The 288,358-nt window shown below is 43.6% G+C and overlaps 8 protein-coding genes across 12 annotated transcripts; 5 read left to right on the plus strand and 3 right to left on the minus strand.

Annotated features, from left to right (window-relative positions):
* Window positions 1–1,159: 1,159 nt before the first annotated feature.
* LOC135508211 (transmembrane emp24 domain-containing protein 10-like) lies at window positions 1,160–4,291 on the minus strand. The gene is made up of 5 exons (XM_064928250.1): window positions 4,035–4,291; window positions 3,489–3,605; window positions 2,650–2,727; window positions 1,902–2,028; window positions 1,160–1,720 (listed from the first exon to the last, which is right to left on the minus strand). Exons 1-5 carry the CDS (start codon window positions 4,212–4,214, stop codon window positions 1,599–1,601), a joined length of 624 nt encoding a protein of 207 aa, XP_064784322.1. The 5' UTR covers window positions 4,215–4,291; the 3' UTR covers window positions 1,160–1,598.
* Window positions 4,292–18,808: 14,517 nt separating this feature from the next.
* On the plus strand, window positions 18,809–21,689 carry LOC135507387 (protein c-Fos-like). Its single transcript, XM_064926936.1, has 4 exons — window positions 18,809–18,976; window positions 19,664–19,891; window positions 20,201–20,308; window positions 20,417–21,689. Exons 1-4 carry the CDS (start codon window positions 18,863–18,865, stop codon window positions 21,083–21,085), a joined length of 1,119 nt encoding a protein of 372 aa, XP_064783008.1. The 5' UTR covers window positions 18,809–18,862; the 3' UTR covers window positions 21,086–21,689.
* Window positions 21,690–22,833: 1,144 nt separating this feature from the next.
* Window positions 22,834–31,729, plus strand: LOC135508212 (jun dimerization protein 2-like). Its single transcript, XM_064928251.1, has 4 exons — window positions 22,834–23,058; window positions 29,357–29,574; window positions 29,904–30,008; window positions 30,121–31,729. Exons 1-4 carry the CDS (start codon window positions 22,971–22,973, stop codon window positions 30,304–30,306), a joined length of 597 nt encoding a protein of 198 aa, XP_064784323.1. The 5' UTR covers window positions 22,834–22,970; the 3' UTR covers window positions 30,307–31,729.
* Window positions 31,730–39,819: 8,090 nt separating this feature from the next.
* flvcr2a (FLVCR choline and putative heme transporter 2a) lies at window positions 39,820–79,543 on the plus strand. Of its 2 annotated transcripts, XM_064928252.1 has the most exons (11): window positions 39,820–40,780; window positions 50,611–50,752; window positions 58,638–58,778; window positions 59,773–59,840; window positions 59,961–60,064; window positions 68,944–69,054; window positions 69,570–69,675; window positions 69,805–69,916; window positions 70,315–70,379; window positions 71,410–71,522; window positions 76,993–79,543. In XM_064928252.1, the coding sequence occupies exons 1-10, from the start codon at window positions 40,190–40,192 to the stop codon at window positions 71,482–71,484; spliced, it is 1,515 nt and encodes a 504-aa protein (XP_064784324.1). In that variant the 5' UTR covers window positions 39,820–40,189; the 3' UTR covers window positions 71,485–71,522; window positions 76,993–79,543. The 2 variants fall into 2 exon arrangements, with proteins under 2 accessions (XP_064784324.1, XP_064784325.1); XM_064928253.1 differs by lacking the exon at window positions 71,410–71,522.
* On the minus strand, window positions 78,227–81,604 carry erg28 (ergosterol biosynthesis 28 homolog). The gene is made up of 5 exons (XM_064928254.1): window positions 81,446–81,604; window positions 81,065–81,219; window positions 80,730–80,820; window positions 80,497–80,615; window positions 78,227–80,297 (listed from the first exon to the last, which is right to left on the minus strand). Exons 2-5 carry the CDS (start codon window positions 81,195–81,197, stop codon window positions 80,209–80,211), a joined length of 432 nt encoding a protein of 143 aa, XP_064784326.1. The 5' UTR covers window positions 81,198–81,219; window positions 81,446–81,604; the 3' UTR covers window positions 78,227–80,208.
* A 525-nt stretch (window positions 81,605–82,129) lies between these two features.
* Window positions 82,130–180,199, plus strand: ttll5 (tubulin tyrosine ligase-like family, member 5). 4 transcript variants are annotated; one of them, XM_064928255.1, is made up of 33 exons: window positions 82,130–82,234; window positions 82,689–82,842; window positions 84,660–84,766; window positions 84,889–84,971; window positions 87,188–87,294; window positions 87,594–87,724; window positions 87,851–87,933; window positions 91,951–92,020; window positions 92,127–92,211; window positions 93,429–93,530; window positions 93,778–93,869; window positions 94,216–94,323; window positions 103,998–104,079; window positions 104,634–104,695; window positions 108,476–108,567; window positions 110,776–110,817; window positions 112,007–112,108; window positions 112,223–112,314; window positions 112,913–112,975; window positions 113,456–113,488; window positions 115,786–115,934; window positions 116,244–116,496; window positions 117,705–117,822; window positions 118,154–118,300; window positions 119,006–119,100; window positions 119,210–119,358; window positions 119,662–120,255; window positions 122,093–122,283; window positions 129,784–129,935; window positions 144,211–144,409; window positions 152,003–152,223; window positions 156,067–156,152; window positions 172,802–180,199. In XM_064928255.1, exons 2-33 carry the CDS (start codon window positions 82,787–82,789, stop codon window positions 172,852–172,854), a joined length of 3,999 nt encoding a protein of 1,332 aa, XP_064784327.1. In that variant the 5' UTR covers window positions 82,130–82,234; window positions 82,689–82,786; the 3' UTR covers window positions 172,855–180,199. The 4 variants fall into 4 exon arrangements, with proteins under 4 accessions (XP_064784327.1, XP_064784328.1, XP_064784330.1 ...); XM_064928256.1 differs by having other exon boundaries at window positions 82,692–82,842; XM_064928258.1 differs by lacking the exon at window positions 156,067–156,152.
* LOC135508216 (transforming growth factor beta-3 proprotein-like) lies at window positions 176,008–193,150 on the minus strand. The gene is made up of 7 exons (XM_064928259.1): window positions 191,936–193,150; window positions 183,230–183,393; window positions 181,217–181,346; window positions 180,946–181,053; window positions 177,627–177,795; window positions 176,857–177,010; window positions 176,008–176,166 (listed from the first exon to the last, which is right to left on the minus strand). Exons 1-7 carry the CDS (start codon window positions 192,279–192,281, stop codon window positions 176,008–176,010), a joined length of 1,230 nt encoding a protein of 409 aa, XP_064784331.1. The 5' UTR covers window positions 192,282–193,150.
* A 4,332-nt stretch (window positions 193,151–197,482) lies between these two features.
* LOC135508217 (intraflagellar transport protein 43 homolog B) lies at window positions 197,483–215,268 on the plus strand. The gene is made up of 9 exons (XM_064928260.1): window positions 197,483–197,613; window positions 199,110–199,220; window positions 202,818–202,882; window positions 205,282–205,320; window positions 206,599–206,645; window positions 212,315–212,387; window positions 214,230–214,305; window positions 214,501–214,563; window positions 214,962–215,268. The coding sequence occupies exons 1-9, from the start codon at window positions 197,569–197,571 to the stop codon at window positions 215,070–215,072; spliced, it is 630 nt and encodes a 209-aa protein (XP_064784332.1). The 5' UTR covers window positions 197,483–197,568; the 3' UTR covers window positions 215,073–215,268.
* The last annotated feature ends 73,090 nt before the right edge of the window (window positions 215,269–288,358 follow it).

Genomic DNA, 288,358 nt, shown 5'->3' on the forward strand with positions numbered 1-288,358 from the left:
GCAAGGAACTTTGCAATGGGAGGCAGTCCATCATCAAGCCCAAAGTGGAGATGAGAAGTATACCACCTCTCGTAAGCAAAATTATTGTACCCTTCAATATTTCCATAATTTAAATTAGCAACTCATTCCTATTTATTTCCCTCCTTAGTTTTTCTCCTCATGCAACTTCCCACCAGGAGTACCTTCAAGAGCAGATTGAGGTGAGCATGAACAGTCTGTATTCCTGCACTATCTTAAAAAGACAATGGTGTTCCTGCTGCCTTCTTTGAAAGACCAATCAATAGGAAGAATCAATTTCACCAAATAAGTTGTGTATTGATATGAGAGTTAATTCCTCTTGGTCGGTATGTGGTTTATTGATGTTTTTTATTCCCTTGATCTCAGTTATTGTATTCAACTGGCATGGAGGGACATGGCCTCTTAATGTACTTAAAGTCCTCGCCTCCTTTGCATGTCGTGGTGAGTGTCATTCCTCAATCTCATTTCAATTCATTTTTTATTGAGTAGTCATACTTTGTAGAAGTTGCTCATTTGTTCCTTATGGTACAATTACTGTCATGGTCAAGTATAATTGGCGTTAAGTCGCAAACAGTTGCAATCAAATTCAGTGACAGCCTCCGTAGGGAGTGTTGCAGCCTGGTAAGCTCTATCTTCATGCCAGTTGCCCTTCCAGTGTGCCCACGGCCACCCATCCATTGCCCAGATGGTAAACGTACGTCACTTGAATGATCAAGAGGTACCGCAATAGACATACACAGAATAATGATTGGCTAACCTGTTTAACGATGCTGTCACGGCATACTTATGTAAAACAGTACTTTGCTCCATTAAATATTCCTCTTAACAAAAATACCAATGACAGTCTTGTGCCACAATCAGAATTTGCTCTATGCCAAACTTAATTTTACTTGGAAACAATTATTTTTTCACAAGAACAACCCAAACCAAACTTAAGAAAACTGAAAAGAATGTACAAAGCCTGGGAAATATATGGAAATAGATGTCTACATTGTCAAAAAATAAAATATCAATTTAAATATGATTTCTGCCAAGAGATTTCCCTAATTAAATGAGAAATGTATTGTCATTGCTGATCTTTTCACTTTTTTTAATGCCTTTATAGCTACAGAAAAATACAAAATAGACACCCAAAATGAGATCAAAGTGAAAACGTTTTTTTTAATAAAAAACAACCATGTACCTGACATATTGGGGAAATGTTATTTTCACCTAACAATATCTGAATGTTTGAAGGGGAGTTTTTGTGCACTCATTAAACATGTAATGTTTATTTTCATACAGTATTAGTCATTTACTACAACAACAAAAATAGTAACAAGAATATTGAATGAGAAAATATCAGACCAATATGTATCAAAGTACATTTGGTTGTATTTCTAATAAAAACAAATAGTGCCAGAGATGAGGGGCTGGTAAAAAAAAAAACTGAAGCTGAAAAAAGACAAATCATTTTACATTTAAATTGTAAAGGGAGCCCCCCTCCCCCATCCCCAAAAAACCTGTTGTTTCAAAAATTGTACAGCAAACACCATTTCCCAAAAGTCCTCAACATGATGGTCCTCGTTTCATTGATGGGTTTACTCAATCAGCTTCTTCGCCTTGAAGAAACGCCGCAGATAGAAGACCTGCCATGTTGCCAGCCCAATTAGACAGCACATAGAGAAGATACTGAAGTACAGGACACGCGTGTTGGTGGATTCTGCAATGTGAGGGAAAATATATTTAACTGAATAACAGGTGTGAGTTCATATAAACCAAGGTTTTACTCCTTTCACCAGACCAGCCAAAGAAAGATTGTGAATCATATGAAACACTGACCATTTTCTGGTAGAGTGAAAACTTGGACCATAAGTTCTACTTTTCTTTCATACATCACTTACCATTTGTGTCCCTCATTTCTTCTTCACGCTTCTTCATGTAGGCAAAATCATTCACAATGGACTCCGATAAGTCCTCGAGGCGTCTTAGTTCAACTTCTAGGGGCTTCAGCTTCTCAACTTTTGCAATCTGAAAAAGAGCACCATACATAATAAACCCATGATTATGCGCTGGTTGGTTTGAGCATTGAATGCAGATTTTTTTCCCCCACCTTTATTTAACCAGCTGATTGGCTGACAGCTGTGGTATATCAGACCCTATACAAAACATCTATTTTTACTGCTCTAATTACATTGGTAACCAATAACAATAGCAATAAGGCACCTCTGGGGTTGTATCCAGAATAGCCCTTAGCTGTGGTATATTGGCCATATACCACACCTCCTCGTGCCTTATTGCTTATTTCACCACTGGATAAACGTAATCACATTAATAGGGTAGGACATATAATTAGTGTATGACATATGCATTGTGGACTGGATAAAGATCTGTGTGAATATGCAAGGATTTTATGTAGCATGTTTAAGTCTTCATAATGCACAGCAGCTACAATGCTTTCAGAAGTTGACAGTTAACAGAAAGTTAGTATTTCTTAATTTCCAATACAAACAAGAAATGGAGAAAGCTTAGCCATCTTTTTCACCTTGTTTGTATTTTCTAATGTTGAGACCTCATGCTGACTCATGGCAAGCCACAACAAATCTGATCCAGATGGACCTGGAGAAAGGCGGATGGGCAGTTGGCACTTACCTCTTCGTAATTCTTTGCCTCCACACCATGCTTCATGTCTAAATTGACTAGCTGGTCTGGGACCCTTCCAGTACCTAGACCACAGAATGAAAATAATTATTGTACATGGGCCAAACATTCCAGGAAATGCAACCTGCTCTGAGCATTTCATATTATGTATGTAAATTCACCACAGTTATTTTTGTATATGACATGGTACAATTTACAAATCGTACAATATGCCGCTAAATGTATGTTACGAATTCCAATTTGTTGTTGCTAACGTTAGCTAGGTAATTAAGGCAAACGTTTCCTAGCTGGCTAACGATAGCTAGCTGGCTAAAATGAGTTGGGTTAAGGTTAGGTTAAAGGGTTAGCTAGGTAGTTGCAAAGTAGCTAAAAAGTTGTCCCTGTTATACGCCCTCTCATCCACCACCCCTTCCTCCTTTTGTTCTTGTTTTAAATTGCCTTCTGTCTTATGTAACGAACGCAGCATATCATACTAATTTCAGTGTTATGTCCTGTGTGGCTCAGTCGGTAGAGCATGGCGCTTGCAACGCCAAGCGTCGTGGGTTCGATTCCCGCTAGGGCCACCCATATGTAAAAAAAGTAGTGGCCCCAGCTGACTTGTAAGTCGCTTTGGACAAAAGCGTCTGCTAAATGGGATATATTATTATTATTATATTTATGTCTAGTCTATGAGACCAGGCTGGGAAATGACTATTTCCCACTGCCAAATCCGGCCCAGTCTTCAAATTGTGTTTAATCATATATACTCCAAGCTTTTAACTGAAACAACCCAGGTCCATTGATACATTAGACCACATTGTGACACATCTGGTTAAAAACACACTCACCTAGGGGGATTTGCTTTCGAAGCAAACCTCAAACATATCATAGTCCTCTGTTGTAAAGGCAAATTTTCCCTTTGAAGCATCCTCCTTGGAGTACAAGGTGTGACCTGATGAATCTGTGATCTGAAATGGAAAAATAATTAAACGTGGTAGGTACATTGCACATGTTTGACCAAGATAGACATGCATGAATCAAAGTCAACTAGCTAACGCGTTTACATTTTTAAACCCTCGCTACATCATGTTTAATACTTGCATCTAGATATTGATGGTTATTGAAGTCCTTTGCAATATTCAGTTAAACCAAGCTGACAGCATTTTATTTGGCTAGCTAGCTAACTAACTAACTACATTAGCCAGTGGCTGTTCTATACTGGTTAGCCGTACCGGTTAGCAGACCTGCCCAATGAAGATTTAACTATTGGCATTGTTTGATACTAGCTAGGTGGTGTAAGTTACATATTCGAGGCGTCCATGTCAAAAAGTTACGCTAACACTGATTTGATACAGTCTAGCTAACGTTAGCAAGCTAGCTAGCGTTATACGTGTTACCTTGAGATTGGTTTTCGCATTTGGTTGGTCGCTAACTTCGTATTCGCCTGTAACCAGCACGTCTTTGTGGATCTCTTCCCGCAAACATTTTCTAAGATTCACCGGTAAATAGAACGTAATAGAAAAGGTCGAATCAAAAATCACAGAAACAAGTATTAGTAATATACAAAATCTAGACATGCTGTAGCTGGCTCTGTACGCTTCAGTCAGTCACCCCCAAACTAGCTCGATACTAAATGATGCAAAAAAACAAACACGAAATGATGCTCAGTTCCGGGTTAAGTCACGTGATCGCATCGCCCCGCAGCCTTTTTTTACCAGCGCAATGTGCGCAACATCGTCAACATGATCAAAAAACCGTCATACTGTTGCTGCTTTGTACCCATTGTATTTTCAGTTACTTGACTTGCACCGTTTTCTAGTAATAACTACGAAATAAATGCAAATACTAATAATGTTATTTAATGGTTAATTACTGGTAGATCGAGCAGAGCTCGGCACCGGGCGCCTGCACCAAAACATTTGGAATGGTGACATTTGCGAGATTGGTTTTTATATTGCTCATTTGCACGTCACGTCAATGATATCATGTCACCGTGTGGGACTGTGGGTCAATGAACCTTTTCGGAGTGGGCACCCTGATTCTAGTTTGTGAGCTAGGCAGGCTACTGCCTGGGAAGGTCTCCCACTCAAGTAAAAGATGGGGGTGGGGGTGGGTTGACCTCAGGTCTCCCCACTGGAAGCCCGAGATAGTGGGAGCGGGGAAGCTATCAAATAGGGCACCTCTTAACTTTGTACAGTACTAATGCAATTAGTAAAATCAGTCACACTACGAAATGCTACCAAATAAACCACAATGCATTCATAATACTGAGAATATATAGTTTCCTCCTGGCTACCCCAACACTGGCCAACGGCTCCGCACCCCCCGCAGCTACTTCCCCAAGCCTCCCCAGCTTCTCCTTCACCAAATCCAGATAGCAGATGTTCTGAAAGAGCTGCAAAACCTGGACCCATACAAATCAGCTGGGCGAGACAATCTGGACACCCTCTTTCTAAAATTATCCGCCGCCGTTTTTGCAACCCCTATTACCCCTAGTCTGTTCAACCTCTCTTTCGTATCGTCCGAGATTCCTAAAGATTGGAAAGCTGCCTCGGTCATCCCCTCTTCAAAGGGGGTGACACTCTAGACCCAAACTGTTACAGACCTATATCCATCCAGCCTTGCCTTTTTAAAGCCTTCGAAAGCCAAGTTAATAAACAGATCACTGACCATTTTCTCCGCTGTGCAATCCGGTTTCCGAGCTGTCTGTCAATCACCGTATTCTTATTGGCAGACTCAACAACCTTGGTTTCTCAAATGACTGCCTCGCCTGGTTCATCAACTACTACTCAGAAAGAGTTCAGTGTCAAATCGGAGGGCCGGTTATCCGGACCTCTGGCAGTCTATATGGGGGTACCACAGGGTTCAGTTCTCGGGCAGACTCTTTTATCTGTTATATATCAATAATGTTGCTCTTGCTGCGGGTGATTCCTTGATCCATCTCTACGCAGACGATTCCATTCTGTATACATCTGGCCCTTCTTTGGACCCTGTGTTAACAAACCTCCAAACGATCTTCAATGCCATACAACACTCCTTCCGTGGCCTCCAACTGCTCTTAAACGCTATTAAATCTAAATGCATGCTCTTCAACCGATTGCTGCCCGCACCCGCTCACCCGACGAGCATCACTACTCTGGACGGTTCCGAACTAGAACATGTGGACAACTATAAATACCTAGCTGTCTGGTTAGACTGGCTAGACTGTAAACTCCCCTTCCAGACTCATATTAAGCATCTCCAATCCAAAATTAAACCTAGAATCGGCTTCCTATTTCGCAACAAAGCCTCCTTCACTCACGCTGCCAAAAATACCCTCGTAAAACTGACTATCTTACCGATCCTCGACTTCGGCGATGTAATTTACAAAATAGCCTCCAACACTCTACTCAGCAAACTAGATGCATTCTATTACAGTGCCATCCGTTTTGTCACCAAAGCCCGATATACCGCCAACCACTGCGACCTGTATGCTCTTGTCAGCTGGCCCTCGCTACATATTCGTCGCCTGTTCTCTCCTCTCTGCACAGACCATACAAACGCTCCACACCGCGTGGCCGCGGCCACCCTAATCTGGTGGTCCCAGCGCGCACGACCCACGTGGAGTTCCAGGTCTCCGGTAGCCTCTGGAACTGCCGATCTGCGACCAACAAGGCAGAGTTCATCTCAGCCTATGCCTCCCTCCAGTCCCTCGACTTCTTGGCACTGACGGAAACATGGATCACCACAGATAACACTGCTACTCCTACTGCTCTCTCTTCGTCCGCCCACGTGTTCTCGCACACCCCGAGAGCTTCTGGTCAGCGGGGTGGTGGCACCGGGATCCTCATCTCTCCCAAGTGGTCATTCTCTCTCTCTCCCCTTACCCATCTGTCTATCGCCTCCTTTGAATTCCATGCTGTCACAGTTACCAGCCCTTTCAAGCTTAACATCCTTATCATTTATCGCCCTCCAGGTTCCCTCGGAGAGTTCATCAATGAGCTTGATGCCTTGATAAGCTCCTTTCCTGAGGACGGCTCACCTCTCACAGTCCTGGGCGACTTTAACCTCCCCACGTCTACCTTTGACTCATTCCTCTCTGCCTCCTTCTTTCCACTCCTCTCCTCTTTTGACCTCACCCTCTCACCTTCCCCCCTACTCACAAGGCAGGCAATACGCTCAACCTCATCTTTACTAGATGCTGTTCTTCCACTAACCTCATTGCAACTCCCCTCCAAGTCTCCGACCACTACCTTGTATCCTTTTCCCTCTCGCTCTCATCCAACACTTCCCACACTGCCCCTACTCGGATGGTATCGCGCCGTCCCAACCTTCGCTCTCTCTCCCCCCCGCGCTACTCTCTCCTCTTCCATCCTATCATCTCTTCCCTCTGCTCATACCTTCTCCAACCTATCTCCTGATTCTGCCTCCTCAACCCTCCTCTCTTCCCTTTCTGCATCCTTTGACTCTCTATGTCCCCTATCCTCCAGGCCGGCTCGGTCCTCCCCTCCCGCTCCGTGGCTCGATGACTCACTGCGAGCTCACAGAACAGAGCTCCGGGCAGCCGAGCGGAAATGGAGGAAAACTCGCCTCCCTGCGGACCTGGCATCCTTTCACTCCCTCCTCTCTACATTTTCCTCCTCTGTCTCTGCTGCTAAAGCCACTTTCTACCACTCTAAATTCCAAGCATCTGCCTCTAACCCTAGGAAGCTCTTTGCCACCTTCTCCTCCCTCCTGAATCCTCCCCCCTCCCCCCTCCTCCCTCTCTGCAGATGACTTCGTCAACCATTTTGAAAAGAAGGTCGACGACATCCGATCCTCGTTTGCTAAGTCAAACGACACCGCTGGTTCTGCTCACACTGCCCTACCCTGTGCTCTGACCTCTTTCTCCCCTCATCTCGCTTCTTGTGACGGCCGGCCGCCCAACAACCTGCCCGCTTGACCCTATCCCCTCCTCTCTTCTCCAGACCATTTCCGGAGACCTTCTCCCTTACCTCACCTCGCTCATCAACTCATCCCTGACCGCTGGCTACGTCCCTTCCGTCTTCAAGAGAGCGAGAGTTGCACCCCTTCTGAAAAAACCTACACTCGATCCCTCCGATGTCAACAACTACAGACCAGTATCCCTTCTTTCTTTTCTCTCCAAAACTCTTGAACGTGCCGTCCTTGGCCAGCTCTCCCGCTATCTCTCTCAGAATGACCTTCTTGATCCAAATCAGTCAGGTTTCAAGACTAGTCATTCAACTGAGACTGCTCTTCTCTGTATCACGGAGGCGCTCCGCACTGCTAAAGCTAACTCTCTCTCCTCTGCTCTCATCCTTCTAGACCTATCGGCTGCCTTCGATACTGTGAACCATCAGATCCTCCTCTCCACCCTCTCCGAGTTGGGCATCTCCGGCGCGGCCCACGCTTGGATTGCGTCCTACCTGACAGGTCGCTCCTACCAGGTGGCGTGGCGAGAATCTGTCTCCTCGCCACGTGCTCTCACCACTGGTGTCCCCCAGGGCTCTGTTCTAGGCCCTCTCCTATTCTCGCTATACACCAAGTCACTTGGCTCTGTCATAACCTCACATGGTCTCTCCTATCATTGCTATGCAGACGACACACAATTAATCTTCTCCTTTCCCCCTTCTGATGACCAGGTGGCGAATCGCATCTCTGCATGTCTGGCAGACATATCAGTGTGGATGACGGATCACCACCTCAAGCTGAACCTTGGCAAGACGGAGCTGCTCTTCCTCCCGGGGAAGGACTGCCCGTTCCATGATCTCGCCATCACGGTTGACAACTCCATTGTGTCCTCCTCCCAGAGCGCTAAGAACCTTGGCGTGATCCTGGACAACACCCTGTCGTTCTCAACCAACATCATGGCGGTGGCCCGTTCCTGTAGGTTCATGCTCTACAACATCCGCAGAGTACGACCCTGCCTCACACAGGAAGCGGCGCAGGTCCTAATCCAGGCACTTGTCATCTCCCGTCTGGATTACTGCAACTCGCTGTTGGCTGGGCTCCCTGCCTGTGCCATTAAACCCCTACAACTCATCCAGAACGCCGCAGCCCGTCTGGTGTTCAACCTTCCCAAGTTCTCTCACGTCACCCCGCTCCTCCGCTCTCTCCACTGGCTTCCAGTTGAAGCTCGCATCCGCTACAAGACCATGGTGCTTGCCTACGGAGCTGTGAGGGGAACGGCACCGCAGTACCTCCAGGCTCTGATCAGGCCCTACACCCAAACAAGGGCACTGCGTTCATCCACCTCTGGCCTGCTCGCCTCCCTACCACTGAGGAAGTACAGTTCCCGCTCAGCCCAGTCAAAACTGTTCGCTGCTCTGGCCCCCAATGGTGGAACAAACTCCCTCACGACGCCAGGACAGCGGAGTCAATCACCACCTTCCGGAGACACCTGAAACCCCACCTCTTCAAGGAATACCTAGGATAGGATAAGTAATCCTTCTCACCCCCCCTTAATGATTTAGATGCACTATTGTAAAGTGGCTGTTCCACTGGATGTCAGAAGGTGAATTCACCAATTTGTAAGTCGCTCTGGATAAGAGCGTCTGCTAAATGACTTAAATGTAATGTAAATGCAGACCCACTGGCTCCAGGTCACCTATAAGTCTATGCTAGGTAAAGCTCCGCCTTATCTCAGCTCACTGGTCACCATAACAACACCCACCGCAGCTTACCGACAGATGCAGCTGTACACAGCCCATCTGGAAAAATAGCCCATCCAATTACATACCTCATCCCCATATTGTTTTTATTTACTTTTTATTTTGCTCTTTTGCACACCAGTATTTCTACTTGCACATCATCATCTGCACATTTTTCACTCCAATGTTAATTTGCTAAATTGTAATTACTTCGCTACTATGGCCTATTTATTGCCTTACCTCCCTAATCTTACCTCATTTGCACACACTGTGTATATTTATTTCTATTGTGCTATTGACTATAAGTTTGTCTATGTCATGTGTAACTCTGTGTTGTTGTTTTTGTCGCACTGCTTTGCTTTATCTTTTCCAGGTGTAACGGCCATTGGTGGTGAAAGAAGGTGAGGACCAATGCGCAGCGTGGTAAGTGTCCATCTTTTTAATAAAGTAAATGAACACTGAACAAAAACAACAAAGTGAACGAATGAAACAGTTCTGTCTGGTACAGATACAAACACTCAACAGAAAACAATCACCCACAATTCAAGGGTGAAAACAGGCTACCGAAGTATGGTTCTCAATCAGGGACAACGATTGACAGCTGCCTCTGATTGAGAACCATACCAGGCCAAGCACAGAAATCCCAAATCATAGAAAAAAGAACACAGACTGCCCATCCCAACTCACGCCCTGACCATACTAAAACAAAGACAAAACAAAGGTTACTATGGTCAGAACGTGACACCAGGTCGCAGTTGTAAATGAGAACTTGTTCTCAACTGGCCTACGTAGTTAAATAAAGGTGAAATATATATATATTTTTTAAATAGCCTATGTTGCTATGTTGCTTGCTATGCTATTCCGTTTTCTGTTTAACTAGCTTACATAACATTTGGTATAATTTCACACAGTTTCATCATGATGATGTGTGTAGCCTGCAGCAAAAAGATTATAACCTACATAGCACATTATTGATTTGGTTAACTTTCATTGATGTGACATCATAAAGTTTTCTTTGATTTTATTGACTAGGTCCTGAGCTCAGTAAGATGAATTTCCAATGCTGTAGGCTAACTTAAAATACGTCTATATTATGCTGATAGTTTGTATCTTTTGTGATATATTGAGTCTTTTGGTGTGTCTTTTGCCTTGAATTAGCCAAAAAGGTTGTATGTTCCGTTTGGTTACTATTCTGAAAGTTTGATAAATTGTGCATAATGACATGTATATTTAATTGTGCAACAAATGTATTTAGGGTGTCAGACTCGTGTACTGTATTTCAATACAAATTCAGGGGAACTTCTGAAATATTTTCGCGCACCCTCTGGCAATGGCCAGCATGAGGAGCCATGTACCTCCTCAGTCACACAGGCTGTGTGAAATGATCTCGGAGCCTCAGGTGGAGAAGCCATCCACCTCCTCAGCCACACAGGTGTCTTCACAAATGTTGTCTGAGCCTGAGGATGAGGATGAAGAACCATTTGCTTCTTCAGGCGTGTTTGTGCGCACACACACGGGTGTGTGTGTGTGTATGGGTACACGCACGTGTTCATGTGTGCATCCTTGCATAACATAAACAAAATAACTCATTTTCCTTTTGCAAAGTTTTAAGTTTCCATATTGTAGGTAGCAATGATGATTTTATTATTACTGGGTATGTACAGTTGAAGTCGGAAGTTTACATACACCTTAGCCAAATACATTTCAACTCAGTTTTTCACAATTCCTGACATTTAATCCTAGTAAAAATTCACGGTCTTAGGTCAGTTAGGATCACCACTTTATTTTAAGAATGTGAAATGTCAGAATAATAGTAGAGATAATTATTTATTTCAGATTTTATTTCTTTCATCACATTCCCAGTGGGTCACATACATACACTCAATTAGTATTTGGAAGCATTGCCTTTAAATTGTTTAACTTGGGTCAAACGTTTTGGGGAGCCTTCCACAAGCTTCCCACAATAAATTGGGTGAATTTTGTCTCATTCCTCCTGACAGAGCTGGTGTAACTGAGTCAGGTTTGTAGGCCTCCTTGCTCGCACATGCGCTTTTTCAGTTCTGCCCACAAATTTTCTATAGGATTGAGGTCAGGGATTTGTGATTGCCACTCCAATACCTTGACTTTGTTGTCCTTAAGCCATTATGCCACAACTTTGGAAGGATGCTTGGGGTCATTGTCCATTTGGAAGACCCATTTGCTACCAAGCTTTAACTTCCTGACTGATGTCTTGAGATGTTACTTCAATATATCCACATACATTTCCTCCCTCAAGATGCCATGGCTTCCCTCAAGGAGCAGTGGCTTCTTCCTTGCTGAGCGTCCTTTCAGGTTATGTCGATATAGGACTCGTTTTACTGTGGATATAGATACTTTTGTACCTGTTTCCTCCAGCATCTTCACAAGGTCCTTTGCTGTTGTTCTGGGATTGATTTACACTTTTCACACTAAAGTACGCTCATCTCTAGGAGACAGAACGCGTCTCCTTCCTGAGCGGTATTACGGCTGCGTGTTCCCATGTTGTTTATACTTGCGTACTATTGTTTGTACAGATGGACGTGGTACCTTCAGGTGTTTGGAAATTGCTCCCAAGGATGAACCAGATTTGTGGAGGTCTACCATTTTTTTCTGTGGTCTTGGCTGATTTATTTTTTATTTTCCCATCAAACTTTCCCATGAGACTGAGTTTGAAGGTATGCTTTGAAATACATCCACAGGTACACCTCCAATTGACTCAAATGATGTCAATTAGCCCATCAGAAGCTTCTAAAGCCATGACATAATTTTCTGGAATTTTCCAAGCTGTTTAAAGGCACAGTCAACTTTGTGTATGTAAACTTCTGACCCACTGGAATTGGGATACAGTGAATTATAAGTGAAATAATCTGTCTGTAAACAATTGTTGGAAAAATGACTTGTGTCATGCACAAAGTAGATGTCCTAACTGACTTGCCAAAACTATTGTATGTTAACAAGAATTTTGTGGAGTGGTTGAAAAACAAGTTTAAAGACTCCAACCTGTGTATGTAAACTTCTGACTTCAAATGTATGTGGGATGTTCCACCAATATAAATGCTGTGAATGCCCATGTGCTCTCCATTAGAAATGCCTGTAGCAGCATCCCCACCAATCCTGCTGCTGAAGATGAACCACTGTCTATAGACCCCGCTGACAGAATTCAGACACAACTAGCTTGCAGAGGACAACGTGAGGTACCACCTAACTTTGTTTTCCCAAGGAATGAGACTGATGGAAGAAGTTGCCACCACCAGGATTTCAGGAAGCCCTACTGGAGTGGTGAAAATCTCCCTAGAAGTTGGTTGGTGTATTCTGAAAGAAACAACAGCTTCTTCTGTTTCTGCTGAAAACTATTTTCTAAGAAGAACATTTATTTAGCAAACTCAGGACTGGAAACATGCAAGTTATTTGCTGACTTCACACGACAGCAGTCCAGAACACCAAAACTGCATGACAACATGGAAAGAACAGGCAATGAGGATCTAAAAAGAGGAAACCATTGATAAGCACAAGATGGCACTTATGGAAGCTGAGAGGATAAGATGGAGAGAGGTGTTGACACGTCTGACTGCTATTGTGCAATCTCTGGCAATTAGAAATCTGGAATTAAGGGGACACACAGAAACACTGTACTCTCCATCAAATGGAAATTTCCTCAAAGAGGTTGAACTGATGGCACAATTTGATCCAGTCATGAAAGCGCATCTTAACCGTGTCCAAAAAGGGACCTCGAGTCACACCATCAGCTACCTGGGCCACCAAATGTAGAATGAACTCATTGATTTGTTGAGCAGCAAGGTCATTTCAATAATGGTGCACGACATCAAGCTGGCAAAATGACTCTCTATCATTCTGGATTGCACCTCAGATGTCAGCCACACTGAACAGTTGTCAGTTGTGATTATAATTGTGTCACTGAAGGAGGAGCCCCACATAAAGGAACATTTTATGGGGTTTTGGGGGGCATAGGAGTCCACGGGCCAACATTTGGCAACCCTGATTCTCAAAAGATTAGAGGATCTAAAAATTCCTTTTGAGGACTGCAGAGGACAGTCTTATAATAATGGGGCCAACATGAGAGGACAAAACAAAGGTGTCCAAGCCAGACTCCTGGAAATGAATCCAAGAGCTCTATTTGTGCCATGTGGGGCTCACACATTGAACCTGGTTGTGGCTGATGCTGCTAAAAGTTCTGTCGATGCCACAGGTTACTTTGGCATCTTACACAAGCTGTACACCTTGTTCTCAGCCTCCACACAGTGACGGGAAGGCAAGAAAGGTCAGGGTTTAGATGGCACTTGTGTAATTTAGTTTGTGTGTTTCTTGTTTGAAGTGCAAAAGTGTAATAATCAGGTTCTCTTCATTATAAATGTGTTATTCTCTTTGTGTATTTGTGTGATATAGGAGTTGTGCAGTTTAGTTTTAATTGTGTGTTTTTTGTTAGCAATGGTGTAAAAGTGTTATAATTCGATTCTCTTTTTTATTCGTATTTATATACTACAATTTGTTTATATTTGTCTTTGTTACTTCTTTTTGATATTTAAGAGTCTTATTCTTGTATATAGAAGCTGTTTAGAAGCCTTTTGGATCTAGACTTGGCGCTCCGTTACCGCTTGCCATGTGGTAGAGAACAGTCTATGACTAGGGTGGCTGGAGTCTGTGACAATTTTAGGGCCTTCCTCTGACTGGTATAGAGGTCCTGGATGGCAGGAAGCTTGGCCCCAGTGATGTACTTGGCCGCACACACTACCCTCTGTAATGCCTTGTGGTCAGAGGCCGAGCAGTTGCCATACCAGGCAGTGATGCAACCAGTCAGGATGCTCTCAATGGTGCAGCTGTAGAAACTTTACAGGATCTCAGGACCCATACCAAATCTTTTCAGTCTCCTGAGGGGGAATAGGTTTTGTCGTGCCCTCTTCATAACTGTCTTGGTGTTTTTGGACCATGTTAGTTTGTTGGCTATGTGGACGCCAAGGAACTTGAAGCTCTCAACCTGCTCCACTACAGCCCCGTCGGTGAGAATGGGGTCGGGCTCAGTCCTCCTTTTTCTGTAGTCCACAATCATCTCCTTTGTCTTGATCCCGTTGAGGGAGAGGTTGTTGTCCTTGCACCACATGGTCAGAACTCTGACCTCCTAACTTAGGCTGCCTCGTCGTTGTCGGTGATCAGGCCTACCACTGTTGTGTCATCGGCAAACTTAATGATGGTGTTGGCGTTGTGCCTGGCCGTACAGTCATGAGTGAACAGGGAGTACAGGAGGATACTGAGCACACACCCCTGAGGGGCACCCGTGTTGAGGCTCAGCGTGACAGATGTGTTGTTACCTACCCTTACCACCTGGGGGCGGCCCGTCAGGAAGTCCAGGATCTAGATGCAGAGGGAGGAGTTTAGTGAGTGAGCCCACTCCCTTGGCTGAGAAGCAACCCCACACATGAATGGTCTCAGGATGCTTTACTGTTGGCATGACACAGAACTGATGGTAGCACTCACCTTGTCTTCTCTGGACAAGCTTTTTTACGGATGCCCCAAACAGTCAGAAAGGGGATTCATCAGAGAAAATGACTTTACCTCAGGCCTCAGCAGTCCAATCCCTGTACCTTTTGCTGAATATCAGTCTGTCCCTGATGTTTTTTTCTGGAGAGAAGTGGCTTCTTTGCTGCCCTTCTTGACACCAGGCCATCCTCCAAAAGTCTTCGCCTCACTGTGCGTGCAGATGCACTCACAACTGCCTGCTGCCATTCCTGAGCAAGCTCTGTACTGGTGGTGCCCCGATCCCACAGCTGAATCAACTTTAGGAGACGGTCCTGGCGCTTGCTGGACTTTCTTGGGTGCCCTGAAGCCTTCTTCACAACAATTGAACCTCTCTCCTTGAAGTTCTTGAAGATCCAATAAATGGTAGATTTAAGGGGAATCTTACTGGCAACAATATCCTTGTCTGTGAAGCCCTTTTTGTGCAAAGCAATGATGACGGCACGTGTATCCTTGCAGGTAACCATGGTGGAGCTTCCAGTCTGTCATTCGAACTCAATCAGCGTGACAGAGTGATCTCCAGCTTTGTCCTCGTCAACACTCACACCTGTGTTACCAAGAGAATCACTGACATGATGTCAGCTGGTCCTTTTGTGGCAGGGCTGAAATGCAGTGGAAATGTTTTTTGGGGATTCAGTTAATTTGCATGGCAAAGTGGGACTTTGCAATTAATTCTTAATTCAATATTCTGGAGTATATGCAAATTGCCATCATACAAACTGAGGCAGCAGACTATGTGAAAATTAATATTTGTGTCATTCTCAAAACTTTTGGCTACGACTGTACAGTCACTGCGGGGAGAACGTCATCGATGCACTTATTGATGACACCAGTGACTGGTCTACTCCACAATGCCATCGGAAGAATCCTTGAACATATTCCAATCTGTGCTAGCAAAACAGTCCTGTAGCTTAGCATCTGCTTCATCTGAGGACTTTTTTTTGCTTCCTGCTTTAATTATGCTTGTAAGCACGAATTATGGTCAGATTTGCCAAATGGAGGGCGATGGAGAGCTTTGTACACATCTCTGTGTGGGGTTGCATATTTAACATGCTGGCAGAAATGAGGTAAAACGGATTTAAGTTTCCCTGCATTAAAGTCCCTGATCACTAGGAGCACCGTATCTGGATGAGCGTTTTCCAGTTTGCTTATGGTCGTATACAGCTCATTGAGTGTGGTCTTAGTGCCAGCATCGGTTTATGGTGGTAAATAGATAGCCATGACGAATATAGATAAAACTCTCTCGGCACATAGTGTGGTCTCCAGCTTATCATGAGATACTCCACCTCAGGCGAGCAAAACCTTGAGACTTCCTTAGATATAGTGCATCAGCTGTTGTTTAGAAATATACATAGACCACCACCCATTGTCTTACTAGAGGTTGCTGTTCTATCCTGCCAATATCCTTATATGAAATTCCTCCTGTGCGAGATTGAGAAAGCATGAAAACGCTGGTATAGACTATAACTGTCATTATATTAATGGTGTAGGCGAATATTATACTCCCATGCTGTATGATGTAATTAAAATCATATAGAAATCAGCTACAGTTGAAGTCGGAAGTTTACACACACCTAGGTTGGAGTCATTAAAACTAATTTTTCAACCACTCCTGTCACTTTCTGACCATCGTTCGTGTGTATTTTCCTTGTTTTAGTGTTGGTCAGGACGTGAGCTGGGTGGGCATTCTATGTTGTGTGTCTGATTTGTCCATTTCTATGTTAGGCCTGATATGGTTCTCAATCAGAGGCAGGTGTTAGTCATTGTCTCTGATTGGGAACCATATTTAGGAAGCCTGGGTTTCACTGTGTGTTTGTGGGTGATTGTTCCTGTCTCTGTGTTTTGCACCAGATAGGGCTGTTTTTGGTTTTCCACGTTTGTTGTTTTGTAATGTTCATGTTTATCTGTTTTAATTAAACATGAATCAATATAACCACGTTGCGTTTTGGTCCTCCTCTACTTCACCACAGGAAAACCCTTACAACTCCACAAATTTCTTGTTAACAAACTGTAGTTTTGGCAAGTAGGTTGTGACATCTACTTTGTGCATGACACAAGTAATTTTTACAACAATTATTTCACTTATAATGAACTGTATCCCAAATCCAGTGGGTCGGAAGTTTACATACATTAAGTTGACTGTGCCTTTAAACAGCTTGGAAAATTCCAGACAATTTGAATCGGAAAATCAAAAGAAATCGGCCAAGACCTCAGAAAAAACATTGTGGACTTCCATAAGTCTGGTTCATCATTGGGAGTAATTTCCAAACGCCTGAAGGTACCACGTCCATCTGTACAAACAATAGTACGCAAGTATAAACACCATCGAACCACGCAGCCGTCATACCGCTCAGGAAGGAGACGCATTCTGTCTCATAGAGATTAATGTACTTTGGTGTGAAAAGTGCAAATCAATCCCAGAACAACAGCAAAGGACCTTGTGAAGATGCTGGAGGAAGCAGGTACAAAAGTATCTATATCCACAGTAAAATGTGTCCTATATCGACATAACCTGAATGGCCGCTCAGCAAGAAAGAAGCCACTGCTCCAAAACCGCCATAATAAAGCCAGACTACGGTTTGCAACTGCACATGGGGACAAAGATCGTACCTTTTGGAGAAATGTCCTCAGGTCTGATGAAACAAAAATAGAACTGTTTGGCCATAATGACCGTTGTTACGTTTGGAGAAAAATGGGGGTGACTTGCAAGCCAAAGAACACCATCCCAACCATGAAGCACGGGGGTGGCAGTATCATGTTGTGGGGGTGCTTTGCTGTAGGAGGCACTGGTGCACTTCACAAAATAGATGGCATCATGAGGGAGGAAAATTATGTGGATATATTGAAGCAGCATCTCAAGACACCAGTTAAAGCTTGGTAGCAAATGGGTCTTCCAAATGGACAATGACCCCAAGCATCCTTCCAAAGTTGTGGCAAAATGGCTTAAGGACAACAAAGTCAAGGTATTGGAGTGGCCATCACAAAGCCCTGGCCTCAGTCATATAGAAAATCTGTGGGCAGAACTGAAAAAGCATGTGCGAGCAAGGAGGCCTACTAACCAGACTCAGTTACACCAGCTCTGTCAGGAGGAATGAGCCAAAATTCACCCAATTTATTGTGGGAAGCTTGTTGAAGGCTCCACGAAACGTTTGACCCAAGTTAAATATTTTAAAGGCAATGCTACCAAATACTAATTGAGTGTATGTAAACGTCTGACCCACTGGGAATGTGATGAAAGACATAAAAGCTGAAATAAATCATTCTCTCTACTATTATTCTGACATTTCACATTCTTAAAATAAAGTGGTGATCCTAACTGACCTAAGACAGGGAATTTTTACTAGGATTAAATGTCAGGAATTGTGAAAAACTGAGTTGAAATGTATTTGGCTAAGGTGTATGTAAACTTCGGACTTCAACTGTATATGACTTACCAACCAGATTTGTCAGTTCTTAGAATGCTTTAGATTTAGCGGCCTGTAATTATCCTATAATAAAACATATGGTCATTTTTTAAAGTAATTATAAGTGGGAAGCCTATTGTGTATGCCAAATGTCATGTAAGGTGAGCTGTAAAACATATAGAGACAACTGCATTATAGGGAAATTGAATTGTGCTCTTATTTGCACCAAAGAAATAGCACAGTCCGTCTGTATAAATGTATGAATGGGCATGCTACACATGACACTTTCCTCTGGTATTCGTTGAATAAATACATTTGAAAAAAATGCAATATAATTACCTGGGGGTAAATTACAATAATGAGCAACTCGGCGATGATATTGAGTATTTGGCAAATGTTTATCTAAAATATGCTAAATGTGTGTTTCATTGTCCAGTGGCTCCCCTCCATAGAGATGGTACAGCCTCCGTTCATTCATAAAAGTCTGTCAGAATATAAAAGGAGGGGCTTGCACACGAGTCTATCAGTTACCAGGTATAAACCTGGAATAGAAGCTGCTGAAAAAAATCAATTTGACGAGAAGGGTGAATATTCTGTTAGCTAAGGATTTTTTAAGACATGTTTCTTAACCCTGACTTCGATTGAATGTCTCGCTGTAGCACTGAATCTCCTGTTGGGGACACCCTGACGTACTATCAGAAGACACAAGACGACTCTATCTCCAGCTCCTCAGCTTCGCCATCAGAGAGTAATGCACAGGTATGAATCAATCAAGTGGGGATGCCTGTGATGCAATGATGTATAATATTCAGACGCAACGATGTCAACGATTATTCATTTAAATATGGTTGACTTTCATCATTTATCAGTGTTAATCTCTATTAACATTAATGTATGTGAAATATTAATAGGAAATCATTGATATTGATGTATTTGTCAAATGCTCTGTGGGTAAATGATTCTACCATATTATTCCTATTAATATGATAAATACCCTCCTTCCTATTCCAGAAGAGTGAGATATTGAAAATGCAACACCCCACAGTGAGAGAGGATGAAAATTGTGCATATTATGATTTACACGTCCTTAGACCAAATATGTAGCATGTCGATGCAGCAGTTCATTGAGAAAAAGAAATCCATTCAGGAGCCTCCACAACATCTCTGCGTCAGTGTTGACGTCAGTAACAGTGATAAAGTCAAATATCGATCCAGGGGAGACTATTTTTAGATGGCTAGATATATTTGAAGAGAACCCATACATAGTACATGCCATGACAATTCAGCATAGAGTCACAGACATCTCCAATCCGAATGTGGTAATTGCCTTATGTCTCTGTTAATAGAACAAAATGTGTTTAATGACACATTTTGCAGTAAAATAATTAAGCTAATTGTGATTTTTTTTAAATCATCAGTGGTAAATGAACTTGTATCACTTTGCAGGAGCTCTGCCCAGACATGGATATACCAGCCACTCCATTTGTTCCAACAGTGACTGCAATTTCCACAACCCCGGATTTGCTATGGATGGTCCAGCCGACCATTATAACGTCTCTCTCCCCATCTCTGAGTAGCAAACAAACCAATGAAGCAAAGAGCTCTCACCAGTCAACACCCAAAGCAGACGAGAGCAGGGGGAAAAACACTGGCAGAAAGGGGAAAACCGAGCAGGTTAGACCACTTTTCTGATTGTAAATCAAACAAAAAACATTAACATCTAAATCAATATTAACAGTGCAGCAGCAGCAGCAGCAATGCATGCTCTCCAAAAGCAGTGTATTTGACTGTGTGCTGAGCTCAGGCAGTCCATTTGTATTCAGGTCACAGCGAGTCTGCAACAATGGTCTATTTTTAGACGCATTGCAGAGAAAGATGCTTTTGCTACACTCCAGAAGGGGATTTGGCAATGGAATGTATGATATTAGGAGATGAAATGGACTGATTCTTCAAGGTGCAAGTGTTTTTCTCTGAACCCCACAGTTATCTCCAGAGGAAGAAGAGAAGAAGAGGGTGAGGAGAGAGAGAAATAAAATGGCTGCAGCCAAGTGTCGCAACAGACGGAGGGAACTCACTGATTCACTGCAAACTGTAAGTTAACCCTTAGAAATCATGTTAATCACAAAACCATCATTTTAAACAGTAATCTATGGTTATGATTTAGATTTCCTGTGTTATTTTTTGGGGATATTTTCGAAGGAGACTGATCAGCTGGAGGAAGACAAAGCAGCTCTGCAGACAGAGATAGCCAACCTCCTCAAAGAGAAAGAGAGGCTGGAATTTGTCCTCGCTACTCATAAACCTGTGTGCCAAATTACAGAAGAATTGGCTTCCATCTTCCAGGAGCCCAGTAGGTCTCCAGACCTCCCCCCCAGCCCGGAGGGGGGTAAACTCCCTGAGGACAGTGCTCAGGAAGCCCCCTCGCTCCAGGACATGGACATCCTCAATGACACGTCCACAGCCATCTCTGGAAACTCCAACATCCTACTCTGTGCCAGTATTGAAGTGAACATCTGCGACCTTGAGCCCTCTTTGGACATGAAGGAGGGTCTCCTGGACAATCTGCTGCCCAGCATGGAGGAGGAAGTCCCCACAGAGACTGCCCACTCTGTCCCAGATATTGACCTGAGTGGCTCTCTTGGGGTTACGGACTGGGAAACCCTGTACAAATCTGTGTCTAATGACCTAGAGCCCTTGAGCACTCCTGTTGTGACCTCCACCCCCACATGTAGCAGCTACCTGTCCGTTTTCACATTCTCCTGTCCTGATCTCGACTCCTTTGGAGTGGGGTTTGACGGTCTCAAAAGTGGAGGGGGCAAGGCTGAATCTGTTGATATCCTCAACTCTCCAACCCTGTTGGCCTTATAATGTAAGCATCGGGAGTTGATTGGTTTATCACTTTAGTTGGTTTTCCTGACTGTGATAGGCTATCAGAGACTTTCTGTGGTTTCAGCACTTCAGTTTTAATACTACACTCATTAAATGTTTTTGACTAAGCAAGTATAAACTTATTCCAGATACAATTGATATAGCTAAGAGCATGGCTATACACTTTACTGATAGGGATTAAGTATGTTCTGGTTTTAAACGCATGCAGAGGAATTCCAAATAATTGTCATATTTCATATATGTTTGATCTGGTACTAGATCTATGCTGTATTGTGGAATTGACTGTACGGTTTTGTGCTTCAATGGGAATAGTATATCAATATCTATGAATGTTGTGTTATAGTTCAAGTATACATCCATGTTCGGTAGGTACATACCTCAACGACATCAACTGTGATTTGACCTCATTGTTACAATGTTTAGAGTTTTCAATGAAAACATCCAGTGCTATATTTATCAAGATGTAAATTATGATAATTTATTTTTTTACCTTCAATTTTGACTTGTTTGTCAAGTTAAAAAAGTAAAATGAGCATCGATTGCTGATTGATACATTTTCAAATTAAATATTAATTCAAAGTGATGTTGGGTGCTTTATTGAATACTAAATATTAAATCACTCATACCAGCTAGTGTCACTCCATTGAGTTTAACAATTAATGTATATATTTTTTCAGATAAGACAAATTATATGGTCACTAGAAAATCTATTGAACAAAAATATAAATGCAACATGTAAAGTGTTGGTCCCCTGTTTCATGAGCTGAAATAAAATATCCCAGACATTTTCCATACGCACAAAATGCTTATTTTTCTAAAATGTTGTGCACAAATTAGTTTACAACCCTGTTAGTAAGCATTTCTCATTTGCCAAGATATTCCATCCACCTGACAGGTGTGGCATATCAAGAAGCTGATTAAACAGCAAGATCATGACACAGATGCACCTTGTGATGGGCACAATAAAATGCCGCTCATAAATTAGCAGTTTTGTCAAACAACACAATGCCACCGATGTCTCACGTTTTGAGGGAGCATGCAGGAATGTCCACAAGAGCTGTTGCCAGATAATTGAATGTTCATTTCTCTACCATAAGCCACCTCTAACATCGTTTGAGAGAATTTGGCAGTACGTCCAACCAGCCTCACAACCGCAGACCACATGTAACCACGCTAGCCCAGGACATCCACATCTGGCTTCTTCACCTGCTGGATTGTATGAGACCAATACTGAGGAGTACTTCTGTCTGTAATGAAAGCCCTTTTGTGGGGAAAAACTCATTCTGATTGGTTGCCCTCCCAGACCCACCCATGGCTGAGCCCCTGCCCAGTCATCTGAAATCCATAGATTAGGGCCTAAATAATTTATTTAAATTGACTGATTTCCTTCTATGAACTGTAACTCAGTAAAATCGTTGAAATTGTTGCAAGTTGCGTTTATATTTGTTTCGCTATGGAAACAACTCGCATTGAATTTGATTTGGATGTTCCTCTTGTTAGTAGGTCCTCTTGTTAATTATTGTAGAAAAGTAGATACAAGTCTCTCTCTCCTCTCTGTGTGTCACTTTTCTGTGTGTGGAATAGAAAGTCAGAGTGTGAGTGAATTAAACAAGAATGGTGTTTATAAAAGGCAATATTGTCAGGTATTAAGAGCGAATCCCAAATGAGGTGTGTGGGCTGACAACATGGTCTATCCTGCTCTGCTCTGCACTGGGTCAGTGGGGTGGTTTGTTTTCTGGTTTCTAGGGGAGGAGCGGATAGGATTTCCCCACTTCTTCCCCCCACTTTAACGTCTAGTTGGCATAACTGATAATTTCCGCATTCCCAAATCCTCCCAGATAGAGCTAACTATTTAAACGGGCCGATGCAACGATTTCCACTTTTTAAAATCTACTGTCGACCTTCAGCTGACCAGAAGAAAGGACCACTGTTGCACTCGGAATCAAAGTCAGGTAATAGACAGCTTCGTAGTCGAGAAACATTGATTACACTGGGGCTCCACGCTGGATGAGTTGCCAGTGTGAGCAGAGCAGCCCATTAACTTTTCAGTGGATCATTGTGCACAATCCTTGCATTTGTGCAATCCCGTTCTTTCGTTCTCTTTGGTTTGGGCAGCACTGCACTGTAAAAATGTATGTATATTATAAACGTTATTCGTGAGACATAACTTTTGCACTCAATGCTTTTCTTTTGTTTAGGATGCACGCTTGCAAGGTTGCAGTCCTACACGTTTATTCAACCCAATAAACAAGTCGTTCTCTACAACTTTATTGGTCCTGAACGAATATGACTTATTAAGAACATCCTTCTTAACATGTAGTATAACATTGATCTAGCACTTGTCTTAGATGTATTTGCTCGAGTGTCTTCGTTTCATCACTGCAAAAGTCAGTTACGTAACATGCATGCCTTACTGAAGAATAACTTCCGCTTTAAAAATGAGTCATGGTGACTCAGAAGTGTATCATTATTATCCGAGGTTTGCTTTTCTTGTTTCTTTGTAACTACGGGCTTTCAAGAGTGTTACAATAACGTGATGGAATTTTGACAATGTATCAATGTAGTATTACAATGTTACTTACATTTGATTTCACACTGTAGGCCTGCCTATGTTACACTAAATATTTTTCTTACTTCGTTTTATCACGTAGCCTAGTCCAAAAAAAATGGCTTCTAATAAACAGTTTCATTTAGCAACAATTTAGTGACTTTTAGGTTACTGAATGTACTTTTACCCAGATTTTAGCAGAGATGCAGAGAAGTATATATATATATATATATTTTTTTTAATCATCAGTCAGGAGGATACAGTGCCTTCAGAATGTATTCTTGCCCATTGACTACAGCATACATTCTAAATTAATTAAATTAAATATGTTTTTTTTTATTTTATGTTTGCACATTAATTGAAAATTAAATTCAGAAATATCTAATTTACTTAAGTATTCACAACCCTGAGTCAATACATGCTAGAATAACCTTTGGCAGTATTTTGGGGGTAAGTCTCTAAGAGCTTTGCACACCTGGATTGTACAATATTTACATTACGTTTTGTATTCAGGACAAAAAGTGAATTTCTTTGCCATTTATTTTTGCAGTTTTACTTTTTGTGTCTTATTGCAAACAGGATGCATGTTTTGGAATATTTGTATTCTGTACAGGCTTCCTTCTTTTCACTTATTTAGGTTAGTATTGTGGAGTAACTACAATGTTGTTGATCCATCCTCAGGTTTCTCCTATCACAGCCATTAAACGCTGTAACTGTTTTAAAATCACCATTGGCCTCATGGTGAAATCCGAGGTTTCCTTCCTCTCTGGCAACTCAATTAGGAAGGACGCCTGTATCTTTGTAGTTACTCAGTGTATTGATACACCATCCAAAGTGTAATTAATAACTTTACCAGGCCCAAAGTTACACTACCGTTCAAAAGTTTGGGGTCACTTACAAATGTCCTTGTTTTTAAAAGAAAGCAACAACAAAAAATTGGCCATTAAAATAACATCAAATTGATCAGAAATACAGTGTAGACATTGTTAATGTTGTAAATTACTATTGTAGCTGGAAATGGCTGATTCTTTTAATGGAATATCTACATAGGCGTACAGAGGTCCATTATTAGCAACCATCACTCCTGTGTTCCAATGGCATGTTGTGTTAGCTAATCCATGTTTATCATTTTAAAAGGCTAATTGATCATTAGAAAACCCCTTTGCAAGTATGTTAGCACAGATGAAAACTGTTGTCCTGATTAAAGAATCAATAAAACTGGCCTTCTTTAGACTACTTAAGTATCTGGAGTATCAGAGTTTGTGGGTTCGATTACAGGCTCAAAATGGCCAGAAACAAATAACTTTCTTCTGAAACTCATCAATCTATTCTTGTTCTGAGAAATGAAGGCTATTCCATGCGAGATATTGCCCAGAAACTGAAGATCTCGTACAACGCTGTATACTACTCCCTTCACAGAACAGCGCAAACTGGCTCTAACCAGAATATAAAGAGGAGTGGGAGGCCCCGGTGCACAACTGAGCAAGAGGACAAGTACATTGGAGTGCCTAGTTTGAGAAATAGATGCCTCACAAGTCCTCAACTGGCAGCTTCATTAAATAGTACCCGCAAAACACCAGTCTCAACATCAACAGTGAAGAGGTGACTCCGGGATGCTGGCCTTCTAGGCAGAGTTGCAAAGAAAAAGCCATATCTCAGACTGGCCAATAACAAGAAAATATTAAGATGGGCAAAAGAACAGACACTGGACAGAGGAAGATTGGAAAAAAGTGTTATGGACAGACAAAACTAAGTTGGGTGAGGTGTTCAGATCACAAAGAAGAACATTTATGAGACGCAGAAAAAAAAGAAAAATGTTGGAGGAGTGCTTGACGCCATCTGTCAAGCATGGTGGTGGCAATGTGAAGGTCTGGGGGGTGCTTTGGTGGTGGTAAAGTGGGAGATTTGTACAGGGTAAAAGGGATCTTGAAGAAGGAAGGCTATCACTCCATTTTTTGCAACGCCATGCCATACCCTGTGGACAGTGTGTAATTGGAGCTAATTTCCTCCTACAACAGGACAATGACCCAAATCACTGCTCCAAACTATTCAAAAACTATTTAGGGAAGAAGCAGTCAGCTGGCATTCTGTCTATAATGGAGTGGCCAGCAGAGTCACCAGAACTCAACCCTATTGAGCTGTTGTGGGAGCAGCTTGACCGTATGGTACGTAAGAAGTGCCCATCAAGCCAATCCAACTTGTGGGAGAGGCTTCAGGAAGCATGGGGTGAAATCTCTTCAGATTACCTCAACAAATTGACAACTAGAATGCCAAAGGTCTGTACGGCTGTAATTGCTGCAAATGGAGGATTCTTTGACGAAAGCAAAGTTTGAAGGACACAATTATTATTTCAATTAAAAATCATTATTTATAACCTTGTCAATGTCTTGACTCTATTTCCTACTAATTTTGCAACTAATTTCATGTATGTTTTCATGTAAATCAAGGAAACGTCTAAGTGACCCCAAACCTTAGAACTGTAGTGTATATTCAATGTCTGATTTTTTCCCCGTTTACCAATAGGTGCCCTTCTTTGCCAACATTGGAAAACATACCTAGTCTTAGTGGTCGAATTTGTGCTTGAAATTCACTGCTCAACTGAGGGATCTTACAGATAATTGTATGTGTGGGATACAGAGATGAGGTAGTCATTTAGAAATCATGTTAAACACTATTATTGCCATAACAAAAGGGTTGAATGCTTATTGACTGAGGACATTTCTGCTTTTAATTTTTTATTAATTTGTAAACATTTCTGAAAACATAATTAAACTTCGACATTATGAGGTATTGTGCATAGATCAGTGACACAAAATCTCAATTAAATATATATTCAATTCAGCCTTCAACACAACAAAATGTAGAAAAAGTCAAGGGGTGTGAGTACTTTCTGAAGGCACTGTATACTGTGCTCTGAAAATATTTGCATATTGTTCATTTGACATTTTTTACACAAAGCACATTCTTATATCTTTGTTTTTTTCAGATTCAGGGTGTTTAATAGTCACATGTACAGGGGTTGCAGATATGATTGCAGGGTACAGTGAAAAAGCTTACAAACATGCAGGGCTAAGTGAAATAAAACCTTCAAGCAACACACTCACCTTAAATGTGAGTGGATTATTTATCTTTATGGGGGAGGTTACCCTACTAAAGCCACCACAAAGGTCTTTGTCATCATGTAGCTTCAAAACTAAAGTCATAACAACACTGTTGTCTTATGATACCAGAGGAGTTCCACATGCTACTTTCATACTTTTGTGCCTAGTACTTTTGTTTTGAGGAACTTTCGAACTGTAACTCATTTTACGCAGAGACAAACTTATGGATATTTGCTTGTGTTTATAGATTTTAAAAAGGGTTTCAGTCCAGTACAATCCAAATGTGCACTACACAGCAAACATGGAATCACGTTTTGCACATAAGGTAAATCAGCGGTTTTGCTGAGACATACCAATATTTATTATGTTTTGTAAACTGAGAGGACCCGATTTTCATCTATAAAGCCAAATTGGGTTGTATCTGTGCAGTAGTAATGATTTAGGAGTGACTTTGTTGAACATAATTAGCTGCAGAAGAAGGCCAAATGGCAGCTGTTGGTAGATTTAATGCTGCACATTGGGGCAGTTAGGAGGTGGTTGAGGAAGGGGTCAGGTACAGTAGATAGGGGTGGAGTATTGTGGAGTGAAACAGGCTACACACTTGCATGGAAACATGCAAAAACCTCAAATCACTTGTCTTGGTACCGTGCCCAGAATAAGATTATTGGCCTACTTTGCTTGGGTCCCATTTATTGGAACTCAACATTGTACAACTAGACAGGATAGGTCCTGACTGTATAGACATTGAAGGAAACCTTCAGTATTTACATTTTCTGGGGGTAAGGTCAGAGATCAGTGTAGGTGATCTTGTATCAATATATCCTGGTGTGTAGTTGGTATCTGTATTACACACTTGCTAGCTTTCAAACAAAGGGAACACTGTTTCTGTTCTGTTTATTATTCCTTGTCATTCACTCTGCCTATCCTGCTGGGCCCATAAGTCATTTATTTTTTGAGATTTTGGAGAATACTGTGTATTCAGCGCAAATGGGTAAACTATTATGATTCTTTATTAATATTGTATCCCAGTGGTGACCTGGTGGGGTTGTGAGTGAGTATTTATTTTCACAAGTGCCTCTGAATCCAATTCCATCTATAATGTGGTGGGAAATGTGTGAATGAGTGTGGGCAAATGAATTAGACAGCCGTCTTGTCTGTAGCGTTCTTTGGCTCGGATATTCTCGGGAGAGTTGATGTAGCAAGCTGTTGTCCCTGGCTACCTCTCTCCAGGCACCATCTCTTTGATTTTAGCGCTCGCTGATTTTCATGCCAAGCTCTGCATTGAATATTTGGCTGATGTAAGCTTATAAATGAGTGAGGCAAAAATGAGTAGAATCAAGAAAGGAGTTCTCAAACAGTTATAGATGTACAAATGTACAATGCTTCTGTTTAAACAGACTTTTGAGACTCTGTTAGGTGAGCTACAGTGTAATATACCGTATCTGTCATCCTACCAAATGAATTACTTGCTACTCACCTGGGAATAAAGGCAGATGTCTTTGCATAACGTATATTACTATAGTTATAAACAAAACAGATTTACAGGGAAGACTCAATGTAGTGTTGATGTAGATATTGTATAGTGTCCATTTAGTCAGACAAAATAGAAGAAGGGTTTGACGAAGAACCTTTATCAGGGGACCAGGGTTGGCTACATTGTCCTGAGCACCCATTGCCACATTCCACTTCCCTGATATGGAGAAAATAACTCATATGAAGGAAACATGGGCAACGGGTGTTTCTTGGCAAGGGCTGGCTGCAGTCTCCTTGGGATAAAGGGGAATGTGTCTGAGTCTACTTTTGTGCTGGGCTATGTGCTTCTCTCTTGGCCTCTTCGGGAATGAAAAAGAAAAACATAGATCCTTGCCAAGACCTATGTAAATGGGAGTATACATACATTCCAGAAAAAAAGAGATGAAATAATAAAATGTCCTAATGGGAGACAGCCTCGGCCTCCTGCTCTGTAACAGGCCAACAATTCATTAGAGAGGGCTGCCAGGGAGACCAGGTGCACCCTGGGAAATGCCTCCTTCAAGCCCTTTAGCAGACTTAAATGGAAGTAGAGCAATTAATGATCTGTCTTCTATACCAAAACCACGAGCAGGTTTGAGATGTGAATGCTTGGGGTAAAATGTATTCAGGTCTTTAACTGTGGTATAGCTATTGCCTGAAGCCAACGGAAGTTTATTCTCCACGATGAATCTGCATTTGCCTCCCTCTTTGACAATTCCTAGAATGTGAACACATTCTGACCATTATGATTGGTCCCAGAAACCAATGGATTGGGCCAGAGCTGGTCTTCATGATGACGTTATCAACTTTGATACTCTGGTTAGATTTGTTAGAGTTGATCCAATCGCTGATCATTTTATTTTGTACAACGCCCCTCATTTTCAAGTCACACAAATAACTTGTTGGATGGTAGTTTCAGACTGAATGTATGTAGCGATCAGTAGAGCAGCGGAATTAAATTCAGGTTGAGTCGTCAGGCAAGTATCCCTGTGAAATATTCAGAGGTGGTGAATCGTACATCTCAAACCATGTGTTGTTTATTTTCTTCTCAATGTTTTTTTCCTATCCATTTGTCCCTTTCCCTATAAGCTGTGGTCACAGCCGGGTCTAACATGATGCCGGGACCAATCCCAGATCCCCTGGTGACAGCGGGCTCCCTGCCCAGCCTGGGTCCCCTGGCAGGGATCCCCTCCACCACGCTGACTGACCAGCTCAAATACGCCCACCTCCGGGAACTAGGGTCCATGCTCTCTCCACTGCACTTCCTGGGCAAGCTAGGGAAGAGGCCCCTAAACATCAAAACAGAAGTGAGAATGAAAGTTGTTTTAGTTCTTGAAAATGTTGTGAGAAGTTCAAATTCAGGCATCTTTCAGGTAATTTTACTGTTTACGACTCACTCTTTTGATGTTTTGACTTTTCTTACCATCACAGAAATTTGTAGAAAACATAGGCAATGTTATTTCCCAGAGCACAGAGGGACTTAATGTTGACCAAGGGCATCACCTAGTGGACAGAATTATCATTAAAACAAACAATTGACTTTTCAATGGTTTCCCACACTTGAAACATAATTGCTGGGTCCATTTTCCACCTTAAGTTCAATTTTAAAGCATGTTTGCATTTCCCCTCAATGTAGAGTAATGAGGAAGAGGACAGGAGGAAACGAAGGAGAGAGAAAAACAAAGTTGCAGCAGCACGCTGTAGAAACAAAAAGAAGGAGAGGACAGACTATCTACAAAGGGTGAGAGGGATGTATTTCTTTTATGAAATGTATAGATCTCCATTCTTCTAAGAATAGGTAATGATCTTATCCTTCCTTCCTTCCTTCCTTCCTCATGCACACTATGTCTCAGGAATCAGAGAGACTAGAGGTGATGAACTCTGACCTCAAAGCCCAGATCGAGGAGCTGAAGCATGAGCGGCAGCAGCTGATCATCATGTTGAATCACCACCGCCCAACGTGCATCGTAAGAACAGACAGCGTCAAGACCCCTGAAAGCGAAGTCAACCCCTTGCTGGAGCACCTGGAGGGGAAGTGATGTCACAGGGCTCAGAGCAGCAGTGTCACAGTTACAGTTTACAGTGAAGCTCCACTCCGGTCAGCTAGCAGCACTTCAATACCTCTGGGTTCTTGGCTTAGAGGAGAACCAGCTAAGCACTCCTGCCTGGAGCCAGAGAGCCTTTAAACACAAAGGTGACCCAATGTGATTGGACTTTGTGCTGGCAGTTAAATGCATTGTTTAGATTTTTTGTTTTGTTATTGTTGTTGTTATTAAGGGCCCCATAGTCCCAGCCACTATCACTATAAATAATTGGAATTGAATAAATGGCTAAATGCAGCTTGGTGAGCAATACTCCACCGTTCCAAGGCAACATGGCAGATCTCTCAGGCCCCTAGGCACAGTCAGAGCTGTATTTTCTGTTTATACATATGTGTACTGGTTATGTACACGGATGGTTTTTTAAAATGATTTTTTCTTTGTATTATGCCTTCGATGGCAGACCGGTTGAACCGTTTTCTTTTTTTTGGCGCAGGCGTCATATATGCACATAACCTACAGTATATATTGACTGTTTACATTGTAATTGGTCTGTTATTGTTACTTTCAAATATGGTTCTGATTTGTATACTCGCTGTACATTATATGTATCATTTGACATACTGAACAAAAATATAAACGCAACATGCAACAATTTCTAATATTTTACTGAGTTACAGCTCAGATGAGGAAATCAGTCAATTGAAATAAATGATTTAGGTCCTAATCTATGGATTTCACATGAGTGGGAATACAGATGGTCACAGATACCTTAAAAAAAATTGGGCCTCACAATGGGCCTCAGGATCTCGTCATGCTATTTCTGTGAATTCAAATTGCCATTGATAAAATCGTGTTCGTTGGCCGTAGCTTATGCCTGCCTGCCCATACCTTAACCCCACCGCCACAATAGGGCACTCTGTTCACAACGTTGACATCAGCAAACCGCTCACCCACACAATGCCATACACGTGGTCTGTGGTTGTGAGGCCGGTTGGACGTACTGCCAAATTCTACTACGTTGGATGCGGCTTATGGTAGAGAAATTAACATTCACTTCTCTGGCAGCAACTTTGGTGGACATTCCTGCCAATTGCATGCTCCTTCAAAACTTGAGACATCGGTGGCATTGTGTTGTGTGACAAAACAGCACATTTTAGTGTGGACTTTTATTCTCCCCAACACAAGGGGCACCTGTGTAATGTTCATGCTGTTTAATCAGGGATGTAAACAAATTTGTGCAGAACATTTTTGAGAAATAATCTTTTTGTGCGTATGGAACATTTCTGGAATATTTTATTTCAGCTCATGAAACATAGGACCAACATGTAACATGTTGAGTTTATATTTTTGTTCAGTGGTATAAGCTATCACAACGTGATACATTGTGTATTTATATTACAAATAAATACAGTTTCTTTTCTCCTTGGCTTTTGTTGTGATTTAGAACTGTGAACAGCATTTCAAATTGTAATTTCCTTATTCATCATACTATTTGATCTGTGATATTAATAATGCCATTACAAAAATCCTAGTTGGAAGCGATATCATACCCTGACATCACAACATTACTATAAGCTAATTTAAATACATCTGAGGATTTGTCTATGAGGTCATTTAAATCAGCTGCTTGATTTGATCACTTGACTCTTTTTCATTCATTTATTAACAGGGTCCATTTTGTGTAACTCATCTGGTGGCAGATATTCATACAGGTGCACGTGTCTTGGCATTCAATGGTCCACCTGACCTGTATGTGTGGTGCGCCACAGCAATACTACCTCTTGAACTATTCCAATCCAAAACTTGCATTTCAAATAACAACATATTGGACTAGTTATTCAAGGTACTCCTATATTTCTATCCTATTTTAGATATAATCTAGATTAAACATGATGTCACATATTTAATATGACATGCACCATCTCAGACAGTAGAAGTTATAAACCCTTCCTTACCATGAAGATAACATTTAAAGGCTGGTCTTGATAATGCCCACAGAAAACAGTGATGATGATTTTATTATTACTGGGTATGTAACAGTTGAAGTTGGAAATTTACTTACACCTCAGCCAAACACAGTTAAACTAACAGTTTTTCACAATTCCTGACATTTAATCCTAGTAAAATTACCTGTTTTAGATCAGTTAGGATCACCACTTTATTTTAAGAAGGTGAAATGTCAGAATAATAGTAGAGAGAATTATTTATTTCAGCTTCTATTTCTTTCATCACATTCCCAGTGGGTCAGAAGTTTACATACACTCAATTAGTATTTGGTAGCATTGCCTTTAAATTGTGTAACTTGGGTCAAACATTTTGGGTAGCCTTCCACAAGCTTCCCACAATAAGTTGGGTGAATTTTGGCCCATTCCTCCTGACAGAGCTGGTGTAACTGAGTTAGGGTTGTATGCCTCCTTGCTCGCACTCTTTTTCAGTTCTGCCCACAAATGTTCTATAGGATTGAGGTCAGGGCTTTGTGATGGCCTCTCCAATACCTTGACTTTGTTGTCCTTAAGCCATTTTGCCACAACTTTGGAAGTATGCTTGGGGTCATTGTTCATTTGGAAGACCCATTTGCGACCAAGCTTTAACTTCCTGACTGATGTCTTGAGATGTTGCTTCAATATATTCATATAATTTTCCATCCTCATGATGCAATCTATTTTGGGAAGTGCACCAGCCCCTCCTGCAGCAAAGCACCACACAACATGATTCTGCCATCCTCGTGCTTCACGGTTGGGATGGTGTTCTTCGGCTTGCAAGCCTCCCCCTTTTTCCTCCAAACATAACGATGGACATTATGGCCAAACAGTTCTATTTTTGTTTCATCAGACCAAAGGACATTTCTTCAAAAAGTATGATCTTTGGCCCCATGTGCAGTTGCAAACCGTAGTCTGGCTTTTTTATGGTGGTTTTGGAGCAGTGGCTTCTTCCTTGCTGAGCGGCCTTTCAGGTTATGTCGATATAGGACTCATTTTACTGTGGATATAGATACTTTTGCATCTGTTTCCTCCAGCATCTTCACAAGGTCCTTTGCTGTTCTGGGATTTATTTGCACTTTTTGCACCACAGTACGTTCATCTCTAGGAGACAGTCCTTCCAAAGCGGTATGATGGCTGCGTGGTCCCATGGTGTTTATACTTGCGTACTATTGTTTGTACAGATGAACGTGGTACCTTCAGGCGTTTGGAAATTGCTCCCAAGGATGAACCAGACTTGTGGAGGTCTACACATTTTTTTCCTGAGGTCTTGGCTGACTTCATTTGATTTTCCCATGATGTAAAGCAAAGAGGCACTGAGTTTGAAGGTAGGCCTTAAAATAAATGTACAGGTACACCTCCAATTGACTCAAATGATGTCAATTAGCCCATCAGAAGCTTCTAAAGCCATTACATAATTTTCTGGAATTTTCCAAGCTGTTTAAATGCACAGTCAACTTAGTGTATGTAAACTTCTGACCCACTGGAATTGTGATACAGTGAATTATAAGTGAAAAATCTGTCTGTAAACAATTGTTGGAAAAATTACTTGTGTCATGGACAAAGTAGATGTCCAAATGACTTGCCAAGACTATAGTTTGTTAACAAGACATTTGTGGAGTGGTTGAACAACGAGTTTTAGTGACTCCGATATAAGTGTATGTAAACTTCTGACTTCAACTGTATATGTCTATTTTAAAAGAAAATACTAGAATTTCCAAAAAAGTTCAGATTAGGCCAGCACATGCAGCACTCATAATTCTGATCAACAGAATTCATTTACAAAGGGATTAACAGTCCCAAAGAAAAAAGGAATGTCATTGCCCACTAACCAACAGTGCGAAATGGCATCATACCATTTAATTAATACACAAACATTGTGCCAGAGTCGTGAATTATACTGTGTCTTTCTTTAATTTCGTGCATTTTTAAATGGACCTAATTGTAAAAACGTTAAAAAAGGTTTTATTACCTTTTAATTTGGCATGACTTGGGGCGGCAGGGTAGCCTAGTGGTTAGAGCATTGGACTAGTAACCGAAAGGTTGCAATTTCAAATCCCCGAGCTGACAAGGTACAACTCTGTTGTTCTGCCCCTGAACAGGCAGTTAACCCACTGTTCCTAGGCCGTCATTGAAAATAAGAATTTGTTCTTAACTGACTTGCCTAGTAAAATAAAGGTAAAAAATAAACACAACCAGTGATAATATTTTCATCTTATTGTCAAACAAATCAATTAAAAAAGTAAGCTACCTGTGCATGTTTGTCCACTCTAAATGAATTCCAGCATCCAAATATTGCACTGTGCACTCGCGCCATTTGATGAATGAAAAGAGACATTTACAAAACACCAAGTTGCCTGAATTAATTGATGCGTCTTGCTGACAAAATTATTATTTTGTAGAAAGAAAATGTGGTACACTTGAAAAGGGGCTGAAATACGAGATTGTCCCGGGATGACAAATGTAGCCATATGGAAAAAATTGTTCGGTGATTTGAAAAGTCATAGTCAAATCGGTCAATACTATAATAAAACTATTAGCAAAGGTGTTCATCTTTAATTTACAATCTGTAGAAACTATGAGAATAGAAAGGTTAAGAAATGTTATAAAACATCACAGCACAGTAGAAAAATATATGGCAGCTAGAAACTGAATGGTCTTCAGAGATAGATGGGAGGGGTTGACTGTAGCTGAAGGCTTGGACTTAAAACAAACACAAGATAACTAATGTAAAATATACTGTCCATGAAATGTATGCATTGTATACAAATACACTGGAAGTAGAAGCCAAAGTATTTTTGTCCATGAGTTTACTCCAATTTGGGGAGGGGTGGTAGGGTTCGAGGAGAATAATGAAGTAGGAAAATATATTTAATTTGTTTACTCCAATTAGGGGAGGGTGGCATTTGGGAAATATTCAGACCCCTTGACTTTTTCTGCATTTTGCTACTTTACAGCCTTATTCTAAAATGTATTAAATCTTTTTTTCTCTCATCAATCTACACACAATACCCCATAATGACAAAAAAAAACAGGTTTTGATATTTTTGCAAATTTCTAAAAAATAAAAACGGAAAATACATTTACATAAGTATTCAGACCCTTTACTCAGTACTTTGTTGAAGTACCTTTGGCAGAGATTACAGCCTTGAGTCTTCCTGGGTATGACCCTACAAGTTTGACACACCTGTATTTGTGGAGTTTCTCCCATTCTTCTCTGCAGATCCTCTCAAGCTCTGTCAGGTTGGATGGGGAGCATTCACTCCACAACTATTTCTCTCCAGACATGTTCATTCGTGTTCAATTCCGGACTCTGGCTGGCCCACTCAAAGACATTCAAAGACTTGTCCCGAAGCCACTCCTGCGTTGTCTTGGCTGTGTGCTTAGGGTTGTTGTCCTGTAGGAAAGTGAACCTTCGCCCCAGTCTGAGGTCCTGAGCAGGTTATCATCAAGAATCTCTCTGTACTTTGCTCCGTTCACCTTTTCCTCAATCCTGACTAGTCTCCCAGTCTCTGCTGCTGACAAACATCCCCACAGCATGATGCTGCACCATGGGATGGTGCCAGGTTTCCTCCAGATGTGATGCTTGGCACTCAGGCCAAAGAGTTCAATCTTTGTTTCATCAGACTAGAGAATCTTGTTTCTCATGGTCAGAGTCTAAGTGCCTTTTGGTAATCTCCAAGTGGGCTGTCATGTGCCTTTTACTGAGGAGTGGCTTCCGCCTGGCCACTCTACCATAAAGGCCTGATTGGTGTCCTTCTGGAATGTTCTCCCATCTCTACAGAGGAACTCTGGAGCTTCGTCAGAGTGACAATCGAGTTCTTGATCACCTCCCTGACCAAGGCCATTCTCCCTCTATTGCTCAGTTTGGCAAGGAGGTCAGCAAGAGCCTTGGTGGTTCTAAACGTCTTTCATTCCATTTAAGAATGAAGGAGGCCACTGTGTTCTTAGGGACCTTCAATGCTGCAGAAATGTTTTGGTACCCTTCCCCAGATCTGTTTCTCGACACATTCCTGTCGCGGAGCTCTATGGACAATTCCTTCGACCTCATGGCTTGGTTTTTGGTTTGATGTGCACTGTCAACTGTGGGACCTTATATAGACGGGTGTGTCCCTTTCCAAATAATATCCTACAATTGAATTTACCACAGGTAGACTCCAATTAAGTTTTAGAAACATCTCAAGGATGGTCAATGGAAACAGAATGCACCTGAGCTCAATTTCGAGTCTCATAGCAAAGGGTCTGAATACTTGTGTAAATAAGGTATTTCTGTTTTTAACAAATTTGCAAACATTGCTAAAAACCTGTTTTCACTTTGTCATTATGGGGTATTGTGTGAGGAGGAAAAACAATTAATTCCAGTTCAGAATAACACTGTAATGTGGAAAAAGTCAAGTGGTCTGAATACTTTCCGAATGCACTGCATATTTACAAAAACAATATATGGAGTATTGGAAATTATGCAGATAATTACACTGATAGAAACCACAATATATCCAATAGAAAATATATCACAATAGAAAAAAGGAAAGTCTATATATTGTGCAGTGTGTGCTAATGGCGTGAGGAGGTAAAGCAGTAAATAGGCCATAGTAGCGGGGTAACTACAATTTAGCATATTAACACTGGAGTGATAGATGAGCAGATGATTTGCAAGTAGAAATACTGGTGTACAAAAGAGCAGAAAAGTAAATAAAAACAATATGGGGATGAGGTAGGTAGATTGGGTGGTCTATTTAATGATGGGCTACGTGCAGCTGCAGCAATTGGTTAGCTACACAGATAGCTGAAGTTTGACGTTAATGAGGGAAATATAAGTCTCCACCTCCAGCGATTTTTGCAATTCATTCCAGTCATTGGCAGCAGAGAACTGGAAGGAAAGGCGGCCAAAGGAAGTGTTGGCTTTGGGGATGACCAGTGAGATATACCTGCTTGAGCGCGTGCTACGGGTGGGTGTTGTTATCGTGACCAGTGAGCTGAGATAAGGCAGAGCTTTACCTATTATAGACTTATAGATGACCTGGAGCCAGTGGGTCTGGCGACGAATATGTAGCGAGGGCCAGCCGACTAGAGCCTACATGTCGTAGTGGTGAGTGGTATAAGGGGCGTGAGTGTTGATGTGTGCTCTGTTACTTCACTGTTGTTGTTTGTTTATTGTTTTGTTTAAGTTTCACTAATAAAAGATGTGGAACTCAAATCATGCTGCGACTTGGTCCATCTATCATAACAATTGTGACAGAATATCCCACCAATCAAGGACCAAGCAGCGTGTACGGGAGGATAAAGTGAGTTGGACCTGGGAGGAATTCCGGGGAGGATGCGAGACCCTTCCTTGTAGAAAATCGCAAAAAGATCAGGAAGGACAGCAACGACGCCGGGGGCCGCGGCCTCAGAAACCCCAAGATTTGGGGGGTGGGGGGGGGGGGAACATGGGGTGGTCGACTGAGCAGCGGGGAGTGCCAGAGCCAGTTTGGGAGTCGGTGGAGGAATTCAATGAAAGATACCAGAGAGAGGAGGTAGCGAGGAGTATGCTGCAGCGCAGGCGTGCTGAAGAGTGTGACACCAGTTCGGTGCCATTGGCGCCGGCTTCACGAACCAGTGTGCCTTCTCAGCCTGGTACGTCCTGTGCCAGTTCCTCGCACTCGCCCTGAAGAGCGAGTCATTAGTCCAGTGCCATCTGTGCCAGCTCCCCGCACTCGCCCTGAAGAGCCACAACCGTCAGGGAGGCAATGGAGAAGTTGGGAGAGCGAGAGAGGAGAGAGATGTTAGTCAGGTGTGTTCTGCACAACATTCGACCTGAAGAGCCTGTCAGCAGTCTGTTGAAAAATGTGCCGGCTCCACGCATCTGGCCTCCAGTGCGCCTCCCCAGCCGGTACGTCCTGTGCCGGCTCCCCGCACTCGTCCTGAAGTGCGTGCCATCAGTCCAGTGCCACCTGTGCCGGCTCCACGCACCAAAGCCTCCAGTGCGCCTCCTCAGCCCGGTACGTCCTGTGCCGGCTCCCCGCACTCGCCCTGAAGTGCGTGCCATCAGTCCGGTGCAACCTGTGCCGGCTCCACGCACCAGGCCTCCAGTGTGCCTCCCCAGCCCGGTATGTCCTGTGCCAGCTCCCCGCACTCGCCCTGAAGAGCGTGTCACCAATCCGGTGCCACCTGTGCCGGCTCCACGCACTCGACCTTAGGAGTGTGTCATCAGTCCAGTGCAACCTGCTCCGATGCCCAGTCCAGGCACGGTGTCCAGTCCCCCTCCATGGCCTGAGCCTTCCTCTGCGCCGCTGCTCAGTCCAGGTACGGCGTCCAGTCCTGCTCCATGGCAGGAGCCTTCCTCTGTGCCGGAGCCCAGTCCAGGCATGGCATCCAGTCCCGCTCCATGGCAGGAGTCTTCCTCTGCGCCGGTGCCCAGTCCAGGCATGGCGTCCAGTCCCGCTCCACGGCAGGAGTCTTCCCCTGCGCCGGTGCCCAGTCCAGGCATGGCGTCCAGTCCCGCTCCACGGCAGGAGTCTTCCTCTGCGCTGGTGCCCAGTCCAGGCATGGCGTCCAGTCCCGCTCCATGGCAGGAGTCTTCCTCTGCGCTGGTGCCCAGTCCAGGCACGGCGTCCAGTCCTGCTCCATGGCAGAAGCCTTCCTCTGCACCGGTGCCCAGTCCAGGCATGGCGTCCAGTCCCGCTCCATGGCAGGAGTCTTCCTCTGCGCTGGTGCCCAGTCCAGGCATGGCGTCCAGTCCCGCTCCACGGCAGGAGTCTTCCTCTGCGCTGGTGCCCAGTCCAGGCATGGCGTCCAGTCCCGCTCCATGGCAGGAGTCTTCCCCAGCGCCGGTGCCCAGTCCAGGCATGGCGTCCAGTCCCGCTCCACGGCAGGAGTCTTCCTCTGCGCTGGTGCCCAGTCCAGGCATGGCGTCCAGTCCCGCTCCACGGCAGGAGTCTTCCTCTGCGTCGGTACCCAGTCCAGGCACGGCATCCAGTACTGCTCCATGGCTGGAGCCTTCCTCTGCACCGATGCCTGGTCAAAGCACGGCGTTCAGCCCGGCACCATGGCCGGATCCGGGGTCTGGGCTAATCAGTGGGAATAGGGACCAGGTGTGCTTAATGACAGTTCTGGAGGGTTTAAACACAGAGGTGACACAGAGGTCGGGGTGTTCATTTATTTAAGATTTTTAACAAGATTTTAAATATATTTACCAATGTAGCAGTACAAATTGCATTTTAAACAAATAGGAGAATGGTTAAATTAGCATTATTTAGAGACCTCCCCCCAAACTGTGTGTCAACTGTTGCAATATGTGTGCACAATGTTTGCGTATCCATTGTATTCATTGTCACATTTAACAAGAAACATGCTTGTAAGAAGGGTCATTAACATAGTACCCATATGCTTAGGCTACTGTAATCATATTGTTCCGTCATTCACGTCGCATGCCGAAGTCTTCCTTATCATTGTTTCAACTTACATCAGGAGGAGTTAGAGTTTGGACACCACGTGGTGTTATAATAAAGGGATTGGAATTTCTCTCAGAGCAAGAGTGCTATTACGGACATATTCGGGACATTGTTGTGTTAAGAGAAACATAGGCTTTGTGTATGGTTTCCTATTTCAAGTTATTTATCACTTGTTTTATATCATTATTTAATAATGATAGCAATTTAACAAGATATTATATAAATATATGTATATATATACTGGTTTTCTATTTGTTTTTTAATAGTTAGTTAGACTAAGATATGTTTCCACCCTGCATTTTAACGTTAGTTTAACATTTAAAACGTGTTAATTAAGTTGTTGCGTGTTAGCCTACACTGCATGCAAATTTTGAATAATACATATTTGTTTAAGTTGCAGTTTCTGCGAAGACTAAGCTTACAGTGCGCACAGGTACAAAGGGCAGGTAACAGAAAAGGTGTCTCAATATGGGCGACAACCCTGACTTTGATGATGAAGAAATTAAAGAAGATAACATTTGTCTGGATCTGGGAAAAACGAACCCTTCCAAATCCGTGGACTTGGAGGAACAAATCGAATGCACGAGCATCCCGAATGTGAACAAGGTCAATACAACTACTACGCATTTATACAAAAGGAGATGGGTGATGGTGTTCCTTTTCAGCTCTTATTCCCTGTGCAACGCATTTCAATGGATCCAATACGGAATAATTAACAATATTTTTATGAAATTCTACAATGTAGACTCTTTTGCCATCGACTGGATGTCAATGATCTATATGTTGACATATATTCCCTTTATATGGCCTGTCTCCTGGCTTTTGGACAAAAAAGGACTGCGGCTCATAGCATTGATGGCCACCGCCATTAATTGCCTTGGGACATGGATCAAGGTGGCCAGCGTTAAGCAAAACCTATTTTGGGTGACCATGCTTGGACAATTCGCAGGCTCCCTATCACAGGTATTCATCCTTGGGATGCCTTCCCGCCTAGCATCGGTTTGGTTTGGCTCTGAAGAGGTGTCCACCGCCTGTTCCATCGGCGTATTTGGGAATCAGGTCAGTTTATTCTACATCACGCAAAGATACCCTATTAAGTGAAATCTGTGGTGATTTATGATTCATTATCTATTTTGATTTTAATTCGCAACAAATATTGATTTGTTGATCCAAAAAAAGAGTGCCCATAAACGGCAATGCTGTTTGCGACAATTGGAGAGACATTACGCATTACGCACATGGGTAACCCGATTACTATATGTCATGTTTTCAAAAAGGTTGGTCTTGGACAGTTTATTTAACTAACGTTTATAGATTTGAGATCTTAGATAGTTAAGATGAAATAGGTCGACAGTATGGCATGACCAATGGCTATCAAGAGATTATCCTTACTTGTTGTGGTATTTTAGATTCAGAAGTTGTTTTGATGATACAGTGAACATGGTTAAAGAAGTTAGGATATAGCCTAGAGCGATTCATATGCATTCAGAAATGGAGATATTGTAATTCTGCAATGGACACCTTTTGGCGAGGATGCATCCTCTTTTAATAAATGTCTGACACAGTGGTCAACATCTGAAACTGAGTATGGACAGCATCTGAAACTGAGTATGTACAACCTCTCTTACTGGACGAAATTTCTCTTATTTTCTCCCTCAAAATGCCCCATTATTAATCAAATTAGGGATTGGGTAGTCGACCCCTAAATGCAATAGGTCATGTGTATGATTATACTACTGCAATAGGCCTGTATTCAGTATCCAGCTATGTTGAAGCCAAGCCACGAATTGGAGGCCAGTTGGGATTTACAATGTTGGGATTTATTGTAATCCTTAATAATCAATTTATGTTCAGGCACGTCTATTATAATTCCCAATAATCAATGTATTAAAAATAATGGTCAAATTACCTCTGAGCATGGGGTTGACCATTAATAAACAAACCAGGACACGTGTCTGAGTGATTGTCCTCCATTTATCAGCCCTTGGATGCACAATTTCCACACCACTGATATAGCCAAATGAAACTATATTCAGAGATACGATTTAGTGCGATTTGATGAGATGCGCTGCATAGTATTCTCGTTTAGAGCTTGATATTGCTGATCTTTTTATAGATGAATTAATCCAGCCGTATAGTGAGTTACATGCATAGTGACAAGTATGTCCTAAAAACTGAATGGAGATGATTTTCTTTGGCGGTTTCACATGGCAAGGAGGAGCACTGCTCCAACAAAGTAGTTTTCCAATTTCCAAGCAATCAGTTTTAGTCAGCCTTTTTGCTGGATTACCTCCTTTCAGAGCTCACTTTTGTATGGAATATTTTTTTCTTCTGACTAGCCTACTTTGTTCTGACTAAAGTATCCCTTTGTGATTAAGTGTTTGAGTTCATGAAAATGAAATACTGAACATGCTGTTTGAGCTTAGTTACTTAGCCAGTAAAGCTTTGATCTCGGATTAAAATTTTTGTAGTATTTTTTTTAGGTGTGTGTGTAGTGCATTGAGCAGGATGAGAAGTTTTTTCTCCTGGAAAGTCAACTCTACATCTCGCCAACCCCCTCCCTTCAAACCTATCCAAAAAGACTCCTTGGGATGTAGCCTTTTCTGTAAGGATGTTCTCATTGAATATGTACACTTCGTACAAAAACTCCACTCTCAAATGTGAAATGTATTCAGACTGAAACTGAAATTAAAGGTTATACCCTAATGCTAACTTGAATATTGCAACATACAAATACGAAACTCACACCACAGGAACATGACATTTTTCCTCAAATTGCAACATGTTTAAATATGTCATCACAATAGCCTAACTATCAAATATACAACATTGAGCATCTCTATAGCTAAATGATGCACAATCATTTTCAGAATGATTTCTGTTATGTTTCTAACATAACTCGATGGACCTTTCACGATTGGCGAGGTTTCGTGAGAATTCTGTCACGACAGCAATTTATGGAAATGAAAGAAAAACAGATAAAAAATAGAAAAATATAAAGACGAGTAAGGGGAAAATTACGTGGTGCAATTCGGCGATCTTTTGCTATTAAGGTGTATGCATCTGTACAGTAGGCTACATTTAATCACGCACTTAATGCATTGATCAAGGTATACTAAATCATCGCTCTTTAAATAAGTATTTATGTAATGTAAAAAATAAATTAAAGATATAAGTGTGTCCTCCTATATAATATAAGTTTATTTTTTGTTGTTGTTGTGATATCCAATTGGTAGTTAGTCTTTTCCCATCGCTGCAACTCACTTATGGACTTGGGAGAGGCGAGGGTCTCGAGCCATGCGTCCTCGGAAACACTACCCTGCCAAACTGCACTGCTTCTTCACACACTGCACAGAAGCCAGCCACACCAACGTGTCGGAGGAAACACCGTACAACTGGCGACCGCAGTCAGCTTGCAAGCGACCAACCCGCCACAGATGGGACAAGAACATCCCGGTCAGCCAAACCCTCCCCTAACCCGGACGACGCTGGACAAATTTTGCGCCGCCTCATTGGTCTCCCGGTCACGACACGGGATCGTAACCGAGTCTCTAGTGACACCTCAAGCGCTGCAGCGCAGTGCCTTTGACCGCCACTCGACTGTTTATATGGAAATCAACAAAAATATTTCATGAAATAAATACTTTTTGTTCAAATGGAAATATAGGCATAGATTTATATTAATTTGATGTAATACCGTAAATATGTCAATAGCTAGATTATATCGAAAGAGACTTAAAATACATTTAGCAAAATATGACCGAAATATTTCCAAATATTCAAATTCAAAGTCCTATTTCAAATGGCAGAAAGGAACGATTTTTCTTAAGCTTAATAGTAGCATTACTTTACGAACAATCTTTAAATGACCTATTTGGAATGCATTTGTAGTTTTGGTTTCAGTTTACATGAAGATGATGCTGTTAGTCGGGCTTGCTTTGTTCATTCCTGGTCCACTAAATGATTGCATTCAGCAGGGGTGTAGGACTTGGGGACCTGGGAAACACTCTTCATGCACTTTGATACCGATGACTTTTTCGTAGAAGGTTAGGGGAATTTATGCAGTAGGTTAGGAGAAGTCACGTAGTAGGTTCGGATAATTCATGTAGCAGGTTAGGAGAATTCACGTAACAGGTTAATACGAGTTTAAGGTTAGGAAAAGGGTTAGGGTTAGGGTAAGCAACAGTGGTGGTTGGTGACATTTAAGATGAGGGAGGACAATATAACAAAAAAAAATTATGAGCATGGCCTTATTTCTATTACAGCTTATTGGATGACTATAATTCATATTCCATTCACCCAGCTCAATGTAGCATCGATAGCTTTAGGCTACAACATGATACTCAAATTTTCCTATATCCATCATGAGGTTGCTACAACCTAGCCTACGAATGACAGTTTACAACATATGTGCACAGGTGGAGAGAAAAGGTGACAGATAGTGACACATTCAATATCGCCTTGCATACCCTTGCCTGTATCCAGCTGATCTAGGGTGTATCTAGTGATCAACAGTTGCAAACAAGAGTTTCTATTAGACAAATTCAGGTGTGTTTATGCCTGTTTGCTTCCATTTAAGAGAAGTTTTTCAACAGAATGAATACACCACTGATCACACCCAAACACAGTTCACATTCATAGCAGCGACATACAATCCGCATGATCACTTTTCTCGTATAATTCCTTCTTGCATCTACGTGCTCTCCTCCTCTCACCTTTTTCCTTCGCTTGTGGACTTCAGTGCACAACACATCGTCTTTCTGTGACCAGGCTTAAAAAACCTTTCCAAGCCAAACCTTCATATCATAACCGCTACACACAGCCTAAATCATTGTCACCATATTAGCTAATGTCATAGTCAACATAGCTAGTAGAACTAACGAGTTAGTAAACCAGAAACACTCATGCAGTACAGTGTACAGTCAGCAAGCAGTTACACCGGCGGGCCCCAATGGGAATAAATGAATAAAATCAAAAGCTTACCTTGACTTGGAACAGTGTTGGATAGCCATAGCCAGCTAGCTAACATAGCATCCCTCTCTGTTTGAGCTGGGTGTTTGAGTAGGCTCAACTAGCTAACTGCATTCTTGCGGCAGGTAGCCTAGCAGTTAGAGTGTTGGGCCAGTAACTGAAAAATTGCTGGTTCAAATCCCAGAGCTGACAAGGGGAAAACATCTATCAATGTGCCCTTGAGCAAGGTACTTAACCATAATTGCTCCTGTCAGTCGCTCTGGATAAGAGTGTCTGCTAAATTACTGAAATGTAATTAGCTAGTTAAGTATATAAAACATTTTTTTTTAGCTCTCTCTCGCTTCTCCACACATTTTAAAGAAATTAATTTGTTCTAAACTGTTAAACTATTGTCTTTCTCTTTGAGTCAACTTCTCACTACATTTTATGCATTGCAGTGCTAGCTATCTGTAGCGTATGCTTTCAGTATTATATTAATTCTCTGATCTTTTGATTGGGTGGACAACATGTCAGTTCATGCTGCAAGAGCTCTGATAGGTTGGAGGACGTCCTCCAGGTGTTGTCATACTTACTGTGTAAGTCTATGGAAGGGAGTGAGAACCAAGAGCCTCCTAGGTTTTGTATTGAAGTCAATGTACTCAGAGGACGGAAACTAGTTGTCCTCTGGCTACACCATGGTGCTACGCTACACAGTGCTGTTGAGGCTACTGTAGACCTTCATTGCAAAACAGTGTGTTTAGTTCTCCTGAGTGGCTCAGCAGTCTAAGGTACTGCATCTCAGTGTTAGAGGCATCACTACAGACCCTGGTTCAATCCCGGGCTTTATTACAACCGGCAATGATTGGGAGTCCCATAGGGCAGCTCACAATTGGCCCAGCATTGTCCGGTTTAGGGGAAGGTTTGGCTGGGGTAGGCCGTCATTGTAAAATAAGAATCTGTTCTTAATTTAAATCAATTATTTGGTGACATTACTATTTTTAGTATAGTTTTATATAAAAATGATAACTTTTTTAATGTTTCACTGTTTTTATTTTTATGAAATTCACTGATTAGGATGGTGGAGTGAAAAAAGTGTGTCCCTGTAGGACATATCAGAGACTGTAGGGGCAGTATACCATTGTAATTTCCCACTGTGCAGCGTGGTCAGGAGGAATGGACGTGGGAGGACATTCTGAATGGTAAAGGATCCTGGACGTGGGAGGAGATCCTGGCTGGGAGGGATCACCTCCCATGGGAGCAGAGGGAGGCAGCAAGGAGGGAGCAACTATACAAGGCGTCACGGCTAGCACGAAGCCCGAGAGGCAGCTCCCCCCCAACAAATTTGGTGGGCACATGGGGAGATTAGCGGAGTCAGGGTTTAGACCTGAGCTAACTCCCCGTGCTTACCGTGGGGAGCATGTGACCGGTCGGGCACCGTGTTATGCAGTGATGCGCACCATGTCTCCAGTGCTCAGTCACAGCCCGGTGCACTATATTCCAGCTCCCCGCATTGGCTGGGCTAGAGTGGGCATCCAGCCAGAACGGATGGTGCCGGCTCAGCGCTACTGGCCTCCAGTGCGTCTCCCCAGTCCGGTGAAACCTGTTCCGGCTCCACGTACGAAGCCTCCAGTGATGATCCATGGCCCGAAGCCTCCAGAGATAATCCATGGCACGAAGCCTCCAGTGATGATCCATGGCACAAAGTCTCCAGTGATAATCCATGGCACGGAGCCTCCAGTGATGATCCATGGCACGAAGCCTCCAGTGATGATCCATGGCACGAAGCCTCCAGTGATGATCCATGGCACGAAGCCTCCAGTGATGATCCATGGCACGGAGCCTGCAGTGAGGATCCAGGGAAAGGAGCCTCCAGCGACGGTCCCCAGTCCAGAGCCTCCATCATCGGTCCCCAGTCAAGAGCCTCCATCATCGGTCCCCAGTCCAGAGCCTCCATCATCGGTCCCCAGTCCAGAGCCTCCATCATCGGTCCCCAGTCAAGAGCGGGCAGCGACAATCTACGGTCCCTGCACCGGAGGGGGGGATTGGGGATCATATATAATTTGTTATTTTCCATTTGGGTTTTGTGGGGAGTTATTTTCTGCTTAGCTGTTTTGTTTGCCTAACAGAACTGTGCGCTTTCCTTTTTCTACTTTGTTGTTTTGTTGCAGTGTTCAGCTTTATTAATAATCATGAACGCCTACCACGCTGCACATTGGTCTCCTTCTTCAACCCTTGAGAGTCGTTACAAACCTTCTCAGTAAACCAAGTACCCACAGACTTTCTTCTTCCGTTCTAAGGGATGGTTAATTCACTTTAGAGAAGTAGAGGCGTACTTATGTTTTGAACCACAACATGCTGCTTCCTGGTATTGGGTTGGTCCTGTCTATTCTTATGGGTAATCTCTCTTTTGCACTGGACTTTTGTCCCTCATGGCGTGTGTATGTCATGTGGTAGAGAAAGACAGGTAAATAACACAACATTAACTTGTCACAGATACAGACCGCCCACAAAGGAGGTACCTCTGTTCCTCTCTTAGCTGTTAAATGCTTCAAAGGGCAGAGGTACAAGGCAGAAGGAGCATTAGCTTGCAGCGAGAATTACAACACGACTGGGTGGATGGCAATGCAAAGGCTAATAAGACTGGGGCAGATGTGTCCACTGGTCTGATGTGGGAGAACCTGCAGGAACCTGCCAAACTGACACTTCTTAATGTGCCCAGTACCTCCCACTTACTAAGTATGTGGGAAATCAAAGTAACATAATTTACTAGGTGTATGAATACTGACAATTATTATTTATTTTTTAAACCTTTATTTAACTAGGCAAGTCAGTTAATTAAGAAAAAATTCATATTTACAATGATGGCCTAACAGGGAGCAGTTGATTAACTGCATTGTTCAGGGGCAGAACGACAGATTTTCACCTTGTCAGCTCAGGGATTCGAGCCAGCAACCTTTCAGATACTGGCCTAATGCCCTAACCACTCGGCTGCCTGCCGCCCCGAACTGATGTGATACTTACAGCTTAGCCTACATTCAAAGTAGTCAGACAAATCTTTGTTTTTGATCTCCTGTTTCAACATATCCCACATACAGTGTTTTAACCCTGTCTGCTCTGTGGTTTTTGCATATGAAACATTTAAGATAATAATTGTTACATAAACAGAGAAAATATGTGGCCATATGACAAATGGTGAAACTAGGATTACAGGAATGATGTGATGACAGCAAGCTACATTTGGTAAAGAATCCTCCTGTACATGGTCAATATTAGTTAAGCAAACACTATACATATTGGAGACTCGGCTCCTACTTGTAAATCAGGTCGTTTAATTTGACATCTTCTTCACAACAGATTCATCTGAGGGTCGTTATGGAAATGTAACATATAACAGGAGTTTCAATAAAACCTCTCACTTTTGGAAAGGGAGAACGGTAGGAGGCCCTATGAACAAGTGATACGACTCTAACTACAGTTGAAGTCAGGCTGATGATTTTTATAGTATTGTTCAAATGATTTCTGTTACGTTTGTGTGTGGTTTGTTCTTCTAGCCTGGGGGATGGCGGGTGACTTCTACTGCTCGAAGCGTCTGGTTTCGAGCTCCTATGACTTAGGTAAATTAACTGTACAGCAATAAGATTATAACCTTGAGAATGCTGTTTTCATGGCAAGCGTTACTTGAAATTCAAGTTAGTAGGTGATGTTGTGAAGGGCGTGTGTGATTATTTGTTTTCAACAGGACCTTAGGAAAGTGCAGTGCAAACATATCATGACAGAATACATAGTCAGACTGATCTGCACAAATGCAACAACAGGCCATATCAAAATGTTCCGCATCACTACAGTCACGGGTTTGATCCCAGGCTGTGTCGCAGCCAGCCACGTCCGTGAGACCCATGAGGCGGCACACAATTGGACAAGCGATAAAAAGGAAATACAAATACATTTACCTGTGGGCCGGATTTGGCCCGCTGCACACCTATTGGGGAACCCTGCACTAGAACTATCTCTCAGCACATTCTAAGTTGCTTTGACAATTCTTGTGGTCTTGCAGATACAAGTATCAGTAGGTGACCCAGAATACCTTTTGGCTCTGGGTACTCTATGTAACCCTTGGGGAAAGCCTTGGATGTGGATAGTGTTGACCAGCCTGAAGCCCCTGTCGTCATTCATGGGAAGTTTAATGGTCTGACACATACTATGGAGTACCACACAAATGCCCTCCAACCTCTGAAGCCAAACAGTTAATTTTTCTTTCAGTAGAGTCTCACGCAGTCAGAGCTTACTGTAAATACTTCATACCGTTCATTGTTAAGCATGTTTATTGTTCTTTGACTCAATCCCACCTTCAGTTCCTTTGCTTTTATGTAGATCAAAGACCATTTTGTTTTGTTCTTAATATTAACAATGACCTATTTTTCGCATAGTTATTTTAACCTCTGGCTCTGATACCCCTCCTACTGCTTTAAAGTTTGACATTATTTTCATTCAAACTAACGTTTCATGTAGAAGCTGATAGAATCAGGACTTCTATTTAAGTGATAATGCCGGAGCAGCCAGTGTTTGGAGGATATATTGGCACGTGTTCTTTATTCATACTATTTCATACTTCCACAAGATGTAGTACCGACACAAATCTAGGGTTGCTAGAGACACGAGCAGAGTCGTTCATTCTTTTTGTTCTGTTGTGTCATGCCTAAGAACAGCCCGTATGACAAAACATTTATTTTTACTGCTCTAATTATGTTGGTAACCAGTTTATAATAGCAACAAGGCCCGTTGGGGGTTTGTGATATATTTCCAATATACCACAGCTAAAGGCTGTGTCCAGGCACTCTGCACTGCGTCGTGCATAAGAACAGCCATTAGCCTTGGTATATTGGCCATATACATCACCCCTTCGGGCCTTCTTGCTTAAACATAGTTTGGAAATTGAATGGTATTTCAGAAGTTGTTTTGAAAAGGTTGATTTGAGGAACATGTTAAAAGGTCTATTGTACTGCATTAAGATGGACTGGTACCAACCTTTTCTTTAAGAAAGTATGAAATCTATGAAATGTATATTTTTGAACCAAATGATGGAGATTAAACAAAGATCACACTTCAGTTATTCTGTTGTAGGAATGCTGATCTTTAAAATGCTCCTGTGAGTCTGTTACTAAGCTATCCCTCAGGTAAGTTCATCTAAGTTATAGTGATGTAGTGGTAAACAACGTCAACACCAGTATTGACATTTTGTGCAGTGAATTTCCTAGAGAGTAGTTGCAGGGTAAGAGTGTCCCCAGCAACTATGAGGAAGCAGCATGCTGGGAAGGTGATGGGGAGATGTCACACTCTGGTCCTCCTTTGAGGAGCATGCCTCTGTCATCTCTTGACCGTGTCTCACTTTCACCTTTCCCCTAGAGTCATGGGACCATGTCTGATGTCCTTTCTGGAATGTTGAGGCTCTAGGAAGATGAGGACATAGGCACATGTGGTATTCAAATTTGGAAGGTTTAGCAACCCTCAATGTCCAAAAACCACTACAATTGTTGCAAAACAGTGGGGAGAGGGGGAATATAGGCCAGTTGACAAGGGATTGTGAAAGACGCAAAGACACTTTATCCTCATTTCTGGACTACCAAGAAATATGGCCCGGACATTAAAATATGGCCCTGACATTAACTTTACGACATGCCACACTCTCTTTTCTGTACTTTGTATGCACTCATGTCAACACATAATCAAGCATGCGTTTCTGCCATAGCTGATTTATTTACTGTCCCTCTAACAACTATCAAGCAGTATAGCCATATAGGACTGTTTAAACATTTCATGCTTTACTTAACGTTATAGTTTGTTTATATGTTTCCCCTTAATAGCATTGCTTTGTATGTGTGTGGAGGTGTGATGGCAGGAGTCATTGACTGATCGTGTATTTTTGTCTCCCTCACTTACAGATGGGCATTGCCATTGGCTTTCTGGTGCCGCCCATCCTCGTGCCAAATGTTGATGATATGGATGATCTGGCATACCACATCAGCATCATGTTCTACATCACTGCTGGAATGGCCACTGTGATCTTCATCCTCGTAGTCTTCAGTAAGTCCTGAGGGGAAATGGCCATTCTAATACATACAGAATGGCCTATGGCTAACACACAGAGCTGGTCAGTAGTTACTCCTTCCTAAACTCATTCCCATTATAACATATAACTCTTCCAATCATTATGAGCCTTAGGTGTTGAATTCATTATAATGCCAGTATGAAGTGTTGAATACATTACATTTTAATGTCAGTATTTCCTTTCCCCTGGCAATGTCTATGTACCAACAACTCATAATAAACTCTTGGTAGACGACAAACGGAGCCATGGCCCATAACCTTGTGACCTTGTTTTCGACTTGTATCAGTGTAAGACCATTTTTAAACGGGGACACTGAGAGCTCTGCTGTGGAAGTTTGAATATGATTACATTGCAGCATTGCATCTCCGGGGCTCATCATTGGGTCTGCAGTTCTGTAGTCCTGGATGTCTACTTGTTCCTGGCAGTCATCTTCTCCTGGCAGTGTTGGTGGATAGTTCAGCATTCTCAGGGATTAGTGCATAGTGAGATGTGCTCTGAACAGACCAGTCAATGTCACTTCATTCACTTGCTGTGGATACCACATGGCTGCAATCACTATAATTGACTGTGGTTTGACGACCTCGTTGAACTGCCTTTGAAAGTATTTTTCTTTCAACACACAGACCAGGTCATCCCACTTCTGTTTTGTGGCCTCCCATGTTTTGTTGAAGGAGTCACATTGGGCAAGTTTAGACATGGAACCTGGCCTTAGAAGAAGAACTGGAGTCATGGTGGGAGGTAGTGGGCAGATAAAGGCCTGGCCAGCAACATTGTTGCACTTAGGATATAAATAAAATATGCATCCTATCCCCTATCTTTGGATTTCCTATCTTTGGATTTCTCAGGCAGATGAGGTTTGCTGCTGAGTGGTTGATCCCACCTCAAACTGCTACTATATATCCCTTGTGAATCTGTATTAAAAAAATATATATTCTGAGAATGAAACTGATACACACTGTATGTTCCGTCTGTAAGTCTTTAAACAAACAGGAACCTGTTTCTCAAAGGCCCTGAGATCAACTAATGTTTGATGTCAGTTATTATCAATTGTGCCTTTATAAAGGTATGTTTAAACAAACAGGCAATGTAGGTTGCAGTGTGCTGATGTGGTGCTGTACTGTATGTGTCACTCATCTGTGGTTATGACTGTGAGCTGGATGCTGTAAGATATCTGATGTCTATTGAAGCCCTCTGTTAGCTTGGTGCTGTAAGATATCTGATGCCTGTTGAAGACCTCTGTTAGCTTGGTGCTGTAAGATATCCAGGATTTGGAAGGTTACTTTCTAAATGTAATCAATTACAGTTACTTACAGAGAGAGAACAAGAGAATGCATGGGATGGCCATTGGCCAAGCTTTCACTATTTTGTTGCTATCACCTGTCCAAAATTGTAATCATTAAGGTAATTAGCCAAACTCAGTTATGTAATCGGATTACTTTCAATTATTTTGGATTTGCTACGGATAATATCCTCCTCTTCATTAGAAGGGGAGCAGGGGAGCATCTTCCCTCCCCGTCACCCTACAAAATACCTTTCCCTATCTCCCCGTCCCTAATCTATCCCCTTACAAATCTAAATGACACCCAGCCCTAAACCCCCCTTCCACCTCTCCCGAGCAGCAGGCTGCCCCCACTTCCTCTCCTCCCTCTTCATCCTGCTCCTCAAATCTCCTTCCACCCTCCTCACTATCCCTTCCACCCCCCAATCTCTCCCTGTCTTCACCATGTTCTGCCTGGCTTCCCACAGCCCCTATTTAAAGAGACTCATGAGAAGCCGGAGCAGAAACCTGTCCCTATCCGTCCCTCTCGCTCTCCCTACACCCCTCTCTAACCTGGCCCACGTCAATACAAAATCCCCCTTTACCAAACCTAACAACACCCGTGCCCTAGCCCATACTACTCCGGCAAAGGCACAGTCCCAAAAGACATGGCGCACAGTCTCCTCCCTGCCACAAGAGGATCTTGGACAGGTGGGGGATTGCACCAAACTATACCGGTACATGATGGAACGTACCGGCAAGCACTTATGGAGGCTCAACCAATTCAGGTCCTTGAGCCTGTTGTCCAGACCCCGCGCCTGCACTCCCTCCCAGACCACTTCCGAGATGCCCACTACAGGCGCCAGACTCCCTGCCTTTCTGACCTCCTCGTACAGGTGCCTATGATCTAAACCTACTCGGGCAACTTCAACCTCAGGGTGCACACGCAGCCACTTGGCCGCATGACCAAAGTGCCATGGCAGCTGTTCCGCCCGAGGACCCGTGTTAGACCACACCATTACGCTTCTCGCCTGATACGAGAAGAACACCCGCAGGAGGTAACCGGACGGGTGTATCACTGGATGAGCAAGCTCCGTTAACAAGAAAGAAACAAAAATTGCGTCCAGCTTGAGGGGGAAATGTGGTACCCCCCTACCTCCCTCCCCGATCGGACAGAGCATGCGTGCCCTGGCGACCCACTCGCACCTGCCACTCCACATGAACTGAAACACAAGCCTCACTAGAGGCCTCCTCAGACAAGCCGGCAATGGGTAGATGTACGCCAAATACAAAAGAGATGGCAACACATCCACCTTTAGGACCAGGACTTTGCCCATAAAAGACAAATACCTAGCCTTCCACATTGCTAGCTTCCTCTGTACCACATGTTCCAGTTTAGCGTCGCTGAGCCGGAGGTCTCAAAATGGACCCCGAGAATCCTCAGGGCCCCCTCACAGAGAGATAACCCCCCGGGCACATCCGTTCTACCGCGCCATCTTCCGAAAAACTTGACGGAAGACTTTGCATGGTTCAGAACTGCTCACGACGCTCGGGTGAAATCCCCAAAGCACGAGTCCTTGCACAGCAGCAAGGAAGTGTCATCGGCGTACTGCGTCATTTTAACACGCAGCCCACCACTTCCAGGGATCAACAAGCCTTCCACCCCTGTGTCTGCCCTAATGGCAGCCCCCAGAGGCTCCATGTACAGAACGAAGAGGAGAGCCGAGAGTGGGCACCCCTGCCTGACCCCAGACGAGAGGTCAAAAACATCACCCAAGTGACTATTTACACTAACTCGGCACCCCGCTCCGACATATAATGTACGAATCCATCCTATGAACTTCTCCCCAAATCCTAATCGACCTAACACTCTGAATAAAAAGGATCTATTCACGCGATCAAAGGCTTTCGCCTGATCTAGCGCTGCTACCATTAAAGGCAGTCCTCTATCTTCAACCCAAGCGATGGAGTCCCTGATTAACTGTAGGTTCCATCTAATAGAGCGGCCCTCTACCCCGCACGTCTGATCCTCATGGACGACGTAGGGAAGGGCTGTGCGCAACCGGTCTGCTAAAACCTTTGCAAGTTGCTTGTAATCTACACACAGCATGGTCAACGGCCGCCAGTTGCCAAGGTCTGTTACTTCCCCCTTCTTATATAAAAGTGATAGTACACCAACAGCCATTGATCCCCCCCGGTACCCCCGTCTCAAGGATGGCCTTCAAGACTTCGAGGACCACTGGTCCAAGTATACCCCAAAACTTGAGATAAAACTCAGCCGGCAGCCCATCCATCCCAGGCACCTTCCCTTTTCCCATCCTCCTAAGAGCGCTCTCAACCTCTTCTAGTGAGATCTGGGCCTCCATCACATCTCTAATGTCCTCCGGCAACCGCCTGGACAAGTGTTCTAAAAACACATTTCCCTCCTCTAAATCTATTTCCCTTTCCTTAAATAAACCTTGGAAATGATCAGTTGTCACCCTGAACGTATCCTCTGTTTCTCTAACTATACTTCCATTTTCTTCCCTAACACCATGCATTACCTTCCTACTCTGTCTGGCCCTAACTTAAAGAACATAGCAGAACAAGTCTCATTGTGTTCTAGAAAGCCACTATGCGCACGCTCCAGGAAAGCTCGAGCCTTCCGCTCCTGCAACTCCCTGAGCTGCGCCTTTATGGTTGCGGATCCCTCCCAGGCAAACGACCCGCCGAGGTTGCCTGCCTCGTACTCAAGTTCAATTAACCTTTGGATACGATCCACCTCCCTCTTCTCCTCCCTTTTTTCCCTCTTGCAATACCCTGTTATAAAAGCCCTAATCCTCACCTTAACTAATTCCCACCACTCTAACACTCTCTCGCACATGGACCGGAGGCCTTCAAGCCTCCAAAAGAAACCAAAAAACCTGTCAACAAAAGCCTGCTCCTCCAGCACATCCCGATCTAACTTCCAGTACCCCCTACCAAAGAGGCAGACTGGCAACCCCACCTGCAGGAGCACCCCGTCGTGATCCGAAAAGAAAACAGGCAACAGCCGCCCAGACAACTTACCCAAAGACCTGGGTACAAAACTATAGTCGAGCCTCCGCTCAACCCCCCTGGAGTTGCGCCATGTAGGACCGGCCATTTTCGGAGTAGTGTGCAGGCCACCATCAACCAGACCATGGCAAGCCATTAGCCCGGTGATGGCGCCTGCACTGCTATCCCCCCCTATTCCTAAATCTGTATTAAAGTCCCCCCTATCACTAATTTCCTATTTGTAACACACAGGGGCACCAGACAGTCCACCATCTCCCTCCTGTCTGCCACCACCTGTGGCCCATACACCACCACTAATCTAAATTTACAATCCCTTATCGTGACATCCACCCCTATAACCCTCCCCTGCATCACCACAAAATAACCCTCCACTTTTACCTCCCTGTGCCCACACAAAATCCCTACCCCGATGAGTGCACCCCCCCAATACCCCAAACCGACTCCCCCTTGTCCCACTCCCTCTTAAACCTACTAACATCACCTCCATCCCTCAGGTGAACCTCCTGTAAAAAACAAAAATCAAACCCCACACCCTCCAGATAACTAAAAACCGCCCTCCTCTTAACAAAATCCCTTAAACCCCTTACATTTAAACTAACAAAAGTAAAATTAGACCCCATGAAAGAATAAAATAAAAACATGTAATACACTCAAATATTAAACCCAGACAGAAAAAAACAAAAACAGGAGACTCACCCGATGCTCCCCTGCTCCATATCTACCGGTGATAACACCATCCATACTCCCGACGTCTCTTCCTGCATCTCGCCAACCCAGGATGCAGGAATAGTGTTTGGCTCCGGGGTGCCCTGCACCCTGGGTCTACTCCCACACCCCTCCCCCTCCCCAGCGCTGCAGCTATTTTGGAAAAAACAGGGGAGGCTGAGTCCACAAACAAAAAACTCCTCACCTCCTCCTGTACCCAGTCCTGGGTCTTGTTAGGTGTGTCCCAACCAACAGAAGAGGGCCTGGGGAAACCAGCAGCAACCCAGAGGTTTCTCCCACCCCCATCGCTCTCTTGGCCATCCTCTCTCTCTCACTGTCGGCCAATCGCACCCTCCTCTTCACTCTCTTCTTTGGTGAGGGCGGCAGTGGAGAGATACCACCCTCCCCCCCGCCAGCTCCTCCACCATACCCCTCATCTCTTCCACCAGGGGCACTTTCCCCCCACTCCACTTGCTCTTCTACCGTCTCCTTCTCCACCACCCCTCCCTCGCTTTCTTCTCTCTCATGCTCCTCCACTCAGTTGCCTTCTTCCGCCGCTTTTCCTGTTTCTCCTACTCCCGTGCCTTCCGTTTCCTTCTCTCTTCCATCCTCCGCTTCTTGCTCCTCCTCCTTCCTTGCCGTCTTCCCCTCTGGACCTGTACTCTGGTCACGAGGCATGCTTCCTTCCCCTCCTCTTATTCTCCCATCCCCCGCTCCTGCTCCCCCCCCCAGCCGCAGACGCGTATGACCTCTGACGAGCCGGGCACCCCCGCCACAGGTGTGCTGACGAGCCACACCCGTGGCACGTCTTAGGCTCGTCACAATCCTTCGCCTCGTGCTCCCCAGATCCACAAAATCTGCATTTTCTTGTGCTGCACGAGGCGAAGATGTGGCCGTAGGCCATACAGCGCCTGCAAAATGGTGGCTGACGTGCATAAAACAACGTCCCCCTGTCAGCCCCTAGGGAGAACATAGCATGAGGATGGAGGTAGCCACCATGTCCCTTTGGGTCCTCCCTGAGGAGGGCCTGGAAGCCTATCCTCCCATTCCAAAACCCAAGGGAGTCTTTGAGGTGCCTTGCTTTGAGGTGCCTTATCCATGTATCTCCCCAGAAAGGCCCTCACCTCTTCGTCCTTAACGTATGGGTTGTACATGTTGACAGTTACAACCCTAAAGTTATTCCTCGCCAGGCTTGTTATTTCATAGTGGCTCATCGGCCTCTCACCTCCCACTGCTCTTGCTCTTCTCAGGATATCATCGTGTTTTTCCTCTGTATATAGTGCCACGTTGTATGCTCCCTCCAACGAGTTGCCTTGGAAACAAAACACGTCCTTCACCGTCAGCTTTAGAATCCCCATCAAGATTGTCCTTCCAAAAGTTTCCCGTCCTAAAGGCTCCAACTCCTTCTCCTTCCAAGCAAACCGAATCGTCTTGGCCAGCCCAATCCCAGGGACCGACCGTGTTGGTGGATTTTGCACCATCTCCGCAAGGAGAATGGTGCACCCGGCTCACGTTCTCTTCCAAAACCAGGAAAAAAGAAAATCCGAAGTGACTGAGCCTATCTGGTGCAAACAAACACAGAGACAGGAACAATCACCCACAAAACATTCAAAGAATATGGCTGCCTAAATATGGTTCCCAATCAGAGACAACAATAAACACCTGCCTCTGATTGAGAACCACTCTAGGCAACCATAGACTTACCTAGACAACTATACTACACCACAATCCCATATCCTACAAAAACCCCAAGACAAAACACACCACATAAATAACCCATGAAACAACCTGGCATAACCAAAATAATAAAGAAAACACAAAATACTAAGACCAGGGCGTGACAGGATTACTTTCCCCTTAAGAGGCATTAGAAGAAGACCAAAAGAATCAATCAAATGCATTTGGTGTGTCATCATAGTGGTCTCTGACCTGTGGTCAGACTCGCTCAGGTGGAACAAACTTAAACTTGTGTTATTTCCCCCCCCCAATGATACATTGAATGTCATTGAGAAAACAGAAAGGTGGCATAGTGTATTTTTACATTTAAAAGTACTCTAAGAAGTAATCATCTAATTTTTCCAAAGTATCTGTAATCTGATCAGACTGAACGTTGGAGCTGGCCTCTCCAGCGTGGCTATTGTTGACTGACTGACACATTCTGGAAAGCACCAGGGGCGTGGAGGAAGCAAACAGTTACTGGTGCATCTCATCTTTCCAACGCTTTGTGTCTCCTCATCTTATCTGTCCAGTCCTCAGGCAAAGTCCCAGACATGCATCATCTCTCTTCGTTCTCTTCGTTCTCTCGTTCTCTCTTTCTTATTCTCTCTCTCTCTCTCTCTCTCTCTCTCTCTGGCTCTCAGAGATAGGCCCTGTTTGTTGCCTTGTGTGTGCTGTACCACCCTGCCTGTAACTTTGGACCTTCCTGTCCCACAGTCCCCCAGAGCTCTTTGACTGCCTGTGAATGTCTTGACTCCTACTGTGCTTATGTGTCTGTGTTGATTGACATGTGCACAGATGGTAGGATTTTAGCCACATGGGATGGCCATTGGCCAAGCGTGCACTATTCTGTTGCTATCACCAGCTTATTTGGGTGACTGCTGCTTGTTTTTCTTAGGGGAACAGACAAGGGGGAGGATTGGCTTGTGGTTGGATCCATTTCAAACATTCTTTTTTAAAGGGCTCTGACAGGCAGGAGCACAGCTGTGTAACTTAGATTCTACATCATACTCTTTTCTAATAAATTTTGGGTGTTTCTAGATCATGTATGAATGGTCCAGTGTCAGAGGAATTGCATACAAACCTTGACACTACAGTATATCAGCATATTTACATGATCCTTCTCTGTTCTCTGTGTCCAACAGTGTTCCAAGAGAAGCCGGAAATCCCTCCCACCCTGGCTCAGGTCCAGGCCAGGAGCACCCCTCCAGAAGAGTACTCCTACATGGCCTCTATCCTGAGACTGCTGCGTAACTTACCCTTCATGCTCCTTGTTATCAGCTATGGTGGGTCCTACTCACCCTCAATCACTCTCAAACCACACCCATGTCTACCATCATGTTTGGACTATTACTTGAGAAAACACAAAGAGCCAGGATACCTATGGCCGGTCAGATCAATAGAGGGTCATTATGTGGGAACAGCATATGTGGGAATTCCTTCAAGACCGTTGGAAAAGCATGGCAGGGGAAGCTGGTTGAGAGAATGCTAAGCGTGTGTAAAGCTGTCATTAAGTCAAATGGTGAAATATGAAATATATTTTGATTTGTTTCACACTTTTTTGGTTACTAAATGATTCCATGTGTGTTATTTCATAGTTTTGATGTCTTCACTAATATTCTACAATGTAGAAAATAGTACAAATAAAGAAAAACCCTTGAATGGGTAGGCATTCTAAAACTTTTGACAGGTAGACTATTGTGTTTTTGTTGGTTTTGACATTGTTTACCCTTTGATGTAGCAACTTAGGATGTTCAGAAATAAGAAAAAAGCCATAGGAGCATAGCCAAAGCTAAAGCTGTCCAAACCAAATAAATATGGAGTGACACTCCACAATCTATGCCAAAGTCAAATAGATATATGCCAAAGTCAAATAGTCTCCTTGCACTAGTGTAGTAGTAGACTGGCTAAGGTCCAGGTATGGGTTCCATGTGTGTGTCAGCCAGGCTTCCTTTAGGACAGGGCCAGACCCAAACACAGTGTCCCATGTGGATCCCCCTGCTCTCCCTGCAGGCCTCCTCGCTCAAACTAAATAAAGACCTGCTCCTTTGCAGACTACAGATCCTGTAAAATACTCAGAGTGTAGAAACAAAACGTTTCTTTATTTTTTCTGCAGGGCTGAATGTCAGTTGTTTCTATGCTGTTTCCACACTGCAAGGCTGAATGTCGTTTGTTTCTATGCTGTTTCCACACTGCAAGGCTGAATTTCGGTTGTTTCTATGCTGTTTCCACACTGCAGGGCTGAATGTCGGTTGTTTCTATGCTGTTTCCACACTGCAGGGCTGAATGTCGGTTGTTTCTATGCTGTTTCCACACTGCTGAACCGGATGATTATAGAGCATTATCCAGTAAGTCTCACCTGAATCTTAACACAACTGGCCATGTCCTGCAGTTATAGACACACTTATTCAAAGGAAGATATTGACTTGTTCCCTCCCAAAATAAGTAAAATATTTATTTCCCCGAAGGGTGAAGAGGTGAATGCTGGGAGAATCGGCCTCACCATTGTCATTGCCGGGATGGTGGGGTCCCTCATATGTGGGATCTGGTTGGACAAGACCAAAACCTACAAGTAAGACATTCTTATCCTTCCTAGGACTGAACATTTGAGAGTACCCAAGAAAGACTTAACTGAAATAAAACACACATTATAACATCAGAATTATGCTCCTAGAAACAACTATTTTTTGTGACTTTGATATCTCAGTGTTTCTTTCTTAGAACTAAGTAACTAAATAAGGTAACATACACAAGGTCCCCAGTCCCCACCTAAGATACATTTCATAAGATTATAATAGTGTGGCTGTAGCTGATTGCTGACAAGGCTGCTGACTCAAATCTTTAATCTGACACAAGAAGATTCCCAGGAAATGTCATGATCCTCTGAAGCTTTTTGGTCAAGCACCATAATCAAGTAAGTCAACCGAACACTCTTAATTTAGATAACATTATCTTAGTTTTCTGACACCATCAGACTCCATCTAATGGTTAGTATGTAAATATTGAACATGATGGAAACAAGGATGTGGTTAATGTAAGTCATGTCAGTCACCAAAATTATATTTGTTTGTATTGTTGTAATTGGTCCATGTTAGAAAAGATTTAGCAACTGCTGATGAGTCATCTTTGATAACTTTTGCCCTGTTAATTACCGATTAAAAGGTGATTAGTGGAAACTATTGTGTATAGTCTAGTTAATTCTGCTCTCATGCTCAAGCAGTAGCCAGATTCACTGTATCTACCTAAGAGTCTTATACATTGTATCCCAATAACTTATTCTTTGTCAAAAATACCATAGCTTGAAAAGGTAACAATCAGTAATGTTGTGATACTTTCTTGAGATCCGGGTTATAAAAACAGTAAACCCAATATGATATTGGATGGGCTGGGCTCTTGCACACAACAGCCTCTCTCATTAGCCACTCTAAACGAAGCACTTTCTGCATGAAAGTCTTTTAAATCTCCTATTCAAAGGCAGGCTTCTAGGTGGATGAAGTATTTGTGCTGGAAGTGGGAACCGCTGAGGTTTTGGAGGATCTGAGTGTGGAATCTGATGCGTCTCCCTTCACCCAGCAGTCGAAAACAGAACAATTATTCACATGCCATTTGAACATATTCAGCCAAAGCAGTCAACCCATATTTCTGTTGTTGACATACAGTGCCTTGCGAAAGTATTCGGCCCCCTTGAACTTTGCGACCTTTTGCCACATTTCAGGCTTCAAACATAAAGATATAAAACTGTATTTTTTTGTGAAGAATCAACAACAAGTGGGGCAACAATCATGAAGTGGAACGACATTTATTGGATATTTCAAACTTTTTTAACAAATCAAAAACTGAAAAATTGGGCGTGCAAAATTATTCAGCCCCTTTACTTTCAGTGCAGCAAACACTCTCCAGAAGTTCAGTGAGGATCTCTGAATGATCCAATGTTGACCTAAATGACTAATGATGATAAATACAATCAACCTGTGTGTAATCAAGTCTCCGTATAAATGCACCTGCACTGTGATAGTCTCAGAGGTCCGTTAAAAGTGCAGAGAGCATCATGAAGAACAAGGAACACACCAGGCAGGTCCGAGATACTGTTGTGAAGAAGTTTAAAGCCGGATTTGGATACAAAAAGATTTCCCAAGCTTTAAACATCCCAAGGAGCACTGTGCAAGCGATAATATTGAAATGGAAGGAGTATCAGACCACTGCAAATCTACCAAGACCTGGCCGTCCCTCTAAACTTTCAGCTCATACAAGGATAAGACTGATCAGAGATGCAGCCAAGAGGCCCATGATCACTCTGGATGAACTGCAGAGATCTACAGCTGAGGTGGGAGACTCTGTCCATAGGACAACAATCAGTCGTATATTGTACAAATCTGGCCTTTATGGAAGAGTGTCAAGAAGAAAGCCATTTCTTAAAGATATCCATAAAAAGTGTTGTTTAAAGTTTGCCACAAGCCACCTGGGAGACACACCAAACATGTGGAAGAAGGTGCTCTGGTCAGATGAAACCAAAATTGAACTTTTTGGCAACAATGCAAAACGTTATGTTTGGCGTAAAAGCAACACAGCTCATCACCCTGAACACACCATCCCCACTGCCAAACATAGTGGTTGTCACGAGTCCGACTGAGGGTGGTTTCCCTTCCCGGTCGGGTGGCGCTCGGCGTTCGTCGTCACCGGCCTATTAGCTGCCACTGATTGTCTTTTCTCCCCCTCCTTGTATGTTTATTGGTAGCACCTGTGTGTATGATTAGTTTGTCTTTATTAGACAGCCGGCCCCCCTGGTTGTTGTGCGGGATTATTCTTTTTAACCTTCTGCTCTGTATCAGAGGAACGTGTTAGTTCCTAGTCGTGCCTTTTTTGAATCGTCATTTTGACATTCCCTGTGTTTTGGGGCCGTGATAATTGTTAGCACCCTGAGGTGCGTTTAGTGCATTAAAGAGCACAGCATTGTACTCTCTGTCTCCTGCCTTTGACTCCACACCCACGACACCCGGATTGTTACAATGGTGGCAGCATCATGGTTTGGGCCTGATTTTCTTCAGCAGGGACAGGGATGTTGGTTAAAATTGATGGGAAGATGGATGGAGCCAAATACAGGACCATTCTGGAAGAAAACCTGATGGAGTCTGCAAAAGACCTGAGACTGGGACGGAGATTTGTCTTCCAACAAGACAATGATCCAAAACATAAAGCAAAATCTACAATGGAATGGTTCAAAAATAAACATATCCAGGTGTTAGAATGGCCAAGTCAAAGTCCAGACCTGAATCCAATTGAGAATCTGTGGAAAGAACTGAAAACTGCTGTTCACAAATGCTCTCCATCCAACCTCACTGAGCTCGAGCTGTTTTGCAAGGAGGAATGGGAAAAAATTTCAGTCTCTCGATGTGCAAAACTGATAGAGACATACCCCAAGCGACTTACAGCTGTAATCGCAGCAAAAGGTGGCGCTACAAAGTATTAACTTAAGGGGGCTGAATAATTTTGCACTCCCAATTTTTCAGTTTTTGATTTGTTAAAAAAGTTTGAAATATCCAATAAATGTCGTTCCACTTCATCATTGTGTCCCACTTGTTGTTGATTCTTCACAAAAAAATACAGTTTTATATCTTTATGTTTGAAGCCTGAAATGTGGCCAAAGGTCGCAAAGTTCAAGGGGGCCGAATACTTTCGCAAGGCACTGTACATCCATGTGAGATAGTCACAGGACTAAGTTGTATTAACAACAACAGCTGAGTGGAGCAATGTTTCACTTGTGGTTGTATAGGAAGATCTACACCACAGTAAGCATGTTGATGTAGACCAGAATATGCCAGAGTTATGCTAAGGGGGTCTTAGAAATCTTGTTTTTCCTCTCATAAAGAATGGGATGGGAGGGGTTGACAGCCAGCCTCATCCAACAGTTATGCATGCCAATTGAGAACTGGAACTTCTTGCTGGTGCTGTGTGTAGGTCTCACAGGCAGTGTTGCCCCTGGCCTGCCTGTGGGAAGTTTCAGGACAGTGTCAGGATTTGGCCAGGGTTGTTCCGGGTTTTGGTCACTAGATGCCCCCATTGTGCTTTTTGACCTTATGTTTTTTCCCTTGATTCCCATTATTATTTGCACCTGTGCCTCGTTTCCTGATTGTATTTAAACCCTTAGTTTCCCTCAGTTCTGTGCTCTGTGTTTGTATGTTAGCACCCAGCCCTAGTGTTCTGTGTATTCTTGTCGATTCTGGTGGACGCTCTTGTGGAATTCTGTTTTTGGTTTTTGAGTATCTCTTGAGGCTTTTTTGTGCTATACCTACCACCTTTTGGATTTGCCATTTTGTATTGAAGGACTTCTCCTTTTTACTTTATTAAATACACCATCTTAAGTACTGCTGTGTCTGCCTCATCTTCTGGGTTCTGCTGACTATTCATGGCTCAGTTGGTTAAGTGACTGTTTCTCACTCCGGAGACCCAGGTTCGTAACCGGGTCCTGACAGAAACACAGAGCCAAAAATGAACCCAGAGGCAGCCAGTTCCCAGGACTTTTTTGCCAGGCTGTCCCACCACCAGGAGACTGTCCAACGCCACGAAGCCGCCCTGGTTCAGCAAGAGGCCTTAATGGCTAGACATTCTCATCTTCTGTCGGAGATGCTGACTTCCATTAAGCAAATATCTGATCGTCTTACCCCGGCAACAGTTCCCGTCCCAGTACCTCAGATTCACGTACCCATGGCAGTTAACCCCCTGGCTGAACCTCGTCTTCCACCTCCCCAACGGTTCTCAGGTGATCCAAGTGCTTGTAAAGGGTTTCTCACCCAATGTTCTCTCTCCTTTGAGCTACAACCCTCGTCGTTTCCCACCGACCGGTCTAAGATCGCTTATATCATCACCCTGCTATCGGAAAAAGCCCTGGCCTGGGCTACTGCTGTGTGGGATGCCCATAGTTCCTGCTGTGCCAGCTACTCTGCCTTTGCTGAGGAATTCAAACGAGTGTTTCAAGGCCCAAGCAGTGGTTCTGACTCAGCCAAACAGCTCCTGACTCTCCACCAAGGTTGGCGCAGCGTGACGGACTATGCCATCCAGTTCCGCACGGTGGCAGCAGCGAGTGGTTGGAACAACGAGGCGCTCACGGTGTGCTTTCTGAAAGGCCTTTCCGACACTATCCAAGATGAACTGGCCACTCGGGAACCACCGGACAATCTCGAGTCCCTGATCAAGTTGGCCTCACGCATTGACCAGCGTCTGAGAGAGAGAGAACTCAACCGTAGACCTCTTGCCCCTATCAGTCCCAGCTCCGAGTCCCCACCTTTATCCTCGCTGGCTCCACCGGAACCCATGCAGATTGGACGCATCTCCCAGGCTGAGAGAGACTGCCGGATGAGGGAGCGACGCTGTCTATATTGCGGCAAACCGGGCCATTTCCGTTCCACGTGTCCCGGGCTCCAGGGAAACGCTCTGTCCCGTACAGACCGGGGGGAACTGTAACGGGAAACAACCTCCTCCCATCCGTCCAACTCCCGTCTGCTCATTCCAGTCACCCTCTCCTGGGACAACCACAAGCTTCACCTTCAAGCCTTGGTAGACTCTGGAGCCGCAGGTAACTTCATGGATGGTGTCTGGGCGAAGGAGAATGGCGTTCCCTCTGAACCTCTAAGTGACCCCATGAGGGTTACTACATTGGATGGAAGCCCTTTGGGATCTGGACTTGTCACTCATGTCACTACCTCCTTGCGACTTTCAGTTTCACAACACCAGGAATTGATGAACTTTCATTTGATCTCCTGTTCCGAGTTCCCTCTCGTCCTTGGATACCCCTGGCTTCACAGCCATAACCCTCACATCGACTGGTCTGTGGGCACTATCAAGCAGTGGGGTCCTACGTGCCAAGCTACTTGTATTTTCCAGAATTCCCCGAGTTCTACTCCCGAGTCTTTAGAATCCATCGACCTGACCCGAGTTCCCGAGTGTTACCATGACCTCAAACTGGTGTTTAGCAAACAGAGGGCCACCATGCTACCACCCCATAGACCTTACGATTGCCCCATCGACCTGTTTCCGGGCACTTGCCCCCAGGGGTCGGATCTTTCCCTATCTCCACCCGAACGAGCTGCTATGGATACCTACATCAAGGACGCTCTGGAAGCAGGCCTCATGCGTCCATCCACCTCCCGGCGGGAGCAGGGTTTTTCTTTGTGGCCAAGAAAGACGGTGGATTACGTCCTTGCATCGACTACCGGGGACTCAATGCCATAACCGTCCGTAACCGTTACCCGCTACCCCTTATGGCCACAGCCTTCGAGCTGCTCCAGGAAGCAGTTGTTTTCACTAAGCTTGACCTGCGGAACGCATACCATCTTGTGCGGATCAGACCTGGTGACGAGTGGAAGACCGCTTTCAACACGCCTACTGGTCACTATGAATACTTGGTGATGCCCTTCGGCCTGACCAACGCCCCAGCGGTGTTCCAAGCGCTCATAAACGATGTGCTTAGGGATATGCTTAACATATTTGTGTTCGTTTACTTGGATGACATCCTCATCTTTTCGAGCTCCCTTCAAGAACACACTAAGCATGTCAGACAAGTACTCAAACGCCTTCTGGACAGCCATCTGTACGTTAAGCCGGAAAAATGTGAATTCCATTCATCCCGAGTACAATTCCTGGGATTTGTAGTGGAACCCGGTCGAGTCCAAATGGACCCCAGGAAGGTAGGGGCGGTAGCGGATTGGCCCACCCCCAAATCCGTTAAGGAAGTTCAGCGTTTCCTGGGCTTCACAAACTTTTACCGCAAGTTCATCAAGAACTTCAGCTTGGTGGCAGCCCCTCTCTCAGCTTTAACCAAGGGTGGCAATGCAAGGTTTTTGTGGGGAAGAGAAGCTGAGGCGGCCTTCCAAGGACTCAAGCAGCGCGTTCTCTCTGCTCCCATCCTGATACTACCGACTACGGATGAACCATTTGTGGTGGAGGTAGACGCATCAGAGGTTGGTGTTGGAGCTGTCCTGTCTCAGAGGGGTGAAGACAAGAAGCTTCATCCGTGCGCTTTCTTCTCACACCGGCTTACCCCGACTGAGAGGAACTACGATGTGGGGGATCGTGAACTCCTAGCGGTTAAGATGGCATTGAAGGAATGGAGACACTGGCTCGAGGGTGTTCTCACCCGTTTCAAGTGCTTACGGACCACAAAAATCTGGAGTATATCCAGCAGGCGAAGCGGTTGAACTCTAGACAAGCTAGATGGTCTCTTTTCTTCAATCGATTCCAGTTTATCCTCACCTATCGGCCCGGGTCGAAGAATCTCAAACCGTATGCCCTGTCCCGAGTCTACGCTCCTGCCATTCGAGATGACACGGACATGCCTGTCCTTCCTGCTGCTAAGATTGTGGCTCCGATCTCGTGGCAAGTTGAGGATACCGTGAGACGTGCTCAAGCTAGCGAACCGGACCCGAAAGGAGGTCCTGCCAATCGGTTGTTTGTCCCCAAGGCAGTGAGGACTCAGGTCCTTCTGTGGGGGCACTCCTCTCGCCTCACCTGTCATCCGGGCGTAGGTCGCACCTTGGAGTTCATCCAGCGTAAGTTCTGGTGGCCTACCATAAGAGAAGACGTTGCCACTTTCGTCAATGCCTGTCCCGTGTGCTGCCAGGGCAAATCTTCTCACCTCCGCCCTCAAGGACTCCTTCACCCTTTACCTGTTCCCCACAGACCCTGGTCCCATATCTCATTGGACTTTATTACTGGACTTCCTCCATCCCATGGCAATACTACTATCCTAGTCATAACCGACAGGTTTTCAAAGGCGGCCAGGTTCGTCCCTCTGACTAAGTTACCTTCTGCCAAGGAAACGGCTGAGTTGGTAATTAATCATGTGTTCCGAGTCTTCGGCATTCCTCAAGATATGGTTTCTGACAGAGGTCCCCAGTTCGCCTCAAGGTTTTGGAAGGCCTTCTGCCAACTCATGGGGGCTTCTGCCAGTCCATCTTCAGGGTACCATCCGGAGTCCAACGGCCAAACAGAGAGGATGAATCAAGAGCTGGAAACCACCCTCCGATGTATGACTCGTGACAACCCGTCCACATGGTCATCCTTTATTGTTTGGGCCGAATACGCGCACAACACCTTGCGCTCCTCCTCCACTGGTATGTCCCCGCACGAGTGTCAGTTTGGCTATGCTCCTCCATTGTTCCCGGACCAGGAGGCAGAAGTCAGAGTGCCTTCAGCCTTGAAGTTCGTCAGATGCTGTCGGCTTATGTGGAGGAAGACCCGTCTTAATCTTATGCGTTCCTCACAGAGGTACCAACAACAAGCCAACAGACGCCGCCGTCCCGGGCCTACCCTGCGCCCGGCCAGAGAGTCTGGCTCTCCACAAGAGACTTACCACTACGGGTGGAGTCTCGCAAGCTGTCCCAGAAATACATCGGTCCCTTCAAGGTTGCCAGGAGAGTTAACCCAGTTTCTTATCACCTACACTTACCCAGATCCCTTAAGATTAATCCCACATTTCACATTTCATTGTTAAAACCTGTTGTTTTTTCTCCCCTTGTCCCGGCAGACAGACCTCCCCCTCCGCCTTGTGTCATTGGAGGCCAGCCGGCTTATACCGTCTATCGGATACTGGATTCCCGCCGGGTGCAGCGGTCCTGGCAGTATCTGGTGGACTGGGAAGGCTACGGTCCCGAGGAGCGCTCCTGGGTTCCTGCCAAAGACATCCTGGACCCTGACCTCATTCGTCAGTTCAGGGCCCTCCACCCTGAGAGAGCTGGTAGGAACGTCAGGAGCCGTTCCTAGGGGGGGGATTCTGTCAGGATTTGGCCAGGGTTGTTCCGGGTTTTGGTCACTAGATGCCCCCATTGTGCTTTTTGACCTTATGTTTTTTCCCTTGATTCCCATTATTATTTGCACCTGTGCCTCGTTTCCCCTGATTGTATTTAAACCCTTAGTTTCCTCAGTTCTGTGCTCTGTGTTTGTATGTTAGCACCCAGCCCTAGTGTTCTGTGTATTCTTGTCGATTCCGGTGGACGCTCTTGTGGAATTCTGTTTTTGGTTTTTGAGTATCTCTTGAGGCTTTTTTGTGCTATACCTACCACCTTTTGGATTTGCCATTTTGTATTGAAGGACTTCTCCTTTTTACTTTATTAAATACACCGTCTTAAGTACTGCTGTGTCTGCCTCATCTTCTGGGTTCTGCTGACTATTCGTGGCTCAGTTGGTTAAGTGACTGTTTCTCACTCCGGAGACCCAGGTTCGTAACCGGGTCCTGACAGACAGGGACTTTTCTTAAGTGCTTTGTGGCCATGTTATGTAAAAGCAATATCCAGATGAGATAAAAACATTGCAGACTCATTCAAATCCTATATGGGTTATACAATATTGAGCAAGGCACCAAATGAAGTTTGAACATTTTTGTTTAAACAAACATACAGTAGATTTCATACAGGCAAAAGCAGGATAAAACAAACTAATAATGTTTACCTCTCTCCCCAGGCAGACTACCCTGGCTGTGTATCTCATGTCCTTCGTGGGAATGGTGGTCTATGCCTTCACTCTGAACTTAGGCCACCTATGGGTGGTGTTTGTGACATCAGGGGCTCTAGGGTAAGAGTGAACAAACACTGTGACCAAACACAATGATGTTTGTGAATGATTTGCATTTCTCAGCTATTCCCACCTCTAACATGTCAGTCATAAGAGAGGATAAGACTAGGCCTTCTTTTCTGGTCACACTCCAGGAACACTGTATGCTATTTTTCAAACTGCCTCCTTGCTCTTTAAACAGCACTCTGTGAGAAGAGACAGACAACATCTTGAGACACTGATTAGTTGTATTAAAATACAATTTAATGCAAAGTGTTGTGGCAGACAAGCTCATTTTAATGATTCTGTGCAACATTCATTATTTTACCTTGGAGTTGAATAAGTATTTTATCATTTGTTAATTGATGAATAAATTAGATGACCAAGAGCTGAAGGTTTAAAGGGTATGCTAGGTAATGACCACAGAGAGAATTTGATTGTGGAGTTGATTTTCTCTCAGCACAGTCAGCAGGCATGACATGTTAAAGTGTGCTTTAGCTCAAATACCAACAACACTGATAAACCTATTTCTTTAGGTTCTTCATGACTGGGTACCTGCCACTTGGCTTTGAGTTTGCTGTGGAGCTGACCTTCCCAGAGGGTGAGGGCACCTCCTCAGGCCTGCTCAACTGTTCAGCTCAGGTAACAGGGACCATACTAATGACAACATCGAAAGGTTTGTCGCATGCATGAGGTCTACTGTATGTATGAATGTGTTTAGAGATGATCAACTCTCATGCTGACTCCCCTCATTTGCCCTCCATCTTCCAGATATTTGGGATCATATTCACCATCGGTCAAGGGAAGATCATAGACCACTTTGGCACATTCGCTGGGAACATCTTTTTATGTGTCTTCCTCCTCATAGGGACCATTATGACAGGTAGAGTTTGCACCCCCCCCCCCCAGGATAGTTTTACAGTTGGTTGAACATTGGACTCCTTTGCCTGTAGTTGTTATAGTTAAGCACAGTGACATGTTATGTAATCCACATTATATGGGGCTCTAGTAGTGCATGACTCCTCAGATCATTGTGTCAGTCAAGCAGACATTGCATAACAGCTGTGTCTAACATTCATCATGGAGTAATAATGCCCTCTAGTGACTTATAATGACCATGATGAAAATTAACACATTTTCTATATACAGTAGGACATTTCCCATATTGTTTCAAAGGCTATACATGTCCTGTGTATTCCTAAATATGAATGCTATGTATGACCCATGCATTCCTGAATATATGTTTCTGAGAAGTGCCTTTCCTCTCCCTAAATCTTACAGCATTCATCAAGTCTGACCTCCGACGGCAAAAGGCCAACCATCTGGCTGAGAATCAGGTGGCGAGTGTAAGTGTGTCTGTTTCTGCTATTTGGTGTCCAGTTAAAGGGGATGTGTCGGATACTTCCCCTGGCTGATGCTCCATTCAATGGACTATTCTGGCTGGCTGCTTCTCTGGGGCTGGGTTCCTCTTGCTTGCTGTGGAGTGGACACAGGGGTTGCAGGCAGGCGTTACACACCACCATGCTTTTCTTCTGCTTTCTGAAAACGACCCAGGTTTTTCTGAAAGCATGACTCTGCACCCGCTGTCAGTTCTCCAACTCGCTGTATTTGATTGTATGCCTTGCCGGTGTTTGATACAGAATTTATGCTTGAGAAGTTTCTGTTTGGTTCAACCCAAGCACCTGTTTTACAAAGATGCCTTTTGTCACAGATTATTATGACTACAGCTTGCAGAACTATAGAAAGCTATCACACAATATCAGGGTGAATTATCATTCTCGTTTATCTGTAGTATAAAACTACAATAATATGACACTGACTCATACTGTTTCGTCATACTGTAGTTTACAGTAGGCAATTGCACTCATTTGGCAGCAAAATACATCTGATAAAAATGGCTTGCTCACTCAATATAAAATTGAATTTTCTCAAACAAAATGAGCTTTAATCATATAATAGATTCATAATAAACTTCAGGCTCATCTCACCAGTGGTCAGGGATGATGAGATGTTCAAGATCAACTTTAAATTATTAACAATCCCTAACAAATCCTTTCTGCTCAGCGCTTATATTCTTTCTATTATGAGAATATCGCTATCACTTCTTTTATCTCAATGCAGGTTGGGAGCTTTACTCACTTTATTTATGCAAAACTACAATAATCTCATTAATCCAGTTTTATGTCAAATCATTTCCACCCCCAGTCCTCATTAAGAGGAGGCTCTCTCTAGAGGCAGGTGGAGTGCTGGAATTAGAGGCCAGTGTTATGGGAGGGCCTGGTAAGGGCAGAGGGATTATGGTGATGGGAATGATGATGGCAGTGGTGGAGGAGCCCTTGGCCCCTCTTGTGCGTGATTTCCTAGCTGTTGTTCCAGGCTGCAGGCTCCCCGTCTCGGGTACAGGACTACGGGGCCACAGCACCCAGCAGCCCTCAGGAGCAGCAGTCCTGACACTAACCTCACTAAAACCCAAACACACACCAGCCAAGGTAGGGGCATCAAGTCTTTGAGGTTATATCACACAAGAAAAATGCTGCAGCTGTACAGTACTGTACAAAATGCAATCATAAAGAGCACTGGTATTGGTGATGTGTTGAGAATTCCCATTGGAAGATAAACACATCATACACTTAATTTACTCATAATCTTTTCAAAATACTGTAGTCTATAACCCACCTCAATACGGTGAAAAGGTCTTAAACAAAGACATGGCACTTGCTATTTCTGCTAAGTGAAAATAGCAACAATGAGGATTGAGATGCCTTGTGGGATTAGCCAAAACAGATTATAGGGATTGGTAAAGCATTAGGGTCCAAGCAGGTTTCGGAGTTAATATCTGGACAGGGTACTGCACTTTAATTACAAGAAACAGTAAGACTCATTTTCTGTCAGCTAAGCAGTGAGTGAGGCACAAAAGTACTGTAAAACCTTGGTGGAAATAAAGTGTTCATGCAAAATCTTTTGTTGAAGGACAGAGCTTGCTGCTTGAGTGTAATGTCAGTGCTTTGAACTATTTGTGCTTCGGTGGATCATCCTTCTCAAAGCAAAGTCCTACTATATGAGCTCATTGGAAAAAATAATCCCCCTTCTGTTTATTGCATAGCACAGACCTTTTCACTTCCAGTTCAGTTTTTTAAGTGAAGCTAATAAACCCCAGAGGAAATGTTTTGGTACCTTACAAAAACGGTAAGCAGATCAATCAGCTGTTTCTGTCTTCCAGAGAAAGATGATCATTACCTTTAAATTGTATACATTACCTTTAAATTGTATACATTACCTTTAAATTGTATACATTACCTGTAAATTGTGGATTGATAAAACATATATTGTTTTGATGACAGCAATACTCATAGTGGAGTGGTAACGCACGTGCAAGCTGTTGCTCCCGATGCCACTTATGTACACTGCAGCATCCACTGAGAGGCTCTTGATGCCAAGGGAATGCCTGACAGCTTGAAAGACGTTTTGGACACGACAATGAAAATGGTTAACTTTGTAAAAGCAAGGCCCCTGAACTCTCATGTATTTTCTGCATTATGCGATGATATGGGCAGCGACCATGTAACGCTTTTACAACATGCAAAAGTGGGCTGGTTATCAAGGGGGAAAGTATTGACACTTTTTTTTAAATTGAGAGACGAGCTTGAAGTTTTCTTTTGTGACCATAATTTCCCCTTGTCTGACCGCTTGCATGATGACAAGTTTTTCACAGGACTGGCCTATCTGGGTGATGATCCGAATGATCTGAATATCGGATTACTGGGACTCTCTGCAACTATATTCAATGTGCGGGACAAAATTCAGGCTATGATTAAGAAGTTGGAGCTCTTTTCTGTCTGCATTAACAAGGAGAACACACAGGTCTTTCCATTATTGTATGATTTTTTTGTGTGCAAATGAACTCAAGCTTACGGACAATGTCAAATGTGATATAGCAAAGCACCTGAGTGAGCTGGGTGCGCAATTACGCAGGTACTTTCCCGAAACGGACGACACAAATAACTGGATTCATCATTCCTTCATGCCCTGCCTCCAGTCCACTTACCAATATCTGAACAAGAGAGCTTCATTGAAATTGCAACAAGCAATTCTGTGAAAATGTGAAGTTTTTCAGATTTCTAGATAGGGCCGTGCTCAGACTTTCTTGCCTTGGCAAATCGGGCTGTTAAGACACTGATGCCTTTTGCATCCACTTACCTATGTGAGAGTGGATTCTCGGCCCTCACTAGCATGAAAACTAAATACAGGCACAGACTGTGTGTGGAAAATGATTTAAGACTGAGACTCTCTCCAATACAACCCAACATTGCAGAGGTATGTGCATCCTTTCAAGCACATCCTTCTCATTAAGCTGTGGTGAGTTGTTCACAATTTTTAATGAGCAAATAAGGATTTATATGTAAAATTGCTAAATAAAGAGCAAAATGATTGATTATTATTATACACTGCTCAAAAAAATAAAGGGAACACTAAAATAACACATCCTAGATCTGAATGAATGAAATATTCTTATTAAATACTTTTTTCTTTACATAGTTGAATGTGCTGACAACAAAATCACACAAAAATGATCAATGGAAATCAAATGTATCAACCCATGGAGGTCTGGATTTGGAGTCACACTCAAAATTAAAGTGGAAAACCACACTACAGGCTGATCCAACTTTGATGTAATGTCCTTAAAACAAGTCAAAATGAGGCTCAGTAGTGTGTGTGGCATCCACGTGCCTGTATGACCTCCCTACAACGACTGGGCATGCTCCTGATGAGGTGGCGGATGGTCTCCTGAGGGATCTCCTCCCAGACCTAGACTCAAGCATCCACCAACTCCTGGACAGTCTGTGGTGCAACGTGGCGTTGGTGGATGGAGCGAGACATGATGTCACAGATGTGCTCAATTGGATTCAGGTCTGGGGAACAGGCGGGCCAGTCCATAGCATCAATGCCTTCCTCTTGCAGGAACTGCTGACACACTCCAGCCACATGAGGTCTAGCAATGTCTTGCATGAGGAGGAACCCAGGGCCAACCACACCAGCATATGGTGTCACAAGGGGTCTGAAGATCTCATCTCTGTACCTAATGGCAGTCAGGCTACCTCTGGCGAGCACATGGAGGGCTGTGCGGCCCCCCAAAGAAATGCCACCCCACACCATGACTGACCCACCGCCAAACCGGTCATGCTGGAGGATGTTGCAGGCAGCAGAACGTTCTCCACGGCGTCTCCAGACTGTCACGTCAGTCACATGTGCTCAGTGTGAACCTGCTTTCATCTGTGAAGAGCACAGGGCGCCAGTGGCGAATTTGCCAATCTTGGTGTTCTCTGGCAAATGCTAAACGTCCTGCACGGTGTTGGGCTGTAAGCACAACCCCCACCTGTGGACGTCGGGCCCTCATACCACCCTCATGGAGTCTGTTTCTGACCATTTGAGCAGACACATGCACATTTGTGGCCTGCTGGAGGTCATTTTGCAGGGCTCTGGCAGTGCTCCTCCTTCTCATCCTTGCACAAAGGTGGAGGTAGCGGTCCTGCTGCTGGGTTGTTGCCCTCCTACGGCCTCCTCCACGTCTCCTGATGTACTGGCCTGTCTCCTGGTAGCGCCTCCATGCTCTGGACACTACGCTGACAGACACAGCAAACCTTCTTGCCACATCTCGCATTGATGTGCCATTCTGGATGAGCTGCACTACCTGAGCCAGTTGTGTGGGTTGTAGACTCCGTCTCATGCTACCACTAGAGTGAAAGCAACGCCAGCATTCAAAAGTGACCAAAACATCATCCAGGAAGCATAGGAACTGAGAAGTGGTCTGTGGTCCCACCTGCAGAACCACTCCTTTATTGGGGGTGTCTTGCTAAATGCCTATAATTTCCACCTGTTGTCTATTCCATTTGCACAACAGCATGTGAAATTTATTGTCAATCAGTGTTGCTTCCTAAGTGGACAGTTTGATTCAGTTTGATCACAGAAGTGTGATTGACTTGGAGTTACATTGTGTTGTTTAAGTGTTCCCTTTATTTTTTTGAGCAGTATATTATTATTTGTGCCCTGGTCCTATGAGAGCTCTTTGTCACTTCCCACAAGCCTGGCTGTGACAACAACTCACACTCATCCTTATGTTTAATAAATATATAATTTAGTATTGATTATTATTATATTATTATTTGTGCCCTGGTCCTATAAGAGCTCTTTGTCACTTCCCACAAGCCTGGTTTGACAAAAGCTCACACTCTTTTTTTAATAAATATATTGTTTAGTGTGTGTGTGGCAGGCTTACAATGATGGCAAAAAACAACATTTGAGTGTGCTGACCCTGGTGGTAGAGAGGGTACGCAGCTGGAGGTTGAATGTTTAAGGGGTTACGGGACTATAAAACGTTTGGGAAACAAACGCAAATGCCAGTTTGTGTCTTATTTATGCTTAATTTACGAATATGTATTGTTTTTCAGATAATGCATAGAGCCCTGAGTTGATTAGACCATGCTATAATTTAACACATTTGCCACTAGCAATGTGTTCATTTGCAAGTAGAAATGTGTTCAACATCCACTGAAGTAGCTTGCAAATGTACAAGATAGCTACAGTAGTTGCCATGGTAACCAAACAAAGAGACTTGCTAGCTTATTTATGTATTTATGTTACTCAAGTAAAAGTGAAAGTCACCCAGTAAAATACTGCTTGAGTAAAAGTCTAAAAGTATTTGTTATAAACATATTTAAGTATCAAAAGTAAATGTAATTACTAAAATATACTTAAGAATCAAAAGTAAAAGTATAAATCAATTCAAATTCCTTATATTAAGCAAAGCAGATGGCACGATTTTCTTGTTTATAACATTTACAAATAGTCAGGGGCACATTCCAACACTCAGAAATCATTTACAAATTATGCATTTGTGTTTAGTGAGTCCACCAGATCAGAGGCAGTAGGGATGGCCACGTGTTCTCTTGATAAGTGCATGAATTGGACCATTTTCCTGTCCTGCCAAGCATTCAAAATGTAAGAAATACTTTTGGGTGTCAAGGAAAATGTACGGAGTAAAAAGTACATCATTTTTCTTTAGGAATGTAGTGAAGTAAAAGTGGTCAAAAATATAAATAGTAAAGTAAAGTACAGATAGGTACCCATAAAAACTACTTATAGTATTTTAAGTATTTTTTTTACTTAAGTCCTTTACACCACTGAACAATACCAATACTGTTTTCAATTCAACTTTTGCTTTCAAAAACATGTCAAAATTAACTATAGCCATTGAATTCTACCATGCAAACATACAGTGCGTTATTTGAGCAACAAGGCCCGAGGGGGTGTGGTATATGGCCAATATACCATGGCTAAGGGTTGTTCTTACGCTCGACGCAACACGGAGTGCCTGAATACAGCCCTTAGCCTAGGTATTTTGGCCATATACCACAAACCCCAAAGGTACATTATTGCTATTATAAACTGGTTACAAAGTAATTAGAACAGTAAAAATAAATGTGTGGCTCAGTCGGTAGAGCATGGCGCTTGCAACGCCAAGCGTCGTGGGTTCGATTCCCGCTGGGGCCACCCATATGTAAAAGTAGTGGCCCCAGCCGACTTGTAAGTCGCTTTGGACAAAAGCGTCTGCTAAATGGGATATATTATTATATTATATTATTATTAAATGTTTTGTCATCCCCCTGGTATACGGTCTCATATATTAAGGCTTTCAGACAATCAGCATTCAGGGTTCGACCACCCAGTTTATAAAGGGAAATAATGCACACTCTAGAATGTCCTTCAAGCCAATCAGAAAGGAGTATTTAACAATGTTATGGTATAATGAGACCCAATAAGAAGATGTTCTGTTGTTTGTAAGCTCCACCTCAATTGAAATAACACAATTTAAAGTTTTAACATGTAGTACCAATACATAATATAATATTGGAACATCATTAGGAAAATCTGATTTCTAATAGTAATGTTTTGATTTGACAGAAACTGCCAGGTCACCCACAGGACGGCCTCTCACAGCCAACTACACTGAAGGACATCAAAGTATAAGGAGGACATCCAGTTGAACGGGTGTGAAAAGAAAGAAATCCCATCATACACTTGGAATCACACAGGTTCTCCCTCTACAGCAAATTACTCGTCAGAAGATAACTGGTTTGATTATCAAGCACAACCAAGCGTATTTCTATTTTTTTGTGCTGATAATTCATATTTAACTGTCACTTTTTGAGAGTACACTATGAATTGTTAATATTTTCATTTTGGTTTCTCTAGCTTTAAATGTCTCCAATCTAAATATTATAAATGTTGATGTCTGTGCATTTTTATATGAGCAATATTCAAACGGTGCTTTTTGTTTCCTGACATTTGACCAATACCATACTGGAACAGAAAGTATTAATGTAACTGCTCTATTTTTGGAATTTGTTAACGTTAGTTAAAATTAGACTACAGATTCAGTGGTTTCAGTTGAATGGAAGTCTGTTCAGAGGGCCGAGCCGATCCAGTCAAGCCAACTCACCTAGTGGCTTAACAGGATTTTGAGATTGCTATCTGCCATATAGGATTACAAGGAGATAATTGTGAGTAAATCAAATCAAATCAAATTGTATTTGTCACATGCGCCGAATACAACAGGTAGACCAGGTAGACCTTACAGTGAAATGCTTACTTACAAGACCTTAACCAACAATGCAGTTTTAAGAAAAATACATGTTGAGTAAAAAATAGATAAGTATAAAATAATAAATAAAAGTAACAAATACTGCTGATAATGGTGAATATGTTTGATACTCTGCATCTGAGTATGTCTCATAAGGACTCAACCTCTTTAACCACATTCTTAGAACTTTAGGACTATTCTATTTAATATTTACCTGCATTGACTTGTTAAACAGCCTTTAAAGGAACACAATGATAACAGAACGTGAGCAAAAAATCATTAGTGTGGCGAGAGACAATCCAATGGACTTTTTGGAAGTAGGCTAGTGTTGTATTTTCTAAAATATATTATTATTTTGACCTGTAGATTTGTTACTGAGAAACCTTTTTTATCTGCTTATTTGACTTGATGTGTTGCGGTTAGAAGTTGTCCAGTGATTTTTATTTTTAATGATTGTGTAATCTTATAAGAAGTGTTTTTCACTCAAATGATACAGTATATTGTTAAGTATAATCATTGTATACACAGTACCAGTCAAACGTTTTGACACACCTACTCATTCAAGGGTTTTATTTAGTTTTACTATTTTCTACATTGTAGAATAATTGTGAAGACACCAAAGCTATGAAATAACACATATGGAATCATGTAGTAAGCAAAAAAGTGTTAAACAAATCAAAATATATTTCATATTTGAGATTCTTCAAAGTAGTCATCCTTAACCTTGACAGCTTTGCACACTCTTGGCATTCTCTCAACCAGCTTCAAAAGGCAGTCACCTGGAATGCATTTCAATTAACAGGTGTGCCTACTTAAAAGAACAAGTCCATATTATGGCAAGAACAGCTCAAATAAGCAAAGAAATTACAGTCCATGATTACTTTGAGACATGAATGTCAGTCAATGCAGAACATTTCAAGAACTTTGAAAGTTTATTCAAGTGCAGTCACAAAAACCATCAAGCTTTATGATGAAATTGGTTCTCACGAGGACCGCCACAGGAAAGGAAGGCCCAGAGTTACCTCTGCTGCAGAGGATAAGTTCATTGGAGTTACCAGCCTCAGAAATTGCAGCCGAAATAAATGTATCAGAGTTCAAGTAACAGACACGTCTCAACATCAACTGTTCAGAGGAGAAATCACTACTAAAGGACACCAATAATAAGAAGAGACTTGCTTGGGCCAAGAAACACGAGCAATGGACATTATAATTTGTGGAATCTGTCCTTTGATGAGTCCAAATTTTAGATTTTTCATTCCAACCGACGTGTCTTTGTGAGACGCAGAGTAGGTGAATGGATGATCTCCACATGTGAGGTTGTGCATGGAGGTGGTGGCGTGATGGTGCTTTGCTGGTGACACTGTCGGATTTATTTTGAATTCAAGGCACACTTAACCAGCATGGCTACCACAGCATTCTACAGCGATACGCTATCCCATCTGGTTTGCACTTAGTGGGACTATCATTTGTCAATGACCCAACACACCTCCAGGCTGCGTAAGGGCTATTTGACCAAGAAGGAGAGTGATGGAGTGCTGCATCAGATGACCTGGCTTCCACAATCACCTGACCTCAATCCAATTGAGATGGTTTGGGATGAGTTGGACTACAGAGTGAAGGAAAAGCAGCCAACAAGTGCTCAGCATGTGGGAACTCCTTTAAGACTGTTGGAAAAGCATTCCAAGTGAAGCTGTTTAAGAGCATACCAAGAATGTGCAAAGCTGTCAAGGCAAATGGTGGGAATCTAAAATCTATTGAACACTTTTGTTACTACATGATTTCTTTTATAATTTTGATGTATTCACTATTATTGTAAAATGCAGAAAATAGTAAAAATAAAGAAAGACCCTGGAATGAGTTAAGTGTCCAAACTTTTGACTGGTACGGCTTGTCATACTCTGTAATGAAGGACAATCATAGTTTTATAAAACGGTTTGTAGACATTGTTTGGACAAATTCTCAGATACTGTGAACAACTGCACCGGGTAATCTGGTAAACTAAATTGAGATAAATGCTCTCTGTTATCTTATTCATGAACATGTTACACCACAGACACAATCCAGTAACATACAGAAATCACACAGATCCGTTTAGAAAGCAAGACAAAAGGCCCAATGTTGAGATCCTCCATTAAAGTACTGTGAATGACAGATGTCAAAATCCACAGTCCCAAGCCCTATCACACAATCAAACCATAATTAATACATAAATCATCTCTACATTTATGCATTATTATTGTACATCATGAAACATTGATAGACAATTTCTGTTCAATTTTCAGTGTAAGAGTGAAACAGCTGTAGCCATAAAAACCATAGTATATTGTAGCACATATCACGTAGCACAGGAACGAGTCACCTCAAAATAAATCCCACTTATTGCATATCCAGTCTTAAAAATTTCACATATATTGGACTCTTGTGTTTGTGTACATACAGTATAGTAAATATACCACTCATTCTTCAAGGCAAGAAGCAGTAGACTATCCCGCAGCTTTCTCTAGAGTTGGGCTAAAACAGTTTTCTGCTGCTTGGAATCAGTTCCGCTTCTTCTGCCGTGCACCCACCTCTTCCTGATGCTCTGGAACACACTGGAACCCAATCAGCATTCCCATGATAGAGAAACCTGGAGAGGTGAGAGGATGCAATGGGTTTACTCCGCAATAACAGACACCAGCAGCACAAGATCTGAGCAAGTTCCATCAGACAAAACATTTAGTTGAGCGATGCACCTTATGTACCTGGTAGTTTGATGATTTGTTACTGGTTTTAACAAAACAAGCTCACCATTTGATCAGATGGGATTATAGAGCTGCAGTACATACTCGCCACAATGAGAGGTGCCATAACGCCAATGGTCAGAGGTGCCGTTTTGTAGATGAAGGCTTCAGACAGGAAGTGTCCCAGAGCCAGTACAAATGTCCACAGGGTGATGTGATAGAGCCTACATGAAGCGACAACAACTATTTAAGATAACTCCCACAGAACACAAATCACAGTTTATGCACTCACTGTTGCATTAACAGACAACAGTGCAAGGATGCAGGAAATCTCTTACGTTTTGTTCTGAATGTCCATGGCACACGCGCAGCGGATAATTGACGACAACAATGTCCAGATTCCAAATGTTCTTGCTTGGAGGCCATTTACTGTAAAAAGGAAGCAGAACCTACAAGTTATATGAATTCCTTGCACCTTGGAGGAGACTGAGCACACTGCTGTTGTAAAGGTTCTGTGATGTAGACAAATCAATGTGTAACCCAGTCTTATACACAGGCATAATAACATCCTACAGGTTGGAACAAAATCCTGCACCCACACCCACCCTTGCACGGTAAGATCAGTCATGGCCTGCTTTAGAGAGTGTTGCAATCCCGTGTAGAAACTACTCACCAAACTCTGGTGTCCCCGTGTAGAGTTTCTCAGAGAGGAAGCTGTGATCTCTGAAACTCTGGACGGTGTTTCCCATGGCAATGACAGACACCATGACCAACCAACTCCGCAGAACATTCAGAAAACGACTCATCCTTGCCTTCTGTGGGATGCACCTGCCAGACACATTGGCTGAGAGTAAGGGGCAGACAGCATAGCACTTTGCAAAAATGAACAAGAAAATAACAGCTTCATTCTGCTTGTTATAGCTCGGGTGAATGCTACAGTATCTGTCAGGTTGCAAGAACCACCATGGTCGTGGTACTATAGCTAACGTTAGCTACAACAGCAACCATCATTGCCAGCGCGATACAAACACAATGATGTATGTGTCTAACTTACCTTCTACGATAGTGATACGACAGTGATCAGCGAGTCGAAATCAATAGACATATAATATCAACATGTCTGTTAAAACATTGCTAATGTTTGGAGATTGAGAATACCGTGTGAACTGTACTGTCGCTCAATAACTAGCTGATATGGACATTCAATTTGGCCAATTATAGAGCTCAGAGGATGGCTTCATCATCGTCCCATTCATCACAATGGGTCGTTCGACTGGTAACGTGCTTTTAGGTTCCGCCTATTTCGCGCATTCCACCAATCATTACAACACAAACCACAGTTGCGACTGTGGGCGCGATTGATTTAGCTCGCCTGGTGCTCACGGCCACAGGAGACGAAGTGGCGACGATTCACATTCTTACTATAAAAATTAAAACACCAAAAATCTATTATATTACTTTATCAATTGTTTTAATACTATGCTAATGTATTTCGTCTTGAATATTCCAAAGCATTCCCTGTGTGACATTCTCTGACCAAATGCTCCGATTCAGTAGTACATTGCAGGCATTGGAATGCCCAAGTCCGTTTTTATCCCTCAATAAAAACATTGGAATTCTTATTTTACGATGCATATTTGGAATTATAGAAATTCTTAACAAATTGGAAGTTGTGTGGCCAAAAACGTCACGTGCTAGAGGACAGTGCGCATGCTCTCGTCATTGGTTGCCAGTCAGTTGTTGTAGTTACAAATAGGCTAGCTACAGGAAGACTTTTTATGATGGCTAGCTAGCTAACTGTGGTTCTTCGAATACATAAGTTTATCCTATGCTGAAGAGTTGGGTATGTTTATATGGTAGTTTTACGACTGTCATGATTTATAACCTGAATGTTAGCTTGCTCTCTCAATGAAACATATAGTTTGTATTACACCACAGTAAAGCTAGGTAGCTAACGTGCCAACCTTATTACCTAATTTAGCTATCTAGCTAACGTTAGCTAAGTAGCTAACCAATCTCAGATGTTGCAGAAACTTCCTAGATGGCTGGTATCATGAGCTAGTAATAACTATGTAACATAGCTAGCGTTAGCTGTAATAGCAACACACAACATATTTTACATTGTTAGGGCTAGGTGTTTGACGGTCTATGATTCAGCTTGTTTCTGGGCAGTGCTAATATGGCCTCATAATATTAATTTATGCATGGTTATTATTGATAAGTTAACTAAATTCCAGACAGCATTGTATTCTTCAGTATGAAAATGCTGTGTTTTAACTGGACTGATATTTCAACAGTAGACGGTGAGAGCTGGAAATGCCCACCTTCATAACCCCAGATACCTGACTCAAAGCAGATTTCGTCAGGAGGTACTTCCCCCTTCACTGTGGTGGAAATGCCAACTGTGATCCGGGATAAAGAGGATTCAGAGTCCTCAGAGGATGAGCAAGAGTAAGTGGCTGTTCTGATTAAGTGTTTCTAATGGTTTTGTTACATTTCCTTCTAGTTGTAAAAAGCAACATTAGTGTGCTAAGTAACACAGAAAAATACACAGATCAATGTTTAAACTCATTGCCACCACTGAGATCCTATTAAATTCAAATAGTTCTAGTATGTAATTCCATGCAACAATAATTAACACTAAGAACAGATCCCTGTATGATCTAAATATACTGTAAAAAGTTTCAATATGTGGTTAAACTTAGTTAACTAGAGCTTACCATGCAATCTAAATTAAGCCTGGCTTATTTGGTGTCTATAAATGTGATAAATTTGGCACTTAAATAGCCTGGCACCTCAAGTATGTCCTTAAATAGAACATGCACTACCACAGCAGAAGAGGCCAAGAAGTTCACGGTCTTGTCTTCATCTAGTCCTGAATTCAAATTTCATTAGGCTACTAAACTCTTTGGCAACTAATTAATCTGCAAATGCACCTTAGATCATTCTCATACATGGTCATCAGAGACTAAAATGTATTATTTATGTAAAGTGTCTTGAGTGCCCGACAAATCTCCCTCAAGACATGCAATAGGCCTACATAATTAGGCACTGCTTGCTTAATATTGGACTGACACCTATGACTTGAGCCTATATTAGGTAGATACTGGGTTATTACTGGTGGTGATGCTGCAGGGCACTAGCCTAACTATTACATCTCATTAAAGCTCACTATTCTAGTGGCAGTTTTGTCTGACATGTCTAAACACCTTAGCCAGGAGCAGGTATTGTTTACTACCGCACCCAACCTTATCTAGAATGGTCAAGTCTGATAGTTCTTCTCCAGTAGCATGCCAGCTTAAGTATGGATTTACATTAGTAAAATATGTCTAGCTCTTCAACATCACATTTGCAACTTTTCTGTTTACACTATCCTTACTTTATCCTTGGATGTAGTAAATCATATTGCACACAATGTTGCCCACTTGATTAATGCAACGATTCAGAAATACTCTGAAGTTCTCTGAATTCCTTGGAGGAGACTGAGCGGTTGTTGTAAAGGTCCTGTGATGTAGACAAATCAATGTGTAACCCAGTTTTATACACAGGCATAATAACAACATCCTACAGGTTTTGGCTAACAGACCAAAAATACTGTCTACTGGTATTAAGGTAATTTTTGCAGGGACATGTGTTGTGGGGCAGCAATTTTCGTTACACTATAGCACTCAATGGCATAGATGTGCCCCACACTATCTCCGGTGGTAGTGGGTGAAATGTCTCTCAGAGATTTGAATCTAGATCCGACTCTTTACACTACAAAAATATATTTCCTGGGACTAGTATGTGTTGTGTAAAGAGGCCCTTATCTCCGCCATGGTCACCTCACCGATAGAACCAGACACAGCCAACCTATCAGATATTTTCAGTGCAATGTTACCAGAGTGTTTGTTACTTGACAGGTTTGTTATTGTTCAGTATCCATGAGACTGTGTGGCTCGACCACTCTCTGCTCCGCTATTGTAAACACCTTGTCAGATTGCGTTCCACCACCCTAAGGGTAGCATCATCAGGACTCTAAACTCAACATAATGAGACATTAAAGTCATTTTGGAAAGGGTTTACAGCTTTTGGCTAATGGTATGCCGTGTTTTAGATACTCTTCCCTCTCATTTAGGTTCTTGTTTTATTGGACTTTATATGGGTATTTTGTCGCCCATATTTTATTTTTTGAGCTTAAAGTATAAACTCTACTCTTGAGTAGCTTGACCCTGCATGACCCTCTCAATGTAAGAATACTTTATTGATCTGTTTTTCTGTCTCATCAGGGACCATCCTTGCATTGCCTGGAGTGGCCTCAGCAGGAAGATCCCAGTCCTGGTGTTCTTTGCTGAAGCCATCGTCTCTAAAGATGGAAACATCCGTTCTGTTGGAGGTACGATGTCCATAAGAAACATTCTAAAGATATGAGAGTATATAATTTGGTTGAATTCATATCCTGGCCCAATCCTTTAATTTCTGTTGAATGATAATGTTATGTTCATATTCTGTCTTTAGAACGGTATAACCTGGCCTTCAAGATTGTGCGTACAGAGAGCCGGCTGGTTCGTGGCTTACTGACCACTCATGGATTCCATGAGGTATTACATGAAATCTCATTCTGATTCACTTGCACATACAGTACCAGTCAAAAGTTTGAACACACCTACATTTTCTTTATTTGGACTATTTTTCTACATCAAAAAAGTGTTACACAAATCAAATATATTTTATATTCTTCAAAGTAGCTATCCTTTGCCTTGATGAGAGCTTTGCACACTCTTGGCATTCTCTTATCCATCTTCATCTGGAATGCTTTTCCAACAGTCTTAAAGTAGTTCCCACATATGCTGAGCACTTGTTGGTTGCTTTTCCTTCACTCTGCGGTCCAACTCATCCCAAACCATCTCAATTTGGTTGAGGTCGGGTGATTGTGGAAGCCAGGTCATCTGATGCAGCACTCGCCTTCTTGGTCAAATAGCCCTTACACAGCCTGGAGGTGTGTTGGGTCATTGTCCTGTTGAAAAACAAATGATAGTCCCACTAAGCACAAACCAGATAGGATGGTGTATCGCTGCAGAATGCTGTGGTAGCCATGCTGGTTAAGTGTGCCTTGATTTCAATATAAATCACAGACGGTGTCACCAGCAAAACACCCCCACATCATCACATCTCCTACTCCATGCTACACGGTGGGAACCACACATGCGGAGATCATCAGTTTACCTCCTCTGCGTCTCACAAAGACACGTCAGTTGGAACCAACATCCGAACAAAGGACAGATTTCCACCGGTCTAATGTCCATTGCTCGTGTTTCATGGACCAAGCAAGTCTCTTCTTATTGGTGTCCTTTAAGAGTGGTTTCTTTGCAGCAATTTGACCATGAAGGCTTGATTTACACAGTCTCCACTCAACAGTTGATGTTGAGATGTGCCTGTTACTTGAACTCTGTAAAGCATTTTTTTGGGCGGCAATTTCTGAGGCTGGTAACTCTAATGACCTTATCCTCTGCAGCAGAGCTAACTCTGGGTCTTCCATTCCTGTGGCGGTCCTCATACGAGCCAGTTTCATCAAAGCACTGGATGGTTTTTGCGACTGCACTTGAAGAAACTTTCAGAGTTCTTGACATTTTCCGAATTGACTGACCTTAAAGTATTGATGGACTGTTGTTTCTCTTTGCTTATTTGAGCTGTTGTTGCCGTAATATGGACTTGTTCTTTTACCAAATAGGGCTATATTCTGTATACCACCCCTACCTTGTCACAACACAACTGATTGGCTCAAAGGGGGAAAAAAATCAACTATTTAACTTTTAACAAGGCACACCTGTTAATTGAAATGCATTCCATGTGTCTACCTGAAGCTGGTCAAGAGTGTGCAAAGCTGTCATCAAGGCAAAGGGTGGCTACTTTGAAGAATCTCAAATAATAAAATATATTTTGATTTGTTTAACACTTTTGGTTACTACATGATTCCATATGTGTTATTTAATTCGTTTTTATGTCTTTTCTATTATTCTACAATGTAGAAAATAGTAAAAATAAAGAAAAACCCTTGAATGAGTTGGTGTGTCCAAACTTTTGACTGGTACTGTATGTTCCTCTCTGTCATGTGTTGTAAGGGGATAGGTCTGTTTTTTCCTGACTGACAGTCTGTCAAAGCCTGGAAATGCACGCACGGACAAAGTTGGCCCAGTATAGTGTTAATCCTGTTTCACAAGAGCACACTCCCCATTATTGCTTCATCCAAGCACTTACTATTAATTCATATTTTTTTGTTCACTTCAATGCCACTTGACTCCCACTAAACCCATCATCAAAGACATGCTAGTGTCTGCCACATCATCCCAGAGCCAAAGTTTAATAACCCTCTATTGCAAACATCTGGCTTTCTCATAGCAGTTTGTGCTGGCCCATGTCAAACCTGCCTCTTCACAAAGGAGCGCAGAAGGGTATGAATAAAACAAAACATATATAAATTACTATGATTGTGATTAAAATAGCTGGTGAGCTGGCTTCCCTTTGAGATGATTTGAAGGTAGAGATTAGTGGCTGAGTATCGGATCTAAGCCTCGGATCCATCTTTATCAAGCCGTCAGATGTGATGCATATCAAACAGGAACTGTGGTATTCAACAGTAACTGTGCAAACCTTGTGTTTGCACCAAGGCTATATTTTTCCTGTTATGATGTCCTTTAATTTTCTTAACGATTTCCCCTGCCTTTGCGTATTGTTTGGTCTTACTGTGAGTACTGCCCCTGAATAGTCTGAAGTACATAACTGAGATCTGAGCTTGACTGGAAGGACTGTTTTTCAGATCCATCCAAACAGTAATGACTTCAACCTCATGTGGACGGGGTCTCACCTCAAGCCTTACCTCCTACGCAGCCTTCAAGACTTCCAGAAGGTCAACCACTTTCCCAGGTACGACTGTGCCCAACTGTACACAGAGTGGAGTCACTTTAGCCTGCTGCAGTTCCTGATGTAAAAATTCACACTGCTTCTTTGTTTTAAGCCCCTTCAATTCGACCTTGTGTTTGTCTTTCACAGGAAAACATTTTATTTGAACAAGTGCCTTTCTAAAACATGAAATGAATCAAACTGTCATGCAGAGTAGTCTTGTTGCCATTGTGTTTGTACAAGCTCTTATTTCTATCAGCATCCAAGCAGTAGAGAACTCAAGCATTTCGAGCTGAAAGGTCAATGGCCCTGTTCATTTCCAGGTCATATGAACTGACGCGCAAAGATCGGCTGTATAAAAACATCCAGCGGATGCAGCAGTCTCACGGCTTTAAAAACTTCCACATCGTCCCTCAGACCTTTGTGCTTCCCTCAGAGTACCAGGAGTTCTGTAGTAAGTCCTGCTTGTCTGTTAACATCTATTGACTCTCATTACTGTAAACACAATAAGCCACAATGTTTCTCCGCTAGTCTTTCTCACAGCACGCCACTCTTCCCCGCCTTCTCTGCCTCATCCCAGGTTCTTTCGTCAAGGACCAGGGCCCCTGGATCATTAAGCCAGTAGCATCTTCAAGAGGACGAGGGATCTACCTGGTCAGCAATGTAAGGGATACACCATAGGAAGAACAGTGCACTGTTAGTGTTACTTTTGGTAATTTAGTGTATAACACAGTATGTGGACACCTGCTCGTCGAACATCTCATTCCAAAATCATGGGCATTTATATGGAGTTGGTCCCCCCCCTTTGCTGCTATAACTGCCTCCACTCTTCTGGGAAGGCTTTCCACTCGATGTTGGAACATTGCTGCGGGGACTTGCTTCCATTCAGCCACGAGCATTAGTGAGGTTGGCACTGATGTTGGGCGATTAAGTCGGTGTTCCAATTCATTCCAAAGGTGTTCGATGGGGTTGAAGTCAGGGCTCTGGCCAGGCCAGTCAAGTTCTTCCATACTGATCTCGTCAAACCATTTCTGTATGGACCTCGCTTTGTACACGGGGGCATTGTCATACTGAAACCGGAAAGGGCCTTCCCCAAACTGTTGCCATAAAGTTGGAAGCACAGAATTGTCTAGAATGTTATTTTATGCTGTAGCGTTAAGATTTACATTCACTAAATCTAAGGGGCCTAGCCCTAACCATGAAAAACAGCCCCAGACCATTATTCCTCCTCCACCAAACATTACACTTGGCATTGGGGCATGTTGTGTTCTCCTGGCATCTGCCAAACCCAGACTGACAGATGGTGACGCGTGATTCATCACTCCAGAGAACGCGTTTTCACTGAGTCCAATGGTGCCGAGCTTTACACCACTCCAGCCGACACTTGGCATTGTGCATGGTGATCTTATTCTTGTGTGCGGCTGCTCGGCCATGGAAACCCATTTCATGAAGCTCCCGACGAACAGTTCTTGTGCGGACGTTGCTTCCAGAAGGCATTTTGGAACTCGGTAGTGAGTGGTGCAACCGAGTACAGACAATTTTTATGTGCTTCTGCACTCTGCAGTTCCGTTCTGTGAGCTGGTGTGGCCTAACACTTCCTGGCTAAGCCCGTGTTGCTCCTAGACGTTTCCACTTCACAAGACAGCACTTGTGGTTGACTGGGGCAGCTCTATCAGGGCAGAAATTTGACAAACTGACTTTTTGAAAAGGTGGCATCCTATGATGGTGCCACGTAAAGTCACTGAGCTCTTCAGTAAGGCCATTATACTGTCAATGTTTGTCTATGGAGATTGCATGACTGTGTGCTCTATTTTATACACCGGTCAGCAACGGGTGTGGCTGAAGGGTTGTCTACATGCTTTTGTGTATATACAGTGCCTTCAGAATGTATTCAGACCCCTTGACTTTTTCCATATTTCGTTACTTTACAGCCTTATTCTAAAATGTATTAAATAGTTTTTTCTCCCCTTATCAATCTACACACTGTATCCCATAATGTCAAAGCAAAAACATGTTTTTAGAAATGTTTGCTAATTTATTAAAACTAAAAATGGAAATATCATTTACATTTTGTTACATTACTGCCTTCTTTTACATTTTGTTACTTTACTGCCTTCTAAAATTGATTAAATCATCCCCCCCCCCCCAATCTACAAACAATACCCCATAATAACAATGCAAAAACTGTTTTATTCTAGCAAATTAATAAAAAATTAAAAAACATATTACATTTACATAAGTATTCAGACCCTTTACTCAGTACTTTGTTGAAGCAAAGTGATTACAGCATCAAGTCTTTCTTTGGGATGATGCTTACAAGTTTGGCACCCCTGTATTTGGGGAGTTTTTCCCATTATTCTTTGCAGATCCTTTCAAGCTCCGTCAGGTTGGATGGGGAGCATCGCTGTACAGCTATTTTCAGGTCTCTCCAGAGGTATTCAGTCAAGTCCGGGCTCTGGCTGGGACACTCAAGGACATTCAGAGACTTGTCTCCCAGTCCCTGCTGCTGAAAAACATCCCCCCACAGTATGATGTTGCCCCCACCATGCTTCACCTTAGGGATGGTGCCAGGTTTCCTCTAGATGTGTAGCTTGGCATTCTGGCCAAAGAGTTCAATCTTGGTTTCATCAGACCAGAGAATCTTGTTTCTCATGGTCTGAGAGTCATTCGGTGCCTTTTGGCAAACTCCAAGCGGGCTGTCATGTGCCTTTTTGTTGAGGAGTGTCTTCTGTCTAGCCACTCTACCACAAAGGCCTGATTGGTGGAGTGCTGCAGAGATGGTTATCTTTCTAGAAGGTTCTCCCATCTCCACAGAGGAACTCTAGAGCTCTGTCAGAATGACCATCAGGTTCTTGGTCACCTCCCTGACCAAGGCCCTTCTCCCCCGATTGCTCAGTTTGGCCCACTCTAGGAAGAGTCTTGGTGGTTCCAGACATCTTCCTTTAAAGAATGGAGGCCACTGTGTTCTTGGGGACCTTCAATGCAGAAATATTTTGGTACCCTTCCCCAGATCTGTGCCATGACACAATCCTGTCTTGGCGCTTTACAGACAATTCCTTGTACCTCATGGCTTGGTTTTTGCTCTGACATGCACTGTCAACTGTGAGACCTCATAGACAGGTGTGTGCCTTTCCAAATCATGTCCAATCAATTGAATTTACCACAGGTGGACTCCAATCAAGTTGTAGTAACATCTCAAGGAGGATCAAGGGAAACAGGAGCTCAATTTTGAGTCTGATAGCGAAGGGTCTGAATACCTATGTAATTAAGGTATTTCTGTTTTTTTCTTTTTAATAGATTTGCAAAAAAATGTATGAACCTTGTTTCACTTTGTCATTATGGGGTATTGTGTGTAGAATGTGGAGGATTTAATTAAAAAAAAATACATATTAGAATAAGGCTGTAACGTAAAAAAAATGTAGAAAAAGTAAAGGGTTCTGAATGGTGTCCAAATGCACTGTAAAGTGTAGATACACTCCCCTTAAGGCTACGTGAGGATAATAGCCTGAGGGATCTCAGGTTGTAAATGAAACAATATGGCAGTTACTTGCGGGAGGGGGTGGATTCTGTTGAAAAATTAAGTATAAAACAATGTGTGTCATAGACATTAAGCACTGTTGAGTAAATCACACACTTCAAGGCTTTGGAAGAGCTCCAGAAGGTTCTCTGACTTGGACAACCTATAAACATGCTTTTTCTTCTGGGGTATTTTTATGAAACAGTGGAAAGAATGTCAGGGTGATATTTAGAAAGAAGGATGTTAATTTTGGGGGTTTTCTCTGAACTGTAGCCAGCCCGACGGTTAGGAGCTCTCCACCTCCCTCACCCCTCCCCGGCTTCACCACCTGCAACACATTTCAGACTCATAAATGACCCCACTCCTCTGATAGACTGCTGTACAGGATGGGTTTTCTCTTTGAATGGCCAATTTCATGTGTCTGACTTGATCATACTGGACCTGGTCCATTATACAGTGAGCTCCAAAAGTATTGGAGCAGTGACAAAAAAAATAGTTTTGGTTCTGTACTTTGGCTCTGTACTCTTGAATGAATCGTGACTAATGATGAGTGAGAAAGTTACAGCCGCATAAATATCATACCCCCCCCCAAAAATGCTAACCTCCTCTGTTGTGTTGGTGAGCGGTTAGCATGTTTTGGGATTATGATGTTTGTGCATCTGTGTCTAACTTTCTCTCCCATCATTATTCACGATTCATTCAGAACTATCAGCAGTCATGGTAGCATGTTTAGTGTTTAGAAACATATTCTTTTCTTATTTACAATAAAACTGACTCCAATGACACAAAACATTATTTACCATTCATTTCTATTGGGCACAAAATAATCTGAAACGCATCCCAAAAAAAGAGCAATGCTTCCAACAAGCTTGATGTAATCATTGCGTGCTAGGAATATGGGACAAAATACTTAACTTTTGACTACTTTAATACACAAGTGAATTTGTCCCTATACCTTTGTACAAAAAGTGCTGTAATTTCTAAACGGTTCACCCTGTATGGATGAAAATACCCTCATTAAAGCTGACAGTCTGCACTTTAACCTCCCATAGTCATTGTATAATTTCAGTGTGTCACTGTCAAATGCTTTTGGAGCTCACTGTATGTGTAATCTAATGATTGATGTGTTATTTAGCCTAACGTATGATCCTTATCCTACAAAGCCTACCCAGATTCCAATGGATGAGAACATCTTAGTTTCTCGCTACATCAATAACCCATTACTGATTGACGGTGAGTTTTTCCCCTTCAAGTGTTGTCAAATCAGTTACTTATGCAGATGAAGACAGTAGTTAGAAAAGCAGTAATGTTGTATGTATGTTTAATACATTTTTTGCAGACTTCAAGTTTGATGTGCGGTTGTATGTGCTGGTGACATCATATGATCCACTCACTATCTATCTCTATGAGGAGGGCCTGGCCAGGTGAGCTGTGTACTGGATCTTTACTTTGTGTTATGCAAACAATGTCCAGTTACATTTGAATCATTTAGCAGGAGCTCTCATCCAGGAACATTTAGGGTTTAAAGTGTTGCTCAAGGGCACATCGACATATTTTTCACCTAGTCGGCTTGAGGATTCGAAACGGCGACCTTTTGGTTACTGCCCCAACACCTTTAACTGCTAGGCTACCTGCCACCAATGATTATATATGGGACATCTAATCTCCATTAGCTCGGTCATTGAAGTGTGTATTGGGTCAAAAGGGTCCATGTTGGATAGTGGCTTTGGAATTATTTCCTGTCCTCATGAAAGTAGTGAAGAAAAGTATCAACTGTAGTTAGGAAGTTACCACGCAATGACCAGTAGAGGGCGGTCTAAACGTTTCTATCTGCCACTGATGTATAGTACGGTTTGGTGGGGCTTTCAAACAAAGCTCTCCATTGTCTCCATGGTCCAATGAGATAATCAAATGCTCTTTGCTCAGACTTGGACCCTGATAAGCAGGGAGACAGATCTCTGTTTCAAATTGTTTTACAGATCTATTAAACATGAATGATATTGTGCTGTAATTATCTTATGAGTCTCAGATGTAAATCTGCAATGACAGACTTAAAATGAGTGTCCCACAGCTGCAATGCTATTTGCAACATTTAGTTATTTTCTTGTTATCATATTAGATCAACAATTGTCCTGTGTCTTTACCTGGAGCCTGCTGTAATACTGTATTCATTCATCATTAAGATTGGCTGGGCTCATGTGGGGTTGGGGGCAGCGATGGGTGGATGATGCATACTGATTGGCTCATCTCGGCTAGGCTTGATGGATGTGCTGCAATGCGTGAGGCAATCAAACACAAACGCACAGGGCTGTTTAGCGCAGACCGTGCTTGATTATTAATGGAGGGCAATTAATCCTGGCTGAATTGCGAATACCACTTTAATCTTTGACATTCCATTTGGTTTGACTAGATTCGGGTACTCGCTGTATGCCAAGGAATTCTCAATATTCCACATGTGGTGTCAATCCTCTTTAATACATAGTACAGTATGGGGAACATATCTCCTTTACTAATAGACCCTCTAATGCTGTCAAAGGTCAATCATATGAATTGCTGTAAGTACTGTATAGTAACTTGTTGTGTATCCTCTGTAAGTTGTGTTTTTGGAAATTGTTTAATTGAACCAAAACTCTGCCTACAGGTTTGCCACTGTGAAGTATGACTGTGGCACAAAGAACATCAAGAACCAGTTCATGCATCTCACAAACTACAGCGTGAACAAGAAGAGCAGCGACTATGTCAGGTAACCTGGGATCTGCAGGGAACAATCACTTCTGTTCTCCTTCAGGAATCTCTAAGTTAATATGTAGCTTATTGACGGTGCATAGAATTGGGAAAACAGCAAATCGTACACGTTTTGGTTTTTGAATGGTATTTTCAGATGCTAGATAGATTCCCACTTTGGTTTTCTAATGACTATCTTTTCAACATTGTAGCATGAACTGTTTTGGAAAAAGCCAGACCGTTATATTTATTTTCTTCCTTTTCAGTTGTGATGACCCTGAAGTGGAGGATTATGGGAACAAATGGAGCATGAGTGCAATGCTGCGGTATTTGAAGCAGGAGGGAAAAGACACCACATGTGAGTAGTCTGAACTCTTCACTCTCCTTTGAACCTCCTCCCCTCCACCCTCTCCTGGCTCAGAATGTCCATGCTATTGTCCATGCACAGTCAAAGAAATGTTACTGTAGTTGAACCAGATTTAATCTTACACCCAGATCCCCACCCTTCTCTGTCAAAATGTTCAGTAGGGCAGAATCTACACGTCAACCTGTAACCACAGATTGTGTTAAAGATGTTGAGATATTCTAGCCAATTTGTGTCCAGTGTAACGTTCTTTAGGGTCCTGTGTGTAAAGTAGACTAGACTAACCTATGGCAGGTCTCAGACTGAGTGTCACCCTGCTCTCTGTTTCTGTGTTTTCCAGTGCTGATGAGTCAGGTGGAGGACCTGGTGATTAAGGCTGTGTTGAGTGCTGAGCTGCAGATAGCCACTGCCTGCAAGATGTTTGTGCCCCACAGGAACAACTGCTTCGGTAAGATTGTCTGTCACACTCTTGCCTTGTTGATGCTCAAGCTTTGAATATGTAGTATTCCATACCCTTTCATTTTCTCCTTCATTTCTTCGGTGCAGACTAGAGACATTCCCAAATCCGTCCTGCTCTCTGACAGTCCGGATGGTTTTGGAGTCAGCTTGTTGACCGAAGCAGGAATTTGTTTCCTTTTTTCTGTTGCCATTCAGGTCTGTCTGATTTAGGGTGACTGTTTTCTTGGCTGCTCCTGTGTAGCACCAGGCTCGCGTGAACTCCATTTTGGAGCCATTACTGATGTTAGTGTTGGCACTAATTGTCTTCCCTCTCTCGCTGGCGTTCTCTCCGAGACCTGGGGTTTGACTGCAGCCAGGTCTGCTGAGCATCCTCTGCCTTCTGTCTCCTTTTCGTTCTTGCACGCTGTCTCTCTCTCTGTCTCCCGTTCTCTTCCTGTTCTTGTCTGTAACTCTGTCTCTCTTTGCTTTGTGCTCTCACTGGTTAGAAAAGTAGAGAGCCCTGGCTGCACTTTTGACAAGCCACTGTAGACATAATAGACCCTGACTTGTGATTGTTTGGGCTGTAGGGGCTGTGTACCAGGGCAAAAAGCATGTTATCTGAGCATCGCTTGTGTAGAGATAATATCTGTGCCCCGATCGGCAGGCATCACCACAGGGCTTAACAGGCAGACGGGCCCAGGGTGTGAAATGTTCAGATGAAGGTGTTTGTGGGATGAGGTGGGGCCAGGGCGGCATGCCTTAATCCTGCCTTCGTACTTGCCTGATGAAAATTAGTCATTTTAGGGAAAGATGACAGTAGAGTGAGAGAATGTTGACACACCAATGAACTTACACACAACCTTGTGAGCATACACACGCACACACACACACTGTACACAGGCAAGTAGGCCCATCTATTTTGTTCTATACACAAAGCCAGTTGACTAATAAACATGCCCATTACCCTTTGTGATATCAGTTTACCGTCTAATGTGGTGTAATTTTGTTGTCTTCAGATCGCCTCAAGCTAGTTAATTATAAAATTCAGTGTCTGCTGGAGACTATTTCCAAAGCAAGACAGTGACAACTCTAGTCCTGACAATTCCAGAGGACCACCCTCGTCCTGCTACCTCTGTTCTCATCCTCATCTCAAGGTGGGCCTGTTGCTTTTTAAATATGTGACTGAGTGTCTGTGGAGACATGTACTGTATGAGCCAGTATAAAACATGAGTGCTGGGAGGCCAGGCCTGCCTCTGCTTCAGGGAGTCCAGTAATCACTGTGTGCTTTATCTTCTCTCGTAAATCATTTCAACCCAAACCACAGCTCTCTCAGCTCCTGTCGACGTCCTTCTCCTCTCTCTGCCTTCCTCTCCTCCTCCCACAATCTCCCAAACATGAATTCAATGGTAATTCATGCTCTGAAATGATCCAGCAATGTTGCCATGCACCAATTAGTAGGAAAACATTAGTAGGCTGTGATGTATCCGTTTAAATAATTGTGGGTAATGAGAGTGGTGTATGCGTCCCTAAAATAGGGCCTATTGTTCGGAGTTAACATGCAATCTCTGCCACTTCTGGACCACAGCCACACATGGCCATAAAGCGGGTTGTAATCTTAATTTGCAGCAAACTATTCCAAGCCTTTTTAGTGTCTTTAATACAATGTTTATTGTTTTCAAATGGGATTTGCGCTTTTTGCACAATTTGCTCTGCCTATCTTAACGAGCCTACTGTAACAAAATCCTTTAATACTCTGTCTCAGATGTGGGAAAGAGTAAAAACAACCATTTTTTCCCCCTTCTAACTTGCCTTGGTGAGTTGTGTGTTGGGGGAGGATGCCACCCATGCTGCTCTCTTTCCCACTATGCCTTATGATTAATGGATAGGCTTTTTACTGAGAGATGCTGATTAAGACATGTTTTGACTGAGATCTGATCTAGCCAAGCCAAAGGCTTATTTTGTTCAACACAAAACATTCCAATAACTGCTCATGTATTCCACAGAACATCTCTCATATCTACTACATAGTGTGGAATCCGCAATAGTTTATAAACAACTTTTAGTCTTACATTTGTCCGTAAATCAAACACTTTACTGTCCCAAAAATAGTGATTTTACGATGAGGATGATGTTTGGTTATTATGAAATTCTTTGCAAATCACTGGATTTAGCCTATGTTTTGAGCTGCTCATTTTTATCATAGTGCTTTTTTGTGTTACCCATGGAGATACAGCAGTTTTTATTTTATTGCATTCAGGGCGTCTTCGTGCCTTTGGCATCAAACTTGTTGCTCCTCTCTGTTTCTCTGGATTTACAATGTCAACTTAAGTGATTTATTTGAAAATGCTGCAATAATCCAATTTGTGATAAGTAACAATGAAACCCACTTCAAGAAGATGCTTTATGTTGTTGTTGTTATTGTGGGGCCCATGAACTGCATGGCCGGGGTGGGGAGATCATTGTTCTGGCGCTGTCTCTTGTGATGGAGTTTCCAACTGCGCCCATCCAATAGTAAAAAACACTCTTCTTGATCTTCGCATCACTTCTTCTTCATTTATTTATTTCCCTCCCTCGTTTAATGGGTGTTGTGGATGTTCTCCTCTCTCGCTGTGTTATGTCTGTTGTGGTTTCTCTGTGGCTGCGTTAACGGCACTCCCAGGCAGCGGTCGAGCAACAGAACAAACGCGTCTCGGCGCAAGCGGCTGCCGGCTCCAGGGGCTCATGGGGCAGCAGCAGCGTCTGCTCCTAATTGGGGGAAAATGCGCGGCACATGGAGTCTGCTTGTCGGGGACTGGCGAAGTGGAGAGGCTTTCTTTGTTTTCTCTCTTTCTTCCGTTGTTGTGGTACCACTGAGGCACTCCGGGCTCAAACAATTTATTCCCCTTCTCTGTTCCCTGATACTTGTTTTATGGTGCTCTCTCTCTCTCTCTGTGTGTCAGTGAATGGAAAAGAAAATCCCTGCATTCTGCTTAGCAACTACTGTTTGGCTTTTAGTGTCCAATCCTTACCCAAAGACAGATTGGTTCTGCTACTAATGTTACAGGCCTTGGCTAAGGACTGCATCGTCACATTTTGGATCAATTCCACTTTAACACGAGTTTAGCAAGCCCCTTGACCCCTAGCAATGACATGATGAATGACTTTGCTCAAATTTAAAAAGAATATGGATGAGTTGGAAATCATTTAGATCTTTCGTACGTGTCATATTTAAGGGTGGCAGGTAGCCTAGTGGTTAAAGCATTGGGCCAGTAATCGAAGGGTTGCTGGATCATATCCCCGAGCTGACAAGGTAATAATCTGTCATTCTGCCCCTGAACAAAACAGTTCACTGAACTAAACTGTTCCCCAATAGGCCATCATTGTAAATAAGAGTTTGTTCTTCATCTTTATTTAACTAGGCAAGTCAGTTAAATGAATATTTTACAAGCGAAGATAAATTAGCCCACTCTTGAAGAAGTTAGAATCTCAGAGACATTGGAAGTCTCATGCTGCCATTTACTATTGTCAGAAAACCATGAAGAAGAGGATAGGGAGGCCCTTGTCGAAAATAAGTAAATATACAAACAGTGAATGACTGAATATAGATTTGTTTATTATAAAACTTGACTTGAACTGTAATATCACTCCTCTGCCAACAACTGTGTGAACATAACATAGCATGGTTCACTGTATTAACACTGATGTTGACCTCTAACACTAGAATAAACAACTTGCGCTATGACCACTTTGAAAACAACAACCTCTGGCCTCTTCTCAAAACTGACTTTTCTTTTGAAGAGCCATTAAGCAGATTTTTCCCTGTCATTACGGCCAGAGCTTTGCCCAGTGCCCTGTCCCTGTAAAAGACTGTCTTTTCTCTGGGGGCAGTGGGCTAAGCTGATGGACTCCCCCCAGGCAAAGCAGTGTGAGGGAGTGGTGGTGAGGAGAGCTTCCACAGGGCTCCTAGCCCCGTCGCGCTGTGGTGAAATGGCTGTTTTATAACCGTGAAGGAAGGAGAGCGAGGGTGGGAGAGAATGGATGAGTTTGTACACAGGGAACTCCCTGACCGCTTAGTAAAATGCCTTTTATTGTGTCGCTCTCTGCCAAGCTGACGATGGAGTGGAATATATATATGTGTCTGAGTCGCCAGGTCCCTCGCACTTGGAAAATACTTCCCTAACTTTCCAAACTTAGCTTGGTTGGAGTTCAGGGTCTATCAATAATTTGCTCCGTCATAATAATTTGCTTCTCTTCAGCTAGGCCTGGAGGGGGACCTTTTGGGACTGAGGTGTGGTTTAAACTGAAATCACAATGTAAGTCAAATTTTGTGCTACAATATTGACTGAGCAACACCAGCCCAATGTGGAAGAAGGATATTTTATTTTGTACACAATGTTTCCTCCATTGTTTCCTATGACAGAAAATAACTTCTGGACATCAAAACACCGGTCACTAACCTCGATTTGGATGAAGAATTCAGGACAGGGCCTCATGGGTGGCGCAGTGGTTAAGAGCTGTGCCACCAGAGACACTGGGTTCGCGCCCAGGCTCTGTTGCAACCGGCCGCGGCCCGGGAGGTCCGTGGGGCGAAGCACAATGGCCTAGCGTCGTCCGGGTTAGGGAGGGCTTGGCCGGTAGGGATATCCTTGTCTCATCGCGCACCAGTGACTCCTGTGGTGGGCCGGGTGCAGTGCACGCTAACCAAGGTCGCCAGGTGCACAGTGTTTCCTCCGACACATTGGTGCGGCTGGCTTCCGTGTTGGATGCGCGCTGTGTTAAGAAGCAGTGCGGCTTGGTTGAGTTGTGTATCGGAGGACGCATGACTTTCGGCCTTCATCTCTCCTGAGCCCTTACGGGAGTTGTAGCGGTGAGACAAGATAGTAGCTACTAACAATTGGATACCACAAAATTGGGGAGAAAAAGGGGGTAAAAATGTAATTAAAAAAAATTATTCAGGGCACAATGCTCACCCGGACCAGGCCCTAATCCTTGACACTCGCAAGAGGAAAATACAACGATGTAGAGGCCGATGTGGGGGCACCCTGATGAAACTATGGCGGCGAGTGAATATACCACCTCTACCCTTTTGTTCTATTGGTGAATGTACAATCACTGGAGAACAAACTGGACAAGCTCTGTTCGAGACTATCATATCAACGGGTCCCGAAGAACTGTAATGTCCTATGCTTCACGGAGTCCTGGATGAATGAGAGCATGGTTAATATAAATCTAACTTCTATGCAACGACAGACGGCAGCGTCTCGTAAACTCAAGGGCGGGGGTGTGTGTGTCTTTTAACAACTGGTGCACAATCTCTAATATTAAGGAAGGTTCTACTCGCCTGAATTAGAGTACCTCATGATAAGCTGTTAACCATGCTATTTACCAAGAGTTAATCTATATTTTTCGTAGCTGTATATTTATCACCACAAACCTATGCTGGTACTAAGATCGCACTCAACCAGCTATATAGGGCCATAAGCCAATAAGAACATGCTCATCCAGAGGCAGCACTCCTAGTGGCCAGTGATTTTAATGCAGGAAAATTCAAATCTGTTTTACCTAATTTCTACCAGCATGTCACTTGTGCAACTAGAGGGGAAAAAAATAACTCAAGACCACCTTTACTCCACACACAGAGATGTGTACAAAGCTCTCCCTCTCCCTCCATTTGGCAAATCTGACCATAACTCTATCCTCATAATTCCTGCTTACAAGCAGAAACAGGAAGTACCATTTAAAAAGCTTAATTCGGAAGTGGCCCGATGAAACAGATGCTAACCCACAGGACTGCTTTGCTAGCACAGAGGGGAATATGTTCCGTGATTCATCCGATGGCATCGGAGTTTACCACATCAGTCCCCGGCTTCATTAATAAGTGCATCGACGACGTCGTCCCCACAGTTACCATACGTACTGTACATATCCCAACCAGAAGTCATGGATTATAGGCACCATCCGCGCTGAACTAAAAGCTAGAGCTGCCGCTTTCAAGGAGCGGGATACGAACCCGGACGCTTTTAAGAAGTCCCGCTATGCCCTCCGACGAACCATCAAACAGGCAAAGGATCAATACAGGACTAAGATTGAATCCTACTACACCGGCTCTGATGCTCGTCGAATGTGGCAGGGCTTGAAAAGTATTACAGACAACAAAGGGAAGCACAGCCAAGAGCTTCCCAATGACACGAGCCTACCAGACAAGCTAAATTACTTCTATGCTCGCTTCGAGGCAAGCAACACTGAATCACTCGTGAGAGCATGAGCTGTTCCGGACAACTGTGTGAGACGCTCTCTGTAGCCAATGTGAGTAACACCTTTTAAACAGGTTATCAGGATGGATACTTGGAGCATGCACTGAAGATCTGGTAAGTGTCTTCACTGACATTTTCAACCTCTCCCTGACCCAGTCTGTTATATGTTTCAAGCAGACCTCCATTGTCCCTGTGCCCAAGAACACCAAGGTAACCTGTCTAAATGACCATAGATAGCACTCATATCTGTAGCCATGAAATGCATTGAAAGTCACGGCTCACATCAAGACCATCATCCCAGAAACCCTGGACCCACTCCAGTTTGCATACCGCCCCAACAGATCCACAGATCCACCAGTCAAAACAGCTAATTTGTGGGATTTCTTTCCTTATTGAGTTTGAGCCAATCAGTTGTGTTGTGATAAGGTACAGTAGGGGTGGTATACAGAAGGAGGCCCTATCTGGTAAAAGTCCATATTATGGCAAGAACAGCTGAATTAAGAAAAGAGAAACGACAGTCCATCATTACTTTAAGACATGAAGATGAATCATTACGGACATCTAAACATCAACTGTTCAGAGGAGACTGCGTGAATCAGGCCTTCATGGTCGAATTGCTGCAAAGAAACCACAACTAAAGGACACCAAAATAAAGAAGAGACTTGCTTGGGCCAAGAAACACAAATAATGAACATTAGACCAGTGGAAATCTGTCATTTAGCCTGAGTCCAATTTTGCGTTTTTTTTATTTTTGTTCCAACCGCCGTGTCTTTGTGAGATGCAGAGTAGGTGAACGGATGATCTCCGCATGTAGTTCCCACCGTGAAGCATGGAGTAGGAGGTGTGATGGTGTCGGGGTGCTTTGCTGGTGACACCGTCTGTGATTTATTTTGAAATCAAGGCACACTTAACCAGCATGGCTACCTCAGCATTCTTCAGTGATACGCCATCCCATCTGGTTTGCGCTTAGTGGGATTATGAATTGTTGTTCAACAGGACAATGACCCAACACACCTCCAGGCTGTGTAAGGGCTATTTGACCAATGAGAGTGGTGGAGTGCTGCATCAGATGACCTGGCTTCCACAATCACCCAACCTCAACCCAATTGAGAGGGGTTGGACCACAGAGTGAAGGAAAATTAGCATATGTGGGAACTCCTTCAAGATGTTTGGAAAAGCATTCCTCATGAAGCTGGTTGAGAGAATGCCTAGAGTGTGCAATGCTGTCATCAAGGCAAAGGGTGACTCTAAGAATCTAAAAAATATTTGGATTTGCTTAACACTTTTTGGGTTAATACATGATTCCATATGTGTTATTTCATAGTGTTGATGTTTTCACTAGTATTCAACAGTGTAGAAAATAGTTAAAATAAACAAGAACCCTTGAATGAGTAGGCTTCCAAACTTTTGACTGGTACTGTATATGTACAGTACATAGCTTGTACCCCTATACATCGACTTGGTACTGGTACTCCCTTTTATAGAGTCATGTTATTTTCTACTCCCTTTATATAGCAATGTTATGTTCTACTCCCTTTAAACAGTGCATTCGGAAAGTATTCGTACCCCTTTACTTTTTCCACATTTTGTTACGTTACAGCCTTCTTCTAAAATTGATTAAATTGTTTCACCTCTCAATCTACAATGACAATGCAAAAACTGTTTTATTTTAGCAAATTAATAAAATTAAAAAAACACATCACGTTTACATAAGTATTCAGACCCTTTACTCAGTACTTTGTTGAAGCACCTTTGGCAGCGATTACAGCCTCGACTCTTCTTGGGTATGACGCTACAAGCTTGGCACACCTGTATTTGGCGCGTTTCTCCCATTCTTCTCTGCAGATCCTCTCAAGCTCTGTCAGGTTGGATGGGGAGCGTCGCTGCACAGCTATTTTCAGGTCTCTCCAGAGATGTTCGATCGTGTTCAAGTCTGGGCTCTGGATTGGCCACTCAAGGACAATCAGAGACATGTCCCAAAGCCACTCCTGCGTTGTCTTGGCTGTGTGCTTAGCTGTCTTGGCTGTGTCATTGTCCTGATGGAAGGTGAACCCCAGTCCAAGGTCCTGAGCGCTCTGAAGCAGGTTTTCATCAAGGATTTCTGTACTTTGCTCCGTTCATCCTTCCCTCGATCTTGACTAGTCTCCCAGTCTGCCACTGAAAAACAGAGTTAGTCTCATAGCAAAAGGGTCTGAATACTTATTTAAATAAGTTATTACTGTTTTTTTTATTTGTAGTAAATGTGCCAAAATTTCTCAACCGGTTTTCACTTTGTGTGGATGAGGAAAAACATTTATTTAATTCATTTAGAGTAAGATTGTAACGCAACAAAATGTGGAAAACGTCAAGGGGTCTGAATACTTCCCGAATGCTCTGTATAGCCATGTTATTTTTATTCATTATTCATTGTCACTTTTTAAAATTTTTAATTAAATTGATCTTTAATTTTGCATTGTTGGAATAGGACCTGTAAGTAAGCTTGTGATGACAAATTATTTGATTTGAAAGCGGATTTGATGATGCGCAATTTATAGACTATATATCGATTTCAGATAATGAAATGTTTAAATGCTGAGCTCTTTATATCCCTAACAGCCTATTGTGTGGCACTCGCACATGCTTCAGTGTATTTCATTTTCATTCCTTCTTAGGCTCACTGTCTGGCTCCTGACCTATTTAGAGTGTTTATATGCTGTTTAATATGACATGTAGCCTATTTGAAATTATGTGCGCTTCTTACATTCACATTTTCATGTTTATTAAAATACTTTTCTTTCAAATCGTTTGGTTTCAATATTTCAAAAGCAAATGGTAGTCACAAAAATAGATGGGTGTTGGTTAAATTGTGATTTTAACGAATGGAGCGAATTTGGAGTAGCAGTTTTTGTCTTTTGGCGGAGTGGTTGGAAAGGACATGAAGCACCGGAGCGGAGAACGGGATTTCTAACTGCTCTACTCCGCTCACATGCTCTGTTCTCATCTCAGCTCTTATGTAAGCAGCTCAGTGGAGCTGAAATGTGAATATACTTAGCTAATGTAATGCAGCCAGCCATTCCTCAGTAGCAACATTCGTTTGATGTAGTTTCTCTCTCTGAGTGATTGGATATTTAATATCCATATAATCAGTAGCCCGAAAACCAGCCATGTTGTCAACTGCCAGTTTGTGGGAACCAAGATAAGAAGCTTGAAGTCTTCTATGTTATATTGTGGCTTATTATTGTTTATAAGACAACAGGCTCTTCCATCACTAGGATCAGAAGGTTTACCTCTTCATGTGACCTGACCAGGAAAAACGCTAGTCCCTAGCCTATTACTTAGTCTAATATGTGGTTGGGAAAAGATTCCTATTCATTACAAATGGGGTCAGCGGAAGCCAGAATAGAGCCAGACTCTGCTGACCTCCCATGTCCTCTGGTAACTCCATTATTCATGTGTGTGTATTTATCTACAGAACTGTATGGCTTTGATGTGCTCATCGACTCCAACCTCAAACCATGGCTCCTGGAGGTCAACCTCTCTCCCTCCCTGGCCTGGTGAGTGACTGACTGCATGTCATCTCACGGTTCACAGGAACAAATACATGCTTATGCCAGATCTTCAATCTTTGACCTTACAGCAGTTGCTCTCTTAACATCATTCTGAGAGCATTACTCTGCTCTGAAAAACCCCGTGTAAATTGCTAAAGGGACTTCAGGGTAACTCAAACAAGTGTTCTTCTTGTCCTTCTTTGAGATGAAACACACTTCTGTTTTCCTCCCTTAAACATCCTCTGGTGAGCTCTAGGAATAGACATGTTAATATAACACATAATGAAATGGCATGTTTGAGGATTTACACTTCGTTTGTTGATAAATACCCGGTGGCTAAATGTAAGCTTTTATCTTCTCATCCTCTTGAAATACATCTGAGCAGTTCTTTCCAGCCCAGTAAATTCTGTGAGTTGACTGTGATTGAGACGTTTGTGTCCTCTACAACTTTGGGATTGCACTTGTTTGTGAGGGCATATTGTGTTATTTTACTGTATGGACTTTGATGTCTTTCTAATGTCTTTTGTTAGTTTTTATATGATTTGAATCTTTCATTCCAGTGATGCTCCTCTGGATCTGAAGATAAAGGCCAGCATGATATCAGACATGTTTTCTATTGTGGGTGAGTTCTTCTCTCTCCCTCTCTTTCTGCACATAAAAAACAAGTGTTGATGCATGGGTTTTGGGGAGGGAGGAATGCCAAGGGTTTGGTCTGGCGACTACACCTGAATGAATGCTCTTGGCCAAAATGTTTCTGTTTAATTACATACCCACCTGTAGGGTTGGACGGTATCCAGATGTCCATACCTTCATACCGTGCCTGTGCCATCCTGGGGATATACGGAATTACCAGTAGTGCACACAAGGGGCGCTATATATATATTTTTCAAACGTAAACCCCCTTAAAAAAAGTTACTTACCAGAATGCTAACTAATACTATGGAATCCTCATAGTGGATACTAGGTAAATGCTAACGTGCAAATGCGAACATTTACTACTTAGATTGACAACCCAGCTCATAAAGTTATGCAAGTATACTGAACAAAAATATAAACGCAACATGCAACAATTTCAAAGATTTTACTGAGTAAAAGTTCATATGAGGAAATCAGTCATTTTAAGTACATTAAATTCATTAGGCCCTAATCTATGGATTTCACATGACTGGGAATAGAGATATGCATGTGGACACAGATACTTTAAAATAAATGGTATTTCGTCATGGTATTTCTGTGCATTCAAATTACTAACAATAAAATGCAATTGTGTTCTTTGTAGCTTATGCCTGCCCATACCATAACCCCACCGCCACCATGTTCACAACGTTGACATCAGCAAACCGCTCGCCCGCATGACGCCATACACGTGGTCTGTGGTTGAGGCCAGTTGGGCTTACTGCCAAATTCTCTAAAAGGACATTGGATGTGGCATATGGCAGAGAAATGATGTGGCAACTTCTCTGGTGGACATTCCTGCAGTCAGCATGTCAACTGCACACTCCCTCAACTTGAGACATCTGTGGCATTGTGTTGTGACAAAACTGCACATTTTAGAGTGGCCTTTAATTGTCCACTGCACAAGGTGCACCTGTGTAATGATCATGCTGTTTAATCAGCTTCTTGATATGCCACACCTGTCAGCTGGATGGATTATGATGGCAAAGGAGAAATGTTCACTAACAGGGATTTGTGCCCAACATTCTAGAGAAATAAGTTTTTTGTGAATATGTAACATTTCTAGGATCTTTTATTTCAGCTCATGAAACATGGGACCAACACTTGACATGTTGCGTTTTATGTTTTTGTTCAGTACATTCAGTATGCACAAAACAAACATTAGACAGCAGGGATCTTAATCCAGAGGGGATTTTCTCTGCTCCTGTTATCAAGAAGGTTGATCTTGCAAGCTAACTTTAGCCACTTAGCTAACATTAGCAAGATAGTAAAACCCAGCTCGAGAGGATTTATTTGGCAAATCTTATAGGGTTAATTTAATCATAAGGTATATAGCTGGCAAACAAAATAGTCCAACAAGCAAAATGATGAACATGATCTGCTTTATCTATTACCTAGTAAACAAGTTGACTGCAGGTATTTATTTAAAAAGTACTAATATTCAAATGTGTATTAAATGTACTATTGGGTATTGACCTCATTGGATAGTTATACTGATGCTATTTTGAAATACCCCAGGATACCGCATACCTGTATATGATGTACCACCCAACCCTACCCACCTGTTTATTTGTTTACCACATGATCTCTATGATGTGACTGAGTAAACCATAACCTCTATATAAAGGTCCAAGTTTTAGGAGTCCACATATTTCCATGCAGGCTCTTTATCTCATTATAGCCACTGTTGCTAAGACACCTATTTCCATTTTGACAATATAATGAATTGTAAGGACCTTTTCTCAGGCAGACATCTGTCTAATCATGCACACAAACATTTTTTAAAAGCCATCTCAATAGCTATGCATAGTAAGTCAGTAAAGAACAGGCCCGATTCTCAACACTTCATTTAGGACATGTCATGGGCAGGCTGCTTAATGAGTTGCCCTTTGTGATGTGATCACTTTGCTCATGCCTTTAACACCCATTTCCATGTCTCGTCCAAGGCCTCTGTTTACCTGTGAACTGGGCTGGGGCCTAGCTGGGGAGTGCCAGTGTAGATGGAAACTTTGTTGGACCTGGCTCCTGCCATCCTCAGCATTTAGCCTGCAGCAGGTTCCACTACGCGTATTTTTCAGCCCGGTGTCTCTTGTTATTAGGGCTTTCTTCAGCAAATCCTCATTGCGAATGAAGAAAGCCACTAATTGGCCATTCTGCTGCCTGACGCTTGGTTTCAGTCGGGCATTGTTTTACACTAACTTTTGCCCCACACTTAGTTTAACGTTGTATATTAGAGAATATGCCTAGTAGGATTGCTCCATAATGGGGCCTCAGAATTGTGGAGAAACCACAGGCATCATTGTAATTGACATCCAATGACTGGCAGGGGAAATTGTCAACAGATGACTTGGTTGTTTTGGAGTCATTAAGCTCTCTTGAGAAATGCGATCTCGCATTATTAAGCCAAATAAATTCTTAGCTTGCAAACAAAAAATTGGTTAGCCCTAGGTGCAGATTAACACTGTTTATACAACAGACACTTAATGCAGAGAATAACATGTCTTTGTTATGTCACATTCCTTCACAATTAATGTGTTCTCAGGTAGCCAGGTTGGAGCAGTGGAGAATATTTGATAGAAATTCAAGTCCACATCTGAAATAAATATTCTTATTACACTTTCAGTCTCAGCCAAATTTTTCCAAAGCAAGTTGAGCATTGACAATGACACTTGTACTACAAGTACAGCTCATTTGGGGTGGCAGGTAGCCTAATAGTTAGAGCATTGGGCCAGTAACTGAAAGGTTGCTGGATTGAATCCCCAAGCTGAGAAGGTAAAAATCTGTCGTTCTGCCTCGTTCACCCACTGTTCCCCGGTATGCCGTCATTGTAAATAAGAATTTGTTCTTAACTGACTTGCCTAGTTAAATAAAGGTTACATTTAATCTCCCCGTATGTTCATATCAGTACTTTTGTCATCTTGTTTGTACCTCCCTGTCATGATCCCTTGACGATATAAAATGACACTGAGCCTGGAGGCCATATCTAATGGCGCTGTGTGAGGGACTGTGATGTGTATGTCTGTACCAGGGCCAGCTTGCGGCTGGATCTCCCTCCACTCCCTCCCGCTCATTAAGTGAGAGGAGGGAATCATAAATATCCAGTTATCTTTGGACTGATGCATGAGTGCAGGCCTGGGGAAAATGAGCAGTGACATGTAAAACATACCCCATCTATTATTCACCAAACAAACCCCGGTGCTTTTGGCAGATAACACTTGGGCTGCATACCAGCTCTGTAAATAATGACAGCATGCCAATAGCATTCATTTTCCCCTTGTGTGTAGCTGTCAGTAACGCGTCAGCCGTGCTTGTAATAATTGCTGCATTTAGACAAGAACGTGGCAAGAGCCCGATTCTTACCTGACGGCTTGGATGAGGCAGTACAAAGAACCTCAGGACCTGAGCTGTCGATTTGATCCAAAATACGTTTTCCTATCACTCTGTATGAGAAAGTATGAAGGGAAAGTGTAAAGTAGTTTTTCTGTCTTCACTTCTTGGATCAGTTAGCTCATAGTGAGTTTTAGAAAGAGAGAGCATATGTCAATTATTGGGAGTCGGTGTGAGAAGAACTGTGGAGAAAGATTAGGACTAGAGCTGCCATATTGATGTCACAAATGGTAGTATCAGATTGATCTTTATTCATGTGGTTTTACTGCTATAGCTAACACATGCTCTCCAGAATATTTGGCCACTGTCATTTACTCATTGTAGAGTCATGTCCCTGCAGGCTTTGTTTGTCAGGACCCCCTGCTACGACAACCCCGCTCTGAACGGGTGGCTCTGGACCCGGGCCTGAAGTACCCAGCCCCCAAAGCACAGGTACGGGACACCACCCTTCTTATTGTTTCACAAAAAGTGATTTACTTTCGACATCTGAAGGAACCGTCTTTCCATGCCATATACAGTTGAAGTCGGAGGTTTGCATACACCTTAGCCAAATACATTTCAACTCAGTTTTTCACAATTCCTGACATTTAATCCTAGTAAAAATTCCCTGTGTTAGGTCAGGATCACCACTTTATTTTAAGAATGTGAAATGTTAGAATAATAATAGAGAATGATTTATTTAATATTTTATTTCTTTCATTACATTCCCAGTGGGTCAGAAGTTTACATACACTCAATTAGTATTTGGTAGCATAAATTGTTTAACTTGGGTCAAACATTTTGGGTAGCCTTCCACAAGCTTCCCAAAATAAGTTGGGTGAATTTTGGCCCATTTTTTCCTGACAGAGCTGGTATAACTGAGTCAGGTTTGTAGGCCTCCTTGCTCGCTCACGCTTTTTCAGTTCTGCCCACAAATTGTCTGTAGGATTGAGAGCAGGACTCTGTGATGGCCACTCCAATGCCTTGACTTTGTTGTCCTTAAGCCATTTTGCCACGACTTTGAAAGTATGCTTGGGGTCATTGTCCATTTGGAAGACCCATTTGTGACCAAGCTTTAACTTCCTGACTGATGTCTTGATGTTGCTTCAATATATCCACATAAGTTTCATTCCTCATGCTACCATCTATTTTGTGAAGTGTGCCAATCCCTCCTGCAGCAAAGCACCCCCACAGCATGATGCTGCCACCCCCGTGTTTCACGGTTGGGATGGTGTTCTTCAGCTTGCAAGTCTCCCTCTTTTTCCTCCAAACATAACGATGGTCATTATGGCCAAACAGTTTTATTTTTGTTTCATCAGACCAGGGGACATGTGCAGTTGCAAACTGTAGTCTGCCTTTTTTATGGCGGTTTTGGAGCAGTGGCTTCTTCCTTGCTGACTGGCCTTTCAGGTTATGTCGATATCGGACTTGCTTTACTGTGGATATAGATACTTTTGTACCTCTTTCCTCCAGCATCTTCACAAAGTCCTTTGCTACTGTTCTGGGATTGATTTGCACTTTTCACACCAAAGTACATTCATCTCTATGAGACAGAATGCGTCTCCTTCCTGAGCAGCATGACGGCTGCGTGTTCCCATGGTGTTTATACTTGCGTACTATTGTTTGTACAGAAGAACTTGGTACCATCAGGCATTTGAAAATTGCTCCCAAGGATGAACCAGACTTGTAGAGGTCTACAATTTATTTTCCTGAGGTCTTGGTTGATTTCTTTAGATTTTCCCATGATGTGAAGCAAAGAGGCATTGTGAGTTTGAAGGTAGGCCTTGAAATGCATCCACAAGTACACCCCCAATTGACTCAAATGATGTCAATTAACCAATTAATCAGAAGCTTCTAAAGCCATGACTTAATTTTCTGGAATTTTCCAAGCTGTTTAAAGGCGCAGTCAACTTAGTGTATGTAAACTTCTGACCCACTGGAATTGTGATACAGTGAAATAATCTGTCTGTAAACAATTGTTGGAAAATGTACTTGTGTCATACACAAAGTAGATGTCCTAACCGACTTGCCAAATCTGTAGTTTGTTAACAAGAAATGTGTGGAGTGGTTGAAAAACGAGTTTTCCGACTTCAATTGTAACCTAACTTCATGGAATGTCTTTCTCAGCATCTCATGTCTCTTACTGTGCTGTACTGTACTTGTTTTGCTGTTAGAGCTGAGCCCTTTTTGCCCTCATGGAAAATCATTCTCATGAAAAACAACTGTTAATGTAATTGCAGTGTTGGGGTGACATCATCAGCACTGCGAGTGCAGCACTCTGTGGATTATTATTTATTGTTTTTTATCAAGTGACTAATCCTCTCACTAGGCCCTTTTGCTAAATGATGCCACAGCAGCTAATACACTTGGCTCAGTGCAGTCAACTACTGCACCCGGTCTGGGCTGGGATCTGCTGGTGGGACATCAAATCAGACATTTTTCTACTCCACCTTATAGTTATCGTGTAATGAGCACAGATAGTTTCTCTACAGTAAGAAGGCTGGAAGTTTGTGCATATGTGTTCTGTATGCATGTGTCTGTTTGTTTCTTTTGATGTGCTTGTCTAAGTGTGCTTCTTTGCATGTGTGTATGTTTACAGTGAGGTGTAGTTAGCGGCTGATGTTCATCTCACTGTCACTTACACTCCATTGCCTCTCTTAGCGTCCTTTATCTGCTCAGTCCACCATTGCACCCTCCAAAGTGGTAAGTTGTCCTGCCTTCTCATATCCTCTAACCCAACCACATTAACCCTGCTGCACCTTTTCCCTCTCCCTCACCACCGTGACGTCTTTACATTTAACTGGTAAGAAAGTCACTTTTTCAACCGCTTATACTCTTTTTGAGTCCAAACTATTCTGCTATTTTCCCTATTTGCGGCTTCCAAAAAGTACCCTCTATCGATTTATGCATCAAGGTCTTAAAGTGGTGCTTTAAATCGAATAGTCTTTAGTAGATTGGTCTGGGCAAGACTATGATTTATAAGCATCGCAATGCAGCTCTTAGAATCCATCACATTAGTACAAGTGTGCAATGCCCCTCTTCCGGTTACAGACACCGCAAAACAATCTTGCCACTATAGCAGTCCTGTTAGAGGCAGTTACAGAATCCTGGGCTCCTAGGGACAACCTGTCCTTTTCCCCTATACTGTGATTAGGAGCAGCAGTTGAGATGATTTAATATTTCCCCCAACCAGTCAGACAAATTAAAAGTAACCTCCCCCCACTATTTAGATGACAAATGCTGTATGTGATCCTGTGGGGTTAAGCCCCTGCTGTCTGACCGGGTTCAAACCTGCGCTCCAGTCGTCAATCAGCCCTGGTAATGCATGTCGAGTAAGAGGGAGTCAGGAATGCCAGCTAGCCAAGATAGAAAATGTGCCATTTATGTAACCCAGGGAGGGAGGAAAGAGGATTATTTGTTTATTTTTAAACATTTTCAATGTAGTTGGTTCTTTTCTGTATGTAAAGATTGTTACATTTTAAGATGTATTAGTTTTATCAGTGTGTGAGATGATTTCTTAGGTGCAAATGTAAGACTTTAACAGAGCTAGCCAACTTGCATTAACACCCTATTCATTAACACCCTATTCATTACACTTATTAAACCAGTATCAGGGTGGATTTATGTATTAAACCAGTATCAGGGTGGATTTATGTATTAAACCAGTATCAGGGTGGATTTATGTATTAAACCAGTATCAGGGTGGATTTATGTATTAAACCAGTATCAGGGTGGATTTATGTATTAAACCAGTATCAGGGTGGATTTATGTATTAAACCAGTATCAGGGTGGATTTATGTATTAAACCAGTATCGGGAGGATTTATGTGGGAAGTATGTGGATGGTACCGTATCAATATAACAATGTGTTCACTCTCCTCCTCTCCTGCAGCGGCAGAGACCCCTGTCAGCCAACAACACTGACACAGACGGGCCTAAGGAGAAGCCAGGAAGTAAACAGGGGGACAGCACCCTGGGCCTGACTGCTGAGGAGGTAAATATACATAGCTGAAGTTAGTTTCCCTCTCATGCAGATCTATCATATTATCTATCACTAACATAGAATTGTAGTTAAGGGTTATTTTTTTCTTCTTCTTCTCCATGGCAGGTGAAAGTCCTGAGGAGGATAAGAGAGGAGCACGAGAGACGAGGCGGGTTCATCCGGATCTTCCCCACCCCAGAGACATGGGAACTGTATAGGTGAGAGGGATTCAGACACGCTGGGTAATGTTGCACACTAATGCAAGTGTCTAGATACATTTTAGAATAAGGGAAGAAAAGCGATGTCCATAATGCTGCCTCCCTACATTTAGCCACTGCTATTACTACTTAATATATCTATTACTACTGCAGTTAGGAGTAAGGTGAGAAGCTGATACACATTAGAGAATTGGCTGGTTACTGTACATAACATCTCAGAGTATTTATAGACTTTACATTTTTATATTTTCCCCAAACATGGCTGAAATCCCATGATGACTTCTAGTTGAAACAGCATTAAACCCCCTATTTAGGAGGAAATCTAGTTTTGTGCTTACAGTCCATATTCCTGTATGAGGGATTTGCTGCTTGATTAGCTTTATGGGCCTGTTAATACTGGGGATTTGTGGCTTTTTACACAGTATGTTTCGAAGTGGTCTTGAAATTACTGGGGATACATTGAGTATCACAATATCCCTGTTGTAACACATTCACCCCCCCCCCCCCCCTACAAATTAGACAGAAGATGCTGAAGCCCAGTGCAGCCTGTGATGTTGATGGTTATCATTTTGTCATTATCTGTGTCTCTGTTTCTCAGTGGTTATCTGGAATATAAGACATCGATGAACTCCATGTTGGCTAACAGACTTTTCCATGGAGGGTAAGCATTTCCTTCGTAGTTGGGAAAGGGAACAGCTTCTCCATCAGTTTGTGGAAACTGTTGGTTGACTGTTTGTTTTGTCTTCAGATGAATAGGTGAGGACAACAGCTAATAAGATCTGTATGGTAATAGTAAACTGTAAACTTTTCCAGAGCGAGCACAGTGTCTGTGTGGCAGTGTGGCTTTGGTAGTCTAGTCCTTCAAACAGCATTTGGTGCTGGGGAGAGTTTATAGAGTAAGGAAGAGCAGGGAAAATGTTATAGAATTAACAAAACTATAAAGAATTTTGGTACACAATTCAACACATTTATTTATTCTGTTGCATGGGTTCAGACTTCAGATGCATATTGTGATTATGAGTTTTAGGTTTTTGTACAGTATTTAATTTACTCAGTTTCACTATAGCATAATATTTTCTAGGGAGCTGGCATCTCCTCTGGCCCTTTATGATTTTTCCATGTCGCTTGCTTTGGTCCTCAGATTGGGGAAAGCGGTGGTGACCTCAAGATCACGGTGGGTGTTATTGCCGTCATTTTCCCTTACTATCAAATAAAATGTAAATAGTTCAGGTGGCCATTTGATTAATTGTTCAGCAGTCTTATGGCTTGGGGTTAGAAGCTGTTTAAGGAGCCTTTTGGACCTAGATTTGACGCTCCAGTACCGCTTGCCGTGCGGTAGCAGAGAGAACAGTCTATGACTTTGGTAACTGGAGTCTTTGACACCGGCTAGTATATAGGTCCTGGATGGCAGGAAGCTTGGCCCCAGTGATTTACTAGGCCGTACGCACTACCGTCTGTAACGCCTTACGGTCGGATGCCGAGCAGTTGCCATACCAGGCAGTGATGCAACCGGCCAGGATGCTCTCGATGGTGCAGCTGTAGAACTTTTTGAGGATCTGAGGACATATGCCAAATGTTTTCAGTCTCCTGAGGGAGAAAATGCATTGTTGTGCCCTCTTCACGACTGTCTTGGTGTGTTTGGACCATGCTCTCGACCTGCTCCACTGCAGTCCTGTCAATGTGAATGGGGGCGTGTTCGGCCCTCCTTTTTCTGTCGTCCACTATCACCCCTTTGTCTTGTGCACGCTGAAGGAGAGGTTGTTCTCCTGGCACCACACTGCCAGGTTTCTAAGCTGTCTCATCGTTGTCGGTAATCATGCCTACCATTGTTGTTTCGTCAGCAAACGTAATGATAGTGTTGGAGTCGTGCTTGGCCGTGCAGTCGTTGGTGAACAGGGAGTACAGAGAGGACTAAGCACGCACCCCTGAGGGACCCCGTGTTGAGGATCAGCATGGCAGATGTGTTGTTGCCTACCTTTACCCCCTGGGGGCGGCCTGTCAGAAGGTCAGGGTCCAGTTGCAGAGGGATGTGTTTAGTCCCAGGGTCCTTAGCTTAGTGATGTGCTTTGAGCTCACTATGGTGTTGAACACTGAGCTAAATGTATCAATGAACAGTATATATATATATATATATATATATATATATATATATATACTGTATATATATATATATATATATGTATATATACTGTATATATATATATACAGTATATATATATATATATATACAGTATATATATATATACAGTATATATATATATATATATATACAGTATATATATATATATATATATACAGTGTATATATATATATACAGTATATATATATATACGAATTGGAGTGGGTTTAGGGATTCTGAGATGATGGTGTTAGCTATGACCAGCCTTTCAATGCACTTCATGGCTACCGACATGAGTGCTACAGGGGCGGTAGTAGTTTAGGCAGGTTACCTTCCCTTTCTTGAGCACAAGGACTATGGTGGTCTGCTTAAAACATGTAGGTATTACAGACTCGGTCAGGGAGAGGTTGAAAATGTCAGTGAAGAAACACTTGCCAGTTGGTCAGCCCATGCTCTGAATACACGTCCTGGTAATCCGTCTGGCCCGCGGCCTTGTGAATGTTGACTTATTTAACGGACTTGCTCACATCGGCTCCGGAGTGTGTGATCACACAGTTGTCTGGAACAGCTCGTGCTCTCATGCATGCTTCAGTGTTGCTTGCCTTGAAGCGAGCATAAAAGGCATTTAGCTCGTCTGGTAGGCTCGCGTCACTGGGCAGCTCGCGGCTGGATTTCCCTTTGTAGTCCGTAATAGTTTGCAAGCCCTACCACATCTGACGAGTGTCTGAGCTGCTGTAGTAGGATTCAATCTTCAGTCCTGTATTGACACTTTGCCTGTTTGGTCGTTCGTCTGAGGGCATAGCTGGATTTCCCACTCCTTGAAAGCGGCAGCTCTAGCCTTGAGCTTGGTGCAGATATTGCCTGCAACCCATGGCTTCTGGTTTTGATATGTACGCACTATGGGAATGACGTCGTCGATGCACTTATTGATGAAGCCGGTGACTGAGGTGGTACACTCCTCAATGCCATTGGATGAATCCTGGAACATATTCCAGTTTGTGCTTGCAAAACTGTCTTGTAGCATAGCATCTGCGTCATCTGACCACTTCCATGTCTTCCAACTTTCCATATCTTACCACAATATCTCGGAAAATGTGGAACATTTATCTTCTCAGGGACTTATTCAGCCACACTTGTCTTAGCAATGTCTAATATACCTGTATATTATTACAGTGCCTTAAATAGTTCTGCTGTATTATTTGACATTGGGAGTAAAGCAACACTTGAATGCTATAGCAGAAATATTGCAATGCAGGCTGAATGAGTTGAACTGATCCCTCAGTTTTATCATACTGAATGGGAATCTGTGGTTCAGGAATCATATTAAAGCCGTTCCTCTCGTCCCCCATCAGGAAGCTGAATGGTAATGTGCAGCTGCAGGTGGATGTGTTCCACGCGTGTCACGTGATCCAGTACGAGAGGAAGCTGTTGTCGCTGGAGGCACGGAGGCGGAGGCTGCGCCACCTGGCAGAGCACTCCGCCATGGGGAGGAAAAGAGCAGGTAGGCCTCAGGGAGTCTGTCCTCTTCCAGCTGACACAGCATAGCAACACTCTGTCTAGTCTCAGACCCAGACCACGGCCTGTCTGGCCAAGCCAAGGGGGAGACAATCAGACGCGTTCATTCCTTTACTTTCTATGAAGAACTCCCCACTACCAGAATGAATATGGCCAAATATGACAGTGAGTTTATATAACAACTACCATAAGATCGCTTGTGTTGAAGTGTGTTTGCATTTGATCCAGTAAAGACACAATGATATAATTGACATTGTGAGGTTTGACTTTTTTTCTGTAATGCTTTGTACTTAAGCGAGGGGTCGCAAGGCCTCCCCTACTGGGACCAGTGACGAGGAGGATGTTGAAGAGGGGGAGGAGAGGGTTCAGGAGGAAGAGGAGAAGAATAAGAAAGCCCTGGGTTCATTAGTGGTGCAGGCTGACAGTGTGCCCACCTCACTGAAGCGGTTCCACAATGAGGCCCTGTCCTCAGCAGAACCGGCCCGATGCACCACTGCCAAACCCAAAGTCAACCTGCTCCACATCCTCCAGCAGGGCTGGGACCTCAGGTCAGTGCACACCGCAGGCTTCTGCTCCTGTTGGCAGCCCTCTCCGAATTCTCCTCTCTCCCTTTTCATCCATCCCACCACCCCTCACTTTGCTTCTCTCAGCAGCAGAAGGAGAAATATGAGGCTCCCAGAGCACGGGCCAAAAAAGCAAAGGAGAAAATCTGGGCCTCTTTTCTTACCCCGGGATGTTGTGATCAGTCTCTTCCATGTGTACCTAATTCACAACATAGAGAAAACACTGAGGAAGCGAATCCTGAGTGTCAGCCTTGAATTCAATGTGGAGACACTCCCTGTGATTTGACTGTTAATTGTAGGAGTCAAACTGTCCTTTCTCTGTTTTAATTTGGAAGGACTTGAAAGGCTCCCCACCATCCTTAATTTTGTAATACGCGTGCAAAAATATTTAGACCTCTTTTTGTTTTTACAATAACATTAATGAATATTACATTCTTCTGTCTAAATGGCAACAAGGGCTCCAGTCTCCTATAGATTTTTTTTAAGTGTGTCTGAAATTGTAATTTGAGGGGGAATTACAATAACAAGTCTACGTTTGTCGAAATTCCTCTGAGCTTGCCAGGACTGTGAAGGGACCTGGGAAATTATAGTACAGTATATCATTGTTTATGTTTGACAGCTTTCTCCAAAACATTTTTCCACTACAATGTACTGGCAGTACCCTTTTCAGGTTAATTTGGGCCATGAAAACAATTATTCACTCTTGGTGCTGGCCGAGAGGACAAGTCACACTGTGCTCCAACACTCTGGCTGAAAATGATACATACCTGTATTTGTTTTGTCTCTTGCATGATGCCTAAAATAACAAACAGAATATGCATCAGTGCTTGTGCTTGCTGTTGTAACACATGTATCCGAGATTTCTGAAAGGCAGTAAACCTTTGTTCCCATTTAAATTGTCTGGAGACCGGGTGGAGATTATTCATTATTTACTGTCAGGGAATGACAAAGTTGGAGATATGATCTGTGTTGCGGTGTGTGTGTTCCTGTGTGGGCAATTTCTTTCTCTACTGTCATTCTCTCCATACCATTTTGTCTTGTTTAACCATGCTTATCTTTGCAATTTTTTTATCTTTACAAAATGTTCTTTCCTCTTCCTGTCTCGGTCATATTTTTTCTCTTCCTCCTTAGTTTCCTCTCCTCAGCCTCTCATGTCCTCCTAAATCAAGCCTCTCTCTCCCCCTGTTCTGCAGTAAGGTCCAGGCTCGGATGGCCTTCTCCTCCTATCTCCTTCGGGTGCAGATGAGGCTACTCGCAGAGAGCAGGACTATCGCTAACTCCGCCTGGCCAGAGAAGGACAATGAGCAAATGGTAATACAACTGTCTGATACCATTGCCCCGGGGAATGACTGTATGGAAAAGGGAACCTGGACCCTTGTGTTATGTTTATCTGCATTATGCTACTCATCGGAGCCACTTGGGTCATAATGTGCTGAGGTGTTTGTGGCCACATAGAGAGGAAAATCGTGTGAGCACGTGACTGCGTTAATGTTGATTTTATCAGAAAAGCCTCTGGAGAAAATAAATGTGAACATGTGTCCATGAAAAGTCCATTTTTTTGTTGTCGCAATAAATGAAATAATAACACAACGTAAAAGTGAGTGTAATGATGAAGTGCAGTGACATCAGGTCTCATCTCTAGGAGCTGGTGATCCGCTTCCTGAAGCGTGCGGCCAGTAACCTTCAGCAGGACATGAGGATGGTCCTGCCCAGTCGCCAGCTCCCCCTCCAGGATCGCCGACGCATCCTGTCCCACCAGCTAGGAGAGTTCATCCACTGCTACAACAAGGTGTCCACTGCCAGCCAAACAGCAGGAGACTCTTCAGCCTCTAGTGTCTGCTACTGTTCTAGGACCTGTTTATAGTTATTACACTCGTCAGGGAGTCTCCATTTATTTTCATTATTAGTTTAGTTTTTCCTTTGAGTTCTTATCCAATTACAAATGTTTGGTTCGATGGCCTCCCGGGTGGCGCAGTGCTAACTGTGCCTCTAGAGATTCTGGGTTCGAGTCCAGGCTCTGTCGCAGCCGGCCGCGACCGGGAGACCCATGGGGCGGCACACAATTGGCCCAGTGCCATCCGGGTTAGGGGAGGGTTTGGCCGGCAGGGATGTCCTTGTCCCATCGTGTAATAGCAATTCCTGTGGCAGGCCGGGCTCAGTGCACGCTGACACGGTCGCCAGGTGTTTCCTCCGATGCATTGATACGGCAGGCTTCCGGGTTAAGTGAGCATTGTATCAAGAAGCAGTGCGGCTTGGTTGGGTTGTGTTTTGGAGGACGACCTTCGCCTCTCCCGAGTCCGTACGGGAGTTGCAGCTATGAGACAAGATTGTAACTACCAATTGGATACCCTAAAATTGAGGAGAAAAAGGGGTAAAATGTTTTATTAAATTGGTTGAGTTGTTCATTTTATGAGGAAGCAACAAATGACTTTTAATACTGAGTTGCTCAGACAGGCCAGTATACTTGGTTTCTGACTGGTCTCTTTCCTCACAGGAGACAGAGCATATGGTGAAGAAAGTGGAGAAGATCAAAGACCAAGAACATTGTATCAACCCCAGTGTGTTTCAGGAGTTTATTGCTGAGGCAAGGTAAGTGAATCAGGACCTACTCGCTCCTGACTGTTTCACTTCTGCTACTTAACACGGGTCTTGTTCTTGGTATCGTGGAGAATGTTCACACTGCTCTCTTCTCTTCCAGTGAAAGTGATCTGGAGGAGGTCCTGACATTCTACACACATAAAAACAAATCAGCCAGTGTCTTTTTAGGAACCAAACGTCGGAGCACTAAACCTGACAATAGCAACAGCCTAGGTTCAAGAGAGCCAGCTACCACAGAGAACCAGAAAAGTGAGTAGAAATTGTCAGATGAATTACATCTGTTCAGTAGGAACTTTTGTATTCCAGTGTGCCACAGATTCCACATATTTCTACAATTAGTTCACATTTTATTTCGTCCTTTGTTGACAAATCCTTTAATGTATTTGGGAATTTTGCAGTTTTGATTTTGAAAAGTCACATTAAGGAAAAAAAGGCTGAGTCATACAAAGTCAAGTACAGGTCAGCATCTAATTATTAACCCACGTGTGTCAGAGCCATGGAATGGCCGGCTGGATGATAACAGGGATCTGGCTTATTTTGTGCTCTGAACAGCTTTGCCCATGGCAAAAGAGGGCTCCAGCGCCTCTGAGTCCTCAACGTCTGAAGTCAGAAACAGCACAGACCAGGCCAGTGTAGTCCAACCCACTGCTGACCAACCCACCGGAGAGCAACCGGCTGCAGCCCTCAGAAGTAGTAAACAGCCCGAGGTCCAGGCCTCCCAGCACTCCTCCAGCTTTCCAGCTGCCTTAGACTGTGGCCACATCCACCTGCAGCACTTTTCTCACCCCCAGAACCCACCCCAGTCTCTTCCCCTGCACTGTCCCCCACCACCGCCCCCATCTCAGCCCCCATCCTACGACCAGTCCCACTTTCGCCTCCACTCCCCTCGCCAGCCAGAAACCCCTCCACAGCCCCAGGCCTCTGTGTTCTCCTCAACCTCGACCCTTGTCCCCCAGCCCCCTCGGGTAATATGGGCAGCTGCCCGCTCTGGTCCCACCACAGTCTCAGCACCACCAGTCTCCCAGGTCCTAAGGCAGGTCCAGTCCTTTACCTCCACCTCCTCTGCGGCTGCAGCCTCGTCCTCCATGCCTGGTGCCATCCACATCTACAGCCAGAAGATCTCCAGGCCCACCTCTGCAGGTCAAGGTAAACCTTTGATGGATAACATCCTGATAGATGTTTGGTGTGTTCTCAGCTCCCAGTCTTTCTATGGCCTAAGCCGGTGGTCTTCCACCTCTTCTTGCCCAGGGACCCCCTCGCGGGCAAGCTGGCGACCCATGGATCCCCATCATACGTTAGCAAAAAATTTGAATTCCTTATCAGGTGACTGATAATGGCAAGGAAAAGTAATCAGCTTTTTAAAATGAATAGATTTGGTTGGTAGTTTTTCATTATTTTGTGTAAACTCTAACATAGCCTATTAGCTAGAAAAGTAACTCCAAACACATTTTTGCTATGAGTAGCTGATTATACAATAATATAAAATAAGGGTAAACTTTTTTTTAAATACAGTGCCTTGCAAAAGTATTCGGCCCCCTTGAACTTTGCGACCTTTTGCCACATTTCAGGCTTCAAACATAAAGATATAAAACTGTATTTTTTTGTGAAGAATCAACAACGAGTGGGACACAATCATGAAGGGGAACGACATTTATTGGATATTTCAAACTTTTTTAACAAATCAAAAACTGAAAAATTGGGCGTGCAAAATTATTCAGCCCCTTTACTTTCAGTGCAGCAAACTCTCTCCAGAAGTTCAGTGAGGATCTCTGAATGATCCAATGTTGACCTAAATGACTAATGATGATAAATACAATCCACCTGTGTGTAATCAAGTCTCCGTATAAATGCACCTGCACTGTGATAGTCTCAGAGGTCCGTTAAAAGCGCAGAGAGCATCATGAAGAACAAGGAACACACCAGGCAGGTCCGAGATACAGTTGTGAAGAAGTTTAAAGCCGGATTTGGATACAAAAAGATTTCCCAAGCTTGAAACATCCCAAGGAGCACTGTGCAAGCGATAATATTGAAATGGAAGGAGTATCAGACCACTGCAAATCTACCAAGACCTGGCCGTCCCTCTAAACTTTCAGCTCATTCAAGGAGACCTGAGACTGGGACGGAGATTTGTCTTCCAACAAGACAATGATCCAAAACATAAAGCAAAATCTACAATGGAATGGTTCAAAAATAAACATATCCAGGTGTTAGAATGGCCAAGTCAAAGTCCAGACCTGAATCCAATCGAGAATCTGTGGAAAGAACTGAAAACTGCTGTTCACAAATGCTCTCCATCCAACCTCACTGAGCTCGAGCTGTTTTGCAAGGAGGAATGGGAAAAAATTTCAGTCTCTCGATGTGCAAAACTGATAGAGACATACCCCAAGCGACTTACAGCTGTAATCGCAGCAAAAGGTGGCGCTACAAAGTATTAACTTAAGGGGGCTGAATAATTTTGCACGCCCAATTTTTCAGTTTTTGATTTGTTAAAAAAGTTTGAAATATCCAATAAATGTCATTCCACTTCATGATTGTGTCCCACTTGTTGTTGATTCTTCACAAAAAAATACAGTTTTATATCTTTATGTTTGAAGCCTGAAATGTGGCAAAAGGTCGCAAAGTTCAAGGGGGCCGAATACTTTCGCAAGGCACTGTATATATAATATTTTATAAATATAATATTTTATAAATATACAAATGTTAGCCATGTGTTGGCAAAAATGTATGACTAAGTCGAGAAAGGTTACCAGCGGCAACTTTTGAAAAGCCTATGTCAGATATGAGTACAATTTGCTCATTATTAGGAGTTGAGAAATGAAGTTGACATCATTGGAAAGAAGATATTCTCCTCTATTCTAATGTAGGTATGTAATTTAGAATCGCCATTTAAAAATAAAAAAATGTATATTTTTTCCATGGACCCCCTGCAGTACCTCTGGACCCCTACACCCCGTCATTCATTTCATGTTTCTCTCTGCTTCAGCAATCAGAAGGACGCCCTCCAGCCGGCCCAGACCAGATCCAAATGGGGTCTTTAATAAGGACCTGGACTCACTGCCTGCTCAGGCGCAGTCCAACCAACAAGCCATAGTCTCAGCCCTGCAGAAACTGGCAGAGAAGCAGGCTGCCCGCCAGTACAACAGCTCCAGCCACATCAGTCTCCTAACACAACACGTGAGTCTCCTGTCACCCTATCCAACCCCTCTGCCTTTCCTGCTCAACAACTAGATACAGTCATCTGATGCACAGGTAGAGTGGTCATGTCAGGAAACAGAACTACTACAATTGTATGATGTACTGTATAGTGATCTGTCTTGCACAGTGGTCTTACTGTGCGTGTTTTAATATTCCGCTGTGTTGTTAGTGTGTAAACCTCTCTGTGACCCCATGGGGAGTGATGGCTCAGAGCTCAGTGCTGCTTGCTCATCCAGCAGGCGGAGAGGGTTCCTGGAGCCTACAGCCTGTGGGCTGGAGCTGGCTGATCTGAGCGGTGGGGCGGTGAGCTGAGGCTCTGTGTGAGGTCTCATTATCAGATGCACCACAGGGAGTGCTTTCTGTTGATATTTAACAGGCAGTCACTTTTTTGTGGTAATTGATGCTTATAAATGGAAGAATGTGGCAAATTGGCACCGAGTGGGGGAGCAAGGGCTCTGCTTCCTCCACCACCTCCCTGTTTCCTCTCTTCCCTGAGGGTTTGTCGTTCTCAGTGGGTAAGCCCACAAGCCTCCCACTCTACCTTGCTCCCTCCCTCTCTCTCGCTCTCCCTCTCTGGGAGTTTTTTGTGATGGCACTAGACCACACAGACTGCAGTTTTATGGCTTCCTCTTCTCTGTACAGTATTCTATTCCTCTGAAAGATGTTTTCTGTAATTCCCATGCATAGTTAATCCTGGTAATGGCAAAAGCTTATTTTGCAGTGCAAAATAGTTTAATGGTTTGCACTTAAAGGGTCTGAATATACTTGGCCTTTCTCTCGACTCAGATTAGAAGTCATTAAATTACTTATAATAGAGTGTTCTGTATAGAGAAGCAACACCAGGTTCCTCCCACCCTTTGTCATAGTGGTGTTAGTGTGGACAGGGTGGTAGCCTAATGGTTAAGAGGTTGGGCCAGTAACTGAAAGGTTGCTGGTTTGTTCCACTGATTGACCTTTTGAAGATTCAGCAATTACTCTTTTCCACATGCCAGGCCTCATCTTTTGGGAATAACCTTAACTAGTTTCACAATGTAATAATTTTGAATGGGGTAAATTTAAGTATTTCTTATCATGTGTAATCAAAAAAATATGTGCTGGATTGTCAGTCCTCCCTCTATGTAACTTGTACCTTGAGGGCGTGAAACATGATTACACTTTCATAAGGCCCATGTACCCCCCAACATGATTCAATATGATATAGTATTTAATTCATTACAATTTGGTTTGGAGACGTATGTTCTTTACTTCCATTGTGGTGAAACGTGATAGTGTTAATGTCAAATCTCTTATGTTTCGGGTATATCAAACATATCCACCCAAAACAGAATTGTAAATTAAAGTAATTTCCTCCCTGTCCCACCCAGGAGAGCAGCAGCAGACACATGTCAAGTGTAATCCTAGTTGGATACAGTAATGGTAGGAATGTGCATATTAAGGTAGCCTGGAGTTGAGAAACACCTTAGTCCTGATGAACAACATGGGGAGTTCCTTTTGGGGAAATGTAAGTTACTGACGGTTGATTGTGAAATGTTGGCATTTCCGATTTCATGGATTCAAACTTACATTCAAATGTAATTATGGATTTACTGAAGATAACTGGCATCCCAGCACTTCTAGGTCAGCATGGTTGAAGAACCTTCACCATTGAGATCTGTTGACAGTATATTATAGATTCCTTCCAAATCCTTGAGGAATGAAAATAAACTCTGTATTGGGCCCTGAAAAGCTCCCCGACCTGGCTGTGTTCTGTCAGCTCTTGCATTAATTTAAACACCTGTCGTTTAGGAATGTTTGACATTTCCCTTTCTCTGGCATGACTACTAGCCAAACAATTCGTTCACCTGCCCAGAACTTGGCTTTTAAAGCGCAGAGAAAATAAACAGCCCTCCCAGCTAACAATTGTAGGGAGAACGCATTTTGTAATGCTCCCCTAATGTTTGAGTTTCCAGTTCCTTTAGTTAGGGGAACATTCTATTATGTTAGCAAAAACCTTCTGAGAGAACCTTTTTTAGCATATTCTGGTGTTAAATTTGAGAAGACAATTCCCTTAAGTTCTGTTTGATATTATCTAGAACATGGTTTCAATGTTCTCAGAATATACAACATTAATGTTCGAGCTGAGATTTACTTCAAAGTGTATTCATCCTTTTGCTTACACCTATCAAATTGTTTCAGATCTACACAAATGCCTAGGGAAGAAGGGGTTAGGGTTTGTCCTGGACAGGACCTAACTATTCTGTCCCAATAAGCACATGCCTTAGAGATATCCCTTATTGGGACACTGGTTAGGGTGTTTGTCATTGGTGCTGTTGGTCTTGGTTCGAAACCTGCTAGGGGAGTCACCCTACTCATATTCTTGTAATATATGTTAATGTCATCATTTGGCAACAGTTAGAACACACCTATCTGATCTAATTAAAATTAATTTTCTCATTGGAAGATGAGTTTCAGTGGAAATCTAGATAGAGATTTCTCAGATGCTCAGCTATCCTCATCAATCTACACATGATACCCCATAATTATAAAAAAAAACCCGGAAATATCACATTTACATAAGTATTCAGACACTTTGCTCTGTGCTTTTTTGAAGTGCCTTTGGCAGCGTTTACAGCCTCGAGTCTTCTTGGGTATGACACTACAAGCTTGGCACACCTGTATTTGGGGGGTTTCTCCAATTCTTCTCTGCAGACCCTCTCAAGCTCTGTCAGTTGGATGGGGAGCATTGCTGCACAGCTATTTTCAGGTCTCTCCTGAGATGTTCAAGTCCAGGCTCTGGCTGGGCCACTTAAAGACACAGAAACTTGTCCCGAAGCCACTCCTGCGTTATCTTGGCTGTATGCTTCTGGGTCGTTGTTCTGTTGGAAGGTGAAACTTCACCCCACTTTGAGGTCCTGAGCACTCTGGAGCAGGTTTTCATCAAGGATCTCTCTGTACTTTGCTCCGTTCATCCTTCCCTTGATCCTGACTAGTCTCCCAGTCCCTGCTGCTCAAAAACAGTCCCACAGCAGGATGGTGCCAGAGTTCCATTTAGGTTTCATCAGACCAGAAAATCTTGTTTCTCATTGTCTGAGAGTCCTTTTAGGTGCCTTTTGGCAAACTTCAAACGGGCTGTCATGTGCATCTTTTTACTGAGGAGTGGCGTCCGTCTGGCCACTCTACCATTAAAGGCCTGATTGGTGGACTGCTGCAGAGATGGTTGTTCTTCTGAAAGGTTTTCCTAACTCTAGAGCTCTGTCAGAGTGACCATCGGGTTCTTGGTCACCTCCCTGACCAAGGCTCTTCTCCGCCGATTCTCAGTTTGGCTTGGCGGCCAGCTCCAGGAAGAGTCTTGGTGGTTCCAAACTTCTTCCATTTATGAATGATGGAGGTCACTGTGTTCTTGGGGACCTTCAATACTGCAGACATTTTTTGGTACCCTTCCCAGATCTGTGCCTCGACACAATCCTGTCTAGGAGCTTTACAGACGATTCCTTTGACCTCATGGCTTGATTTTTGCTCTGACATGCACTGTCAACCGTGGGACCTTTTTATATAGACTGGTGTGTGTGCCTTTCCAAATCATGTCCAATCAATTTAATTTACCACAGTTGGACTCCAATTAAGGGTGATCAATGGAAATAGGATGCACCTGAGCTCAAATTAGAGTCTCATAGCAAAGGGTCTGAATACTTATGTAAATAAAGTATTTCTGTTTTTTATTTGTAGTAAATGTGCCAAAATTTCTCAACCTGTTTTCAGTGTGTGTGTGTGTGTGTGTGTGTGTGTGTGTGTGTGTGTGTGTGTGTGTGTGTGTGTGTGTGTGTATTAATTTAGATTGAGGTTGTAACTTAACAAAATGTGGAAAACGTCAAGAGGTCTCAATACTTTCCGAATGCACTGTATAGCCATGTTTTTATTCACTATTCACTATCACCATGTTTTTTATTAATCTTTAATTCTGCATTGTTGGCAAAGGACCTGTAAATAAGTGTGACGCCAAATTATTTTTGATTTGAAGCTCTACGGACAGTTCGTTCGACCTCATGGCTTGGTTTTTGCTCTGACATGCGCTGTCAACTGTTGGACCTTTATATAGTCAGGTGTGTGCCTTTCCAAATCCTGTCAAATGAGTTGAATTTACCACAGGTGCATTCCAAACAGGATGCACCTGAGCTCTATTTTGAGTCTCATAGCAAAGGGTCTGAATACTTATGTATTTTCGTTTTTTATCATTATGGGATATTGTGTGTAGATTGATGAGGAACATTTTAGAATGAAGCTGTAAAGTAACAAAATGTGAAAAAAGGAAGGGGTCTGAATACTAGTGTATATTGCTAAACATGTGAGAATATAGTATCCATTTTTGTGAATGGGGCGGTGTACCAAAAAACTATCCAGTGAGGGTATAGTGCTAAGAATGGGACAGTAGGGGGACTCCTCTAGCGTGTCTCGAACCCAGGCCACCAGCACCAATGACAAATGGCCTAACCACTGTCCCAATAAGGGGTGTCACTGGGGCATATGCTTATTGGGCCAGTATTTAGTATTTATTAGGATTCCCAATTAACTTCTGCCGAGGCAGCAGCTACTCTTCCTGGGGTCCAAGCAAGAAACAACACAACAAATAAAATACATTTTATACGTAAATATACATAGCACTACATTTACATTACTTTACAATTTAGCTATTCAGCAGACGCTCCCATCCAGAGCGACTTACAGAGTGGATTCATCTTAAGATAGCCAAGCTGAGACAACCATATATCACAGTCGTATCCCAAGCACGTATCACATACAAAATGAATAAAAATGTCTGTCTCTCCACAGTCCCAGAGTAAGGTGTTCTTTTTATCAGATTTTTGACTCTGTTTTTATTGCTAGCTTGAGTTACATGAGGTGGCAAATAGTTCCATTTATATAGCTCTATTTAATACTGTGTGCTTCCCAGCCTCTGTTCTGGACCTGGGGACTGTGAAGAGACATCTGTTTGCATGTCTTGTGTGAAACAGACCGTTGGGTACCTTCTACACATCACACAAAAAAACAATAGTGATGCAGTCAATCAATCCTCAATTTTGAGGCAGGAGAGATTGACATGAATTTAATTGACATTCGCCTTCCATGTAGTGCAATATGTGCTGCTCTGTTTTGGACCAACTGCAATTTGCCTGTTTTTTTGTTTGTTGTTGCGGCACCTGACCACACAACTGGACAGCAGTCCAGGTTCAACAAAACTAGGGCGTGTAGGACATGTCTGGTTAACTGAGATATCAAGAAAGCAGAGCAAAGCCTTATCATGGACCGTAACCATTCTAAAACTGACTGGAACTCTATGTTAAGGGTGTCAGTTATTTATTTTACTGTTGCAGTCAACGTGTAACGGTTTTCATGCGGTGAAGGAGAGTCGGACCAAAATGCAGCGTGTAGATTGCGATCCATGTTTAATGAACAAAACGTAACACAAATCTAAATACAAACACTACAAAACAAAGAACGTAACGAAAACCGAAACAGCCTATACTAGTGTAAACTAACACAGATACAGGAACAAGGACACTAAGGACAATCACCCACGAAACACACAAAGAATATGGCTGCCTAAATATGGTTCCCAATCAGAGACAACGATAATCACCTGACTGATTGAGAACCACCTCAGGCAGCCATAGACTAACGCTAGACATCCCACAAAACCCCAAGACAAAAACACACCACAATAACCCATGTCACACCCTGGCCTGACCGAATAAATGAAGAATAAACATAATATATTTCGACCAGGGCGTGACACAACGTTTATACTGTTGAGCTGGATGCTGATTGGATGAGCAGCGTTCCAAGCCTTGCTTTATTGGCCTGCTATCGCGTCGGTCCGAACCACGCCATTTACCTGTGACTGCATTCATGATGCAACACTGCCTCTTGTGCCATATTGCTTAGTTAAGGGAATGGTCTCTTGGAAACATTCCTTGCACATCATGGGAACATTCACAGGAACATTCCTATGAGCACAAGAATTAATGACCTAATATGCAGTGGTGTAAAAATACTTTAAGGTACGACTTAATTCGTTTTTTGTGGTATCTGTACTTAACTTTACTATTTATATTTATGGAAACTTTTACTTCACTACATTCCTAAAGAAAATAATGTACCTTTTACTCCATACATTTTCCCTGACACCCAAAAGTACTACATTTTGACAGGAAAATGGTCCAATTCACACACGTATCAAGAGAACATCCTTGGTCATCTCTACTGTCTCTGATCTGGTGGACTCACTAAACACAAATGCTTTGTTTTTAAATTATGTCGGAGTGTTGGAGTGTGGCCCTGGTTATCCGTACATTTTAAAAAGGAATTTTAAATAAGGAATTTAAAATGATTTTTACTTATACTTTAGATACTTAAGTACATTTTAGCAATTCAATTTACTTTTGATACTTAAGTATATTTAAAACCAAATACTTGTATACTTTTACTCAAGTAGTATTTTACTGGGTGACTTTCACTGTTACTTGAGTCATTTTCTATTAAGGTGTCTTTTTACTTTTACTCAAGTATGACAATTGAGTACTTTTTGCATCACTGCTAATGTCTTAAGGGACTGTTCTCTAAAATTGTGGGAACGTTTGTTAGCTGGGCTGTCATTTCTAAAAAGAACTGTAAACAAAATGTCTTTTTCCCGCTTTGCAGAATCACATAATCATCATTTTTTAATATCAACTGTCACTCTTAACTGAACTCATCAGGAAACATATTCTACATTTTTCATTTGTGATTCTGTCCTGTCTTTCGCCCCAGTCCACTGCTTTTAATGAGCCCCTCTGTTTGGTTCTGCACTGTATGCTGGAGGGCAGGAGACAGAGAAGGGCCACAGAAAATCTGAATAAGTATTAATTTCCACCAAACTCCCAGGGCAGTATAGACCGTACAGTATGTAGGGAGAATGCAGCAGCCCCATGCAGTCTGATGATGCTGTAGCATGTACTGTAGTAATGGGGTTGGATACTGTAGCACCTCACTGCTAATTGTGCTGTTATGGTGGTAAACTGATTTGGCTGGTGAGTAATGACCACAGTCCCTCTCAGGGGGTTGGGGAGTTACGGGGAGGGGGGACCACCTGGCTGCCGAGTGGAGACTGGAGACTAGCTCCGAGATGCACTGTGTACATTTCACACAGCTGGGGAGGGAGAAATGAGACTGCTGCTGCAGCACACAGGGCGGCCGCCAGTAAGTATGAGTCCAATAAGAAGAAATCGAAAGCCCTGGTGTCTGCAGTACCATAGTGGGAAGACAAGTAACTCAAGCAGATTATACTTGTTTAATATCACTATTTGCTTGCTTACTCAATAAGACCATGTATTGACATTTCAGGTTTCACCATTTTTCTCTGCAGAGATGATTGTAGACATTTTTCACCACAAATTCTCACAATTTAGCAGTTAGCGTGCCAATGATTCTTATGCAATGTCGCTGTGTGTTCTCTTGTCCCTGCAGTTGACCAACCTGAACCTGACTAACAGGGTGCTGAGCAGAGGGGCCATCACCCTGACCCCAGCAGTGCGGCATGGTCATGGGACTGGAGCTGTGACCCAGCGGCCTGTCAGGGCTGTCCACTCTGACACAGGGCCCATCCACAGCGCTACTGGGTGAGTCAAACACATACACCCCAACAAACACCTTCCTAAAGAGTTGCACAATGCTCACATGCAACAACGTAATGCATTTATACTGACCCACGTGCAGGAAATTCCCTTGACCATCACTCATGTCCATTGGTTCATTGCGCTACTCTGTTCATGTACTGATAACGACTGTTTATGAGATGGAGTCAAGGGTCTGTTTGGAATGAGATGATTAGTTATATACAGTACCACTGATACTACATTGGTTGTACAATGAGAAATTATGTGGGATTAAATGCAGTCTTGAATCAAGAAAAGCGGGGTGACTGTCTGTAATACCCCCTGATTGTCACCAGTATACCATCCATTTGTCCATTTGTCATGCACTACACCTCAGTTCCCTTATAAGACCTCTCGTGTTGCTTTGGGCAAAATATTACCATTGTGCTTCACCAGTGGTATTTTCACTCCCCAAAGGCTGTGGAGAGGGAATGGTGCGTTGCAATCTCAACGAGGTTCACTGCCAAAGTAAACAGCAATTCCTCTCCTCAGAGAGACTGGAGTCTGAGATGCTGGGCAGTTGTATACAGCCATTCAGAGCAGCAGGTTGAGTGTGGCGCTAGGGCAGTGGAGGCCTCATTAAGAATAATCAGAACTGTTTTTACAGACCTCCTCCTGTGGTCTAGTCTGTACTGCATCCACTAAACTACATATTCACTATTTTTATGTCGCTCTGACGGTCAAAGGTAACTTGTATTGCCAACTTTTGGAGCATTGGAAATGGTGTGCTCCCTTTTCTTCTACCAGTTTAAGCCCTTATAGTGATGGATGTTGCAACCCCTCTGGGATTTGGTACATCTCTGATCAGTGGCTTGAACAGTCATTTTGATTAAATGCATCACTGCCATGAATATAATGCACAGGTCTGGCACTTTTTTTTTCTTAACCCTACGTGCAACCTGTTTTTACAGAGGCGGCTTGGATCCCATTCGTCATTTTGGAGAGGACTCTCCAAGTGTGTATATTGAGTGTGCATTTCAAAGGTCTATCCTTAATGCGGATGCCTTTCTCTTGGTCTCCCTTCTAAAGCTTGCCTGTGAGAGGTTCACATGAGCTGTGCGCAACCTCATGAGAGGCTTTTAGTGGGACTATGCTAAGATCCTCATTCACATCGGGGCAAATTAACATTTTGAGGATTTTCTGTATAAGCGACATAGGACAATTTTTATAGGTGCTTTAGTTTGTGGTAGCCTATTTGGTCACAGTCAATAAATACTCAAGCCAGGTTTAATGGTCTCTGAAGAATATTTAAATTGAAGACTTAGTTTTTGGAAAAGTATTTTCAACTTCTGGGCTTAATGGGGTATTTCAATGTAGGCCTTTGACTAACAAAATGCTTATTTTGAAGCGTTTTAATTGTGCTTTGTGAGGCTAGCTGTGGAGTTAGCTGATATCTGCCTGGAGTGTGTGAAGCATGCTGGCAGCCTAATACATTGCATTGGATAAGTGGGGGCAGAGTCAACAGTAAGTCTGCCACATAGCCAGTCTGCTCCAACCCTCTTCTCTGCAACCATGCTTTCTCCCTCACATGGGCCAATGCAGACTGCAGAGAGGGAGAGGGGAAGAGAGAAGTGAGCACATGGACACTGTGAATATGTGTGCCAGACTGCGTCACGTGAGTTAAGGGGGGGGGGGGGGGTTCAACCTCTGCTGGATGCTGCTTCTGGAAGAGGTGGCCGAGCAAGGTTTAAGCATACATGGTTGCTCTCTCTATTTTTACAGTGATATGTGAGTGACAATGTCTCAGACAGTTTGGCCCTGATCTCCCGTTCTCTGTTTTTCCAGTCCAGCCCTTCCTTATGTATGGAACTGTGTGGGAATTCCTGGAATGTCTGGCCTTTTCCCTTTTTAAAATGTTTTTATTTCCACAAATGGAGGAAGATGCATTCTATTAAATGTATCATCTCAAAGAGTAGTTGTATGGAGGGAGACAGACATTTCACATTTTAAATGTAGCCTAATTGTTATGACCTTGATGGATTATCCTCCTTTCTATTGTAAGTCCAAAACAGAAGATGGCGCCGTACTGTATGGCAGCCATTTTGCAAGCTCCAACCCAACTTTTCTATTTTGTAATCTTTTAGCGTTTTATTTTTAATTTCCACAAAATCTATCCGCTATAATTTCTTATAACAGACAAACTTTTGAACATCAGATCTGCAGTTACTTGCCTCAATTCTGGCTTCAACTTCGACTCATCTGCCCTGGGCTCTTTCTGTAACTGACCCAATTTTCGTGGTAACCAAGAGGAAATGCCGGCGTTGGAGACAAGAATGGGGGAGTCCAGGTGAGATTAAGGCGAGGGGAAAACCAGCCACCTCTTCCCTTCATTCTATTGGCCATGGCCATCCTATAATTAAATGGTTGACCTCTGTTCGTGGATTTGCTACCAATGGGACTCTCGTAAACTGTAATATTCACTGCTTTTCTGAAACATGGCTTTAGACAAAATACTACCCATGGCTATCCAATTCAATTCTCCATTCACAGAGCAGACGGAACAGTAGAGTCAGGGAATTGAAGGCGGAGGGTTTTGCCTCTTCATCAAAAACAAATGGTGTGTTGACTCGAGCACAGTGGCAGTCTCGACCCATTGTTCACCCGTCTTGGAATACCTGATGGTCAAATGCTGACCATTCTACATCCTGGGGGAGTTTTCAGCTGTTATTACAACTGTTGTATACATTACACTCAGGATAAGAAAAATAACAAGTTCGCACTGTACGAGGCTATAAACAAGCAGGAAAACTTGCACCCGGAGGCTGCTTTTCTTGTTGCCGGCGATTTTTAATTCCACATCATTGAGACACATTTTTTAAAATTGTACCTTTATTTAACTAGGCAAGTCAGTTAACAACAAATTCTTAATTACAATGACGGCCTAGGAACAGTAGGTTAACTGACTTGTTCAGGGGCAGAACGACAGAGTTTTACTTTGTCAGCTCGGGGATTCGATCTAGCAACCTTTCAGTTACTGGCCCAATGTTCCAACCACTAGACTACCTGCCACAACATGATATCAAACTTACATCAACACGCCTCCTTCGCCATAAAGTCCCAGACCACTGTTACTCTACCCACAAGCAAGCATACAAGGCCCCCCCTCATCCCCATTCGGCAAATCAGATCATGACTCTGTACTCCTTATTCCGTTTTACAAGTGGAAGCTCAAACAGGAAGTATCGGTGACTCTTCCCGGTTGAGAAATGGTCATCAGAATCAGAGATTATGCTACAGGACTGCTTTGCTAGTGCTAATTGAAATATGTTCAGACACTCCACCAATAACATCGAGTTAACTACCTCTGTCACTGGCTTCATTAGGAAATACATCTGCGACGTTGTCCCCACAGTTTTCTTTATTTTATTTCACCTTTATTTAACCAGGTAGGCAAGTTGAGAACAAGTTCTCATTTACAACTGCGACCTGGCCAAGAATAAAGCAAAGCAGTTCAACACATATAACAACAAAGTTACACATGGAATAAACAAAACATACAGTCAATAATACAGTTGAAGAAAATCTATATACAGTGTGTGCAAATGAGGTAAGAGAAGGGAGGTAAGGCAATAAATAGGTCATGGTGGCGAAGTAATTACAATATACCAATTAGACACGAGTGATTGATGTGCAGAAGATGAATGTGCAAGTAGAGATACAGGGGTGCAAAGGAGCAAGATAAATAAATACAGTATGGTGATGAGGTAGTTGGATGGGCTTTTTACAGATGGGCTTTTTACAGATGGGCTATGTACAGGTGTAGTGATCTGTGAGCTGCTCAGACAGCTGGTGCTTAAAGCTAGTAAGGGGGTAAGAGTCTCCAGCTTCAGTGATCTTTGCAATTCATTCCAGTCATTGGCAGCAGAGAACTGGAAGGAAAGGCGGCCAAAGGAGGAATTGGCTTTGGGGGTGACTAGAGAGATATACCTGCTGGAGCGCCTGCTACGGGTGGGTGCTGCTATGGTGACCAGTGAGCTGAGAAGGTGCGGCATTACCTATCAGAGACTTGTAGATGACCTGAAGCCAGTGGGTTTGGTGACGAGTATGAAGCGAGGTCCAGCCGACAAGAGTGTACAGGTCACAGTGATGGGTAGTATATGGGGCTTTGGAAACAAAACGGATGGCACTGTGATAGACTGCATCCAATTTGTTGAGTAGAGTGTTGGGGGCTATTTTGTAAATGGCATCGTCCAGGATCGGTATGGTCAATTGTACGAGGGTATGTTTGGCAGCATGAGTGAAGGATGCTTAACCACAGTGAAGGTTAACACAGAGGTTTGCGCTAAACTAAAGGACAGGGCTGCTGCACACACAGCTATCAAATACAACCCTGAGGTTACCGCTGAGGACAAGAACAAGAAGTCCCACTACGACCTCCGCACAGTCATCAAACGAGCAAAAGGACAATATAGGAATAAGGAGGAATCATATTACCAGCTCCGCCGCCCCCGCCGCATGTGGCAGGATCTACAGTCATCACAGATTACAAAGGAAGACCAAGTCATGATATGCCTAACGTTTCCTCTCTACCAGATGAACTCAATGCATTTAATACATGCTTCAACAACACTGTGTCGTGCGTGAGGGCCCTCACTGACCCAGTGAAATGGGTGATCTCGCTCTCTGAGGCCGAAGTGACTAAGGTCTTTAATCAGATCAACACTCGCTAGGCCGCTGGGCCGGACGGTATTCCAGGGCGCGTTCTCAGAGCATGCGCAGAACAGCATATTCACGATCATTTTCAACTTCTCCTTGTCCCAGTTTGTAATCCCTACATGTTGGGTTGACCACCATCATTCCTGTTCCCAAGAACTCAAAGGCTTCATGCCACAATGACTACTGTCCTGTAGCACTCACATCTGTAATCATAAAGTGCTTTGAAAGGTTTCCTATGGCACACATCATCCTAGACCCACTCAAATTTGCATACCGCCCCACAGATCCATAGACGACGCAATCTGAATTGCATTCCACACTGCCCTCACCCACCTAGATAAGAGGAATGCCTATGTGAGAATGCTGTTCATTGACTACAGCTCAGCTTTCACACCCCACATCGACTGGGCTGCAGTGGAGCAGGTCGAGAGTTTCAAGGTTTTCAGTGTCCAAATCACTAAAGACTTACAATGGTCCACACACACGTGAACAGTTGTTAACAAGTTCCAAAGTTGCGCCTATTCCCCCTCGGGAGGTTAAATGTTTGGCATAGGCCATCAAATCCTCAAAGTTCTACAGCTGCACCTTTGTAAGCATCTTGACTGGCTGCAACACTGCTTGCTATGGCAACCGCACCGCCCTTGATCGCACGGCGCTACAGAGGGTGATGCGGACAGCCCAGTCCATCACTGGGGCCGAACTTCCTGCCTTCCAGGACCTCTATATCAGGTGGTGCAAAAGGATGGCCCGGAAAATTGTTAGACTCCAGCCACCCAAACCATAGACTCTTCTCTCTGCTTCCCCACAGAAAGCGGTACTTGTGCATCAAGTCTGACACCAACAGGCTCCTGAACAGCTTATATTCCCAAGACTGCTAATAGCTAACCAAATAGCTACACAGACTGAGTTGACCCTTGTATTTTATTTATGCACACTCACTTGTGCATATGACATTTAAACTTTAAGTACTTTTATCTTATCTACACTACTTTCTCCTTTTTGATCCCAGTTCATGTGAGGACTATTATTATACTTTTTAACTGGAAATCCTCTGTTCTTGAGTGCACTAAATTATGTCGCGACTTAGGAGCTCTGCTGTTAATACTTCATAACAGAGGTTTTGATGAGATCCTTCACCTCGTCACAGGACAGCTCAGGTAAAAAGGATCCCTTTGTCAGAAGGTTCTCCTGTTAAGAACGTGCCATCCATCACTTTCTCTCTGTTACTTTCCGCACCAACACAAACCCCAACATTTTTTCCACCCCATTACCCGCAACCGTAAATTTGGCGTAGGGATCTTAGAAAGCGGTGTAACATCGTTGATGAGATATTAGGATAAATTATCTTGATTTTGACTTCGAGTGCTGTTTCTTTCATGTAGGATTTCCTGAGCCCCCTACAACTGGGGCCGGTGGTCTGTGCCAAACATACTGAAACCGTTAAGCACGCTGGCTCTTTAAGCAGCAACCACAGGGGTGAAGCATGATGGGTTTCAAAGAGTAGCTTGGCCCTTTGATGTGCCGACATGCTGCCAGGATCTGCCAGGTATGCTGCCTCAGCACTCTGAAACACAGAGAGAGAGAAGCTGCTTCCCCACTCCTCTCACTCCAGTCTGCTGTCAACCTGGAGCAGGGGGCTGCTGGCTACACTCACTTTCATAAGCACCATTATACTATTACTATATAGACACCTCACAACTCTGTTGTCAGGAGTAACGCTTGACTTCCCGATACTTTGTTTTTTGAATTGTCCCAAACCGCATCATTGATGTGAAATTGTTTGATTTCTCATAGGCATTAATATGACCTTCTAAAAGTATCTAACATGTTTTATTTATCTTACTAGGCAAGTCAGTTTGAAGAACAAATTCTTATTTACAATGACGGCCAAACCCAGGCAACACTGGGCCAATTGTGCGCCACCCTATGGCCGAATGTGATGCAGCCTGGATTTGAACCAGGTACTGCAGTGAAGCCTCTTGCACTGAGATGCAGTGTCTTAGACCACTGCGCCATTCGGGAGCCCAAAACATCAGGGTTTTATCATTAGCTCTCTTTTGCTAGTTTAGGACAAGCCTATAAAAGAAGGCCAAATTGCTTAGTCTCTGTATTTTACTAATTTTACCCGATCCTGGATCGAACAATTGGTTCAGGTAAGAATTCATTTCCAGTAAGTTTTTGGGTAACAATAGCTGTGGGTTGAAATTGTGATTGAGGACCACAATTGTGTATTTAGGGTTGTAATACGTCATGGTTGGCACATTCTACTCCCCTCAGTGAGGAGACCACTAATGTCTCTCTCTACCTTGGCACCCAAACTCTCTCTCTCCACTGTTACCTCCATCTCTGTCTTCATATCCAAATCAAATCAAATTTATTTATATAGCCTTTCGTACATCAGCTGATATCTCAAAGTGCTGTACAGAAACCCAGCCTAAAACCCTAAACAGCAAGCAATGAAGGTGTAGAAGAACGGTGGCTAGGAAAAACTCCCCAGAAAGGCCAAAGCCTGGTTCCTCTCTAGGTTTCTTCCTAGGTTATGAGGGGTGGCCAGTCCTCTTCTGGCTATGCCGGGTGGAGATTTTAACAGAACATAGCCAAGATGTTCAAATGTTCATAAATGACCAGCATGGTCAAATAATAATAATCACAGGCAGAACAGTTGAAACTGGAGCAGCAGCACGGCCAGGTGGACTGGGGACAGCAAGGAGTCATCATGTCAGGTAGTCCTGAGGCATGGTCATAGGGCTCAGGTCCTCCGAGAGAGAGAGAGAGAAAGAAAGAAAGAAAGAAAGAAAGAAAGAAAGAAAGAAAGAAAGAAAGAGAGAATTAGAGAGAGCATACTTAAATTCACACAGGACACCGGATAGGACAGGAGAAGTACTCCAGATATAAGAAACTGACCCTTGCCCCCGACACAAACTACGGAAGCATAAATACTGGAGGCTGAGACAGGATGGGTCAGGAGACACTGTGGCCCCATCCGATGACACCCCCGGACAGGGCCAAACAGGAAGGATATAACCCCACCCACTTTGCCAAAGCACAGCCCCCACACCACTAGAGGGATATCTTCAACCACCAACTTACCATCCTGAGACAAGGCCGAGTATAGCCCACAAAGATCTCCGCCACGGCACAACCCAAGGGGGAGTGACTCAGTGACTCAACCCACTCAAGTGACGCACCCCTCCTAGGGACGGTATGAAATATCCCTAGTAAGCCAGTGTCTCAGCCCCTGTAATAGGGTTAGAGGCAGAGAATCCGAGTGGAAAGAGGGGAACCAGCCAGGCAGAGACAGCAAGGCCGGTTTGTTGCTCCAGAGCCTTTCCGTTCACCTTCACACTCCTGTGCCAGACTACACTCAATCATATGACCCACTGAAGAGATGAGTCTTCAGTAAAGACTTAAAGGTTGAGACCGAGTTTGCATCTCTCACATGGGTAGGCAGGCCATTCCATAAAAATGGAGCTCTATAGGAGAAAGCCCTGCCTCCAGCTGTTTGCTTAGAAATTCTAGGGACAATTAGGAAGTCTGCGCCTTGTGACCGTAGCGTACGTGTATGTATGTACGGCAGGACCAAATCAGAGAGATAGGTATGAGCAAGCCCATGTAATTCTTTGTAGGTTAGCAGTAAAACCTTGAAATTAGCCCTTGCCTTGACAGGAAGCCAGTGTAGGGAGGCTAGCACTGGAGTAATATGATCAAATTTTTTGGTTCTAGTCAGGATTCTAGCAGCCGTATTTAGCACTAACTGAAATTTATTTAGTGCTTTATCTGGGTAGCCGGAAAGTAGAGCATTGCAGTAGTCTAACCTATAAGTGACAAAAGCATGGATTAATATTTCTGCATAATTTCAGGACAGAAAGTTTCTGATTTTTGCAATGTTACGTAGATGGAAAAAAGCTTTCCTTACAACAGTCTTGATATGTTCCTCAAAAGAGAGATCAGGGTCCAGAGTAACGCCGAGGTCCTTCAGTTTTATTTGAGACGACTGTACAACCATTAAGATTGATGGTCAGATTCAACAGAAGATCTCTTTGTTTCTTGGGACCTAGGACAAGCATCTCTGTTTTGTCCGAGTTTAAAAGTAGAAAGTTTGCAGCCATCCACTTCCTTATGTCTGAAACACATGATTCTAGCGAGGGCAATTTTGGGGCTTGACCATGTTTCATTGAAATGTACAGCTGTGTCATCCACATAGCAGTGAAAGTTATCATTATGTTTTCGAATGACATCCCCAAGAGGTAAAATATATAGTGAAATCAATAGTGGTCCTAAAATGGAACCTTGAGGAACACCGAAATTTACAGTTGATTTGTCAGAGGACAAACCATTCACAGGGACAAACTGATATCTTTCCGACAGATAAGATCTAAACCAGGCCAGAACTTGTCCGTGTAGACCAATTTGGGTTTCCAATCTCTCCAAAAGAATGTGATGATCGATGGTATCAAAAGCAGCACTAAGGTCTAGGAGCACGAGGACAGATGCAGAGCCTCAGTCTGATGCCATTAAAAGGTCATTTACCACCTTCACACGTGCAGTCTCAGTGCTATGATGGGGTCTAAAACCAGACTGAAGCATTTCGTATACATTGTTTGTCTTCAGTAAGGCAGTGAGTTGCTGCGCAACAGCCTTTTCTAACACTTTTGTGAGGAATGGAAGATTCGATATAGACCGATAGTTTTTTATATTTTCTGGGTCAAGGTTTGGCTTTTTCAAGAGCGGCTTTATTGCTGCCACTTTTAGTGAGTTTGGTACACATCCGGTGGATAGAGAGCCGTTTATTATGTTCAACATAGGAGGGCCAAGCACAGGAAGCAGCTCTTTCAGTAGTTTAGTTGGAATAGGGTCCAGTATGCAGCTTGAAGGTTTAGAGGCCATGATTATTTTCATCATTGTGTCAAGAGATATAGTACTAAAACACTTGAGCGTCTCTCTTGATCCTAGGTCCTGGCAGAGTTGTGCAGACTCAGGACAACTGAGCTTTGAAGGAATACGCAGATTTAAAGAGGAGTTCGTAATTTGCTTTCTAATAATCATGATCTTTTCCTCAATGAAGTTCATGAATTTATTACTGCTGAAGTGAAAGCCATCCTCTCTTGGGGAATGCAGCTTTTTAGTTAGCTTTGCGACAGTATCAAAAAGGAATTTTGGATTGTTCTTATTTTCCTCAATTAAGTTGGAAAAATAGGATGATCGAGCAGCAGTAAGGGCTCTTCGATACTGCACGGTACTGTCTTTCCAAGCTCGTCGGAAGACTTCCAGTTTGGTGTAGCAGCGGTGAGGGCTCTTTGATACTGCACGGTACTGTCTTTCCAAGCTAGTCGGAAGACTTCCAGTTTGATGTAGCAGCGGTAAGGGCTCTTCGATACTGCACGGTACTGTCTTTCCAAGCTCGTCGGAAGACTTCCAGTTTGGTGTAGCAGCGGTAAGGGCTCTTCGATACTGCATGGTACTGTCTTTCCAAGCTAGTAGGAAGACTTCCAGTTTGGTGTAGCAGCGGTAAGGGCTCTTCGATACTGCACGGTACTGTCTTTCCAAGCAAATAGGAAGACTTCCAGTTTGGTGTAGCAGCGGTGAGGGCTCTTCGATACTGCACGGTACTGTCTTTCCAAGCTCGTCGGAAGACTTCCAGTTTGGTGTAGCAGCAGTAAGGGCTCTTCGATACTGCACGGTACTGTCTTTCCAAGCTAGTAGGAAGACTTCCAGTTTGGTGTAGCAGCGGTGAGGGCTCTTTGATACTGCACGGTACTGTCTTTCCAAGCTCGTCGGAAGACTTCCAGTTTGGTGTAGCAGCGGTGAGGGCTCTTCGATACTGCATGGTGCTGTCTTTCCAAGCTAGTAGGAAGACTTCCAGTTTGGTGTAGCAGCGGTGAGGGCTCTTCGATACTGCACGGTACTGTCTTTCCAAGCTCGTCGGAAGACTTCCAGTTTGGTGTAGCAGCGGTGAGGGCTCTTCGATACTGCACGGTACTGTCTTTCCAAGCTAGTAGGAAGACTTCCAGTTTGGTGTAGCAGCGGTAAGGGCTCTTCGATACTGCACGGTACTGTCTTTCCAAGCTCATCGGAAGACTTCCAGTTTGGTGTAGCAGCGGTAAGGGCTCTTCGATACTGCACGGTACTGTCTTTCCAAGCTTGTCGGAAGACTTCCAGTTTGGTGTAGCAGCGGTAAGGGCTCTTCGATACTGCACGGTACTGTCTTTCCAAGCTCGTTGGAAGACTTTCAGTTTGGTGTAGCAGCGGTAAGGGCTCTTCGATACTGCACGGTACTGTCTTTCCAAGCTCGTCGGAAGACTTCCAGTTTGGTGTGGTGCCATTTCCGTTCCAATTTTCTGGAAACTTGCTTACAAATAACCACAGGTCCACCATTTCTGATTCTGCAGTACTCAAGAATCGCTCAGACCCTGGTCACCGCAACACACATACTGGTATTTTTGGTTTTGTTCAATATTTTGTCAGACTGTTGTTTTACTTGGTCGGTTGTTGTCGCAGCATTTAATTCCAGTACATTTTCTGACTGTCCATTTGCAGAGCCTATTTGGCTCCCAAGAAAACTCAGGGAAACTTAAAAATGAATGGGGCAAAAATGGTTTGATATCTTCCTCCTTTCAATAAAAAGCTTATTTTTTCACCTCAATTGGACCCAGATGTAGTGCTGGTAGTAAGGTATCCCCTTAGGCAGGGGAGAGAGAAATTCCAACCTGGGATAAGGGGACCATGTTAATGAGTTGACATCGACACCCTAGTAACATCCCTTCCCCCCTCAACAGGCAGTATGGACTAAAACCCTCTCCCACCCATTTCAGTCACACACATGAGAGATGGACTTATGCACTGCACTCACACTGGCACTTTGAACCCATCCACCAGCTCTCTGCTTCTCAACGTTGTAGGCTCCAGTACTCTGTGTTTCATAGTTATCATATCAATGCCCCTCTAGATGGAGGACAAGGGGGAGAAAATACAGTACCAAAGTTTGGACACACCTACCCAGGGTTTTTTCTTTATTTTTTACTATGTTCTACATTGTAGAATAATAGTGAAGACATCAAAACTATGAAATAAGTATGGAATCATGTTTAACACTTTTTTGGTTACTACAAGTATTTTACCTATTTGGAAAAGACCAAGTCCATATTATGGCAAGAACAGCTCAAATAAGCAAAGAGAAACGACCGTCCGTCATTACTTTAAGACATGAAGGTCAGTCAATCCGGGAAATTTCAAGAACTTTAAAAGTTTCTTCAAGTGCAGTCACAAAAACCATGAAGTTCTTTGATGAAACTGGCTCTCATGAGGACTGGAGGAATGGAAGACCCAGAGTTACCTCTGCTGCAGAGGATAAGTTCATTAGAGTTAACTGCACCTCAGAAATTGCAGCCCAAATAAATGCTTCACAGAGTTCAAGTAACAGACACATCTCAACAGCAACTGTTCAGAGGAGACTGTGTGAATCAGGCCTTCGTGGTCAAATTTCTGCAAAGAAACCACTACTAAAGGAACACGAGCAATGGACATTTTGTCTGAGTCCAAAATTGCGATTTTTCGTTCCAACCGCCGTGTTTTTGTGAGACATCGAGTAGGTGAGTGGATCGCATGTGTGGTTTCCACCGCGAAGCATGGAGGAGGTGTGATGGTGTGGGGGTTGATCGTTTGGGATGAGTTAGACTGCGGAGTGAAGGAAAAGCAGACAACAAGTGCTAAGCATAGACTCCTTCAAGGCTGTTAGAAAGACTATTAGAAAATCATTCCAGGTGAAGTTGGTTGAGAGAATGCCAAAAGTGTGCAAAGCTGTCATCAAGGGTGGCTAAAAATCTGAAATATATTTTGATTGGTTTAACACTTTTTTTTGGTTACTACATGATTCCATATGTGTTATTTCATAGTTTTGATGTCTTCACTATTATTCTACCATGTAGAAAATAGTAAAAAATCAAGAAAAACCCTTGAATGAGTAGGTGTGTCCAACATTTTGACTGGTGCTGGAAATACCCCTAAACCCCTGAGCCTGATGTCCACATTGACCAGCTAGGCCAGGACTTGGAGGTATGGTGGGCTGAAGCAGCATGATGTCATTTCATAACGGCCTTTTTCCCACATTCGGTGCTGAGTTAGATTGATGCTGCACATGTGCTCAGCTCACACTGCTGTGTTATTGTAAGTCATATCAGCATATTACAGTACAGTGGGTTCAGCAGGGTTCACACTGACACCCACATGCTGCAGGCAGGCAGAGCAGGCTCCAGGCTGCTACAACTGCACACATGTACTGTACCAGTGATGGGAAACTCAGATGTGCCAGTTTTTTTCTCCCTTTCCTATTTGTTATTTATTGTGCTGGAATTGAATGGCCAGGAACTGAGGCCCCTGATGTGGGACTCAGAGGATTTGTGATTTGGCCTCCCATGTAGCTCAAGTGGAGAGATATTGGTAAAGACTAACTGAAGCATACTGTACTTGGAATAGTTTTGGGGAAAAATGCTTAAATACTAAAAAATGGAGGCGAAACCATCCATCAGGGTTTTGTTTTGTCTTGTGGTTATTTGGACTCTGTTGTCTTAAAGGGTTCACAGACAGACCTTTGTTAGCAGAAGAGGGTGAAAACAGTTTCAATGGCTTTGGGTCACACCAGTTGTTTTTGCAATATACATGCCATTACGTGAAATGAGCGGGCGGATAGCGCGTTCACATGACTTTTAGATCCCTTGTGTCTTTGTTTGGCTACGCCGGACGGGAATATTTTTCATGTAGCCTGTGTGAGCGACACTGGATTATTTTCCCGCAGCGTGCATTGTTATTCAAGATTAATTGAATTCTAAGTTTAGACCTTATCTCAGTTCTGTTCTAAAAATGTCCTGGTGAATTGTGTTATTTCAAGTCTGATAATATTTTATTTAACTTTTACTGTATACAAATGTTATTACAATGTTATCTATTTTTCTTATATAAAAAAACATAAGCCTGTCATGAACTAGCACTTGACTACCCCCCCCCCCCCCCCCCCCCACCCACCCCATTGCTTTAGATGGGGCCAAAAAGGCTGAAAGGCTTAGTCCTAGTGAAAGATAATCCAGTTACAAATGTGTGGAGCCGTTCAAAGGTTGGCTTTCCAGGTTGTGGCTTTGTGATGTGGATGGAACGTGATGCACTGAGAGCCCTGAGGCGGGAGTGGTTTCAATGTTTTCTAAGTGCCCCATGTTTGCCACGGGTCGGCTCTCTGCTTTGCCTCTTTGATTGGTCAGTTTTGACAGGAGGGCATCTGGGTGCAGCGGCTGGGGTGCCGCACGCTGTCTTGTCCCCTTTACTTGTTGTTCAGTCTTACTACTCAACATGTGGAGGGAAATAGGCCATGAGCTAACACTACATTTCAGTCTTGGTTGCATAGTCAAGTGACTGATGATGAGATGGTAGGCCTAAATACTTACATGGCTCCCCACTGCTGTTATTTCTGTTCCACTGCTGTCTGAGCCTAACCTTTTGCATCAGTAAAAGCTAGATGCTCAGTTCTTAATTTATCAAGGACACAGTACACATTAACTTTAGAACTATTTTGATCTAATTTCTTTTGCTCCCATAGCCCCAGGGTGCTGAGAGATGAGGAGGGTCTTTGGGATGGGGAGACCCAGAGTGCCTACAACCTGGTGAGAGGCGTCAGCCCCCAGCAGCGCTACCAGCCCATCCCAGGCAGCTACCAGCTCCAGTTCGCCATCCAGCAGCTGCAGCAGCAGAAGTTCCAGTCCCGCCAACTGCTTGACCAGAGTCGCACCCGCCACCAGGTCAGTGAGCTGCAGTCCACAATACCACAGACCGAACGGTAGGGTAAATGTGGCTGTGGAGTTTAGAGAAAAATATTACTGCTATGTAGTTCTGGTTGCCTTGGAACTATTCAGCCCAACGAAATGAGAACCATGCCTTCCTGTAAACCACAGGCTGAATGTGGAGAACCTCATGTTCAGGTAGACCCAGACTAGAAACCCTGCAAGACTGTATATACAGTGTGGTGAGAGTGTATTAGAAACACTCCTTCTCTCACTGGCTGAAAGTTGCACACAATCCAATCCTTGGAACCAGTGTTCAGCTTTGTGTCAAAACCATTTTACAGACTTTTTGTGATTTTCTCTGATTGGGGTTCAGAGAAACACTAGAAGTTGCAATTCTCCCTTTCCATCCCTTGATCTTTCCCTCTTACTCAAATAAAGCATAGATGTAAACACTTAGTAGGGTATTTGAGTGCTATTGAATTATAAATCAGGAAAACCCTCATCTCTTTTTGTCTGGGCAATATCAACTGCTTGTTTTTGTTAAGCAATGGGGATACTCTCCAAAAGCTCCCCCATCACCCGTAGAGGAAAGCCTTGATGTTTGTGCTTGCAAAGTTATTCTGGGAATTTCTCCTCCAACCGCCGAACAAAATGGTGTCCAGTGGGAACATCCTCACAGGGAGCTCGTTTCTTGAAAGCAAACATGAATTCTCACACCAAGCAAACTCTTTGTTCTACTGAGTCTGTGCTTATATTGGAAGGTAAGTAATCAAGGCTGGCTGCCCACAAGGGCTCCGGCGTGGCAATGCCACTGATTCTACACTGAATGAGAAGCCTAATCCCATCATTCACAGCTCATATCAGATTCTACATTCATTTTGTTCCCATTACAATGCTGAAACTGATTTCTGAGGCATAACTTTTCTAAACCGTTATAGTTACAAAACCTTTTAGTCTTGCTTGACTAGTCGTGACATATGCGATTTCTGCCATTGCTGAATGAGATTAAATGGAATGCCTTGGGTTACTTGATACTATATATCATTTTGAAACTGGAAAAAAAACCCGCATTGGTTCTTGGTTTGCTTTGAAAGGAGATCTGGACAGGAAATCTGTGTTTATTCTTCTTGCAGCATTTGTTGTAGAGCCGTTCTATGAATGGAGGCTGGGGAGAGACTAGAGGTATATTTTCTGGGTGATTTAAATATTGACTGGCTTTCATCAAGCTGCCCACTCTAGAAAAAGCTTCAAACTGTAACCAGTGCCTGCAACTTGGTTCAGGTTATCAGTCAACCTACCAGGGTAGTTGCAAACAACACAGGGATGAAATCATCAACATGTATTGATCACATCTTTACTAATGCTGCAGACATGTGCTTGAAAGCAGTATCCAGACCCATCGATTGTAGTGATCACAATATAGTAGCCATATCTCGGAAAACCAAAGTTCCAAAGGCTGGGCCTAATATAGTCTATAAGAGGTCATACAGTAAGTTTTGTAGTGATTCCTATGTTGTTGATGTAAAGAATATTGCACTTGACACATTTATGAAATTGCTCATTCCAGTTATTAATAAGCAGCACCCATTAAGAAAATGACTGTAAAAAGGGTTAAATCCCAGTGGCTTGATGAGTAATAGAAAAATTGTATGGTTGAGGGATGAGGCAAAAGCAATGGCAAATAAATGACACACCGAGAAAAATGTATTTGTGTGGAGGTGCTGACTAACGGCGAATAAACTATTAAAATAGAGTTACCCAATACATTACTGGGAGTTTATATATGGAGTGTGTGACTCTCTTTATTTTGATAGTATAAAGAATGATAGTAAAAAGCTTTGGAGCACCTTAAATTACATTTTGAGAAAAAGGGCAAACTCAGCTCCATCATTCATTGAATCAGATGGCTCATTCATCACAAAACCAACTGATATTGCCAACTACTTTAATATTTTTTTATAGGCAAGATTAGAAAACTTAGGGATGACATGCCAGCAACAAACGCTGACACTACACATCCAAGTATATCTGACCAAATTATGAAAGAAGGGCATTGTAGTTTTGAATTCCGTAATGTGAGTGTGGAAGAGGTGAAAAAATTGTCTATCAACAATGAAAAGCCACCGGGGTCTGACAACTCGAATGGAAAATTACTGAGGATAATAGCTGACGATATTGACAGTTCTATTTGCCATATTTAAAATGTAAGCCTACTAGACAGTGTGTGCCCCCATGCTTGGAGTGAAGCAAAAGTCATTCGGCTACCTAAGAATAGTAAAGCCCCCTTGGTTGGCTATTTTTTTTTCTTTACCTTTATTTAACTAGGCAAGTCAGTTAAGAACAAATTCTTAGATACAATGACGGCCTAGGAACAGTGGGTTAACTGCCTGTTCAGGGGCAGAACGACAGATTTGTACCTTGTCAGCTCGGGGGTTTGAACTTGCAACCTTCCAGTTCCAGTAACGAGACGTGGTGTGGTCACAACAACATACGGGAACTCAATTCCTTCTGTTCACCTGATTTAGAATTCCTCACAATCAAATGTCGACCGCATTATCTACCAAGGGAATTCTCTTCGATTATAATCATAGCCGTATATATTCCCCCCCAAGCAGACACATCGATGGCTCTGAACGAACTTTATTTGACTCTTTGCAAACTGGAATCCACATATCCTGAGGCTGCATTCATTGTACCTGGGGATTTTAACAAGGCTAATCTGAAAACAAGACTCCCTAAATTGTATCAGCATATCGATTGCGCACCAGGGCTGGTAAAACCTTGGATCATTGCTTTTCTAACTTCCGCGACGCATATAAGGCCCTCCCCCGCCCTCCTTTCGGAAAAGCTGACCACGACTCCATTTGTTGCTCCCTGCCTACAGACAGAGGCTAAAACAAGAAGTACTGGACTTCCTGACGGGCCACCCCCAGGTGGTGAGGGTAGGTAACAACATCTCCACCCCGCTGATCCTCAACACTGGGGCCCCACAAGGGTGCGTTCTGAGCCCTCTCCTGTACTCCCTGTTCACCCACGACTGCGTGGCTATGCACGCCTCCAACTCAATCATCAAGTTTGGAGACCACTACAGTGGTAGGCTTGATTACCAACAACGACGAGACGGCCTACAGGGAGGAGGTGAAGGCCCTCTGAGTGTGGTGTCAGGAAAATAACCTCACACTCAACGTCAACAAAACTAAGGAGATGATTGTGGACTTCAGGTAACAGCAGAGGGAACACCCCCCTATCCACATCGATGGGACAGTAGTGGAGAGGGTAGTAAGTTTTAAGTTCCTCGGCGTACACATCACAGACAAACTGAATTGGTCCACCCACACAGACAGCGTGATGAAGAAGGCACAGCAGCGCCTCTTCAACCTCAGGAGGCTGAAAAATTCGGCTTGTCACCAAAAGCACTCACAAACTTTTACAGATGCACAATCGAGAGCATCCTGTCGGACTGTATCACCGCCTGGTATGGCAACTGCTCCGCCCACAACCGTAAGGCTTTCCAGAGGGTAGTGAGGTCTGCACAATGCATCGCCGGGGGCAAACTACCTGCCCTCCAGGACACCTACACCACCCGATGTCACAGGAAGGCCATAAAGATCATCAAGGGCAACAACCACCCGAGCCACTGCCTCTTCACCCCGCTATCATCCAGAAGGCGAGGTCAGTACAGGTGCATCAAAGCTGGGACCGAGAGACTGAAAAACAGCTTCTATCTCAAGGCCATTAGACTGTTAAACAGCCACCACTAACAATGAGTGGCTGCTGCCAACATACTGACTCAACTCCAGCCACTTTAATAATGGGAATTGATGGGAATTGATGTAAAATATATAACTAGCCACTTTAAACAATGCTACTTAATATAATGTTTACATACCCTACATTATTCATCTCATATGTATACATATATACTGTACTCTATATCATCTACTGCATCTTGCCTATGCCGCTCTGTACCATCACTCATTCATATATCTTTATGTACATACTCTTTATTCTTTATCCCTTTACACCTGTGTGTATAAGGTAGTAGTTTTGGAATTGTTAGTTAGATTACTCGTTGGTTATGACTGCATTGTCGGAACTAGAAGCACAAGCATTTCGCTACACTCGCATTAACATCTGCTAACCATGTGTATGTGACAAATACATTTGATTTGATTTGTAAATCAGCCTGTTACTAACCTTTTTAGTAAACTTTTGGAAAAAATTGTTTGACCAGATGCAATGCTATTTAACAGTAAACAAATTGACATCAGACTTTCAGCACGCTTATAGGGAAGGACATTCAAAAAATGATTGAGGGCTGTTTTGGGGGCTGTTTTGTTAGACTTCAGTGCAGCTTTTGACATTATCGATCATAGTCTGCTGCTGGAAAAACTTGTGTTATGGCTTTACACCCCCTGCTATATTGTGGATAAAGAGTTACCTGTCTGACAGAACACAGAGGGTGTTCTTTAATGGAAATCTCTCCAGAATCAGGAATTCCCCAGGACAGGTGTCTAGGCTTTACACCCCCTGCTATATTGTGGATAAAGAGTTACCTGTCTGACAGAACACAGAGGGTGTTCTTTAATGGAAATCTCTCCAGAATCAGGAATTCCCCAGGACAGGTGTCTAGGCTTTACACCCCCTGCTATATTGTGGATAAAGAGTTACCTGTCTGACAGAACACAGAGGGTGTTCTTTAATGGAAATCTCTCCAGAATCAGGAATTCCCCAGGACAGGTGTCTAGGCCCCTTACTTTTAAAAATCTTTACTAACGACATGCCACTGGCTTTAAGTGTCTATGTATGCAAATGACTCAACACTATACATGTCAGCTACTACAGCGACTGAAGTGACTTCAACACTTAACAAAGAGCTGTGATTATTTTCAGAGTGGGTGGTAAGGAATAAGTTGGTCCTAAATATTTCTAAAACTAAAAGCATTGTATTTGGGACAAATCATGCACTAAACTATTAACCTCAACTAAATCTTCCAATAAATAATGTGGAAATTGAGCAAGTTGAGGTGACTAAACTACTTGGAGTAACCCTGGATTGTAAACTGTCATGGTCAAAACATATTGATACAACAGTAGCTAAGATGGGGAGAAGTCTGTCCATAATAAAGCACTGATCTACCTCAACAGCACTATCAACAAGGCAGGTTCTACAGGCCCTAGTTTTGTCGCATCTGGACTACTGTTCAGGCATGTGGTTAGGTGCCACAAAGAGAGACTGCAATTGGCTCAGAACAGTGCAGCACGGCTGGCCCTTGGATAAACACAGAGAGTTAATATTAATATGCATGTCAATCTCTCGTGGCTCAAAGTGGAGGTGAGATTGACTTCTTCACTACTTGTATTTATGAGAGGTATTGACATGTTGAATGCACCGAGCTGTCTGTTTGAACTACTGGCACATCCATGCATACCCCACAAGACATGCCACCAGAGGTCTCTTCACAGTCCCCAAGTTCAGAACAGACTATGGGAGGCGCACAGTACTACATGGAGCCATGACTACATGGAACTCTAATCCACATCAAGTAACTGATGCAAGCTGTAAAATTGGATTAGAAAAACAGATAAAAAATACACCTTATTGGAACAGGGGGGTCTGTGAAGCAACACAATCATAGGCACAGACAGATGCAAGCACACACACTCGTTAACATACACACTATACACACGTACACATTAATTATGTACTGTAGATATGTGGGAGTGGTGGAGTAAGGCCAAGAGGGCACACAGTGTGTTGTGAAATCTGTGCTGTGAATGTATTGTAATGTTTTTAAAATTGTATGAACTGTCTTAACTTTGCTGGACCCCAGGAAGAGTAGCTGCTGCCTTGGCAGGAACTAATGGGGATCCATAATAAATACAAATACACCTTTCGGGGTGGGATGATGGGAGGCGCAGTTTTTATTTTTTTTATTTTTTATTTGAGTAATGCAGTTGCTCTCATCATCGTTTTTACGTCTAGGTTGAGTGTAATTAATGCAATTGAGGGGATGTTTTTCTTGGCCCAGACTGGCTGGGTTACGCAAGACTCTCTTTGAAAGTGATCCCCCCCCAGCTCCTGTCCACTCCCCTCCCATCGCCAGCTCGCTGATTGAGCACAGTTCACTAGTTCACCAAGCCACAACCACTCTCAGCCAGCCACTCACAGCATCCATCCATCCACAATTACCAGGTAGGGTTGTGCAGGGACCATCTCTCCCCCTGATTGCGAAATTGCAGGAAATGGTTTGCAGCATTAGTTGGTGTGTGTGTAATCATATGCCATAAAGGGCACAGCGTTAAGAGAGCCAACCTGTTGTTCTCCCCTTAACAAACAGCCCTTTTACTGAGCTCATGGGAGGGCTGACTGTGCGCCTTGAGTCACCACCCAATCAGGGAACCGTCCCTTAAATATCCTCTCCTTCTGCTCTGCCCCTCAGTCTCTCTCGCCAGCTTGACTTGAATGGGAGTCTATACTAACAGACGCCCTGCAATTCTGTAGTGTTTCCATGTGTTCCATGGCCTTAAGGCTCATTCACTTTGGCTCAGAGTAGAATTGCACAGTAAACCCTCCTTCCAAGACTGTGTCCTTCCATTGGTCAGGAATTAGTCAATGCCTTGACCCTACTCTGTAATGACACGTGAAAAACCATTGCAGGTTTTGGTCTTATTGAAATAAGCGCTCTCCACATTCCAGCACTCACCTCCCCTGCCTTGTGGCAGAATTTATTGAAGTATTTGGCTTAACTGAATATAAAACTGTATCCAGGGGAGCATAGGTGTGTGTGTGTGTGTGTGTGAGAAAGAGAGAGCGCTGTTCCGGTGCTCTACTCTGTTCCAGTTACTGGGTGCAGACTGCGCGGCTCCTCCACAGGCTTGGCCTGGGGCCACCTGGCAGCCAAATAAAGGTGCCCTCCCTGGCCCTGCTCAACTGCTCCACAACCACAGACCCTCCAACCTGGAAATTCAGTTTCTCATTTATCAACACAGAAATTACATCAAAATATTCTCTGTCATGCTGCCGGCCCTTTGAAATCATGCGCTGGGAAGCTGGAAAACCATTAGCTTGTTAGATAGATAGATAGATACAGTGGCAGAGAAAATAGCATAGACATGAGATCTGGAAAGAATGTCTGTGAAGCATTCCCCAGCAACACAGGCAACCGGTGAACGGTAGTTCTTAAATATTATGTCAGGATGAACATGTTGTTTACCAGGTTTCTAGAAGCCATTAAAGAGATCTTGTCTAAACAAGTATGAAATGTGAAGAATTTGTGTTGCACTGCTTCCAACCTCAAAATATGTAGAGTATGTTTTGATAAAGGATAGCACTTTTTTTTCAAAGCTAATTGATGTAGTTGTCTTTTAGATCGATGATGTTTGACCTTAGATCACCTAGAAGGCAGAACTTTTTTTTGCTGAAATCAAAGTCTGATCTTTTTTATGGTTGTACTGAGCACATTTACAATTTGATAGCCTTTCCCATCCCTGGTATAGGTAGGGGATTAGGTGCATGATGCCCTATTGTATAAATCCTCTTATGTCTAATGTCATAACTAACTTGATTGTGAATCTGAAGCTAAATGTGTGGTTTTTGATCCTTAGGCCATGTTGGCTGCTAAGGCTATGATGCCACCCTATCCTGTGATGGCTCCTTGGCCCCAGGCTCCCACCGGCCCATCCATCTCCAGTCTACCAGTGACCCACCCAGGCCGCCAGAACCACAGCCATGCCTGCGCAGGCCCAGGACACATCCTCAACCCCAAACCACCCAGCAGTGCCAGGGAGGGCCTGGTCAGGAAGACAGCCACCCAGCGCCTCAGCAAGTAAGACCTGGGGCTAGAGCTGCCTCTGGGATGCTGCTGTTCATTAGTCTTTTACTAGAAAGTTCATTATTACCACTGTAATGTGGAAACGTTGATTGGACCATGACATGAATATGCAGTATATGTGATGGTAAGCTAGTGGGTCTAGAGGACTATGGCTGTGCTGGAGGGGTGAACCAGGGTCCAGCAGCAGCAGAGAGTTCAAACGGAACTGAGAGTTAGACTAGCCTACATGAAGCATGGAGCGAACAGTACCAGTCCCTTGGCTTCAGGCTGTATCTGCCTGTTCCGTAAACAACCTCATCACAGGTCTGATTTCTGCATGCTCAGTAAACACAATGCGGTTCAACTGCAGGGCCCTATTTATGAGCGCTGTTTAAACCCTGTTTTGTTTGGAGATTAACAGAAGAAGAGAGGAGGAAAAATGGAGAAAGAAAGAAAAGTTGAGGAGATCGCAAACGGAGCGAAGCCTGAAACTGCCATCACTTTCCCACGCTGCAGTATGACTTTATTACCCAACATCTGGCTAAATTACACAGCAATGGCAAAACTCAGTGATATGGTTGCTTGTTTGTTTAAAGCACATGGCTTCGATGGAGGGCTCCTCTCCCCTAATGTGAGGCGCAGTGGTCCCAGCTCGGTCATTCTCCTCTCCTCAACCTCCACCCCCTCTAGCCATGATGTGTTTTTCTCTAGTATTACATCAGAGAGATTTATATGGACCGGGCCATTTTGAATTTGTCTTTTTTGCTAAGTAGGGATATTTATAGAACTGTATGGTAAAGCCATTGCTCTACCCGTCTGCTCCTACTGTATCTCTGTCTGTGTGTGTGCATGTCACTTGTCTTTCTGTCTGTATCAGAGGGTCCGTGTTGGTGCCTTTCATCAGGGGTACAAGGATTTGGCTAATGACACAAAGCCTTAGTGGCAGCCTCAGCAGATAGCAGCTTTGATGTGGCGGCTGAGGCCAGCCAGGGAGCAGGAGAGGCCAGAGGGATGTGGTTGTGTTATGTTGCTGATGTGTGAGGAGAGCTCTCCTGGACTCTTGACATGGTCAGAGGGGAGGGAAGGCAGTGAATAGTTAAGGGCAGGGTCGGTTATGGCAGGGTAGGGCAAGGTCGGTTAGGGCAGGGTAGGTGCAATGTTTGCTCCTCTCTGTGTGTCTTCCTGGCAGTTACTGTGTTTACCCTCTACATGCGGAATTCCAGAACCTCCTCACACTCTCCACTGTCCTGCATTTTTGTGGTCGGCCTGTGTGACAGGGGAGAGTGTGGGAAAAACGGAAGCTTCTAGACCAAAAATGCACTGATGGAAAAAAGGAAGAAAAGAAAGAAGAGAGGGAAACAAAGAATGACGGATAGAAAGCAAACCTCTGTCTAAAAAAGATGAGATGATTGTTCACAGGAAATGGATAATAAGTTGTTTCCCTTTATGTTAAACTCATTTCAATGGCAACGCAATACCTTGGTTAAGTAGCCTTAGCTCATCCACCCCAACATGAAATCACTGTACTGTAGGTATTAGAAATGTTCAAGGTTATTTCATCTTCAAAACACACCCTCCCAACTGCTGAACTCAAAAACACATTACATTTGATACTTATCTCAAAATGTTGCCCCTGCTGCTTGTTTTCCTACAGAACAATACATCATTGATGAACACAGAGAGTTAGTCTTTGTTATTGAATCTAGGATCTGAATGACATGTAGTTTTGGGTTTGTTGGAGAACGGAAAGTGAGTAATAAGGATCAAGATTAGCAGTTGTGTTTGGGAGTCAAATAAAGAAGGGAGTGGATTTATATGTTGGAGCAGCCAAACTGTCTCCTCTCTCTCTCGCCGAGGGCTGGGATGTAGAAAGAAGAGCCAATTCACTGGACCCACCACCAAGCTGCCCTGTCAGCCAATCAGAGCGGAACATCATGAGGAAATGCCAAGTCTGTTCAGCCACTGATTGGACAGACTTGTCAGTACATTTGTCAGAATTAGTTTCTGTCTCATTATATGTTAATTGATGAGAGAGATGACCGAAAGAATGTGAATGGACCAAAATGAAGCTTAGTTTCGCAACAATGACTGCTTCTGAGATATCCTAAAATGAAACCAAAGCATCAAGGCTTGTCTATTACTATGGACAACATCAATCAAATTCTAAACTTCACCCATAGCCCAATTGTCATGCTTTTCTGCATAACCAAATTGTTACTGTAGCTGTGGCATACAGTAAGGCAGGACCCTAGCATGTCGATTGGCCTAACATGGTTGCAAACTGGGAATGACTTCAGTTACAAATTTGAAAGCAATTTGTAACACAAATAAATGATTGTGTTTGGTGTTTGTGAGGCTTGGCGGGTTTTGCAGCTGTAGCTACGGAAACCCAGGCTGTCATGTGGCATTCTTAATAGGGTGACAATTACAGCAGAACCATTACTGTCAGACTGGCTGCTGCCTTCGCTGCCTATTAGTCAGCTGTAGGAACGACTTGATACTATAAACACATCATGCTGCCAAAACTCTGTTTATAAATGAACACTAATCCCCCCCGTTTAGACGTCCAGATAACATAAAGAAACGCTCGCTTCCACCATACACAAAGAAACACACAACCATAGGCAACCTTGTTCCTATATTTCATAGTCTATCTGGGAAAATCCACTCAAGCCCCTCTGAAAGAAAAGGCTTGTTACAAGGCTTTACATTTATTTCCAAAACGTCTAACTGTGGGTGCATACTCCATGCAGAGATACGTGTTCAATATATTAAGCCCTTCCATACTGCGGTGTTTGCCGGTCTACACCTTATGACGTGGAGAAGTGAGAGACTGTTGACAAAGTGATATGAAGAACCCAGAGGTCAAGCTTTCTCCAAATATTAAAGGGTTGCTTCCTGTATAGTTATGCCTCACTTTAAGTGAGCCAGTCCTATTTGTGGTTGTGTAATGGTGTGAAGGAACAACTGTGCAGCCCCTACAAGGAAGCAGTGTGTGCCCTCATTACCTTGTTAATGCTGCTTGGTCAAGCCACTGTTATGGGGCGATAGGTTAATACCAGCGAAGCTTTATTTATTGTTCCCCAAAAAATGCTTAGCACATTTAATGTATAGAGTTACAGGCTTGTTGGCCCCTGCTTTACGTCCTCCTTCCACCCATAATGATTTAGTCTGAGAAGCTGTATACACACATTGTCCCTGTGTCGTCTGTTTCTGTGAGAGCCAGTGTTGTGTGTTCTATTAAGAGGCAGTGCCCTATACACATTGGTAGTACTTTGCTGGAAAGAATTGGTCACCCATTTTATGAAACGGTATCAGTCACAATGAGACCTGTTCTCATGACTTTTCTATTTAAAAACACACAGGTAATTCCACAAATGACCCAGCTGGCACCCAACTCTATCAGCTAACCCTACGGCGTATGTGTTCTTTTGGAGCGTCAGTGTTGAGGAAAACGTCATCCAGGACAGCTACCATGGTAGAGGAATGTGTCCCAGCACTCAGTAAACACTTAAACCTCTTGGAGTACCAAGAGACCCCCACCAGACCATATGGACAGCACATAGCAAACCACCACGCGTTTACATTTTTCCTGCATGGTGATGTCACAGTACACGTACAATGTATCCATAGTTGTAATAGGAGCCAGTAATCCCTATGCCACTACTGTAACTCTGTAAGAGAATTGGCCTTCACAATGCTCTTACAATAAGAGTGAAGGGCACTACAGTATATCAGTGGAACTCTCCACAACAATGAATGTGGAACAGCATTGGTTTATTTTTGCCCTATCTCTGGATCTCTCTGGGTAATGTACTGTACAGGAGTCGATCACTCTTATCTTGTCTCTGCCCACAGACAGACCTCATCAGAACGCCCAGCCAATGGAGCTCTGACGTCCAACTCGCAGCATGTGGTCTACGAGGCCGTGTGTGGGAAAGCAGGTGGGTCTGACAGTCCACACACATGCTCCCCTCCCTGTCTGTTGCTTGCCCACTGGTGCTGTAGTCCTTGGGCAGATGGTATGCCCTTTCCATGCCAGTGTCCGTGATCACAGCCAGGCGTAGTGACCATTCTTCCATCGAGGACTGATCAACACCATTTTGATATTTTTGGCCTGACTACTTCAGACCGGATCTGCAAGCAATGACAAGAGCATAGCTATTGTAAGGCTCTTCTCATTGTGCACAAATCCAGGCCTGATGGGTCTGTTTCAAACGATTTAGGGGGCATCTGACTGTATAAATACTTAACTTTCTACTACAATGGTGATCTGCTGTTTGATCAAATAGGCTCCATGTATCTAACTATAGAGGTCAGATGACTGCTAGTGGATGAGTGTGATTGCCATTTCTCTTTTGTAATGGGATCTAGTGGTGGGATATAGACACAGTTTGGGCATTCCCAGCTGTTGGCTGTGCTTCCCATCCTAATTGCTGTCCAGCCACCTAAATCCCTGGCCAGTTGTGCCCCAGAAATCACACATGACTGAGCAGGTCCTTCATAGTAAATGGAGTATGTGCATTTTGGTCTCATTGTAGTATTGCATTTAGTTATTTTATTGCTGTTATATTAACATTATTCGATTTAGATTGATGTCTGCAAATCGTCCATTTTGTTACTTACACCTTTTAGAGTGTGTGCACGTCTACCGCCTTCTCATCCTGCAGTTGCACAACTCTTTCCACCCTGGAGCCTGAGAAAGGGACTGGTGGAACTGTTGAGTTTATTGCAGTAACAGTGATATTAAGCAGTTTTAGCGGATGCACATCTGTTTGTCTGATCAGGGCCTTTTTCCATAGTCCTTCTATACGTTAACATTAGTGTATCACACCATTCATCATGTGAGCGTCACACTTGAGCCAACCAAGAGAAACCCAGATCAGCCTGCATCTGTCCAAACGGAGCTGGAAAAAGACAGCAGCTATGCACCAACCCAAAAATGTGTGCCACCAGAACATTTCTTTTTTTCTCAGATTTTCTCTCTTCAAAGTATGAAGGTTGGCGTAGGTTAACAAACATCTTATAAAGTCATCAATAACTGTAACTGGATCCGTGGGGAGCAGCTCCTGAATTTCATGAATGCATTTTTTTCCATAATTTAGGGCACCAGGTTGGGGGAAATGCCTGGTGACTCCAATACAACGCGAAGCAGTTAGCTTAGGAGAGAACAAAAAAAAAGTCAGTGCCAAACCTTTTAACAAGCCAGCCCTGGACCAGGTTTAGCCATGCATTGAGAATGGAGCAGTCCTGAAGCCAGCGCTGGTATCGCTGGTGTTATGCCCTTTGTTTTTCGAGAGGACATAGCTTTGTGGGGCTTAGGAACGCTGCCTGCCCAGTGTCCCTTTGTAGTGAGGTGACTGGCCTCCTCTGATCCACTCTGACAGGGAGTTAGAATGGGTCCGAACAGACAGCATTCTCTCTGATCAGCTGTCAGCCAATATTAATCACACACTCGCTCTCTCTCTTTTCTCTTTCTCTCTCGCTCACTTTCTCCTCCCTCTTTCTCTCTCACACTCACTCTCTCAACCCCCACTCTCTCCCATGCTTTCTCCTCAAATGAGGACCTATCAAAGCTTATGAACCTATTGGTCCCTATTGGTCCCAAATGGTCTTTCTCTCTTGAAGTGTGTGGTGCTACACAGAAGGCAGCTGAGGAGAGATTTATTGTATTCTGTTTGAGAAGGAAATGAATGTTAGAAGGAAATGAATGCTGCACTTGTGTCGTTTTAGTAGGAGACCGGTACAGAGTAATAGTTCTGCCATTTTGTTTTTGCTTTGCTAGCCAGGTTTTTCCAATTTTGCTTTGCTGACACTTTGCAGTTGAAGACAATTCTAAGTGAACCAAGTAAAGACTTATCATTCTCATTCTTCTTTTGTCCAATTCAGAAAAATCCTGGTTTCTCACAGGTATCTAGTGTTCTTTATCAGTCTCTCTGTTTGGTGGCTTTGTTTCATTAGTGTTTGTTTATGATTTTAATTTCTGCATTACTGTTGGGGATAAAGGAAGGGGAATATTGGCCTTTCTCTCTTTTGCTGAGCTAGAAAAAGCTGCTTCCAGCGGTCATGTCATCGGATTGCAAGTCTGGGAGATGTTTTCGTTTTCCAGCTCCATCAGGCCCCACGGTGTAAAAGAGCACCAAAATAAACAGTCTGCCGAGAGGGAATGAAAGGGAATACTGTTTGGAAGCACAAATACAGCAGCTCGACCTGCACTTGGAATTCCTTTTCTACTGGATGCCTGGCGCTGGGCCAGGCGATATGCAAGGGGTGAGGGGACAGCAGGAAAAGGGCTGCTGCCCAGTGGCTGCCTGGGCGGCTCCACTCATACCTGTATTGGCCATGAAAAGTAACACAGCCGTACCATGACATTTTGCCAGCGGATTCCTCTTTCTCTCCATTGGTTTTGCACGTTCCTCCGAAACGTTTTAAAGTTCAAGAAATATTTCTACATCCAATACCTCATCTGATTTTATTTTCAGAATTATCCTTAGACTAATTCTTCTCCCTATAACAATTCAAACATCTAGCAAACTGGCGACCCAGGGATCCCCATCATATGTTACCAAAAAAAAGTATTGTCTTATCAGATGAATGGCAAGTAGAAGTAATCAACATGTCTTTATCAACTTTGCACATCTGGATTTGAGGATTTTTTTCCAATTATTTCTAGCAGATTGTCTCACTCTCTGTTAAGTTAGATGGCGAGCGGTAGTGAACAGCAATCTTCAAGTCTTTCCACAGATTTTCAATGGGATTCAAGTCTGGGGTTTAGCTGGGTGTTGCCTTTGGCTGTATTCTTAGGGTTATTGTCCTGTTGGAATATAAATCTTTCTTCCAGTCTAATGTCGTTGCAATCTGAAGCAGGTTCTCATCAAGGATTTGTCTGTATTTGGCTCCATTCATTGTTCCCTCTATCCTTACCAGTCTCCCAGTCTCTGCTGCTAAAAAGCATCCCCATAGCATGATGCTGCCACCATGCTTAGATGACTGATTTTCTCCAGACATATCGCTTTGCATCCATGCCAAAGAGTAAAATGTTTGTCTCATCAGACCGCAGAAGCTTTTCCCTTATGAGCTTCGTCTTTCACATGACTTTTTGCAAACCCCAAGCATGCTATCATGTGCCTTTTTCTCAGGAGTGGCTTTCGTCTGGCCAAGGAACTCTGTAGTTCTGAGTCGTCTTTGGGTTCTTGGTCACCTCTCTGACCAAGGTCCTTGCTCAGTTTGGTCAGACGCCCAGCTCTAGGCAGAATCTGGGTAGTTTCATTTCCAAGAGCACCACTGTAGAAATGGTTTTATACCCTTCCCAATACAGTATATGCCTCATCACAATTCTACCTCGGAGATCTACTGACAGTTCCTTGGACTTCATGGTATTATTTCTGCTCTGACATGCACTGTCAACTGTGGGACCTTATAGACAGATATGTTTCTTTCTAAATAATGTCCAAACAATTGAATTGGCCATAGGTGGACTCCATCTATTTGTAGTGACATCTCAAGAATGATCAAAGGAAATTGAATGCACCTGAGCTCAATTTGGAGTGTCATAGCAAAGGGGTGTGAATACTTTCAGTGCCTTCAGAAAGTATTAACACCCTTTCACTTTCTCCAAATTTTGTTGTGTTACAGCCCAAATAAAAATGTTAATTAAATTGATATTTTGTGTCACTGGCTTGCCCACAATACCCCATAATGTCAAAGTGGAATTATGTTTATTTTTTTTACAAATTAATTAAACATGAAAGCACAAGTGTCTTGGGTCAATAAATATTCAAACCCTTAATTATGGCAAGCCTAAATACGTTCAGGAGTAAAAATGTGCTTAAGTCACATAATAGATTTTATGGCGGTCGTTCTGTGTAAGTCTCTAAGAGCTTTGCACACCTGGATTATACAATATTTGCACATTTTATTATTTTTTTAATTATTCAAGCTCTGTCAAGTTGGTTGTTGATCATTGCGAGACAGACATTTTTAAAGTCTTATCATAGATTTTCAAGCAGCTTTTAAGTCAAAACTGTAGCTAGGCCTCTCAGGAATATACAATGTCGTCTTGGTAAGCAACCCCAGTGTATATTTGGTGTTTTAGGTTATTGTCCTGCGAAAAAGTGAATTTGTCTCCCAGTGTCTGTTGAATGCAGACTGAACCAGATTTTCCTCTATGATTTTGCGCATGCTTAGCTCTATTCCATTTCTTTATATCCAAAAATGTTCCCTTGCCCAGGACAACCATATCATTAAAATGATGCAGCCACCACCATGCTTGAAAATATGAAGTGGTACTCAGTGACGTTTTGGATTTGCCTCAAACATAATGCTTTGTATTCAGGACATAAAGTTAATTTCTTTGCCACATTTTTAGCAGTTTTACTTTAGTGCCTCATTGCAAACAGGATGCATGTTTTGGAATATTTTTATTCTGTACAGGCTTCCTTCTTTTCATTCGATCATTAGGTTAGTATTGGGTAGTAACTACAATGTTGTTGATCCAGCCTCAGTTTTCTCCAATCACAGCCATTAAACTCTTTAACGGTTTTAGTCACCATTGGCTTCATGGTCGCAAATGTGAGCGGTTTCTTTCCTCTACGGCAACGGAGTTGATGGCTGACGTTTTACGTGTTCGTAAACGATTGTGTTATGTTTTTTTTTGTTAAACTTATTTTTTAAACGTATTTTGTACATGATGTTGCTGCTACTGTCTCTTATGACCGAAAATAACTAAATATTATAAATATTCCGCCATAAGCAAACAGGAAAACATTCATCCAGAGGCGGCGATCCTAGTGGCCGTGGACTTTAGTGCAGGAAAAACTTAAATCTGGTTTACCAAATTTCTATTAGCATGTTAAATGTGCAACCAGAAGGAAAAAAAACTCTAAGCTCTCCCTTGCCCTCCATTTGGCAAATCTGACCATAATTCTATCCTCCTGATTCCTGCTTATAAGTAAAAATTAAAGCAGGAAGCACCAGAGACTCGGTCAATATATTTTAATTTTTTTATAAGTGGTCAGATGAAGCAGATGCTAAGCTACAGGACTGTTTTGCTAGCACACCCTGGAATATGTTCCGGGATTCTTCCGATGGCAATGAAAACTACACCACATCAGTCACTGGCTTCATCATGTCGTGTCTTTGGCTATGCCGGATTAAGTGACATGCTATTCTATAAAATCCTTTCTCCGTAATTAATATTACCTGATTGCGCTAATCATGTAAATGTAATTAACTATAAAGTCGGGGCACCACGAAATAATATTTATAGAGCTGTTATCTTCCGAATAAACTCTTAAAGACCTAGTAATATTTTACATCAATAGCAGTCACTATTAATCATCACCTTATTTCAGTCTCACCAGAAAGTTGTAAATTCTTGGTTATCTTCACGAACCCTGGCTAACAAGTTGAATCAGCACTACGAAATTGGGTTGAATTATTTATTTATTAAATACCTAACTAATCACACAGAATTACATATACACAGAATGAATCATACCTTGATTACAAATGATGTCATAAAGGAAAACGTCCCTAGCGGACGGAACAGATATGACAGCTGGTTACACAAAGAAAGTGGGTTGGGTTTGAGTGAAAGAGAGGGAAGACAGAGGAACAAAGGAGAAGCTGTGCTATCGTAAATACAATATCCTATGCATTCTAAATTACCGCCTATTTGGAAAAGGAAAATGCAATAAATATTTACTCTGAGCTGCGCTTCAATAGGTTGGTGGTAGATGGATGGACGTGTTGCCCAACAGAGTCCTCTGTCCTTTGAAGAGTGTCTCTGGTGGTGAATGGGAAACATTGTAGTGTCGTCGCTGTGTGGTAGACGGGTTACTCGGTCTGTCCTTTCCTAGCCCACGTTTTTAGCTGCTGTTGCTAACTCAACGGCTAGGATGTCTCACTTCTTTAGTGAATAAGAGTTCAAAGTTCATACCATTCACAACCAAAGCTCACGCTGAGGTTGGCTTAGTTCCGTAGTTGACATGTTAGTCCTTTTTAACCTCTTGAACCTCTGGGGGCAGTATTTCATTTTTGGATGAAAAACGTTCCCGTTTTAAACAAGATATTTTGTCATGAAAAGATGCTCGACTATGCATATAATTGACAGCTTTGGAAAGAAAACACTCTGACGTTTCCAAAACTGCAAAGATATTATCTGTGAGTGCCACAGAACTGATGCTGCAGGCGAAACCAAGATGAAATTTCAAACAAGAAATGCCCCAGATTTTGAATGCGCTGTGTTCCAATGTCTCCTTATATGGCTGTGAATGCGCAAGGAATGAGCCTACACCTTCTGTCATTTCCCCAAGGTGTCTGCAGCATTGTGACGTATTTGTAGGCATATCATTGGAAGATTGACCATAAGAGACTACATTTACCAGGTGTCCGCCTGGTGTCCTCAGTCGAAATTATTGCGTAATCTCCAGCTGCATGCACGTTTCCATTTGGTTCAGAAGAGAAAGGCAACTGCCACGAATGATTTATCATCGAATAGATCTGTGAAAAACACCTTGAGGATTGATTCTAAACAACGTTTGCCATGTTTCTGTCGATATTATGGAGTTAATTTGGAAGAAAGTTTGGCATTGTAATGACTGAATTTTCGGGGGTTTTTCTTAGCCAAACGTGATGAACAAAACGGAGCAATTTCTCCTACACAAATAATCTTTTTGGAAAAACTGAACATTTGGTATCTAACTGAGAGTCTCCTCATTGAAAACATCCGAAGTTCTTCAAAGGTAAATGATTTTATTTGAATGCTTTTCTTGTTTTTGTGAAAATGTTGCCTGCTGAATGCTAGGCTTAATGCTATGCTAGCTATCAATACTATTACACAAATGCTTGTGTAGCTATGGTTGAAAAGCATATTTTGAAAATCTGAGATGACAGTGTTGTTAGCAAAAGGCTAAGCGTGTGAGCCAATATATATATGTCATTTAATTTGCGATTTTCAAAAATAGTTAACGTTGCGTTATGGTAATGAGCTTGAGGCTATAATTAAGCTCCCGGATACGGGATTGCTCGTCGCAAGAGGTTAAAGTATGGACCGTCGTCCTCACGTCATCGGAACAGGAGGTTACATTTTCGTCAAGGCCTTATATAGTGGAGGGAGAAGGGTGTGTTTCTACAGTCTACAGCCCATGTCTCTTCACAGGGGCGGGCCACTGATTGAGCAGAGCCCTAACCTTATGAAAACCCAAATCTCTTATTTGGAAGCTAAAATTACATTTCATCTCTTCACCAATAATTTTATATTTAAACATTTGAATTGCACAATAATTCCATGTGAATCTGATAACTATAATGTGTAGACTTTCCACTGTACCGTTTGTGTCATCCTATCATTGATAAGAATGTCTCAGATGACAACCGAACTGACATCATATTCATTAAGTACCACCGCATATGTTCAACTGGTCAGATTACCAAAATATGATTAATTTCTCCCCACCTTTTGATGTTCCCAGAATCTCTGTTAACCAAGGGATTTTCAATAGTCACATCAGTAGGATAGAGAGAGGGAAAACAGGGGGGGAAGAGGTATTTATGACTGTCATAAACCTAACCCCAGACTAGCGTCATGACAATCAATAAGTGCATTGATGACGTCACCCCCACAGTGACTGTACATACATACCCCAACCAATAGATTACAGGCAACACTGCGCTAAAGGGTAGAGCTGCCACTTTCAATGAGCAGGACTCTAACCCGGAAGCTTATAAGAAATCCCACTGTACTCTCAGACGAACAATCAAACAGGCAAAGTGTCAATACAGGACTAAGATCGAATTGTACTACACCGGCTCCGACGCTCGTCAGATGTGGCAGGGCTTGCAAACCATTAGACTACAAAGGGAAGCACAGCTGAGAGCTGCCCAGTGACACGAGCCTACAAGACGAGCAAAACCATGTCAATGCTCGCTTCGAGGAAAATAACACTGAAACATGCATGAGCTCACCAGCTGTTCTGGAAGACTGTGTGATCACGCTCTCCGCAGCCAATGTGAGTAAGACCTTTAACTTCTTTGGGATAGGGGGCAGCATTTTCACTTTTGGATGAAAAGCGTGCCCAGAGTAAACTGCCTCCTACTAGTCCCAGATGCTAATATATGCATATTATTGTTAGTATTGGAAAGAACACACGGAAGTTTCTAAAACTGTTTGAATGTTGTCTGTGTATAACAGAACTCATATGTCAGATAAAAACCTGAGAAAAAATCCAAACAGCAGGTGGGAAATCTGAGGTTTGTAGTTTTTGAACTCCGCCCCTATCGAATACACAGTGGGATATGGGTATAGATGTCAACCATCTTTAGAACGTTGTTTCAGGCTTCTACTGTGAAGGGGGGCCGGATGAGAGGGGATTGAGTCAGAGGTCTGGCAGCAGCCTCAATCTCAGTCACGCGCATTCACATGAGAGGTAGCTCTCATTCCGTTGCTTTTCCACAGACAATGGAATTCTCCAGGTGGAATATTATTGAACATATTGTAATATAACTTTTTGTCCGACGTACAGCTGGACCTGAACACGCGTTTGAATTTGTTTACCAAATGCCCTAACAAAATAAGCTATTTGGACATAAATTATTAACTTTATCGAGCAAATCATTTTATTGTGGAACTGGGATTCCTGGGAGTGCATTCTGATGAAGATCATCAAAGGTAAGTGAATATTTATAATGCTATTTCTGACTAATGTTGACGACACAATATGGCGGATATCTTTTTGGCTGCTTTGTTGTCTGAATGCTGTACTCAGATTATTGCATGGTTTGCTGTTTCCATAAAGTTTTGAAATCTGACACAGCGGTTGCATTAAGGAGAAGTGTATCTAAAGTTCCATGCATAACACTTGAATTTTCATCAACATTTATAATGACTATTTTTGTTAATTGATGTGGCTCTCTGCAAAATCACCGCATGTTTTGGAACTACTGAATGTAACGCGCCAATGTAAAATTCGATTTTTGGATGTAAATATGCACTTTATCGAACAAAACATACATGTATTGTGTAACATGAAGTTCTATGAGTGTCATCTGGTGAAGATCATCAAAGGTTAGTGATTAATTTTATCTCTATTTGTGTTTTTTGTGACTCCTTCCTTTGGCTGGAAAAATGGCTGGGTTTTTCTGTGACTTGGTGGTGACCTAACATAGGTCACGGGGTTCCGCTTGACAGGTTAAACAGGTCAACATTCACATGGCCGCAGGGCCAGACGGATTACCAAGACAGTGGCAAGCGTCTTCACTGACATTTTCAATCTCTCCCTGTCCGAGTCTGTAATACCAACATGTTTTAAGCAGACCACCATAGTGCCTGTGCCCAAGAACACGAAGGTAACCTGCCTAAATGACTACTGACCCATATCACTCACGTCTGTAGCCATGAAGTGCTGTGAAAGGCTGGTCATGGCTCACATAAACACCATTATCCCAGAAACCCTAGACCCACTCCAATTTGCATACCGCCCCAACAGATCCACAGATGATGCAATCCCTATTGCACTCCACACTGCCCTTTCCCACCTGGACAAGAGGAACACCTATGTGAGAATGCTATTCATTGACTACAGCTCAGCATTCAACACCATAATGCCCTCAAAGCTCATCACTAAGCTAAGGACTCTGGGACTAAACACCTCCCTCTGCAACTGGATCTTGGACTTCCTGACGGTCCGCCCCCAGGTGGTAAGGGTAGGTAACAACACATCCGCCATGCTGATCCTCAACACAGGGGCCCCTCATGGGTGTGTGCTCAGTCCCCTCCTGTACTCCCTGTTCACTCATGACTGCACGGCCAGGCACGACTCGACCACCGTCATTAAATTTGCCGATGATACAACAGTTGATACACCTACAACGACGAGATAGCCTATAAGGAGGAAGTCAGAGACCTGGCCTTGTGGTGCCAGGACAACAACCTCTCCACATGATCAAGACAAAGGAGATGATTGTGGACTACAGGAAAGTGGTGTCAGGCGGTGTCAGAGGAAGACCCTAAACTTGTCAGATTCCAGCCACCCTAGTCAGACTATTCTCTGCTGCCGCACTGCAAGCGGTACCGGAGCTCCAAGTCTAGGTCCAAGAGACTTCTAAACATCTTCTACCTCCACAAGGAATGAGGAAGAGCTCGGTTTTGTTTGGAAAGTTTGTTGTTTAAAAGTATATTGGAATGTTCTTGGTTGCTACCTAGCCTCTTATGTTGGATCCCGCAACGTAGTTGGCATCAGTTGCTGGGACTGCTTGTATCTTTCCAGTGATCCTGCCGACCGAGGACCGGTCTGAGGAGCTATTTGGCATCGCAGCTAGCCTAGCTGCTAGCTAGCTGGACATCAAGCCAGCGAGTCAAGTGTTATTGAAGTGTTGTGGTTGCAGGTTCACTTGGCACATCGAAACCTTTTCTTTTGGGGTATTGCTATAGGCCACCATGTGCCAACAGTCTGTATCTAAATAATATGTGTGAAATGCTTGATAGTGTATGTGATGTAAACAGAGGTCTACATTCTTGGGGACCTGAATATTGACTGGTTTTCATCAAGCTGTCCGCTCAAAAGGAAGCTTCTTACTGTAACCAGTGCCTGTAATCTGGTTCAGGTTATTAATCAACCTACCAGGATGTTTACAAACAATACAGGAACATGATCATTCACATATATCGATCACATCTTTACTAATGCTGTCGAACTTTGTTTTAAAGCTATATCTGTATCCATTGGATGCAGTGATCACAATATAGTGGCTATATCCAGGAAAGCCAAAGTTCCAACAGCTGGGCCTAAAATAGTGTAAGAGATCATACAAAAGATTTTGCTGTGACTCTTATGTGGATGATGTTAAAAATATTTATTGGTCTGATGTGATTAAGGAGGAGCATCCAGATGCTGCGCTTGATGAATTTATGAAATTGCTTCTTCCAATTATTGATAAACCTATACCTGTTAAGAAACTGACTGTAAGAACTGTTAAAGCTCTACTCCATCTTTCATCGAATCAGATGGCTTATTCATCATCATCTAATGTTTCCAATTATTTTAATGACTATTTCATTGGCAAAGTGGGCAAACTTAGGCCGGAAATGCCCACAACAAACAGTAAGCAAATATATTCATGCATGAAAAAACAAATAATGAAAGAAAAGCAGTGCATTTTTTAAAAGTTAGTGTGGGAGAGGTGGGGAAATTATTGTTAAAAAATCAATAATGACAAACCTCCTGGCATTGACAACTTAGATGGAAAGCTACTAAGGAGTGACTATCAGCCACCATCCTATCTGTCATATTATTTTATCTGAGCCTAGAGGAAAATCTTTGTCCTCAGGCCTGGAGGGAAGCCAAAGTAATTCCGCTACCCAAGAGTGGTAAAGCGGCCTTTACTGGTTCTAACAGCAGACCTATAAGCTTAGAGCGGCACGTTTTACTCTTAATTGCAATCGGAAGGCTGATATAAATACTATGCATGCCAGTCTCTCTTGGCTAAGAGTTGAGGAGAGACTGACTGCATCACTTCTTCTTTTTAGAAGATACATTGTGTTAAATCCCAAATTGTTTGCATAGTCAACTTACACACAGCCATGAAACAAACACTAATGCCACCAGGGGTCATTTCATAGTCCCCAAATCCAGAACAAATTCAAGGAAATGTACAGTATTATATAGAGCCCTTATTGCATGGAACTTCCTTCCATCTCATATTGCTCAAATAAACCGCAAACCTGGTTTCAAAACACAGATAAAGCAACATCTCACGGGACAACACCTCTCCCCTATTTGACCTAGATAGTTTGTGTGTATGCATTGATATGTGGGCTACGTATGCCTTTTTTTAAATGTATGTAGTTATGTCCTTGAGCTGTTCTTGTCTAATAATGTTCTGTATTATGTCTTATGTTTTGTGTGGACCCCAGGAAGAGTAGCTGCTGCTTTTGGGACCCGAATAAAATGCCAGGCCATTAAACCCCTGAACATCTAATCAAATGGCTACCCAGGCTATTTACATTGCTCCCCACCCCTATTTCACGCCGCTGCTACTCTGTTATTAACTATGCATAGTCACTTTAATAACTCTACTGACATGTACATATTACCTCAATTACCTGGACTATGCGGGGCCGCCACACATTGACTCTGTACCGGTACACCCTGTATATAGATTCGCTATTGTTATTTTACTGCTGCTCTTCAACTACTTGTAACTTATTTCTTATTCATATTTTTTATACTGCATTGTTGGTTAGGGGCTTGTAATTATGCATTGCACTGTAAGGTCTACACCTGTTGTATTCAGCGAATGTGACTAATAACATTTGATTTTAGTTAGGAAGGACAGCTTTTCTTTTTTTTACCATCTACCAATAGGTTCCCTTCTTTACGAGGCATTGGAAATCATATTAAACACTTGCACACAGTGAGTCCACACAACCTATTTTGTGACTTGTTAATCAAATTTCTACTCCTGAACTTATTTAGGCTTGACATAACAAAAGGGTTGAATACTTATTTACTCAATACATTTCATATTTTTCAGTCGTAAACACATAATTGCACTTTGCCATAAAGGGGTATTGTGTGTATGCCAGTGACACACAATCTAAATGTAATCAATGTTAAATTCAGGCTGTAACACAACAAAATGTGGAAAAGGTCAAGGGGTGTGAATATTTTCTGAAGGCAGTATATACACTGCATTCAGGAAAGTGTTCAGACCCATTTGACTTTTGACACATTTTGTTACGTTTACAGCCTTACTCTAAATTTAGGATTTTTATTTATTTAATATATCTACACACAATACCCCATAATGACAAATAAAATGTGCAATTCTTTGCAAATTAAACAAGCACCTTATTTACATAAGTATAAAGACCCTTTGCTATTAGACTTAAAATTGAGCTCAGGTGCATCAGGTTTCCATTGATCATCCTTGAGATGTTTCTACAACTTGGAGTCCACCTGTGGAAAATTAAAATGATTGGATATGATTTGGAAAGGCCCACACCCGTCTGTATAAGATCCCACAGTTGACAGTGCATTTCAGAACAAAAACCAAGCCATGAGGCCGATGGAATTGTACCTAGAGCTCCGAGACAGGATTGTGTTGAGGCACAGAACTTGTGAAGGGTACCAAAACATTTTTGCAGCATTGAAGGTCCCCAAGAACACAGTGGCCTCCATCATTCCACCAATCAGGCCTTTATGGTAGACTGGCCAGACGGAAGCCACTCTTTAGTAAAAAGGCACATGACAACCCACTTGGAGTTTGCCAAAAGGCACCTAAAGGAGACTCAGACCATGAGAAACAAGATTCTCTTGTCTGATGAAATTAAGATGGTACTCTTTGGCCTGAATGCTAAGCGTCACATCTGGACGAAACGTAGCACAATTCCTACAGTGAAGCATGGTGGTGGCAGCATCATGCTGTGGGGATGTTTTTCAGCAGCAGGGACTGGGAGACTGGTCACAATCAAGGGAAAGATGAACAGAGCAAAGTACAGCGAGATCCTTGATGAAAACCTGCTCCAGAGTGTTCAGGATCTCAGACTGGGGCGACTGTTCACCTTCCACAGGACAACGACCATAAGCACACAGCCTAGACAACACAGGAGTGGCTTCTGGACAAGTTTCAATGTCCTTGAGTGGCTCAGCCAGAGCCCGGACTTGAACCCGATCTAACATCTCGGGAGAGACCTGAAAATGTGCAGCGACACTCCCCATCCAGCCTGACAGATCTTGAGAGGATCTGTAGGGAAGAATGAGATAATCAGACAGAACAACTAGCCTACATCAGAAACTGGCAGTGTTTTTTTAAAGATGGATCCCTAAATACAGTTGTGCCAAGTTTGTAGCGTCATACACAATAAGACTCAAGGCTATATATATATATATATATATATATATATATATATATATATATATATATATATATATATATGATGATGATGATGATGATGATGATGATGAAGTTTACATACACCTTAGCCAACGACAATTCCTGACATTTATCCTAGTAGGTCAGTTAGGATCACCACTTTATTTTAAGAATGTGAAATGCCAGAATGATAGTAGAGAACAACTTATTTCAGCTTTTATTTCCTTCATCACATTCCCAGTGGGTCAGAAGTTTACATACACTCAATTAGTATTTGGTAACATTGCCTTTAAATTGTTTAACTTGGGTCAAACGTTTTGGGTAGCCTTCCACAAGCCTCCCACAATAAGTTGGGTGAATTTTGGCCCATTCCTCCTGACAGAGCTGGTGTAACTGAGTCAGGTTTGTAAGCCTCCTTGCTCGCACAAGCTTTTTCAGTTCTGCCCACAAATTTTCGATAGGTCAGGGCTTTATGATGGCCACTCCAATACCTTGACTTTGTTGTCCTTAAGCCATTTTGACACAACTTTGGAAGTATGCTTGGGGTCATTGTCCATTTGGAAGACCCATTTGTGACCAAGATTTAACTTCCTGACTGTCGTCTTGAGATGTTGCTTCAATATATCCACATCATTTTCCTCCCTCATGCTGCCATCTATTTTGTGAAGTGCACCAGTCCCTCCTGCAGCAAAGCACCCCCACAGCATGATGCTGCCACCCCCTTGCTTCATGGTTGGGATGGTGTTCTTTGGCTTGCAAGTCTCCCCCTTTTTCCTCCAAACATAACAATGATCATTATGGCCAACAGTTCTATTTTTTGTTTCATCAGACCAGAGGACATTTCTCAAAAAAGTATGATCTTTGTCCCTATGTGCAGTTGCAAACCGTAGTCTGGCTTTTTTATGGTGGTTTTGGAGCAGTGGCCTCTTCCTTTCAGGTTGTCAATATAGGACTCGTTTTACTTGGACATAAATAGTTTTGTACCTGTTTTCTCCAGCATCTTCACAAAGTCCTTTGCTGCTGTTCTGGGATTGATTTGAACTTTTCGCACAATATACGTTCATCTCTAGGAGACGGAACACGTCTCCTTCCTGAGCGGTATGACGGCTGCATGGTCCCATGGCATTTATGCTTGCGTACTATTGTTCAGAAAGATGAACGTGGTACCTTCAGGCATTTGTAAATTGCTCCCAAGGATGAACCAGACTTGTGGAGGTCTACAATTTTTTTTCTGAAATCTTGGCTGATTTATTTTGATTTTCCCATGATGTCAAGCAAAGAGGCACTGAGTTTGAAGGTAGGCCTTGAAATACATCCACGGGTACACTTCCAATTGACATAAATGTTGTCAATTAGCCTATTAGAAGCTTGTAAAGCCATGACATAATTTTCTGGAATTTTCCAAGCTGTTTAAAGGCACAGTCAACTTAGTGTATGTAAACTTCTGACCCACAGACATTGTGATACAGTGAAATGATCTGTCTGCAAACAATTGTTGGAAAAATTCCTTGTCATGCACAAAGTAGATGTCCTAACCGACTTGCCAAAACTATAGTTTAACAAGAAATTTGTGGAGTGGTTGACTTCAATTAAATATATATATATTTGCTTGCAAAAGAAAAAATCTTTTTTTGCTTGTCATTATGGAATATTGTGTGTAGGTTGAGGGGGGGAGCAAACAATATAATCAATATAATACATTTTAGAATAAGACTGTAATGTAACAAAATGTGGAAAAGTAAAAGGGTCTGTATATTTTCAGGATACTCTGTATATAGTTCAATATCTTTTCTGCATTCTTTCTATCTGGTTTTGGTCACTTAAAGTTGTGACTGTTTTTCCAATTGGAAGCTGGGGATGATTAAGCCATGATGGTATGCGGGTCAGATTAGAAATTTAGCCAGGATACCAGGGTTAGCACCCCTACGATAAGTGCCATGGGATCTTTAGTGACCACAGAGTCAGGACACCCGTTTAACATCCCATCCAAAAGACAGCACCCTGCACAGGGCAATGACCCCAATCACTGCCCTGGGGCATTGGGATATTTGTTTTTAGACCAGAGGAAAGAGTGCCTCCTACTGGCACTCCAACACCACTTCCAGCAGCATCTGGTCTCCCATCCAGGACCAACCCTGCTTAACTTCAGAGGCAAGCCAGCAGTGGGATGCAGGGTTGTATGCTGCTGGCAGTCATTACGATAATGCTAGTTAGCGTATGCACGTGAAACTACCTCTGACTTCCTTCATACTGGACGCAGGGACATAAAAAGTATATCCATGATGGTATTCTGTTGCAGCCTGCGATATTCATGAAGTTCTTATTTTTCACACACAAAAAAATCCCAACTAATTGTTTTCTCCCAAAAGATAATAATACAAAAAGTTTCAGACCCCTTGGAGTACCTCCGCAGACCCCCAGGTTGAAAACCCCTGATCTAGCATCATTTTGCAACCATTAGCAAAATAAAATTCCATATAGAACTTTTAAAGTTTGGCTCAACTCCTCACACTATTTGTATTTGGCATTGACCCCAAATGCTCTTTTTTTTAAAGTGTAAGATACACCAGTCAGCACTATGGCATACTTTCTTCCCCAGCTTCTGCCCTGACCTGTTTCTAACTACTGCACACTGAAGATTCGGCCTTGAAAGCACAAGATTCGATGTTCACCCAATGTAGTTATTTTATTCATCTTAGTTATCTTCTTTCCTCTGCAGGTCTTTCTGGGTACAGCAAACTGTTTCAGGGACAGGGGTCCAAGCTCAGATGACAGCGAGATAACCAGAGAAAGGACGGGAGCTATGGCACACCATCTTGCCGACAGAGGTGTCTCTGCATGTGACCACAGGTGCATGCTGGGTAGGAAATAACTTAAGGATCCCGCTGCTGTGACTGTATGTCTGACACACACCAGGCCCTGTTACTGCTTCTATATGAAGGAGACATGCAAGAGGATCGCCTGCCCTTTCAGGAATCCCTGGGCCTGACGCAGGTCGGGATCTGTTGCACAGGCCAACACTTTCCAGTGGCTTTCTGTATCACCCCACCCCCCCACAGCCCCAACTCCAAAACCTATCGCAGCAGTTGTCATCCCTCATTCTCCCCATGCTGTCTGTCTGTGTCTATGCCATGGAAAGACTTCAGTGACAGATACCCAGCAACAGCTGGTTCCCACCAGAGGCCCCATGGGCACTATCACTGGAGCTCAGAGTATAGTCTTAGTACATTATAGTAATTACTGTACAGGCAGAGAGATGTGCTTTATCACCCCCTTCTGTCTCATTTTAAAGACATGTTTGTGGTGTAGGGAAGTTTGGGTACAAAAGAGAAACTGCAATTGACCAATATTTTAGAGATTGTCTCAATGATCGTGTTTTACTGAGAAATGAGCAAGTAAAGGAAGTGTTTTCTGGTGAGGCAGGCTTGATGTTGTGCTTGGGAACCAACCATCCATTCTCTGATGAATGAATTTATCAGAGAGTATCACAAACAGTTGCCAATCCAGTTATATTTGGTCCTTGTTTATGTATACTGATGGGTTTCCTCTCTCTTTGTGAAGACTTGTTACATTGGCTAGCAGGACACTTGCATGAGTTGTATTGTTGCCTTTACAGTTCTCATGTTTGCACTCCCTTGTTTGTCTATACTCTACGGTAACATTATATACCAGACTTTTCCCACTATGAACTGTAACAAGGTGTACATCTGTTATACTGCCATTCTTTGTGCGCTCTGGCTTAGTAATGTGCAGTATACTGTTAGACCTGCACAGTAATGTTTTTAACGCAATTGTATGTTACAATACCTTGCAATCAGTCGTTTCGGACTGTAATGCAATGACAATGTTGTCCATTTGTAGTGTGTGCTCTTTTACAACTTGAGGGAAAAAGCTATTGAACGTGTCTCATGGCCCCTGTGCTCAGAGCATGGTGATGAAGGGGTCTACCTATGCAATGCCATCTTTTGTATAGTAAACATACTCAACCCTCCTTTCCACAGAGGGTTCTACCTGGAACCCAAAAAGGTTATTCAAAGGGTTCTGCTATGGGGACAGCTGAAGAACCCTTTTGTCTGAGAGTGTGTGCCAGCATGCTGTTATCGAGTACAAACTGGGGAAGAACATATGCAGCAGTGGGTTGGGTCATGTATTATTGAAAGGGAATACTAAGTTAGTGTGTTAGCCTTTTGCATGTGTCTCCCCAACTGCTGTATTGTGAGGGCCAAACTTTGGGAACCATCAGTGATCATTTGCAAGCAAGACCATTAATATCAGTAGCAGCCAGTGTCGTCTATATGTACTGTAAATTGTTGCATTGTATATATTTTTTATTTATTTAAAGGTTGTCAATCAAATCAGTTTCCTGGACCTCAAAGTGAACTCGGGCCTAGTTCAATCAGATCCAGCATTAACTGGCGCTAGCCGACACCAGCATAGCTGATGTTGTGGCGGGCTCGGGAGTGAAACTGCATTGAGCTGTCAAATCGGTGAGCAGCTGCTCTTGTGGTGATTGTCACAAAGCCAAACCCGTCCCACTCCCATTAGAAGTTCAGAATGAGAAAGTGTACTCTATATAGAAATAGTGACGTTCAAATTGAAAATCATTCAACAAAATTAGGATTTCTATCAGCCTAATCGAGGTGTAGACTAAATCTCACATTCCAGTGTTTGAACTTGTAAACAACGCTGCATGGGAATCATTTCAATGCGACTCCATGCAGCCAATGGCAATGTCCACTTTAGGTATAATGCCAAGAGCCGTTGTGGATTTGAGCTCTTTAACCTAGTTCCACCTCCGACACGTCAAAACATCATCTATGCGGATTTTGGCTAAAGATGATCTGATTGAATCTGTCTCTTCATCACTAGGATCTCAATATGGATAGCGGTTGAGCTGGGCAAAAATGCATAATTTATACTGATACCCACAAATGATGATTATCTAAAGATTTTGAAAAAAAATATACATCTGTTCGTCCAAGAAAATTTTTAATTTAAAAAAGTGTTTAAGAGTAATAGCAATAAACTTTTACAGTTTGTGATCTAGTGAAGTGTTCACCTAGTGACATACATTGTCTTGTACAACAGAAAAGTCAGCTTCATTTAAGAAAAAAATCCAGAAAACATGATTCTGTTGCATAACAGAGGTAAACATAACCATAAAGATACTTTGTTGAATAAAGGTTGTTTTCCAGCATTTTGTATTTTTCCTAAGATTAGAGTCCATCAGCATCTGTCCTAGATTAACCAGTGTAGGGAAATGTGGTGCACGCTGCGCTAGTTTCCAGCTTGGACAGTCTGTTTGTCCTGTGCGTCAAGGCTTTGTGTCAGCCCTCCATTAAAAAGGATGGTTCTCTTTAGGAAACAAAAGTCTGACAGAGCTTTTGCTTTAGCCACTTTGATTAATTTGCACTGTAAATCCAGGTTCTCAGTGGGTCTCTCTTTTTGACTGCAACTACTGTATGTCCTTGAGTAGGCAGTGGTCATGGCTAGAACAGCTTACGTCAGTTCTTTTCCTCTGAGCAGGCAGAGGTTGGCTTTGAATGCCCGTGGTCATATGGCACAAAGCTAACGGCAGTTCAGAAGGCCGAAAATATTGACAAAAAAAATAATGGAAGACACTTGACACTGAGAAGAAAAAAAACATTGTAAAAGGCCAATAAAGTTCTGTTGAGATTGCTGGGTCTGGAGTGATGTTTGAAAGTAATTTGGGCACACAGCCTGGGAATTGTGGGTAGAGTGGTGGGCTGCGTCTCTCTCTGCAGGGCCTCTGTGTGGGCTCGACTAAGGAGGGGGGAGAGTGTTGAGGGTAGACAGGTGTACTCTTGGTGGTGGGACAGACAGCATACCACACTCCCCTTCCCCTCCCTCGGTGTAGTGCCGTGTGTGGCCCTGTCAGATCCCAGTGTGCTGGGCCCGGGGCCCTTAGCTACACTTGCAGGACTTGACAATCATGTTGGAGAGCTGCTCCACCTTGGGCGTACGGCCCACGTAGTAGAGGATGGTGAGGGGCTCCAGGTCCTGAGGCACACAGCAGGGAGAGGCAGACGCCTCAGGGTTCAGGGTGTTGTACAGACTCAGCATCTACGGAGGGATGGAGGAAGGGAGGGGACATCAGGCCAGGTACAATCACTACAAAAATAATTGTTATTCCCTTTCATTTCATTTGGATGAAAAACAAGTTTGTTTTTGAAGTTAGACCTTCAATCAGATCAAGCGTTAACCGGTGATAGGCGACACCCGCATAGCTGCTGTTTTGGCGGGGTCGGAGGTGGATCAGAGTTGGCGCTTTCAAATCGGTGAGCAGCTGCTCTTGATCATTATCACACCGTCACACTCGCATTAGAAGTTCAGAATGAAAATGTGTAGGCTATATAGAAATAATTAAATCATTCAATGAATAAATGCAGATTTATATCCGCCTAAGTTAGGTTTACATTCCATGTCACGTTCCAGTGCGACTCTTGTGGATTTGACAGCACTAACACAGTTCCACCTCCGACAACACCAAAACAACCGTTATGCAGATGTCAGCTAAAGCGGATCTGATTGACTAGAGCCTTAATACTAAGCAATGTGATGATGGATTGGTATTTGTTCATATTGGCCTGGGAAACCTCAGGCTATCAGATTGTGTAGGTGGGTGTTGTCTGTTTAGGTGTGCCAACATACAGTACATGTTTGTAAGTGCCTGCATTCCATTGTGTCATTTAGTGGTAATAATACTTAACACAGGGTAATGAGTGCATTACTGGTGTACAAGCCGTGTCTTACCGAGCTGTGTGTGGTGTCTGCGCTCCGTAAGTAAGGGCAGGGCCCAGAGCAGAAGTTAGCGTAGTATCCCTTAGGCTCGTGGATCCACCTCCAGCCCAGGTGCTGGCGGAAGTCAATGTAGAGGGGTCGTACACAGCAGTTCTCCTCATAGTTACTACAGTAGGCAGGAGAGAGTTCTTTATGAAGCAATGAAATACCTCACCTGAAGGAGAAATGCTCTATTTCTAGTTTGTGTACATTTCACTACATGCATGCAGTCTGACTGAGCCCTAAGAAGACCACAAATTCCACTGGAAGGTGTGTCCTCATTTCCCTCTTGGAGGCAGCCCAGGTGTCTTACTGTTGTCAGTGAGACTTGATAGAGAGATTCCAGAGTGGAGAAGAGGGGACAGCATGTAAGAGAGGGGAGAGCGGCAGCTATTGTACAGGGACAGATCTTGACTTGTATCAGGTTGCTAATGCCTCTGCCATGCTGCAGACTATCTGACAGCAAATTCGCCAGCTTATTCCTACGCTCCTCTGCCAAATGAATTACAAACGAGAGAAGCCACCATTACAATTTGAGATCCAACTTGACCTACTGTGTTGCTTACAGGAGTAACCAGGGGCTATTTATCTATTGGACAAAAATGTGGCTACTCATCCTGCAGTAAGTTTTCATCTAAATATATGACATGCACTCAAATTGTTGTTGTTTTCAGCTATGATTTCACAGGTTGATTTTGCACAGGAACTTAGTGATTGAATAAGAAGAGTGGTTAGTTACGAACGAGAAGCAGTAGTTGGTGTCCAGGGCTCTCTTGCGTCTGCGAGATGAGGACTGGGCGTCTATCCTATGAGGGGGCAGCATCATGAGGATGAGATGAGGGAAGAGCTGCTCCTTCTGCTTCTTCAGTCTGCCCAGGTCCCAGCGGCTCTCATCGTAGTCACCCTCCACACCTACAGGAGGAAGACACAGGGACATCAGGGACATCAGCATTAGTACAGAGGTGTCATTAGCAGAATAAACTACGTAGACCATTCCATAGGGGGAAAAAATGGATAGATTTGGTAAATCAAGCTGAAGTGCAGTCCTAGTCCATTAGAAAACAAAGTTCAGGTCAATTCAAATGTAGGCCCAAGTATTTCAACAGAATTGTTTGGCTAGCACAGACTGGAATATGTTCCGGGTTTCTGCCGATGGCATTGAGGAGTACACCACATCAGTCATTGGCTTCATCAATAAGTGCATCGATGATGTCGTCCCCACAGTGACCGTATGTACATACTGTATCACAACCAAGAACCAAGAAGCCATGGATTACAGGCAACATCCGCACTGAGCTAAAGGCTAGAGCTGTCGCTTTCAAGGAGCGGGACTCTAACCCGGAAGCGTATAAGACATTTTGCTGTGCTAACAGCAAACCATCAAACAGGCAAAGCGCCAATACAGGACTAAGATTGAATCGTACTACACCAGATCTGACGCTCGTCAGATGTGGCAGGGCTTGCAAACCATTAGACTACAAGAGGAAGCACAGCCGAGAGCTGCCCAGTGACAAGAGCCTACAAGACGAGCAAAACTACTTCTATGCTTGCTTTCGAGGCAAATAACACTGAAACATGCGTGAGAGCACAGCTGTTCCAGAAGAATGTGATCACGCTCTCCGCAGGCAATGTGTGTAAGACCTTTAAACAGGTCAACATTCACAAGGCCGCAGGGCCAGATGGATTACAAGGACGTGTACTGCGAGCATGCGGTGACCAACTGGCAAGTGTCTTCACTGACATTTTCAATCTCTCCCTGTCCGAGTCTGTAATACCGACATGTTTTAAGCAGACCACCATAGTTCCTGTGCCCAAGAACACTAAGGTAACCTGCCTAAATGACTACCGACCTGTATCACTCACGTCTGTAGCCGTGAAGTGGTTTGAAAGGCTGGTCATGGCTCACATAAGCACCATTATCCCAGAAACCCTAGACGCACTCCAATTTGCATACTGCCCCAACAGATCCACAGATGATGCAGTCTCAATCACACTCCACACTGCCCTTTCCCACCTGGACAAAAGGAACACCTATGTGAGAATGCTATTCATTGACTACAGCTCAGCGTTCAACACCATAGTGCCCTCAAAGCTCATCAATAAGCTAAGGACTCTGGGTCTAAACACCTCCCTCTGCAACTGAATCTTGGACTTCCTGACGGGCCGCCCCCAGGTGGTAAGGGTAGGTAACACATTTGCCACGCTGATCCTCAACACAGGGGCCCCTCAGGGGTGCGTGCTCAGTCCCCTCCTGTACTCCCTGTTATGACTGCACGGCCAGGCACGACTCAAACACCATCATTAAGTTTGCTGACTACAGTGGTAGGCCTGATCACAGACAATGACTAGACAGCCTATAGGGAAGAGGTCAAAGACCTGGCTCTGTGGTGCCAGGACAACAACCTATCCCTCAACGTGATCAAGACAAAGGAGATGATTGTGGACTACAGGAAAAAGAGGACCAAGCATGCCCCCATTCTCATTAACGGGGCTGCAGTGGAGCAGATTGAGAGATTCAAGTTCCTTGGTGTCCACTTCATCAACAAACTAACATGGTCCAAACACACCAAGACAGTCATGAAGAGGGCACGACAAAAGCTATTCCCCCTCAGGAGACTGAAAAGATTTGGCATATGTCCTCAGATCCTCAAAAGGTTCTACAGCTGCACCATCGAGAGCATCCTGACTGGTTGTGTCACTGCCTGGTATGGCAACAGCTCGGCCTCCGACCACAAGGCACTACAGAAGGTAGTGCGAACGGCCCAGTACATCACTGGGGCCAAGCTTCCTGCTATCCAGGACCTCTATACCAGGCGGTGTCAGAGAAAAGCCCTAAAAATTGTCAAAGACTCTAGCCACCCGAGTCATAGACTGTTCTCTCTGCTACTGCACGGCAAGCGGTACCGGAGCGCCAGGTCTAGGTCCAAAAGGCTTCTTAACAGCTTCTACCCACAAGCCATACGCCTCCTGAACACCTAATCAAATGGCTACGGAGACTATTTGCATTGCTCCCCTCTCTCTTTTACACCGTTGATACTCTCTGTTATCATCTATGCATAGTCACTTTAATAACTCTACCTATATGTACATATTACCTCAACTAACCGGTGCCCCCGCACATTGACTCGGTACCGGTACCCCCTTGTAGTCTCGCTATTGTTATTTTACTGCTGCTCTTTAATTACTTGTTACTTTTATTTCTTATTCTTATCTGTGTTTTTGTTAGTTAAGGGCTATTAAGTAAGAATTTCACTGTAAGATCTACACCTGTTGTATTCGGCGCATGTGACTAATAAAATTTGATTTGAGAACCCTGCCCCTCTGCTCAGGAATGGGGTATTATAGTGTACGTCTGAGTCAGTTATACAGAATTAGAATTCACTACGGCTGTTTTTGTCATAGTACTTTCTGTAATGTCTTAAAAGCATTGTCTCCACTGGTAAGAGGCTGGACTTCAGGCATCACCCACTCAGCCCCGCTCCTCCTCCTCTCTGCTCTCACTCTTCCTCCTCCACCAGAGCTGGTCCCTCTGTCCTCCCCCTGGGTTAGTGTCTGCTCATCCAATCTGCCCCTGATAGCAAAAGCAGTAGAGATCTCAGGAGAGACCTTGCCGGTGGATTTGGAGCCCCTCTTTAATTCGGGGCCAAGCGTCTGAGTGCCGTGGTAGCACATTCTTTATGGCCAAGCCAGTCAGGGGAGCATTCCCAGGACTAGGGACCCGGAGGCCCCAATGCTAAGTGAGATACCAGACCAATTGTATTCCCATGATCTGCTCTCTCCCTCTTTCTCTCCTCTTTCTTTCCTCTCTAGTCCTCTTTTATCTCTTTCATCTCTTTTCCTTTCTCACTCCCTTTCTCTCACCTCATTCTCTGAGAGGAAGACCATCATCTTCGTAAAAGAAAGTCATATAAGTATCAACCATTGAGGCCCATGTTCACTGGTCTTTTTCTAAATCAGAGCTCATTCGGATAGAAAGAGGGGCTGTGATGAGCAGTGGAAAAGCCAAAAGGGAGGAATCAGAAATGGTTGGTTTCTTAAATGCGGCACCTCATTTCATTTTACCTTTGAACTTGACTTGTAGCACCTCATTAACGTTTTCGATAATGTCACCGTTGGTGTTGAAGGTGTGGCAGGGGCAGTGCACACTGATCTCCAGGCCCAGGTTGGTCTCTGAGGGGAAGAAGAGAGCAAGGCAATATGAGGAAGTGATATTTTCCTTGAGGCCATTTTCCCTTGTCCAAATGAAATGGAGTTTCCAAATACCTTTTGGCTCATGCTTTGATATGCAACACATGGTATGAGACCGGGAACTTTAGGGCTTTGGCCCACTCACCTCGGTACATAAGCCATTCCCTGACTGTGTCTGTGACATCGAAGGAGACCCACTCTGGCGTTCCTTTGGTCAGGACGTTCTTGCCCCCGATGTAGCGCTGCTTAGCTATGTGGTCGTCTGGCCGCAGAATCTGCCAGCCAGAGGTAAGAGAGTGACCCAGCTGCATATACTCTCTCTCCCACACACACCCACACACACCAGACGGCAACCCAGCCAGCGCTGTCTGAGCCAGACGCTCCAGGATGCCCTGGGCCAAACGTCTTCTCCTCATGGAAAAAGTGACTCCTTGTGTTGATATCCCCATTTTGCAAGTTAATGCCTGTGTGTAACCCTACTGCCAATGAAGAACCTGGCTGTCCCTCCATCTGCACTTCAAACTTCAATTGGGCTCGCAACATGTTTAATTTCCTAACACTGGTCTAGTCAGGATGAGGCACTGCAAATGTTGCTAGAGCCGCCATTGCTTCAGATCTCTGAGTGTCTCTGATTATGTGCTGTATACCAGCATGGGCGTATACTTTGTCTCAAATTGCCGGACTAAGGGCTGGATTCAATCCGTATTGCGAATAATCCGCGTTATAGCTAGATTGAAATGTAAATGCAACATAGCCATGGGAAGTAGAGGTGCTGAGAGTGCTGCAGCACCCCTTGATAATAAATATATAAATAATAATAGTAATTTTTTTAAACGGTAAACTCTACATATGTCTGTCCAATTGGAAATTACTTTTATATTTTAAGTGGCGATCTTCCGCGATACGGATTTAATCCAGCCCTAAGGCATAGGATTTAGGGATCCACACTTTAAATAACGCCAAAGGTTTCTGTGAACGATAAGTGTTATCTCCAGAGAGAGGCCAGTGAAGTGGGGGGCTCAGCACCACAGCAGGCTAGATAGACAGGTTCCTGAACATTGTCAGCTTCTAATCCGGCTTCCTGTGGGAACAGGGGACCCAGCAAGAGAGCACGGCCAGCGCCAGGGCCTGCCAATCAGCTCCCGGCTAATGTGTGGGGGCGAGCAGCTCTATTTACTCCCCCAGCGCAGCGGCTGACCCTGCCTCTATCTCTGGGCTCCTGGAAACAATCTGGGGACCTGACAGCCAGTCTGAGCGGAGCTTGGCCTGGCCAGAGAGTAGCTTGCCTCCGAGGCGGTATGCAGGCTGGAGACGCTCGTCTCCCTGGCAGGAAATGTTGGAACCTGATCATAGCTCCTAGTCTCTCACGGGAGATTAATGAGGAAACAAAAATACATCCCATCCACCCCACCCACATACAATCCACGGACACACACATACACACACACCACTCAAACACATACACATCTCCTAAAAAATACAGGTGCAGATGTCTGAATCTCTTGTTGAAAACATCTAACTGAAAAAAAGGGTGGTTGGACAAAAGCTCTGAGATTGACAGCTGTGAAAGGAGCGATTGCAAAATGGTAATCTAGAGTTTCTCAGAGTCTGCTGTAGCACGCCATGAATTGTGTGCAAATGTACTTGACTTGAGGCACATGGAATAATGATAATCACTTAAAGACAGGGGGAGTTAGGGGCCCTGATATAAATGTTTTCTTCTTTCCATGTAGACTGACTTCACTGTCCCATGTGTATTGAGACATATTTTATTTCTGTATTATTTTTCCTTTATTTTACCAGGTTAGTCTCAGTGAGATTAACAATCTATTTTACAAGAGATACCTGGCCAAAATAGCAGTACACGAGGTTGCAGACATTCACAACAAACACAAAGCGCTACAGATTAAAAAACATACATTTACGCATTGAACAGCAAGATGGTTTGGGAAAGTGCAGTGCAACTAGGGGTCAAAACATTTGACCACCCCCCGCTTCATTTTCCATCATAGTGTTTAACTTAGCTTTAACCTTGCCTTCATTTAAAGGGACGAGCTCCTGTAATTTCAGGACCTTTTGAAGCTTGTATGAGAGAATTGGATCACGACACACCCCACATTCATGAGTACAGTGGGAATGGAATAGTACGTTCACACACCTGGTAGAGCTCAATCCGCTGCTCGTTCCTCTTGGCACTAGAGTTGGGGACACGAAGGGCTCGGAACTCTGCTCTGAAGAGGTTAGTGGAGTTCTTCTCCATGGCGGAAACGTTGAAGCGGAATACCTTGGAAGTGATGCCCTTGGGGCAGTAGGGAAGGTCATCTGCAGGGCAGGACACAGAGACAAAGTGACTCACCTTAAAACACAACTCTAATGATGCCATCCTCACTGCTTCCACACAGCAGGACTATGACAAAAGTCTTCACTCGTGGTACACAGCCTAAGCTCTGTTTTGAAAGTAAATAATTGTTCAGTTTATCTCTATATCTTCTGTATTTCATAGTTCGACATTCCAAACGAATGTCATTTACAACAGAAAGAAATACAGTTAACCATTCTTCAACCATTGCCAGTGAATAAAATGAAGCCTTGGGCCATCTGTTTATGCTTTGTGCAGTCCGAGTTAGCAACAAGTTGAAGTCATGAAATGAAAACCAAATGTCCCATGTGTTGGTGGAACTGAACAGGCTGGGCTGAGATGGCAGTGTGCTCCTCCTCCCTGCCTCCTGCTTCAGAGCTCGTTCAGAAGCCAAGCGTTCCCTAGAACAACCAACCAGTTTAGCTCAGTTCAGCTCACAACATGTGCAATCACATGCAGGTAGATACAGAACACTAGCTCAATCAATGTGTTGTTTGTAAGGGAGAGAGTCCTTCAGTGACTGTTTGTCAGGGGGGCTGATTGTATAATTGAGAGAAACAACTTAAGGTTCTTTTAACCATCAATTGGAAGGGGAACCAGTCCTGTCAACCTGTGTGGTGTGGTTGTGAAAGGCAGACCGTGAACTCAGCTACAGTAGTACAGTACAGTAGTTATAGTAACAGCCACAGAACACTTCTCGATGGGCCCCTTCTGAAATACTTCCTGTTGCACTGCCCAGTCAAGGAAGCTTTTATTTTTTTCCAACCCTAATACCATTGAATCGTTTATTATTTTAACAGGCCGAGCGCATGCAGCGCTGAGCAAAACAAGCACACGGCAAGCGTTTTACGAGCCAAGTGGAAACACTCATTTAAAGCCAAGCCATTGCTAATTTATAACCCCCAAGCCTGAGCTTCATTAGAGACCCTGTGATTCACTGGTGTTGGTGAACAAGAATATGGCACCTTTGGTTGACATGAATCTAGATCTGTTTATAACAATGGAGAAGGATGTTTGTGTATAATGCATTGTGAGCTCACACATCTGCCTAAACTTCCTATGATCCATAATCCAATTTCACAGCGGCTTAGCCTTTATCTGATATTTACATTAACTATTTTATTTTTAAGTCCCCTTATTTATTTGTGACCTTTTCAGTCTTTAGACTCTTCACCCCTAGCCAAATACCTGTCCTGTACTCCCTTGGCCTGTCTCACTACCCCCCTTCTCTCTCTTCTCCCATGTCCCTCTGCCTCCCCCACAGAAGGTGGAAAGGCCCACTTCAAGAGGAGATTTGAAATTCTAATCAAGTCTTTGGTTTCCTTTTGGATGACCTCATTTTCCCCATTGCAATGGTTTTAGGTGGATTTCACATTATGGCTTATTATTGCCAAGGGTCTGAAGGTAATTTGTTCCATGGCTGTGAGTGTAAGAGATTGCCAGCATAATTAGAGTGAAATACACGGCAGACTAATTTACAGTCTCTCTTCTCTCCATGATCAGATCTGGTTCTAAGGCCAGCAGCGTGAGCATGCTGACATCAGCGGGATCTTGACCTGAAACATATCTGAAGCAACCAAAACATGTCCCAAAGAGCTTCTATGGCCCCTCAAAATAGTTCATTTGTCTATGTGACAAACTTTTATTATATTGTAGTCCTTCCCATTTCTCAAGGTTGTTAATCTTTCTTTTGAGATTCATTGTGAATATGTTGAAAATAGTAACTTTTGTGGTGAAAGAAAGCTGTCCAAATTTGGCTTTGTTTGCAAATATAATACATGTAATAAATCCTGTGTGTAATGGCACAAACCACAAACAGGTATCGCAGTTACGTACTACACACTAAGCACTATGTAAAACCGTGTATCTACACGGTAACTACAATGTAAATACAAGGTTTTCATGGCATTTCATATGAAGTGGTACAAATATCTCTCCCACTTTTCCCAAGGGACTGAAAATGGGGTCCTGCTTTTTGTAACCTTTCTCTTTTATGTGGCAGTGTGTCTACAATGACTTCCATGGACGGTGGGGCTGAGGAGTAGCCCTGTACATTGAATAAGGTACTGGCACTGACATGTGTATATACTTCCATTCTGGTGTTCTTTAATGCTCATCATAGCTTTTTATTCTTACTTTTATTTGTTGTGATATTTCCTATTATTATTAATATTATTATTTTCTATATTATTATTATTATCAATATTATTATTGCTATTATCACTACATTGTTGGGAAAGAGCTCTCAAGGTAAGAATTTCACTGTACTGTTTTACACCTGTTGTATCCTGTGCATGTGGCGAATAAACTTTGAAACTTTAAAGCAGAGTATTTGTAGTCAAAATGTTGAGCAGTTGACCATATATTAATGTTCTAGATCAATAACCTGCCTGGTCAATAGAAGAATATTAGGCGAGGGTTACAATAGTAGTGAAATCTTCCACACAGGAGCACCTAGGGACAGAATAGCTCTGTTCTAAAGCTTCTCATAAAGCTTCCACCCTAGACAGACACTGTTCCCCCTCTGCCCCCTTCCCCCCTCCGCCCTCACCTCATTGCTTCCTGTGTCTGGGATGCCCCACCACGCTAGCTCCTCTCCTCTCCCTGCCCTGGTAGGTGACATCACACAGAAGCTCCCATCAAACACTCCCAGCAATCAGCATGTTCCCAGTGCCCAAAGGGCCGGCCGTGATGTCAGTCTCGCCAAAGCTATGTGAAGGTAAACAAAGGAAATGGGAAGCATAGAAAGCAGGTGCTGGCCAGCTGCTGAGGAGTCTGGACCTCGTTTACCAGTGAAAAATGGCAACGGCGCTTCAAAAGCTGGTATTCTAATGTCTAATAACTAATGTTATTAGACTAATCTGGCTTATCCAAAAGGCCACACATATAGCATTTTTCAACTAACAGTTTTATCTTTATCTAACATGTCAATAAAATAATATAGCTATCTCCAGATGAATAAACGTTATAATTTGAGCAGTAAATTCTAATCCAATTACAATTCACACTTTTGCGAAACAAATGATTACATATGAATGAATGGTCATGTCAATAAAAACATACCTGCCCTGATCACCTGTTTGTGCTACTGTCGTTTAAACAACACTCAAGTGTGGACCAAGCCATTCCTCAGACCAAGACATTTCCAGTACTCCTGTCCTGAGTAAGTCTCTACAGTAAGTCTCTACACATGGAGCCCTGTGGATGACTGTTAAGATGAGATAATGTGATGGAGCTCTCTGCTGAAGTAAGACAGCTTTTTTCCACTTGATCAAGGATGGGGGATGGGGGGGGGGGGCTGTCTTTCGGAATGGACCAGAGCAGTCTGTTTGCTTGGGATGACGTCATCTTTCTACAATTCCATATATCAGGAACACTGCTGTTCTCAGCTCCGGCCCACATCTTTCTTCTTCCCTCCCAATGCTGAATCAATGATTGCCTTATGCCAAAACACTCACTGCATGCTTTTCTTCTAAATAAACCTGGCTCTGCCTAATTTGCAGCAATGAGAGCCAATACGTGGTATTCTTAGATGGTTCAGTGGTAGTCTTTGGACAGACTTACTATGCCAAATGTCAACAAAGACAGTGAATGAGTGCTAATATATGTGGAGGAGTGAGTACAACTGGAGTTCAGTACCCAAATCAAACCTAGGACTGGGTGCTGTGGATTATGGAGAAGCTTGGCCCTTGTGGCGTTAGTTTGGCTCCTCTACCAGTGTTCACCAAATGGCTCCCATCTGCACTTGTCTTATCCACAGCTTTACTGGAAAACACTGTTTATATTCAGAGACACCTAACTAATGGTACCATGAGTATTTTGGCAAATTACTCTAGTTATTAAAGCATATGAGTCTGGGAGGGAAAGTCTCTTCATCTTACACTCAGCCCTGTAACTGAGTAATAAAAGGAGTGAAAAATCACCAATCTGACAATAATCCAAGACAGTCCCACCTTCCTGAAAGAGTGTATGCAAAACCCATTAGACTATGTAAATGGAATGAAAATATGTCTTGCTGTATTACTGTGGTGATAGACAAGTGAAGGGAAGAGAAAGGTGATTATTTGTCAACACTTCAGGCCTTGTTATTGAGGGCACAAACACTCTCCCTCCCTTACAGTCTCCTCTAGAGGGTGTATCTGGACATGAACAAAGAACAGGATTAAACAAAGAAAAAACAACAGGGACAGAAAAGTGCATTGTAGGCTACATTTAGGTAAATGTACGAGATTGATGGAATTAGTCTTGTTCAATGGTCAATGATTGCCAACCAGGGCCAGCTCTAGCCTTTGGGGGCCCTAAACAAGATTAGGTTGGGGGCCATGTTATGCCATGTTAATGATATAGTAATCATGACTGAATACCGACTGGGCATGCAGGGCACATGCCCGGGGCCCTGATTGATTTTGTTAGTCATTCTGACTACAAATTTACATAACTGGCTAGACTAATTTACCAATCTAAAAATCATTAGTTGACATGGCTAATTGAGTGACTGTCAGTAAACAGATTTCCATCCAACCTTTTTATGCCAGTAAAGTACATGTCGGATAAATCATGTAATGACAGGTCCGATGGAAACAGAACATTTTCCAGTAAACTTTCCAAATGTTGTCAAAACAAAATACGCTAGACAAGGTGAGATGTCTTTGGGTCTGTATAATGAATTATGCAAGAAATGTTGGTTGAAACACTTTTATGCTCAAATATTTATATAATGGGGCGGTGGGTAGCCTAGTGGTTAGAGCATTGGACTTGTAACCGAAAGGTTGCAAGATTGAATCCCTGAGCTGACAAGGTAAAAATCTGTCGTTCTGGCCCTGAACAAGGCAGTTAACCCACTGTTCCTAGGCCGTCATTGAAAATAAGAATTTGTTCTTAACTGACTTGCCTAGTTAAATAAAGGGAAAATGAATAATAACCATCATATAGAAGTAAACTTGGAGTCATGTGATAACATGACATGTTGTGTGGTCATCCCACTACAACTTGTTGGGAAAGCATGCAGTTTATTAAACTAGAGTTATGATGAACTTCGCAGGGTGGTGAAAGTGCAATGTGATGAGCTTGATGCTCGTGTCCAATAAATATCTAGGGTCTTATCCTGGTGACATGATAATCAATGCTTGGCTGCCTTTTGAAAAATAAAAATAATCTCACTCTTTTGTCCATATAATGTCATCATGTAGCCTATACGTGCACTCTAACCAACAGTGTGCAGATAGCTCTGTTGGCTAGAGCGCACGTGAAAATACCAGGGGGGAACACACTATATGATGTTATTTTTTAATGTGCACTACATCATCGCGCACATCCATTCATCTGCAGAAAGTCAATTTGATGGAAACACATCTCTGGTGGGATACATTTATTTTTATGCAGATCTTAGAATATTTAAAAATCTGCATAAAAACAATATATCACACCAGAGATGTTACCATCAAATTAACTCTCAACTGTTAGTTGAGAACTCGACCCTGACTGAGTCACTTATATATATATATATATATATAATTTTTATAAATAAAATAAAAGTTGGTCGGGGCCCCCTAGCAGCTGTGGGCCCTAAGCGACCTGCTTATGTTGCTTATGCCTGGAGCCAGCTCTTGTGACAACTGTGGCCACTATGCCCTGTTTATTTACTTTGATCATGACAGTGTCATGACAGAGTGATGTGACTAGGGCTCCTGGCTATGCTGCAGCCCAGAACAGCCCAGAACCCACACACCAGACCTCTGTTTGTTTTGTGGCCTCTGGCTACCTCTGACCAAGATGGTTGTAGTAGTGACTATTTTGAGAGTCAGAAGCACTCAGGAAACAGATTTGACACAGGGGCTTGAGCTGTTGCCAAAGGAAGCTCTGTTCAATGTCATTGAATAGCTTTAAACACCTGTTGATTATAAAGAAGTGACATGATGCAATGATCCAGCATCTGAACAGTGAATAGGCCTCCAAGTCTTCCACTTAGTAAACAATTCCCATCGAGACAATTCACTGCAAAAGAGGTAGATGGTCCAATAAACTTCTCACTCCGATTAGACTGGAACAATCAATTGTGGTCCATTTATACAGGAAATGACTACTAGGAGGAGCAAGGCAATTTTGTTCTAATGCACAAGCCAATTTGCAGCTGAATTAGCTGTGTTTGAACTTTACAATGGTCCTAATAAAGAAAACAGTGGTGAAGGGGAACACAATACATGATAAAACAATGCTCTTAGAATCCCAAAAGTTTTGGGAACAAATAATATCTGGAGTTGGGAAAAAACTGTAATTGGTGCAGTGGTTGAAGGGATGCTAAAATCGCTCGAGTGCCCGAAAAAAGTGTTCAGATGGAATGTCTCAGATGGTCGTGTGCTGGGTCAGCTATTGGGAGTTCCCATTGCTTTTATGTGAGGTATGAGGGAGGAACGGTGCTCACGCCAATTAGACTGTTTGCTTTGCCCTCTCCGTTTGTCGCGCTCTTTCCACTGCGCAGGTATGCGACCGTGCGTTAACGTTATGTCGGTCAATGCCTCTGTAGGTGGAGCAAATGTGTTTTTGCGTTATTTCGTGCGTTATTTCATTAGTACAATTTGTTAACGTTGTCTACACGTTTTTACAGTAGGTATTAGCCTATGCTGCAGATCTACAGGTGCTTTTATAGATAAATTCAGCTGGAAATGGAACATAAATATGGCAGTTGTATGAATGCCATAAAATAAATCACAGACACTGCTTGCATTGCACACTGACACAAACTGGACACAGGTTGGCTTAACTCTGCAGGGGAGCCAGAAGAATGACATTTTGAAAAGGGGAGTAATACATTGGCTATATGAGTTTTCTTCAGTTCTCAATGGAAAAGTTGCTTTAGGCTATATTGATCTTTCATACTAGATTTGTATTTATTGGGGAGGTATGCTCCTCTATTAGTTTCAATTATTTATATGGAAAACCAACAGAGATTGATATTACATCTGCATGAGATGTTTGAATAAAATCAACTATATGTAGGCTACTTTCCTGATGCTTTATGCACTGTATTTGAACATTAAGACACATAAATTACTAAAGAGGGAGCCAGAGATCCCTCTTTAGGGAGCCAGAGATCAAGATATAGCTTAACCAGAAGAACAAAACCTGTTCCGACCCGAACCAACCCTCCTCCTCCTCCCACTGCTCGTTGATGCTGGCAAATTCTATCAAAATAAAAATGATACAGATCTAAAGTAACTTCTATTGCCATTGCCAATATGTAAAAAAATAGCCTACATAAAGCCAACAAATAAAATCATTGCAGGCCGCAGGTAGAAAATATCCTGATATCATATCAATCACGTATGCATTGCCTGTCTGCAAGGAACTTGAAACAGTGTATCAAAACGTTTGTGTCCAGCCTGAAGCTTGCGCTAGCAAACTTGCAACATTGTATAAAATATTCTGGGCCCTCAAGAGTTTGCTGTGCAAGTGAACTCCAGACAGACACAGCTGTAGGCTGTTTGCGCAAGGGATAAGAAGTAATCAGGTATGCCTTTTTTTAAAGATATTTCCTCCGGATCAGAGCATAATCCCTTTCATGCTGAGTGGTAATTGAAAGGGAGCGAGCTGGGGAGATGTTTCAAATAGGCTATGTTGAGGAACTATTGTCATTGTCAATGGATGTAAAAAACTGGCTTCGTTTACTTGCCTTTTGAGGCGAAGAAAAAAATACTTTGAGAAGCTCCACAATGATGGTGAGTTAAGACAATCAGAAATAGTATCAGATCCCCAAATGGGCACATTTATAAGCCAACATTTGTGTGCAGGCCAGTTGCTTAATCAGGTGCGTATCCTTACTCAAGATTGACAGGAGAGTTCCAAACAAAAGACAATGAATAAAATGACAACTCATAAATGGAATGAAATAAACCAAAACGTTTACCCCACAAGTGTAGCCTAGGTTGTGCACTCTGCAAACAACGTGTCCACTCCTACAATGACAACCGTAAGACTGTAATAATAATAATATATTGAATGCATTATCAAAATGACCGTAACCAAACAAACATTGTAGATTCGAAAAGGTCATTTATGGTAAATGGTAATCTGGTGATACTGGTGGGCAATCCCCACAGCCTCTGTCTTTGGATAAGTCTACTCAGACAGGAGTGAATCAGACAGGTGTCTCGTGTGCCATATTTTATATATATATATATATATATATATATATATATATATATATATATATATATATATATATATATATATATATATATATATATATATGGAGCAAACAATCGACCAGTTGACGAAATGGGATCAGCCCTAATTTGATACCATTTCACCTATTCCGCTCCAGCCATTACCACGACCCTGTCCTCCTCAATTAAGGTACCACCAACCTCCTGTGAATAGAAGCCACCGTGGCAACACGATCAGCTGTTGGTAGGATCATGATATCAGAAAACGAACAAAGCGAATGGATAGAAAAGTGGCCTTCATGCGTAAAACGCGTATAATAGATACATTATTAAAATCACTTACTGTTTTCTGGTGGTCCATTAATCATATTGAACTTGTAAATCTCTTTGGCGTAATATTCAGTCTCCGTGTTTTCCTGCCCACAACTGTGCTGTCTGTCTCTCCCCAACTCCTCGATCAGCTCCTTCGTGCTGTTATAGAGCGCCAGCACCTGAAACGGTACCTGATTCGGACTCAATGTTTGCGGCGGGCTGGTCAGTCGAAGTTTACTGAGAATCTGTCCTCGGATTGCCTCTACTCTCTTTTTCTTTATGTGGTCTATGTCCACAGTGGTGCAAGTGGATAGTGACAAAGTCATGGTCACACAGTTCAACAGGAGGAAAAACAGAAGTGCTTTACCCAAATGCATATTTCTATCTGCCCTTGCTTAGCTAATAAGCTGATGAAATATAAGAAAGTATGGTAAAGGGGCAACAGAAAAAGACACGAAATAATTTGGACTAAATTCCAGATGAAATGTTATCCTCTCTCTCTTTGCATTCAGGAGGTCAATGAGTCCTTTCCCCCGAGGAAACCCATCTTGTCAATATAGGTCTAGTGTCATCTGAGTGCTATCCGGGTGTCCATTCCAAGAATAGTCCAGATCATTCTTGAATATTATCTTTATCTTATCTGAGACCCCTTTTCACTCAATCTGTCGTCTTTCTATTCTTCCTTCAAATGTTGTGTCACACCCTTGACATCTTCTGTTTTCCCTCGTCATTCGTTCATCATGACAAAATGTACTTTCTCCATTGCATTTTTTCTTTTCCATCAACTTTTGCTGGTGTAAGGTCAGTGCCGCTCTCCCTCACGCTCCTGTCCCCTTTGCGCAACAGAGTCTTGTACTCAATGGACGCGCTGTGATTTCACTGATACTTTATAGTAAGTGGTAGTTGTGACGTCTAAGAAGGAGGGACTGCAGATTATCATTCCACAGGGACATTTCTGGGAGCGCATTTCACCCTCTATGATGTCTGTCTATTTGGAGCCATGTATTATAGATACATAAACAACTTGTTTGTTTGTGATTGTCCTATACAGTATTTCATCAATGCATACAGATAATAGCCTACATGGGCACGTCAGGTCACAAAATAGTTTGGATCACACAAGAGGACATTTTTAAGAAGTGACCGTCTGCCCCCTAGTGGATATATGAAGCTAATGTGGAAGACATGATCTACTGCATATGACTTGATATTCAGAGAATAATTTAGTGATATAATGAGCCTACTGTAAAATAAATAACTGCCACCCTTAACATAGAGCTCCAGTCAGTTTTAGAATAGGTACCTAGCAATAGGCTGGTGATAAATATCTCAAAAACTAAAAGCAGATTGTTTTGTGACAATTCACTGGCTTAACCTTAAACCTCATCTGGATCTATTATTGAATAATGTGGTTATTGAGCAAGTTGAAGAGACTAAACTGCTTGGTGTCACCCTAGATAGCAAGCTATCAGGTCAAAACATATAGACTCAATAGTTACTGTAATGGGAAGAGGCCTGTCCCATGATAAGGCGTTGCTCTGCTCTCTTGATATCTCAGTCAACCAGACATGTCCTACAGGCCAGAGTTTTGTTGCACCTGGACTACTGTCCAGTTGTGTGGTCAGGTGCGGCAAAGAAGGACATATAGGAAAATTACAGTTAGTCCAAAACAGAGCAGCAAGTATTGCACTTAGATGTACACGCAGTGATGGAAAAAGTATTCAATTGTCATACTTGAGTTAAAGTGAAAATACCTTAACAGAAAATGACTCAAGTAAAAGAGAAAGTCACCCAGTAAAATACTACTTGAGTAAAAGTCTAAAAATAATTTGTTTTTAAATATACTTAAGTATCAAAAGTAAATGTAATTTCTAAAATATACTTAAGTATCAAAAGTTAAAGTATAAATCATTTCACATTCCTTATATTAAGCAAAACAAAAGGCATGATTTTCTTGTTTTTATTTTATTCATGGCTAGCCAAGGGAACACTCCCAGACTTAGACAATCATTTACAAACAAATGATTTGTGTTTCGTGAGTCCGCCAGATCATAGGAAGGAGGGATGACCAGGGATGTTCTCTTGATAAGTGTGTGAATTTCATAATTTTCCTGTCCTTTAAGCATTCAAAATGTAACGAGTACCTTTGGGTGTCAGGTAAAATGTATGGAGTAAAAGGTACATTATTTCCTACAGGAATGTAGCAAAGTAAGAGTAAAAGTTGTCAAAAATATTAATAATAAAGTACAGATACCCCCAAAAATGACTTAAGTAGTACCATGAATTATTTTTTACTTATGTACTTTACACCACCGTGTACACAGGGGGCGAATGTCAATGACCTGTAGGTCAATCTCTCCTGGCTCAAAATTGAGATTGACTGCATCACTATATTTGTGCGTGGTGTTTAAGGTACCGAACTGTTTGTTCAAGCAGTTGGGACACTCATTGGTACAACACAAGACATGTAAACAGAGGTCTCTTCACAGTCCCCAGGTCCAGAACAGAGGCTGAGAAACACACATTATTAAATAGAGCTATTACTAATTGGAACTATTTGCCACCTAATGTAACTAGCTAGCTATAAAAACAGATAAAAAAACAGATAAAAGAACACTTTACGGCACGATGTGGACTGTGAAGAGACACAGACATTTGTATGCATTTTGTATTGTATTATGTACGTGATACGTGGTTGGGATGCGACTCTGATATGTAGTTGTCTCAGCCTTGCTATCTTAAGATGAATCCACTCTGTTGGTCACTCTGGATGGGAGCGTCTGCTGAATGGCTAAATCGTAATGTAAATGTAGTGCTATGTATATTTATGTATATTATGCGTTTTACTTGTTGTGTTGTTTACCTTTTGGACCTTAGTAGCAGCTAATCGGGGATCCTAATAAATATGAAATACTTGAGGTTCAGTTGGTGCGGAAGTGGAGATATGTCTGTTGCATGTGTCATACCTTTTTCATACTATCTGCATACCTTTATTATTCTATCTGCGCCAGGTGAGAAAACTCAAACTCTCTCTGACAATTCTGGTTTGGTTCTACACATCCATCATTGGGTCCATCCTCACCTCACAGTCTGGTTTGTGTCTGCGTCTGCCCCCTACAAGGGTCAACTGCAACGCATCGTCCGGTCTGCAGAGAAGGTCATCGGCTGTCACCTGCCCTACATCAAGGACCTGCACGCCTCCAGGACAAGGAAGTGTGCAGGTAAGATAATCACTGACCCTGCCCACCCCGGACAATCGTGACCAAAAACACCCGCCACCTGACCAGTTTCTTCCCCCATGCGGTGGCCCTCATCAACCGGCCATTGGGCTCATAGGGATTAAGTGACTTTGCATTGGCCCGATTACTGCACCTTGTCATCAGTGACCTCAAATACTAATCTACACTCTACTGCGTTTGCACTATGTAGGAGAGAGTGGGGTAAATTGAGCCACCCTTGTTTCTAGGAAACCATACGCAAAATTAATAATTTGAACAAATATTTAGGAAGAGATCATCATTTCCTGGAGTCTGTGAAGAAAGAAACCACATGGAAAAAGTGGTAAACAACTTAGTTCCAGAAAAATGATTTTCGCCAAGTCTAATGAATTTATTGTGTTAGATGTTTCACAGTGCTTGTATCTAAACCAAAGTAAATAATTTTAAGATTGTTCTAAACATCAGTTGCGGTCTCTATAAATTTCAATATGAGGTCCTAAACTGAGAAATAAAGTGCATCCTTGTAGCTGTGTGGGCTAATATACTCTAAAAGATTGCCTTGAGGCAAGTTGAGCAAATGTCCATGGGGTAACTTGAGCCAATGTCCATGGGGTAACTTGAGCCAATGTCTATGGGGTAACTTGGGCCAATGTCCTTGGGGTAACTTGAGCCAATGACCATGGGGTAACTTGAGCCAATGGTTGAGCAAGTTGAAGTGTTTTTTCCCCAGGCATAATGCAAGGAATTACCGCTAGATATGAGGTAACAACAGGGCCTATGTGAAAAGTGCTTGTTAGATGTTAAGCCTGTTTTAAAAGATGCTTAAAATTATTAAAATACAAAATACGATTGTGATTGTGTCGAATTTGGGAAACAAAGATACATTTTAGCACTACCTTTATAAAACTAATTCAATATAGAAATTTGTAGGCGGCTTAATTTACACTGTCCCGCGGCTCAACTTACCCCATACCTGGGGTAAGTGGTGCCAAGAAACGTCTTTTTTTGGACATGCTATGTGTTTCGAAACTGTAATATTTACATGAATTCTGATGATTTCCATGGATGCACAACATCCTGAAATACATGAAGATATCTTTGTTAGAAATAATACTGTATTTCCCTTGACAGGGTGATGCAAAATGTAACAAATTGCACAACTTACCCCACTCTCCCCAACACATCAGCACAGCACTGTAGCCCTACACTGAGTATACAAAACATTAAGAACACCTTAGGCCTACTGTACACTGAATTTACAAAACATTAAAACACCAACTCTTTCCATGACATAGACTTAACAAGTGTATCCAAGTGAAAGCTATGATCCTTTATCGATGTCACTTGTTAAATCCACTTAGATTAGTGTAGATGAAGTGGAGGAGACAGGTTAAAAAAAAAAATTTAAGCTTTGAGACAATCGAGACATGGATTGTCTATGCGTGCCATTCAGAGAGTGAATGGGCAAGATGAAAAATGGGGTAGGGATGCCATAGCAGCATCCCGCCCTCTGTGTATATATACCCCCTCTATAAATTGTATATTCCCACTGTAACTAGCCTTGTCTCAAGAATTTTATGTTTACTGTTCTGATAGGCCTATTGTATATTCTGTATGATGTCTGTTTGTATATTGTCTATTGCTGGCAGCACCTTCTCACTAAGGCAAATTATGGGTATTTGTAAATGTACTTTGCGAATAAAGGTGATTCTGATAAACCTGTATTAGCCTGTATGCTGAGAGTTTGAGTTATTGGGTCTGAGACAATAACTCATATGTCCAACAAGTTCCTATGTCCTTCAATTTTGTTAAAGTTGTTTCTCCAATGATTTATACAATATCATTTCAGTAATGTCGCTTTTATTGTAAAACTACACCAAGCATGCTTCCCTAGGGACTAGCGAAATCTTTAATTGCAGAAATCGCTACCACTAAAATTGATCGAGCATGATGTTTTAGGTCATGAATGACATGAACATACCGGTATGAAATATTTGGTGTAGTTCCAGGGTGAGGCTCCATATCAGCATCTCTATATACGGCCAGTTCCAGTGGGCTTAAATCAACATCTACCAGCAAGATCCAAGTAAACAATACTGGACCTCCAGTCCAGTTGCTGGCATACACCCAACTACCCATTGACTACCAAAAATAAACTATCAAATGAGCTATACCGAACCTTGACTACGGGGCATGTAAGGCTAATAATAACAGAGTTAATACAGGCTATTTTCATGACTGTGCGAGCTTTGGTTCAAATGAAGATTATTGTTTTTTTGTAATATCTATGTTTAAGGCCAGTTGTGCTATTACCAGACCGCTCTGCCACTCGAGCATGGACCAAACACCAGCCCCCCCCCCAATTGTTGTCACCATGGAGATGGTTGCTGTGTGACGCTCCGGGTCTCCAGGAAGGAGCTAGCTACATCTGTCAACGCAAGAAAAAATGGACGATCGTCTTAAACTCGGAGACAGTGGAGTTGTAAAGAATGTGAGTGATTTACGCTTTCAACTTGTATGCACACAGAGTATTTACAGAAGTAGCTAGCAATGTTTGGGATGACATGGCACACCTTGAACTTCCTTGCGATCTCTCTGTTGTCCATGATTATGTGCCTTTGCTTTTCCATGCAGCTAGCTAGTATTAGTAAGCATAAAAAAGTAACGACCATAAAGCTAACCCTACCCTATTCATAGTCAGACGCTAGATAACTACATTTAGCATTATTGATGAAGGTACAGTAGCTATCTTCTTCCGGTGAAATGTGGTTAAGAGCCCTGACGGAAGGATAAGGACCTTATTTTATATATCAGCGATAATTTAAAAAAAAACAAAAGGTTAAATTGATACACACCTTTATTATGGTTAGGGTTATTGTGTTTCCACACGGCCATATCTCCCTGTTACAGCGTGTGGTGTGTATGGAAGACAGAGGCTACTGTACCACCAGTGCTAATGATCTAGCATGCTCAAAATGACTAAAGGAGCCTAACGTTGCTTTACTCCTTTGTCCAAGGACAACATGTTCTGTTTAAAAGTCGAATTGGCTCTGGAAGCCAAAACACCCAAATACTCCATCTACACGTGAAATGATTATCAATTGCGGTTTAGAAACATAAATCCCTCTACTTTCAAATCACATCAAAAGCGTTTTAGAAATGCAAAATACACATTGTATTTTTCAGTGACAATACCTGGGTGGTGTTTTTCTTCAGATAGCTAATTAGCACAAGTATTCAGTCTACTCTGTCTTCTGTCTGTTTTCTGTAAACAAGCGGCTGTAACATGGAAATATGACCCTATGGGAACCCTAACTCAATAAAGGTGTGTATCAATTTAACCTTTTTGTTTTTTGAAAATGATTTCTCAAACATATGAAAGATAAGGTCCTTATGCTTCCAAAACCTTAGCTCAAGCAATGCGTGTCAATGTTCAGACCGAACTCCCCACTACAGAAGATGCCTTTGTCCAATGACTTATGTGTAATGTAATGGAACTGAGAGTCATAATCATGGGCTAGCATTCACCTTGTAACAGAATAAGGCTGCCAAAAATGTGGTAAAAACATCATTTTGATGTTATATGAAAGACATTTGAAAAGTTTTTTTTTTTTTTTTTTTTTTAATTTAGCAGAAGTGCTTATCCAGAGCGACTCACAATTAGGGTTACCTTGCTCAAGGGCACATTGACAGATTTTTCACCTAGTAGGCGAGGGTATTCGAACCAGAAACCTTTGGCTTACTGGCCCAACGCTCTTAACCGCTAGGATACCTACCACTGAAAGTAAAGGGCTTTATGTTTCTAGAACCGTATCACAATTGAGAGTGGGTATGTGTAAATCCCTACTGCTTAAGGGTACATTCTTGGGTTGCCATAAAGCCAGCAATTCTATCTCAAAAAGTCCATTCCTAGCTAATGCTTGAGGGTTTACGACATGTTCGTGTCATTTTAAGATAATTTTCATCGACTTGAAATATGATTTTCAGGTTGCAAAGTTGGGTCGACGGGGTCAACGTACTCGACAGGCTGCAGAGCAAACATCTCTGGAGGAGCCTCGACACGTCAGGAAATCCTCTTCTTCTACATCGATGGGAGAGGTAGCTATGATTTGTGATTGATTATCAATGCTGCTTGTAATGCATTTGTATTTACCTGAAACCCAATATCATATATTATCTGTCATGGCCGTTAACTTCACTGCATACACTCAATCTGAATACGTGTGAATCATTTCTTATGCATGAACCAAGGACGCGGAAGAGGTATTGTATGAGTAATGATATGGCATGTCTTGGCAGTATTCCTTTTCAAACCCCGCAGAGTAACTTTATACCCCAATAACATACAGTATACCCTCATAGTGTACAATAGACTACATACTCAAATCAATACACATACAATTTTAATGTAGACATTTTATATACCTACTCAGCTGTCACTTCTATTCTGAATACCTCACATTGTGGTATAAAGTTACTTTGTGTTGCATTCAAGGGATGCACTGCTTTATTCTGCTTTATAGTTGTAGGATTATTACAGTACAGTAGTTTCTATGGACGCTGCTCCTTTTATGTCAAATATGTTTGAAGTGGACCATGCACTTTCTTTGACTTAAAAGTTGTCCTACGTACCTGGTGGTGTTGAATGTTATTATTTTGGCAAAGCCCACCTACCCATTTCCTTCAGATATGAAACCGAAGGAGCAGGGTCTAGGTGTTAATTTTTAAGTGGGCTTATGCTGTTTGCTTTGGTACAACATTGCCCATTCTATAACTTCCCCTGTTATGAAGAGAGAGGATCGTCTTTAGTTTGTCTGACTTTCAGTGCTGTGTGGGGAGAGGCTAAAGGTCTACTGCTCGACTGTATTGATCCATGCTGATTCATACCAGCCTTTGCTCCTGGACCCTCATCTCCCACTGACACACAGAAAGTGATTACAGGCATAATTGCATTCAAAGTCAAATTGGAAATGACGTATGACAATGTCAACCACTTTATTCCAAAGCATTGGCATTCATGGTATGGAGGTCTTGCTTGTCCCTAGAAGTGGCAAACTGTAAGCCACCCAACATTCCTGGACCAGGAATTCCAGCTATGCTTTTGCAGTAATCTTCCCAAATTAGGCCAACTTCCCTAATGTAGAATCAGGATTCTCGCGCCCCTAGTGACCTGACGTGCACATGAAATGCATTTTTTTTCTCCCAGTGGCGTGCGACTTAGTAGATTTGTTTATCAGCCCTGGTCTGCTTTTCCTATAAATACCCACTGATTGGTCACATTCTTGACATCCTTTTTAACAAAGGCTGAACTGCATTCATGGGATGTTAGTCTGAGTTTGTCCACCACAAGGGTCTACTGCTTGGACTTTCAGAAAGGTCTAAAATAGAAAATATGTAGCTTAACCCTTCACTATGATGACATTATTGCCTAAATACACCCCACTGCCACTATTCTACTATAACTGTAAAGTTCATATATGGTCATACAGTCTAGTGGAACAGTGGTGGTCGGTGACATTTAAGATGAGGAAAGACATTTTTTTTAATGAGCTTGGCCTTATTTCGATTACAGCATATTGCAAGACTGTCATAAATATTCCATTCAAAAAAACATTCCAAGCCAAACATTCATATCATAACCGCTAACTGTTACACACAGCCTACACCATTGTCACCATATTAGCTAACATCATACCTAGTCAACATAGTTACAAGGAACTAATGCGTTAGTATACCCACTACAAACATGCAGTACAGTGTACAGTCAGCAAGCAGTTTAGCAGTTTCACCGGCAGGGCCTCTGTGGCAATAAATTATTAAAACCAAAAGTTTACATTGACTTGGAAGAGTTCCAGTGTTGTATCGCCATAGCCAGCTAGCTAATATAGTATCCCTCTTTGTTTGAGCCGGGTGTTTGAGTAGGCTAAACTAGCTAGCTGCATTAAATACATTAATTTGTTCAACTATTGTTTTTCTCTCTCTTTCAGTCAACTACTCACCCCTTTTCATGAACTGCAGTGCTAGCTAGCTGTAGATTATGCGTTTAATACTAGATTATTTCTCTGATCCTTTGATTGGGTGGACAACATGTCAGTTCATGCTGCAAGAAGTCTGATAGGTTGGAGGATGTCCTCCAGAAGATGTCAGAATTACTCTGTAAGTCTGTTGAAGCGGGTGAGGACCATAAGCCTCCTTGGTTTTGTATTGATGTCAATGTACCCAGAGGAGGACGGAAAGTAGCTGTCCTCCGGCTACATCATGGTGCTACCCTACAGAGTGCTGTTGAGGCTACTGTAGCCCTTCATTGCAAAACAGAGTGTGTTAATCAATTATTTGGGCACGTAAATATATTTCATATTCTTTTATCATCCTCACCCAACGAGGGAGGTTCATTGAAAACGTCATGGCATTTTTAGCTACAGTGGAGGCTCCTCAGAGGAGGGAGGGGAGGACCATCCTCCTAAGCGAATTTCATAAAATAAAAATAGTGAAACATAAAAAAAGTTATCCTTTTAGGTAGCAGACTGTAAAAGCGGGTTTTACCCTGAGGAATTGAACAGTATCGATGAGCTACCACTTTTATCATTAATTTGGCCTCCCTTGTTTTTGTTAAAATCCCATTGTTTACTAATTTCATGAAATTACTTATTCATCCTCAACCTTCCAGTTTAACACCAGCAGCCTCCACCTCCCTCTCTAGATGCTGACATTCACATTTATAAATGGGTTTGGTGAAGGAACCAGCCATGAATAATTGATTTCCTCTTTCATGGCGCAACAAAGAAATTCCTCCTGGCCACTGTGTCTTTTGCAGACCCAATTTGGTAATGAGAGTGTTGTGCTTTTTTTCCCCAAATTAATTTGTCTGCTGCCCACCCTTGTGTGCTCTGAGGAATTCTTTCATTCAAGTGCTGGTCCCTGACTCCCCGGGCTCCGGTCTCAGGACCACAATCCAAACTCAATTGACTATTTTCAGTACTATTTTCAGAATCGAAGAATGAGAGGGAGAGGGTCATTTTTTCCTGTGAAGCTATTTTAGGTCAGGCTCGCAGCCCCCGGGCAGTCCTCTGTGTGGCAGTTCCCACACTCTGCTCCATATGTTCAGGCTCTGTGATTGGACAGCAGTTAAAACCATAATAAACAACAGCAATATGTCGTGCATGCCATTCCTAACTATTTTGTAAGTGAGCTAAGTGAGAAGCTATGTCATTCATTGCTAGAAATGTGCAGCCATCTGTAGGATGGTATATAGTGCAGCAACCATATATTACCAGAACACTGAAGAGAATAATAGATAAAGTAGGCTTTCCCCAGTGATATGGGGAACTATGCGTTACTTGGGCTGATGTAGTTTACACCTCACAAATTCAGTTCCATGAGTGGTTTGTGTTTTTAAACATCAGAGCCTCCTGTTGACTCATCTGAACTTAATAGGTCTGCTCCGTTTTGGAAATATGTTTGTGCATGGGTGCATACTTGTATTTGTCTTTCTTGTTAAGCTTGATATAAAGTATTATTTTCACATAGATTTAGAGACCATGACATGCCACAGCATACTTGCTATTTTGGACTCAAAATGATGCACATTTTCCTCCTCCTGTATGTTTTCAACCTAAGTGTAGAATTGAATAGTTTAAAGGAGTTGTCTTGTCAGACCATTGTTATGCCTGTCATTAATGATCTCTCTCACCTCAGGGACCCCCTCCTAAACCAGCCCGCAGGCAGGGCGGATGGGCTGAGGAGACTTCTGGATCAGCCAAGTGAGTATCTCCTTCTCTCAACAAATTGTATTTCCAGCCTCTAGGTATCTACCTCACAGTCTCCAACATGCATTATTTTGTTACTAATGATCTCTCGTGCTGTAGACAGAGAATAGGATATTTATCAGTGCAAGTTCTTTACACTTTTTGCTCTGAATCAACAACGTTCCAGGGAGCCTTTCTGAGCAGTGAACTCCACATTCATCTTCATCAGCGCGGGATCCAATAATTGACATGGTTCATGTATCAGCCACAGGAGGGCACTGTTAGTCAGCTATCCACTTCATCACAGGGCTTAGGCCACTTCATAACCTCTTACGATGGCTGTCTAACTAAAGCACGCTCGCCTTTAAAGGCACACATGCCGTTGTCAATTCATTAAAATCTATGTACAATGAATGTATGAATATTTCATACCACAGACAGATGGAATATCTGGAACAAAATAATTTCCCCCCAATAGAACACATTTAAATTACTGTACGTCTCCCTATGTGATGTCAGTGTGACTGTAGTCAGACTGTGGAACTGGCTCTCCACTCTTCCAGATGGCTCCATCTACCACTCTACTCCAGTCACTGTTGGGAGGAGAGCTGGGGAGATGCATAAATCCATACATTGAAGTGAACAAGACGATTCAATTGGGTTTATTTGCATGGTTTTCTGTGCCAATAGTGCATGTAAAGAGAACAGCAAATGAAATATATTTTTCTCACTCTGGGAAGGTCAGGGTGTCGCTTCCTTGTGTTAGTGTAACTTGTCTTGATTCCTGCGTTCAGAGAGATTGGAATACAGGAGGTGTTAAGGGTTTCTCACGTGCATTGATCCTTTCTGAAACAAAGTAAGTAATGGCCCCCCCTGGAACCGGCAAGGACTTTTCCCTTCAATGTCACCCCTCATGCTCAATCACTGCTGCCCTCCTCCCACTAATCCCAGCGCAGAAATCCCAGGATTTGTCGATCTATCACTCCTAATTGACACTAAATGATCTGTCAGTTTATTGATGAACCTTTGAAGCCGGGTTGTCACAATATATTTTATCCCTAACAACTTTTTCCAGACAGTTTTACCATGTCTATCGCTTCAGCCTACATGAGTCTTAATCAAGGGGCCTGTAATGTGTCTTAAGTGTCGCCAGCCCCGCCCCCGGTGCCAGGCACACAGGACACTGTCCAAGGGCAGCAAGGTGGGCTCCCTCAGCCCTGCCCTCTCTGATCTGTCTCCCTGACCATCATGGCATACTCCAGAGCCTCCAGAGATGAGTGAATATATCATTTATAAAGTATCATTTATAAACATACTAAATGTCATTACATTTCTTATTCAGGTTATTGATACACAGTAATGAAAAATAATAAGAAAATGTTTTTTTCAGTCCAGAGAAAATGACAGTATGTGATTTCTTTAATGCCAGTAGGGGGCACTCCTCAACCAGGAGAACCTGCAGAATGTGACATGCATCTCCTCCCCAAAAGAATCCCAGAAACACTCATATCTAATGAAACTTTATATAAGTTGTTTTCACAGCCAAACATACCTAGACTGTCATGGTCTATATTTTCAAGAATGTAATAAATGATTTGCTTTTCTAATACTGTGAAGATTAGTTTATTGGACAGTAGCCGGGTTTTGTTTAATATTATCTCCCCCGTTCTCTGGTGTGAAACAGTGTTATGCTAAGAATAGTGTGTTGAGGTGAGAATGTGTGAAAAGACAGTGATTTGGTCAGAGTGTGTAGGGCGTGGCATGTGTAGGGCGTGGCATGTGTAGGGCGTGGCATGTGTAGGGCGTGGCATGCGGTGCCACAGTCAAGCAGGGTTGTGTGAGAGAGGAGTCTGAAAATAACCCCGTGGTCCATCGGGGGAGGAGGCTGAGGGCTCAGATAGAGAGACGGACAACAGAGAACACAATAGGTGGACCGCGGGCCCTTGGTATCATTAGAACACACATAAGACATTGCAACATTTGTAGAATTGCAGGAAATTACCATTACAACTGCTCAATGTTTCCTCCGCCAACAAGTGGGGTGTGAACAGTTTGGGATTGCATGGGTTGCGAGGTGGGGGTTTGTTACTACGCAGATGAATGACAATATCCATTCGGACCTTTGTCACCTAGGAAATTTGTGTGACCGTACCTTCTCAGTTAGTACTTGTACCCCTGACCTAGGCCCTATGAGGCTCAAATCAGACAGAACAACTAGCCTACATCAGAAACCAGCAGTGGTTTTAAAGATGGATTTTACAAATGGAAAGAGAAGAACTGTTCAATAATAGAATTGATAATTGTTTTGTTTTATTAAAATTGAATTGATTCTAGTCCTTTTGTTTTTGTGGCACAAACGTATTTTCTCTGTATTCCTTTGTTGCCAAGTCTTAACAATGATCTTTCCCCCTTAGGTCTGGAAGAAGACCTGCCATGGTGCAGGATGTGGAAGAGTACGTTTTCTCAGTCTCAGATTTTTACTCAGATTTTTTCCCTCAGTTGTTAATGAAATAAAATAACTTTTGTAAAAAATATTTTAAAAACACAGGAGCAAAATTAGGCCAATTTAAATGTTTGTTTATACCCAATGCTCTGATGTGGAAATTGCTGTACTTTGAGATTGTCCTTGGTTGCAACTAATCCTCACCTTCCAAGAACAATCACTTAAAAAGCCTGCGTGACTGAGTTGTCATCACTTGTATTGTTGTTGGGAGCCAAGTTAGTCTGTAATTTGAGTTTTTCCACGTTTCCAACGTTCATAATAGGCATTGAATAGACAGTAGTGACATGGAAGGAGACGAGAGAACATGTTGTGTTTTACTCATCATTGCTGGAGCCCCTTGCTTAAATAGTGGTGTTGAGATGCAGCTTTGACAGAAACACAGGCAGCACTTCAAAATAGTCCCTTGATATATGCTCTTTTCACCACCAGCCCATCTCAGTAACAGTTATTTACTGCCCCCACTGTGTTAGTTTTGATTAATTCTCCGGGGTTTTTTCTGGATCAGAACGGGGCTTCAGTGGTGGGCGTAACAGAATAAAGAAAATGTTAAGCCAATTTCCTGCAATTTGACACATTTCTCCATGCAGCTAAGAGAAAATGTTGCAATTATAAAGCTAATTTCCTGCAATGTTATGTATTTTGCCATGGCTAATGCTGTGTTCTTTTGCTCAAACATAATAATGAAATCTATACTGTTAAATTCATTTTTGGAATTTTCAATTCTCCCTGAATGTCTAGTTTTTATTTAGGTGATTGTTAGTTCTCATAGATTATTTGATAAAAAAATATATAGGTCCATTATCTTTTGAAAGTGTTTTTCCATCCTATTTTAGTTTTTTTACACTATTTGGATTTAGGCAACCCGAAAAAACGCTGAGGTGGCCCGCCCAAGGATTTCAATGAGAGAAAAATCCCTGGTTCTTGGAGGGATACTGTTGAAGTAGCTGAAGCCCTGGGCTACTCACAGTGACAGTCCCACCGATGCTGCTGTGGCTGCAGAGCCTTTTGGCTGCGTCTGCTGCTGTGTTGTAGACACAGTCCCAGTCAGCCTGCAGCAGACAGACAGGCAGAGCAAGCCTCCTATCAGGCTGATCTAGAGCCTCGCTCAGCCCACAGAAACAGGCCCATCATCAAAGCACAACAGCCCAATCCAAGTCTGGCTCCCTCTGATGACCTCACCGCTGAATGCTTTCAATAATTCATACTCTCCCACTTCCTGTTTCTGCAGTCGACGCCTGCGACCACAAACCCCCCAGGGCTCGGATGATGAAGGAGGTGAGAGCACCCTTGCATCCCAGTCCTGCGTCTCTTCTGGAGGGCAGAGCTGAGTCCTCCAGTCCCTCTGCAGCACATTCATCCACTGGAAATAGAGCATATAGTAACCTCTCATCGCGCTCTCTGACACTACATATTTCTTGTCAGTGCTATTGATGAATTCTTCATAAGAACTCTGTTTAGACCGGCTACTGAGAGATGCCCCATAACTAACCAGAACACACAATCGTTTATAGATGAAAATCACAGGTGAATATCTTCAGTTAGAACTAGGGGATCACTGGTAATCCTCCTCATTCAATCACATTACACAAAGTCCATAACAGACCTCAAATACAGTATTCACTAAATTCATTATCCTATTCATTGGCTGAAGTGTGGCAGGTTTTAAGTGGCTGTCCCCTTTGAGCTTTTCACACACGTCTTCTCACACACACACACACACACACACCGCGGCAGGTGTTGCAGAGCATGGATCCAGCGGTCACCTCAGGGTCCGGCTCTCCGCATCACAAACAATGTCAGGATAGATGGAGGACATTTCAGCAAAGCACAGCCTGGGATAATTGTTCCATTTTTCAGAGCAAAGCAGCAGGGGAAATAAGGGTGAAATTGCCTTAGCAAGGATAGGAGTTGTGATTCCCTGTTAGAACACTAAGGAGTTATACATATACATACCAATGACAATGGCCAGGCTGGCTGGCATTGTATAAGAAGGTTGTCTCTGTGGTATCAAGCTGACATATTGATGAGGAACAGAAGCACTGTGTCTGCAGCTGTAGTTACTACTCTCACACATTGCTAAATAAATGAAACGCATATACCCGCCATAGCCTTTTTCTGTCTATTTAGATTCTTAAAATACTATTCAAAATGTACTTACATGTTTCATCTTCTAGATTGTTATATGTTTGATGTTATGAACTACATTACTGGAATTAGATTGAGAAAATAATGTCAACGTTGTACATTGAGCTTACCAAACATTAGGAACATCTTCCTAAGACCCCCCCACACACACGCATTTGTTGCCCACAGAACAGCGTCAATTCATCGGGTCATGGACTCTACAAGGTTTCGAAAGCGTTCCACAGGGATGCTGGCCCATGTTGACACCAATGCTTCCCACAGTTGTGTCAAGTTGGCTGGTTGGCCCGCTCTTGATACACACAGGAAACTGTTGAGCATGAAAAACTCAGCAGTGTTGCAGTTCTTGACACAAACCGGAGCGCCTGACACCTATTGCCATACCCCGTTCAAAGGCACTTACACCTATTGCCATACCCCGTTCAAAGGCACTTACACCTATTGCCATACCCCGTTCAAAGGCACTTACACCTATTGCCATACCCCGTTCAAAGGCACTTACACCTATTGCCATACCCCGTTCAAAGGCAATAACACCTATTGCCATACCCCGTTCAAAGGCACTTACACCTATTGCCATACCCCGTTCAAAGGCACTTACATATTTTGTCTCCCCATTTACATTCTGAAGGGTATATCCTCTTACAGTTTTATGGCCAATTTGTTTTTACAAAGCATTTTTTTATTTCTTCTGTTTATGATATTTTTTATTTTAACAAATGGCTGTAAACATACTGTTTTTGACACTGCTTTTAAGTTGCTATACCACACACATTCACAGTCACAGTCATACACACACACACACACACACACACACACACACACACACACACACACACACACACACACACACACACACACACACACACACACACACACACACACACACACACACACACACACAGTGGCTGAAAGGGTCAGTTGTGTGGAGACCCCAGTGGCATGCTTCTTACCCAGTAAATGCAGCTGGAAAGATAATTCCTCAGTGGAGGGAGACCTCTTAATACAGTGCCGAAGGCAGGGGCAGTGGAAATTGCAGTGCTGAGGGTTAGTGAGATAGCCCCTCCGATCTTGATTATGTCTCCTACCCTATCCCATATGTCCACTGGCTAGAGGCAGAGAGAGAGAGGGCTTAGACCCTGCCCCCTTGTCCCCCTCTTCCCCTCGGCCGGCCTTCAGTCCCCTGCCAGTTACATTACAAAGAACTGCCATAACAAACACACTCATCTGTTCTAAATCTGTTTATTCCCCATTTCTCTCTTTCTCACCCCCTCTCTTTCTCTCTCTCTCTCTCTCTCTCTCTCTCTCTCTCTCTCTCTCTCTCTCTCTCTCTCTCCTCTCTCCTCTCTCTCTTTCTTATCTCTCTCCTCTCTCTTTCTCATCTCTCTCCTCTCTCTCTCTCTTTCTTATCTCTCATCTCTCTCTTTCTCATCGCTCTCCTCTCTCTCTCTTTCTCTCCTCTCTCTCTCTCTCTCTCATCTCTCTATTTGTCTCTCTCTCATCCCTCTGCTCTCTCTTTCTCATCTCTCTCCTCTCTTTCTCCTCTCTCTCCTCTCTCTTTCTCCTCTCTCTTTCATCTCTTTCCCTCTTTCTCCTATCTCTCTCTCTTTCTCATCTCTCGCTCTCTTTCTCATCTCTCGCTCTCCTCTCTCTCTCTCTTTTTCTCATCTCTCTTTCTCTCTCTCAGTGATCTGCTGAATATTGTCCCATAAGCCTTTCCAATGTGTCCCGTGCCTAGGTAATCATCCCACTGACTCGCTGCTTAGATTATAACAGCCCTGCCTGCCTGGTGATGTGGGGACGTTTCCCCAAAGTCGCTGACTGCGGCGTGCCTGCCGGGAGTACAGTATGTCTACATTCACAGCAAATTATCCCCTTTTGATATTTACATGCTTCAGCGAGGAAACTCGGCGTGACCGTGTAATAAGGAGAGGCTTGGCCCAGTCGCCGCTAGACAAAGCAACCTTGATAGATGTCCAGGCTGGTATGTGGGAGGAAATGTATCAGGTAATTTGTGCCAGCAGTGCTGGGAACAGACAGCTCCTTCTGATGGAGTTGACCTTTCCGTCAGAAAAACTCTAGCTTGTTTGCAGCTCATATTAATCCCCTCTTGACCTCCAGTAATAGGTTGAATTTGAAGCTCATTTAAAAATGTTGTTCCTATTTTCACTTAATAATAGAGTTTGCATATAGAGAACCTACCACCAACTGCTCCACGTTGAACTCTCATAAATAGTGTTGATAGTGCATTATTGGCCGAGATGGGATGGGGGGGAAACAACCCAAGAAGCTATTTGCAAAGAACAGGACGGCAAGGCTTTTGATGTCATTGTGCTAAGACCATTACATTTGATTGGGGGTCCGGGGGGGACGGATTCTGCTGAACGCTGTGCTTTGTAAATGAGAGGACAAAGTGTCACCGGGGCCTCATGAATATGAAATAGCCAGCCCGCCTCTATTCGGATATCAGAAACACAGATGAATCTTGTCAGAGGCTAACCGAGTGTGGCATTTTTTTGTTATTCTAATTTTTTTTGAAGAGAAAGGAATGAGTTATCAACTGATGATGAGGGTTATTATCTGTGCAAAGTGGATGGAATTTGACCAGGTTTTTTCCTGTTTCCTTCAACTGAAGAAACATTCAGAGCCTTAATCCTTTTTCTCATTTAGCTTATTCTATGAACACATAACTTCCTTTTTGAGTATTTTTCTTGTAAAATTGCAGATTTTTTTTCTTATACAGTTATATTACAGACTAAACATCTCAGAGCATCTTTATTTTACAACCACCAGTGTGTTTTCAAAAAAAGTATTTTGAAGGAATAGTGACACAGATGTTCAAATATTTCCTCCCATCAGATCGTGCCTCTCATCTCCTGGCCTCTACTGTATTTAGCTCCTCTATTGACTTTCCCTTCAGGGTGCACTGCTGTGTTCAGAGATTACTGGCATCCCTGCACCCTCCCTACCACTCCCCTGTTGCTCTATTCACTGACACCTAGCACACTGTATGACTGGAAGGAGTCAGAAGGAAATGTAGCTACACTGTTCAACAGTTAGGGATAGATGGTAAATAGCTACGGATGGAAGTGACACATACATTGTTAAAATGTAAGAATTTTAACTAACCATAACCACTGTCCTAACCTAACCTGCTACATTAATTATCCTAACCTGCTGAATAAGTTATTCCAACTTGCTGATTTCTGTTCATAGCTGTATACCATATAGTAATCACCTTTTCAACTGCCTTCAACCAAAACCAGTATTGAAAAAAGAAACAAAACACATGGAAATCAGACCTATCCTCTGATGTCAGGTGAGTTGTTCTGTCTCTGCTTTTGTGTTCATTTAGACTTGTTACATAGCAACAAGGACTAGGTAGATGTCTGTGACTTTCTGAATGCCGGTTGCAGGTGAATAAACATTCAAAATAATGGATATCCCCACTCTGACTGGATTCCAATAGGAATTACACGTCACTTTCCAAGCCAGCATAACATAATGTGACTTGCAGGCCTGATGTGGCCTGTAAACTATGAGTTTCAGGCCATTTTATTAGGGTAAAACTAGGAGCTTAAAATAAGGCCTTATGAAATATACACATTTACTTAGGATCTCACCTGAAGGCCATGGGACTGAAATGAATGCAAAAACAATGTCTCTGTCACGAGCAAACACAGTCATGGGTGGTACTGGTAACTCTAAAATTCACTCAAAAGGCACCCTGGGAAATACGCTAATAAATATTTGCATAAAGTAAGGTGTTGAGTGTGTGTGTGGTTCTTCCGAGAACCTAAAATAGTTCCTCTGGCTTATGGCATCGCTGAGAACCTTTATTTTTAAGAGTGTAATTGAAAAGTTTGCAAAAGTATGAATTGATCGGTTTCGGTTGTGTCAGTAGTGGAGACCTACTTTCCCCCAGATTATGTAATATACTTGTAGTTCATCTATTTCTATTTTGTTGTGTTTGTTTATAACATGGCATAATGAATGTATTAATTTCATATTCATTTTACAAGTAGATTAAGTGGCTTCAACATTTCAATATTCATCACAGTCTGTCTGTCTTGCTCGCCTCCCCATCTCCCACTCTAACAAAAGTCCATCTGAAATGTGCTGTGAAAGTTTGCCCGTCCTTCTTGGGAGCTGAGCCATGCTCTGTCCTGTTGCGTTTTGCCAATTAAAGCGGGTTCCCACTGTTTGAGCAGCGGGCTAGTGGCTCCTGGCACCGCAGCCCCTGCCAGGCCGCACCGTGACTTCCGACCCCACACAGATGGGCCCGCCAGTAAATACTCTTGCACATGGCTTGACGCCGCCCCTGTCCGAGTGGCAGAGTGGACACTGAGGTCGGCCTGCCGGCCACCACTGGTCCTGGGGGTGGATGGCGCTGACAGGGCCAAAATGCTGGGGGAGCGGGGGGTTCTTTCCGGGGAGCCCCTGGCCAGCGCCCCTCGCAGCAGGAAGAGCTGCCGCCTGGTCTCCTGAATATTCATGGCCGCCTGGCTATTGTGACAGGGCAACTCTATGGAAGATGTAGGGAGAGAGAGAGAGGGAGAGGACAAATCAGGTGCCAATTTACTCCCAGACACTCACGCTTACACACACACAAACTGTCATACCAAACACAAAGAAGACTGTATCTTAGTTTTTCTGTAATCCAGGTCCAGTTTTTAATGTGTTTGACCACTATTGCATCTCAGTTAATATTTTAGGTGTAGAGATTGAATTACTAAATAATAGACAGTGTGACATTGATAAGATATTGATAAAGTATGTCCTGGATGTATGTTGTGTTTTAGATATACCGGTCATCCCAGACCTTGACGAAGTACAAGAGGAAGACCTTAACATGCAAGTTGCTGCTCCTCCAAGGTACTGTAAAAACATGTCACGCTCCACTCTAGTTGACCCCAGTCACTCTGGTAGATTCATGGCATCCCATCACTCAATTTTCATGATTGATGAAGTGCATCCTTTTGGTCAGTCTTGCACTTAAGTGAGTACAGACACACCTGCACACCGTCTCACATACTGTCTCTGACTGCATAACTCTGTTATAAGTAACCAGATAGCTGTTCAGATGTTCATATATTACCAGATTCGCCATACCTCTGGCTGGTTGCTGACCCATCTTCAGAGCCATGTACAGTACCTGGCCTACATCTTAACATCAAGGAGAGCAAAATATAAGAATACACTGGTCTTAGATGGTGACTTTGACTGTTACTTTGCCTCCTCTCATCATGGTATTGAAGGCGTCTTGGCATATTGGACTTTTATGCAGGAATAACAGTTGAGATGTGATTTATGCACGGCGGTTAGTGGGACCCTTACTAACGGGGCCCTTTGATTTACAGGGCAGTGAGAGACACGCCGACATGTGTCCGCTATGTAGCGCGGCTATGACAGCGGCGGAGGTTATTAGGCTGGGACCTGCTCTCTGTACGAGATAATATCCACATTGAACTCATTGCGGGGGCAATGTAGCGTGTAATGTGCAGTAAGTAGGACTGGCATGCACTGTTAGGCCCTCGCCACTTTCAGAGCCCCCCTCTTAATTCCAACTACAGATAAGCAGCTGGGTTTCAATTTGAGGCAGTTACCACTTGGCGCTCATCTCTCTGTTCTTTAATGAACTCTCCATGCCCTGTGTGCTCTACCTCAAACTTCTGAGAAGATATCTGTCTCACAGAGTGATACTTGCAAGTTGTACTGGACTATGATACAGCTTCTAGATTGATCTGGTGATATCTTGCAGGTAGTGTAGGGAATACTTTACTGTATTTCAATATACATGCACTAATCAGGCTAGTGAGGAAAAGCATGCCAACAAGTACATGTTTGGTATAGCAGCTACCAGTGGTGGTTGGTGCTGTTTAAGATGAGGGAGGATGATTGATTTTTGTTTTTATGAGCATGGCCTTATTTATATTACTGCATATTGGATGACTGTCATTCACATTCCATGCACCCAGCTCAGTGTAATATCAATAGGTTTAGGCTACTACATGATACTCAAATTTTCCCTATACCCATGATGAGGTTGCTACAACCTAGCCTATGAATGAAGGTTTACAATGTAGGTTCACAGGTTGAGAGAAATTTGCTTAATCAAGGTGACAGACATTGACACATTCAATACCACTGTGCACAATCTCGCCTGCATCTAGCTGATCTAGAGTGTAATCTTTAGTCCAATAGTTGCAAACAATAATTTATATTGGACAAATGCAGGTATACACTGCAGTCCTAGCTAGCTGTATTCTGCTTTATGCTTTCAATACTAGATTATTTCTCTGATCGTTTGATTGGATGGACAAAATGTCAGTTCATGCTGCAAAAGCTCTGATTGGCTGGAGGACACCCTCCGGAAGTTGTCATAATTACTGTGTAAGTCTATTGAAGGGGGTGAGGACCATGAGCCTCCTCGGTTTTGTATTGAAGTCATTGCTGCACCATGGTGCTACCCTACACAGTGCTATTGAGGCTAGTGTAGACCTTCATTGCAAAACTGTGTTTTAATAAATTATTTGGTGACGTGAATATATTTTATATTGTTTTATCAAAAAGGATAATTTTTTTGTGTTTCACTTTTTATTTTTTATTAAATTCACTGAGGAGGATGGTCCTGCCCTTCCTCCTCTGAGAAGCCTCCACTGGTAGCTACATTTATGATGGGATTTTTGTTTACATAGTGTTTGTCCTTCTCCCCAGCATCCAGGTGAACCGGGTAATGACATACAGAGATCTGGACAATGACCTCATGAAGTACTCTGTCTTCCAGACCCTGGTAAGACATCTCACATGGGGCCACACACACACAGCCAGGTTTCAACGGCTATTTATTTGTACTCTATATTAGATTACCCAGCCCTCTCTCTTCCTCAAGGAGGTCCTTTTAGGATGCATCCAATATAAATGACCTCTGTCTGTAGAGTGTGTTTCTGCAAGCTGGTGTTCTCATAAGGTCTCTGCCTCTACCTAGGACGGTGAGATTGACTTGAAGCTCCTCACCAAGGTTTTAGCTCCAGAGCAGGAGGTGAGGGAGGTGAGTGAGTTTTTTTGTAAATATAGCCGCTGTTCCCTGTGAGGGGGTGTCCAGATGTTGCTGAAGCACCAGGGGAGGTCGCCTCCCAGTCTCCCAGGTAATCAAGATTTATGATGTGTGCATTAACAAGCTCTATTCTCTTTCTCTCACCTTCCCCTGCCTCTCTCTTGCTCTCCTTCTCCCCCTCTGGTCTCTTCCTCTCTCTCTGTTTCTTATTCCCCTCTTTTCTCTTACACTTCTCTCATCTTCATTACACCATATATTTTCTTGTCCCCATTTTTTGTATCTTTCTTTTCCCATATTCTCTCTCTCTCTCTCTCTCTCTCTCTCTCTCTCTCTCTCTCTCTCTCTCTCTCTCTCTCTCACACTCTCTCTCTCTCTCTCTTTCGCTCTCTCAGGAGGACGTGGGTTGGGACTGGGATCATCTGTTTACAGAGGTGTCCTCAGAGCTGCTGACGGAATGGGATCAAGGGGAGAAGGAGGAGCAGGTCCCACTGTCTGTGTTATGAGGACAAGCCTCCCCAAGTTGGGATAAAGTGGACCAGAACGTCTCCTCTGGGACCTGGGTGGGTGCATATCAATGCTCCGTCGAAACATAGGGACCATCAAATATACGTAGCTTGCCTAATATTGTTGTTCATATTCCAAATGGCTATTTCCAAGTGCAAAATGTATTTTTTTCCTAATAAATTTTAACAAAACACATTTGTATTTGTTGTGAAATGAATTATTCTATTTTTATGGTAGGTTCCAAATGAATTATCTCCTATAAAACACAGAAGTTTAGTAACACGTATATGGTATTACACTGATGTGCTATCTGTTTGACACTACCTAAACTGCTAAAAGACAAACTCACCTTTACTTTAGAAAGCCTTCTAAATGATCTGATACAGATCAACATGCCCCTGTGTCTTCCGCCTGCACTATCAACCCCCCTACAACCTTAGTCCCATACAAGTCCAAGGTTGATAGTCAGCTAAGCTGAAATCCATTTAATTGTCTTCAAATTAACATTGTTCATTAAAGCCCACAACCTTATTGTTATTGACTGTGCCATTGACTTTATCTTCCAGCTCTTCGACAAGAGCAGCCCCTTCTTCACTATTATCTCAAATGAATTGAACACACTTCCCATTGACACCTGGGGGATTAGCATACATTATGTAAGGAAGACATCTTCCTCTTAGCAGAAGGCTGGAGGTGTCCAGGTGTATGCTCTCTCTAAACTTACAGAACAACCATGCATCAAACCCAAACCACAGGGCCTTAGGAGAAGCAATAATACACAGGCCACCCGTGTCTGGTCTGGAGCGTGAAGTCACAAGATCTGCTGGTTGGCTATTGCGTAGCAACGTAGTGGTGCCAAAAGCCTTGATCTGTCCTAGAAAGCCTATAAAAATTACGATCGCCAGAACAGTCAAACAAAAATAATTTAGGCAGCCGTTTTGGGCTCTACAATTTGTTTAAAAGTATCAAGTTTGATCCCCACAGTGAATTCTTTTTAAGTTCGATACAAATACAAATTGAGTTATTTAATTAATTAGTGATCCATTCTGACTACTACATTTGTCTTCAAACAGGACCACGTGCTGACTGACACAGGCCAATCACGGCCCGGCAGTCAACGATGAGGCTCGCGCTCCGAGGCCATAGACATTGGCCATGTTCGAGAGCATCAAGACCATATTATAAACTGGGTGGTTTGAGCCCTGAATGCTGATTGGCTGAAAGCTGGGGTATATCAGACCGTATACCACAGGTACATTTATTTTTACTCTTCTAATTACGCTGGTAACCAGTTTATAATAGCAATAAGGCACTTTGGGGGTTTGTGGTATATGGCCAATATAACACGGCCAAGAAACTGTATCCAAGCACTCGTGTTTAAGAACAGCCCTTAGCCATGGTATATTGGCCATATACCACACCCCTTCGGGCATTATTGCTTAAATGTATCATGGGTAAATTGTGACTGACTGACTGATCTACTAATATTAATGAGTGCATTCTGATCCAACCGTAAATTCATACCCTACCGGTCAAAATTTTCAGAATACCAACTCATTGAAGGGTTTTTCTTTATTTGTACTATTTTCAACATTGTAGAATTAAAGTGAAGACATCAAAACTATGAAATAACACATGGAATCATGTAGTAACCAAAAAAGTGTTAAACAAATCTAAATATATTTCATATTTGAGATTCTTCAAAGTAGCCACCCTTTGCCTAGATGACAGCTTTGCACATCCTCTTTCCATTAATCATCCTTGAGATGTTTCTACAACTTGATTGGAGTCCACCTGTTGTAAATTCAATTGATTGGACATGATTTGGAAAGGCACACACCTGTCTATATAAGTTCCCACAGTTGACAGTGCATGTCAGAGCAAAAACCAAGCCATGAAGTCGAAGGAATTGTCCGTAGAGCTCCGAGACAGGATTGTGTCGAGGCACAGAACTTGGGAATGGTACCAAAACATTTCTGCAGCATTGAAGGTCCCCAAGAACACAGTGGCAGCCATCATTTTTCTTAAATGGACGAAGTTCGGAACCACAAAGACTCTTCCGAGAGCTGTCTGCTCGGCCAAACTGAGCAATCTGGGGAGAAGGGCCTTGGTCAGGGAGGTGACCAAAAACCCGACGGTCACTCTGACAGAGCTCCAGAGTTCCTCTGTGGAGATGGGAGAACCTTCCGGAAGGACAACCATCTCTGCAGCACTCCACCAATTAGGCCTTTATGGTAAAGAAGCCAGACGAAAGCTACTCCCCAGTAAAAGGCACATGACAGCCTGCTAAGAGTTTGCCGAAAGGCTAATGGACTTTCAGACCATGAGCAACAAGATTTTCTGATCTGATGAAACGAAGATTGAACTCTTTCACCTGAGTGCCAAGCGTCGCGTCTGGAGGAAACCTGGCACCATCCCTATGGCGAAGCATGGTGGTGGCGGTATCATGCTGTTAGGATGTTTTTCAGCGACAGGGACTGGGAGACTAGTCAGGATTAAGGGAATGATGAACGGAGCAAAGTACAAAGAGATCCTTGATGAACAACAGGACATCGACCCGAAGCACACAGCCAAGACAACAGAGGAGTGGCTTCTGGACAAGTCTCTGAATGTCCTTGAGTGGCCCAGTCAGAGCCTGGACTAGAACACGATCAAACATCTCAGGAGAGACCTGAAAATAGCTGTGCAGCGACCCTCCCCATCCAACCTGACAGAGCTTGAGAGGATCTGCTGAGAAGAATGGAAGAAACTCCCCAAATACAAGTGTGCCAAGCCTGTAGCGTCATACCCAAAACAACTTGAAGCTGTAATCGCTGCCAAAGATGCTTCAACAAAGTACTAGATATAGGGTCTGAATAGTTATGTAAATGTCATATTTGTCATTATTGGGTATTGTGTGTAGATTGATGAGGGGAAATACAATGCAATCCATTTTAAAATAAGGCTGGAACTAAGGAAATGTGGGAAAAGTAAAGGGGTATGAATACTTTTCGAATGCACTGTACATGTCTATCAGCCTGCGCATCGGCCTGGTGCAAAATAATACTGATTGTTAGTAGCTAAGAAGTTCTCATGGTGCATGTCCTCTGCCATTAATATATCAGAAATCATTTATACCTTAGATAGTCGTAGTTTGCACACACATGTTTAGTATGTGTCAGGGTGTGTTTAGGCCTTGTCAGAGAAATGTGTCTTCACTCAGAGTAGTCTGGTTCATGTGTGTGAATAAAGGCGCCGGCCTCCGAAGCCACACTGGCTATTGGGGAAACAGGTTTAACATTTACAGACTGTGATTAGGTGTATTTCTACCTGAAGCGGAGAGCGGTCTCATGACACTTGTGGATACACACCAAAGGCCTGGAGGACACACAATCTTCACAGCTCAATTATCTCCAGTCACACATAGATAACCATTCAGCCAGTTACTTGGTAGTCCTCAAATCCGTCTTCAAATCAGTCTTCATGGGTATTACAGAAATGGAAAGTACCAAAGTTAATGCCCAGAGTTCAGAATTACTGTAACGAGAGGTCTCCCTCTCTTCCATCTCTCTCTTTCCCTCACACTCACTCTCTCCAACATTCACACACAGTACAGTCTCTCCACAATTGGCTTATTTAGCCAGCCTTAATGAATTCTGCCCATATGCCCCGAGCAGCTGCCGCGTTGCCCCTTCCTCCCACCCCCGCAGAGCTGCGAAGTGCCCATCCATGTAGAGACAACCTCTAGCTGTCTCTCTGGAGATGGCCGCGCCTGCTACTCCTCTGCTGGCGCCAGGCTGCTGGCGTTTGAGGTGGACGGCTCGCGGGCGGAGGACCCAGATTAGGCCGCAGTGATCACGGGTTGTGGCCTGTCTCAGACGATTGGCCAGAACACCAGTGGATCATAGTGGGGATTAGAGAGGGAGAGGAGATGCTGTTTGGCATGTGCCTGCATCCAGCTCCTCAAAGTGACCTCTCTCTGTCCCTCATACTCTCCTCTTTCCGCTCTCTTGCTCCCCCTCCCTCTCTCTTTCGCTCCATCTCTCTTCCTCTCTCTTATATCCCGATGCTGCAGCAAGGCTCAGAATGACCTCTCGGTAGCTGGGCGCACAGAATTTAATCACGTCAAACCATCTGTAACACATACGTTATTTGTACGAAGAGAGACGGCCCTTGCTCCTAGAGCTCCTCGCAGTGTAGATGTATTTGGCTCCAGAAGAACACAGTGTCACGGAGAGGTGAGCAGAGAATTATTTGTGTGCCTCTGATCAAATGTAGGGAGCTATTTAGAGGATAACGTCTCATTTTGTTTGAGGTCATCATTTTTTGGGGGAGGGATGGGGATTTTTTTATCAAGGTATTATTTTAGTGGGATCCTCTGACCAGTATTTAATGTGGAATATGATATCCTTATTGCAGCTCAATGGAATAAAGAACTCTTAGGTTGAACTCTTATAATTTGTCAGGGTCTCATATAAAATGTTGTAGCTGTTTCATCAGAAGTTACATCAGTTTTTATCTAAAAATAAAGTTCTCATACTGTATTTATTTAGTAGAAGTTGTTTCTCATGTGAATATACACTGGTTATTTTTTATGGAAGTTTTCTTATATTTTTTAAGTCCAAATGTAAAACCTTGAGAGGATGCCAAGTTTACTGGGTCCTTTATCTGGGTTTTAAAATGACTCCCTGTGTGGAAATGACGCCCTGTGTAGAAATGACTCCCTGTGTAGAAATGACACCCTATGTGGAAATCACTCCCTGTGTGGAAATGACTCCCTGTGTGGAAATCACTCCTTGTGTGGAAATGACTCTCTGTGTGGAAATGACTCTCTGTGTGGAAATGACTCTGTGTAGAAATGACTCCCCGTGTGGAAATGTCTCCCTGTGTGGAAATTACTCCTTGTGTGGAAATTACTTTTCACTTTCTGGCAAAGAAAACAAACAGGGGAAGTAAAACAGTTTTAATAAAAATGGACCAAGGCCTCCTAAAAACATGTTTTTTTTTTCCTACTCAGGGATGACAGGTTTGTCTTAATGTATTTTGATACAGGGCGCTAATTGGAAGAAGAAATAGAGATAATATGCTTCCAACTACCCCTAATATGCTGTGGTGTTGACAGAAGTTTATACATTTTATCTGGTCTCATTGTCTGCCTTCCATATGGCCCAGAAGCAATATGCTGATGTGTAATTAAAGTGTTACGAAAATGAGGAGATGTGAAGATAGCCGGGGCCTTCAGCCGGGGCCCCTCACACACAGAGTGACGGGTGAGGACAGACACGCCAATGCTCACGGGATATTAGGAACTGACCTGCTCGTTCCACCAGGGGCCACGTGTCTGGCCTGTCACAGGCCCTCAGTCAGTCACTGGCTTGGTCAGGGGTTTACAGGCTGAGTCAGGTCCTATAAGCCAAGCCTGGATGTCCAACTTCTCTGATGAGTGATCTGGTTTGATTATTCCAGAGATGCAGTAATAAATCATCAGACCCTGAGTTTGTTAATTATTAAGCTTTATAGGCTATATGTAGGATGAAACATTAGCAATGTTTTAACTCTAGGGCAAATGTCAACTGCACTACATACATAGGCAACCTGAATGTAGATTTTATATTGTGGAAATAAATGCAAATGCAACCATATTCAAAGAGTTTCAGTGCACTTTGAAAATGGCTTGAAAAAGTAGAGCTGTTTAGCCCCTGTATTGATTTGCCACAAAGACTTGATGACATTTCAAGTTTGAAAGAGAAATCCCCGTCATAGAACTGAGGCAGGCAGATCAATATCATTCTTTTATCAAAAGGGTATTTGCCTTTGAAAGTAATAGATTAAACAGATGTTTTATTTTCCATTAAATATGCTGCACCGTTATACTGCGGAACTACAGGGGGCTTTGAGGGGAAGGGCTGTCCTGATCACATTAAAGACAAAGCTTTAAATTTAGGAGTCCAAAGTTGTGTGAGTTGGAAAAGGGTTTTCAGTTTCCACCGTGCTGTTATTTTCTCTCCTTTTTTGTTAATATTCTCTTGCTCTTAGTACTTTTTTAGTTTACCCCAGGTGGGTTTGGACATGAAATGACTAGGACAGCGGCAGCTTGGAATGCCCCTGGGCATCTTACGGGTGTCAGGTTGTCAAAGGGCTCGGTAGTCAGGGGGGTGTTCATGGGAGGTTTTTTCAAGTACAAACCGACCAAGAAAAAAGCGTATGTTCTTTTTGTAACGCAGAGATTGGCTGAATTCATTATTATTATTTTCCTCTTTTTCCTCATATTTTTTTTATAGGTTGGGGGGGACATGAAATACAGTCAGGGTCCACATTTGTCATGTATTTTATTATTTAGTCTTTTCTCCTCTCAGTCCAGGACGCGAGGCCCTTCATTTTTCACATGAGTGGTTTTCTTATCTTTGTGGGCCCTCTCCACTGGCCTACGAGTGACTCAAAGGCAATAAAACACAAAACATTCTGTAAAACACGGGCGACTCACGCTGTAGAGGCCCTGCAATGCCTCTCTGGGAAATTATGATAATAACTCAGCGGCAGTCGGAGTGGCCAGGGCGCTGAGGAGGCAGGGGGCAGGGGATAGGGTTCACTGAGGCATTGTGGACAGGGACAGTTCAAGGTGAGGGACTCGGCTGCACGGTGCGGTGGCACCCCCTATAAACCCTCTCCATCACGGAGGACGCTGGCTGCAGACGTGTGAACCTGTAACACAACCTGTTTGTCTTGAAGCCGCTGGTGATAAAGAAGGGGCTGATGGGAAGGAGAGTGGTAGTGTGGGCCAGGCCCCATGGCAGTGGTGAGGTCAGGTGGAGAGCTTTTCATCTCCAGAAGTAAAAAAAACATCTGAGTCAACAGACTGAAACAATTTGCCCTCAAATGGGCAAAAACATCTACTTTGGTTGTTGTACTTTTGATCTTGGTACTTCATATTATTCACCATACCTCATGCTTCATGTGTTATATCCAATTCAGTCCACAGCCAGAGTCAGTCAGAGTCACCTGTCACTAACCTCTATTTGTTAGTGAAGGATAAAAAGTGGTTTGTCAGAATATCTGGATCTACAGAGATGTGAAACTGCTGTGCTATGGACTGTAGTGTAGTGGACATGTCTTTGGTTAGTGAGGGGGAGGATGTGGTTGTGTTACCTCAGCACAGACGGTGTCTAAGTGAAGAGGAGTGAGGACAGGAAGAGAGAGTGCAAAGTGTGCGCTCCACCACTGAGGTGCTGACAGGGGGGAGAGAGAGGAGCTGAGATCACACCTGCTGCAGCACAGCATCTCCCCAGCAGGGCTCCACTGGAGGCCCAGGCTTCTTCTGCCATCTGTGACGGAGGTTAGTTAGGCCAGTCCCAGCCCCAGCCTCCTTGCCTGCCTGTGGAAGAGGGAGAGGAGAGCTGGAGACTCCATCTGCTGAGTGCCTGTGGTGGTCTCATAGGCTTGCCGGGGGGAGGGGGGCACCAGGCCTCTTTGGTTCATCCGTGGGGGTCTCACAGTGGCAGACCACACCACGCTGCACCCCACGTCACACGCCAGCTGGCCAGGACGTTTACTTTTACCTTGTATACAGAGACTAATGACCACCACACACACATAGACATCCTCAGTCCCCACACAGCACAAAGTAAAGGATGAAGGAGGAGAGGATAGTGGTGGGTGGGAGAGAGAGTCTGGGGGGAATTCTTTAGTTCAAAGTTAAGAGAAACAAACATGCCTAAAAGCAGAGTTGGGTAGGTTACTTTCTAAATGTAATCCATTACTAGTTACCTGTCCAAAATTGTAATCAGTAACATAACTGACAGTAACATAAAGGATCCATCAGATGCATTTGGTGTGTCATCATAGTGTTCTCTTACTTGTGGTTAGACTTGCTCGGGTGGAACCAATTTAAACGTGCGCCTTTTTTCAATGCTGAACTGAATATCATTGAGACAACAGTACGGTGTCATAATGTATTTTTTTCGCAAACATCCTTTCTGAATTTAAAAGTAAACCAAAAAGTAATCATCTAGTTTTTCAAAAGTATCTGTAATCTGATTACGATATTTTAGCTGGTAATGTAACTGACAACAGTTAGATTTTCTGTAATCGGATTACATGTAACTGCTTAAGTGTAATCAGTTACTCCCCGACCCTGTATAAGAGTCAAATGGTTACAGTAAAGAAAGTATCCTATGATGAGGACTGTGCTCTGCTGTATGATTTGGACACAGTGAAAAGCATGTGACAGTAATCATCGTGTTAAGGTATGCGAGTGACATCTGAACATGCACAGCCACCCAGCAACACCTTGTTGAGGGCTACTGTACTGTCAGTCGCTGTACGTACAATCCAGAGGTTACTTCACAGACCCCTCTGAGAGCCCACTGGGCATGCTCAAATCCACAGTACTGGCAAAAGCCATATGAGCCCAATAACCAGGCTCAGAATGACAGTGGGAGACCACTGAGTCCACTTTGTAGGCTAGGGGTTCTGAGTCCACCACATCACAGAGTGAGGTGGTTCCCTGTAAGTCCATCACTTCATAGACCTCCTGCCTGCTCCTCATGCCCCTGGAGCTCCACCCAGTAGACCCCACAGAGCCTATGAAGTGCAGTGATTCATTTCTGTTCCATGTTCATAGTAGTTCATCTTGAGGCCTGTACAGAACACAACTCTCTGTGAACATAGCACATGATCACTGTGTGGAAACACCTGTGTGAAAGCCGTATTGTTTTCCTTGGCACCGGACATCTTTCCACTATGATAAAGCCACTTCATCACAGTCCACTTAGTTCATTAGGCTGTTATACCCTGAGATCTGAGGCTCACACAGATTTCTGCTGGGAGTTTGTGGAATGTTGTAGGAATGAATGGACAGTTTCAAGGGTCCTCTTGTATCCCATCCGTCCTCTTCATTCGAGATCTTGTTGTCTAAGTCAGCTGCTAGTGTTGTCTATCTACCAAGCTTCCATTTCTCTGGATTTCTGTTCTTTCAATCAAATGACTAATATTTCTAGCATCCAGCACTAGATCATTTCATATGCCTTGCTATCTCATTTGACGTCTACTGTCCACAACAACACATGCATTTATATACAGTATACAACAATGTATATCAAAAAATACATACAAGCAGGAGAGGAATGATGTGACATTCAGCGTTATTCCCTTGTGGCACGCAGAAAGAGCTAACAGGTCATGCGGTGACACTGAGCGATTGGCAGCCCCCGCTTGTCCACTGGAGTGACTTAGCTTCATCTACAAACTCGCAATAAATATCTGGCCGTCATTTATTTTAATTCATTCCTTTCTTGTCCAGACGGAATGGATTCTTAACCTTGTAGGACAAGGACACCCGCATGCTGCATGCCTTCGCCGCTAAATGATTCTTCATTCTTCTGGGTAATAAAAAAAGGAGTCCTGCAGTGTAGCTCAAACTGTCAGCTCCAATGAAAAGCTTGCCTGAAAATGTTGTCACTGAACCACTGGACAAGGAAAAGGGGGGGTAGAGTGAGTGAGAGAGAGAAAGAGAGAGAGAGAGAGAGAGAGGGGAGAGAGGGGAGAGAGGGGAGAAAAGAGCGAGAGAGGGAGAAGAGAGAGAGAGACCTCCAGAGTGATTTATTTGCCAAATCAGGACACAATGAGTCGATTATGAGTCCTCTAATAAGAGAGAGTGTTTGGGGACCCACTAATTGGGCATGATTGAGTTGCAGTCTGGGAGCCTGTCGAAAAGGGAACCTGGTCGGCGGTTGTCATGCAATCATCAGCTAATCAGAGCTTTGAAATTAAAACTGTGTGTTTGGAGTAGAGGAGGGGATAATGGCAGGGCCAAGCAGGACATCTGGGTGTACTGAGGAGTGTGCAAGTGCAAGTGCGTGTGTGTGTGTGTGTGTGTGTGTGTGTGTGTGTGTCAATATCCTGTTTACTGTGCATGCTGTGTTTGTTTGCATTGGGTGGGGAAGATGTGTAACCAGGGAGAAGAGACAGGCTCAGTGGTGTGGCCTGTTAGTCCTGGCTGAGGTCTGTGCTGCTCCTGATGAGGAGACATTGAAGGACCTGTCAGGTAATTAGGCTATAGGACCATTTACGGCCACAGCCTTCCCTGGAACGTGTGTACAGTATGTCTTTGTTTAAAATGTTGTCCTCTTCTCTAGTCTAGCATGATTTTTATTCAAATATATAGAATGTTAAAATATAGCTTTTTTAAATAGAGAGTTTTGGAATTAACAACTTTGAATTCTGTGATAGGCCTTCCTGAGATTCCAACTTATTATAGGCAACATGCTTACACTTTTATACTCCATCCTATCTTTTACAATACTCCTCCAAGTTTGTGGGACATGCAATACTGATATGTCAGTACATAAGCCCCATCAAATTATGTTTTACTCTTATTGACAGGCTGAAATGTATGTTGCAGTCATATTGTTGTTCCACAAACAACAATGTGATTTATAGAGTAAATTATACTTGGTATATGTTCTTGATTTATGTTTTTTATTTTATTGAATGTTTCCGAAGCTTCTGTGTACGGAAATATATTAATTTGTGTAGTAATGTAATTCATGTAGAATGTGCAAATAATCCGATTTTTTAAGTCATTTTTGAATGCTCCTTGAATTTGTATTGATCAGCAGGGGGCAGTGTTTATCTGCAATGCCGAGAGGATCACACTTCGCAGTGTAGCCTACTGTGGTTAACTTCATAAAACGCGAGGGCAGGTTAAATATCCGTATTTGTGGCTTCAGGCGTTGAATGCAGTTTAATTGTTTAGTTGTAACAGTATTTCGTTTTTTGACGTAAATTGTCTGATTAGGACGTAATAAAGTCTAATCACATAATTACAGGTTAGATTGGGGTTTTCTTTGTAAAATGACAGGGTAATCCTGCAACTTTATTTCAAATAATAATTACAGCAGTCGATAAGCCTATGGCTCCTATATACTTCATTCATATTTAAATTAATAGGTCTACTGCTATATTATTGTAATAATTATTCCAAAATGTAAGCATAAACTGCACACATGTACTTATGTTCAGTAGCCTTTGTTCAAAATGCCATATTGTGTGATTAGGTATAATATTTCAACAAAAGGAAAAATGTTGACCGTTTAGGCTGAGTGACCAGCTACTTTCTTTTTTTGACGGGTGTTTAATTTGAAAGGTGATATATTTACATGCGAGGAAGTCCATGCATTGACCTTGCCCGTATAGCCAGCCCTGTTTTGTAGTGACAGCTGGATTGTATATGGCCACCAGCTACTGTAGATGACCTGTAAAACTGATGCGATACAGAAAACTAAAGGCCCAGTGAGACCGATTACAATTTTACAATGATTGTTTTATTTTCAAAAATCAAAACAACGGTGTTAGTCTTAGAATCACGAGGAAATGAATCCATGAAAACGTTATTTAAAAATACAAGTATATAGTCATATGGGGGCTAAACGAATTAAATCAATGTATATATTTTTTCTTATATTATTGAATTAAAAACAACGTTCCATTTCAAAGATGGTCAAAGGAAGAACGGTGTTTGATCATTTCGCCTAAACCAGTGTTTATTGATGCGTTGTACCGTCATTTGATTACCTTGGGATGCTTTCACATCAAAGTGGATTCTGTAGATCTAATACATTTAATCCAATGAATAAGAACTATTCCATAAATACCAACAACAATCGTCACACTTTTCTGAACAAGGAATAGGGTTAGAGGCCTAGATATAAAAACAGAAACAAAATGTCTATCATTCTAGGGCAATATTCAATGTAAAATCTAAATCATACACTTCTAAACATAGCAACTAATAATTGAAATGTTCATTTGAGTTCATTTGAATATGTGAGATGATTATCCTTTGAAAATGACCTGTCCAAAATAATTATATTTTGAAAAATGTAGACTTTATGCATTTGTGTGCATTGTGTGCATTTGGAAAAGTGGCATAATGAAGGTTGTCTACAGGACACCAGGTGTGAATCTTTCTTTCAGACTGTTTGACTGTGAAAATGTGTACATGTTGCATTTCTTTATTTGTTCAAATTGATTATCCAACTGTTTGATCATTTCCAGACACTCGGATACATCTCTCATCTGCCTGCTTACCAAAAAACTACCATACTGTGTGCTCCAATGTCTTGTCTAAGAGTACATGAGCCTTACATCTTAAGATTGCCTCACTATAACATGTTGAAGTAGGTTTAGGCATCAATGGGATTAATTCCCCCAAAATGTCCTTTGCTCTTCCTCCCATAATTTAATTTGCAGGGTCCACAGGATGAATAGCCAAGCAGGCAGTGATGTGAAACCTGGAGGACGGACCTCGCCGGGCGTCCCTGCGCTACAGCACCACAGCCTTACGTTACCTTGATAATATCACCTCTGCCCACAGCCCACCATACAGGACATAGCCAGGGAATCCAATTATCCTACCTCAAATGTGTGGGAATCTCTTCCCTTTTTTATGGTCTGGCTGGCTCCAACATTCCACTGTAACTGTGAAAGCTACAAGGCAGGTTGGAGGGACTACTTTTCTAGCAGAGATTTTGTAGAGCTGGGGCAGTGTCCATATAACTCCAAAATGTCTGAATTTAGATTTGGGAAACTGGAATGTTTTAGCTGCCATAAATTATTCCATGACTATTATATTGTATTGTGATGTAACCTACAAAAAATGTCAGGCTTTTCATAACTCATCCATCAAGCTATTACTTTTTTGGCTGATTGGGAAAGACCAAGATAGTGTCAAGGTGAATCATTTTACTTGAGTTAAATTTATACGCTAGAGCCTCTTGAGTGGTGCAGCGGTCTAAGGCACTGCATCGCAGTGCTTGAGTCGTTGATACAGACCCGGGTTCGATCCCAGGCTGTGGCACAGCCGGCTGTGATTTCCTTGTCCCACCGTGCTCTAGCGACTCCTTGTGGCGGGCTGGGGCGCCTGCAAGCCAACTACGGTCGCCACCTGGATGGTGTTTCCTCTGACACATTGGTGCAGCTGCCTTCCGGGTTAAGCGAGCAGTGTGTCAAGAAGCAGTGTGGCTTGGCAGGGTTGTGTTTTGGAGGACGCATGCCTCTCCTGAGTCTGTAGGGGAGTTGCAGCGATGGGACAAGACTGTGACTACCAATTGGATATCAGAAAAAAGTTTTTATTTTATTTTATTTTTTTTATAAATCTATACGTTAGACAGTTGACATCCCTTGCCAATGCTATATTTTCAATGAGTTTTCATGGAAGCAGTGGTTTACACCTCTATGGTAAATTACAAAATGCTGAATGTCTTGTTTGCCTCAAAGACCCTATAATTAGAGAGAAGGGTGAAGGACAAACAAACCCAAACCAGAGTTTAAACCAGCACTCAGTTTTGGCTGGAAGTCAGGCAGGTCTTTTTGACGGCTGAATGGGCGCAGGCCCCCAACCTGCCCGGCCCCCAACTGGGTTTGATTTAATTAAAAAGAAGAGGGCGCATCAATTTCAGCATCGTTGCAGGGAGATGACAGTACACAAATTGAAAGTAAGCAGCTCGGCAGGGCCGGGAGGGGGCCAGTTCATCATTAACATGGAACACAATTCTTTGTGCAATGTAACAAGATTAGAAACATTATCATTCCACCCCCAAACATAAAGTCCCTGTCACAGCCTGGGAGAGATGGGGGATCCCAAGTAGGCACTTGGGACAAGTATTCCGATATATATTTGAATAGGATTTGGGGGAAATCTGACGAAGAGCTTTTCTTGACTTGTAAACATGGTCTCGTTGAGGAATTGAGACACTGGCGGTTAGTGCCGTTTATGATGAGGGAAGACATTTTTTTCATGAGCATGGTCTTATTTATATTAAAGCATGTTGGATGACAGTCATTCATATTCCATTCACCCAGTTCAATGTAATATTGATGGGTTTAGGCTACTAGATGATACTAACATTTTCCCTATACCATCATGAGGTTGCTACAATCTAGCCTATGAATTAAAGTTTACAACATAGGTACACACAGGTCGAAATAAAAATGTGAAATGACAGACAGTGACACATTGACAGACAGTGAGTGACACATTCAATACTGGCTTGCACACTATTGCCTGCATCTAGCTTATCTAGGGTGAAATCATTAGTCCAACAGTTGCAAACAAGTGTTTCTATTGGACAATTTCAGGCATTTTTATCCCTGTCTTGTTGGCTTCCATTTAAGAAACGTTGTTCAACAAAATCGGCAGAATGAATACACCCCTGATCACGCATGAACATGGTTCAATTTCATAGCAGCCACGTTGTATTCCTTCTCGCCTCTATGCACTCTTCTCTCACCTTTTCCCTACGTCTGTTGACTTCAATGAACAACACATCAACTGTATGTGTTATGAGGAGCAGGTGAACCCAAGAGCAGACTCAGACGAGGAGACTGGGATAAGGTAACTAAGGTATTTATTGAAAAACGGTTAAGAAGGGTGCAGGCCAGGGAAAGTGTGGGCGGGTTGCCCACACTGGTGCCGAGGTGCCGAGGCTGGAGCGAGAGGAGTTGGGGCTGGATAAGCAGGTCCAGAGAGGAATCCATGGAAGCAGTAGAGTGGGGGGTCCAGAACAGGGTAGCAGGACTGACAAGACGTGGGACTGGAGACAGGGACCCTAGTCAGAGTGGACAGAACTGTAACGGAGAGGAAAACAGTGCCAGGCTAGGGAAAACAGGCACAACACAAAAATGGGATCTATGCAGGAACAAACGGCTAAAAACTCAGACTGACTGAGCAGAGCTTACGATCTGGCAGCATGGAAGTTGCAGGGCTGAGTATTTGTAGAGTTCTTGATTATGGACCAGGTTGCAGCTGGTGGGGATCTGCTCTGCCTCCAGCACACCTGCCTCCACCCACACAATCACACACAGAGAGAAAGAGGGAGAGAGCACTGGGGGAGTGGCGGCAGGTTAGGGAGACACAGGATGAGCAATAGAGGGTGTGGCAGGCACAGATGTAACAGTATGTGACCATAACCGCTATACACAGCCTACATCGTTGTCCCCATATTAGTACTAAAGTAACGTCCTAGTCAACATAGTAAGATGGCGCCGACAGAGGGTCACCTCACTTTTAGTGTTTAGGAAACTATGCTGTATTTAGTTTTTTTATCGAATAATTTCTTACATCGTTAGCCCAGAGAATCTTAAGTGTTATTACATACAGCCGGGAAGAACTATTGGATATCAGAGCGACGTCAACTTACCAGCACTACGACCAGAAATACAACTTACCTGAAGAGGATCCTTTGTTCGAACCACCTAAGGCATTCAAACTGATTCCAGAGGCTGACCCAAAACAACGTTGTCGCAGAAGAGGTAGACAGAGCGGCCTTCTGGTCAGACTTCGGAGGTGCGCACACCACCCACCAGTTACGAGTACATTACTTGCTAATGACCAGTATCTAGATAACAAGGTAGACGAAATTAGGGCAAGGATTGCTTTCCAGAGAGACATCGGGGATTGTAACATACTCTGTTTCACGGAAACATGGCTCTCTGGGGACAAGTTGTCGGAGTTGGTACAGCCACTGGGATTCTTTGTATGTCGCGCCGACAGAAATAAACATCTCTCCAGGAAGAAGAAGGGCAGGGTGTATGTTTCAAGATTAACAACTCATTGTGTAATTGTAACAACATACAGGACCTCAAGTCCTTCTGTTCAACCAGGCCTAGAATTCTTCACAATAAAATGCCGACCATGTTATCTCCCAAGAGAATTCTCGTCAGTTATTGTCACAGCCGTGTATATCCCCCCTCAGCACATACCACGACGGCCCTCAAGGAACTCCACTGAACTCTATGCAAACTGGAAACCATATATCCAGAGGACACCAACGTCTTGCTTCCAGACAAATTAAACACCTTCTTTGCCCGCTTTGAGGATAACACACTGCCAACGATGCAGTCTGCTACCAAGGACTGTGGGCTCTCCTTCTCCGTGGCCGTGAGTAAGATGTTTAAACGTGTTAACCATCGCAAGACTGCCAGCCCAGATGTCATCCCTAGCCGCGTCCTCAGGGCATGCGCAGACCAGCTGGCTGGTGTGTTTACAGACATATTCAATCTCTCCCTATCCCAGTCTGCTCTCCCCACATGCTTCAAGATGGCCAGCATTGTTCCTGTACCCAAGAAGGCAAAGATAACTGAACTGAATGACTATCGCCCTGTAGCACTCACTTCGGTCATCATGAAATGCTTTGAGAGACTAGTCAAGGATCATATCACCTCCAACTTACCTGTCACCCTAGCCCCACTGCAATTTGTGTTCCTCCACAATGGGTCCAAAGACGATTCAATCGCCATCACACTACACACTGCTCTATCCCATCTGGACAAGAGGAATACCTATGTAAGAATTATGTTCATTGACTACAGCTCTGCATTCACCACCATAGTACCCGCCAAGCTCATCATTAAGCTTGAGGCCCCGGGTCTCAACCCATCCCTGTACGATTGGGACCTGGACTTCCTGACGAGCCACCCCTAGGTGGTGAAGGTAGGAAACAACATCTCCACTTCGCTGATCCTCAACACTGGGGCCCCACATGTGTGCATGCTCAGCCCCCTTCCTGTACACCCTGGCCACCCCATGACTGTGGCATGACTGTGTCATGACTTGTCCTTTTGGGTCATAATGATAGCCAAGACACGACAACTGCGTGGCCATGCACGCCTCCAACTCGATCATCAAGTTTGCAGACGACACAACAGTAGTAGGCTTGATCACCAACAACGTCGAGACAGCATACAGGGAAGAGGTGAGGGCACTCGGAGTGTGGTGTCAGGAAAACAACCTCTCACTCAATGTCAACAAAACAAAGGAGATGATCGTGGTCTTCAGGAAACCGCAGAGGGAGCATCCCCCCTATCCACATTGACGGGACAGCAGTGGAGAAGGTGGAAAGTTCCGAGGAATTAGAAGCACAAGCATTTAGCTACACTCACAATAACATCTGCTAACAATGTGTATGTGACCAATTTGATTTGATTAATTGATTTGATTTGGAACTAATGCGTTAGGAAACCCACTACAATCATGCAGTAACGTAACAGTGTATAGTCAGTAAGCAGTTACACCGGCAGGCCCCGGTGGCAATAAAATAGTCCAACCAAAAGCTTAACTTGACTTGGAACAGTTCCAGTGATGTGTTGGATAGTCATAGCTAACTAGCTAACATAGCATCTCTCTGTTTGTGCCGGATGTTTGTGTAACTAAACTAGCCAGCTGCATTTGCTAGCTAAGTAAGTGAAAAATGACAACGCCTCTCTCCCTCTCTCACTTCTCCTTCATTTTTCAATACTGTTTAACTATTGTCTTTCTCTTTGAGTCAACTACTCACCACATTTTATGTGCTGAAGTGTTAGCTAGCTGTAGCTTAGCTTTCATTACTAGATTAATTCTCTGATTCTTTGATTGGGTGGACAACATGTCAGTTCATGCTGCAAGAGCTCTGATAGGTTGGAGGACATCCTCCGGAAGTAGTCATACTTACTGTGTAAGTCTATGGAAGGGGGTAAGAACCAAGAGCCTTCTAGGTTTTGTATTGGAGTCAATGTACCAAGAGGAGAACGGAAGCTAGCTGTCCTCCGGCAACACCATGATGCTATCCTACAGAGTGCTGTTGAGGTTACTGTAGACCATTGCAAAACAGTGTCTTTGAATCAATTATTTGGTGACGTGAATATATTTAGTGTAGTTTTATCTAAAAAATTAACTTTTCCAATGTTTTCCAATTTAAATTTTTATGAAATTCACCGAGGAGGATGGTCCTCCACTTCCTCCTCTGAGGAGTTTGTCCAATAAAACTCTATCAGAGTGACCATTATGTTGTTGGTCACCTCCCTGACAAAGGTCCTTCTTCCCTGATTGCTCAGTTTGACCAGCTCTAGGCCATCTCTAGGAAGAGTGTTGGTGGTTCCAATCTTCTTCCATTTAAGCATGATGGAGGCCACGGTGTTCTTAGGGACTTTCAATGCCGCAGAATTTCAAAAAAAATAAATGTTTTTGCTTTGTCGTTATGGGGTATTGTGTGTACAGTTGAAGTCGGAAGTTTACATACACTTAGGTTGGTGTCATTAAAACTTGTTTTTCAACCACTCCACAAATGTCTTGTTAACAAACTATAGTTTTGGCAAGTCGGTTAGGACATGTACTTTGTGGATGACACAAGTCATTTTTCCAACAATTGTTTACAGACAGATTATTTCACTTATAATTCACTGTCACAATTTCAGTGGGTCAGATGTTTACATACACTAAGTTGACTGTGCCTTTAAACAGCTTGGAAAATTCCAGAAAATGATGTCATGGCTTTAGAAGCTTCTGATAGGTTAATTGACATCATTTGAGCAGTTGGAGGTGTACCTGTAAATGTATTTCAAGGCCTACCTTCAAACTCAAATTAAAAACAAATCAAATTTTATTTGTCACATATACATGGTTAGCAGATGTTAATGCGAGTGTAGCGAAATGCTTGTGCTTCTAGTTCCGACCATGCAGTAATATCCAACAAGTAATCTAACCTAACAATTTCACAACAACTACCTTATACACACAAGTGTAAAGGACTGAATGAGAATATGTACATAAAAATAAAAATATATGAATGCGCGATGGCCAAACGGCATAGGCAAGATGCAGTAGATGGTATAGACTACAGTATATATATATGAAATGAGTAATGTAAGGTATGTAAACATTATATAAAGTGGCATTGTTTAAAGTGGCTAGTGATGCATTTATTACATCAATATTTTAATAATTAAAGTGGCTAGAGATGAGTCAGTATGTTTTCAACAGCCACTCAATGTTAGTGATGGCTGTTTAACAGTCTGATGGCCTTGAGATAGAATCTGTTTTTCAGTCTCTCTGTCCCTGACCTCGCCTTCTGGATGATAGTGAGGTGAACAGGGAGTGGCTCGGGTGGTTGTTGTCCTTGATGATCTTTTTGGCCTTCCTGTGACATCGGGTGGTGTAGGTGTCCTGAAGGGTAGGTAGTTTGCCCCCGGTGATGCGTTGTGCAGATCTCACTACCCTCTGGAGAGCCTTACGGTTGTGGGCGGAGAAGTTGCCGTACCAGGTTGTGATACAGCCCGACAGGATGCTCTCGGTTGTGCATATCTAAAAGTTTGAGGTGACAAGCTGAATTTCTTCAGCCTCCTGAGGTTGAAGAGGCGCTGCTGTGCCTTCTTCATCACGCTGTCTGTGTGGCTGGACCATTTCAGTTTGTCCGTGATGTGTACGCCGAGGAACTTAAAACCTTCCACCTTCTCCGCTACTGTCCGGTCGATGTGGATAGGGGGCTTTTCCCTCTGCTGTTTCCTGGAGTCCACGATCATCTCCTTTGTTTTGTTGACATTGAGTGTGAGGTTATTTTCCTGACACCACACTCTAAGGGCCCTCACCTCCTCCCTGTAGGTCATCTCGTCGTTGTTGGTAATCAAGCCTACCACTGTAGTGTCGTCTGAAAACTTGATGATTGAGTTGGAGGCGTGCATGGCCACGCAATCATGGGTGAACAGGGAGTACAGGAGAGGGCTGAGAACGCCCCCTTGTGGGGCCCCAGTGTTGAAGATCAGTGGGGTGGAGATGTTGTTTCCTACCCTCACCACCTGGGGGCGGCCCGTCAGGAAGTCCAGGACCCAGTTGCACAGGTTGGGGTTGAGACCCAGAGTCTTGAGCTTAATGGTGAGTTTGGAGGGTACTATGGTGTTAAATGCTGAGCTGTAGTCGATGAACAGCATTCTCACATAGGTATTCCTCTTGTCCAGATGGGTTAAGGCAGTGTGTAGTGTGATTGTGATTGTGTTATCTGTGGACCTATTGGGGCAGTAAGCAAATCGGAGTGGGTCTAGGGTGTCAGGTAGGGTGGAGGTGATATGGTCCTTGACTAGTCTCTCAAAGCACTTCATGATGACTGAAGTGAGTGCTACGGGGCGATAGTCATTTGGCTCAGTTACCTTAGCTTTCTTGGGAACAGGAACAATGGTGGCCATCTTGAAGCATGTGGGAACAGCAGACTGGGATACGGATTGATTGAATATGTCCGTAAACACACCAGCCAGCTGGTCTGCGTATGCTCTGAGGACGCAGCTGGGGATGCTGTCTGGGCTGGTAACCTTGCGAGGGTTAACACGTTTAAATGTTTTAGTCACATTGGCTGCAGTGAAGGAGAGCCCGCGGGTTTTGGTAGCGGGCTGTGTCAGTGGCACTGTATTATCCTCAAAGCGGGCAAAGAAGTTGTTTAGTTTGTCTGGGAGCAAGACATCGTGGTCCACGACGTGGCTGGTTTTCCTTTTGTAGTCCGTGATTGACTGTAGACCCTGCCACATACCTCTCGTGTCTGAGCCGTTGAATTGAGATTCTACTTTGTCTCTATACTGACGATTATCTAGTTTGACTACCTTGCGGCGGGAATAGCTACACTGTTTGTATTCGGTCATGTTTCCGGTCACCTTACACTGATTAAAAGCAGTGGTTCGCGCTTTCAGTTTTGCGCGAATGCTGCCATCAATCCACGGTTTCTGGTTGGGGAATGTTTTAATAGACGTTGTGGGTACAACATCACCGATGCACTTGCTAATAAACTTGCTCACCGAATCAGCGGTTTCATCGATGTTATTTTCCGACGCTATGTGGAACAATATCCCAGTCCACGTGTTCGAAGCAATCTTGAAGCATGGAATCCGATTGGTCGGACAAGCATTGAACAGACCAGAGCACTGGCGCTTCCTGTTTTAGTTTCTGTCTATAGGCTGGGAGCAACAAAATGGAGTCGTGGTCAGAATTTTCCGAAAGGAGGGCGGGGATGGCTTTACAGTATATGCATCCCGGAAGTTAGAATAACAATGATCCAGGGTTTTTCCAGCCCGGATCACGCATTCGATATGGTGATACAATTTAGGGAGCCTTGTTTTCAGATTCATCCTTGTTAAAATCCCCATCTACAATAAATGCAGCCTCAGGATAGGTGGTTTCCAGTTTACATAGAGTCAAAGTTCTTTCAGGGCCGTCGATGTGTCTGCATGGGGGGGATATACACGACTGTGATTATGATCGAAGAGAATTCTCTTGGTAGATAATGCGGTCGGCATTTGATTGTAAGGAATTCTAGGTCAGGTGAACAAAAGGACTTGAGTTCCTGTATGTTGTTATGATCGCACCACGTCTCGTTAATCATAAGGCATACACCTCTGCCCTTCTTCTTACCAGAGAGATGTTTGTTTCTGTTAGCGCGATGCATGAAGAAACCAGGTGGCTGTACCGACTCCGATGATGTACCCCAGTTGAGCCATGTTTCTGTGAAACAAAGAATGTTACAATCTCTGATGTCTCTCTGGAAGGCAACCCTTGCTCTGATTTTGCCTACCTTGTTGTCAAGAGACTGGACATTGGCGAGTAGTATGCTCAGGGGCGGTGCGCGATGTGCCCGTCTACGGAGCCTAACCAGAAGACCGCATGGGATCCGATCCATTGTCCTGGGTGGTGGACCAAACAGAGGATCAGCTTTCGGGAAAGACGTATTCCTGGTCGTAATGTTGGTGAGTTGACATTGCTCTAATATCCAATAGTTCCTCCCGACTGTATGTAATAAAACCTAAGGTTTCCTGGAATAAGAATGTAAGAAATAACACATAACAAAATAAATACTACATAGTTTCCTAGGAACGCTAATCTTGGCGGCCATCTCTGTCGGCGCCGGAAGTAAGCCTCTTTGCTTGACATCATGGGAAAGTCTGAAGAAATCAGCATAGACCTCAGAAAAAAACATTGTCGACCACAAGGCTGGTTTGTCCTTGGGAGCAATTTCCAAACGCCTGAAGGTACCACGTTCATCTGTACAAACAATAGTACACAAGTATAAACACCATGGGACCATGCAGCCGTCATACCGCTCAGGAAGAAGATGTGCAACTGCACATGAGGACGAAGATTGTACTTTTTGGAGAAATGTCCTCTGGTCTGATGAAATAAAAATGTAACTGTTTGGCCATAATGACCATCGTTATGTTTGGAGGGAAAAGGCGGAGGCTTGCAAGCTGAAAAACACCATCACAACCATGAAGCACGGGGGTGGCAGCATCATGTTGTGGGGGTGCTTTGCTGCAGGAGGGACTGGGGGACTTAACAAAATACATGGCGTCATGAGGAAGAACAATTACAGTGGGGCAAAAAAGTATTTAGTTAGCCACCAATTGTGCAAGTTCTCCCACTTAAAAAGATGAGAGAGGCCTGTAATTTCCATCATAGGTACACTTCAACTATGACAGACAAAATGAGAAGAAAAATCCAGAAAATCACATTGCAGGATTTTTTATGAATTTATTTGCAAATTATGGTGGAAAATAAGTATTTTGTCAATAACAATCCTGACTCAGTTACACCCGCTCTGTCAGGAGGAATGGGCCAAAATTCACCCAACATATTGTGGGAAGCTTGTGGAAGGCTCCCCAAAAAGTTTGACCCAAGTTAAACAATTTCAAGGCAATGCAACCAAATGCTAAGTGAGTGTATGTAAACTTTTGACCCATTGGGAATGAGATGAAAGAAATAAAAGCTGAAATAAATCATTTTCTCTACTATTATTCTGACATTTCACATTCTTAAAATAAAGTGGTGATTCTAACTGACCTAAAACAGGGAATTTTTACTAGGATTAAATGTCAGGAATTGTGAAAAACTGAGTTGAAATGTAATTGGCTAAGGTGTATGTAAACTTCCGACTTCAACTGTAGATTGATGATCACATTTTTTTTAATCCATTTTAGAATAATAAGAATAATAAAGTAATACATTTTGGGTCTGAATACTTTTCAAATGCACTGTATAGCCAAGTTATTGTTACTCATTGTCTATTTATTCTTCATGTTATTATTTGTTTCTATAATTTCTATTTTTCTCTCTGTATTGTTGGGCAGGGCCCAGAAGTACGCATTTCACTGTTAGTCTACACTTATTGTTGTCAAAGTCTATCTAGAAGATAGCGAAGGAGTCAGGCGCAGGACACAGGTAAGAGTAAAAAAACACTGTATTTACTCTTTACTCTAATCTAATCCAAGAATGTAACAAAAATCCCGTTACAAAACAAGGACAAAACAGGACTCAAACTCCAACACACGAAAGACAATCACTCACAAAACAGAAAGAGAAACCAGAGGGTTAAATAATGAACATAATTATGAGATGGGAACCAGGTGTGTAAACACACAAAACAAAAGGAAAAATTAAACATGCATCGGTGACGTCGACCGCCAAACGCCGCCCAAACAAGGAGAGGGAACAACTTCGGTGGAAGTCGTGACAATTGTTTACGAAGCATGTGACAAATTGCATGCTTTTTGAATGGAACAGATTAAAAGAGACAGTTGGATGTTTGACAGTGTCTAGATTAAAATAGTTTGATGTTTGACAGTCTAGATTAAAAGAGACAGTTGGATGTTTGACAGTCTAGATTAAAAGAGACAGTTGGATGTTTGACAGTGTCTAGAATAAAAGAGACAGTTGGACTAACATCTCATTGGAGATAGCTATAGAGAGAAAGTGAGCATGCTTTTCTGTCAAAAGCATTAATTCCCTGTCATACGGATCTGAATCGAGGGATGGGATGTCATTTATGATGGAACTAGTTGTTGTGTGAGTGCGTGCGTCCAACTTCGGTGGAAGTCGTGACAATTGTTTACAAAGCATGTGACAAATTGCATGCTTTTTGATTGGAACAGATTAAAAGAGACAGTTGGATGTTTGACAGTGTCTAGATTAAAAGAGTTTGATGTTTGACAGTCTAGATTAAAACAGACAGTTGGATGTTTGACAGTGTCTAGATTAAAAGAGTTTGATGTTTGACAGTCTAGATTAAAACAGACAGTTGGATGTTTGACCGTTTCTAGATTAAAAGAGACAGTTGGATATTTGACAGTATCTAGATTAAAATAGAAAGTTGGATATTTGACAGTATCTAAATTAAAAGAGACAGTTGGACTAACATCTCGTTGGAGATAGCTATAGAGAGAAAGTGAGCATGCTTTTCTATCAAAAGCATTAATTCCCTGTCATACGGATCTGAATCGAGGGAGGGATGTCATTTATGATGGAACTAGTTGTTGTGTGAGTGCGTGCGTTTAGCCTGTGTGTGATTAGCAGGACAGGTCCATTTACTCACAGCCTCCTATCGTAGCATGGTGAATAGCTGTGCTGGACCTAAGCCCTGTGACTGCCATGATTACATCGCTTCACACACTTTTACACACGACAGCCTCAACTGATATACTTATTACTTCCAGACTGACTGACATACCCACAGGCCCAGCTCCAGGATGACATACATGATTGGGCATTTTAAATCCATATGGGGGCACAACTAGTATTGTTTTAGAGCCCGAATAAAACAAGGTAGGTTGGCTCCTACTACTGTTCAAATGTACAAAATTCAACAACCATCGTTTTATATACACTGAACAAAACTATAAATGCAACATGTATAGTGTTGGTCCTATGGTTAATGAGCTGAAATAAAAGATCCCAGAAATGTTCCATATGAAAAAAAAGCTCATTTTTCACAAATGTTGTGCACACATTTGTTTATATCCCTGTTGTAAGCATTTATCCTTTGCCAAGATAATCCATCCACCTGACAGGTGTAGCATATCAAGAAGCTGATCAAACAGCATGATCATTACACAGGTGCACCTTGTGCTGGGGATAATAAAAGGCCACTGTAAAATGTGCAGTTTTGTCACACAACATAATGTCACAGATGTCTCAAGTTTTGAGGCAGTGCACAACTGGCATGCTGACTGCAGGCATGCATGGCTCCCAAGTAGGTGGCCGTATGCGCTCGCAGGCCCACCCATGGCCGCACCCTTGCCCAGATGAATTCCATAGATTAGGGCCTAATTTATTTATTTAAATTGACTTATTTCCTTATATGAACTGTAACTCAGTGAAATCTTTGAAATTTGTTGCGTTTATTTGTTTCTTCAGTATAATAACTCAATAAACATATGCGTCCCACTACGACATACAAGTGTATCCGAAATGCAGATGTATCTGCCTACACATGATTTGTGTCTACCAACACACACAGATCAGCTGGTCAGGATGAGCACCACTGTTAAAGATTCTTACAGGCTTCATAGCTTAAACTTCAATCATTTGAACTATAGGCTATATTGCTGTCAAATTTGTGACACTACGCAATGAGAGTAACCAAGCCGACATTTCTCCAGGTGCTCAATATTTTCTGTGTGGTAGAATTTCTCCCTCTCTCTCACACACACACACACACACACACACACACACACACACACACACACACACACACACACACACACACACTAGAAAGAGAGCAGGGAGGGGGCAAAAAGTAGGCGTCGTGTCGTTTTCACATTATAGACATGACTTTTACAGTATCCTATCACTCAACAACTGTTCTGCAAATGAATAATAACAGAGTGAATGTTCACCTACTTATTTTAGTAGGCTACACATGGTGTTGGTCCTACTACTGCGACATACAAAATATACAAAACAACTGTCATATTGCACACAAGAAAGCATGCAATGTTGAAGAGAAGCCCCATGATGACTGGTAGCCAAAGATGCGCTCATTTAAACAGCACACACCTTAACCATTGATTCAGGACCATGAACAGTAGCCAGTCAGATGAAAGGATAATGTTAGCTGCCCTGCCGCTTTCAGCACCACCGGAGTGGAGAGCCAGGACAACAGGAGCACTGCACCAGGGCTCACCTCAGAGCACATCCAATTAGGCTGCATTGGTTATTGTCCCTATACCCATCAAATAATGCAACGCTGTACATCTATCAATAGCAATTACATTAATTACATTAAGAATCACAGATAAATGTAAAAGGTGCATTGCAGTTAAAAACAATAGCCTAAACTATACATTACATTAAAAAACGTGCCAAAAAAACAGTAGGCTTACATGAGGGAAAACCAATCGATGAATAATACTGGTAAGGCGGCCAGGGACATAAAGTTTGTAATTTACCATTTAGAAGAGTTGCAGCCTCCTCAATGCTGTGTTGAACCTCATGAGAAGTTTCTGATTCCATTCTCCTTCCTGTCATAATTTACTCGTCAGGTCCTTCTCAAATGCCAACTGGACAAGCTGGGCTTTTTTGTTGATGTAACATGCTCTGTGTTCAGAGCCTGTGTTCACTGAATGAGTTCTTCAGGGAGGAGAACGAATTCTCGGACATTGCTGAAGATGCCCCAAAAATGTTAATCATGTTTCAGTGCCAATAGCACAGATGGAATTGCTGAAAAAGGCCTGCGTGTCTTTTGAAGAACACTGAGTGGGGTCCAGTTGTTGTTGCTGGTTGTGGTTGTGATTTCCCTTTGCAAGAATGTGCGAGCCACAATCAACTCTGCTTCCACTGATTCAGTTATGGTTAGATTCAACAGGTCGTCCGGTGCTTATGGCTGGGTTAAAAGAGGTACAGGCGCTTGTTTTGATGCTGCTGCTGGTGCAAGGCCCTTCTCCATCTTGTTGGTCAGCAGACAGCGTTTGGATGGGCGGGTAGTACATTTTCTGCTAGGCTCCTCAGCCTTGGTGGTCGGTGAGCTTGGCATCGCTCTCAACATGGCGGTCCTAAGTTGCTTTGTTCTTGGCAATGCTCAGCCATTTTCGGATATCCAGGCTGATCAAAGCTTAGCCAACTAGCTATAATTATTCAGTGCGCTGCTACCAAACTTAACGAAGCTAGTAGCTACTAGCTAGCCTATTATTAGCTGTCTGCAAAAGAGAACAACTTTTTTTCCCTCTCATATTGTACAGTCTTCTGATCCCAGTGGGTTAAAGTCGTTAAGTGCTGTGACCTGCCTGAAACTTAAGTGTCCCGGGCTGATATGAGGTTACAGCTGTATACTTCTGAGTAACACTTACAAATATCCTGCCAGAATCTGTGCAGTTTGGGGCATGACCAAAAGAGGTGACCCAGGGTAGTCTCGGCAGATTTGTATATCGGAGAGACCGAGGGGTAGAACGAGTGTAATTTGGTACAGGAATAGTGTTGTCTGTGAATCAATTTGTATTGAATAAGTTGGTGTCGGGAGTTTATCGATCACAAGTGAATATCTCTAAGGCAATCAGCCTAACTCCATACCAAGGTTTCCTCCCAGGTCTCCTTCAAATGTTGTGTGGATACAGAGTATTATGCTGTAAAGTGATCTACAAGTCTGGAGATCAAACTCTTGGAGTCAGGGGCGAGGTTCATGAGGGATTAAGCTTGTTTGAGTGAAGATCATCCTGCACTGGTCTGGAGGTACTGTTGTACTGGTACTGTTGCAGTCCAGAAATTATTTTCAGTTTCACAGAAAAACATGTCCCTCTTGTGAAGTCAATGTGGATTTTAGCTCTATGTAGAATATTTTATGACGTGTATCCATCCCTTCTATTGATGCTTCATATTAGATCAGGGTTCCCTGCTAGTGTTCCCTTTCAGGAAATCCAGAGGAGCGGAATGTGAATGGTTTAGTCCAAGAGGACGTCTGTTAATGAACAGTAAAGACAGATGAGTATCTCTAATGCCAAGCAGGTCACATGAATTGGATTAGTGAGGCTGACATTAGGATATGTGCCAAGTGGCCATTAGTTTGCGCAGCACCGCAACATGCCAATAATACCAGCCGGGTCTTATAGACTAGACTTAACATAGTAAATGTAAATCCAGGACACTGAAATTGGTATGATATGTTTCATTTGGTATGATTACATAACATAAAGGGTTAATTAAGGCAAAAATTAAAGTAGGGTGGTTGGTCGGGGTGGATGGGTGAGCGTTTTATGTGAATGTCTAGTAACCCAAAGGTTGCGTGTTCGAATCTCATCACGGACAACTATAGAATTGTATCTAATTATCTAATTACTCCTACCCTTAACTCTAATCTTAACCCTAACCTTAATCCTAACCGTAACCCCTAACCCTAATCCCTAAGTTAGCCACAACAAATTGTAGGCTGTTCACCCATAAAATTATTATTGTATTGTTTATATAGAGAATTGTGTCAGAAAAACAATAGTCAAAATCCTATGTCCATGCCATATATGGTTACAGACGGTTTACTCTGAGTGAATAGAATGACATTACAGCCATGGTCAACAGTGGTCGCTGCTCAATAGAACTTTTTCATTGCTCCTGAGTGGTGCTAGAGGTGTAACTACCGATCCTGGTTCGATCCTGGGCTGTATCACAACCGGCCATGATCGGTAGTCCCATAGGGCGGTGCACAATTGGCCCAGCATCGTCCGGGTTTGGCCGGGGTAGGCTGTCATTGTAAAATAAGAATTTGTTCTTAACTGACTTGCCTAGTTAAATTAAGCTTTATTACATTTTTTAAATACATTTCTCAGACCGGTACTAACTTCGAACGCCAGCTGACAAGCTAGCTAGTGGCTGCAGGTTCGTGTGTGATAACATAGGCTTTAAAAAAAATGAATTAGCAGAATACAAACCAACATTTTGCCTATTAATTTAACTTCTATCTCAAGGCCTTCAGACTGTTAAATAGCCATCATTAGCCGGGCTCCACCCAGTACCCTGCCCTGAACTTAGTCACTGACACTAGCTGGCTACCACCAGGTTACTCAACCCTGCACCTTACATGCTGACTAGACCGCTCACGTTGCAAAACAAATGTACAGGTGATTCAATCATTTCATCCAACTTGGTTCTATTTTTGATGCTTAACCTGCTGCAAGACATGCCTCTCCCATCAATATATCCACATAATTTTCCATCCTCATGATGCCATCTATTTTGTGAAGTACACCAGTCCCTCCTGCTGCCACCCCTGTGCTTCACGGTTGGGATGGTGTTCTTCGGCTTGCAAGCTTGCTCCTTTTTCCTCCAAACATAACGATGGTTATTATGGCCAAACAGTTCTATTTTTGTTTCATCAGACCAGGGGACACTTCTCCAAAAAGTACGATCTTTGTCCCCATTTGCAGTTGCAAACTGTAGTCTGGCTTTTTTTATGGTGGTTTTGGAGCAGTGGCTTCTTCCTTGCTGAGCTTCCTTTCAGGTTATGTCGATATAGGACTCGTTTTACTGTGGATATAGATACTTTGGTACCTGTTTCCTCCAGCATCTTCACAAGGTCCTTTGCTGTTGTTCTGGGATTGAATTGCACTTTTTACACCAAATTACGTTCATCTCTAGGAGACAGAATGCGTCTCCTTCCTGAGCGGTATTAATCCTGCATGGCACCATGGTGTTTATACTTAGGTAATATTGTTTGTACAGATGAACGGGGTACCTTCAGGTGTTTGGAAATTTCTCCCAAGGGCGAACCAGACTTGTGGAGGTCTACAATGTTTTTTCTGAGGTCTTGGCTGATTTCTTTTGATTTTCCCATGATGCCAAGCAAAGAGGCACTGAGTTTGAAGGTAGGCCTTGAAATACATCCACAGGTACACCTCCAATTGACTCAAATGATGTCAATTAGCCTATCAGAAGCTTCTAAAGCCATGACATCATTTTCTGGAATTTTCCAAGCTGTTTAAAGGCACAGTCAACTCAGTGTATGTAAACTTCTGACCCATTGGAATTGTGATGCAGTGAATTATAAGTGAAATAATCTGTCTGTAAACAATTGTTGGAAGAATGACTTGTGTCATGCACAAAGTACATGTCCTAACCAACTTGCCAAAACTATAGTTTGTTAACAAGAAATTTGTGGAGTGGTTGAAAAACAAGTTTTAATGACTCCAACCTAAGTGTATGTAAACTTCCGACTTCAACTGTCCATTGACATGGAATCACTGTTCTCTCTAAGATTGGAACACTGGTCACTTTAATAATGTTTACTTTCTGTTTTACTCATTTCATATGTATATACTGTATTCTAGTCAATGCCACTACGACATTGCTCATCCTAATATTTATATATTTCTTAATTACATTCTTTTGGTTTTAGATGTGTGTATTGTGAATTGTTAGATATTACTGCACTGTTGGAGCTAGGAACACAAGCATTTTCTACACCCGCAATAACATCTTCTGAATATGTGTATGCAACCAATAAAATGTGATTTGATTTGATATACAAAGCTAACAGACTGAATTTCAATATCTCCCCTCACTGAAAAAAAATCAGTTCCAATTTTCATGGTGTATTTCTGAGTCTTTCCCTTTAAATCGCCATAGAAACAGCCCCTCTCAATGGCTCTGGAGATGAAAATGTTGAAGGGATCAAGTTGAGTTTGATTGGTCCAAAGCATGGAAACGTCTTCAAATGATACCACCTCCAAATGCCGAAATAAGGATGTTATATGTTACTGTATTTCACTACATTCTCGAGCAGTGAGGGAATTTTGCAAATTCGTAACATATCGTCAAAATTGCAATTCGTAACACATTCAATGAATTGAAATTTGTAACATTTCATACAAATTGTTATTCATAACATATCAACAGCTCTCATAGCTGTAATGGTTTTCTTGTGGGGAAAGAGAGGCGGACCAAAATGCAGCGTGGTTAGTTTTGTGCATCTTTAATAAAGATGAAAGTACGACAATCTACAAAACAAGAAACGTGCAAAAACCAAAACAGTCCTATCTGGTGCAACAAACACAAAGACAGGAACAATCACCCAAAAAACCCAACACAAAACAGGCTACCTAAATATGGTTCCCAATCAGAGACAATGACTAACACCTGCCTCTGATTGAGAACCATATCAGGCCTAACATAGAAATGGACAAACCAGACACACAACATAGAATGCCCACCCAGCTCACGTCCTGACCAACACTAAAACAAGGAAAACACACACGAACGATGGTCAGAACGTGACAGTACCCCCCCCCCCTCAAGGTGCGGACTCCGAACGCACAACCTAAACCTATAGGGGAGGGTCTGGGTGGGCATCTGTCCGCGGTGGCGGCTCTGGCGCTGGACGTGGACCCCACTCCATAATTGTCTTAGTCCCCCTCCTTAGCGTCCCTTGAGTGGCGACCCTCGCCGCTAACCTTGGCCTAGGAACCCTAACAACGGGCCACACGGGACTGAGGGGCAGCTCGGGACTGAGGGGCAGCTCGGGACTGAGGGGCAGCTCGGGACTGAGGGGCAGCTCAGGCAGGTTGATGAATCGAGCAGATTCTGGCTGACTGGTGGTTCCGGCAGATCCTGGCTGACTGGCGGTTCCGGCAGATCCTGGCTGACTGGCGGTTCCGGCAGATCCTGGCGGAATGGCGGATCCTGGTTGAATGGCGGATCCTGGTTGAATGGCAGATCCTGGCTGACTGGCAGATCCTGGCTGACTGGCAGATCCTGGCTGACTGGCAGTTCTGGCGGATCCTGGCTGAATGGCGGATCCTGGCTGAATGGCGGATCTGGAAGATCCTGGCAGACTGGCAGTTCCTGGCAGACTGGCAGTTCTGGCAGATCCTGGCGGATCCTGGCTGACTGGCAGATCTGGCAGATCCTGGCTGACTGGCAGATCTGGCGGCGCTGGGCAGACTGGCGGCGCTGGGCAGACTGGCGGCGCTGGGCAGACTGGCGGCGCTGGCGGCGCTGGGCAGACTGGCGGCACTGGCGGCGCTGGGCAGACTGGTGGCGCTAGGCAGACTGGTGGCACTGGGCAGACTGGCGGCACTGGGCAGACTGGCGGCGCTGGACAGACTGGCGGCGCTGGCGGCGCTGGGCAGACTGGTGGCTCAGGCGGCGCTGGACAGGAAGGCTCTGGCAATGCTGGACTGAGGAGCTCTGGCTCCTCTGGACTAAGGGGCTCTGGCGCCTCTGGACTGAGGGGCGGAAACTCTGGTAGCGCCGGACAGGCGGGAGCACCTGTGTTGATGGGACGGAGAGACAGCCTGGTGCGGGGAGCCGGCACTGGTGGTACCGGGCCGGGGACACCCACCTCCGGGTGAGTGCAAGGAATAGGACACACTGGGTTGTGAAGGTGTACTGGAGACCTGGTGTGTATAGCCGGCATCAAATCCCCCGGAACTCCAACACACGTTTCAGGCTGAGTACGAGGAACTGACACAAGTGGCATCGGACTGCTAACACGCTCCTCAGGGCGAATGCCGTGCATACTATGCCAAACCAACAGCTTTCTCTCTACTCTGTCCAATACATCCTCAACACTCTCAGACTCAGCCCTCAGCTTCGCCGACAGCTCCAATTCCATCCATGGCTCCTTACGGTAAACAGGGGGAGTTGTCTCAGGTCTGACTCCTGACTCTGCCACACTCTCCCTGTGCCCCCCTCCAAGAATTTTTTGGGGCTGCCTCTCGCGCTTCCAGCCGCTCTGCCGTGCTAGCTCCTCATAATGCCGCCTCTCTGCCTTCGCTGCCTCCAGCTCGGCTTTGGGGCGGCAATATTCCCCTGGCTCTGCCCAGGGTCCTTTCCCGTCAAGGATCTCCTCCCAAGTCCATTCCTCCAAATAGTGCAGCCTCTCCCACTGCTGCTGCTGCTGCTGCTGTTGCTCCTGCTGCTGCTGCTTCTCCTGCTGCTGCTTCTGCTGCTGCTGCTGCTTCTCCTGCTGCTGCTTCTGCTGCTGCTGCTGTTGCTCCTGCTGCACCTGTCGCTTCTCCTGCTGCCTCTGTCTACCACGCCGCTTGGTCCTTGGTTGGTGGGTGATTCTGTAACGGGTTTCTTCCAACTCCTCCTCTGACGAAGAGGTGGAACAAGGATCGGACCAAAATGCAGCGTGGTTAGTTTTGTGCATCTTTAATAAAGATGAAAGTACGACAATCTACAAAACAAGAAACGTGCAAAAACCAAAACAGTCCTATCTGGTGCAACAAACACAAAGACAGGAACAATCACCCAAAAAACCCAACATAAAACAGGCTACCTAAATATGGTTCCCAATCAGAGACAATGACTAACACCTGCCTCTGATTGAGAACCATATCAGGCCTAACATAGAAATAGACAAACCAGACACACAACATAGAATGCCCACCCAGCTCACGCCCTGACCAACACTAAAACAAGGAAAACACACACGAACGATGGTCAGAACGTGACAATAGCATACTTTATGGATGAAAACACTGTTCAGCTTGACTCTAGTACATCCCATAGTGTGATTGAAAACGCTCAGCATGCTACTGTATATTTAACACCATGATGTCATGTTCTCTAGTGGTGCTGTGGTGGGCACTAGGATGTAAGTCAATGGACACTATAGGGTCTCTGCCACTTCGTTCTCCAAATGGGCACCTGTGTGCCAATTTGTCCCTGCCTGGATGTTGTTATCAATCACTCTGGGTCCCAGTGGGGGGCTGGTGAGAGAGGAGAGGAAAGGGGAGCCTCCCTGATCCTGGTACATATTAAAGGCTGTGATGTATTAGAACAGATGAGCATCGGCCTACTCTGACACTTGACGGACAGCTCATTTGACAGCCCCAGGAAAGTGTGCAGGGGAACGTTCAATCTCATTTAATGTTGGGGAAGAATGGAATTGTGGTGGTGGTGAGAGATTTTTTTATTTTGTTGATAAGCCCACGGGATGACTATGTGGTGGGCCCCTGGTCCAGAAAAGCTACTCACCTTCAAGACTCTGAGCTAACTCAATCAGGAACTGACTGAGTCCTTTAGGTAAGAATCACCCTCCTCAGGTTTAGTGAGTCAAGTTACAGCAGAAAAACAACAGAGACCCAAAGCCTCCACAAAGCCCGGAGAGAAAACAAAAACATGCATAAATCAAGTAGTGCTCAGACTGGTGCTTTCCAAACAGGTAATCTCTGTCATTCACTCGCTCCACCGCGAGGCGACATCCTCTTGAAATAGGAGAGCCACAAAAGCAGACATAAATATTAGGTGCAAGGCTACAGAGCTCATCTCTCCAGCAGAGTGGTGTTGCATCCCTCTAATAGAGTTCCAGACACTTGTAGAATCTATGCCAAGTTACATTGAAGCTGTTTTGGCCCAACGCCCTATTAAGACCTTTTATTTTGGCGTTCCCTTTATTTTTGGAGTTACCTGTACATTTCCTGTGATCAGTGGACACAGGTGTTCTAAATTGAATGTGTCCCTCTCCTTTTGTACCCCCCCCCCTCACTCTCTCTCTTAAACTCCACCCTTTCTAGGCATATTACTTTCTGTGATATGTGTTTTTACATAACTTCTTTCACAGTCATTTAAGGTCAGTAAAGTCATAGAACCTGTCTTAATTACACGAGAAAAGTAGAATTATTTCAGTAGAAAACTCAAGGGTCTCAAATCTCCCAATGTGCCTTGCCATTGATCAATCATAGTGGAGTAATTAGCAATTAAAAAGACACGCTGTCACGCCTTGGTCTTAGTATTTTGTGTTTTAGTTTATTAGTTAGTCAGACCAGGGTGTGACATGGGTTTATTATGTATTGTAGTTTCGTATTGGGGTTTGTAGTAGTTGGGATTGTAGCTGATTAGGGGTGTGTGTGTTTAATAGGTTTGGCTGCCTGAGGCGGTTCTCAATCAGAGTCAGGTGATTCTCGTTGTCTCTGATTGGGAACCGTATTTAGGTAGCCTGGTTTTCGCTTTGCATTTCGTGGGTGATTGTTCCTGTCTCTGTGTTAGTTTCACCAGTCAGGCTGTAATAGGTTTCACGTTCCGTTTGGTGTTTTGTATTTATTAGTTGTTCATGTATAGTTCATTCGTTTGTCTTCACTAATAAACATGAGTAACTTACACGCTGCATTTCGGTCCGACTTTCCTTCGACAAAAGAAGAACGCTGTTACAGAATCACCCACCACACACGGACCGAGCAGCGTGTCAACAGGGAGGTGCAGCCCAAAGAGGAGCCGCGTATTAAGGATTTCTGGACATGGGAGGAAATCCTTGACGGAAGAGGACCCTGGGCTAAACCAGAGGAGTGTAGCCGCCCAAAGGTGCAGCAGGCGAAGAGGAAACAGGAGCTGGAAGGAAAAGGACACCGGGCTCAGCCTGGTGAATATCGCCGCCCTAAGGAGGAACTAGAAGCGGCTGAAGCGGAGAGGCGCTGGTATGAGGAGGCAGCACGGCGACGTGGATGGAAACAGGAGCAGCCCAGAATGGAATACAGTATGGAGATAACGACGTGGGAAGAAATAGACAGGTGGGCGGCCGACCCAGAGAGAGTCCCAGTGCCCGCCTGGGATTCGCTGTAGCAGTGCGAAGAGGGCTATAGAAGAATGGAGTCGAAAAGAAAGACACGGCGGCGCAGAGCAAAACCCGAAAAGCAGCCCCAAAAAATTATTGGGGGGGGCTATCAGGGGGAGTGGCTGAGTCAGGAGACAGACCTGAGCCAACTCTCCCTGTTTATTGTGAAGAGCCAAGGAGGAGGCCAGAACCAGTGTTGGAGGTGAGCGAAGCAGAGACTGTGAAGGAGTTAATGGGGAAATTGGAGGAGAGTTTAATGAGGGAGTTGCTAGTTTGGTGCTTTAGGTACAATATTCGTCCGACGGAGCGTGTCGGGGATTTAATGGCACCTGGGTCAGCGCTCCATACTAGTCCTGAGGTGCGTGTTAGTCGGCTGGTGAAAAGTGTGCCAGCCTCACGCACTAAGCCTCCTGTGTACCTACCTAGCCTTGCACGTCCTGTGCCAGTCCTGCACTCAGGCTCTCCAGTACAACTTCACGGTCCAGTCCATCCTGTGCCACCTTCACACACCAGTCCTCCAGTAGTAGCTCCCCGCACCAGGCTTCCTGTGCCTGTCCTTTATCCAGTACCACCTCCACACCCCAGCCCTCCAGTAGCAGCTCTCCGCATTAGGCTTCCTGTGCGTGTCCTCGGCCAAATACCACCAGTGCCAGATCCACGCATCAGGCCTTCAGTGCGCCTCGCCTGTTCAGCGCAGCCAGCACTTTCTCCCTCTCCTGCGCTGTCGGAGTCTCCCGTCTGTTCAGCGGTTCTAGAGCCTTCCTCCTCTACAGCGCTGCCGGAGCCTCCTGCCTGTATAGAGCAGCCTGAGCTGCCAGTCTAGATGGAGCAGCCAGAGCTGTCAGTCTGCATGAAGCAGCCAGAGCTGCCAGTCTGCAAGGAGCTGCCAGTCTGCATGAAGCAGCCTGAGCTGCCAGTCTGCAAGGAGTTGCCAGTCTGCATGGAGTTGCCAGTCTGCAAGGAGTTGCCAGTCTGCATGGAGCTGCCAGTCTGCAAGGAGCTGCCAGTCTGTATAGAGCAGCCAGAGCTGTCAGTCTGCATGAAGCAGCCAGAGCTGCCAGTCTGCATGGAGCTGCCAGTCTGCATGGAGTTGCCAGTCTGCAAGGAGTTGCCAGTCTGCAAGGAGTTGCCAGTCTGCATGGAGTTGCCAGTCTGCATGGAGTTGCCAGTCTGCATGGAGCTGCCAGTCTGCAAGGAGCTGCCAATCTGCAAGGAGCTGCCAGTCTGCATGAAGCAGCCAGAGCTGCTAGTCTGCATGGAGCAGCCAGAGCTGCCAGTCTGCAAGGAGTTGCCAGTCTGCATGGAGTTGCCAGTCTGCATGGAGTTGCCAGTCTGCATGGAGTTGCCAGTCTGCATGGAGTTGCCAGTCTGCAAGGAGCCGCCAGAGCTGTCAATCTGCATGGAGCAGCCAGAGCCGCCAGTCAGCATGGAGCAGCCAGAGCCGCCAGTCAGTATGGAGCAGCCAGAGCCGCCAGTCAGCATGGAGCAGCCAGAGCCGTCAGTCAGCATGAAGCAGCCAGATCTGCCAGTCAGCCAGACTCTTCCAGATCTGCCAGTCAGTCAGACTCTTCCAGATCTGCCAGTCAACCAGACTCTTCCAGATCTGCCAGTCAGCCAGACTCTTCCAGATCTGCCAGTCAACCAGACTCTTCCAGATCTGCCAGTCAGCCAGACTCTTCCAGATCTGCCAGTCAACCAGACTCTTCCAGATCTGCCAGTCAGCCAGACTCTTCCAGATCTGCCAGTCAGCCAGACTCTTCCAGATCTGCCAGTCAACCAGACTCTTCCAGATCTGCCAGCCAACCAGACTCTTCCAGATCTGCCAGTCAGCCAGACTCTTCCAGATCCGCCAGACAGCCAGACTCTTCCAGATCTGCCAGTCAACCAGACTCTTCCAGATCTGCCAGTCAACCAGACACTTCCATATCTGCTAGTCAGCCAGGATGTGCCAGTCAGCCAAGATCCGCCAGTCAGCCAGGATCTGCCAGATCTGCTAGTCAGCCAGGATCTGCCAGTCGGCCAGGATCTGCCAGTCAGCCAGGATCCGCCAGTCAGCCAGGATCTGCCGGATTCAACTGCCTGGCTGGGCTTCATCTCAGTACTGGGCTTCATCTTAGTACTGGGCTTCTTCTCAGTACTGGGCTGCCTCTCAGTGCTGGGCTGCCTCTCAGTGCTGAGCTGCCCCTCAGTCCCGAGCTGCCCCTCAGTCCCGAGCTGCCCCTCAGTCCCGAGCTGCCCCTCAGTCCCGAGCTGCCCCTCAGTCCCGAGCTGCCCCTCAGTCCCGAGCTGCCCCTCAGTCACGAGCTGCTCCTCTGTTATGTAGGGTTCTGGGTGAGGACTATTCGGCCATGGTCGACGGTGAGGGTGGATTATCCCAGGACGCGAAGGGGAGGAATAATGACATTTATGAAGTGGGGTCCACGTCCGGAGCCGGAACCGCCACCATGGACAGACGCCCACCCGGACCCTCCCTATGGTTTTTGAGGTGCGTTCGGGAGTCCGCACCTTAGGGGGGAGGTTCTGTCACGCCTTGGTCTTAGTATTTTGTGTTTTAGTTTATTAGTTAGTCAGACCAGGGTGTGACATGGGTTTATTATGTATTGTAGTTTCGTATTGGGGTTTGTAGTAGTTGGGATTGTAGCTGATTAGGGGTGTGTGTGTTTAATAGGTTTGGCTGCCTGAGGTGGTTCTCAATCAGAGTCAGGTGATTCTCGTTGTCTCTGATTGGGAACCGTATTTAGGTAGCCTGGTTTTCGCTTTGCATTTCGTGGGTGATTGTTCCTGTCTCTGTGTTAGTTTCACCAGTCAGGCTGTAATAGGTTTCACGTTCCGTTTGGTGTTTTGTATTTATTAGTTGTTCATGTATAGTTCGTTCGTTTGTCTTCACTATTAAACATAAGTAACTTACACGCTGCCTTTCGTTCCGACTTTCCTTCGACAAAAGAAGAACGCCGTTACACACGCAGCCATTTTCATTGTGTCCAATCTATTTTTATATCACCATTGTTCATTATTCAATTTCTCTTTATTTCAACCTTTGAAAGTTAAAAGCGAGTGCTTTTAGTTTTGGACCTTAGGAGTCAAAGCCAGCGTCCCCTGTCCACCATATACAGTAACCCCCCCCCTCAAGGCCTCCTCCAAAAGCCCATGCTCTAAATGAGGTCATCAGCAACGCCCCAGGCGTAGTGTCAGCTGCTGTTTTTCCATTGCTGCTGGATCGGACGTGTCACACCACAGCAACATCAGCTCTGGTTCTTGCTCCAGTGTTTACCTCTCTGACCGGCCTGAACTGATCAGCTCTGTCACTCCTCACCCAGAGCCAGCAGAGTGACCACAGACAGAAACCCATCCCACAGACGCAAGAGGATGTGTCGGCCCCTATCAGTTGGCCTGGCTGTCCCACTGCTACATCTCCCCAGCTTGTCTCCTACTCTTTCTAGTCCCTGTGTCTCCTCTTGTTCTCTCTCCTCTCCCTAATGTATGGTCTGTCTTTGTGACTGCAGGACTGTGGTTATGGCATCCATATTTGTCTGTTTATGCTGTGGAAGATGTGTGAATGTTCATATTGTCAAAGTGATCATTAACATTGATGGCGAGCTGACTTCATCCAGCTTGATAAACTGCGCTGGCATAAGTCATAATTATGTGATGACAGTATAAGAAAGAGTGGCTGCTCTGGCCACTCATCCAGGCCAGTTAAATGATATAATTATACCCAGTAAGAGTTGAACGCTCCAGGTTGGATAAGTTGTTAAATGTTTGGATAAACCTGAGCTCAATTTACCTAACTATTCTCTCTCTCTCTCTCTCTCTCTCTCTCTCTCTCTCTCTCTCTCTCTCTCTCTCTCTCTCTCTCTCTCTCTCTCTCTCTCTCTCTCACTCTCTCTTTCGCTCACTCCTTCTCGCTCTGTCTCACTCTCTCCCTCTGCCTCTCTCTCCCCCTATTAGTCCATTAGCAGTTATGTGATACTGTGTGCTGATGGGGCAGTGGACAGGGAAAGTGGGTAAATTAAACCTGACCAGTGGTCTTATAGCGGCTTAACTGGAGACAGCAGCTCCTGCAGGAAAGGCTGTCTGTTACGGAAGGACAGAGAAGAACTAAAGAGAGCATGCAACTATGGGACACCTGAATTTACAGTAATGTGAGCATAGTTATTTCTGTAGATCAAAGATGACCGTCATGCCCTTGGAGTAGATCTGAGACACCACACTTTTGTATTGATGACACAAGAAATCACTGCTTTCAGGTCTTTGTTTTTCTAATATGTTTTCCTTAACACATCTTAACTCATCCAAGTTCTCTCGTCAGAGTGCCCTTTACACCATTCCATCTGCTAGAGGTTATTTCATTTGTACACTAGTCTGCGATAGCACTACAGAAATGTAAGACAACAAAGTGAGTCAAACGATAAACAGTAACACAACAATTTTCTCAATTTGTCCCTAGTTAAGCTATATTGGGGGGGGGGGGTGGGGGGTGGGGCTGTCAGCCTGCCTGCCACTGTGTTGCTCTGCACCAAGCCCCCAGCCCCCCCGTGATACTCACATGTGTGTGTGCCTGCAGCCAGATAGAGTCTCGCAGAGCATGACTGTGTTATTCACACTGACGGGTTCCGCTGTTCACTGTCACCTCTCATTGTGAGAGGAAATAAGCTTGCAGAGGAGAGCCCACAGAGGGGGCCAGGGACAGGGTGGAGGAGAGGAGAGCCCACAGAGGGGGCCAGGGACAGGGTGGAGGAGAGGAGAGCCCACAGAGGGGGCCAGGGACAGGGTGGAGGAGAGGAGAGCCCACAGAGGGGGCCAGGGACAGGGTGGAGGAGAGGAGAGGAGAGCCCACAGAGGGGACCAGGGACAGGGTGGAGGAGAGGAGAGCCCACAGAGGGGACCAGGGACAGGGTGGAGGAGAGGAGAGGAGAGCCCACAGAGGGGGCCAGGGACAGGGTGGAGGAGAGGAGAGCCCACAGAGGGGACCAGGGACAGGGTGGAGGAGAGGAGAGGAGAGCCCACAGAGGGGGCCAGGGACAGGGTGGAGGAGAGGAGAGCCCACAGAGGGGGCCAGGGACAGGGTGGAGGAGAGGAGAGCCCACAGAGGGGGCCAGGGACAGGGTGGAGGAGAGGAGAGCCCACAGAGGGGGCCAGGGACAGGGTGGAGGAGAGGAGAGCCCACAGAGGGGGCCAGGGACAGGGTGGAGGAGAGGAGAGGAGAGCCCACAGAGGGGACCAGGGACAGGGTGGAGGAGAGGAGAGCCCACAGAGGGGGCCAGGGACAGGGTGGAGGAGAGGAGAGCCCACAGAGGGGACCAGGGACAGGGTGGAGGAGAGGAGAGCCCACAGAGGGGACCAGGGACAGGGTGGAGGAGAGGAGAGGAGAGCCCACAGAGGGGGCCAGGGACAGGGTGGAGGAGAGGAGAGCCCACAGAGGGGACCAGGGACAGGGTGGAGGAGAGGAGAGGAGAGCCCACATAGGGGGCCAGGGACAGGGTGGAGGAGAGGAGAGCCCACAGAGGGGACCAGGGACAGGGTGGAGGAGAGGAGAGCCCACAGAGGGGGCCAGGGACAGGGTGGAGGAGAGGAGAGCCCACAGAGGGGGCCAGGGACAGGGTGGAGGAGAGGAGAGCCCACAGAGGGGGCCAGGGACAGGGTGGAGGAGAGGAGCGCCCACAGAGGGGGCCAGGGACAGGGTGGAGGAGAGGAGAGGAGAGCCCACAGAGGGGACCAGGGACAGGGTGGAGGAGAGGAGAGGAGAGCCCACAGAGGGGGCCAGGGACAGGGTGGAGGAGAGGAGAGCCCACAGAGGGGACCAGGGACAGGGTGGAGGAGAGGAGAGGAGAGCCCACAGAGGGGGCCAGGGACAGGGTGGAGGAGAGGAGAGCCCACAGAGGGGACCAGGGACAGGGTGGAGGAGAGGAGAGCCCACAGAGGGGGCCAGGGACAGGGTGGAGGAGAGGAGAGCCCACAGAGGGGGCCAGGGACAGGGTGGAGGAGAGGAGAGCCCACAGAGGGGGCCAGGGACAGGGTGGAGGAGAGGAGAGGAGAGCCCACAGAGGGGACCAGGGACAGGGTGGAGGAGAGGAGAGCCCACAGAGGGGGCCAGGGACAGGGTGGAGGAGAGGAGAGCCCACAGAGGGGACCAGGGACAGGGTGGAGGAGAGGAGAGGAGAGCCCACAGAGGGGGCCAGGGACAGGGTGGAGGAGAGGAGAGGAGAGCCCACAGAGGGGGCCAGGGACAGGGTGGAGGAGAGGAGAGGAGAGCCCACAGAGGGGGCCAGGGACAGGGTGGAGGAGAGGAGAGGAGAGCCCACAGAGGGGACCAGGGACAGGGTGGAGGAGAGGAGAGGAGAGCCCACAGAGGGGGCCAGGGACAGGGTGGAGGAGAGGAGAGCCCACAGAGGGGGCCAGGGACAGGGTGGAGGAGAGGAGAGCCCACAGAGGGGACCAGGGACAGGGTGGAGGAGAGGAGAGCCCACAGAGGGGGCCAGGGACAGGGTGGAGGAGAGGAGAGCCCACAGAGGGGACCAGGGACAGGGTGGAGGAGAGGAGAGCCCACAGAGGGGACCAGAGACAGGGTGGAGGAGAGGAGAGCCCACAGAGGGGGCCAGGGACAGGGTGGAGGAGAGGAGAGCCCACAGAGGGGGCCAGGGACAGGGTGGAGGAGAGGAGAGCCCACAGAGGAGGACAGGGACAGGGTGGAGGAGAGGAGAGCCCACAGAGGGGATCAGGGATAGGGTGGAGGAGAGGAGAGCCCGCAGAGGGGGCCAGGGACAGGGTGGAGGAGAGGAGAGCCCACAGAGGGGGACAGGGACAGGGCAGGGTGGAGGAGAGGAGAGGAGAGCCCACAGAGGGGATCAGGGATAGGGTGGAGGAGAGGAGAGCCCGCAGAGGGGGCCAGGGACAGGGTGGAGGAGAGGAGAGCCCACAGAGGGGGACAGGGACAGGGCAGGGTGGAGGAGAGGAGAGGAGAGCCCACAGAGGGGTACAGGGACAGGGCAGGGTGGAGGAGAGGAGAGCCCACAGAGGGGGCCAGGGACAGGGTGGAGGAGAGGAGAGCCCACAGAGGGGGACAGGGACAGGGCAGGGTGGAGGAGAGGAGAGGAGAGCCTGCAGAGGGGACCAGGGACAGGGCAGGGTGGAGGAGAGGAGAGGAGAGCCTGCAGAGGGGGCCAGGGACAGGGCAGGGTGGAGGAGAGGAGAGGAGAGCCTGCAGAGGGGGCCAGGGACAGGGCAGGGTGGAGGAGAGGAGAGCCTGCAGAGGGGGCCAGGGACAGGGTGGAGGAGAGGAGAGCCTGCAGAGGGGACCAGGGACAGGGCAGGGTGGAGGAGAGGAGAGGAGAGCCTGCAGAGGGGGCCAGGGACAGGGCAGGGTGGAGGAGAGGAGAGCCTGCAGAGGGGGCCAGGGGCAGGGCAGGGTGGAGGAGAGGAGAGGAGAGCCTGCAGAGGGGGCCAGGGACAGGGCAGGGTGGAGGAGAGGAGAGCCTGCAGAGGGGGCCAGGGACAGGGCAGGGTGGAGGAGAGGAGAGCCTGCAGAGGGGGCCAGGGACAGGGTGGAGGAGAGGAGAGCCTGCAGAGGGGACCAGGGACAGGGCAGGGTGGAGGAGAGGAGAGCCTGCAGAGGGGGCCAGGGACAGTGCAGGGTGGAGGAGAGGAGAGCCTGCAGAGGGGGCCAGGGGCAGGGCAGGGTGGAGGAGAGGAGAGGAGAGCCTGCAGAGGGGGCCAGGGACAGGGCAGGGTGGAGGAGAGGAGAGCCTGCAGAGGGGGCCAGGGACAGGGCAGGGTGGAGGAGAGGAGAGCCTGCAGAGGGGGCCAGTGGCAGGGCAGGGTGGAGGAGAGGAGAGCCTGCAGAGGGGAACACCCTCAGATCAAGAGCCCAAGGACCAGTTACTCTCCCAGTGAGAGCAGGTCTCCTAGCTAACCAGCTCTCATTGTGTTATAAGGCCTAAATATTGAGATGCAAGTAGTTGAATGGTTATGTTTCATTCAGATATTCAGTGAGCAGAGCTGTGGTGCTCAATTCATTCAGGATGACCACCAGTTTTTGTTAGCACAATCTTCCAGACAGAGGAGGGTCCCCAGCTGTGTTTGGGGAGGGGGCCTTGTGGTATTTGATTTGTTGTGAAGACTCAAGCAGCAGGACACAGCAGACTCCAGGTTGACCCAGCAGGCCTGCGGAGAGTGACACTTCCTCTCTGTGTCTGGTCCAGCAGAGCCCCGGTGCTGTTCTGCCACTCTGTTTATCACCACCACCCACTGCGGACAGCCAGGGGGGCAAGACTTTGACGACGCTCCAGCCAGGAGGACGAGACTCTCTCTCTCACCCCCTCCTCTCCCTCCCTATGGTCTCTCTCCAGAGAGACAGAAAAAGCCTGATTCTCTGTCTGATTGTTTTTGTTCCAGTGTGCAGACAAAAAGACTATGGCCTGTTACAAAAGGAAATACTGGAGCTCATCTGATCTTACGGCCCTAAAGAGTGGTCTGGCCTGAAAGGTAGTGATTGGAAAATTACAGGGCTTCTGCAAGCATTGTCACAAGTCCCGGCAGCTGGACTCTTGTCTGGTCAGGTGGAAGAGCGTCAGCTGAATGGCCACCATACACATTGGAACACAAGCATCCATGCAGTCCATTGATTGTCCACCAATCATTCAATTTAGAACTTTGTTACGAAACATCATGGCAAATCTGAGGGTTTCAGAATCTCTGTAAGCTCCTGTAAAGGGAAGACAAGCCAATCTTGGAAAACTGAAGTTCCTCTATAGCTTTGAATCATTTATAGGAAAAAAATGACTATGTTTGAATTACACTACGAGTTTCTGTAATACAATGCAATCATCAGATGTTATTGGTTCGCATACACAGATTGGCAGACGTTATCACAGGTGCAGCGAAATGCTTGTGTTTCCAGCTCCAACAGTATGGCAATACGTAGTAATAAATCATTGAAATAAAAACAATACACACAATGCAGAATTGTTTTATTGTTTTTAATCAATAAATGAAGAAGTATAGAAATGTCAGAGATCACACGAGATTTTAAATGTGTGTGGCAAACTATACATGATTGTAATGTGGTTGTCAACCATAACAGTTTGAGATAGCAGTCTTACAGGCTCATGATGTCTGTGGATAGAAATACCTGTTGCATGGCCAGTGTGATGATAATAGTTCCCCTCCCCCCACCCCTACACTGGAGTGACATATTCTAAGTGATTCAAATTGGGAAGGGGACAGAGCAAAACAAGGGCCTTGTCAGAACAGACCCTCCATCAGGTTTGAAGTCAATTACAGCTTGATTGCATGTGTGTGTGTGTGTGTGTGTGTGTGTGTGTGTGTGTGTGTGTGTGTGTTTGATAAACTGGAGTTACCAGATTTACCAGAGCCGTCATGTGATCAGAAGTGGTGAGTCCCTCACGCACCCCCCCCCCCCTCTTTCTCTCTCTCCTTAGTCTTTACCTAATCATGTGTTTCCACATTATGCTACCGCTTACAGATGTACACACCAGCCCCCACCAACGTGCCCACTGAGAAGACCAGCACCCCCTCTCTCTCCTCATCACCCCCTCCATCTATCCCTTTCTCTTCCACCCCTCTGCCTGCTCTTCCGCTCACCTCCATGTTTGCAAATCACTTCTTCCCATGTCAGCAGGTAAATTGTTTTGTCATCCCGTTCCCTGCTTTCATTACCTTGTGTAAATTAAGCGACACGTCGTCCACTGGAGCACGCCAGAGCACCCACCGTGGCAACGCCAAAATCATGAGATTTGGCTTAATAAATGAAGACAAACTGGCAGTAGCACTGCTCATTCTGCACGTGGGCTCGCCTTCATTATTCACTTAACTTGCCAGAGAAAATGACTTAATCCTGACCTATGTATTATGTCCATGTTCACTCCAGATAAAAGCCTTTTTACAGGGCACAACAATTTACATTCCAGCAAAGAGACTGCTTTTCTCTGTCAGTTTTCCTATCTCAGCTCATGAACACATGTCATTCAACTTGTCTTGCCTTCCTGTATTTGTCCATCAGTTCACTTCAGTTCACATCACTTTTTACATCAAATCTGCCAGCATTATTCTGGGATTTGATGGCACCCACTAATTTTTTCCCCTGCTTGATTGGAAGAAATATAGCCGGCTGGGGCTATCTACTCTCTTCTGTGGAATCATGCGCTTGATGAAATAGTGTTCCCCCAGCAAGAATAATAAAAACAGTCTTGTGCATTTAGGTCTCTCTACCTGCCAGCTCCGCTGTTTCAGAGCAAAAAATCCTCCCCCTGCCTCCTGACAGATTCTTTGTTATCTCACCAGATAAATGGAAGCGTGTGACCAGGCTGGGGAAGGCCATACTGAAGCCAGGCATGGGGAGCTGGGTTGGCCAACATGACCTATCAGGATTGGGAGAAGGTGGTGCTTAAACTGCTATGCCTCAAGCAATGTACCCTCTAAATATTTTCAGCACTGAGCAAATTTCAGGTCTGCTGAGAGCAAACTTAAACATTATGAAAATTCTGTGCAACTGCCGGCAATTTTACTGTGAACACTTAGGTTGAACCCGCTTTAAGTTAACATTTTAACAGTGGCCAAGTAGGCTACTGTGGCTATTTGATGATAATGTAGGCTTACCATCAGAAACAATGGAGCAATTGCATCCCATAACATTTGAACATGGAAATAGCTGTTCCATCATTCATTAGAAGCCAACGTTTGGTGTTCAATGTAGGTTTGTGCAGTAAACTATAGGCCCAATACATTATCACCGCATATTGGCAATGCTTTACTGTTGTTTTAGTAACAATAAATGCTTGGCGATCGACTAGGAATGCCTTGGAGATTGACCAGTGTCATGACGTTGGCCTCTTTGGGTATAGCAACCCCATCCCCCTCTCCCGGCCTCCCCCTTGCCTCCTTCAACTAGGCTGCTGTGGTCACAGGTCGTAAATTCCTGAGAAGACCTCCTCATGGACACACAGTATAGAGAGAGTAGATTTTCATGGAGCACAAAGGAATTTCTTCCACCTCACAGAAATTGAGGTACGAACAAATTTCATGTTCCGGAGAAAGAATAAAAGATCGGTGAAGAATCCAGCTACGAACTGGTCCGTCTGTCACAACATTACCATAACGCTGTTTATATAATAGCCTCAGATATGAGGTTTACATCTAATTGTTGTATACCCTCCTGTTCTCCACTCATTACCTGTATTAACTGCACCTGTTTGAACACCTGTTTGAACTTTCCCCAGTGAAAATTGCACCCCTGGCTTTGAGTGTGTGCCCACATGGATCAGAAGGGCAGAGACTGTTTTTGCCGGGACACTCAATTTCTAACACAAATGAACACATACGTTAATCATGCAGCTGACCCAACAACACAAGATTTGACTTCTGGGATACAGAGATTACTCACAGGTCAACCAGCTAATGGGGAAATTATCCCTAGTTCTTCAATTCACTTCCTTCCCAATACACTCGCTGGAGGCATGTAGGGGACACAGAGAATATACAGAGAACCTCATTGCTTTTCAGGGAAAAATGTCACAAGCTGTATTGATATTTGAATAAATGGACATGGCCTTTATTGTGTGTTTTTATTAGGTCCTTTTTATTGAGAGGGATGGCCACAAAGTTTACACCCTGACTCACTCCAGCTGCTCTATGGAGAGAAGGGAGCTTTTTCATCAAGTGTTCATGTCATTGTTGTACTCATCCCTTGGTGTGCCTGAAGAATCAATCATGTTCATCAGCCACTCTCTGGCAGACGTCATTGGCTAGGCTGTTTGTACTGACACAAGACTGAGATATCAAAGGGGGAGATAAGGGACCAAGTGACTGAGGTGAACCCTGGCCTGCCCCTCTGCCAAGTTGACATGTCAACCCTGTTGGGACTAACTGGGACTAACTTTGTTGGGACTAACTGACATCACTAACTGTAGCAAACAACACACCTGAAACAATGTGTTACAATGAGGTCTCCAGGTACAGAGCCACACTCACAACTTTTTGAGTTCCTTATTAACAACAAAAACAATTCTCCGGAGGTCTGTGGACCAGCTTTTCAAATAATGTTGTTCATAGCTTTTGCCATCTGGGGCCAGAAAACAGGATTCTTTGAATCCCAATGAGAGTTCTCTATTGGCTTTAGTCATATTGTTTACTTAGTGTTTTTTTTTGTCATACAGACAATGCTGTAGCTAGCAGTGATTTAAAGCTAGAATCGTTGGTTGAAACAATAACAGAGGTCACCCATGTTTGTTTTGGTAAAAAGCTGAGGGATGGGCTTGGAGAAATGTAACCACTATCACATTTCTAGACAGAGTTATGGATGCAAGGACTGACCATCCATGATATGAAAATGATAGTTTGAAGACATGTTTTGAGGTGTACGTCAGTTGAACTAAGATCATGAGGCAGTTGCAAGTCATGTTCTTCAAGAATCAATGGGCATATTTCATTCATTCATAGTGCAAAACATGTATGTAGCACTAGCAAACTAAGGATAATAGATGATTTAATCAACAATGATGACTAAAACGGTCGGACTATTTCCTGTTGAAGGAATGGGAAATGTCAAGATCATGTTCTCTGAAGCAAATTGTTCTGACCTTGTCAACATTACCAACTGAATCATCTGTAAGCCCAGAATGTGACTAGAACAAACAATAATTGTGGGAAACATTGAATCAATTAGGGCCCATTGAGGCCCATTTTCTATCAAATCATAAGACAGTGAGTTGTGCTGAGCAGCCACAGGTTGCTCCCATACCAAGCTGCTTTCAGTCTGACTAGTGCAGAGAAAATAATACAAAATATGAAATGAAAAAACATAGCATGCAACTCATTTCTTACTATGTAAAAGTTTCACAAGGTCATTTGGAGAGGCATGTTCACACAATACCTGAATACAGATTTGTTTCCTTGCTCTACAAGTCACGACGCCTCAGGTCTTTAAGCGATCATTATTACCATACAAATAGACAGATCTATTTAACAACCCTCTTTTTATCACATAACACTTATTCTTTAGTGTTGCTCCTTGAAAGGCATTGAAATGCGGCTCCCCTTTTTGCAGCGGAGCGTCTATGGTTGATAAAGGCTCAGAGCAATAGACGAAGCAAGGCTGACATCTTCTTAAGAGATGATAGGGAAACCAAATCAAATAGGATGGAACAGTCAGTCTTTTCACAGATAGGTAGCTCATTCTGCTGGCTGGGAGTTTACATCCCTAGTGGCGCTCTGCCTGGGAAAGATAGCTCACTCGGACTCCATTCATTATTTCATTCCCTGTCCCTCTTTTTAAATTTTAAGCCATTTATTTTTGGCTATAATGAATTGCATATTTTCCATGTTTGATGAGGATCTTGGAATTTAGATTTTGAGACAAAATGCTTAATCACATTCCTTTTTCATTTATGTGAGAGGCAAAAATCAATTATTTTTATTAGACAAAGCAGATTGCAATGGAATGGGTAGCATTTAGAAACAAAGGATTCAGAGTGGCCCAGATAAGTGTTATTCTTGCCCCCTGAGGTAAAGCGTGTGGTTTGGGTTATTAAACACTTTGCAAACATTTGCCCTCTCATCCAGGCAGAAAAATAAGTAGTATAGCAGTACCAACAATGATACTTTACCATACTGTTAAATTATTAGACATTATAAAGCATTGTCCTATATTGTAAAACTACAGTATTACAGGCCCAATTGGGAACTAATCGCAAAAACCTTCAACTATCTGTAAAAAAAAATCTGTCTTTAGACACCTATTCTAACACTGGTCCTTCAAACCAGATCCAACAGAAACAATATCCATCGGTCATCACAGTCATATTTGACATATGATGCATTTCTTGCATATTTTCTTGTCTTGCTTTTGTTGACCTGACATTCTTATACCCATATGCCCTCTCTTGTGGAGGGGAGAGTCTCCTCTGTGGCAGAGCTACTGGCTGGAAGGAGTTACCTCAAATATGGACTATTTACTGCTCAACTTAATCAAGCATGCACAACTCTGCAGGATTTTCGGCTTGGTGCTTCTTGAAGAGCGCTTTGCTATCATATCCCATGCATTCTTGACAAATCCCTTTGAAAATGATTTGTAAAAATGTACTTGAAAAGAAGAATTACATGACAGATAAAACATATCACCAGTGAAAGGCTCGACAATGTATGCTGAGAAATTGGGAAGACGGTAGAAACAATGAATATTAAGTGCCTTAGAATCTAAAGCTGTCCTGCCGACTGAATTGAAACTGTCTATCCTGAGGGGGCAAGGTTACCAAATTGCTAATTACCGCCTCTGAAAGGGGTCTGTTTCTGATATGTTTGCTTGTGAAAGGCTGGCGCTTAATGAAGCGGTGGCAGTTTTTTTTTATTGCCCCTCTCCGGCTCTCAGGCCTCTCCCCGGACTTCCTCCCAGGCCAGAACAATGGCAGGCCCAGGAGCCCAGCTCTCCCACAGGCCCGGCGAGAGGAGGCCGGGGGCTTGGTACTGAGGAAGCCGCTCGGCACGCTGAAATATGGAGGGGACAGATAAGGTGGCAGCGGCACAGAGAGGCCCTCTCCCATGGGCCCAAAGGGAAATTTGCAGTTATTAAGAGGAAGATGAGAGAGATTAAATGGCCTTTGTGCTCATTTTCACAGAGACTTTTCTTTTTTTCATTATTAGGCCAGCCTTCATCTGAGAGATGAAAGGAGTGGTAAATGACTTTTCACTTCATTCAGCCACACATTGGTTTTGAGGAAAACTTCCATTACTGGCACTCGCCAGACATGATAAAAACACTAATATCTATAGTTTTAAAAAGTCTTATATACATGAAATGTATTGGTCTTGCTCCACACACAAGGAACAATGTCACTTTGAGGGAAGTTTTCTGCAAACCACTGGAAATTATTTTTTCATACTAACTATATTGTTGGCCTACAGGTAGGCATCTATTGCTTGCCTGGTCAAGAAAACAAAGTTGACCTGACATGATGTATGTACTGTTATAACCTGGGAGGTTCGAGCCCTGAGTGCTGTTTGGCTGACAGCCGTGGTATATCAGATCGGATACCACATGTATGACAAAACAGTTATTTTTACTGCTTTAATTATGTTGGTAACTAGTTTATAATAGCAATATGGCACCTCGGGGGTTTGTGGTATATGGTCAATATACCACAGCTTAGGGCAATGTGTCGTGCCTAAGAACAGCCCTTAGCCGTGGTATATTGGCCATATACCACACCCCCTCATGCCTTATTGCTTAATTATTACCCTCTGGGAAGTTCACTTTTTAAAGAGAACAATGCAGCTATTTTATTCTGTTTTCTTGTTGTATGATATTTATAACAATTTTTTTTTTCAACAAGCCTATATTTTTTTGTTATTTTATTCCTTATTGTTATTTACGTAGTTATTGCTATTATTTTTGTTTTTTATTAAACAATAATAACATGCTAAACACACAAACAACAGAACAAGCATGAAAAAGTGCAAATAGTCTGGGTGTCACGTCCTGACCATAGAAAGCCTTTATTTTCTATGGTGGAGTAGGTCAGGGCGTGACTGGGGGGTGTTCTAGTTTATTATTTCTATGTGCCGTCTAGTTTTTGTATTTCTATGTTGGCCTGGTATGGTTCCCAATCAGAGGCAGCTGTCTATCGTTTTCTCTGATTGGGGATCATATTTAGGCCGTCTTTGACAATTTTAGGGCCTTCCTCTGTCGCCGCCTGGTATAGAGGTCCTGGATGGCAGGACGATTGGCCCCAGTGATGTACTGGGCCGTTCGCACTACCATCTGTACTGCCTTGTGGTCGGAGGCCGAGCAGTTACCATACCAGGCAGTGATGCAACCAGTCAGAATGCTCTCGATGGTGCAGCTGTAGAACTTTTTGAGGATCTGAGGACCCATGCCAAATCTTTTCAGTCTCCTGAAGGGGAATAGGTTTTGTCGTGCTCTCTTCACGACTGTCTTGGTGTGTTTGGACCATGATAGTGTGTTGGTGATGTGGACACCAAGGATCTTGAAGCTCTCAGCCTGCTCCACTACAGCCCCGTCGATGAGAATGGGGGGTGTGCTCGGTCCTCCTTTTCCTGTAGTCCATGCTATAGTCCATGCTATATAAGATGTGAAGCAACCACCTTGGCCTTATGAAGGGTCTATGAAAGATATATTAAGACTAACACAATTGTTGTGCATTTAAAATGGGTCCAAATCATTGTTATATTAGTTGAACAAAACACCATCATAGTCATCTGCATTATGCTTTAACATCTGAGGATGCTGATTGTTGTAGTTGACACCAGCAGCTTACACTGTCCTTCTATCCTAGACGCACCTGTAAGCTAGTATCAACTTACACCATACTCATCATATTCATGTGCTATTGACATAAATACTGGAGCTGTAATCCACCAGCTTACCTGTATTCCTCTCTCCCTCTCCCCCAGCAGCATGATGGATGAGCTGGTGCATGACCTGGTGTCAGCCCTGGAGCAGACCTCAGAGCAGGCCAAGCTCCAAGCTCTCCTCCCAGAGCAGAGATGGTTCTGAGCCCTTCTGTAGCAGCGCAGGTAGATCCTCTGACGTCGGGGATGGAAACACCACTGTGACTCCTCCCTCCACCCCATGGAGCATGGCTGCTTGAGGCTGAGGCCACCAAAACCAAGCAGCACTCATGGCCTGAGTAGGACTCCTTCACAGAGAACACCCTGGAACGGCCATTTTAGGAAGAGGCGGATGGTCAAACGCATGACCTCAGACGTGACGGTCAGCCTGCAGCAGAAGTTGACGGTGTCTGGAGTGGATAGCGAGTGGGGTGGGAACCACAGGTCATCCCAAAAATAAATGTCTGTCCAGGCTGAAGAAGGGTCTGGAGGCTGGGTGGGAGTGGGAGTGGGAGGCTGCTGATGCAGTGGGTCTCAGGGTAGAGGAGTGCTGGACGGATAAGATCCCACTGGTCCGAGAGCAATGAGAGGCTTGTGATGAGAACATGTCTGAAGGGTAATGTTCTAAACATTATGCATATACCTAAACATCACTTCATTTTATTTGTGTGTGAGAAAATATCGATTTGGGCAAAAAAATAATTTAACATCCTATAGGATAGAATATTTTAGGATACTGAAATAGTCTTACTTTTTACATGAAGAGGTTTCATTGAGCATTTCCTAAATATTACATCATATTTGCAACCTTTGCAATATTTACAACATATGCATTGTAAAATATGTTATTGTCAGCCTTTGTTGACACAGACCAAGTCAAACTGCAAATCACCCTTAAATATCACGTACTCCATTTACCCTTTATGTGGTGAAGTTACTGAGGCAGTTTCGCCCGTAATATAAAAGTCATGGGCATAACTACTATCTGACAGAGGCAATTAAACACAGCGATATTTAAAATGATCTATACTGCCTGTCTTCATCTAGTTGTCAATATTGTGGCCCCTTCATCTAGTTGTCAATGTGGCCCCATCTAAAACAAAAAGTGTATCACATTTACATTTACATTTAAGTCATTTAGCAGACGCTCTTATCCAGAGCGACTTACAAATTGGTGAATTCACCTTCTGACATCCAGTGGAACAGCCACTTTACAATAGTGCATCTAAATCATTAAGGGGGAGGGGGGTGAGAAGGATTACTTATCCTATCCTAGGTATTCCTTGAAGAGGTGGGGTTTCAGGTGTCTCCGGAAGGTGGTGATTGACTCCGCTGTCCTGGCGTCGTGAGGGAGTTTGTTCCACCATTGGGGGGCCAGAGCAGCGAACAGTTTTGACTGGGCTGAGCGGGAACTGTACTTCCTCAGTGGTAGGGAGGCGAGCAGGCCAGAGGTGGATGAACGCAGTGCCCTTGTTTGGGTGTAGGGCCTGATCAGAGCCTGGAGGTACTGCGGTGCCGTTCCCCTCACAGCTCCGTAGGCATCACATTGATGCTTCTGCACCTTCAAGTATTCAATTGACATTAAAAAAATGAATGCCATTCCCCTCTCCTGCTCATCTCCTCTCTCTCTCTCTCTGAGGTGATCAGTCGGGAGGGGTCACTGATTCTTTGGCCGCAAGGCATCACTCAGCTCATTACTTTGTTGGGAGAAATATTGTCACAAATGAATGTCACTTGGTGAGGTATTGATTGGTTTCGAAATTAATTTCTATCTTATTCTTGATAATTGAAGTTATAGTTGCCCTGAGTTCAACTGACTGCATTCCAATGCATTTATTTGTTCAAAATGAGATTTACAACCTTCTATAAGTGACATTGGAACCAATCAATTACCATGCTGTCATATTAATTATAATAATGGGATTACTAAACAGGCTTATACAGTCCTGCCTGGCCACTGTAGGCCTCAGCCAGAGGTCAACATTTTTACATAAATGATCAAGCCTGACATCTGATACCATCAACAGAGAGGCAATCATCAGTGTCAGTATACTACATTAGTACGTAAATAGAAAGTAGGACGCAATAGGCTGGTCCCATATCAGTGCTTGGTGCTGCCAGTGTGTAAATCTGGTTGGTCTCTTTCCTCCCATGTCCATCCCACTGCTAGACCCCTGCCTCCACTGGGTATTCCCCTTGATGATCTCATTATCTGTTGGCTATAAAAGAAAATAGGGACAAGACGTCTGTGGTAACCAATAATAGGGATACAGAGGGCTTTACATCTTCTGGTTTAATTTGTGCTGACCTCTCAATGGTACTTGTTTTCTTACTTTATGGAAAAATCAATAACCGTTCTGACAGAAAACAGCTCCGAAGAAGAAATAAATGGGAACACCGTGGCACGCTGTCAATCATTTCTCACTTACACAACAGCACACTGCTGATTGCTGCTCAGTAGACTGCTTCTCTGTACTGAGGACTGAACAATCTATGGGTTAAGTCCTACTGAAGCCCAAAGAGATGGAAAAATGGTATCAACAGCCCTATTCAGATATCAGGAAATGCTATGATCCATCTGATGTTTTAGAGCTAAAGACACTTTAGAGTGTCTTAAAGTGTCTTTTAACCTTTTAGGGTTCAGTGGTCTCTCTCTGTTCGTTCCATTAACCTCTTCATATTCTGTGTTTGATCTCTGAAACGTTCCTTGCGTCAAGGTCACGGTTGATGCAGTATGTGCCCAGACCAGAGCCTGCCTTTAGCCAACCAAGTGCATGGGTAGCAGATGTTGGCAGCTCCAGCTGGGCATCCTTGATTAGAGTAGCATTGGCCTACTGGCAGGATGGCCACCTGGTGCCAAGTCTGGCCCAGAGAGCAGGCCTCACCTGTAGGTGAAGGCACACAGAGACACAGTCACTGTCTTCGGCTGTGGTGGTGGTACTGTTGGTGGACAACCTTGTCACCGGAGAAACAGAAGCCATTGGCGTGCATTTGTCACACTCCACTCCATAATTTTGTAATTTGGATTTTTTTGAAAACTCTACGAGGAGTTTTGTTTTAGAGCTGTATTCCATTTGCTGAAGTTCATTTTCAGCAATCTCTGAGACTAATCCAATTACAGGAGCTCAGGGAGGGTGGGATAACCTTATAATCAGACGCCTATGGAAGAGGGCATGGATTTGGGCTGGGGCGGCTTGTTTGAAGAGCCTACAGATCCATTGTTATCAGCGCTTTGCCCCCCTCTGTCTCTGTCTCTTTATTCCTCTGCTGAATGAACCCAGGCTCAATAAATGGCGGCGGACCCGTAATCTCTGAGCAAACTAGCCTGCCTCTCCCAGGAGTCAGGGATTATATCCTATTGGATAGTGTGTTTTTGCTTCACGGAAAAGAAGGGAGCTTTTGTTCCACACTGGAATGCAGTGTCCATGTCTTATAACATGCAACCGTCCTTGTATTAATTGAGTGCCACCGTGGTTGTAGGGAACATCAGTGTGAAGACTTATTTAGTGACATGGTGCCTGATGCAAAGTATGTGCTGGTACTTCTCTGGGATGAAGAAATGGAAGGTGAGTGTTTTTCATGGCCGTTACCTGTAGTTGATACTAACACAGGGATGATTCCTTTTCTCGTAACTGCATGTAAAACAGACAAAGTTTGACTAAAATGTTAGTTCACTTTTCCTGACAAAGGTCATGGGAGATGAGAGAGAGGTGTTTCCCAACTGGTCTCAAGAAAAATGGCAGCCTCAATTATTCATGGTCATTAAATAGATAGCACTTAATGGAAATGGTTTCACATTGGCTCAGGGCTGCTCCCAGCGACATCACGTTAGACCTTTAATATGGATAAATACTTCATGTGTGGCTCTAATTCATTGTTTATACCTGTGATCTTTTTCAAACTTTGCACCAAATCCCCCTATAGGAAGCAAACACGTTTTCAACTCAGAAATGGAAGAAGCTGTTCTTCCGCTGCCACCTGTGAGCCAAACCTTATTGTGGAGGAGCACTTTTCTAAATGTTCTGCTATTAACCCGTTACACTACCTACCCGTATACATGTTGAGAATTGCATATCTGGGCACTGATAAAAGCCTAAATTGGAACGTAGTGGCTGTACAACAACATGCTCTAAATGACGTCAGAGCTCAGGCTCTGCCCTTCACGGTGCTGTATGATTTTCGACTAACGACAGACGTTCTGAGAAGTTGCCTTAAACCCTCCTGCTAATTGGACAACTTTTGAAAATGTTTTGTTTTCTGATTGAGGGAAATGCTGTAAATTAAGAAGACTCAAAGTATTTTTAAAGATGAGACGTTGATGATTATAATAAACACTGCTTTGAAGTCTTACAAGCGAGCCAAGAGTCCAAATATGCACTTCACTTTTCCATATCATAAAACTCTTGTCAAATACAGTGTCAACATTTATGATCATTATGTTTGATTTGTATTTATTTAATTTCACCTTTATTTAACCAGGTAGACCAGTTGAGAACAAGTTCTCATTTACAACTGCGACCTGGCCAAGATAAAGCATAGCAGTGCGACAAAAACAACACACACAGAGTTACACATAAATAAACGTACGGCCTGTATGTACAGTTGATGTACAGTTACAAGATGACATGGCATCATAACCTGGGTTGTTCTGAACAGAATGTGCCTATGGTTGTCTATCATGAAGACGATTTGCCACTGATCACGCACCTGATGCACGCATGAGCCTTTTCGGTGTTCACCTACGATCCGTTTCGCTGAACTGACCTGTGAAAGCTTAAGATTGTATTTTCTAATTTAACTAGTCATGTTGACAATAGAACACACTTTCAAATGATGCCCACCTGACCCAGATTGCGATTTATAATGGTCTGTTTTTTGATTGCCTAAACAACAACAGTAATTGTGTGATGGCGGGGATGTGGGGCTGTGTTCCAAACAAAACAACTAGTTGTGCACACTGGAGAGGTGTGTGGCCACTTAGAGACACCAGTTAGTCATCTCACTCGAACCCTTGTAATTTCTTTGTTTTATGTTGCACCTACCCCACATTTTACAAGAATATTTGTATCATGTTACTGAATGTATCCAGAGTATTTTCAGATTTCGTTATCCACAAATGCGGCAAAAAGTATAGTAAAATTAAAATGCACATAAAATCAACAGCTTCATTTTTGGATTCAGTCTTGTCAGGTAAACTGTTGTGTCCTCAATATTGGTCTAATAATTTTCCTATAATCTCCAAACTTTTCCCTTTCAATTGGTACTATGCTTATGTAAATGCATTGGAATGCATTTCATATTCGGTAAATGTAGCTCTATCCATATTGTCACGCCCTGACCATAGTAAGCTGTTTTCTCTGTGTTGGTTGGGGTGTGACTTGGGTGGGTCATCTAGGTGAATTTGGATTTCTATGTTGGCCTGATATGGTTCTCAATCAGAGACAACTATTTGATTGGGGATCATATGTAGGCAGTCATTTCCCCTTTGTGTTTCGTGGGATCTTGTCTATGTTTAGTTGCCTGTCAGCTTTATTTGTATAGCGTCATGTTTCGTTCGTTGATTTTGTTGTTTTTTGTTCAGTGTTCATTCATTAAAAGAGAATGTATGCATACCACGCTGCGCCTTGGTCTATTGCATACGACGATCGTTACACATATAGGCATTCCCATGAGTGTAAAGGTTTCAGGAGAAAGAGTATTGGGAGATTAAGAGTATACTGTACATTAGTGATGGGGGAAATATCGACACAGTTACATATCGAGATATTATTTTGGACGATATAACGTTATATTATTGTTTACAATATTGCAATATTTTTACACTAGTCAATCAAATTTCAATCATAAAAAAAGCCCTTCTATAAAGCCCTTCGTACATCAGCTGATGTCACAGCTGATGTCACAGAAACCCAGCCTAAAACCCCAAACAGCAAGCAAACAGCAAGCAATGCAGGTGTAGAAGCACGGTGGCTAGGAAAAACTCCCTAGAAAGCCACGACCTAGGAAGAAACCTAGAGAGGAACCAGGCTCCACCCGGCATAGCCGGAGATTATAACAGAACATGTTCAAGATGTTCAAATGTTCATAGATGACCAGCAGGGTCAAATAATAATAATCACAGTGGTTGTCGAGGGTGCAACAGGTCAGCACCTCAGGAGTAAATGTCAGTTGGCTTTTCATAGCCGATCATTCAGAGTATCTCTACCGCTCCTGCTGTCTCTAGAAAGTTGAGAACAGCAAGTCTGGGACGGTGAACAGGTCAGGGTTCCATAGGCGCAGGCAGAACAGTTGAAACTGGACTAGCAGCACGGCCAGGTAGACTAGGGACAGCAAGGAGTCATCAGGCCAGGTAGTCCTGAGGCATGGTCATAGTGCTCAGGTCCTCCGAGAGAGAGAGAGAGAGAAAGAAAGAGAGGAAAAAGAGAGAGAATTAGAGAGAGCATACTTAAATTCACACAGGACACCGGATAAGACAGGGGAAATACTACAGATATAACAGACTGATCCTAGCCCCCCGACACATAAACTACTGCAGCATAAATACTTGAGGCCTGGAGACACTGTGGCCCCATCCGACGATACCCAGGGACAGGGCCAAACAGGCAGTATATAACCCCACCCACTTTGCCAAAGCACAGCCCCCACACCACTAGAGGGATACCTTCAACCACCAACTTACCATCCTGAGACAAGGCCGAGGATAGCCCACAAAGATCTCCGCCACGGCACAACCCAAGGGGTAGTCAGTTGTAGCTGCACCAATACTAAATTATTACTATAGCCTGTTCTCCTCTTCTTTTTAAATATTTAGCCAATTTGTTTTCAGCACTTTTATTTTCATGTCTGATCAAAACTCATTTTCTCATGGCTCTCTTGTTCCTCTGCAGCAGACATACGGTGAGCATTGTGTTTGGAACATCGAATCCCAATCGTGAGAATCACAATATATATTGTATCGGCACCTACATATCATGATAATATCTTATCATTATGTAAACTGTACTCAGAATATTCTCCTTAAGACCAGAATATTTATTTTTTAGACAGTCCCTCCATGATTCTGTGATCCAATTTGTTTTGCAAAATCAACAATTCTACGTAAATTTCACCAATCACTGCACTATTTATGCATTAAACAGTTAAATCATAGTAATATTATTACAAAAATCAAGCATGTGTCATTTTAACCCGCAAATATTTAAAAAATCAGAGGGAAATCCTGGACAGACTGAATAAAGAGCCAGAGAGAGAGAGAAGTAGAAAGGCTGTGGGATAAGTAGCTATAGTCCTGAAAGGGCCATTCGTTCTTATTATAGGGGCTGCTGCATATAGCCAGGAGGATGCATGGTGAGGAGATATGCCCTCTACTGCTGTTGAACAGAGAGCCCTGCTCCAGATGCTCAGCCGTGTGTCCAGAGGTGGAGGACAGCTGAGGAGAGGCCTGGGGAACCAGGGTCTGGGGAAGGGGGTGGGGAGGGAGGGATGGTCCAGGAATGCTTGGTTAGGCCAAACGACTTCCACATTCCCTGGAGAGGCCTGGTCCCTCTCACATCTGCTTCTTGGGTGTGTGGGGAAATGGTGCTGACCATCTGGCAGCAGCCTAGTATGAGCCTGCCGTCACCGCCACGCCTGTGCAATATGGCAAAGAACCATACCAGCATGTATCTGACCCCGCCGGTCTCTCTCGCTCGTCACCAAGGTCAACGCTGATCACCACAAAGCAAAATGCAACGCAAACAAGACCGTCAGACTTCCTCTGACCCAATGGACAAAAAGCCTCAAAGGACGGAGCTTGGACATTTGTGTTACAATTGCCACTTGGCATGCTGTGAGATAATTTAAGACATTTCAAAATCAGTGACTTTATTCCATCCATGGCAGTTTAAATCTAAGGATCTAAAAAACGAAATAAGTCATTTTAGCACAATACAGAGATTTAATTCTTAAAATTCACCTTTTGTCAAATAGAACACAGTTCTACATGAACTGCATCACTGTACACTTCATTAAGACGATTCTTGTAAAAACAATTGGTGTAAAACAAATAGATCTATGGAGCTTTTAGTCATGTGTGACCTTGGTGGCTCTATCTCTAAGCCCAAGGTGGCAGAGGTGTGACAGAGGCATAGAGACCCGGGGTAGGGGCCCGTGGCAGAGGTGTGACAGAGGCATAGAGACACGGGGTAGGGGCCCGTGGCAGAGGGGGGTGGAGGGATGACACGGGGGCCGCCGGGGGGCATGGAGAGGGCCAGCCATGGAGTAGCCTGTGCTGGAGCAGCCTTCACAGCAAATGCTGGCCAGTTGTTGTCCGCAGGTCCTGCTCACAGACGGAGGGGAAGGCAGGGGAATCTGCCACGCTCATGTCATCCTCCAGAACGCAGCACAGATTAGATTGGAGCTGACAGCGGAGGATATTCAATTAGATTGTGCATGTCACTCAGTGGTTTCCATCAGAGTCCTTCTCCATGCCTTGTGGGGAGAGCCCAGTGGGGAGAGCTCCCCTTGTCTTTTTGTGTCATTTTATATTTATGTCGACATAGCTAGGGAATTATTTTATTTGGTTATTGAATGTTAATTTTGAAATGATTCATCACAACGCAAATCATTTGTCTTGTTACACATGAGTATTGTCGCTACATGAAGACTGCTTTCTAATTTCAACATGAAATGCATACTGACAATGATATTATTCTTCCTCTTTTGCAGTGATTCTGGCCTAGACAATGTATTCATGTAATATTATTATTCTGTGGCATTTACATGGAGTACACCCTCTTTTCCCCTCAGAACAGCCTCAATTTGTCAGGGCAAAGACTCTACAAGGTGTCGAACGCGTTCCACAGGGACACTGGCCCATGTTGACTCCAAAGCTTCCCACAGTTGTGTCAAGTTGGCTGGATGTCCTTAGGTTGGTGGACCATTCTTGATACACACGGGAAACTGCTGCAGTTCTTGACATAAACTGGTGTGCCTGGCACCTACTACCGTACCCCGTTCAAAGGAACTTAAATCTTTTGTCTCAATGTTTAAAAGTCCTTATTTAACCTGTCTCCTCCCCTTCATCTTCACTGACTTGAAGTGGATTTAACAAGTGACATCAATAAGGATCATAGCTTTCACCTGGTCAGTCTGTGTCATGGAAAGAGCAGGTGTTCTTAATGTTTGGTACTCTCAGTGTACATAACAGGTATGTGCAAATTAAATTAAATACAACTACAGTAATGTAGTAAAATGTAAACAAAAAGCATGTAATAAGCCTTTTAATTCTAGCATTACCAGTTGGTTAAAAGGATGGAGATATGCCTTTGCTCTTTCGGCGTGTAACAGAATCCTGCGACGAGACAGAAGGAAGTTCCGATACAATAGGCTGGTTGCCGGGCACCCAGGCGGCTCTAATAAGGCGTTGTCATGTCGTGTTAATGAGCGCTGAAGCCTCTGCTAATCTCATTAGCCGTGGTGGGGCGAGGTAGCCCCTGATTTAACAGTTGTCACTACACCTTGACTGTGAGAGGCATGCCCCCTGCGTGCGCCCCGCTGACTGACAGGTCTGTGGAGAGAGCAGTGTCTGGGGACCAGGGTGGTCTACTGTCTGTCTGTCTGCTGTGTGTGTGGTGTGGTGTTGGTGGAGAGTCTGTCAACAAATAGAGAGAGGAATGATGGAGGACAATTAGGAAATAGGTCCTCATGCAGACAGTACTTCATACCATGGCTAATTGTACATCACTAAATTATAAATTGGTGCAGGCCATCCGTGAACACTTTTTTGAACAATCAAACAAATTGTGTAATACAGAATCCTATTAAATTGTTATTGAATTATATATACATTGTGACTAACAGTTTTGTATTTCCTGCCTGTGCTGTAGGTGATGATGAGCAGAGTGACTGGTTCTTTGAGGGGGAGTGTGGAGAAGGGGGATGGGGATGGGCGTTCCCAGCCTGCTGCCCAAATGGGACCCAGACACACCTCCTGTCCTAGAGGTATCAGACTTAGCTCCACCCACCTTCCTACAGCCTGCACAGCCCACTAAGAGATGTAATGGTCTTGCTTTTGATAACTAATACGAAATACTATGCACTTCCACATGTATCTCTCCAGGCTCTCCTGTTCTGCATCAGGAAAGGCCGGAGGAGGCTGCCCAGCAAGGTGATGGCAGAGTGGCACACTATCGACACAATCCTTTCCCACATGAATGGCTACCAGGCTTTCAATGCTGGTATCTAACAAGTTATGTTATACATACACTGAGTGTACAAAACATCTGATGTTAAATCAACTTTAATCAGTGTATATGAAGGGGAGGAAACAGGTTAAATAAGGATTTGTAAGCATTGGATTGCGTATGTGTTCCATTCAGAGGGTGAGTGGGCAAGAAAAAAGATTGAAGTACCTTTGAAAGGGGTACGGTAGTAGGTGCCAGGCGCACCGGTTTGAGTGTGTCAAGAACTGCAATGCTGCTGTGTATCAAGAATGGTCCACCACCCAAAGGACATCAAGCCAACTTAACACAACTGTGGGAAGCATTGGAGTCAACATGGACCAACAACCCTTTGGAACGCTTTTGACACCTTGTAGAGGCTGTTCTGAGGGCAAAAGCGGGTGCAGCTCAATATTAGGAAGGTGTTCCTAATGTTTTGTGCACTCAGTGTACGTTATACAAAAAAAATGTGTATGTTGTAGGACAACAGTATATCAGTGTCAGTGGAGAGAATTAAGTATTTATCTCAGGACCTCTACCATTGGCTGCCTTCCATTGGAAAAAGAGACCGGAGCCAGGTATATTTGTGTTGACTATTGAATAAGACATTTCGGCTATCTAGCCCTATTTTGGTAGGTCTGGATGAACACCTTCTAAATGTGTTCTGGTTCAGCCCTCTGTGACCGTTACCTGTTTATCCCATTGACACGGTGCCAGACAGCTCCCATCAGAGATGCTCCTCTTCCATCTGCAAAACCAGTTAGGAGCACCCCACAGCACTCATTATTGGCTGCATGGTTAGACTCCGCCTCTTCTGGGCCAATTGGAGCCATTGAGCCCATTCTCTTCTGAAGCTCAATATATTGACAGACATGGTTAACTCTCCTAAATGAACCAGTCACTAAACACAGGTTTTGTTATAACCAATGCATGCTACATCAAAGTTTGTACCTCAAGAGACGTGTGTTTAATGTCTGTGAGGTTTAGAACATTGACCAACTCCTCAGAGACAGGATCTCAAAGCGAGACCTTATGACCTCCAGAATCGGGTGTTCATGTAGATAACATCACATCAAGCAGCGTAAAGTTGTGCGTTCTGCTTTGTTGCTGTTGGTGTGGGCTCTCCTGGTCTTTAGTGTATGAGAGGAAATGGTCCCACAGAGAAGGTCATGTTAGGATGAGGACATGGGTAAGGCTGTAGAAACACTTATTAACTTTTGTGATATTAGCCACGTCCCCATCACAGCCTCCTGTGAAAGACTAGCTAGCACAGTCAGGTATATGGGGAAGCTTGACCTGTGCTTTATACTACAGACATCTCTGCAGTTGGATATAGGACTCTAATGAATAATAACTGCTGTATTTTTCAAGGTTGTCTTTCTCAAACATAGAATATATTCATGTAGAATCTTTGAATTCCAGTGTTTCTGAGAATGCAAAAAATATAAATAAATGCAGAAGTTTTTCTAAAGAGTTTTTCTCAAAGCCTCCAAGTCAGTTCCTGTACGGTTGGATCTGCATGGGGATTGTTGAGGAGCTGAACAGCCCTCAGCCTGGGACTCTTCCTTGCATTGTTTCCAGTTCCACAGTGACTATTTACAGAGCATTTTTAATTCTGTTTCAAGCCCTCTCTCTCTCTCTCCTGGGCTATTTCAGAAAGCCCTCCACAATTCCTTGATGAGGGGCAAAAACACGACTGCTATGAAAAGGCTGAACTTCTTAGAGCTTTCTTTTCTTAACTGGCCCTTTCTTCTCCACCTGAAAGGTTCCTTCAGATTCCAGTTTGAGGCCTTGTGAATACTAATTTCTATCTATTAAAAAGCCCTCATATCCCTGGCATGCTCTCATTTAAATGCAGTCTCAGGGGAAGCCTCTTAATTCCTTTATAGAGTGATTGAAGACCCTTCACTTCAAAAAGTATAAATCATACTCCCAAATGAACGAGGGAGAGAGGGGGATTGACGAGTGGTGCTTCTGATGTGTCCCGTCGGATGGCACAAGCCTGAATCCGTCTCCCCAAGCTGCTCAAATCCATCCTCCAGTGAGACGGCATCTCTGTCCTACTGCTCTCCGGCGCCCAAACTGTCCAAACTTACCCCCTGTCCACACCCCTCACCAAGCCACCCAACACATACATTACACACGCTTACCAATGCAGATGCATGCAGGCACACACACATTCACATAAACGTCATCAATATTCTTATATAGTGCATCAGCATTGGTACTAAAAGGGTGGAGATATGTAGTGCTGTGTCTCTCTAGCAGAGAGCATCGATACTCAGAGTCAGTAACTGTATTATGTAACACATTGCAAATGTTATACTTACAACAATTGCCTTCAGTATGTTTATTTAGATTTTTGAATGATCAATTTTTATCAATGAGCTCTCATGTGTCTATATGTTTTCTTTGTTTCAAAATACCCTTGAAAGAAAAGTGTTTTGGTCTGTAAGGAAAGTATAAACATTAATCTTGTACCTTGCAGAGGTTGAAATGATGCTGGATTAATATAACCTGTCATCTCCTGTTTTGGGAGAGTTGATGGCAACAATCAGGGATTTGATATGAAGTGCTAAAAGGCTCTATGTGGTTCCATGTTATTTGTCCTTGTACTGCTTGGTCGTGTGAATGGGCACTATGCACAGTGGAACTTACCTCTGAGACTCTGGGATGGTGGCCATGTTAAAATGCATAACTGCCTCCCACCTGTGCCGGGCCACACTCAGGTTATATACATTGACTTATTTATTTCTAAATGACATTTGCGCCGCAAGATAAATCATAGTCTTACGCCAATCCTCTCCCAGTTTTGATTTTAATTGTGAGATCTCGGTGTCAGCAGTAAGTATATTGGTGTGAGTGGCCTATTGATTATTGATTTGGGGCTATTGATCGGCTTCCCCGGAGACCCTAATCCTTTCTGATTCATTTGAATACCTCCATTCATCTTGTGATCCTGCTCACACCTGAGGCGCCATGTAGCCTAATGAAAATAGATGGCCGTTTTGTTACTGCTGCTCCTCTCGCTTCTTTTGATGTATTATTTTTAATTGATATATCTGCTTTTGAATGTGTGCGCCCGAATTACAATTGACCCTGTGTCACTGTTGTTTTATTCCTTGCCTAAGGGACCATGCTGCATTTAGGACTGTCTTTGTATGACTCATATGACCTGTAAAATCTACTGCTCAGACATTTTCTTGAATGTCCTCGACATGTCTTTGGAAAAGGTAGTTGTTGTTCATCTGCTTTATTGGATATTTGGTTATTTTTCCATTGCTTAATACAGCTCTGCTATTCTTAACTGGAGATACATTTTCAATCCCCAGTTCTATGACTTTCCTTTCTTTCTAGTTTACCATTACATTACATTCAAATGTTAAATGTTCCCATGTGCAAGGAAACAAACATTTTTTGCTACTTATTTTGTAATGTTGCCATGTAAATCTTGCAAGAAGATCAATCTCATGTATTGTATGTTGTATCTGCTTCTCTTGAGCACATCTTAAGGCCAACTCTATTGCAAACCAATTTCCAATTTATTACACCTTTAAGTTCAATTTTAGCTGTGTTATCCAGCAGTGAGTTACTGAAACAGCTACAAAGCATGCATAACAAGCCTGTTGCCAGAGGCCTTTTGGTTCCATTTTTTAAACGAGTTGTCTCATTTAGCCTAATGAGCCAGCTGATGGTATTCTACTGTTTGATTAGCATGTGGCTCGGTGTCTCTGTGGGCTCCCTGTGGCCCCTGAGTGTTCCCTGCTCCTCAGCCTGGAGCCTGGATCCTGGAGCAGCAGAAGGGGAGGGGCCAGGCAGGCAGCCACCCTCCACAGGATCTCTCCCTCCAGGTTTCAGTCTAGGCCCCAGAGCGCCTGCCCGATCAGGGCTCCTTGTAATGAGGGGAGAGATGGAAGGATGGACCTCCATGCATTAAGACCATAATGCATCAGGGTATTACTTTAATACTGCGGGTGTGCCTCAAGACATAATGTGACGTTGAAGCTCGGATCGATTTTTGAATTAAAAACTTAGTTTGCAAAGATTTACTGTGGAGAGTTTAATGTCTGAGCCCTTTATAAGGGGCGCAAATGGCTGGTTATGTTCTATCCGACAGAGGTACGATTGAAGGATCGATAACCGCGTGATTTACTAACTGGAGTACAGGCAATCAATAAGTATAAAAGTAAATGAAATATGCATTACTAGGATTTTATTAGAGAGGGGTAGCAGGGAGAGAATAACAGTCAAGCCATTTATTTTTATACCTATTGATTATACAACATAGAGACTTGGCTCAAAGCGTTCCCCACATAGCTCTCTGCACCCCCTGCTGCTGTGCCATCATGTGATTGATGGGTGTTGAGGTCATGGATGGAACACGCAGGCTGTTAAAAGGCTGCCAAGACAGGACCCTCTCCTATCTTAGCACACGTTTGGCCAGTGAGGTTTATATAGCTGTCCGCTCAGGATGAGACACTGCCGTTAACGGGTCTGCTGTATTATGGTCCTTTGTTGTTTCTGCACTACAGACATTCCTTTTCTTACAGATAAAGAGCACCAGTCAAAGGTTTAGACACCCCTACTCATTCCAGGGTTTTTCTTTATTTGTACTATTTTATACATTGTAGAATAATAGTGAAGACATCAAAACTATGAAATAAGAAATGGAATCATGTAGTAACCAAAAAACTGCTGCAAGGGAATATCCAACCATGGACCCCAAAGGAGTTAAAAAATACTACAAACAGTTTTTGTGTACTGGAGAGAATCACCCGAATTTTGTTCGTTTTGTTCTGTATTGTTGAAACGTTAACAGAAAGATCGCCGGATGAAGAAGGGGGTGTGGGGGTTGTGTGTCTCTGTCACTGCCAGGTCCAGATAAACAAATTACCCCTGCTGTGGACCTCCTGTGTCATATGTCAGGAGCCCCCAAACGGGAAGGGCCTCCCATGGCCGCTCCTAGCCTTGATTACTGCGATGTAAAGTTAAGGTCAAGGTCCCCGCCATGGCAGGGGGGAGTGATTGAAGTTACCATGAGCAGGCAATGTGATAGGTTGACTCTGAGCTTTTTTATATATGTGTGTGTGTGTGAGTGTGTGCACTCGTATGTGTGCAAGTGCATGATATCACCATCTCACATTTAGTTTCAAAACACTGTGTCCACTTTGACAAAAAACTGTGTTCTTTGATTAAAAGCACCTATATAAATACAGTACCAGTCAAAAGTTTGGACACACCTACTCATTCAAAGGTTTTTCTTTATTTGTACTATTTCTACTTTATAGAATAATAGTGAAGACATCAGAACTATGAAATAACACATGTGGAATCATGTAGTAAGCCAAAAAGTTTTAATCAAATCAAAAAATATTTTACTTTTTAGATTCTTCAAATAGCCATCCTTTGCCTTGATGACAACTTTACACACTCTTGGCATTCTCTCAAGCAGCTTCCCCTGGAATGCTTTTCCAACAGTCTTGAAGGAGTTCCCACATATGCTGAGCACTTGTTGGTTGCTTTTCCTTCACTCTGCGGGCCAACTCATCACAAACCAGGTTATCCGATGCAGCACTCCATCATTCTCTTTCTTGGTCAAATAGCCCTTACACAGTCTGGAGGTGTGTTGGTTCATTGTCCTTTTGAAAAACAAAATATAGTCCCACTAAGCCCAAACCAGATGGGATGGCGTATCGTTGCAGAATCCAATGCTGGTTAAGTGTGCCTTGAACTCTTAATAGATCACAACGGTCTAATGTCCATTGCTCGTGTTTCTTGGCCCAAGCAAGTCTCTTCTTCTTATTGGTGTCCTTTTGGTAGTGGTTTCTTTGCAGCAATTCGACCACGAAGGCCTGATTCACACAGTCTCTTCTGAACAGTTGATGTTGAGAAGTGGCTGTTACTTGAACTCTGTGAAGCATTTATTTGGGCTGCAATTTCTGAGGCTCGTAACTCTAATGAACTTATCCTCTGCAGTAGAGGTAACTCTGGGTCTTCCTTCCCTGTGGCAGTCCTCATGAGAGCCAGTTTCATCATTGTGCTTCATGGTTTTTGCGACTGAACTTGAAGAAACTTTCAAAGTTCTTGAAATTTTCCATATTGACTGGCTTTCATGTCTGTTGTTTCTTTTTGCTTATTTGAGCTGTTCTTGCCATAATATGGGCTTGGTCTTTTGCCAAGTAGGGCTATCTTCTGTATACCACCCCTACTTTGTCACAACACAACTGACTGGCTCAAACCCAATAAGAAGGAAAGAAATTCCACAAATTAAGTTTTAACAAGGCACACCTGTTAATTGAAATGCATTCCAGGTGACTACCTCATTAAGCTGGTTGAGAGAATACCAACAATGTCCAAAGCTGTCATCAAGGCAAAGGGTGACTACTTTGAAGAATCTCAAATAAGAAATATATTTTGATTTGTTTACCACTTTTTTGGTTACTACATGATTCCATATGTGTTATTTCAGCTGTCTCTTGGTCCCAACTTTGATGCACCTGTACTGTCTCCGCCTAGATGCTAGCGGGGTGAACAGGCCTTGGACCCCAGTGATGCGTTGGGCTGACCGCAACACCCTCTGGAGTGCCCTGCGGTTGCGGGCGGTGCAAATACCGTACCAGGTGGTGATACAGACCGACAGGATACTGTCAGTGGTGCATCTGTAGAAGTTTGTGAGGGTCTGAATTTCTTCAGCTTCCTGAGGTTGAAGAGGTGCTGTTGCACCTTCTTTACCACACTATCTGTGTGGATGGACCATTTCAGGTTGTCAGTGATGTGCACGTTGAGGAACTTGAAGCTTTTCACCCTCTCCACTGTGGCCCCGTCGATGTGGATGGGGGCGTGCACCCTCTGCTGTCTCCTGAAGTCCATGATCAGCTCCTTCGTTTTGTTGACGTTGAGGGAGAGGTTATTTTCCTGGCAGCACTCCACCAGGGCCCTCACCTCCTCTCTGTAGACTGTCTCATCATTGTTGGTCATCAGGCCTACTACTGTTGTGTCATCTGCAAACATGATGATTGAGTTGGAGACGTGCATCGCCACACAGTCATGGGTGAAGAGGGAGTACAGAAGGGGGTTGAGCATGCACCCTTGTGTTGAGTGTTGTTGCCTACCTTCACCACCTGGGGTCGGCCTGTCAGGAAATCCAGGACCCAGTTGCAAAGGGCAGGGTTCAGACCCAGTGCCCCGAGCTTAATGATGAGCTTGGAAGGTACTATGTTGTTGAAGGCTGATCTGTAGTCGATGAACATCATTCTTACATAGGTATTCCTCTTGTCCAGATGGGATAGGTCAGTGTGCAGTGCGATGGAGATTGCTTAATCCGTGGATCTGTTGGGGCGACATACAAATTGATCCCTAACTAGCCTCTCAAAGCACTTCATGATGACAGAAGTGAGTGCTATGGGGCAATATATTATCCTTTGTCCTACTTTAGATTAAGGATAATCAAAAATATAGAATACATGTAAATCACATCCATTAATATAGGAATATAGGATATATGTGAATTTGTGAATTTCATTGCAAATAGTGTCTCCAATATTTGTGAGACTATTTACTTTTTATTAGCCGAGGGAAAAATTCAGACTTGACTAGTGTGCTGTGTTATTGATAGAGAAGGGCTCTGTGAGCATCCTGCCTGTCCTCCCATGTGGAAGTGGTCTGAATGAGTGGTCTGAATGAACGTGTGATGGGAAGCAGGAAATGATGTGTATATAAACCTTGGATTGCTTATGCTGTATATTTCATTTCCATTTTCAACTACAAAATTACATGTTTTTAAGTCACTTTTTGTTTTAGTGGGTACAGTAACATAGTACTTTCCAAAAATTATACTTTAAGGATTTTTTTTTTCTATTTTCTATTTTTATGTTTAGCTCACATAATATAATTTAAAAGTATACATTAAGGTGTCTGTAACAGAATAAACATGTAAAAAACAAATGTAGCCGTTAATAAAAGCAATTTATAGCTTCCCTCCCCAAAAATTACAACAGTGGGAGAGTGCCAAGATGGAGTCACGGATGCTTCAAAACAGTACACACTGGTAGTCATCTAGTGTGTATATAAATCATTGGAAGTAGGCCGTATTAGGGTTGGCACCCTGCAGTAGCCCCCTTGTCCGTTTAGGCTCATAGAGCTGCCTTTTTTCATTAGACTGATGGCTCCGGGCCTGGCGTATTTACCGGATTGAAATTTGAATTGATTTGTCCACCTCTTCTCCAAAGTCCCCTCTCCCTGCTCCGCTTCTGCAGCCTCTGTTTGTCATTTCAATAACAAATGCCGGTGGTTCCCTGATTTAGTGAGGGGCGCTGGCCCTTGATGTATATTAATATTGCTGCACAGTTCACTGTACCGGGGTCCATCATTCATTTGGATAAAAGAGGTAGAATTTAAAAACAGCCAATGCTTAACTGGGATGCAGACTACATCCATTTATTGCACTGAGTGATGGAACGGCCAGCGACTCTGTCCTTCACCTCACCCACTTCCCAGAAAACTAAAAAAGATTCACCCCTGGCCCTTAAAGACCCCTCATATTCACCATGTTATTCTCCATGCAGAGGCAGGGATGGTGGATCCCTCAACCCCCCCCAGGAAAGACATTCAGTTACCATCACATCTGCTGGAACTGACACATTGGATTGTTGAACTGAAGTACATATTGTATTCAACCTTAACATCATATTTGGGTCATTTTTATGTGTTCCAATGAAAAAGATGCCACACTCAATAAGTAGACAAGGTGCAAACAGACAACTTGGTGAGGAATTAATAAAACATTCTCAATAAATAATAACGGCTATTAAGAGGGAGCTTTTTAACATTCTTAATAGGGCTCATTAAAGTTATTAACATATTCCCAACCCTTTTGAAGTGCTTAATCTAACAGTGTTTTCCTCCTTTCCCAATGCCACTGTTCTGAGCGGTTCTTTTCCTTGTTTTGGAGTCTGTCCAGAGGGATTTATCATGCAGGGGATGTCATCCAATGTCAGTTTCTGCGGCTGCTACTGCTCTGTATAAATCTTTACTTTGGCGCCCTGCTTCAGTATTCCATGCCTCTGCTTGGTCATATCACAGAACCCAGGAGCACAATGGCTCCTAATTGCATTTGCAGTTTATTTGTAGAAATAGTAAATAATAGGCATTCTCATATTTGCTGGAACGACCAATTCTTCACACACATTTGTTTTCTTTAGTAGTTTCACATTTAAATGGGTTGTTTTCCTTGTAAACAACTTTGTCGGATTGAATTTGCAAGGGAATTTCTGAGAGGTAGAGAATTCCTTCAGACATACACGTACAGATTGTCTGATGAGTATTGAAAGACAATATATGAATTTGGGACGTGAATTTGTTTTGTATTGTGGTTGATTTAATCTCTATAATAAGGATTGAGAATGGCCTGTAGTGGGAGGTGTCTCCCAGGATTCCTGAGGGGATTTCTGAGGCGGAACCCAGCTGTTGCTGTGTCTTCCATCTTTATACTTTTAGCGCTTACCAGCTTGAGTGTTGAAGGTGGCTGTGAAATAACTTATCAAGCCAGGTATCTGTTTGTATTGGATGACCACTCCACTTCTCAGGCTCAAATTGGCTATTCCGTACACTTCTCACTACCATCAATAAAAAAACGCAACAACATCCTTTAGAACAGAAAATGCCATGGTTGGCGGTCTCCTGTGTGACCTACGGCATCAACGGGAGTCATTTTCTTAGGGTCCTTTCATTCTTATTTTTTGGACTTCAGAACATAGAAAAGTGCCAGTCACGTTATGTAGACACTCTCCCTTTAAGTTGCATACTGTGTTCAGATCTTGACTTCAATTCGACATTTTTAAAACATAGAATTCTTTAACAAAAAGTGGATTATTGAGGGAGGTCTATTGAAGTTGTAAAGGTTTGAAAAGAAAATGAAGAAAGGTTTCATTGTACACTATTCCATAAAAAGAGACCTAAGTTGGGCATGTTTCATTTGGTTCATCTACATTTAGCATAAAAGATAATTAATTGTATGGCAGGGATAAATCAGTGAGTGTAAAGATCCTGATGGATTTTAATACCCTCGGCTTGTTTCACATGCAGACTAATTAATTATTCTAATTCCCCCCTCCCCCGCTGTCTTGCACAATGCCCTTCATCTTCATTTGAAATATGAAATACGAGGATGATAATAAGCACCAACTCACCAACTTACACACTCGTACACTGAACCTTTTTCAAGAAGCTTGGGTACGTCAAAGTTTTCTTTTAGGTGATAGACATATCAGTACAAACAATTGCATGGGTTTAGTTTCTTGTTTTCTATCCATTTTGCATCTGTGTACATTTTATACTTCTACATTTTAGTAATTTAGCCAATGGTCTTATCCAGAGCGACATACAATTTGTGCATTCACCTCAAGATAGCTAGTTGAGAACAACTCATCACAATCGTGTCATGTACATTTTCTCTCAACAAATTATTTATCAGCAAAGTCACTGTGAGAGTTATTTAAGATACTCTTCAAAGAGGTAGGGTTTCAGATGTTTTCGAAAGATAGGCAGGGATTCCGCTGTCCCGGCTTTAGCGGGAGGCTTGTTCTACCACTGGGGTGCCAGGACAGAGAAAAGCTTTGACTGGGAAGAGCGGAAGCTGATTCCCTGTATGGGTGGGAGGGCCAAGTGATCAGAGGTGGTGGAACAGAGTGTGCGGGTTGGGATGTAGGGTTTGTACATAGGCTGAAGGTAAGGAGGTGCAGTTCCCCTTTCTGCTCCATAGGCAAGCACCAGGGTGTTGGAGAGGAAGCGAGCTCTGACTGGAAGCCAGTGGAGTGTGCGGTGGAGCGGGGTGGCATGGGAGAACTTAGGAAGGTTGAACACCAGGCGGGCTGCAGCATTCAAGATAAGATGGAAGGGTTTGATGACACAAGTGGGGAACCCAGCCAACAGAGAATTGCAGTAGTCTAGACTGGAGAAGAAAAGTGCCTGGATAAAGACCTGTGCTGATTCCTGTGTGAGGAAAGGTCGGCGTACTCTGTGGATGTTGTAGAGCAGTGGTTCCCAAACTTTTTGTAATCGTGTACCCCTTCAAACATTTCACCTCCAGCTGCGTACCCCTTCTAGTACCAGGGTCAGCGCACTCTCAAGTGTTGCTTTTTTCAATCATTGTAAGCCTGCCACACACACACTATACACATTTATTAAACATAAGAATGAGTGTGAGCTTTTGTAACAACCTGGCTCGTGGGAAGTGACAAAGAGCTCTTATAGGACCAGGGCACAAATAATAATATAATAATAATAAATAATGTTGATCCTTATTTAGCCATCTTACATATAAAATCTTACTTGTTCATCAAACATGTTGAATAACTCACCACAGGTTAATGAGAAGGGTGTGCTTGAAAGGATGCACATAACTCTGCAATGTTGGGTTTTATTGGAGTTTGTCTTAAATCATTTTCCACACACAGTCTGTGCCTGTATTTAGTTTTAATGCGAGTGAGGGTTGAGAATCCATTCTCACATAGGTATGTGGTTGCAAAGGGCAGCAGTGTCTTAACAGCGCAATTTGCCAAGGCGGGATACTCTGAGCGCAGCCATACCCAGACATCTGGCAGTGGCGTCTGATTAAATAAAATTTTCACAGAACCGATGGTTGCAATTTCAATG

This window comes from Oncorhynchus masou, chromosome 21 (genome assembly GCF_036934945.1).
Source record: "Oncorhynchus masou masou isolate Uvic2021 chromosome 21, UVic_Omas_1.1, whole genome shotgun sequence".
Classification (NCBI taxonomy): Eukaryota; Metazoa; Chordata; class Actinopteri; order Salmoniformes; family Salmonidae; genus Oncorhynchus; species Oncorhynchus masou.

What these genes read in the sequence shown, in the direction of transcription:
- LOC135508211 (XM_064928250.1), bottom strand. Translation starts at nt 4,214, where the DNA reads ATGTCTAGATTTTGTATATTACTAATACTTGTTTCTGTGATTTTTGAT. An exon ending in ATGCGAAAACCAATCTCAAG is followed by an intron (nt 3,606 to 4,034) that starts GTAACACGTATA and finishes TTTCCATTTCAG; the next exon opens with ATCACAGATTCATCAGGTCA. An exon ending in GCTTCGAAAGCAAATCCCCC is followed by an intron (nt 2,728 to 3,488) that starts TAGGTGAGTGTG and finishes TCATTCTGTGGT; the next exon opens with CTAGGTACTGGAAGGGTCCC.
- LOC135507387 (XM_064926936.1), top strand. Translation starts at nt 18,863, where the DNA reads ATGTCTCGCTGTAGCACTGAATCTCCTGTTGGGGACACCCTGACGTAC. An exon ending in GAAAGGGGAAAACCGAGCAG is followed by an intron (nt 19,892 to 20,200) that starts GTTAGACCACTT and finishes TGAACCCCACAG; the next exon opens with TTATCTCCAGAGGAAGAAGA. An exon ending in TCACTGATTCACTGCAAACT is followed by an intron (nt 20,309 to 20,416) that starts GTAAGTTAACCC and finishes ATATTTTCGAAG; the next exon opens with GAGACTGATCAGCTGGAGGA.
- LOC135508212 (XM_064928251.1), top strand. Translation starts at nt 22,971, where the DNA reads ATGCAACGATTTCCACTTTTTAAAATCTACTGTCGACCTTCAGCTGAC. An exon ending in GCACTCGGAATCAAAGTCAG is followed by an intron (nt 23,059 to 29,356) that starts GTAATAGACAGC and finishes TTTCCCTATAAG; the next exon opens with CTGTGGTCACAGCCGGGTCT. An exon ending in CCCTAAACATCAAAACAGAA is followed by an intron (nt 29,575 to 29,903) that starts GTGAGAATGAAA and finishes CCCTCAATGTAG; the next exon opens with AGTAATGAGGAAGAGGACAG.
- flvcr2a (XM_064928252.1), top strand. Translation starts at nt 40,190, where the DNA reads ATGGGCGACAACCCTGACTTTGATGATGAAGAAATTAAAGAAGATAAC. An exon ending in TGATTATAGAGCATTATCCA is followed by an intron (nt 59,841 to 59,960) that starts GTAAGTCTCACC and finishes ATTTCCCCGAAG; the next exon opens with GGTGAAGAGGTGAATGCTGG. An exon ending in TGCTCAACTGTTCAGCTCAG is followed by an intron (nt 69,676 to 69,804) that starts GTAACAGGGACC and finishes TCCATCTTCCAG; the next exon opens with ATATTTGGGATCATATTCAC.
- erg28 (XM_064928254.1), bottom strand. Translation starts at nt 81,197, where the DNA reads ATGAGTCGTTTTCTGAATGTTCTGCGGAGTTGGTTGGTCATGGTGTCT. An exon ending in CACGGGGACACCAGAGTTTG is followed by an intron (nt 80,821 to 81,064) that starts GTGAGTAGTTTC and finishes TCCTTTTTACAG; the next exon opens with TAAATGGCCTCCAAGCAAGA. An exon ending in GGCACCTCTCATTGTGGCGA is followed by an intron (nt 80,298 to 80,496) that starts GTATGTACTGCA and finishes TCACCTCTCCAG; the next exon opens with GTTTCTCTATCATGGGAATG.
- ttll5 (XM_064928255.1), top strand. Translation starts at nt 82,787, where the DNA reads ATGCCAACTGTGATCCGGGATAAAGAGGATTCAGAGTCCTCAGAGGAT. An exon ending in TCATCCACTGCTACAACAAG is followed by an intron (nt 118,301 to 119,005) that starts GTGTCCACTGCC and finishes CTTTCCTCACAG; the next exon opens with GAGACAGAGCATATGGTGAA. An exon ending in GGCCGTGTGTGGGAAAGCAG is followed by an intron (nt 156,153 to 172,801) that starts GTGGGTCTGACA and finishes TTTCCTCTGCAG; the next exon opens with GTCTTTCTGGGTACAGCAAA.
- LOC135508216 (XM_064928259.1), bottom strand. Translation starts at nt 192,281, where the DNA reads ATGCATTTGGGTAAAGCACTTCTGTTTTTCCTCCTGTTGAACTGTGTG. An exon ending in AGCGGATTGAGCTCTACCAG is followed by an intron (nt 181,347 to 183,229) that starts GTGTGTGAACGT and finishes TCTGGCTGGCAG; the next exon opens with ATTCTGCGGCCAGACGACCA. An exon ending in GACACCAACTACTGCTTCTC is followed by an intron (nt 177,011 to 177,626) that starts GTTCGTAACTAA and finishes TGCCTACTGTAG; the next exon opens with TAACTATGAGGAGAACTGCT.
- LOC135508217 (XM_064928260.1), top strand. Translation starts at nt 197,569, where the DNA reads ATGGACGATCGTCTTAAACTCGGAGACAGTGGAGTTGTAAAGAAT. An exon ending in ATGGTGCAGGATGTGGAAGA is followed by an intron (nt 205,321 to 206,598) that starts GTACGTTTTCTC and finishes CTGTTTCTGCAG; the next exon opens with TCGACGCCTGCGACCACAAA. An exon ending in ACTCTGTCTTCCAGACCCTG is followed by an intron (nt 214,306 to 214,500) that starts GTAAGACATCTC and finishes GCCTCTACCTAG; the next exon opens with GACGGTGAGATTGACTTGAA.